The 275,486-nt window shown below is 37.3% G+C and overlaps 6 protein-coding genes across 7 annotated transcripts; 4 read left to right on the plus strand and 2 right to left on the minus strand.

Annotated features, from left to right (window-relative positions):
• Window positions 1-479: 479 nt before the first annotated feature.
• On the minus strand, window positions 480-91,910 carry LOC124635538. Its single transcript, XM_047171444.1, has 70 exons — window positions 91,761-91,910; window positions 41,446-41,542; window positions 41,160-41,250; window positions 40,473-40,602; window positions 40,223-40,362; window positions 39,978-40,105; window positions 39,361-39,540; window positions 39,105-39,271; window positions 38,746-39,018; window positions 38,413-38,665; window positions 38,120-38,302; window positions 37,799-38,031; window positions 37,306-37,519; window positions 36,980-37,159; window positions 36,559-36,788; window positions 36,185-36,330; window positions 35,904-36,034; window positions 35,365-35,556; window positions 34,908-35,119; window positions 34,449-34,678; window positions 34,148-34,278; window positions 33,799-33,987; window positions 32,874-33,604; window positions 32,490-32,739; window positions 32,122-32,304; window positions 31,675-31,934; window positions 31,258-31,426; window positions 30,913-31,079; window positions 30,491-30,743; window positions 30,185-30,322; window positions 29,852-30,063; window positions 29,496-29,632; window positions 29,269-29,399; window positions 28,833-29,051; window positions 28,366-28,570; window positions 27,589-27,729; window positions 26,617-26,756; window positions 26,068-26,301; window positions 25,612-25,747; window positions 24,302-24,410; window positions 23,275-23,478; window positions 22,831-22,951; window positions 22,106-22,296; window positions 21,084-21,222; window positions 20,361-20,562; window positions 19,774-19,975; window positions 19,090-19,278; window positions 17,883-18,044; window positions 17,323-17,434; window positions 14,883-15,136; window positions 14,052-14,194; window positions 13,466-13,625; window positions 12,747-12,890; window positions 12,250-12,352; window positions 11,693-11,841; window positions 11,016-11,222; window positions 10,512-10,692; window positions 10,029-10,141; window positions 9,485-9,632; window positions 8,955-9,062; window positions 8,016-8,167; window positions 7,442-7,584; window positions 6,760-6,917; window positions 6,164-6,305; window positions 5,692-5,789; window positions 5,183-5,331; window positions 4,482-4,664; window positions 3,714-3,859; window positions 2,153-2,265; window positions 480-1,757 (listed from the first exon to the last, which is right to left on the minus strand). Exons 2-70 carry the CDS (start codon window positions 41,509-41,511, stop codon window positions 1,641-1,643), a joined length of 12,147 nt encoding a protein of 4,048 aa, XP_047027400.1. The 5' UTR covers window positions 41,512-41,542; window positions 91,761-91,910; the 3' UTR covers window positions 480-1,640.
• Window positions 64,386-66,571, plus strand: LOC124635536. The gene is made up of 8 exons (XM_047171443.1): window positions 64,386-64,441; window positions 64,665-64,850; window positions 64,997-65,059; window positions 65,146-65,214; window positions 65,408-65,533; window positions 65,656-65,818; window positions 65,897-65,974; window positions 66,092-66,571. The coding sequence occupies exons 2-8, from the start codon at window positions 64,755-64,757 to the stop codon at window positions 66,343-66,345; spliced, it is 849 nt and encodes a 282-aa protein (XP_047027399.1). The 5' UTR covers window positions 64,386-64,441; window positions 64,665-64,754; the 3' UTR covers window positions 66,346-66,571.
• A 4,009-nt stretch (window positions 91,911-95,919) lies between the features above and the next one.
• On the plus strand, window positions 95,920-105,932 carry LOC124635591 (TNF receptor-associated factor 1). The gene is made up of 11 exons (XM_047171517.1): window positions 95,920-96,293; window positions 97,505-97,678; window positions 99,549-99,662; window positions 99,943-100,088; window positions 100,773-100,986; window positions 101,322-101,463; window positions 101,825-101,994; window positions 102,388-102,583; window positions 102,969-103,084; window positions 104,726-104,881; window positions 105,336-105,932. Exons 2-11 carry the CDS (start codon window positions 97,574-97,576, stop codon window positions 105,555-105,557), a joined length of 1,581 nt encoding a protein of 526 aa, XP_047027473.1. The 5' UTR covers window positions 95,920-96,293; window positions 97,505-97,573; the 3' UTR covers window positions 105,558-105,932.
• Window positions 105,933-106,148: 216 nt separating this feature from the next.
• Window positions 106,149-124,498, minus strand: LOC124635590 (NEDD8 ultimate buster 1-like). 2 transcript variants are annotated; one of them, XM_047171515.1, is made up of 14 exons: window positions 124,269-124,498; window positions 123,629-123,888; window positions 123,048-123,148; window positions 122,626-122,747; window positions 121,982-122,139; window positions 114,634-114,830; window positions 114,041-114,165; window positions 111,536-111,699; window positions 109,701-109,869; window positions 108,815-108,904; window positions 108,063-108,177; window positions 107,607-107,624; window positions 107,330-107,408; window positions 106,149-106,961 (listed from the first exon to the last, which is right to left on the minus strand). In XM_047171515.1, the coding sequence occupies exons 1-14, from the start codon at window positions 124,392-124,394 to the stop codon at window positions 106,835-106,837; spliced, it is 1,851 nt and encodes a 616-aa protein (XP_047027471.1). In that variant the 5' UTR covers window positions 124,395-124,498; the 3' UTR covers window positions 106,149-106,834. The 2 variants fall into 2 exon arrangements, with proteins under 2 accessions (XP_047027471.1, XP_047027472.1); XM_047171516.1 differs by lacking the exon at window positions 107,607-107,624.
• Window positions 124,499-127,316: 2,818 nt separating this feature from the next.
• LOC124636082 lies at window positions 127,317-128,228 on the plus strand. Its single transcript, XM_047172034.1, has 3 exons — window positions 127,317-127,626; window positions 127,716-127,760; window positions 128,019-128,228. The coding sequence occupies exons 1-3, from the start codon at window positions 127,317-127,319 to the stop codon at window positions 128,201-128,203; spliced, it is 540 nt and encodes a 179-aa protein (XP_047027990.1). The 3' UTR covers window positions 128,204-128,228.
• A 13,515-nt stretch (window positions 128,229-141,743) lies between these two features.
• LOC124635730 (neuropeptides capa receptor) lies at window positions 141,744-234,644 on the plus strand. Its single transcript, XM_047171680.1, has 7 exons — window positions 141,744-142,124; window positions 175,909-175,999; window positions 207,099-207,298; window positions 209,814-209,973; window positions 224,865-224,977; window positions 227,087-227,270; window positions 232,252-234,644. Exons 1-7 carry the CDS (start codon window positions 141,830-141,832, stop codon window positions 232,610-232,612), a joined length of 1,404 nt encoding a protein of 467 aa, XP_047027636.1. The 5' UTR covers window positions 141,744-141,829; the 3' UTR covers window positions 232,613-234,644.
• Window positions 234,645-275,486: the final 40,842 nt, after the last annotated feature.

Below are 275,486 nucleotides of genomic sequence, written 5' to 3' on the forward strand. Positions count from 1 at the left end.
AAATTCATCATTTGATTTTTCAAGTAGCGATTCAGAATCATTATAAATAAATAAACATTAAATTACGTATAGTTCGGCCATTCAGAGAATGCGTTCCTGACACGTCGCGATTGAACTGACGACGTAACTTTGCAATGGCGTTGCAGTTACGATAAAAATATTTTTGCTGGTTGTTTACCGTTTTAACAATTGAGGAGCATTAAAACAACATTATTATATCAATAATCAATGAATGTAGTTACGTCGTCAGTTCAATCGCGACGTGTCAGGAACGCATTCTCTGAATGGCCGAACTATAATAACTGTTTTTCTTTAAACAGCCGTAACCCCTAAATAACTGTATTTGTACCCGACTGTACCTCTTGTCACGCACACAAAGTCACTGTGTATGTACAAGGGTTACCCACACATAAGGCCGCGCGCAAGACTGAGTTGAACTTACTATAATGTTTGTTAGAATGGTAAAAAAGAAAAATATGTATCCAAAAACCATCCTTTATTATTTAAATTCTAGAAAAATATTAAATATCACAGAGATTGCATATTTGTTATATAAACACAAAGTGCAGAGAGCAACACTCATGTCGGTGTTGCCATCTGTACATTTAATTACATTCTTTTATATCATTATGTACAGTCAGCATAATAAATTATTACAAAAAACGTGTCACACTGACCGTACATTATTATTCTATATCTTACAGTCACACTTATGTTGATATGTTTAAATTAAATTACTAAGTATATGTGTATGTAGTAAATTCGTAAATTGTCCTTATTTACCAAAGTATTTTTATATAGATCTGTCTTTAAATATGGTTTATTTTCTGCTTTGAGCTAAATATGGTCTTCAATCACATAAAATATAATTGAACAAGTCTTCTTTAAAAAAAACAAAAATACTTATAACTAAAACTCTTACCAGTCACTTACAAGCTAAGGTCATTTTGAAAAACATTTATCTATTTACGTAGTCTTCACAGGTTTAACATTTTTGTCTGCATTACAGTGGGAATTCACTTTTTCAATTTTCCTATTTTTAATACATATATTATATTCTAGTTTCAAAATCAAGTATAAAAATAGGTAACAAATTGAGATTACCATTATATCACGTAGCTAAAATTCTTAACTTTAAATAAACTTCTATATCGTAATAATTTTGTTCTCTGAATAATATCACTTGCCATTTCCATTTTCAATATTATCATTTACATGTTATATTTATATATTTAAGGCACCATTTATCTATTCTAAGTATCGCTTTATTGTCATTTTTTCAGTAATTTCGCCTAAGACATTTCAATCTTTACTTTTATGGATGGACCTTAAACGATGGCACCTTATAATAGAGACTTGAAGACATACCTTACATTACGTTTCTCCTGCATTTGAAGTACTAGGTATATAGTATCTTATATCGTATACAAGGTCAAGGTCACATCTATTTTAAAAACAAATCATATTTTGATTCAAACTTATTAACGTGTAAGCGAAAGGCAGAATTCCACTAAAAGGTGGCACATTTGTTCACGAAAAAGATTAAGTACAGTTTAGCACACCAATGGAATCCCGTCTTAACAAACATTCGTATTTTATATTTAACATTTCACAGTACATTTTCTAAAGTAAACTACTAATTATAGTGAGGTGACAGTGTCGAGGTCATCCGTGTGTCGGATGGCGGTCGGCGTCGGAAGCGGCTCAACCTCCACTGTGTCGGGTATGTCTGACTTGTCGGTGAAGCTTAGGAACATCTGTAGGCATCAAGAAAATCTTGAAATGTTATACTTTCTAAGTATATCTCAGACAATTATGTGTTATGTTTTGGAGGGCACGTTAAACTGTAGGTCCCGGCTGTCATTTAACTCCTTTGGCAGTCGTTACGGTTAGTCAGAAGACAGTAGGTCTAACACCAGTCTTAACAAGAGGGGTTTCCTGGGTAACTGGGTTGAGGAGGTCAGATAGGCAGTCGCTCCTTGTAAAACACGCAGCTGCATCCGGTAAGACTGGAACCAGACCACAACATAGTTGGGAAAAAGGCTCAGAAGATGATCTAAGATTTTTTAACCGACTTATTGTAGGACGTGTGTGTTGCTATCAGTCAGTTATATTTTACTAGTGTATATATGAGTTTAGACAAAGGGTTTACCTGTTCAAGTGAACTTTGGTTGATAGTGTAGTCCTCAATATCACAGGTGCCTTGTAGTTCCGCCATCAGCCGGAAGATGTCGCTCAGCCGAGTCGTTATTTCTTTTTTGTCAACTGTAAACGAGAAACATATTTATAACGAACATTACATTTTGGATTACCTGCACGAAATAAACTAGACGTTTGGTTAACAGTAGGATATATTTGCAATGATTTGAAAATCAACTAAACTTAAGTACCACTACACTAGGAAATTCAAGGTCAACATTTAATTCAAGGCCAAAAAAAACCCCCGACCCAAAAAAAGTACGCAATTAGTATGACAAAAGGTTAAAAACGCTAAACCCTATAAAAAGCAAAAAATAACTTTTAACACTACGTAAGTACCAACTAAAGCATGTCAGACTAAACTAAATTTTGTCGTGTCGGGGGACCGCTCTAATTTATTAGCCTAACGTTAGAAGTAATTAAGTATATACTACTTATAACTGTGTATATAATTTTGTTTTATACGAATGTTGTAATTAGGTAGGTATCATTTGATTTATGTAAGTGTTTTTGAAGGTAAAAAGCGGTCCCCCGACACGTCAAAATTTAGTTTAGTCTGACATGCTTTAGTTGGTACTTACGTAGTGTTAAAAGTTATTTTTTGCTTTTTATAGGGTTTAGCGTTTTTAACCTTTTGTCATACTAATTGCGTACTTTTTTTGGGTCGGGGGTTTTTTTAAATTTATAATTTAATTTTATTTCATGCTTTTTGAAGGAGCCCCTTAATTTTTTCTTCTTTCAGTTAATTTCTTTTATTTTAAGATGGGGTCGCTCTATGCGATCTCGGACAAAGGATGCTGTTTAACAATCCTCATAACATACTGGCTCTGGGAGAATTGCACAGATTGAGGAAACATAAACCTTTGGTCATTCTAGATTTTCAGCGAAGATATAAATCGGTTTATCCGTTTCATTCCGGCATTCCAGGGTTTCATCCGCCACATCCCATTTCCAGTATCAGGTTCTCGTCAATTGAAGAGAACTAGTCAAGACAAATTCAACGAGCCCAAACTCGATGGGTTTACTAAAAGGCAGTTCAGGGTTACGTCTCCTACCTTCGTGCCCTAACAGCAGACCAGCTCGGTGGTTCCAGAAGACATTAGTGTTTCAAATTTCAGATCCCACACATGCTTGCAAGTAAACTGAGCGTGTAACATTCTTCTCACACCTAACAAACGGGCTGATGACCTTGAAGACCTGAACCGATTTCCACCAAACATAGCTAAGAACACTCCCGAATGACACTCCTTTTAAACAAAAAAAACCGCATTACAATCGGATCATCCGTTTGGGAGCTACGATGCCACATACACACACACACACACACACAGACACGTCAAACTTATAACACCCCGTCGTTTTTGCGTCGGGGGTTAAAAATCGAAATAAAATACTAGAAGTAAGAACATTTTAGTGAAATATAATGAGAGGGACTGATAGTTTGATGACTTTGATACGACAAGACAATTTTAATTTTTTAAAATCTGAAGTGCTGTAAGTTAAGCAGTAGTTACCGGTAACATGCGAGGGTATGAGGAAGTGTAGCTCGCGCTCGTGCAGCACGCGCAGCACCGCGTGCGGCGCGCGTGACGTCACGCCGCGCCACGCCGCGCCCGCGCCGCGAGACACGCGGCATGCCACGACGTAGCCGCCGCCGAACCTAAGCAAGCAGGTAAACAATTATTCGCCATAGGGAAACTGATGACAGCTAAAATCATTATCATCTGTATTTCAGACAGCATGAATTAAACATCGAACATTCAAAAATACATAATAAAATAAAGTTTGTATTTACAAATCTAGAGATGTTAGTAACTATTTTACTTACAAACTACATATGTTATTTTTATATTTCACTAAGGAAAGGGGGCTTTCCATAAAGTGCTTCCATTATGGAGTACACCCTTATTTTTATATGAAATTATATTAAAAGACACAGAGATAGTGAGGGTGGGCGTTTTGGAGGCTGTATTTGTAACGTTCTAATCAATGGCCTTTTTCCATCTATAAAAGATGATATAAGCTGCATCCGTGTCAAGTTGTTTGGTTTTGGCACTTGCGCTGATGACTAACAAAGCCTATGCGGGAGCGACAGCGCCGATCGCAACGTCCACAAACAAACTGTGTTCCCGGTGACGTTGGAGGTTGTGCCATTCGTTCGTGACGTAGATCGCACTTGTGGGAGAGCAGATCGAACCAGGCTTTGTCATGCGCGACCACGTTCTAAGAGTGCTGATTTATCAGCCTAATTTTGTTAAATAAACTTGGATTTTAAGCCGTACCTAGTCAAGCAATCATCCAGCGACGCCAGCGCGACCAGTCGTCCAGCACGCAGTAGCGCGACGCGCGCGGCGAGGCGGCGCGCGTCGGGCAGCGCGTGCGTGCTGAGCAGCACGCCGCGCGCGCGCCCGCACGCCGCGCGCACTCCGCGAGACACGCAGCCGCGGGACACTGGGTCCATGCCGCTAAGGGACAAATGTTCGTATATAAAGCAGATTTAAACTTACAATTTGTAGTTCACAAAAATGTAAAAACAACTCTCCGACCCGCACTTAAAGAAGCGCCATAAACATTTCGACGGATTCGACATAAACATTCCCAAAGGACGTACTTCTCAGACGCTTCACTCATTGTCTTCAGACTATCTATCTACATTTAGAATTTGATCGAATCCACGCAATCAAAATCTACTATTGTCACGTACGTATTGTGGCCACATTATTCCGATACTAGAATTTTACCACACAGGTACCTATAGATTATGGGGTTGTACGCGGGTGTTAAGCAATCTGTGGTTGCATGATTTTGCAATGCGTCTCACTTGATTGATGCGGCATTATTCAGCACTAGTTAACGACGGTGTGATAAAAATAATGAGTGCATCTAAAATGGCCTCTTCCAAAATCTCTCCTATAGACTGTGAAAGAAGCCATTTCAAAGCGTAAAAATTGAACATAAGGTTCAACTTGAATCCATTACTGACCTAGTAGGCTCATCAAGCAATACGAGCGGTGTTCGCGCCATGAAGGCGAGCGCAGCACACAGCTTGCGCCGGTTGCCGCCCGACAGCGCGCCCGTACGCACGTGCGAGTACCGGCCTAGCTCGAACACATCCACTGTACGCTTTATTACCTGTAAGTAAACAAGAGTTGTACCTAGTCTAATACTGAAGATCATCGAGATATCTTTGAAATAAAGATTCTTACAAAAAAAGTCAACTTTAACAAAAATGACCTTTGACCTTGAATATCTTTTGTAGAACATATGAGATGAATGGTTATTTTTAATTTTAATGTAGTACTTTATAATCATATAACAGTTTTGCGTTCAGACAGAAAATTAAATGCAAGAGTCGATCTCTATTTAGACTGGACTATTTAATAAACTGTTTGACTTTGACTTCCTAGTCATTCACACTAAAAAGTATAAAATATTGACAGCAGTAAATGGCATTGCAAATAAAACGGGTAGGTAATAAAACTTATTCCTCACCTCGGCCTGGTCGGCGATGCCTCTTAGTCGGCAGTACAGTTGTAACGTTTCCTCCACTGTCATCAGCGAGTCCAGAGCGTCACTCTGAGGACAATAACCTGGAAACATCACACAAATATTCTAATATTATTCTCTGTCCAGCTGTCACATTTTCTGTACTAAATAATGGACACATATACTAGATAAAGAGTTTTTTTATGTTTGTTTGCAATGGATAAACTCAAAAACTACCAATTAAAAAAAAAATACATTATCTGCGACTGACATAGGCTATATTTTATCCTGGTGCGGGCGGTAGTCCTCAAGGGATGCTGGTGAAATCGCGGGAAAAAAATATTTCATAGGTGTCAGATAGCAATATCTGGCAGACATTTATCTGGTAGTAGGTAACATTAACTAACAGATAACTAACCGTCTCTTCATCGGTAATCAGTGAAACCTTAATATCTATAAGTTTATAAGCAGAACTGACTGATAAGTCCTCGACATAGCTGCGTGGATGTAACAGGTTCGTTGTTGAGGTACAGTTGTCCGGCTGACGGACGCACCTCGCCGGTCAGCATCGAGAATGTCGTCGACTTGCCCGCGCCGTTCTGGCCGAGTAGGGCTGTGCACTGTGGGGAACATAACACCATTGTTAATGGATAGGATCATGGTAAGAACAAGATGTACAAGTAAACTAATATTTTAAAGCTTAAGGAGAGAGCGAGAGGGAGTGTAGGGAGTACCTACATCATCATCATTATCTCCCGAGGCTTTTTCTAACTATGTTGGTGTTGGCTTTCAGTCTAACCGAATGCAAGATATTGGGGGAGTGTATAAGAGAGAACAAATGGCGAAGACATAAAGAATACATATGGATATTAGATAGGGAGAGTACATAAGTAGATAAGGGAGTAGATAGGGGCAGTACATAATTGAGTATTGAGGGGGAGCAGATAAGGGAGAACAAATCGGAAACACATGAGGAAGTACTAGTGTTTAGGCAGTACATAAATGAGTACACAAAGTATCTAAAAATTAATAACTATGGTTATGGGTTTACCAGATTCCCCAGTCATATCTTACCTGTCCAGGAGGTATGCCTAACGTAAGGTTAGCTACGGCAAGCCTCGGGCCTGCAAGCGCGCGGTACACCTTGCCCAAGTCCTCGCACTGAGCTGCATCACTGCACGGCGAGACGATGCGCTGCATCGAGTTCTTCTTGCCTTCTGTGTGGATGAAGCCTGGGGTAAAGAGGAAAGATCAGTGATTCAGTTTTAGACGTAGAACATATAAGAATCCTCAACGGATTAGAAGGTACGGTATGGCAAGAGTGGCCAACCGGTCAATTGCGATTATTAATGCAGTCGATCGTGGCAAGCTCCGGTCTTAAGATATCAATAGGTATGTAATTGGTAAATATTACGGCCATGTCTTCGCTATTCCAAGAGTGGATCTAGGTAAAATACGTCGAAGGAAAAATGGATGGCATTAAAAGAACTCGTTAGTTGAAGTACGCCGATCACGACGGAAAGCTTTTTAAAAGCTTTTTGTATGTAACTTATGGAATCCTATTGCAGCATTACTAATATACTATAACGAGGTAATGCTCCAAGCCATGGGGATAATTTTTTAGGTATGTTTTTTTTTTGTTTGTACTATGTTTGTTATTTATGTTTATTGTAAATATGTAATGAATATGAATAAAAATAAAGGTACATGACAGTTAGTAAAATTATAACAAATAATATAATGCAGTAATACTGACCTCTGTTAATATTTCCAATAGTGTTGAGCCGTAGTGGCGGCGCCCGCGCATGTGTCCGCGCGGAACGCACGCGCGCACGCTCCGCGTTCACTTCATGCGCCTCTAACTCTGATGTACTAGATGGTATGTGCTCTGGACGAAGTCTGGGGAAGAAAAATAAAGCTGTTATTTACTTCTGGCAATTTTTATTTACAACAAAAATATACGTAGTTATTTTCATGATTTTAAAAATATTTGCTTCTAGCGAAATATGTGGAGAATTGTGTAGAAAAAGAAGAAAATCATAAAATACAAAAAGTATCGCATAAATATTTGAAGAGACATAACGGACGCTTCTTTTCAGCAAACTGCTATTACCACGTTACCCACAGAGTTCCAAAAGCCTGTGACCTCTTCAAAAAGTAACGAAGCATCTTTCCAAGAACAATTTTTCCCATATCCTACTTGTGTCCGAATAGCACTAACACGTACATTTTTCTCAGCAGTAATACCTGTAGTATAGCTATGAGTCTACGGCCTGTAAACTTTACTTCAAGGTCAAAGGTCAAAAAGGTCAAAGGTCACTTATTCTTACCTGGCCATAATCGTATCGAAGCAGCTATACTCAATAGCCAGGTTGAGCAGCAGCAGTATGGTGCCCACCACCACCAGGTAGATGTAGTGGTACAGCACCAGGCTGCTACCCAGTGGGTCTCTGTACGTGTCCATGCCGAAACGACTCAGCACCTGTGGGGTGAAAATCAAAATAATATAGTCAAACTGGGCTGGTAATTGAGCACTTTTTGAAAGTCAAAAAAATTATAGGTACAAGAAGAAGGTCTTCGGAAAGGTCATATTCAAGAAAGAAAAGAAAGAAAAACTATTTATTAACGCAAACGACGCAAAAGCAACAAAACAAATAAAACTAATGACAAAACAAACAAACATTTAAATACGCTGCATTTGCGTCACCTTGCGAAAAAGGGACAGCGCTCAGCATAAATGGTGTGCCTCGCGCACGCGGGCACGAGCCAACAGCGCTGGTTTTCAGCGCTGACCCGCGTGTCCTTGCCTCGGAAATTTAATAAGTTCCGAGACAACCCTGGACATGTTTAACGCTATTTCGGCAAGGAACATGTACTACATATTATATAACATTATATAACATTTTTCTTTTACATTAAAATACAATTATTTTGTGGTCTGTGTTATTTTGCACAAAAATCGTTACCAAAAAAGGGTTTATGAAAGCTAAAATGTGTGCTAAAGACAGAGTCTATAAAAGCTCTCATTTAGGAACTTCAAACAAATAGCCGCAAAGTATCACGCTACAGTCCTCTTTATGATTTTTACGGTAATTCGACCATAGAGTTACTCTGACTTTTATAAGACCAGAGCGTTTCCGTTTTTCGGAACAAAGTTTTCACTAAGTAGGAATATTATTTTTTCACACCTTTCCTATGAATTCTGCTTCTATCTACCATAACGATTATTAATTTTTATTCACTTAGTTATTGTATCGGTTTTAACTAACCTGTGCCTGTATGGTGTTCTTGGCGATTTCTAGCAGTCCGTCTCCGAGCGCGAACTGCGGCGCCAGCAGGAAGATCTTGTGTAGCACGTAGCGGACGTGGTCTGTCGCCTGTGTACAGAAGTGAGCTTTATGTGAAGGCTTTAGAGTTCAAATTAGTATGGAACTTTGGAAAGTTAAGTTTAGCAGGTCTGAAGTATGGCTTCAGTTGTTTGCGCATTCAGGTCTATTGAAATCTTTGTCTGCCATTGCGATAATAACCAACATATACTTGTACATTAAATAATCACGGTTAAGAACGAAGCCCCATTTATTAAGGTCATATAGGTATTTCCCTTCATGAATAGTCAACTCTGAGAAGAATCCTCCTAAGGAACTTCGTTCTCAAAACTTGTAGGTTTTTAGGTCCAAAAGTCGCATACGGAGTCTCGGGTTCCCGATTCCCAGCAAAATATCTCTGTTTATGAAGGATTTTCATCGGACTACGAGAGTATGAGAATACAAAGGTCAACTGTATGATAAAAGTAACTAACCTCAGACTCGGAGACGATATCAAAGATGAGCAGTATGGTGATGAATGAGAGGCCGAGGAAGGCGTTGCCGCAGAACAGCACCATGTTGGCGATGCTCGCCTCAGAGAACAACTTCTCTAGCACGTAGATGAAGTTCAGGCACGCGTACCTGACGCAAAAAATTAGGGAACATTATTTTTTACATATTTCGGCATAAACAGTGAGAAACTTCGACGTTTAATAGTATAAATTGATAGAAATACAGTTCGCGCTAAATAACTTTGCATAACATAAGTAAGTCATTGATTCCTTGAGCATTTTTTACTACAGATCTTTTACACATGCTTTGTTTGTCCGAGAGATGGCTGCTATTGACTTCACATTAGTCGTCACAAAAGTCAAAAGTCTGATGAAATGGCTATCTTCAGAAATGCTGGCATAATTAACGCAAACTATACACGCGGATGAAGCCAGGTGCAATGGTTACATAGGTACATGCTTGAATAATAAGTAATAAGTTTAAGTAATAATCTTTATCAAAAGACTATGCTTTAAGGCTACTCACCCATACAGCACGAAGAGCAGACATATGGCAGGCAGGTTGTTCCGCGCCACGAACACGGGGAAGCCGAACGCCGACATCACTGCTGCCGTCACGCCCATGTTTATTACCATCACCTGTAAGTACATGTTACATGCAATTTACTTTGGATATATAGGAAACACATTGGAATTATAGTAAACTAGCTGTTCCTTACGGTTCCATCTACGTAGAGGGAACTACTACTCTCAACCGCATCTACCAAATTCAAATTATTTAAACCGCGATTCAATAGTTTGAGCGTGAAAGCCGGATAGACAGATAAATAGAGTTATTTTCTCTAATGCAAAAGCTACGTTATGGATTTTGATGAAACTTAGAGTAATACAGCTTAAAAATCAGAAAAGATGGGATACTTTTTATTCAGGTACGGTCAGCAGTTCCCTTGGGTAGCAGGAGAAATCGCTGGCGAAAGCTTGTCGTATATGATTTAAAAAGTCTAAGAACCAGCATATCCCAAGCCAGCGCCGTGGTCCAGTACAGCAGCGGAGTGACTCCACTCAGCAGCTGCAGACGCTTCTCCTGTGACCTTCGCGCTCCCACCACGTACACGCCAGCTCCGGCCGGTATGAGGCAGAAGGCGAGGAGTACCAGCCCGGAGATACCTGCGTCTGCTATGTGCTGGTAGCTGGAGAACATAAAATAAATATGCGAATATTTTTAAGGCTGCCAACTCATGTCCGATATAGAACACATTGATAGCAATAGTACACCGCACACGTCTTACAAAAGTCGGCAAGGTAACCCTAGTCAGATAGTCCTTCAAATAATGACCATAATTATCTGCCCTACAAAATGTCCACGAAATTACAAGCTTCGTACACAAACAATATGCCAGCAGTAGGTTTGAGCTCATTTTTCGTTAAAGCACAATTTTGGTGAAATTACGCCATAAAGACTTTCATAATATTCAATTCTAAACTAAAATGCACAAAATCTCACAATACTCACACAGTAGCCTTACTAATTTGCTCCTTAGAAATCTTAAGCGGATGAGTGTAAGTCGTAATGTTGGCGGAAGGAGATCTGGTCACGGACTTCAAAATGGCGGAGTTGATAGCGTTCACGTATGCTGGCATGGCGTGGTGACCCTTATTGTTGTACCAAGCTATTAGGTTGGTGAGGTTGTTCTTGAGGGACGCTGAGTAACCGCCGTATCTGAGGAGTGGGTTTACAAATTAGGATTACAAAGTTTATAAGTAAAAATACTAGCATAACATGTCATATAGCATGTTCTTATAAGAAATACTAGCTCTGTTCTGATAGAGTAGGTAGGTCCAAAATTTTCCGAGTAGCTTGAATACAAGTGATGGTACACAAAATCGCTACGGAAATTGGAATAAGGGAAAGGTTTGCAGTACCTACCGACCGGATAAGAACTGATATTTATTTATTTATTTTAGGTAAAACCTAAAGCTCTATACAAAATGCTGTAGAAAAAGGTTTTATGAACTGACTTCCTAATTCTATTAAGTGTCTATTTGGTTATTATTCCATTACTTGATAAGCAGAAATACATCACTTTTGCGATTATGTTTTACAAATGATTTATTTCTCGCAATAAGAATACGTTTTGGAAGGAAACTCTCATACTGCAACAAAGTTATATTCTCATAATTGCTACCAACCTCTTTTCAATATAAATCTCCTGTGTATCCACGAGCCAGTGGTTGAGGGTGTTCGCGTCTGGCAGCACCATCATGTCGGGCAGGCGCGTCATGTCGTCCGTGACCTCACACTGCTGCTTCACCACTCCACATTCACAGTGAGGAGAGTCCTGGGAGAGAAACAATTCAGAGTTGATTAAGGAACCAATATTATGATGCTACATCGTCTGGAACGGAAAGTATTGAAGATCTTTGAAACTTTTTCTCTACATAGAAACTAGCTGTTTTTCTATTTCATCCACTTTCAAAAGGAACTACTTCCCAAACCCGGATAAAAACGCGCCCAAGTGACTCCGTTACATACATTTTTTGCCAGTGAAAGTCCCGTCAAAATCGGTCCAATCATTTTGAAGTTAACCGGAACAAACAGAAAGACAAAATGCAAAATGGTTGTAATACTATATAAAGTATATAATATACATTCATGTCCATATGCTCTTACTTTAGTTTTGGTTAACTTCATATTACAAATAGACACTCCAATTTCATATATTTGTATAGATGATGGCATAGCGTACCTCAGAAGTCCAGGTCTTAGTTCGTTTGTCCACCATCAGATAGTTAAGTACGTGCTCCGCAAATGATGGGTTCGTTTCTTCTGAATATATCGAGGGTTGTGGCCTGAAATAAAAGAGAATATTCAACCAATTGCGGTATTCAGTTTCTTGTCTGAGAACTTTGACGTGGTTTCTCAAACTTTTGAACCAATGTATAGTTTTAAGATATTTTCTTGTACTTGAACGATGTTACTTGCCATATAATTCTAGGTCAAGGGAAAGTACCCGATGGGTTTGGATTTCCTTAAAACCCAAGTTACACAACAATATAAACGAAATATTTCTTAAAACAACTGTTTCCAATTTTCACGTTTAATTTTAAAAGTAAAGAACTTGGATCTAAGAATGACGAAAGTTTAGTGCGTATGATCCAATTAACTTACAAATATACATTACACTAATAAAATTAACGTTAACACATATACAACCCCAGATAATATAAAAGAAAATATACTCACACTATAAACTCAGTGGATCCCTGATACAAGTGGTCATCAAGTTTGAGCGCGATCTCGTCATCGGCCGGGGGGCGTAACATGGAGAAACCCATGGCCACTATGACGAACAGTGACGGCAGTACCACCAGGATGAACAGTAGCCATCTGGGTGGACAATGGTGGGGTTAGAAAATAGGTGGAAGAGTTGGTAGGGGAAAATTATTTATCGATAATAACAACACACATCACGCCATACATTACGCCCTGCTAGGGCGTAATAATTTACTTTAAAGCCAAATATTGCAACTTTTCATAATAAAACAATAACTTAGAGTATTTATTGTATAATTTTATCCTACATAATAATTATATATTTTTTTATATAATTAAAATGAGTAAAAATAATAATTGAATCTTTTTAACCTGATAGTCCTTTACGTGGAAATTTACGTATACATTTACATGTTCATTCGTCTGAATCTTAAGTAGAAATTGATTATTTAGCTCTAGCTCTGTGTGATAACTGTATACCTATTTAATCGTTAAATTTTATTTGTATTGCATTCATATCGAAACACTTGTATAAGTAATTGAAAAGTAAATGCGGTACTGGGGCACGGCAATTCGATTTAGTGATATGAATGAATTTATCAAATTATACCTAACGTAGTCATGACTTATTTCCGCTTTAAATTATAAAATTAAATGTTATTATTTCAAATAATCGTTTCGACTCCTACCTGTTCCTAATATGATGCAAGAACCGTGCATGCATGAGCGCCAGGAACTGCTGCCAGGCGGAGCCCTTGAGGGGGCCTTCTAGAGGCACCAGCTCCTGCGACGCGCGGTCTGTTCTGATGCTGGAGCTGGACGCACTCTTGGATGGAGTGCCTTCCGTTACTGCGGCAGAAATAAATGGTGAACGTGATAAAAAATGTTACATGTTATATATAATAACATTGAATTTTAAGTGTTATTATTGAGTGTTAAGGTTGAAGGGTTTAGTACGTATTACATTATTTATATTATGCAATGATTTCCTAAACATAAAATGCAAGAAGTGCAACTAGTTCGCTTTGCCAGGCAGTGCTTGAAGACACGGATACATATACTACGATCACCATTGCTTCAACAGCCGGTAGAAATCAGTCACTTTTTGTATATCAATGCTTTCTTCCTTTTATACCGTGGAAACACATAGATGAAAAGTAACCCATTCATGCTTCTGATATTTAAGCCACGTTTCATCAAAATCATTACAGTAGTTTTTCTCGTGCGCACAAAATTTCTCCTTTATAATATTAGAACTGATGTAAAATATCTTACAATACTCAATGCCGTTGATGGGCGCGTCGGCTTGCTGGCAGATGTTGAAGAACACCTGCTCGAGACTGCTGCAGTCCATGCTGTAGGACTTGAAGCCAAGTGCCGTCTGAGCTGCCTCCAGCACCGTGCACACTTGGAGGAAGCTGACGACAGATATACTTACTTAAAGCTGTTCCCAATTTGATATCTATCTGTGAGTTCGCTTACTAGAGATAGGAAGTTGACATTGGTTGTATGGGACTAATATCAATAGAAAGAATATTGGGAACGGCCCTTAGTCATTAGCGCCCTTGAAGGTCCTTTTTATATAATTTAACTAGCCATTTTCCCGCGGTTTCACCCGCGTCTCGTGGGAGCTACTGCCCGGGATAAAATATAGCCTATGTTACTCGCAGATAATATAGCTTTCTAATGGTGAAAGAATATTTAAAATCGTTCTAGTAGTTTTTGAGTTTATCCATTACAACTAAACAAACAAACAAAGTTTTCCTCTTTATAATATTAGTATAGATATGCAAAGAACATTTTTCGAGTTAACAAACACTATTTGTTATTTTATTTCCATTAATTTACTCTACGGCGTTTGATTCAAAACTTTTCTATTAGGGCGGAAAGTGGCACCGTACGTGCCTGTAGACGTTGTGGTAAGTGTAATTATTCAAAGAAATGTATTGAAAACCAAAAAATTGCTAAATGAGCGACTAAAACAAAATAAACTATGGCTGCAATTTGTTCGCCGTGAAATGACTGAACCTATTAAGTTTCTAAAAGATTTTCCGTTAATTCAAATCAGCGATCAAGTAACAGTTCAAATAATGAAATAAGACTTACTTATTATTAATTCCATTGACATCAAAGAAAGGCAGCCCAATCTCAACTTCTAAACCATTAACATCAATAACATTAGCATTCTTCACGACGTCTCGAACCACGGTCAGAAGCTGCTTGGTCTTCTCTTCCTGGCTGGTCTCCTCCCAGGTCTCGTCATGGTCCGGGGCTCGGTCCGGGTAGACCACGGTCAACTTGTACCCGTTGCCAAGAGTGCGTTTGATTTCTATCGGCGAACCCGTTGTGTGGACTTGGCCCTGCGAAGTTTAAATTTTTGGAATGGTAGAACAATAGAAGGTTGTATTTGGATGGATTACGAGCCTTCTGTGATGGAAATCAGTTAAAACATATGAATCGAAACAGATATTGTATGGTACCGACTAGTTTAATAGCGCCTGTGAACAAAGGTTTTGCTGTGGGAATAAGGGCTAGATACTGTGATATTCCAAGCGTTTTGTCCTTAAAACTTACATATAACTATGTAAGTTCAACTTATTACAAAAATCATACCTATATGCATTATCAGGCCTGAAATTTATTCGCAGCCGCAACCGAAATATCAAAACAATTTTCTTTGCACGTTTGTTGTAGGGTTAGTATTTTTTTTTTTAGTTTGAAAATAATGGATTATAGTAAGTAACTATGAATACGATTCCTTCAAAACCCCTTGGTTATTGTCTAATAATTATTTTAAGCGAATAAAATTTTATAAACCGATGCCACCGATAGCAACCGTTCGAATTGATTGACTAAATCGAGTCTCTTTCATAAAATACCAACAAAACCGATTTCATATTGACTAAAAAATCTACAGAAAATTCAAAAAGAAGTTTTTAGAAAATTCAAATTCAAAGGAAAAACCAAAAGAGGTCATATTGGCTACTACCGTCATGTGGAGACATTGTCTCGTATCATCGTGTTAACCCATCGTTTCATCAATGTTTAAACTATTCACGTTATAATTAATATTAGCTTATCGCTGTTTCATATGGTAAAGCAGGATTTAGAGCGGCTCCTGCCAGCACCGCCTTCCGGAGTAGCCACGGACCCCCGACAGTATGTCATCGAAATTTGGAACTGTATAAAATTGCTGTGAAAACTTCACTAGCGCGATGCAGGATCTGAACTTCAGCGATTTTTCACGGCGACTGTGTTTTGTTTGCAAAGAATATTTTTATTCAAAAGTATAGAGAATTTATTGAAGTTTTCCCTGATATTTTTTGTTTGGAATTTTAATTTGAATTTGAAGTTTAATTTAAGAATGTAATGTTGTAATGACGTTCCTGTTTGAGTGATAAGGATGCAAGTAGGTTTTAGTCTAGACCGAGTGAAATAGTGCTCTGATTGGTCAGTCTAGACGTTCCCGCCCGCCCACTTATTGATTTTCAGTCACCCTTCGTTCACCCCTCACGTGTGTTAATTTACAAACAGTCTACAACTTGCTTACCTATAGAGCACACGTTTTGTTTTTAAATGATAAAAAATATATAAAAGTATGATAGAATAATAGATTAATCATTAAATATATGTATTTATCTATAGGTAATAGGTATAGGTAAAATACAGTATGGAAAAAAATACTTACTGTAAAACAGTATTCAATGACATTTACTTTTCAAATATTTATTACTGAAAGTGCTTTTGTAAAGTATTATTTAAAAAAGTTTTTACTGAAGCTCAGTAAAGCTTAATTTAGCGGATTCCGTAGCGTTTCTTTCCGCAGACTTACGACTGTGGTTTATAACCTTACGAATAATAGCCTCACATGAGTTCTACTCAAGTAGTAACTTACGTTAAGTTACTTAATTAATAATTGTGAAAGTTTTTACTTTTAAATACCGAGCTGTTAAAATGTGCTAATTAAATACCTACATTATTTCAGCTTATAGGTACTGACGAAACATAATCTTACTACGTTCTGCTCGCGGTTTCATTTGCTTCCTAAGAGCACTAAATTCCATCCCCGGATAAAAAGTAGCTTTTATGTTATGTAAGCTATATTACTGATAAAGTTTAATAAAATCCGTGCAGCAATTTTAGAGTAAAGAAGTTACAAATATACTCACTAACATTCGCTTTTATAATATTAGAGCACCCGCACTTTGCACAGTCGGCCGATAGTATAGTTGTCTATATTGTTGGCATGAAATATTTTTTAACACAATCATGAATTATGAGTGGAAACTTGTAATTGGCCTTCTTCCACATTATTATGCTATAACTAAACGATGTATATATGTAGCTGTAAGTTTTCTTAAAATTAATAAAATAAAACAAAGAAGTTAGTCGATGTGATACCGGTCAGATACCTACCTGATGGTTTTTGTGTGCTACCATTCATTTCCATACTGTGTGTGTGTACTACTTGGCCGACTAAAACTTTACCTTGTGCGGGTAGTCTTTGATGAAAAGTGTGATAGGTTGATAGGATGTAGGTTCTTACCTTATGCATGATGACGATCTGATCACTGAGCAGTTCTGCCTCGTCGAGATGGTGCGTCGTCATCAGGATGGTGCGGTCTTCTTTCAGCTTCACTATCATCGACCAGATGTCCCTGGAATAAATACTTTATTCAGAGACGGACTCCCAATGACGATATATATCATCATCTACCTAGCCTTTTTTTTATTGTGTTGGGGTCGGCTTCCAGTCTTACCGGATCTCAGCTCCCATACATAGATTTAAAACTTTTGTTTGTTTAGGTATTTTATTTATTTACGAATATTTACAAGCTTTGCAAGAGACAATAAGATGATCAGTACCCCACCTGATAAGCTAATGTGTTTTCAAAGGGCTATCATCAAACGAGACTTCATTCAAAAGTTAGATAGTTAAATGTACCACGACACCTAAACCATATTTTCCAAAATTTTACATTGATTACCTACAACAAGTAAAACTATACTGCAATAAACAACTTTGACAACTGAAACTTTGAAAACTGCTTTTCTCAAACAATTCTGAAACCAAATCAAGATGCGAACACGCAGTAGTTCCCTCACCTTCTGGCAGCCGGATCGACTCCAGCCGTGGGCTCGTCGAGGAACACGAGGTTGGGCTGCCCGATGAAGGCCAGCGCCACGCACAGGCGACGCCGGGTGCCTCCTGATAGTCGGGACACTGGCTCCGAGCTCACTGGGCCCAGGGATAGCACTTCCAGCATTCTGGAAGGAGAGGTAGCATTGGTGGCTGGTATGGTTTGGGAGAAATTTTGAGAGATTTTTTCCCAAACCACTGGAAACACTTGAGATTTAATAAACATTAAAAACCTTGTCTGTCAAAGTGTAGAAACAGAACCTATGCTTCTACACAATAGAAGACGTTGTTAATTGTAGAAAATAGATTTGTACCTACCTAGTTACGAGTTAAAATATTATTTATGTTATAATTTTCACATGCCTACAGTTTTACCACCTTTTGTATTCACTATGTCTCTGAAGATAACGATTTTCATTTCATTTCATATGACAAACTACATTAGTCATTTTTCCACTCAAAATTTTATTGGCATTTGCGATGGTCCAAGTAAGTTACGGGCGAAGCTTGCTGATTAAAACTCAACTTCCTTTTGAAGCCGTTCCGCGATAACTGCACGCGATAACTGCGCGTACAGCTGCACGTGCTCGCGCGCGCTCAGCGCCGGCAGCAGCACGTCAGGATGTTACTGCGAGGGGTGTTGGCTCACCTGTCCACCTCATGCGGCACCTGGTGCGGCTGGAGGCGCGTGTTGAGGCGCGCGTACAGCTGCACGTGCTCGCGCGCGCTCAGCGCCGGCAGCAGCACGTCAGGATGTTACTGCGAGGGGTGTTGGCTCACCTGTCCACCTCATGCGGCACCTGGTGCGGCTGGAGGCGCGTGTTGAGGCGCGCGTACAGCTGCACGTGCTCGCGCGCGCTCAGCGCCGGCAGCAGCACGTCAGGATGTTACTGCGAGGGGTGTTGGCTCACCTGTCCACCTCATGCGGCACCTGGTGCGGCTGGAGGCGCGTGTTGAGGCGCGCGTACAGCTGCACGTGCTCGCGCGCGCTCAGCGCCGGCAGCAGCACGTCAGGATGTTACTGCGAGGGGTGTTGGCTCACCTGTCCACCTCATGCGGCACCTGGTGCGGCTGGAGGCGCGTGTTGAGGCGCGCGTACAGCTGCACGTGCTCGCGCGCGCTCAGCGCCGGCAGCAGCACGTCAGGATGTTACTGCGAGGGGTGTTGGCTCACCTGTCCACCTCATGCGGCACCTGGTGCGGCTGGAGGCGCGTGTTGAGGCGCGCGTACAGCTGCACGTGCTCGCGCGCGCTCAGCGCCGGCAGCAGCACGTCGCGCTGCGGACACACGCCCAGCCGCGCGCGCGCCGCCCGCACCGACACGTGCCCCGACGTCGGCCGCAGCATGCCCGTCAGGATCTTACTGAGAAGGGATTATTCAACGTCAAGACTGGTTTTATACTAGCGGATTAACTGCACATAGCGATGACGCGCATGTATGCGCTAACCAGAGACACCATATACTAGCAACTCTTTGGCACTAGCCTCGTATTCACAAGTACCAAGTAACAATGCTTAAATTAGACAATGTATGCGGGGGACAGTGTTTTTTTAAGTATGGTTGTGCTACAGTGTAAAATGCGCTAATCTGGAAATCTTTTTGTCGCGATATTCCTAGTCTTGAAAATTAACCAGTTAAAGAGTTAGGTTCCTAAGAATGACAATTTATTCTCTATGTAGTGCTCAAATTGTCCGAATGTTACAAAAAACAAATCTAGGTAATCAAAATTGGGCTCATCGAAATAAGCACCTTTTCACATCCGAACCACGAACGTACTTTCAAACGATTGCAACATCAGCTGAGTCAAAATAATTCATCATCTGCTCTTTTCTAAATATCACATAAAATAAAACTTACATGAGCGTAGTCTTCCCAGCCCCGTTATGTCCCAACAGCGTTGTAATCTGTCCCTTCTGCAGTTCTATGGAGACGTTGTCGAGCGCCAGCTTGGGCCGGCGGGAGCGGGGTCCGTATACCTTGGTGATGTTCACGATGCTGACTCCCGCCTTCTCGTCAGTCGTCGTGCAGTATGTTATGTTGCTCTTTATTGTTTTTATACCTGTGGGCGAAGTATATACAGTTATACAAAAACACATTTTATACTTAAACTATTGTCATTAGTCTTGTGCTCTTGAAAAAGTAGTCTTCTATCAATGCAATTTGATGACGTCGAGGGAAAGATGAAACCAAAACGCATTTTAGTAGCACTTTGATACATAATCAAAAATCATCATCCCGCTCGTTTCCTATTTAATTGGGGCCGGCGCAGCATGTCTTCTTCCGTACTTCTTCATCTGGTGTCATCTCAAGAATAACATTGTATTTAACCTACTAAAATACAGACTACAAAAAGAAACCCGTCTTTTATCATATCATCATCATTTTCTAGGACACAGTCCGCCTTATTCCAGTAATCCAACCATTAAAGTTCATCAAATACTCACCAAAATACCGATCAATAGTCCACCCAATAGCCAAATAGATAGCGGCATCAACGATCATCATGAGTGCAGCCAGGCCGATGCTCATGTCATCACTATCAGCCGGAGCCGCCCACAGTTGCGGCCAGCCCGCGCCGGACCCGTGAGCCTCGAACCGCGTAATGTAGAGGAATGCGTAGCAGAGGGATGATGACATTGAGAGGCACTACGGAACATATAATAGGTTTTTAAAAGGGTTTTATTGCTTGAAAAAAAGAGTGGTACTTACAATGAAAAGTATGCGTTTGCGTCAAAAAGTAAGAAAATAAGTGGAATGGAAGATTTGGGAGCAGTAACTCAAATAGACTGCATAAAGTTGCAATAGTTCTATAGAACACACATTTTATATAAGATGTCTTGGGAGTTTTCAGGACTTTTTGTAGGCAGTTATAATGTTCCCTAAGTCTACCCGTCATTGTCACGTACGATAATCCTTTTTTTTTGTTGATTTTTTAAAGGAGAAAAACAGTCCCTAACGAAAGTAGGGTAGAAATTCCTAGTATAATGTACCTAATACATATCTGTATAATTAAATAAATAACCAACCGATAACCGATATAAGTTAAATAACCGTTTGTTTTTACATAAGTGGGTAATTTTAGTTTTAGCAACTTTAGAAACTTGAATAAATATCAAAACTACTTCAATAAAACATATTTTCTATAGATTTAAGAGTAACAAACTTACAACAATAGTCTTGAGCGAGCTGTAGAGCACTGCCTCCAGCGACAGTATGATGATGAAGGGCATGAAGCTCACGAGGTACAGCATGGCAGCACACACCGCCGCCACGCTCGCTGACGAGAACAGCTTGGACAGCATGTAGCTGTGGAAGGAATTAGGAGTTTAGCTGGTGGAAATCATCTTCCAAGCCTTTTCCCAACTATGTTGGGGTCGGCTTCCAGTCTAATCGGATGCAGCTGAGTACCAGTTTAGTTTAGTGCAGCTTTACAAGGAGCGACTGCCCTGTCTAACCTCCTCAACCCAGTTACCCGGGCAACCCGATTCTCCTTGGTTAGACTGGTGTCAGACTTACTGGCTTCTGACTACCCGTAACGACTGCCAAGGATGTTCAATTACAGCCGGGACCTACAGTTTAACGCGCCATCCGAAACACAGTCATTGGTGTCTAAGATATACAACAATAATCATAGTACAAATTAAATAAAAAGGAAAACAACAATACCTAACTAATTACATCGTTATTTTATCGTTAGTTTATTATAAAAATAAAACAAAACTATATTATTACAAACCGGCACTACCGGTTTGTAATAAAATACAACTGACTGCAGTTACGCGCGTAGGGCAACGCACAGCAAAGGTACGTGCGTGTTCAAACTTTTTCGGTGTACGTCCAATATGGCGCGCCATTGAATACAACGTCATCAACGCGACGTTGCCGCTCTGCTCTGCGTATAGTACGGCGTAGTCACGCAGCCTGTTTGTACCTTGGCGTAGCTGCATTGCGTGGCTACGCATTACGTCGACGCGCACGTCTACGTTACGCAAGACCTGTCTCATACATTTCCATACATTACAACTCAGTGGTACGTGCACGTCTACGCTTACGTCTACGCATACGCATCCGGTCTGCTCGAGCCTTTAATGTAAAGACCAAGGAGAAAAAGAAAACATAAAAAAAATTAACAGCGATATTAACGTTATTTCTTCAAAACTAACTAAATATTTTAAATATGACCACTCACCAGAAACTCAGCACAGCCAATCCAAATATGAACAGCAGAACAAACACGAGACTAGGATCTGTGTTCGGCAGTATATGTCCCAGGTACAGCACCAATGTGATGCAGAGGCAGGTCAGCGTCATCTCCAGGCAGGAGGAGAGGAACCAGGACAGAGTGTGCCAGCGGAGGTCCACGCCCATCACTGACATAAGCTAGAGAAAGAAAGATGTGAGGTAGTTTAAGAAAATCGGTCTATATTGTATCTGTAATACAAATGTAAAGCTTTTTTATTTTTAGCGAATACCTGTTATTTAATTGTACAGCTATATAGTCTAGCTAGCTAGCTGTATAGTCAAGTCTCACGTTTGTTCCTGCACGAAACATGAACAAATGCAGATGGTTAATCATATGGCCAATTGTTTAACATTTTTTTTCTATAGATTAAATAATTATCATTTTAGATGTAAGTTTAATTTTATTTTGTTGTACACTAAGTTGTAGCTCTAAGCCATATTGTAACACCCTACTCTATACATTGTGGAATGCAAATACATACATAATATGAATAAAGCAAAATTGCAGATGACAGATACAATGGTAGATACATTTTTATTGTTCCAAGTCCTCTTCTCATTAATTAAATAATGAGCTGATCACAAGGCTTACTCGAGGTAAGATGGGCGATTTCCGACTTTGAAGTCTAAGTCTCCTAAAAGATATTGTGATTAGCCAATGGGAGTTCTTACCATGGTATTCCCGGACTCCTTGTCAGACACAATGAACCGCACGGCAGAGGCTACGGTGAACAGAAGAGAGAAGAAGAACGCCACGATCAGCGACTGTGACTCGTATAGAGATGTCTGGAAGCTGCAAATTATACATCCAATTTTTATCTGTTTTGTGAAAGTTGCAAATATTCTTAAAGTTTACTTTGGAATAAAAGATGATGAATTTAAACCGTAGGTAGTTTTGATACTTGAGCAATAACCACACATTATAATTACCACATATTTAATGTACTTGTGACAAAAAATGAAGTTATTTAGTTTTAAAGATATAAAGTTTTCGAGAGCCCAGTATTGCTAAAACTATTTTCCTGGAAGCTTCATTGAGCTTTAGATAATTAAAACTGTTTGATAAATCAAGCAGTTTTGGTTCATCCGAAGAAGTTTCCATTATGCAAAACTTACTAATCCCTCCTATAACAAGGGTACGGAGTCTGCTGCGTATACACTGCCCAGTCAATCTCCTGCTGAGTCTCTCTCCTCTCCCTCCGTGAGGAGTTGTGGGAGAGGCGGATGATGGCCTTATCCACGATGTCCTGGATCTGCACGAACCCTCGGAAGTAGCGCATGTGTTCTATGAAGTTGGACTCAGGACCTGGGATCCATAGGCTGAAGGGAAACAAGTGGATTTTAGATTGAAAGTTCTTGAATATCTAGATTTTTTTTTCACTGGTCAACAGGGACTTTTGATTGCAAGACTATACAAATTATATACTCCTACCTACTAACTATTTAATGAAATAATAATTATGATTAAAAAATGGCATCAAAAAACTCCTCATCGCTGCCCACTGGGAGTGTACCTCTATGGCTGCCAGTATTGCCACGTTGTATGTCAATGCTTAATTTTTGACCAAAATAAAAACTAGCCCTTGAGAGATTAAATTGAAATAAGACGTCGAAACAATTACTGCCTTTCTTTGTTTAATATGTATGGTCATCCCGTCCCATCGGGTTATAAGAGTAAAGGAATAGTGAGTGCACCTGTGTCTGCGCAAATGCTCGTGCACTATAATATGTCCTGCGCAGCTGGCTGAGCTCCTTAAATGAGAACAGCCGCCGTGGTCGAAATCGGCCGTGGACGCCATTATTATTATTATGTATGGTCAGAGTTGGGTCTGAACACAACGATTTCCTTTTTGACTGATACCTACTCAGTAATACATAAGTTTATAGCTTCTAAAAAGTCTTGAAACCAATGTTTATTATATTTTAGGGAGATACCAGCGCTGGGACTCTGTCTCGTTACGGGTCGCAGCATTATGCTGAGCGAGGGCCGTATTGCGCGCTTTAGGACGCATATTTTCCCTTAAATTTGTTTTATGTTCTTTTTATCTTTTTATCCATGTTATGCTCATTTTGTTAAGGGCATTTATGCGTCTTATATTTTGCGCAATAAAACTTTATTTTCTTTCTTTCTTTCTATACGTACTAGTCTTTAAGCCTGGTGGTAGTAGGCGCGTTGTCGATATCCATTCTGATCTTATATTCCACGTTTTTCAGCGAGTTATCCAGTTTGTCACTGTTCAGGAATACCACACCTAGGAATAAAAAAAAACTGAGTTAAATATTGTATTTTACAATCATGATCCTGTGAGTTTGATTTCCTCATAACGGTTATATAATCTAAATATATCTATTAAAGAAAGCCGTGTTAGTACACATTTTATAACTCAAGAATGGCTGAACCGATTAAGCTGAAAATTAGAGGAGAGATAGCGTAGACCCGGGAGAAGGACATAGAATAGATTTATTATCATCCGACTACGGGAAGCAGTTATCTCTGGACGCTTGTGAAATCGTGGGTGAAAGCTAGATACTCATATATAGGTAACTCAATTTTGGAAAAAGTGATAGATGCGTCTTTGTTACTTTCGGGGCCGTATATTTTATCCCGATACCTACGGGAAAAATTTCCCCGGGGACGCAATAAAATACTAATAAATAAGACTTCATGTATCCATAATTTTTTTCATAGATCTAATGGGGGGTAAATTAAGTCAGCAGTAGTACTGACTCTTCAAAAATTAGTTAACCAGAATGTAGGTTCTAGTTTCACCATAGGTTTTTCACAAGAAGTTTGTAAATGTCAAAAATTTATTCATATGATTGCTACTTAGTCTAACTTTGTGAACGAAACCATAGCGCGATTCAGAATATCCACTGCCATGAAGAGCGCCATCTATCGAGCAACGCCGTATTCATTGAAGCACAAACATTTGTGAGGATGACACCAAAACGTGTGTTTTTTTTTTTTGTTATTAAAATGAAACTATTCGATCTTTTAATTCCGTGCTTATTTTTATTTAATGCTATTTCTACAATTAACTTGTAATAATTTACATTAAAGCTTGAGAAAAACAATTTTAAAGCCCACTTTTCTCTCAACGAGTTACAAGGTAATTTTGTTCAATACCTAATAAATATTGGACTTTGAACAGGTCATTAAAATTGTGATTAATTATTTTCTACTCAAATAGCAGCCTTTGTTTCTATTTACTTCTTTCTGTATGTAAGCGTTTTTCAACACAACTTATCAAATCTTTTATTCATAAAAACAATATTTTTAAACTATAACCCAGAAATTAAGTAACAGAATCTAATCTATCTAATGATAATAAAAAAAGAAAGGTAAGTATTTTATTTAGGAGTTTTAGTTTATTAAGTGGTAGTTGAATAGCATGCAGTCTACTAGTAACCGAATTCGGACAAGCAAAACTTCTAGACGAAAACTGCACTTACCGGCGGAGAATTCGTTGACGATGCTGAGCTGTGCCGCTTCGTGGGACAGGTGATCTTCGCTGGGAGACGGTTGGAACCGGTCCAGGTTGACGCATTGCAGGAGCTGAGATGCCTTGGACAGCAAGCTACCTATGCTCTGAAAAGGTAGGACATTCAGTAAATACGTGCCAACTGATGTTGTTGTAACTAAAACTCTGGGTTTTTTAAATTCTTTACACGTATCTCAGATGAATGTACGCAAGCAGAGAGCATTATTGTGTTCGGTTGTTGAATCATGATTTTAATTGATCTTAGATATTAATAACACCTATCTATCGAAGGTCTATTCTAAGCTTAACAAAGAATATGGTATGGTAAGGAGACAAAAAAAAGCAGAAATATAATTTTGATAACACAATATCCAAAAATAAATTCTGATCTAGATAGACCCAAAACATCATAGGTCCGGATCCTTACATCCAAGTCCCCGAACTGATCAAAAAGTTCATCGACGTCAACATCAGGCATGGCCACATCATCCCCTTGTATCAGCATCTTCCTGAGGCTGCTGAACTGGGGGGCGGTCACCAGTCTCCTCAGGACAGCTATGCCGTCCCGGTGTGAGGATAGCTTGCCCACTGCTGGGAATGAGGAGGAGAACGACTGGACTAAGCGGGTCAGCTTTATCATTGTGGAAAATGTCGAGTTCGCCTGTGGAAAAATGTTTGAAGAATTAGGTGAGTTGAGCTAGGTCGTTAGAAATCAGAAAGAAAAGGCATGTGTTGAAGGGCAGATAAGTGGTAAGTGGGTGATAGTAAAATTATAGGGCACAGCTATTTTCGGGAGACGCAAAGTTGACTTTCATAATTACGAAGTCAGTCAGAAAAGAAAAGATAGGCCAAAGAGGTGATAAATTAATCAAGCTTTTAAGAACGGTAGACAAGCTTGCAGAATACTTACAGAAAAATCTGAAGTTAACCCTGTTCCTAGCAAAAAAATACCAACATATGTCCCAGAACAATTTACCTTCTGTATGATCCTGGTGACAGCAGGTGTTGGCGGGGTGTAGAGGATCTTGCCCATGATGAGCGGCTTCACGAAGCTCCACACGATCTTACCGCCCTCCACGTTGATAATGTCCATGTAGAGGGAGCGACAGAAGTCAGCTGTTCAAACAAATAATTGCATATGGTCTAAAAGGTATGCATAAATTGATGCATATCTCTAGATTATCTATGTTCTCTGTTAGGAAAGGCATCTAAAGCGCATAGCCAAATTTTCACAAATTCTTGAGCCAAGTTAAGATCGTGGAAGAAGGTTTGATCTTCAGGGCAATAGAGAGTAGAGGGAGAATTTGTTACGTTAACATCTAGGACCGTAAGTCTACCTGGTTAAGATATCTACAGGTATTTGACGAATCAGAGTATCCCATACAAGAGTGAAGTCAGAAAATCTGGACTACCAAAGTGATTTTGGAGAAAATAATAATACTGTAGTCCTAGCAGGTATACACCTTGTTTGTGTTGTACAGCTACAACATAACCATCTGCGCATGTGGGTGGGCACGCCGATTTTATGCTTATATTAAAAATACATTTTTATTTTATTAACAGGAGGCTTTAGATACACTTAATAGACTGTAAGTAATGCTCGAGTACTTAGTCTTTATAGGTGTAGATCTGTGTGCTAGCCTACTTGTGTTAAGTTTGTATCGTTTTTTTCTTTCTTAATTTTATATAATGGTTATCATGTGATAATGATATTTTTATTTGACTTGTTTTGTATACATTCTGGTTCTTCAAACCTTACAGACAGACATGTGTTGCTGGGGAGTTTGTTGCGTCACTTCTTCTTCCCAGCAAAAACACATAGGAAGTGGTGAAGGGCGGGCGTTTTGGGGGCTGTCTTTTGTTTTTGACGTTCGAAAAGTGCTGATTTATCAGCCTAATTTGAATAAACGATTTTGAGTTTGAGTGAGTTTTTGAGTTTGATACTTACTGGGCAGTACATCAAGTTGTGCCTGATCAGGTTGTGTGGAGAAGTCCTGGGTAGCCGCGATGGACTTGTAGAACCGGTTCGTGTTCATCTCAAACGGTTTGCCGCACAGCATGTTACCGACGCTGGATAAGAATTCCGGAGCTGTTGAGAAATATAAAGATAAAAAAGTCATTTATTACGATTTTCATTCACACTTGTGTTTCTTTATTTTTTTTTACTTATATAAAAGTATTATTGAAAATAAACTGTACATTATTTTGAAGTAAACTCAATTTACATAAAAAAAAACCGGCCAAGTGCGAGTTGGACTCGCGCAAGAAGGGTTCCGTACCATTATTTAAAATGAGCAAAAAAATCACGTTTGTTGTATGGGAGCCCCCCAAAATATTTATTTTATTCTAGTTTTCAGTATTTGTTGTTATAGCGGCAACAGAAATACATCATCTGTGAAAATTTCAATTCTCTAACTATCACGGTTCATGAAATACAGCCTGGAGACAGACGGACGGACGGATGGACGGATGGACGGACAGAGGAGCGAAAACAATAGGGTCCCGTTTTACCCTTTGGGTACGGAACCCTAAAAATGTGTTTAATTCGTTTTAATATCATTTTCGTGCTGAAAAGAATAAAGACCTTACTGAGTATATTTTTCTATTGCTCAGATAGGATATTTTCTAATCTAAAAAGAGTCTAAATTGTTAAAAGCATAGATCCGAGTCACCACAGTATGTAATAATATAAATTATTATTTCTGAGTTAATTAGGTATACGTACAGGATAACAGATTCCCAACTGAGCTGAAGTCCTTTAAGCTCTGGAACAGCGTCTCGTTGGCGAGGGTCTCTCCCACTTCTCCCATGTTCTGCTGCAGCATCGGCAGTAGGGCAGCCATTTCTGAATACTTGGAGAGCACTGTGGACCCTTCCTCTTCCGTTAGGTTTGAGGCGGAGTATAGTTTCGTGAGAAGGGTGCTTGCTACCTGTGGGACATGGTGTATTTTTGTACTTTCTAATGTACTTCTTACAATGCATTGCATTCGAAATCCTTTGAATTGATGTGGTAGGTGACCGTTTTATTACTTAAGTGGTTCACATTTGAATGTCTGGATAAAATTCTTGTAGTGGGGTTTATTTACTATAAAACTATATACTATGAACTATATACTAGAGGACTGGAATGTATATACTAGAAGTATGTACTAGTAAGTACATAACGCCAAAAGACCTAATCACAAAACTTACCTTATCAACAATTAAACTAAAGTTGAAATTCCTAATCAGCACAGGCAGCACTTGTTTAGCAATATCATCAGGTAGACCACAGAACTGCTCAGTAACTGCTCCGAACACATCGTCTGCCGTCACCACGTCCAGGTTAGAAGGCACCAGGACTTTGGACATCCAATCCATCTGGCACACGTATCTACCGATGTGGCTGTCGTCTGGCTTTGAGGATAATAGCTGGAAGAAAATATATATGGTACTTTAAGTTATTGAATGGACAGTACATATAATCTGGAGGTGGCTTGCAATTTTTGTATGTGGACATCCACAGCAGTTGAACTGCTGAACTAAGTTAAAAATTATTTAGCAATTGTCTATATGAGGTTCCATTCAAAACGAAAACTTATATTATTCGCTGGGATATTATAAGTAACAGATACGCTATTTCCCTTACTGGTTTCAGTTGCAAGTGTCCAGCGTGTATCCTTGGTGCTGCGATAGACCAGAAGTTGGTGTTGTTGATTCCAAGAGCACTCAAACCCAACTCGATGTCTTCAGCATCAGGAAATAGTTTCGATACTTCCACTGTTGAAAGACCGTTTCATGTTAGAGGACAACGAAAGATCGCATCGAAACATTAGGGATACTCATTAGTTATGGTTATTTTTTTATCATAGTTACCTTTAAGGTCGACTGTTTCTAGTAGATAGTTCTTGAGTTGCCTTACGACTGCCAAGCCAGAAGATAATGCTTCCAGGTCCACCTCTAATGGAAGACCTTCCAGTAGTGGATGGAGTTCGTCCACGATACCCTGCAGACTAATAGAGGAGAACGAATAAAATATTGAATTTAGTTTTATGGTAGAAGGTACATGTTGAAACTTTTAGAATGCCATAACGTCCACAATTTACCGACTAATCAATTCAATTTGGTTGATATTAATGAATACTTAATGCGAGTCTAAAGCTTTATTATTGCCAAAAGTTGTCTCAATTATTTAATATTCCTCATATAAGTCTTCTATTTTCCCAGCTTACCTATACATAACATTATCCATAGCATCTTCACTGATAATGAGCAGGAGAGCATCTAGCATTGGTTCCAACTGTCCCTTGGTCAAGCCAGCGACGTCCACTTTGCTGGCCAGCCCCAGGAGTCGAGCGCCGTGGGACATGAAGTTCCCGATGTGGTGAATGATTGAAGACATGAAGGTGAACCGCCAGAACTCTTCTTGTTGGTATTTTGGGAGCTGGAATAAAATACGAGAGTATAGTTGATATAAAAAAACGTAATAAAAACTGGTGATTTTTAACAACAGAAGACAGAAGTTTTTCTTTATATTTTGGCTTATTTTTATCATCCATACTTACAGCTTTATTAATGCTAGTTTTATTCAAATTCTTGAAGATTGTGTAAGTGACGTCGCTGCAATTGTATTGATTGCAAATAACGGACCAGTTGATGTTGGCAACTATGATGTTTTGGGCAGGCTCGGGGATACTGCGGATCTGAAAGTAAGTAAAGTGTATCTTATTATTTAGGATCATATGTACGTGGCGAGACATTAGCTGAGAATAGCCGCAGAGTTATAACTTTGCAGCAAGTAAGCATAAATAGTAGCTTTCAATCTAAGAATCTTGATGAAAACAAAGAAGAATATCAACAACATTACTAACCTTTCTTAAATTAACTTGAGCATTCTCAATGTCAGTAACCAATTCATTATCATCCACAATCTTCATCAGTTCTCCATGCAAGTCATTCTTCTCAATCAGGTAGTCTTTCAAGGGCTTCACCACATCCAGTTTATGAGCCACTTCTGTTGATAACTCTTTGAGGTATTGTAGGTCCTTCACTCCTTCTACTTCATGTATGTGAGGTAACTCTGCTCGAATTAGTTTCGACGTGTGCGCTAGCACTGAAGCGAATCTGAAATCCATCCAGTATTGAACAAGCTTTATTTTTTACTGGTTGAGTTAGGTGAACAAGATTTAATTAATGGTTATTAGTTTATATTCGTTATTCTACGACTTAAATTACATATTCTGGCTCAGACGAAATATTTCTTTTAGTTTTCATTTGAAAAGTGTATACTCACAGTGTAGCATTTCCAAACTCATTTCTCGAAACATTGCTGGCGAGGCACTCCGTTAGCTTGGTGCTCTTGGCATTCATATCATCCAGAAGGTGTGCCTTCACTTGTCCCAGGAACTCGTTGATCGATTTGTTCATCTCGTACTTCGTGTAGTTGCGGGTTGATATAAGCTGTCGTAAAAAAGTGTAATGAATGAATTTATGACTTCAGATCGACAAGTATTTAATATACAGGTCTATCATTGGTCTAAAAACACATTCGTTTTATAGTTAAAACACCAATCATCTTTAGTTCACAATCCACCATCATTAACATGCTAATATCTATAAAGTTATTTGTAGTACTAACCTCTTTGATAGCCATATCCCAATGGAAATCATTCTTAAGCGCGTGGTATACATCATCCAGGCTGAGGGTATGAAGGTGGCAGAGCAAGCTGTCGTACTCCTGCTTTTTGAACAACTGCAGGTTCAGCTGCTTGAACCACGTCGTGAATTGAGAGCACACGGTGCACTGGCTGCGAAGATGAAGACAAAATATTTATTAGGACAAAGGTAATGCAAACCTAAAATACCAAGGTATACAAGAGGTGAGGGTAAAAATATTTCAGCAATAGGAGTCGTTATTATAACTCATTACAACTCTTAACGTCAGGCTGATGATAAGAATCACAAAGAGCTACTCAAGCAAATCTAGAACTTAATTCACGCCCACTTTTTTCGACACTGCAAATTGAACATTCATGACTGCAAGGAGTATAGTTACCTGCTATTCAAGAAAAGAGTGCCAGCATCCACCCCATTGCTGAGCACAGCAAACGAGATCTTTGCAAGCGTCTCCTTTGATAGCAACTGCAGTGCTACCATCCTCAAATGTTGGACCTTCTCATCTGTCACCCACAAAGGGTTTAGTGGCGATTTCGGCCCTTCCTTAATGAGGTGTAGCCGCGACTCTATCTTGTTTATGTCCTCATTGACTGCTGCGTAGTCAACATCTCTTGAAAGTTTTAAGGAGTTTTCGTATCCCTAGAAAGTTTTTCTTTATAAGAACTCAAGCGAAGTCAATAACAAATTATATTTAGTTAACTTCATTTTAAAATATGAAGAAGGATTGTGGCAAAAAGGATGCCGTAATTTTGATACCAGTCAGGTTATTTCATGCACTGGATGCAGACTCCAAAATATACATAGACTATTTAAAGAGAAGACTTACCTGAGAAGCGAACAGCAATGGAGGCAGTTCTTTAAACAGCTCAGTGTTATCACCGTCGCAGATCTGACGCTTCATGTCGGACCACATGCCGGTGCGGTCGGGGAGGTAGTCTGACAGCGTGATGTTCGGCTGGCAGAACGACTCCGTTTGGTTCACGTCGATATCGTGGAGAAGACGGACTATCTGGGAATAGAAAAATGATATAGAGCTGTGTTCAAAGCTATCACATATTGAAGGAAGAATACTGAGTAAGAGGGGCTTTATAATCACAGTATCAATTCGTATAAGCACGCGGTAAGATGAACGTTGAACATGGAATTATTATTAAACACGAGAAAAAAACAAGAGATCTAAGTAAAGCGACTTACATGTATCTGATCGAAATTGCTAAGCAAATCTTCAGCAATATCGAAGCTGTTCTCCAGATAACCCAAGAACTTGGTAGCGTAAGGTCCGTTGTACTGTTCCCTGAGGAGTTTCCACCAGTCCTCGCCAGCCAGGAAGCTCAGGATGATGTCGTAGCTTTGCATGTTGTATTGCAAGTACTTCAAGTATATAGGGATGCTCAGGTCATATGCATGCTGGGTTGAAGTTCTTAGGACTGATAACAATTGTTTCCTGTAAAAAATTGGTAATTTGATAACTCAAGTTATTAATTTACACTAGAGGTAAAGTTCATTTTACGTTTATTAAAAAACAAAATGTTCATAGTTCTGATGAAAAATCATCTCTTATGAACTGAAAAAACTTGCCTTTTACTTAGGAATTCAAATATATCTGTCACATTTTCACCATCACTTTTCAAGATATCAACAAGATTCATCAGACTTTTCCTTGCAATTTCATAGTCATCAAATCCAACATTATGTACAGCACCATAAATAATTCCATAATTCTTAGCACATAACTGACTTCTTGCTTTTTCATCAGTCACCAGTATTGTTTTGCTGGTATTTGCTTTTAAATTGTTGCACATTTTGTGGAAACCATCAACTAAAGTATAGTCATCAGCATTAGTCCATATAACATCAGTAAATATGTCAAAATGGATGTTTATTGCATCGGACGGTTTTCTTTTAAATAGATATTTGATCACTTCTAAATCAGCTGCAACTGTTGTTGTATCCTCGATCGGTACATCGTATACTTTGTCAGCGTCTATTGAGTTAATATCTTCAGACAATTTATTCATAATACTAACTACTCTAGTCAAATAAATATGAGCTGCAAACTGCTTCATATTAATTTCATTGAATGACCTATACGTTGGATTATTTTCATCTAGTTTGTAAGATAATACTGCGTCAACGACTTTCTGCAATTTCCCTTCAATAGTATTCATTTTAACGTCGTCTTCAGTTAGTATAGTTTGGTTCTTTTTCGATAATTCAGTTAAATAGTCAGTTAATTCTACAGCTTTGGTATAAGCGTTTTCAAATCTGCTCGTCAGATTACTCACTGGCAGAGTGAAGAAAAAGTATTGCTGTGAAAGAAAACCAACAGAATGAAAATGATTAAAAACAGCAATGGAATAAAATAAACTTTTGGTTATGTTACTTTAGTCTCATCATCCTCCGAGCCTTTTTCCCAACTATGTTGGGGTCGGCTTCCAGTCCAGCTTCCAGTGGGTTATGTTACTTTAGTCTAATAATATTAAATAAGAACGCTTTTACTTACAGGCTTCGAAAACACATCAAGCAGAGTATTCTCTCCCCTTGGTAAAGACAGCCAGTGAAGCAGTGATGGACAGACGAACGGTTGAACTTTCTTGATAAACGCAGAGTCTATAATACTGCCTGGTGGAGGAACCATAGCTGTTAGCAAGGCTTGACAGTCCCAAAACTGTGATAATGATGCACGACGAACCTGGAGGATTAAGTGGGCATTAACACAAATTAACACATACAACTCGCTTGTTACGTTAACATTTTTTTTTGGAATTTGCTGGTACCCCAGTAGCAGTTCTTAGCAGATGAAATAAAGGAGATTTCATGGTTAGGATGAAAGAAGTCTTTGAGTTGCTTACCTGGCTCATAAAACCATAGTCCCAGTAGGAATTGAGAAGTACTCCCATGAACTCAGGCATGTTATCGTAGAGCATGTACAGTCCCGTACTTCGAGTAAATCCAAGCAGTTGGAGCAAGTTCGAGTTAGGTTCTGGAAAAACAAAAATGATATTTGAGGGACTTCTTAATAAGAATGAAAATCTGGATAAAGAAGTCGAGACCATTATTTCAAAAGTACAAATAGTTTTTTGATCAAATATTATTTTGTCTTCACGATGGAGCAAAGTCGTGTTATACTTCGATATCTAAAAAAAACATTACCATTAACTTCTTGGAAATAAGTCAGCAGATCTGATGCAATATTCTCGAGGGTTATCGTGAGGGACCCGAACAGGTTCTGCCAAGCCTTCCTGCCAATGAGTCTGCACTCATCATCCATGGTCGTGCTACATTTGGAGTACTTCTCCCACAGACTGCTGACGGGCACGTCGCTTGGTATCGAAGAGGTGTTCACAGCGTTAAGGACTGTGTCCACCTTGGTGAAGAGTTTCCTGCAAATAGTTATTCAAATTAAATATTTTTTCATAGATGTTTCCTTATTTTCACCTCCTATTACACGTTCTAAGTACTGGGATCGGAGAAGTTTAATAAGAGTAGAGTAGTAGGGTAGCTTTTTTTTCTAAAGCTTATTTGGCTTCTTTATTTTATGCTTAGGAAACAATCCTGTAAGGTTATATTAGCAGACCGCCTTTATTTTTTTTTACAGTTAGTCATACCAACCTCAGCACAACATCCCTATCTGTAGTATTAAGAGTCTGTACAGCATAGTTCCACGCCTCCTTCATCCCCAGTCTTCCATCAGCAGTATCATTGAACGCGAACTCCAGAGCGCTTTTGGTCAGCAGGATGTCATCCACTAAGGAGTCGAAGATGGACGATAGCTTGAGGAACTGATGAGGCTCGTAGTCTGTAGTGTTCCAGGTAGAGGTACTCTGAAAATTAACAAGAAGTTTTAGATACTACTAATAGATTAATTTGCATGGATACTAGTTATGCTTCAAGAATTATGACATTTGTCATGGATAAACTACGTGAGATAAATACTATATACTCATACCGCGTTTGCTAATAATATAGATGTATTATCAGAACAAACTACAAACATCGCTTGACGATGTTCATGTAATATTTTATGTAGAAGCAGTTTACATAGCTTTAATAAAAATGTATAACTTACATTTAGTTTTACGTTCTTAACTGCAAGATATTCGTCCCATTCGTTCTGGAAGTCCTTGTTCATGCACAGTATGACTTCCATGCCTCTCACGGCTTCGGTCGAGGATTCGCTCAGCTGCAGCAGTTGGGACAAGCTCGTGGTGGAACATGGCCATGGCGGGTCCGAGTTCATCAAGGATATTATTGGTTGCACCTGGAATTTTAACGTAGTTGTAAACAGTTTTTCTTATACTATTATTGACTACAATGTAGAACATGAAACTAAGTCTATAAAATTTTCAATTAAAAATGGTCTTCTTTCCTTTTTAGAGATCTTAGCACATAAGGCAACATCAAATCTCATTTTATCATACATGCTTGACTAATGAATCGAAGAGTGAAAAGTCACGGAGACTATTCATATTGCATCTAAACTAATCTGAAGGTGTTGTCAGTTTGTGTCATCAAACGTTGAGTCAACGACATAGAGTGATGATTTGATAATCTACTGCTTTATTTTTATAGCATCTGTAATAAATATAGTTTACTAGCTGTACTTACATCAGTATCATCCCTCATGATGATATCAACAGCATCGACAATGAGCTGCGGAATGTTCGGGATGATGTTGCTAAGAGCTGCTACTGTGGTCGGGGGTAGTTCACTAGAGTACCTACTGTTTGTCAATAAAGCTGAAATGAAGATCAAATTGAGTTTGGATGAATAGTTCTTTTTGATGATGATAATGAAAAGGTGATGAAAGGAGATCGGAATAATAACTTTTTCATAAACTGTAGCAGAAAATTAATCAAGCAATAGCTTTAAAGGTTTTAATGAGTTACCTGCAACCGATTTCATAGTTTCATCGAAAACGCTGAACGGTCCAGCGGTGGTGGTAATCGCGTACTTTATCTTCTGCCAGTATTCACCGTTCACATCAAACAGACCATAGTCCAACATGTCCAGGAAACGGAAAGCTAGTTTTACACTGAAATTAACAAGTTTGAAAAAGTTACACATAAAAAAAGACAGATAAGGTATCGGGTTTGACGCATTTGGTGCACATCTCAACTTGTACACCATGCTCAAATGGTGCACTTCGCAACTGGTGCTCTTCTCAAATTGTGACCTTCGCAAAAGGGGCACTTTTTAAGTGGAGTGCAATAACATTCAATTCATGGAGTTATCAATCGTAAAGAACTGCGATCATTCATACCTTAACCGCAAACTCCTTTCCATATTCCGTACTCCGAACCAGTACTCCTTGGCTTCTCCCAGCAAGGAGTCGATCCTCCTCTTGGTGGAGTCATCCATGTTATAGCTGGAGAACTGGAAGAGGTACGTGTAGTCCCTGTCCAACTTCACGTACAAGTTCTTCAAGTTATTGATGAGTTTGTTCCAGTTTAGAGTTATGATTGGGTGGGAAGAGTTCTTGATTGTGGCTATCTGCAAGATAATGAACAACAATTATTGCGTTTACGTAAATTACGTAGAAGATGTTATTGTTATGATGCTGTGTCCCTTTAAATAAAAAATCTATTTTTTATCATCTTCAGCATCTGCTTGACTATTCGAATCCTATTGACGAATTAAACTTATTCTTAAAGTCTTTCATATAATCAAAAAATCGAACTTACAGCTGTAGAAACCACAGAATCAGCTTCCAGTCCCTTTTCAATGGCAATAGTTGCGTTACACAGAGATTCCACCACTTTCATCCGTGTGTTTTCATCCGGTGATAATTCCAAGAATTCACTGGCTGCTTCTATACCACTGCACAGGATTTCTTGCCCAGTAGTTGATAGAGCTTTATATGTCTATAATAGAATCACAAAATTTCAAACCTTTGATTTTGGTAATCGCTGGAAGACTCAAGATATTAACAAGATAAGGACACAAACAAATGAAAGGATTTTTGCAGCAGTGCAATTTTTTCTTTTATATTGTATCATGTTTTGCGTACCTTCTTCTCATTAAGTGCAGTCATCAACATAGTCTCAACAACGTCAACATAGACATCTTTGAAAGCTTTCGCTTCACTTTCAGGAGTTTGTTCCAACTGTTTGTTTATTGCAGACACTAGAATTATGACGTCATTCAAATACGGGGAGATCTTGAAGTCGAGGATAGAATTCTGTTGGACTATTTCCTTTGCTATGGCACCGTGGATAACTATTCTGAAAATGACACAGAACATCTTTACCATGAACATCCTTGGCAGTCGTTACGGGTAGTCAGAAGCCAGTAAGTCTGACACCAGTCTAACCAAGGGGTATCGGGTTGCCCGGGTAACTGGGTTGAGGAGGTCAGATAGGCAGTCGCTTTTTGTAAAGCACTGGTACTCAGCTGAATCCGGTTAGACTGGAAGCCGACCCCAACATAGTTGGGAAAAGGCTCGGAGGATGATGAGACAAAGGAGGGTTAAAGACAAATCATAGCAAATCATTTATACTTACAGCATCTGTTTACCCAAATGTCCCTTCGCTCGTGCCACCTTCATAAGTTCTGAATCCTCAGGAAGGTGGAACAAACTGTTCCAGCCTACTTCTGGACGGTCCTCAGTATTTATCTTAACAAGGGCCTGTGTGAAATTCTTCAGAACTTTGAAGTTTTGTTCTATGCTGTATAGCTGGTCACTCGTATCTTTGCCGAAGGTTTCTTGGATCAGGAGGGATGCCATATTGTTGATCTAAAAATAAGTTATTTTTAAGGACACTACTCTTCAGAAACTGCCTGTCTTTGATAGGTTTGGTGGTATTTAGCGCAATTCTACTTACGTTATTCTTAACATCAAAAACTCCAAAGGATCTTATCATATCGGAGACATAGTTCTTCCAGGCATCGTTGCACATTTGTTTCTTCAGAGATTCAGCTTCAGGTTTCGATATCACGAAGAACGTTTGCAATTTGTAGACATCGCAGAACATTTGGCCGGGGAAGTTTATTTTGGACGTCAATATCTATTCACAATAAAAAATGATTATTATGTCAAATATGATTTAACATAAGCGTTTGACACACTTAGTATTCGAAAATAAAGCCACTACTTTTTGCGAATCGCTAAACATACCTGCGTTCTTTCAGCATCAGCCAAAGCTTCAAACGCCTTGCCAACCATCTTAGGTGGTAATCCTTTCAATACTTCAATAGCCCCGGGGTTCCTCTGGGTAACATTGTAGGTCAACTGCTCAATATGCATGTTTATATCGATGACTTTCTGAGCGCTCTCCATCAACTTGGATAACAGCGTGGAGTAAAATACTATGTCGTGCTTTGTTTTCGCTGGTAAGAACTTGTTTATGAAATTCATTATTTGGGACATTCTGAAACATTAAAAGTTCTTGATTTATTACTACGATTATAATTTATTTATTTAACTGGATATTTTTGTGCTATTACTTACATGCTGAATGCATCAATTGTTGGATCTTTTTGCATTGCCTCTTCAAAAACTCCCGCAGCATTGTGGAATAGGTTAGAGACAGCTTGCAAACCACCTGCCTTGTTATCTGATGGTGCTATTTGGTTATTCATTGTGGTTATTTGGCGTTGTCTAGCAAATACTTTGTTCATATATTGGAGCCCCACTACAATGGCGTCGGTTATATCTTTAATAATTCCATAGGACTGGGTATCACCAAATGTTGGTTTGAATAGATCCACGAGTTTTGGAATTCTAGAATAAGTAAGATTATTAGAAAACGTTCTCAATGATAACTTTAGCTTAAAGGAAGGGCTATGATATGTGAATTCTACACTTACAAACTTAAATGTACGTAACTGAAGTCCACCTCTTGACCTTGGAATATGGAGACCAGCTCCGGTGGCAAGAAGTTTTGCAGTTTCATCATTCTTAGCACAGCCGTCAACATATTACCTAAAGTGTTTAACCTATTGTCACCCGACATCTTGAAGTACATATCGCCTAACTGAAACATTAAAGCTTATAATAGCATGACGTACATTTTTATCAATTCAAAAACACTTAAATTATATTTATCTACCCATATTTTCTCACCATTGTTAAGTATTTACTGTAATTTACTTGGAATAACACATCTATTAGTATTTTTTGTAGTTCCTCCATTGACTTCGAACACAGTTTTTCCATCAACATTTTTAGGTTTTCCTCGTTTTCCATTACTATAGTTTCATTTAGTGATTTTATGCTGCATCTGTTCATATTGCCTTTCATTATCTGTTGGGAAACCACACCGTGAGAAAACAACACTTTGAGTGCATACGTATATAATGTGATGACTTTTTCGTTAACTGAAAACTTTTATGAGCTAATTTTTTTACGATTTTAATTTATTTTTATTTACATTAGATATTAACATTAGACAATATATTTACATTACATATTAAATCTACATATTTAGAAATAAAAAAGGAAATAACAAAATCTACGCTACTTCAGTACTTTCAAAAAATAATTATTTCGGGAGAATTTGTAATTTTATCTAAATAGCATTATGGATTATGGAAGCCGACCCCAACATAGTTGGGAAAAAAGGCTCGGAAGATGATGATGATCTAAATAGCACTCATATCATTTGCCATCAATGTTAACTGGTTAATAACTACTTCTATACTATTATTAACAAAGTTAATTCCAGCTAAACACAAACTTACACCTTGGAAACTGAGTTCAGCATCCATCACGCTTTGCACAACATCATCATGTAGCTCCAGCTTATCTGATATGTATCGTTTTACTCTCGCAGGCTTTATAAACAGGTCTTTTACTTTTAGACCGTTTTCTGTAAAATTAACAATATTGGTTATTATTTAGTCTTGAAGAACAATATCAGTATCAATGGTAATATCATTAATGTGATAGTGATTATTAAATATTGCAACGATTTAATTATACTTACTACTTATATCTATGAATGCAGGTTCATCTACCACATCTGCTAGTGTCGCCAGAAGCTTTATTGCGTCTGGCATCGAAGAAGCCACATCAAGTACTGTTTCATTAAAAATAGGTGATAGCTGTCGTTGTAAATGTGTTAATCTGAAAATATAAATTCATTAAATTCCCCAGCTTTCTACTCCCCGCTGTCTATAAATCTAGAGCCACCCAAATCTAGTTAATGCCAGTTCTGAAGAATCTGGTAAACTTACTTGGAATTCTCATAGGTGGGTAGTTCATCATATTTGTCAAGAGGTGAGCATTCGTTGTTGACAGTGCATATGAAAGATTGCAGGAAAGGCAGCATGCCTGCACTAGGTAGAGCCCTGGCCGGGAATCCACCTGAACAAGAAGCAGACAGTAAATAAATTAGTATAAGTTGCTAGCAGTTAATCAGAGAAAAGTATAAAATATTGGAGACAAAGAGCAATGTAAAATTGAAAAATTAGAAGGAAGTAGCGAATACAATAAAAATAAATAAACTACAAATAACAATGGTGATGTGAACTGCCTTTGTACATAACTTCCATGTATCGTGTTTGTAATTGAATATTTTTTTGTGTACAATATAGAATAATAAATGGTGCTTGTATTTGCTTTGAATCAAAGAGAAAACAAAGAAATCAAAATTGCATCATCAGCGGACGATCAAAGTGATATTCAAAAGATTTAATGAGATGCACCTCGCGTACTTCAAGTACGACTGATGCTTGCTGATGAAGGAAGATAAACGCAGGTGGTATTGACACATATTGGTTTAACATTCCAGTCATTTGTGACGAAAATAGAAAGAAAAGCTGTGTGTTTGAACTTTCTAAAGATAGTGCATAATGTCTGTTTCTTGTCGTAAATACAACTTTTGGATGAAAAAGAGGGTGTGAAGGGTAAATCATACTCACATGTGGGATAGTCTTCGTTGTTTATATTAACCCTAACTATGTATAAGCTTAACATTATTGCTGTCGCCCATAGTACCCCCACTAATGTTATCTGAAACAAGAGAATACTCTTTAATTACATCACTGAATTCATTGAAAACTAAACACGTGATTAAAATAGTTCCTTATTTAATATCTTACGCATCAACTTATCATCACTTATTAATAAACCCATTGCAGCCCAATGAACTATTCTTGGTAGAGTGAGCTTGCAGATGAAAAAAAAGTGAAAAGTTAAAAAGCATACCAGTTTCCTCTTTCGTATGAGATAGTCCTTCCAGAGCAGCAAGCGAAGCTGCTGCCCACCCGCCATGGTGAACTGGATCTAGTACCACGCGACATTCCTGAAACAATACAATCACATGATTAAGTAAATGCGTAGAATAACTTTATTGCTAACACTAAGAGAATTAACTTCGTATTGAAGTAGAAAATGTAGCCTAAGATAGAAATATCTTAGGATATAAACAAAGTTGTAATATCCTGCAGAAATATCCTGTGTACTCAATGGGCACATCAAACAATACACGAAAAACCTCATTAAATTATAAATAACAAAACACTTCAACAAATCTTTGCACTCAATTGTGCCCCAACAGAATAGGACGCTAATAAGCTAGTTCCGGCGCATGAATTACATTTATACGTAATAACAATCACACACAAACATTCAATTTTCACAGCAAACAGGTACTATACACAACTTTAGGGGAAGTCCACATGATTTAAGAATCACTTAGGTTTTTGATAAAGATCTTATAAGCAATATTGTTGGCAATTTAAGTTTTAATTGAGTCTATGATTGTGGGAATAGCCCATTTTGTAATTTCAAATTAGGATTATACTAAGGAAATTACTTTAAAAATTTTCGAACTGTGACATGTGATGATGGATCTTTGGCTGAATCGTAGTAAAGAGCTAAAGGTGAAAGATGGTAAAGGTGGATATCGTAGGAAGATGAACCTTTGAGTTAAGAAAACCCAATAATAAAGGTCAAAGTTTGATTTTTACCATGTTTCCGGAGATCTGGTAGTGTAGGTCTGGTACTTACTATTTACGTTATAGTTCGGCCATTCAGAGAATGCGTTCCTGACACGTCGCGATTGAACTGACGACGTAACTTTGCAATGGCGTTGCAGTTACGATAAAAATATTTTTGCTGGTTGTTTACCGTTTTAACAATTGAGGAGCATTAAAACAACATTATTATATCAATAATCAATGAATGTTATAATTTTGTGCCAAACTGAGTGTCAAATAACTTGGTAAACAATATTTTTCTAAATCTATACTGCGCTATTACAAGGTTATGTCAGCGGTTTATATTTTGTAGTGCTGTGCTAAAAATAACAGGCAAGTATCGTAATCTGTTCTTATACAGTTATAATATAAAATAATACGTTTTGATTTTCTTTTTAAGAATTGGAAAATAATGGACTATAAGACTTAATTATAACGTTTATGAAATATAAAAATAAAACTATGACCAAACCGCATTTTTATACTTAGATTAAAAATGGTAACCCCAAATGGCGTTATGGGCCGCCATTTTGTGACGCTAAAACAGTCGTCCGTTGTCGTTTCGTGCGCATAGACCACGTTTTTCAAGTGTTTTCGATCTGTTTTTATTTGATTACCCGGCTTTTGTTAGACCGAGATATCAGGATTGATTCTGTTATTGATAATAATATAATTATACATGTAGGCGAAGATGATGATGAAGACACCACCTCCTCAAGCAAATCGGAGTCTGATTAATATTCTGTTCGCACATTCAATTCAATGTACTTGTAACAAAGAATAAATAAAACAATTTTATTATATGAATATTACCTTTTTTTGGTTTCCACTTAAATAACTAAAATATAAAACAAATGATTCCGCCAATTTAAAACGAAAATAATCTTAAAATAATGCGGCGGTTCATTTTGAAGGAACGGTAACGAACTCAGTGTTATGTTGTGCCCATCACTATAGTTCGGCCATTCAGAGAATGCGTTCCTGACACGTCGCGATTGAACTGACGACGTAACTACATTCATTGATTATTGATATAATAATGTTGTTTTAATGCTCCTCAATTGTTAAAACGGTAAACAACCAGCAAAAATATTTTTATCGTAACTGCAACGCCATTGCAAAGTTACGTCGTCAGTTCAATCGCGACGTGTCAGGAACGCATTCTCTGAATGGCCGAACTATAGTCGTGACTAACTGATAGGTGTCAGGAACGCATTCTCTGAACGGCCGAAGTATAGTACGTTTTTAATTCTTTCTGATTATGCCATACTCTGATGATGATTGCTATCTGAATGAATCGATTTTTCTCAGATATTCAAGTTTTCTACACCATACATCCATTTCTATTATGGTTTTCTGCATCATTATGATGCATACTTAAAGCCTCAAGTACTTCAACGCACACTGTTTCTTCCTGCAGGTCTTCAGTGTTATGTTTAAAAACAGTTTGCAATGCTGATACCCAGACTATCATCCACATTGGATTCGGTGTCTCACCATTGTCCAGAACATTACCATGTGTTATTTTATGTGTAATGTCAACAATTGTTACTACAATATAATTATCTGCTGCAAGGCCGTCGTGATTCGGATTGGGATTTGTATTTTTATAGTCATTCTCATTTGTTCTGACCTAGTGAATGAATAGTCATTTGGTCTACCGGTTTGAGCTATGATGTTGATTTGGCTCAAGGCTTTATTGGGATTAACAAGTTTTATAGTACGAAATTATTTTAACTGTTTAACTCCTGGGTCTACTTTATCTAATATTGCATCACAATCGCCATTTTTATTAGTATTTACACCGCTTCCATTAACATAATATTTCATAGAATTGTCGGTGCTAACAATAAAATCTCAAGTATCTTAATTTGTGGTCTGTTATCGCCATTTACATCGCTAAGTACAATAAAAAATATCTAGATACCTAACAAAGATATAAAAGCTGCGTCAAAATCTTAAACAGCAATCATGTAACAAGGTATTATTTCAGCTTCGGCCTTCGAAACGTCTTGTATAATAAGCGTTCGTGTTGTGCCTTTCCTGTCACGATGTCAAGCGAAACCGCGTGATTCAAGCATGTCAGCTTGATTACACGTTGCCTGCAGATGTAATGCATACGGTAAGGTTCACATAAATATGTGCTTTTAGATCTTCGATCATTAAGAAGTAATGTATCTATTTTGATGGATATATTACTGGGATTCTGGCAAGGCCATCTCGCTAATTGTTAATTTGTTAGTCACTTATAAAAAGGAGGTTTGCAATTCGTATCGGAAGATGATTGGACAATTGTGATGATTCTGAGATCAGAATTTTATTTGCTCAAGATGAGAGAAGTACCGAATTCGTTTTTCTTTTATCAATAATAATAGTTGTTAAGCCGACTTCGCGTATATGGACGATATTGTTACTACAAAAATAAAATACGATGCACGAAACCAAACAGGTACATATAAAAATCAAACAACCAAGAAGTTAAATGGAAACTAACAAAAAATTGCCTTTTGAAGCATTAAAAATAAAAATATGATTTATTTTTCTGCATTCATGTGAGTCTTATTAAGAATATTTTTTGTCGAGATCTCAATAATAACTAATCCTTTTACAGCGATGTGATTTTAAATAATTTTGTCGTGAAATTGAAAGATTTATTGAATTTGTTAATGATCAAGAATTCTTCGAAATATTTTTTATCATAATTATATTTAGCTTGTAAAAAACGATTACATTGAATGATGTTGGGTTTGTTAAGGCAATATTTTCCTCCTATCCTATATTTATGTTTAGGTTCAAAGGCCAGGCTGCAAAGTCCATGCTTATTGGATAAAAAACTAACTTAGACAAGACAGCTAAAACCGAATTCAAATAAACTTTCGACATTTGATTTAAAATAAACTAGCCGTTTTCCGCGGTTTCACCCGCGTCCCTTTAGGAACCGTCCCTTTTCCTTAAATACCGGGATAAAATATAGTCTATTTTACTTGCAGATAATGTAGCTTTCTATATATAATGAAAGAATTTTAAAAATCGGCCCAATGGTTTTTTAAGTATATCCATTTTTAAGCAAACATTTTTTTTCCTCTTTACAATATTAGTATAGATAGATAGACTACCGCAGAATCCCACGGTTTCATCCTCGATATACTTGGCTTGAAAAAATGCACCCATGGAGCATACAAACTAATTAGATAACCTATCTCACAGTCTGATGTTCGCAAGTTGAACACTTTGTCACGTTTCAGTCGCACCGAGATAATGCGCAAACGCATCGTCACGTTCTATCTTTCTAAGCATTCTATGTATTTACCTCTTCTTATTTTTCTTTGAGAATCTTTAAGTAAATCAATATTTAGACAATTCAGTTCTCGTAGCTTGTATTTTTAGCTTGTGTTTTTTTCTGTAGCAGGCAATACGGGTAAAAGGTGTTCTCGGTAGGTTCTCAATCATTGAATCATGTCATCAATTAATTGATCATGTAACTTGGGACGCAATATGAAGGTATCTGAATCAAACTAGCTATGCATCATCTTAGCCACTGCCGAACGTTGGCCTTCAAAATGGCTAGAACCTGCTTGCTTCAGACTTTGGTCAGATTGTCCTACACTATGTTTGCCAATTCTTGGTCTCCACCTAAGAACCTTTGAGCCCCATCGGCCATCGACTTTTCCGTGTCATTATTTATCATTGAAAGGTTTAAATAGGTACATATTGTAACTATTTATAGAGACGAGAGTCGTCTGGCTTCTGATTAATGTAGGTACAGTCAGAAATACATTATTCGGTGGATTAAAATTGTGGGTATACGACCTAGTAACCTTTTTTTTCATAAAAGTAAGTGATTATAAAAAATAAATCCTGGCGATTGTTGACCGCAAGAATATGGTACCTAAATCAAGAAGCTTCGCAGTGAAGGCACCCATCTGTGAAGAGTAATGTCGGTTACCTTGTTTTTGTTATAAGCAGTAGGTATAATAATTGTAGATGCTTTTAGATGGCGATATGTCCGTTTGAGGGATATTCCATAATTTTTTAATAAATCTTAAGACCAAAAACATTAAACCTACTTAAAACTTTTTGTCTTGTGCAGTCAAAAATGTTTTTTTTTCACGTGCTAAGCATTAGCTACATCTCTGCATGAGATTAAGGAAAAGAAGAAAACAAGATATCTATGAATTAGAACAACATGCTAAATCCAATATAGTGTACCTATATATATATAGTGTACCTATATTGAATTTAGCATGTTGTGCACATTTACTTTCTTATTTAATATGAATCTATGTACGAACATAAAAATAAACGTATGTGAACGTAGCGTAAAATGTCTCTCAATGGAATCATGACACAAATTATCAATTTCAAGTTTCCTCGTTACAAATTTTGATAGAAAAATTAAAAGCAAATTATTTATCATGTCCTCAAATTAGTGGCTGGCTATGGTTATCAACGGCCACCAAATTGGTCGTCAGAAGTCATCATTATGATCCGTCATTTTACAAATGGCTAAACAAAATGATTGCTATGTGAACGATGATTTTTATTTTTCACAGGAAACTGATGATTTATATCGTATTTCATGTAATTAGTAGCTCTGAGAAACATTGGCGCTGGGTTTTCAGTAAGTTGTTTCTTTTTCAGCGGCGTAAGAATAATGATAATTGTTTTAAGTCAGTGTTGAAGTCACAGGCTTGTAATTTAAGGAGACGAATTGTAAACATTTATATAGCATTCATTCCATGTTTCGGATGGCACGATAAACTGTATGGTGGTCCTGGTTATCATTTGAACATCCTGGCAGTCGTTACGGGTAGTAAGAAACCAATTGCCCGGGTAACTGGGTTAAAGAGGTAAGATAGGCAGTGGCTCCTTGTAAAACAGCTACATCAAGTTATACAGGAAGCTGACCCCAACATAATTGGGAACTCCAATTCGCTTGGATGTACCAATACCAACTAATAAAACTAAACTCTTAGGGTGCTTACATAAAGAAACAGGTTTCCGGTACAGACAAACCTGTACGGGTAGGTACCGATCAGTGCAGGTATATATAGGTATATAAAGAAACAGGTAAGTTACAACCTGTTTCTTTATAAGTGAGTGAATAGGATTGTATTGAAATATTATACCTGCACTGATCGGTACCTACCCGTACAGGTTTGTCTGTACCGGACACCTGTTTCTTTATGTAAGCACCCTAATTGATTACTGAATTATGTACAATAAATACCAATGAATGCTGCCATGACCCGTCAAGTTATCGCGTGCAATAGTAGCCTTATGGTTTTCATGTTTTCATTCACAATAGAAATCATTTAAAGATGAGCTTTAAATAACAATAAGGTACTTATTAGACATTTTTAGCCTGCATTATTCGTTTTAACAATAATAATGATCTGCCTAGTGTTTTCCCAACTACATTAGGGTCGGCTGTCAGTATTACCGGATGCAGAAGGGATCAGTAGTGGGACCAGAGTGTTTTCTATGTAGCGACTGCCTATTTGGCCTCCTCAAAACGGTTACCCGAGCAACCCGATACCAATTTGTAAGACTGATTGTTTAGCTTTCTGAATACCCGTAGCGACAACCAAAAGATGTTCAAATGACAGCTGAGGCTCATTAATTTAACGTGCCTTCGAGTTCCTTCGACTTAGGTTGCCATTGAGGAATTTTGAAACAAAAAAATCTCAGTCTACTCATAAATCTAACCTTCATACTCAGAAGACATTAAATTTTATTTTATGTTATTCAATGAGACATTCTTCGTAGAATCGCATCTGACATAACTTACTTATTAATATGCAATAATATAAAATTAATACGAACGAAATGATTTATGATCGATTTAAAACTGCTAGTCGTAAAATGCATACTTTTTTCTATGTTTATTTATAATTTGATTATAAAAGGTAAGCAAATAACGATTTTGATACAAATTAGATATATACCTATTTTATTTTGGGTTTTTGCAACTCAGAGCTGGCCTGGCTAGTCTTATCAAAATAGAATTAATAGTCGAATCATGATATTTAGGTACTGTTAACTTGTAATGCTTAAGTTGGATGAATATAGTTGTTAAAAGCTTCAGTTACTTACAGGTTTTAGCTTCTCTCAAAACAAAGATAAATGGGTGCACATGTTACTAAGAAAAATGTAAGACAAACAAAAATGTGTTTTGCGGGAATAAAACTTGCGTCACACTGCTAAGAAATCGTTTACCTATCTGCGGTATCAGTTACTGCATTGTTATTTTGTAAAGAATGCAACATAATTACAGTGCAAGAAAAATGCAACATCAGAACTTTTTTTTAAAGAATAATTTGATACTCAGGTGTTAAGTAAACAATAATTAGCGAATTTAATAACGTGTTATTATTATTGTTTTACTTAATTAAGTGGGACATTAATAATAAGTTACAAAGCAACTTATACCACGGTTAAGTCATATTTTTTTTAACATTTAACACCTTTAATGAGCTGTTACAAACTAGAGGTGATTATAAGAAAAAAAGTGCCATAGAATCCAACAATCTTACATAATAATTAAATTAATTGATATACAGTTTTTTAGAAAAAAGATATAATAAAAGGAAGTTTCCATTACTAGTTGTGACGTTTAAGTTTTTTTTATTGACACGTCGAGCCGCGCGTACTACGTAGTCATTATGCGTAATCGCCCGTAATTCTAGATAAATATGCATTTTAACTAAGTACAGGTGATAGCAAAAGTGCTTAATGTTATTTTTTTTTTTGGATTAGGTACAAAGTTTCAAGTCGAGATAAACTCAATACCATGCGGTGTTCACCATTATATTCATAACCCCTTTGCAAAGCCGGGGCGGGTCACTATAGCATGATAAAATGAAGTGATTTATAGAAACCAAAGTAGTTAGTTAATTTAAACATTTCGCAAAACTACAACAAATCAAGTCATCAAAATATATTTTTATACAATGCGCTTGCATTTAATATAAAAACAAGCAATGCATGATTGCCAAATAATAGTAAATATTCTTTTATTTCACGAACTTTAGACTTTTGTTTCAAATTGAATGGAATTCTACCTGGCTAGATTCGTTAAAAGGGAAAAAAATGTTTTCATAGAAAAATGTGTTGGCGAATTCTTGGAAACTGATTTGATTTGAGGATTGTTTCGTGTTATTGTTCTCCTATCCTGATGAGGTATATAGGTAACTAAAGATATATGATACCTCGAACTTTGGTACCTAATGTTTATTTAATAGTTTCACAAACTTTACTTTATTTGAACATTTTCGAAAAAAATGATCTAAATTTAATAAAATTTAGATCATTTTTTTCAAAAATGTTCTAATAAGATAACGTTAACAGAGTTTTTTTTATATTTTTTTACCTAACGAAAAATATAAACCTATACAAGTCCGCGACTGTACCGCCAACGTTTCGTAAAAGCTGTCAAACGCCTGTCAACCTGTGAACAATAGGAAGAGAAGTTTGTTTGTCTGTACGCACTCAACTTAGTAATGAATGAATACGTTTTGATGCTCTTCCAGTGTTTCAATAGCCTAAAGCTAAATGGGTCTTTTGTGCAATGAAGGTTGGGGTCACCTTGGGCGTTTGTGTGTTTGGAAGAAAAATGTGCGTTGACGCGGGAAAATAGTTGAAATATTAGCATCTAGTGTGTATATTGTTCATCTTCGTTTACTCATGAGATTGAACACGGAAGAATTTCTGTACGTGTACGTTCGAACTTGGTTCAGACCTCGAAGACCTATTTTTGCTCAATTATTTTTTTCTTCCTCCTGCAAAGTTAAGCTTTTACACTAACGAGGTTTTTAGTTTATGGTTTTTGTACGGTGCAACCGCACATTCCGCACATCAGCATTTTACGCCACTTACATTTTAATTCATAATATATGTTCAGTTCGCGTTGAGCTACCAAGTTGGTCAAGCGTTCTCGTTACAGCCAACAAGGGCTGCGTCACTCATTTCATTCACTCATAGTCCATTAAGCTCATCTTTACCTTTAGTACGTTTCGGTTAATACAGTAGTGTTCAGTACTTAACAATCTTTTATTCCTTTCCACCATCATCTAAAGTATTGTAGGGTCCAGCAAGGGATCATACATATTTATGGTCCTTCGGTTGTGAACATTGCACGCTGCATAGTCCATATCGCGCGCGTGGACAGTGCAGCGGTTAGCTAACCAGTGACTCAAAACTTGTGTGAATTGTGTTGAGTGACTACAAAACTTTGGGACTAACAAGTGACCCAGGGTCATCAAGGACCCGCGAACTATAAGGAGTTCAGTGCAACAGACTCGAGACTAACAGGTGTCTCAAGAAGCGCTTCATCATCAAAATCTGAGGCTAACAGGTGTCTCAGCGGATCACCAAGGATTCGTAAGCAGTTATCAAAAACAGTCAAGTAAGATCTTTCCATTTATTTCTTACTATAATTAAATCCTCGTCATGGAGGCCTTACATGCAAATCAGGACGAACTTTACACAGCCATCCTAAAGTTGGCTACAAATATCAAAAAAGACTCAGCGGATCGTAAGACTGCTGACTATTTCAAGCGACGTTTAGATACTTTAAATCAATATTGGTCTGATTACCAGTACCATCACGAACGTCTTCTCATGGAAGAAAGTAAGACTCATCCCTATTTCATTGGCCGTAAATACGAAAAAACAAAAGAGCTATATATCTCGACTAAGGAACTTATCAATCAACAATATCAAGTTTTGTTGATGAAGATGAAAGAAACTCAACAAGGAGATTCTACACAGGAAGAACAGGGTCCTGCATGGTCTGAGCAAGAAGATCCGGTGGGACAACAATCGCCGCCTGTCGAGACATGCTCCAGAGGTTCATCTAGCAAGCTTGATGAACTATTGAAGAAACAAGCAAGCAACTTCAGGGCGCTGCAGCGCACTGTGGCAGGGATAAATTTGGATTTTATGTCCGAAAAGTGGGAGTTGAAAGATGCCTTGCGTATTCTACAGTCTCGATGGTCTATTATAGATTCCTTACATTGGGAACTAGACAGCGAATTAGAGGGTACGAATCAAGAATATGAGGTGTCTTATACGAAGCAAGAAACTATTTACAATGAATTAAAAAATGCAATTAATAGAAAACTAGGGTCAGTAGTTCACAAAGAGAATTGGACGCCAAAAATCGACATCCCGTTCTTCAGTGGCAATTATCAAAATTGGGTGTCTTTCAAGGACTTGTTTACTGAAGCTATCCACAGTAACATCTCCTTATCAAACGCCCACAAGATGCAGTTTCTTAAAAGCAAGGTGCGAGGAGAAGCTGAACGTTTGATACAGCATTTACAAATCAGTTCTGACAATTACAATGTCTGCTGGGAGATATTGAACAATAGGTACAACAACAAATGGTTGATTTTTACATCTCATCTAGATCTCGTACTGAATCTTCCAGTAGTTCAACAAGCAAATGTTTTTCAGATCAAGAAAATTCACGATACCACTCTAGAGTGTTTAAACTCAATAAGGAACCTAGGCGTTAACATAGACAGCTGGGATCCATTCATCGTGCGTATTTTATTGCTGAAATTGGATGCGGACACGCATGATCATTATTTGGAATCTCTGAAGAAACCCAGAGATCTACCAAAATTGACGGAGTTTCTAAGCTTCTTAGAGAGCAGATTCACCGCATTGGAATCTTCACGCAAGAAAAACGAAAATTCCAAACCATCAACAAGCAAGCAAAATAAAACATCGTCATCATTCTTCAAGAATAAATATTCAGCAAGTAAGACTTCGGTAAATAATATCGAATTAACATGTCCATTATGCAAAGAGTCACATGGAATATACTATTGTAATAAGTTTTTAACTATGACGCCAAGTTCGAAGCGACAAGCTATAACACGATTACGTCTGTGCAAAAATTGTCTTTATTCGCATGGGGATAAGGAATGTACGTCCGAAAAACGGTGCCGCGAATGTAGCGGTAGACATAATACACTTTTACATGAAGCGTTCAACAATAAGTCTTCATGTAACACAATTACTGAGAATAAAACACCAGTGGTCCTTGCAACGCAAAATCAAGAATCTCAAGAAAATCACGTTGCGCAACAAGGCAATAACATGATCGAAACATTATTAGCAACCGCAATGATCAAAGTTCAAGCAAGTGACGGATCATACCACAAAATGCGTGCGCTAATAGATCAAGGCTCTCAAGCCTCTCTTATCACAGCGAGAGCGACACAACAGCTAGCTTTATCAAGAAAGTATTGCAAGGCCGTCATCTGCGGGATAGGAGAAAAGGAGAGCAGTAGCAAGGGCGTTACGAACATAACATGTTGTTCGCATTTCAATGACTTTACATTTAAAACAGATGTAGTAATCATGGACACGCTGATTAATCAGTTACCAAGATGTACATTTACCAAGCCAACATGGGCACATCTAGCTGGCGTGCAACTAGCCGATCCAGAATACAATGTCAGCCGTCCTATCGACATCTTATTGGGAGCCGATGTGTATTCCCATATCATTTTAGAGGGCATTATCAGGGTGGATCTATCATTACCGGTCGCGCAACAGACACGACTGGGATGGATCTTATGCGGAAACTTAAACACTTTTCATTGTAGCGTAGTCCTGAATCAAGTGGACGAAGTACAAAGATTTTGGGAGATTGAAGACATCTCGGAATCATCCAATTTATCTGCAGAAGATCTACAATGCATTGAGTATTACAAGAAAACCACAAGAAGGCATGATAATGGCATGTATGAAGTAAGATTGCCTTTTCAAGAAAACTTTGAGGTACAGTTGGGATTGTCTAAAAATAAAGCAATGGCGCAATTTCAACAGTTGGAAAGGAAATTTCACAATAATGAAGAATTAGCAAAACAATATAAATTATTTATTCAAGAATATAAAACGTTAGGACATATGATACCGGCGTCCGGTAACATGCAACCGGATTATTATTTACCGCACCATTGTGTATTGCGAAACGATTCCACTACGACAGCACTTCGCGTAGTTTTCAACGCTTCATCAAAAACAACAACAGGAACTAGCTTAAATGACGTCATGTTAAAAGGCCCAAATCTACAGCAAGATCTCCAATCTTTACTATTAAGGTGGAGACAATATCGCGTTGCTTTTACGGCAGATATCGAAAAAATGTTCCGTTTTATTTGGCTAAATGAACAGGATCAAAAATTCCAAAAAATCATATGGAGGGATACTACTGACATGCGTCATCAGGTATACCAACTATGCACGGTTACATACGGCACCAAGGCCGCACCATTTTTAGCTATGATGACTTTAAAACAACTGGCTGAAGATGAGAGACAAAATTTCGACAGTGTTGCAATCAAGGCCTTGGAGCAGTCATTCTACATGGATGACGTCCTTCATGGGTCGCATTCTGTCGAGTTAGCAGTAAAACTAAAGCAAGATTTAATCACATTGCTAAAATCAGGGGGGTTTAATTTAAGAAAGTGGTCGTCCAACGTATCAGTCTTACAAGACGATGCAATCAGTGCGAATAGAGAGCAAGAAAATTTCGATTTTAAGGAAATGGAGACATCAAAAACATTGGGATTACGTTGGAATTCAAAACAAGACTTATTTACATTTCAATCAAAAATGGAACCATCAAACAAAACACCAACTAAAAGATCCATGTTATCAGACATATCAAAGTTGTTTGACCCTCTTGGTTGGCTGTCACCGTTATCAACAAAGCTAAAACTACTATTTCAGCAAGTTTGGATGTCAAGTAGTCAATGGGATGACAAGTTACCCGATCAAATTAGCAAAGAATGGCTAAACATTAAAGATGACATGCACAAAATCAATCAATTCAAGTTGGAGCGTTGGCTGGGTACAGGAGAAAACAACACGCTAGAATTACATGGATTCTGCGATTCGTCTAATAAAGCCTACGCATGCGTTGTTTATTGCAAGACTGAAAACAACGGAGTAACAAAGATTTCTTTGGTGGCAGGAAAAGCAAGATTAGCTCCAGTAAACAAATCAATATCATTACCAAAATTAGAGTTGAGTGGTGCTTTATTATTGTCAAAATTGTTGGCTAAAATTAAACAATGCTTTATCAGTCATAATATCAAGATATATACTTGGACAGACTCAATGGTAGTCCTAGCCTGGTTACAAAAAGAGCCAGGACGTTGGAAGCCTTTTGTCGCCAACAGGGTGCGACAAATATCAAGCATAATACCGATAGATTGCTGGCGTTACGTCAAGTCAGCAGAAAATCCAGCGGACTGTGCAAGCCGCGGATTGAGTATCGATCAATTGAAAAATCATTCGCTGTGGTGGGAAGGACCGTCGTGGCTCCGAAAATACGACCCTGACCATGAAACTGAGCAAGCAGTGTTTACCACAGACGAAGAAGCACGAAAAGCCAAGAAACTTATTAATCACATATCGCAGCAAGAAAGCGATAATATTTTGGATGAATTATTAGTAAGATATAGTACACTCGCTAAACTAACAAGAGTTTTAGCATGGATATTAAGATTTATCAAGCAAGCGAGATACAAGAAAAATCGCATGCAAACTTATTTAACATTACATGAATTAAAAAATGCTAAGCATAAAATAATATTACATGTACAGCAGAGAGAATTTGCTCAGGAAGTACATTATTTAAAAGAAAATAAGCCGCTATCAGCAAAAAACAAGTTATTGCAATTAAATCCATTCCTTGACAACGAGGGACTTCTCAGAGTCAAAGGAAGACTAAGCAAGGCCAATATCAATCAAGACATGATGCATCCGATTATCATAGCTCACGAAGGACATTTAACAAACTTAATTATAGATCAAGCACATGAACTTACCTTCCATGGAGGAGCACGGGTGACATCAGCATTCATTCGCAAGAATTATTGGATCATAGGCGGTAATCGAGCCGTCAAAAAACGTATACGTACCTGCGTTACCTGTCGTAAACACAATCCAAGCAAGATGACACAGTTGATGGGTGATTTACCTACGCAGAGATGTAACATTGCAAAGCCTTTTGAACATACAGGCGTCGATTTTACCGGACACGTGCTCATAAAGGCCAACAAGGGCCGAGGAATTAAGACTACAAAGGGCTACGTAGTGGTATTTGTCTGTATGGCAACCAAGCTTGTTCATCTAGATTTAGTCTCGGACCTCACATCATCAGCATTCCTAGCTGCATTGCGACGAATGGCTGGAAGAAAAGGCTCGCCGAAACACTTGTATAGCGACAATGGTACAAACTTTGTTGGTGCTAACAAAATTTTACAGGAAGAATTGGAACAAATACAAAAAACATTTGATCAAGATTTCATCAAAGAAATTACTAGCCTGGAGATTGAATGGCATTTTAACGCACCCTCATGGCCCACAGCAGGAGGGCTGTGGGAGGCTGCAGTTAAAAGTTTAAAATATCATTTAAGAAGAGTCGTTGGAGAGCAAAAGCTCACTTTTGAAGAGTTCAGCACAGTTCTGGCCCAGTTAGAAGCAGTACTTAACTCAAGGCCATTGTGTCCTCTTACTGAAGACCCCAACGATCTAGATTTCCTCTCTCCGTCAAGCTTTATCAATCTAAATCAAGATATGACTATATTAGAAACAGAAACTGATATGCGGACAAGATGGCATTTAACTCAAAAAATAGTACAAGATATTTGGAAACGTTGGCATGCAGAATATCTCACACAGCTGTCAGCAAGAAGCAAGTGGAGACATTCTCAACCAGACATTCAACTAAATGACATCGTCACAATTAACGATGCAAACTTACCTCCTGGGAAATGGGCAGTTGGTCGAGTCGTCCAGCTGCATCCCGGGGCCGATGGCCACATCAGGGTGGTCACATTGAAAACAAAGAATGGGCTGATCAAGAGGCCTATTATCAAACTGTCTATTCTCCCTGTGAACGATAGAATCAACAAACAAGAGTTGCGTTCCAAGGAAGTAAAGGATGGCAAGCCATATCAAATCAAAAGAGTAAACTACAGCTTTTTTTCGCTGGTAATGTTACTCTTGTCTTTCATGAGCATTTTGACCACAGCATACGGTTCATACAATGTAACACAATTAAAAGACAATCAAGGTTTTTATTTGGACAAAATTGCAAACATGCAACTAATCAGAGATGAATGGAAGATAGTCACATACTATGACATGAATTCACTTTGGCAAGGTACCGAAGCATGCAGTAAATACCTCGGCTACTTAGAACAGCTATGCAATAAGTTTAAAGAAACATCACATTGTGACGTAATTCAAGTTCAACTAAAGCATGAATTCTCAGAACTCGAGTACTATAACCACCTGCTGCTGAGTCAGCATACCGGCACGCGCCGCGCACGAGACCTGCGCCGCCGCAAGCGAGGCCTTATCAACGGTGTAGGGTATCTTGCAAACAATTTATTCGGTGTACTTGATGAGAGATTCGCAGAACAATATAAACAAGATATTCAATCCATACGTGACAATGAAGATCATTTAATCTCGCTGTTGAAACAACAAACAACGGTAATTGAAGCAGAATACAACATTTTGAAAAGAAACGGGCAAGCAATTAATAAGCAACACAAGATGCTTAATACATTATCAATCAAGCTAGATAGAATAGAAAACGTTTTATTGAACGAATCAGAGAGAAATCGAATCATGAACGATTTCAGTACGGGAGCAATCGCTACAAGCAATGTTCTCAGACAGCTAAAAACAATCCAAACAAGTTTATTAGATACCGTAACAGATGTTTACCACGGAAGACTCAATATTCATTTATTGTCACCAGAACAACTGAAGAACACGCTGAATACAATATCGAGTCATCTTTCAAAAGATCTTACGTTACCGATCAATAACTTACAAATCAACTTTAAAAACATTTATCATTTATTGACAGTCAAAGCAAGAATGACTGAAGAGTTTTTAATCTTCGAATTGAAAGTACCTCTGGTGTCTAGAGATACATTTTCCATCATGAAAATTATCCCAATACCTCAATCTGTAGGTAATTCAAGGATGGCTACATTAACTCCGATTGCTGAACATGTTGCAATCAATTTAAAGAAGGACTCGTATTTACCAATGTCCATATCCGACGTTCAGGTATGTCTAAGTGACAATGTGGACAATTATCTATGTCATATAGAGAAGCCAATTTATCATCTCAAGAATAATGAAAAATTTTGTGAACTAGAACCAGACTCAAGCAAATGCAAGATCAGCATTACGACTTGTTCGAACCAATGGACAGCTCTTAGCAAAATAAACAATTACGCATTTTTCTGCTGTAGTCAGTGTGAAATAAGAGTTCTATGCGGCGATAATGTGTCGCCGGGGCAGATAATAAAAGCAGGCATATTGGGAGTCGAACACGACTGTCTAATTAAAACTGAAAGTTTTACCGTTTACTCACGCAATGAAGCTTTTAGCACTTTAAACATAAAACCATCGTTAAAGCTACCTGAGATAGAACCAATTAATCATATCATAAACGCAGGCATCTCGACACCACTGATACAAAACAATACACTACTCTCGAGTAACGAGGAGTTCGACGAAATCAAGAAACAACTCCGCATACTTAAAGCAAGTGAAAAGTTACCAAATCAACTTTCCTATCACGATATCCATCACTACACAGCATTTTATGTGATGATCGGAGTTGTGTTGGTGGTTGGAGCAGGCTTCATGGTACGGCGTCGGCTGCACAACAGGCGGACCGCTTCTCTCGAGGTGGCAAGGGCCGCATTGGCAAGTCTACAGGCAACGCAACACGTGACCCCGGCACGGGCAGAGGCTGGGGCCTCTCTGTCATCATCCACTGTGGAATATAGTGCTAGTGCGCGTAATCAGTGTGAAATTCCGTGTGTGTCAGATTACAGAGAAATTCCAAAGGTGCATAAGTTAGACAAGTGTACAGTGCCTATATCACGTAAAACGGAGTTCAAGTAGAGACTCTAAGCATTAAATAAGGACCAATTGGCATCACCTTGTTACTCATCTTATCATGTTCATCTCATACTCATCTTCCCGCTCGGGAGCATGTACGGTGCAACCGCACATTCCGCACATCAGCATTTTACGCCACTTACATTTTAATTCATAATATATGTTCAGTTCGCGTTGAGCTACCAAGTTGGTCAAGCGTTCTCGTTACAGCCAACAAGGGCTGCGTCACTCATTTCATTCACTCATAGTCCATTAAGCTCATCTTTACCTTTAGTACGTTTCGGTTAATACAGTAGTGTTCAGTACTTAACAATCTTTTATTCCTTTCCACCATCATCTAAAGTATTGTAGGGTCCAGCAAGGGATCATACAGTTTTCATTCTCTTAACCCGTACAAAAGGTAAAGATAAAGATGTCAGTATAAGCCTTAAGTACCTGTTACTGCCAAGTATCATCAAAATGTTTTAACTAGTTTTGGAAAGTACGTTTATAATATTCGAGTTCGAAACTAGATGTTCTAAATAGATACACTTAAAACTTATTCTGCAGTATTTAATAAATGCACATTATGCAACAATGTTTTTGAAATGTGAGTAGATACACTTCCGTGCAAAACGTGCATAGTATAGATTATTTGCATATTACAACTATTATTTATTTCCACTTAACTTATAGCGCAAGTGTTCGCAATTAATTACTTATGTTATAGATAAATAGCATCATGCATGTCTAAGTATATCTTAGACACCAATGACTGTGTTTCGGATGGCACGTTAAACTGTAGGTCGTTACGGGTAGTCAGAAGCCAGTAAGTCTGACACCAGTCTAACCAAGGGGTATTGGGTTGCCCGGGTAACTGGGTTGAGGAGGTCAGATAGGCAGTCGCTTCTTGTAAAGCACTGGTAGTCAGCTGAATCCGGTTAGACTGGAAGCCGATCCCAACATGATTGGGAAAAGGCTCAGAGGATGATGATGTTCAGAGTTTTAGTAGGGCAATAAAAGATACAGATCAGTTTTCTTTTCTTAAAATGTTTTGTTAGAAAACAAACCAAACTTGCAATTCACTGCAATTTGATTCTCGAGGTTATTGCTTACATACATCAGCGTATTTTATTTCAAGAACTTTATAAAGTATTGTTTTTATGCAACTTGAAACGTTTTGCAATTGTTTACCTTTCATTTTGAATGTTCAATGATAGATCTTAGTCGATATTATGATTATAACAACAATAGCAAACATTATAGCTGGTAAGCCAATCAGATTGCAGAGTTTAAAGAACTTAAAATATCTGAGGTTATACTTTAAGAAAGCCACGAGTGACTACAAGCAACGGTGAAAATCATTTTTTTCAGCCTATTTTTTATCATCCCACTGCTGGACTGCGGCCTCCTCTCACACAGAGAAGGATTGAGCGTTAATCTTTATGTGCGCTCATTGTGGGTGATTTCAGACTTCATAGCCCAGGTTTCCTTCAGATGTATTCATTCACCTTTGAACAGTCATTGGTGTCCAAGATATACTCAGAAAAGTTGCCTGACCTGGAAACGAACCCACACACTCTCACTTGACAGGTTGGTGCTTTACCCATTAAACCACGACTTTTAATTGCTGAGTGGATGCAATTACTTAATTACCAGTATTTTATATGTAGTGACTGACCATCTGACCTCCTCAACCCAGTTACCCGTTCACCACTACATATTTTGGTAAGACTGGTTGCTATATAAAAAGGCTTATAAAAATATAGTAAGTAAGTACCTTAATAAAGATGTAGTTAGTATATAAACGAATGTTATGGGTATGTATTGTAGACACGAGCGCAGAATATAAATAGCAAAGCTTACTCGCCGTGAGGGATCGCACGGGCAATGAACCTGGGACAGCGTGAAACTAATATATTTTGTTTTAGTAAGTATACGTTTATTTTACCACTAGAGCTTTTGTAGTGGCTTTTGTTCGCCGACATTTTGCTGGATTTTTGAATATTTTATTATAAAGTTTAGTTTCTTAAAGTTGTTATTTGTTTTTGTGAGAAAAGGGGCTTTTCCACTTCTATTGATTATGACTGTGATAGTGTATTGTAAACTGTTTCCCGAAGTCTGAACTCAAAATGGAACGCTTTTAACAAAACGATTAGATGAGAAGACATTGTAAATGATGGTCTATCATATGGAATTGATGAATTAATGAATTGATTCTGGGAATTGATGCTTAATCGAGATATACTATAACACAGAACATAACTATGTTGAATGTTAGGTGCAAACAAAACAGCTAAGCAATTACCATATTTGGACTCAGATCTTAATCAGAGATACCTACATTTAGCTAAGTGTTAGATAATGACCTACTTTCTGGCGCATAAAATATCTTACCAGCCTTTTTGGTTGCAGAAGGTTCCAATTTTGCAATTATAACTTCTAATGAGTAGATTAGGTAAATATACCTACATATATCATACTACAGTTCAAGGACCTTGTATATTTTAACCTTAAATTTAACTACAGGTTTAACGGGCCCTCTATTAACTGGGTATTTAACTATGGAGGTCAAGGTACAAATTGACAGATCAGTGTATTATGTAAGGTTATGTATGAACCTGTTTTTAACCGTAGCATCTGATCGTGCGGTCACGACGTTTGAACTGCGTTTAAGTCTTTGGTTAGGATAGTAAATAGTAACTTTAACTATAGACTAAAATCAAGATTTGTCTAGCCAAAGTCTAGTAAACACTGCATGAATTATTCATTTGCTGTGCCTACGTACATACCAGTCTGGTTTAGGAAATATTGGTCACATTTGTAAAAATATTTTACTAAGTAAGTATTCCATATTTCAGTTATCGGAGAAACTGTAAATATTTCCCATTTGAAGCGGGAAATCGCAGGCAGCTAAAACACACATGTTATCCTATATTAAAAAGAAAACAAATCGATGATTTTTTTTAGTTGACATTATCGCTCAGTTACTAAGTAAAAGAGCCTCTCTATTCGTAGTCGTTTTGACCTCACGTGTGTTACAAATGTTTGTATGACGTAACTAATAGCCGTTTCGGGTCAATGTCCGTAAATTGCATTTTTAAACTATTGACAACGTTTTGTAATATGGAGAGTAAACCTAAATACAAACTGTAAGGAAAAGAGATTTTTTTGAATTAATCATTTACATTTTCAATAATAATTATCATACAAGGTTTCATGTACGAATCTTACTCATCTTTTTAACACGCTAGTTCTCTTAAGATTTTAGTGATGGGTACTTACCGGGACTATCGATTAAAAAATATATTTATTGTTTTAATACATTAGGATTCGAAATAATTTAATTTCGACCAAGCCACTTCACAAATCACTCACTTTGCGACTTATTGCGACTTTGACTTTTTGCAAAAAAAAAAAATCTATATAGCCTACATAATTATTAACATCACAGCACCCGATACATGTTAAACCACAGCTGATACATATATTATGCAAATTCTCCCAATTTGAGACTATTTAGAATCTACCATGTAACCAAGGTTTGCCAGTATCGGTCATGGGCAAAACATTGGCCCAATTTGGCCAAGTAATGACACCATATTGGCAAGATTTGAGACCATTTTGATTTAACCTTTTATTTGTAAATAAGTGGTCTCAATATTTCCTTGCGTTTAATTTTTTTGTAATTATAGCAAAGAGAAGGTTCTGTAAATGTCAATCATATTAAAATATGTTTTATGATTAAGTCATTTTAATTCATTATTATTGTTTTTGCGTTATGTGGTTTATATGACCTGCCATTCAAAAAAATAATACGAAAGTCAATGTTACTACCTACTACTCAGAATGCAAGGAGTATGATAGTTAATTTCTCCAAGGAGTTAAGTTTTTTCAGTTAATGGATTATAGATATCAGATATCTTTCTTTTTAAAACAAAGGGTACCCAGTTGCATCCAATTAAACTGGTTGCTGACCCGTACAAAGTAGTTGGGAAAAGGCAGATGATGAACTAGGTTATACATATATGTAAGAATAAAATATGTATGCAAAAATAAATCGCTTGTAATTACGATATGTTACATAATACGGTCCGTAACGTGTGTCTATCGGACCTGCGCAAGAGTCGAGAAATGAGATATCATGTTATATAAGGTGGCATTTTATATTATTGCTGGATTTACTTTAGTGTGCTCGATATTACTGCATTATGTACTATTTGCATAGAGAAACATTTTATTAGAAACTTCATGCAATCTCTCACTTACCAATCATTTTAGTTTTAAGTCATTTTGGTTTGTAAATTAATTGTTAATTAAAAATATGTATGAAATATGTAAAGAAACACACATTGTAAGTCTTTTAAGATTTCCAAACAGAGGAAGGTTTTGGATAATCTGTTTATCTATGTTTTTTTATTAAATTAAATTATTTTACACACTTTACATATGAATAAATAATGTGCATATGTGATGTTTTCCTTTATTTCTAACCCATTATGTTAAATAACATAATTTAGTTAAATGGACAGAAAAACAATAAAAATCACTAGCATAAATCAAATAACTTTTTATTTAACCTTTAAGTACCGACGTCCTATTTTAGTTACACAAGTACCGACGTGGGGTCTGGCAGACCACCATCGCTTTAATTACAATTTTTTTTTGTTTCTTTGTATTCTGCTTAAAAAAAAGTTACTATCTATTGCTTATTCAATTAGTTATTGCATAAGTAAAACAAAACATAGATTTTTTTACATTTATTACTAATTATAGACTTTTACATAGCAGTTCTAATTTTTTTGAGAGAAAAATCTAACTTTTATTTGAATAATCATTATGTGTTAACTTTACAATATAATTTTTTTTGACTACCCTTTTTTAAAAGATTAATAAGTAAGTAACAATAAAAATAAAAGTTTAACACATAATCAAACATATTTTTCAACATCTCCAGGCACCAAACTATCGTAGTTTACAAACACTCTTTGCATACAGTACTGGGATTCTATAAAACTCGATCAACAACTCGCATTTCACTTCGATTCGTAATGTCATTTCATACTTTAGGGGAGGTAGGGGAGGGATGGGCACTTTTTCACAATTTATTGCATAAAAAATCAGATTTTACAGATCATTATCAACTTTTATTGCCATTTCTTATATTCGGCTAGATATAATGAAAGAGCTTTCCTAAAAATTACAATCAGTTTCAACATTACGAGATATTTAAACGGTTTTATTTAGCTCACCCCGTTTGTTTTATTATTTATTCTTGGATCAAATTTAGTAATTCAAATTTCACCCTCTTCCTGTCAACCGATTGGTCTGAAATTTTGTATACACCTTTAATTAAATCCAATATGGCCGCCGGCACAAAATGGCACAGCCCCCTCAATATGGGTATCAAATGAAAGGGCTACACAAGTAGAATACTGTCAGCAACCCCAGCGGGGCGCAACAGGGCCAAGGCCTGCCTGCACGTCGATTCTATAAAATTCGAACAACAACTCGCATTTCACTTCGCTATTCACTCTCACTTCGCATTCGATTCAGAACGACCTTGATTTTGCATTCTGTAAACATCACCTAATCACTTGCGAAGTGAAGTGAGCTCGACATCGACCAATGCTGTGCTAGTGACTTCCCCACTCGACAAAATGTCAACCGAGATTAATCAGTTTTTAATTTTATCAGTTTTGACACAGAATTTTAGCTAAATATGATGTTTTAGTTATAATTTGTTATTGTAAGGAATTTGAGGCAGCTTTTAAGTATAAAATAAACAGAAATCTCTAAATTCGTGCTGTGAATATAATCTATGCTTACCCTACGAAAAAAAATACTGACAGCGCCAATACCATTATTAATCTGTGGACAATATTTTCTTCTCTTCTGTCATAGAGGAAAGTAATATATCGGGTATCTTCTGTCTTCATATTGTGTTTAAGCTTGTTTGTTTTCGCCGGTTTTCGCCGTAATTGTGATAAAATCATGAAGTAATTTTATATTTCTTGTTATAAAGTTAAAAATAATATTAATTAAAGAAGTGTTTATTTTATTAATCCAACAATAATTTCAGTCCAAATGACAGGTCGTCTCACCCTTCGTCGGCTCAGGTTGAAACTCTGGTTGAGTTTATGGAGCAAAACCCTGGCCTGGCGAAGGGTTTCGTGAGAACGCAAAATGCCAGAGAGCGAAGTCGAAGCCAGTGGGAGGAATTAGCCGTGCGCTTAAACAGTATAGGTGGCACCATCAAAACCCACAAACAGTGGACCAAGGTTAGCAGTATTTTTTTTTGCAGCAGTATGTTAGAACCACTTCACATTCCTTAAAGCAAACCACTTATGCGATAGCCGATAGTCTTGGTTTCAAGTGTGTTCCTTGAATTCATAAATATTTTATTTTGATTTTATGTAATCTTTTTCAATTTTTGACCAAGAATATTGTGGAAATGGAGACAACTAATTTTCTTTTTAATTTTAAATAAATGTTTGATTGTAGTATTGGACTGACAAAAAAAGCGCCATTAAAAAAAAAGTTGCAGCACGCTCTGCTGCTAGGCGTAGGACTGGTGGTGGGGTGGAGGACGAAATGATGCTAACTGAGGTTGAGGAAAGGATTGTTGCTTTGTGTGGTGGTGAAAGCTTTTCCACAGGAGATGCACATTTAGGCATTCAGCCGTTTCCGGTAAGAAATTCAGAAATGCAATTGGTAAGTAATACTAGAAACACTCTGCAAGGTTTGCTGTCGTTTTTACAGCACCCATTTTTTTGTGGATTAGACCCTTTTTAGTGTTAAGTGAATTTTATATTAAATTTACCTTCCTGTTTCAGGAAAATGATACGCCGTCTCCATCACCCGAAGCACAACCTATATACAATACTAATGATGACAACGTAAGATATTTTTTAATTCATAATTTTATGGAATTCATTATTTTACACTCTTATCTAGCATTTTTTTTTATGTTAACTTATTATAGATTAATGTACCACAACAACAGCAGAGTCAGGCACGGCCTACTGAGGAATCAGCAGCTATTGTATTTTATGTAAGCTATTTTGTACTAAATATGTCTGTATATGATGTGTCTAGATTATATTCTATTAGTATCTATAAATATTGAAATTCATTTTATTATTACCAATATAATTGAAATAGTAATTCATCCTTGTAATAACCCTAATAATATTATAATCTTAATTTTATCCCACAAGGAAGATACCATTTTATCCAATTTACAGGATTCCGCCCTGATTGAGGACAGTCCAGCACCTCGAAATTACAGACCACCAGCTAGTGCAATTTCGAGAAAACTGTTTGCTTCCTCATCCAGCTCCATTGTTGGAACTAGCCAAAGCATTTTACGGGTATGTATCTATCTCTGAAATTCTAAGTGCTTTAATATTATTTACTGTGTCACTTGGAATTGTCGATATTTAATTTCAATATTAGGAAGTGGGCCTTTTTAAGATTGTTTCTGTTGTTTCAGAATAACCAGTTAGACAACACTCCTCCTCCAAATCCTCATGTTTATCATCCCAGCCTGTCCCCTCCAACTGTAACACTTTCCCATACGCCCACACCTTCACCTTCACGCCGTGGTTCCACCCCAGTAGCCTCCCCAGTCATTCCAAGAACTGCGGCTTCATCATGTAGGTAAAAAATACATTTAAACAGCATTCTCTACCATTAGATCGAGAATTTTAAAATGTAAATATTTATCTTTTTAGTTTCACGTCACACAGCTTCAGTGGCTTCACCTTCTCGGCGCTCTAGGACAGTTCGTGGTAGTCGAGGTGGTTCTGTGTGTAAGTACAAACTAAAAATAACCATCAAAACAATTTTTGAGACAAATCACAACGAAAGGCAGCTATTTATTTAAGAGTTTTTATTAACGCATGTAGTAATAGGTGTTCTCTTTTCAGCACGTCACACGTCTTCAGTTGCTGCTCTTCCACCATCACAACGGCGAACGGAATTCTCCTCCATGACTGAGAGATTCCTGAGGTTGGAAGAACAGCAGCTGGAGATACAAAGATTGAATACGCAGATCATGCAGTCCTTTCTGGAGAGGAGTGCAGAGAGGGACAGAATTTTTGCTGAAGCTGTAGCTGCAGTCGGTCAAGGGCTGCAAGCATTGGCAGAGGCCGTCAACAGAGATAGGAATTCTCCTCCATGACTGAGAGATTCCTGAGGTTGGAAGAACAGCAGCTGGAGATACAAAGATTGAATACGCAGATCATGCAGTCCTTTCTGGAGAGGAGTGCAGAGAGGGACAGAATTTTTAGATTAAAGTTGTCTCAAAAGGGATTCAGCGTTTGGCTTCGGCCTAAACTAAACTTCGAGGTCCTAAACTAGGTAAATTGTTATAGGTGGTTGAACAATAAATAAGCTAATTTACATAAGTTTATTTTTTTATTTTTTTCAATCAAAACAAAATAAACATCAGCTAAGATTATTGAAAGAATATTTAAAATTGGTCCAGTAGTTTTTGAGTTTATCCATTACAACCAAACAAACAAAGTTTTCCTCTTTATAATATTAGTATAGATACATATTGTCACACCCAGACCACGGCCAACAAGCATGCTCATCACACAAATGTCGACCGAACCGGGAATCGAACCCAAGACCTCTGGTTCAGCAATCCGGCATAGTTAATTGTGGCTGACTTAGTAATTTAGAAGCCAACATACATTTTTGGGCCGAATAATGATAATAAAAAGAAGTCTATTTAATTAGCACCCATTAATTATGACGTGAACGCCAAAGCCCATTCACGAAGTTTCGCCTTCGTAATTGACCTAAAGCTAAATCGGCGTTGGATGGTAAATCTCTAGTTTGCCTCCTTGTTGCTTCAGCAATTATTTCAAGCTCTTCTACTCTTTCTTCCTCGGAAATAGAGATTGCCGGAATTCCCGCGCGATTGCACATGTTGTGCAAAACACAACATGCAATTACTATTTTTGCAACTACATCTGGATGGTAGTCGAGTACTCTGTGTACTAATAAGCACCTAAATCGTCCTTTTAGGAGGCCTATTGTTCTCTCAACTGAGTTGCGAGCAGTTGAATGACGCTTATTGTAATAAGCTTCAGGGGAATTCTCTTCAGCGCCACTAATTGGCGTCATGAGGTAGGCACGCTGAGCATATCCTGAATCACCTGAAAAAAAAATAACTATGTAGTTTTTATACTTAGTAATTAGGCTTATATTCTGAAGCAGGGTCAGGAAAGGATCTACTTACCGAGCAAAACTACTTCTTCACCAGCATTTGTTAATGCCTCTAAATGGTCTTTGATAGCACTATAATTAAAAATGAAGCTATCGTGAGTAGCTCCTCCATATGTGGGATCCACGTGTAAAATATTTAAATCTGCATCTGTTATCTGAAAAAGAAATAAATTACAATGACTCTATTATACCTAATTATAATTGATTACAACATTGAAATCCATTTTACCAATTGCACATTTCTTGCATGGTAGCCTTTGCGGCAGTAAAACCGTTCTTCGTTCTCTGCTGGTCTCTTCATTGCCACCAGAGTGCCATCAATACAGCCTATGGTGGCTGGAAACCCAAACCTTTTGTAGAACCTGTAATTTACAATAATCACTAACATGATCAACTGTAAAAATAAAAGGGTCAGTTTAATTATAATAATATTAAAATTATATTATATCTAGGTACTAACCTTTCTTTTAAAATTTGCCTTTCTTGCTGATTTTGAGGAAACCTTATATATTTTTTTACTACGGCCGGATTGTTCAGAGCTTCCACTACTTCATTTATGCAACGAGATGCAGACGGTTGCGATAAATAAGTTCTGATGCCCTCTTTAATAACCTTCTGGTAACTGCCACTAGCCAAGAATGATAAAGTACATAGTATCTGTGAAACAATAAATCAATAAAAAATGTAATACCTACTTTATCTGGATTTAGTGAAAACAAAATTGAGACCAATTTGGTTATTTTCATGCTTAAGAGAATACCAATATTATAACTGAAGTACAGAGGCTTTTGAAAACATATCAGCTGGCGGGGAAACCACATAAAGGGAATACTCCTTATTAAGAACTAAGTGTTTTTCTTATTATTGTGTGCTTGATTACAATTTTTCAACTATAAACTGTGTCAATACTTACTTTTACACGAGTTGTAAGTCCTTTGCCTCGACGTTTTGTGGGCTTTATCAGGGGCAGTAAATCAGACTCCAGTTGGTCAATTAGCTCCTTTGACAATCTATATATGCTCACATAGTCATCATCGCGAGTTAATAAAGGTAAACTACGAATTCTAGCAGATTGTTGACGCTTTTCTAAATTATCTAAAGCATGAGCTTCTTCTAATAAAGATTTAAGCAAAAACATTCTAGCCATCGTTAAATGTAGGCACTTAATCACTTTAAAACACTTAGAACTTTATTTAAACACTATTTTAAATATAATAGTCTCTAGATCAAGTTGGCAACGGTACCTGAAACAAGATTCTATAAAGGATTTTTCGCGCAGATTTATAACCTCACAAATTTTCACTGACGAAGAAAAGCCTCCCTACCATAGAGAGCATTGGACACTTTTGACTTAGTTTATGAAAAAAAAATCGGTAAAAAAACTTTTAAGTTAAACGGTTTTATCTTATGTGCACTGAAAACTAGAAAATAAAAAATAGTTACTTACCTGTCAACCTACGTAGGTGGTCCCGGTCATATTAGACTAAAATAAAAACGTGGGGCCCATTAACTATTGCTGTAGTACTCTCTTCTAAAGGTATAATAGGTGTGGATTGCATCGACTTACTATAATTGTAACTGGAGATTTTGACAATCAATAATTAATAATAGAAAATACACATACCTTTCATTAGTTTTCTCTTTATAACGATCCGAAACCGCAACAAAATATTTAAGTACTTTTACGAGTGTTTGTTCTTGACAACTCACAGAAATGACAGATAGTCTATGGATGAACACCGTTACCAGTCGGTAACGTAAACTACCCAATTAAAAAAAAACAAAACTATGATCAGAAATCAGAATAAAAGGACCCCCCTTTTATTCTGATTTGATCATGTCTCCCAACTGCCCATCTCTCCCCTACCTCCCCTATAGATAGACAGATTTTGACAAATCTGTCAAAATCTCGACTTTGATTTAGTTCAACTTGTCAACACGCTCGATAGTGAAGCGCTAGTGTAGTTTGACAATGTCAATCACGAAACTTTAAGGTAGAATTCCGTGGGTCGCGATTGTCGCAGCCGCGCGCGACAAAAGTCAACCTATGAAAATGTATGGCACCGCTGCCGAGGGCTGCGACAGTCGCGCGCGGACGACGAATTTCGTGAGCCGCTCGCGGCCGTACGCTTCTCAACATGGTCTAGCGCTTAATAACATCTATAGAATTTTAGTAAAACCAGAATTAAATTTTTGACAATGCCGCGAGCAGCTTACGAAATTCGTCGGCCGCGCGCGACTGTCACGGGCCTCGACAACGGTGCCATACATTTTCAAAGGTTGACTATTGTCGCGTCCACGGAATTCTACCTTTAGATCGAAGTCGAAGTGAGAGTGATGTCGAAGTGAGTTGTGATATTTTATAGAATCGACATGCAGGTTTGCTGCATTGTAGGCACACGTGTTTCATACAAATGTCACATTTGTGGGTAGTCTTGCACTTCATTTTTGAAGGACAGAGTATCCTGGTTTGATTACCTTCTGTTTCATTTTCTTTCCTAACATTATCAGGTATATTTGGACCCAAAACACTTTTTATTCACAGGTTCAATTATCGTGGTAGACGCTTATTCAAATATCGGCGTTGACACCGTTTTTTTTGCATCTGCGGCTGCCCGTTTCATACCCGACGTTCCTGGTATATCCATTTTTAGAACTGACTAAAAATAAACTAGAAAAACGATATAATTTAGAAAAAGTCGGATCCAAAAAAAGTTACACAAGTACAGACGAGTGGTCTGACAGACCACTCGCGATTTTAAAAAAATCATAACTTACCGTAATCGCATGCGCCGACGCAGCTACTCACCAGGAATGCTTCCAAACGCCTGCCCGAGGGGTAGAGAGAAGCCAGAGGGGTTACGACTTCGCTAACATGTGTTACTAGACATTTCGAACTCGCAAAGTGTCTGTCAGACCACGGGTCGGTACTTAAAGGTTAACAGTGACGAGGTAAGTTTTTAAGTCAATAACCTGTGGTAAAAAAATTAAAATATCAATAAAAAAAAATTTAGGTATGTTTTGGGATCTTACATTTCTCACTTGTCACATTGATAAGTATCTAAATTTAACCACGTTTAGGACCTAAAGGGTAATTGGTTTTCTGATTAATTTTAAGGTACCTTTATCTAAATGACACATGATTTAGGTCTTTTTAGTATTTTTTTAAATATTTCATAATAGGTATTATTTATGAAATATTTAAAAATTTCCTTCAATATTATTTATTTTTGTAACTTAAAAATAGCTTTTAATATTTATAATTTGAAGTAAATAAAAAAGCTCTATTACATTATCAAAAATAAGTAAGTAATATCTTATTTAATTTTTATCTTTATTTTTGAATGACTTGATAGTAAAACCCGATCTTACCTAGCAAGTTTTAGGCAATAATCGAACTTTGGCAAATAATGCTTAAAACCAGTTATAGGTCTAATCTATACCTACCTATTAAAATACGTTGATTAAATCGTTGTTCAAAATGTGCCCATATCGGACACTGATACACTAGTAATGTGTATTTAATTGTCAGTTAATAGAATCAAAATCGATGAAACAAAAACGGGTTTACGTTTGAGAAGCTTGCTTACTAAGGAATAGTGACTAAGTTGGTACTTTGAAAATGTTTTGTAAAAGGTTCGTTCACGTCTCGAGAGAAGTAGACCTTAGATACATAAGTACGATAGAGGTTTTAGTAATTTCTAAGGTAGGCAAAAATTTTGGACTAGACATGGGAAAAACGTATCATTGAAAAGAAAAGATTGATATGTATCTTTTGATCACTGGGATATGTATCACTCTTTTGTATCTTTATATCCTTTCGAATCCGCGAGTGACATTGTACTGTTGCTTAGAGTGACTCGCTTCGTTCAATTCAATGCAATGTATCACTAAATCAGTACGAACTACGAGTGATAGATTCTTTTAGGATAGATAGATTCGTATATCAGTTTATAATATTTTTAAGTTTAAGTTTTTTTTATTTTTAAGTTTTTAATTTTCATTTTAAATGTAAGTTTACGATTTATGTAATTGGCTGTTAAAGCCGTGTATGTCGAATTAATAAATAAAAATAATGGTCAAACACTTATTTTCGGTATCGAGAAAGTGCGACAGAACATTCTAAGTAGGAAGGTGCGAAAGAGATGTCTGGACTTTCCGATGAGACACCGTGAGACCAGCCGCTGAACGCTGTGTGCGAGTGCGACGCAGATACAAAAGGACGACGATTGAATGAGTTGTTAAGGATACACTGATACATTCAGATTTGAACTGATACAAAGAGTGAGTGATTAGAACGGAAAGATACATATCTTTTTTATCTATCACTCCTGAGCTACCCATCTCTATTTTGGACACCAATAACTGATGGTAAAGGAAACAGCTCGAGGAAACCTGAACTATAAAGTCTGAAATCACTTTTCACGCTCAATCCTTCTCTGTGTAAGGAGGCTGTGCCCTGTAGCGGGATATATCATCGATGCCCAGTAGTATCTAAACTTCTTGGTATTTTATAGTTAGTCAGAATCAATTGAATACAAAGTATAAGGATAATAGTTATAATATTGGTCCAATCACGTAACACGAGCGGTTTTTAATAATGTTGTCATACACGTGAATATTAATGTGCTTACTAATATAGATGTGGAGGCATTGTTCGATGTTAGTATATTATAGAGTTAGTTAGAAATTAATTTATTGACAAAAACCACGCAATAGCTAAGATTTTTCGTAGTGAGTAAGTGGGCAATTTATTTGTTTTTTATTAATTAAATAAATAAATAAGTAATGATGATGGTATCCGATTATCGGCTACAGCAGCTGTACTCATATAAGGAGATAGGAGGAGGACTACGGTCAGTGAATCTAATCATTTATTTGCATAAATCAGCCAGCTGCGCTGGACATATTATATTGCACAAGCATTTGCGCAGACACAGGTGCACTCACTGTTCCTTCACTCTTATAGCGCGATGGGACGGCATTACGACACGGCCGAAGAGGGATCACAAGCAGGGCCGACATTTATCTACGTGCTGGGTTTAAGTAGTTAAGCTTCTGTCAGCGGTGTCACCAATAGTGGAAACTACTTCACACACTCAAATAAAAAGTCAATAGCCCCTCCCTGAAAATGCTGATCAAATCGCACCAGTAGTTCCTGAGATAACCTCAAGCAAACAAGCAAAATCTTCAGCATCGATCACAAGGTTTGATAGTAGTTGAACACTAGGTTTTGATGCAAAAACCTCGTGTTTTACAAGTACTTAGCTATGTTTAGCTGTAAGAAATTGCGAAACTGCCTTATGTAACGATTGACGGCGACAATCTCGCAACGTATTGCAATTATCGCTGCGAACATTGTCGCTTGCGTTTAATACTCGCTTTTTATCGTAATCGGTTAAACCTTCGATATTTAGTCCTTTGCGTGTTTTGTTTTATGCAGTTTTGTCAATAAGAAGCTGTTGTAAGGCAGTGTTTTGCAGCCGTATTTTGTTTTCGAAGAGACTCAGATGTTTTTTTTATCTAAAATACGTATATACGTAGCCAACAAGGCAGGTGCGCTCAATTTGTTGTGTATGTCGTTTTGTAATCTTAATTATCTATTCGCCTTTTAAACATGTCTCTTGATAATAAAACTCGTCTTAAATCTCCTGAAGAGTTTCAACCTTGGGATATTTTAACAAAACCCATTAATGAAGATAATAAAATCCAAAATTCAGAAACCAGTGTAAATACTAATAAATAGTTAATAATTTTATGTTTGAATACACGTGTGAAGATTTTTTGAGAACAAAATATAGCTTAACCTTTTCTTACAAAGATTTAAATCAAAAGATCGCAAGCTACATAATATGGTATAGACCCATGTACCTACACATTATTGCATGAATCATACAATAATACATACCTGGATTTACACATTTTCTGCAAGCAAAAATAAATCAGATCAACAAAACCAGTATTTCTTTAACCTTTTCCATACAAACCTACCGAGTTAAGATGTAACAATGATTTCTCAGAAGTAAGTACCTAAGAAATAAGAATAAAACTACTTTAATGAAGGTAATTATTTTAACTACGTAACTTAGTAATAGTTACGTCGTCAGTAAGTTTATCACGAGTCACTGATCGTACTGATAACCTGCTGAGAGAGATTTAGATCACTGAGAATATACTGAGGACCTTTAGCTTGTCCCAGGAGGAAATTTTAGCTCGTCTCAATATTTTTTTTTCGAATTATGTTGGTATAGCTTAAGATGAAGGCTCTAGAAAGTCGTGAATTTACCAAGCTGCGGATCTATCAATAAGGCACACAATTTAGAAGGCCTACTTATTTAGGTTTTTCGGGTATTATAGTAATCTGTGGTATTATCTACTTCTTCTTCTTTTGTGTCGATGACATGTCATATAGTGAATCTACACTATGTCAGCCCAATATGACGCCACAGCGAGAGCACGGCCGGATGCACTCATTAGATCCTCCCGCGAGCAAGTTTCAGGGCACAGTGGATATTATCTACCTAAACTTACTGGATCTGGAACCTTACCGAGATCGATCGGGTTAGATACCCCTAGTACCTAGGCTTTAGAATTTACCTACTGGCAGTTTTTTAAATGTTTTGTTAGAATCAAAAATATGTGACCAATATTTTTTCCAAAAGAAGGATTAATTGAACTATTTACACGTGTTGACTATTGTGTGTAACAGTGTAAAGATTACTGTTACTGTAATGGTGCTTACCAATAAAAAATAAAATTCGATTTGTATTATACTATATCCGAATAATAGATTAACTAAATGTCACTATTTCACGCCTTCGAAACAAGTGTCAGCTATGTCAATCGGACAAGGTGCAAGGTGTGCAAGAAAAGCAAAAGATTAAAATGAATAGCTTTGTCGATAATATCGATAATGATAATTTTATTGTGGTTAATAACAGCACTATAGCTTGAAGGAATGGCTGCTTGTACTTTAAACTAATTTACGTTTTTGACATTCTTAAAGACTTGCTTGTTGCGTGTAGCGGAGTCAATACATTTCGCCAGTTATGAGTTGTAAGAGTTGGTTTGTTTCGCGCTTATCTCAGAAATGAATGGACCAATTTTAAAAATACTTTGTGTGTTCGATAGCCCATTTATTTAGAAAGGCTATTGGATCCTCTTAGATTTAAGAAGTAGTTCGCACGGATGAGACCGGAAGCTAGTAGTAAAATAATCACCTGAAACTCATCACTTTAATACCTAGGTAGGTATATGACCCAGAAGGACGGTCATACTAACCGCTTATACCAATTATATAGTCATACTTATTTTGAGGATGTTATTTATCTTCTGCATCAACAAGCAACGTGGAGTGCATTCATCTGTTTAAATTCCGATTATCTTCTCAAACCATAACCTGCCAGATACCATAGAGGTCTTAAATCATTATGTCGTTAGCATCAGAGCCTAAACGTTCTTCCATAAATAAAGGTTCTGCATCTCTGTCGAACCTTAGGCACGTCATTATAAACTCATAAGTCAGTTTTCTAAACTAATACTATATTAAGAGGAGTTTTTGTTTGCTTGTTTGTAGGTACTTTTATGGCTCCAAAACTCCGAATTGATTTGAAAAATCTTTTTAATGTTAGGATGCTGCAATATCCCCCGGTAACATCGGCTTTATTTTATTCGGGTACAGGAAGAAGTTTCCCCGGACAACTAAGTAGTGCATTATACTATTGTCTAAGATGACTTTGGACTACTTCATTGGTTATGAACGTACAACTTATTTTAAATTTTGAAGAAAACACAGCTAAAATCAGATTTTTTCAATCAGAAATCTCGGAACCAATATCTATGGTGTTTATAACAAAAATAATCAAAAGTACTATCAGAACAATTTAAAACTCAATAAGTACAGCCCAGGTTAGCTAAACACCTGATGACGGGCGCCTAGTTACAATGATTATCGTAATGATCATCATCTGGACTGTGTCCTCTAATTGTAGCCATTGTTCCGCTGAGAACTTCGATGCAGTCCGACGGGTTATTACTAGTAGTTGTCTCCAATGTTACTCACGATACGTTCTCACGAAGTGAAGTTATTTTTGGACGATGTTTTCGTCCGTGAGATAATTTGTTCTTATATTCGAATAAGGTTGAAAATCGATCATGAGGTTAAGCAACGTTTGGTGCGGCCGGTCAGTGGATGGGTGACTATCGTGACGAGGGAACTCGTGTGTTGCTAACTACGTTAGGTGCGAAAGGCAAGTTCCTGCCGTCAGAACAACTTTAGCAGTCGTTACGGGAAGTCAAAATGTCTGACAACCAGTGTACCAAGGGGTATCAGGTTACCCTGGTGACTGGGTCGAGGAGGAGAGATAGGCAGTCCTTCAACCTCGTATGCAACCTCAGTAGGTCAGAACCAAGTGTAAGTGAAACGAAAAATAAAATAATAAAAGGTACTAACAACTCAATTTGAGCTACACTGTGGGAAAAACAAACCAGTCTACATTGGAAAAGATTTCATTATCATCGCACCTTTTTGTACTCTCGCCTAGTTAGCGTGGTGATGCTGTAAAACGGTTAAGTACCTATTTCATTATGAAACTGTTAATTAGCAAACAATAGATAGCTTTCAGTCTTTTTTAAGATCATTAAATTATTTCTAGAACATCGAGAATCAAGAGAAGTCAAATAGTGCCCCAAAATAAGTATCCATATTGCACAGGTTCTATGGACAATATAAAAAAGGCCGAGTAGGACGCCAAAAAGAAAATGAGAATACGCAAAACAAGTGAAAGAAGTATCACTTTTTAGATTCAAACTGTAACTGACATGGAGTCTCATATAAGAATTACTGTTAAGAACTGAGTTACATTGATAAAGATTAACTTTCAATCAACTCAAAGTTCTTAAGGCACAGGTGCCTCACCTCTCTGAAACAACAATATTGCTATCTACCATCTCATTGTCTTCCAAATTAATTTCCCATAATTTTGATACTACATAATTGACAATACAAACACAGTATATTTTGCGCTCCACCGATTCCCACGTGCGGTATTGGACACGTTGTGACGTAACGGATTGGCCAACCGACCGGCGCGAGCGCAGCTTGCAACACTACATGAGAACTGTCGCATGTTTCTGTAATGTACAGCTTTTTGTTTTATATCAATACTGTTTTTTTAGTGTTTTACGATTTGATTGATTTTGATTGGAGGAATAATGTGGAACATATTGTTTCACCATCTTTTAAAGAATAGAATACATTCACATGTTCCAAATCTTGATTAAACAGTCTAGTTTGATAAATGCTATTATTATCGAATATTTATGTGACCTAAAATAACTTCATTGCTCTGAACTTGCCTACTAACTGTGCAATTGTCAAAAAACAACCAAGTACCTGCCATTTGAAATAGGTTTTAAGGAATAGCTTTAATTAGGAACATCATAGTTGTAGTACAAATACAATGAATATAATTTAAGCATCTTATCTTCGTATCCAATACACTGAAGAGTAGCCAACGTAACTTATGTAAAGTTATGTAGCGAACTGATATAAAAAATTACTTCATACTTTATTCTGGTTTCCAAACCGGCCCCTACCCACTGATCTTGGCACTAATAAAATTCTGTAATCTAGAATAATATTTTCTGTTTTTTTTTTTTTCGCAAAAAATCGTTCTTGAAATAATTGCATTCAAAAAAGACAAACCAACTCTTCAGCATAGAATGGCGTCCAAAGCTGATTTCGGCCACAGCGGCTGTTCTCATATAAGTAGATCAGCCAACTGCGCAGGACATATTATGGTGCACAAGCATTTGCGCAGACACAGGTGCACTCACTATTCCCCCACTCTCATAACCTATATTTCAGAATAGATACTACTACTAATACTAGTCTCACACCAAATACTTTATCAACTAGAACTCCCAAACAGGAAAACCCGTACTTTATCGTGCCTGTCCTTGTCCACATAATTTCCTTTGTCTATCGGATTAATCTAGTCGTTCATATTCTTCAGTGGCCGCCAGCCACATGGCCAGACAAATCCGGATTACAAGCATTTATGTATTGGTAGGTAAATAAGATTACATGTACGTCTGTCTGACTACATATACATGTTTGGCTATCCACGACACAGTTAAATTGGAGACTAACAGCCAAAAAAAAGTAACGGTCAAATTAGTTTTTTCACGATTTTATCTATCAGTTTTGCTGTTACTTTAGCTTTGAAAAACCGAATTTGACCGTTACTTTTACTTTATGGCATTACTTTGGCTTTTACTTTTAATGAAGAAACTGGCTTTAAGTATCATGTCATCCATATACGCAAATGCATAAATAAAATAACGTAATTAAGTAGAGGTACACCATAGGAATACTTATCTTTAATTCGGGTGGTTAAGAATGGTTCTGTCATAATAGGATACTAATAAGTAGTAGAATAATTAAATAGGTTCTCAAACGTTGTATGCAAGTTATACATTTTATAATACATAATTTCATGAAAAGTAACTCTAGTGTGTTCACAAGTTGTAGTATTACCACATTACATTGTTTTTTTTTTCACTACAATACGAATCAATAACCTGCTTAACGCACTTGATTACAATGGGAAATCGCTAGGATTTTGAAAAATAAACGCTGTAGTTTACCTAAGGCAAGACTAAACACGTGTTGGGTATTAAATATTATTTCTGTATCTATAACTGATTATAAGAGGTTTTATCATCCGCCTAGTCTTACCCATGATATTTTAAAGACAAATAAATTGTGATTTTATTGTTGTTTTTTAAGTATTATTATATACATACTATAAATATATATACATAATATATTATGTACCTATGCTGTGATGTTTAATCAAAAAATCTGTGATTATTTTGTACGTTTTTTAGTCATGTAAGTGTTGATTCCAAACTTTGATCTGTGATTTTAAATTATATTAATTATCTAGGTATAAACCATAGTATGTATAACATTTTATTTGTTAAACATTGAAAAGATTAGTATGCGTGATTTACATTATATATTACACTTTTTTAACTCCACATGCAGTTTTATTTCAATTTTCACTATTAAATCCCAAGGCATTATTGAAGTTTTAAGAAAAAATATTCATTTAAATATTTTATAAACTTAGAGTGCTGACAGTACTTTTAACTAACCAACAATCGGGGGCGAGTTGGAGTATCTAATAATTTAAGGGGCGAGTTGATGCACTTAGCAATCCAGGGGCGAGATCCAAGGGGCGAGTTGAGCCTACACCCTTATTATTTTTGTGTTCAAAGAATACTTAGTCATTCTTTTCACTTAGCTTTAATATATGTATAATTGATCGCACTAATGTCAGTTTGCCGCATTTCCTTAACATCTAAAATCCCATTATCATATTTTTGAAGGCCATTTTCAGGGAAGTCAAAAACAATGGTTTCGCTAATAACTGTCCTATGTATTGCTATAAAAAGATTATTTGCATTAAGTATATTCTTGAGTAAATTGAAATAAAACGACCTCTGTCCGAGGCTTTGCGATGTCTATCTTTATAAAGCACTTAGTAATCAGTTAAGAACATTTTGTGTCTTTGAATTTGTAGTAAATAAGTATTTGTAATGTTTCCTACTTCATTTGTCCAAAAATAAATAAATCTTAGTTGTCCTTTTCTTTGATTAGTACTGATGATATAAAACATCTATTTTATCCGGAAAAAATACAGCCTGCATCAACCGGGGTTAGTTTAGTTTCTCAACAGCGAAATAATTTTAAATAGGTTTAGCAGTTTCGGAGGTTACAAACAAAGAAATCAATTTCTCCTCTTTGTTTATTGGTTTCGAATATATTTTCCTCTTCCTAGATGAAGTTGTAACATCCACTTACTTAATTATAGTTGTCACAAGAATCCATGTACCAGAGAAGCTTACTCATCTGTAAATCACACCCAGTGAGCATAAACAAAGTGTCGTGTAGAACAAACAGCGACATCTAATAAGAAAATCAACCGATCCTATTACCGGTATTTTCCTATGATGCTGCAGTAATATGTCTTAGGTAATGTGATATTTATTCAAACATTTACGTAATGCAGTTTGTGCAGCTCTGTTTTTGTATTGTATTGTGGAGAATAAACTTAATCTCATCATCTGCCTCGTCTTTTCCCAACTATGTCAGTCGGCTTTCAGACTAACAGAATGCAGCTGCTACGATACATTATTCTACATGGAGCATCTGAACTCCTTAACCCAGTTATCCGGGCTACCCGTTATCCCTTTGCAAGACTGCCCGACTACCAATGACTGCCAAGGATGCAAATCAAATGACAACTGGGGCCCACCTGTTTGTAGTGCCTTTCGCAACAAGGAAAACTCGTCATGACAAAATGGTCACCCCAAGGACTGACCGCCCCAAATGTTGCTTAACCGCAGTTGGCTTACGTTCGAATTAACTATTAAATCTATCTTTATCGACTTTGGTCCCTAGCAACAAGAGTATTGCTATCAAAGTCCTTATTTTCTCACAATGGTTCGTTCATTCGAGCTGTTGTGAAAACAGTGGTACGTTGACACTCGCGACCGAACGTCTTTGTAACACTCGTTAATACGATTATAAACATGACCATTGAACTTATAACTTAGGTGGTTTTAAATTCGCTTTGAATTGACCTGACCTACCGTCAGGTTAGTATAAACAAAATTGGTTGAATCTTTCAATTTAGTCACCTGCCTAGCCATATTCCAACCATTTTTGTTACCTCTGGGGTAAGGGATACATACACTTGATACACTTACTATATTCCCTCTATATTGGGAGTAGTTACCTACCAGTGTTTTACACGGATCGACAGTAACCCAATAGCCCTTGGTAAGACTGTATGTCAGTCTTTCTGGTTTCTGACTACCTGTCAAAGACATATTAGCTACCTTCCATATTAAATTAAAATGGGACTCATGTGTCTATTAAAACAAACAAAATACAATACCTAATAGAACACGTGATTCTGTCGAATGCGCGTGCGCAAGTTTCCTTTCTCATTTTAAATAGATTCGATCAGCAAAAAACCGTAAGTATTATTAATACTGCTGTGTTTGTCTGAAGACTGAGCAAAGGTCACTTATTAGAACTATGACATTCACAAATATTGTCACGAAAATATAAATACATGTATTGCACTAAAACTATAGGTACTTAAAAAACAAGAAAATGAACAAAATGATATTTATTTTTTTAAATATGTAAAAGCACTTATTTATTAGTTTTTATTTCATACGTAGCATAACCTCCCAAAAATTAAAAAATCTAAAATCCAAAAGTACCTGTTGTTTGACCTAAGGGTCTCATTAACTAGTTATATAATTATAAGTTATATATTATTCGAAATACTATGGTACTATTATGGACAAAAGACAATGTTAACATAAATGTGAAGTGACTATAGACTGGACAAGTATAATGTTTGACATTAATTTATAATAATTATTTTTTTTTTGCATCAAAATGGGTTTTTATTCACAAAATATGTATAATAATTAATTTGTAAATTGCAAGCCGACAGGCGAAACATAGCGGACTTATATTATGTATGCTTCATCATGTCTTATGTGCTTATTACCTATGTTTGCAATAAATCAATTTGAGTTTGAGTTTTAACTATGTGATGTATTTAGCAGTTTTTTAATCCCTGATTATATCAGTAAGAACTTACCTAATCATTGAATATTCACAACATATTGACTTATCTATTTCACCAAATATATTAGCATCTCCATGTTCAAGGTTTCGAGATGCGTCAGATGCGTGATCGTTTTGACATAGTTTTAATGCTGTTTTATTTTCATCTATACCAACTATTTGGAATTATCTCAACTTTTTTGGGGTCGGCGCAGCTTGTTTTCTCCTTCCATACTCTTCTATCTGCCGTCATCTCACATTCTTCATTCATTCTCCGCAAATGCTTCACCAGCAACATTACTTAGGTAACTTTAATATTTAAGATTTAGTAATCACAGCAAAAGCAGATACAATTCGGTCAATGCAAGAATGAATAGACTCAAAGCTAGGCCAATTACGGAATCTAATCATTAGTAAACTATTTAGATCGTAGGCGATGGGAAATTTTCTAGCATTGATATGCGGTAAAGCGCAGAACCAAGGCATCTAGGATTCAGAGCAGATGCTTACGAAGTCATTAAGAAGATAGTTACTGAATACATATTGTTTGATTATTTAAATAATGAGTCACTTGTGGTCATTGTCAAGATAACACTTGGATTGGAAGACGCTTTCAAAGGTGATGGAAAAGTTCATGGAACTATAAATACAGTTACTGCTAAAAAAGAAAAGGTAAGAAGAAACTCCAAGTATCGATGTAAAAGACATGATTTTGGCAACTATCAGAATATAAGTCCTTATCCGTCTTGTAACAAAAAAGTATTTGTGACAAATAAATCTTGGGAAACTAACTAAAAGGTGCTAATGGGGAACGTTTTAAAAGCTAACAACATCAAAAAGAAATATAATAAACTAAAATAGTGTGTACCTATAACAAACACAATAAGCGATAAATTACCATAGTTTTCTGTATAGCATGATTAATTATGTTCCTGTTTAAAAATATAAGCGGTTTAAAGAAACATAATTGTGTTTATAACCAAACTACCTGACAAAACATATTGTTATACACCCAAAGTTTACATAACGTTTGTACAAAAATAATGTATTCAATAACCATTGTTTACAGGCAATGATGAGAAACCACAGTATTTTTATTAAGTTTGCAATCTTGCAGGCAAGAAGTAACCGCGGCAACCGCAAGCTTGAATATGTTAGCGAGAAGTCATTTGTTGTAATCAAATATCAGATGATACTGTGGGTGATAGAAGGGGGCTTTAGTAAACGTGACGTGGGGATCGGGTAGTTTTGTATGGTGCGTCAACGGCATAGGCTTTTCCCAACAATGTTGGGGATGGCTCCCAGTGTGCTGTCAGTGTGTGTCTGCCTGACAGACGTACTCACTCTGGGCAACCTGATAAACCTTCCTACCATTTGTCAAACTATTGAATGTGCCTTTTCAACTACGGACTTTTGAGCTGGTCACCCATCTAAGGACCAACCGCGGCAACCACTGCTTCGACTTATTATTGATCGAGAGGTAGGTAGTCACTTGGCCATCAGCTCCTTCGATGTATTCAAGTAATGAATTAAAAGATGAAGATGTGACTATGTCGAATCGGTTGAAGCTGAAAAAAACATAGTTGAAGAAGAATTTCTGCAATGATTAGGCAGTGTAAATAAATAATGATGTCACAGCAGCTATTTAATATTAATGGGACCACCACATAATCAATTTACAAAAAAATATGCAATATACGATAGTAAAATTGACATAAAATAAATGAGATGTCACAAAATAAGTATTTCACAATTTTAATTAGACAATTCTGACCTTGATATTCAAGAAATGTCGCGAGATAGAGCTAGAAAACTGACAGATTGGCCAACCTTGACCTTGACTGAACTCAGGCTAGTTTTGAGATGAGTTCGCGATTTTTATCATTTTGCTACTTGTTATTTTGGTCTGTAACGAATATCAAAATAACTGGATTTCTACCATAGCTTCACCAAGTAGAATATTAATAGGGTACGGTACGGGAGCCGCGGCGCGGGCTGCGGCTCCCGTACCCGCGCGTGTTGAATACGATCAACAAACTCGTTGAAGCCAGCCCGGACTGCGATATATTCGAAGATAATTTTGTCCATATAATGGGCGTATGCCTAAAGTTTTGTAAAAACAATTCCTAATTTTATTATTTGTTTATTTTTATATGTGTTTTTAGTGTTTTTTTTTAAATATTATTTTATACTTTAGTTTATTTAACTGTATTTTTAAGCTTTTATTTTAAATTTAATTTTAAGTTTACGATTTATGTAATTGGCTGTTAAAGCCGTGTAAGTCGAATAAATAAATAAATAAATACGATTAAGTCCCTGGTTCACCGACAACATAAACGTCAGTTTTCTCGAAACTATTAATTTTCACGCTCAATTTTTATAGTAAACAGACGTTGTTTTAAGAAAAAAGACGTCTAAGTTGTAGGTGAACTTAGGCCTAAGCCTATGTGCTCTAGATTGTTAGCCATTTATTTCCATAAAACTTATCAAATTATGACGTGAAGATGAAACATATAGATAAATATATTAATTGATAAAAGAGGAGAGTTAAGTCGGAGATAATTAGCATAATACTTACTAATAAGATTGTAACCTATGGTCTTTTTTTTAATCTATTAAGTACTTCAACCCTCAACATCAAATTATTCCTAAACACATGTTTAAATATATGTATAATCTATAACACGAGAAATAAACACGACCTATTAGAATTTATTGCTCGGTCGAATTTAACGACTGATTCATTTTATTTTGATGTCTTTGACCTTTGCTTTAAGTAGCATTGATATTGAAATATCAACAAAACCAAATTCAAAAGTTTAGTTTCTAGAAATAATTTGTTTTTATAAAGGTTTTAAAGCCTAGACTAGTCTTTGCATTCGGTCTGCAAGCAAGTCTGCATAAATGTTGCTCATGCTTACATAACATTAAAAAAACTTTACTTTCTTAGTTATTCTAATAATCCTGTATTCTTTATTTCTATTATTTCTCTATTCCAACAATTCTTTAATGATTGACATTTGCTGGTTATAGTTTTTCTGTTAAACAACTGTAAAGTGCGTCTTGTATACAGGTGTGATTCAAAATGTAAACCTTATAGTAACAATTTATTTTATTCATGCTTCATTGTATTTTAAATTCTAAGAACACCTGGGTGCTATTTTGGTATCTTCAAGAAATATATGTATAATGCTAGCAAACATTACAATCACAAAATTTTTTTGCAAACAGCTGCACTCATTGGCTTAAATCACTAAAATCGGTTTTACTCCTATAAATTTACGAATCCTAATAACTACAACGATAACCGAACCTTTTTCAGTTGTCAAACCGCCGATTCAACCAATCGGCGGCAAGTATACAGCTGGTCGCTGGTTATGGTTTGGTTATCGTTATACATAGTTAAATGGTGCAACTAGGTCTAAGTTTCCAAAGGTTTTTGTTATGCACAATGTCATAAGTGGCAACTATTAAGCTTATTCCTTATAAGCATTGTGACAAACACACAAAAAGACACAGTAGACCTTACCGGAGGTCGTGTATAGTAAGGTTACGTTATAAAATATGAATGAATGTCATAACATCATTATAATGATGTCCTCCTAGCCGATTATCGAATACGGCGGCAGTTCTCATGTAAGGAGATAAAGGAGATTAGCCAACTGCGGAGGACATATTATAGTGCACAAGCATTAGCGCAAACACAGGTGCACTCACTATTCCTTCACTCTCATAGCCCGATGGGACGGCAAGCCGACACGACCGGAGAGAGATCTTTCGCAGGACCGACATTTACGTGCTCTCCGATGCACGGGTGTATCAATCACCAATTTCCAGGCGGCTTTGTGAAAGTCTTTTAAAACCCACAAAGCGATTTCGGCCCGACCCGGGAATCGAACCCGAGACCTCGTCCTCAGCAGCCGCACTTGCGACAGCTAAACCAACGAGGTAGTTAATTATTATGATAATATTACTTCAGAAAATGAAGAATCACTGTAATTGATTCAAAGTCGGCCGATCACCGAGCGAATACAATCAGTTCATCAATTGTTTGAAAACATAATTTTTCATAATCGTTATCATTTCAGGCTTGAATACGTTATTATAATTGTCAGGCATCATTGAATGAGTTATTGTAATACATATATTGTGCGGACGGTTAGCAGAATATGAATAATCTTTAGCCTGCGCGCACACTACACACTATTTAGTCGGCACTCGGTAGGACTTTTTTAGTTGAAAATCGTAAATTCAATCAATGTTTTTACCGGACAAGTACCTAATCATTGTTACGTGTACTTCCATTCATCTTCATAATGATTATGAGCCCAAAACAACTATTGGCCGACACATTTAATAAAACGCTTTTATAGAACCTGTGAAATATGCTTAGTCATTTTGACTTTGCGAAATCAATAGGAATTTCATACTATGTATGTGTAAGTTCAGTCAATTGATCTTTTAACCCGTTGTATGTCGGATTGCAGATATAGGCAAGACACAATTGATTTTCTATTTGGCATAGAAGCAGGTACGCTATATGTGTACCTACGTACAGAACAGGACCATTTTCACTGACAAATTAAACGTCCCGTTTTCTTAAAACACTGTAGACTAAAATTTTCGCAGTAAAGAGTTGTTTTAAGAAAACTGACTTTTATGTTGTAGTAACGGGCTTTAGGCTCGTTTGTTTTGTATTGTAGTAAATAGAGTCGACCCTATGCGTATACAATACACCTTTTATACTGCAAGGCAGGAGTCGGGACTTGTGCTCTTAATATATGACGTACGCGGGCTGTCATTAAATCATTGTTTTCAAACGCTAGTCTGTACGAAGCTTTACAATACATATGAATAGGGTTAACAAACAAACATTTCTCATTCATAATCAACTGTTATCAATTAAGGAACACTTTCAAGCGAATTTCCCGATAATTACGACAAGTTTGATTTAATTACCTAAAACTTGTTCTCAATTAATGTTCATATGTATAAGTATTATAACGTGTAACTAGTTCACCTTCAATGTATTCAAATGATTTTTTTATGAATCCTGCAAGAGATAATTGGTCATAAAGTGTGGTCGACGAGCTTGAGATAAATCTTGATACTAATGATTTACTTACTTTTTCAAAACTCCGCTTAAAATGAAATGCGGCTTAAAACATATATATCTACGTAAACACAATAATAACATTAGGTATCAATGGAATATTTTTTTAAGTGGCAGTTAATTTGCTTAGTATAGTATTTGTGTGCAGCAGAGCCCTATCAAGATGGTTTACCTTTTTAATTAAGAGCCCACTCAAATGGTTGCCCTTTACAATTAGGATAGCTTGCAGTAGGTACCTAGAAGGTTTTATACAAAGAAAGAAGAAATGAAACAGTGACGTTTATGAAAAGGGAATCCTTTCAAGTCGAAATGTGAGATGTGAGTGTTGTGACCTTTACTGGGTTTTTTCAATCAATTGGAATTTCTAATTCTTAATCCGCTCATTAGGAAAAGACGCTGCCGATTCCACTTAATTAAATATGTCACCTATGTCATTTCTTGAGAAATATGATAGATAGATAGATAAAACATTTATTCAGACAAACAAAAAGACACCACAAAGATACACAATAAGAAAAATAAAACAAAACAAGAAGTGGGTAGAAAGAGAAACATAAAATATTAAATACAATCAGAGATTAACGGCGCGCTGCAGTGTCTTACGTTTGCACCGAATGGGAGTCCAACTCAGCATGTGTCAGGTAGAATACCTGACGCTGGTATTCTGCTGGATCCCTAAAAATGACGCACGGACGTCGAGTAGACTATTGGTGTGTGTGCTGTGTGTATTTGAAGTAAGTGTTTTATGTTCTGTGTATGTGTTGTGCTTGAATGTGAACTATGATTAATATTGAAGTGTAGAAATGTGTTACTAGGTAAATACTAGTATTAGTACTCTCAGACTACGAGTGAACCGGAATACGGCGACGAAACACCATCACGGCAGGTACCTGCTATCGCTATATTATGGACGTGTTTGAGATCGTCATACCAAGTTCTTTTTGTGAGTTAATGAGGAACTTTCGAAGGTGTATTCTAAAAGTACCAAGAGTTTTGGCATTTCTTATTGGCGGGGGAATATTGTTCCAGCATTTAGTAGCAGCGTACCTAAAACTGCCTCTGAAGGCCGCAGTGCTGTGCGGTTCCGTGGAGAGTTGCTGTGAGCATTGTCTTACCGGGCGTTCTCTCTTACTAGCAATGAAGTTAAGTTTGCTAAACAAATAGGACGGTTCTTTGTACTTTATAACCCCAAAGAGTAGGCAAGCCAGGTGTAACTTGCGGCGTGACTTCATCTTAAGGATGGAGTGTTCATTAATAAATGGAGTGACGTGAGTTCTTGGCGGTATTTTAAAGCAGAATCTGGCGCAGGCGTTTTGCGCTCTCTGGATCAGGCGTTCCGTTTAATATGAGTCAAAGGGACGAGAGTCACGAGAGAGAATTTGGTGGTATTAGTAACAGTAGGATTTTTTTAAACGAAAATTGTGTGTATTATATTGTAGCATTTATCCTTCTCCTAAAGGTATGATTCCGAACCACGCTGCACGCAGCAGTGCTGCCGCGACACTACTGGTCTCCGTACAATTTATTTATTGGCTTAGAATAGAATAGAATAGAATAGAATATTTTTTATTTGTAAAACATAGGTATTGACAAAATAAAGATCTTACGTATGTATAATTAGAACGCTATGTTTTGTCATTACGACGTACAAATGTAGTAGAGAAAAAAAAACTTAACATTAAATTGACAAACAAAAATAGTAATTAAATCATCAGAAAACAAAATAAACAACAATAAATACAATTCACAGAGACATATCATTCAAATATTCATCTTATATGAGATTACATTCCGAGCTAGGCAGCATTGTCGCGGCAGCAATATAGCGGCAGCACTGCTGCGCGTCTGTGTCGCCCTACCGCCGCGACAGACCAGTAGTGCCGCAGCAAGAGTACCTATTTGAATGTTAACCCGTAAATTAACAACGCATCACCACGAACAGAGCGACACTGCCGCGTTGCTCAGAATCAGCGCGGCAGGCAGCACTGCTGGGCAGCACCTTAGTGGCAGCACTGCTGCGTGCAGCGTGGTTCGGAATCATACCTTAACTGTCTATTTTTACTTTTTGATTTTTAACGTCTCCAAGTTATTGAGGAATGACTACGCCAGTCAGTGTCGTGGTTATGTTAATAAGTTAAACAAAAATAAACAACACGAACGCGTTAGGTTTTCCCGTCACTTAAGATGTGAGAAGTTTAAGTTATTTTTATAATTGTGACGTCAAGCCTTAAAAAGATGATTGCAGCTTACATTAGTAGTTTTAAAATCAAATTTAGGAAAGGCAAGGTTATTAAGGTATGAATGAATAGTACCTATTTGCGTATACATTTTGAGCTAACTTCGGTACTTGATTCAAAATTGGCCAAAAATATCCAAATTAGCTGTGTAAACTTTTGGTCAAAGATCCTTGACCTTGACAATTCTTAACGTTTATAATATTGTATGTAGATTTACAAATACGTAATAAGACCTGTCGTCCTTTTTGAAAAAGAAGAATGAAAAAGAGTGCATGTAGCAGAGATGAGAATGTTGAGGTGGATGTGTGGGGTTTCCAGAATGGACAAAGTGAGGAATGAGTATATCAGAGGAAGCCTGAAAGTAGCGCCAGTGACAGAAAAAATAAGAGGTCAGCGTTTGTCGTGGTATATGTGTATGTGATGAGACGGTGTGAAACGCATGCTACAAAGAGTGTGCTAAGTATGAATGTGGAAGGATGGAGAGGCAGAGGTAGACCGAGGAAAAGATGGATTGATTGCCTGAAAGAGGACATGAAGCAGAAGGGAGTGGATGTAAGTATGACGTCTGACAGAGAGGAATGGAAGAAAAAGACATGTTGCACCGACCCCAAATGACTTGGGAACAGGGCAGGAAGATGATGATGATATTGTATGTACAAAGCCCTGAGAGAGACCCTAAGAGATTGAGTGCACCCTACTGACGACCAACGGCAGAGTTGGCTAGATGTTGTAGACTGAATCTTGGTACTTGTATTTACTTGTTCTTGGATAAAATATAGCTAATGGCACTCCAAGATAGTGTAGCTTCCGAATAGGGAAATCATTTTCATTTCAGTACAAAGTTAGGAGCCACAAAAATAAATACTTGAATGTTTTTATCCTCTTTATAATTTTTTGTCATTAAAGAAGTATAGATAGAGATATGTAATTGCAATCTTGTTTTTCCGCAAAGTATCACCATAAAAATAACGCAGATTCGAGAATTTGCTTTTAATTGTTTCAGATTTCGGTTTCCTCAATATTTTTAAAGGTTTTTCGAGAACAATTACTAATCTGAATTTATGAATTATAAAACAGCAAAAACAGGAACGTAGTTCCCACGGTAAAATTACTAATTAATTAATTTATGAAGACTACTAAAATGATTGACGGTAGTGTTGTAGTGTGATTAACTCATGCACTTATCGTTCCGGGTTTGTATCCTATGCGAGACAAATGTATGATTTACCAATCAAAATGCAATATTTTTATTTGTATGTATATTTTCTTATGAGCATCGACTTCCGTGTAAAGTTTAAGTTAAGTTTAACATGAGCTTGTTTTGTTGCATAAAGTTTTTGTGAGGTACAACATCTAGTTTGTTCTAGTCATTAAATGTGGTCATATTGTACTGCATAATACCTAACTGCTTTTGGAGATAAAATTCAAAGCTCATTTTAATCCGTTCCAGTATTCGAAGTCTAATTACATAACCCCGCAAAAGGATTACAATTTGGTCTTATTTATATAATTAACGTGAACTGGATCTAGGTCCACATGAATGTCCAATTCAAGCTAATTTACCAAAGCTTTGAATCTAGGTGAGCAGGGTTCTATACTGCTGTCCAATTTGTGTTGTATAAATATAGATATATCGATGAAAAAAATTTGCCCCGGTAATGTTTTTTAAGGTTTAAGATTTTTTTCACACTACTAATTTTTAGTCGGTTGATAGTTTGGGCTCATGAATCAGTTTCAAGATTAATAACACATTAATAAGCACATTACAAAGTATTTAGCCGCTATCAACCCGACTGAAAACTTAGTTAAAGTTTTCAGTCCAAAAGTGACAAGTGTGTGAGTTTGCTCTAAAAATGACTGGGAAAAGAAAAATTTAAGGTAAACAATCTTATTATAAAACATGCAATTGTTTGACTTGTTTGGCTTTTCCAAATTACTACCCATAAGGGTAGGCATTGTTGCGGAAGAAAGTGTTGTCATGAGAAAATATTTTCGATTGTTTTGAGTGTCTGATTTTATCTCTTAATTCAAATAAGTATCTACTTAGTAAATAACTTCATTATATTTTGTCTTAATACACTAGTAGTTGTTCTTATAAGTACTTTGTTATGCATGTAGGTATTATAGTAATTACATAGTGTAACTTAGGTTTTGTCTCAAACTTGTTTCCTGTGTTATTTATTGACCTTATACATTACCAATTTTATATGAAACGTCTTGTAAGGGTTTCAAAAAATCTAAACATCTAAAATGAACGACAGTCATCATCATCTCCCGAGCCTTTTTCCAACTATGTTGCTGTTGGCTTCCAGTTTAACAGAATGCAGCTGAGTACCAGTGTTCTACAAGGAGCGAATGCCTATCTGACCTCCTCAACCCATTTACCCTTAAAATGAACACAGTATGGTGACGTTTATAAAAAAGTTACATAAATGAGTTGAATTTTGTAGTTTTTGTAAGAAATCCATATAATTATTCATTTTATTTACACTTGACTTTTGGACCTTGCAAAACCTGTTGGGTATGTTTCGAATGCATAATACTTGCAAAAACTAGTTTTTTGATAAAAACTTATTGTTGCAGTGTGTTAAGTCATTAAGTTAATACTTAAATAATCCATTGAACGTTTGAATATTCTATTTCGGTATAATTATACTTATTTAAGGATTTGTTATTTTTTCAGATTTTTATGTTGTAGTTGCACGTTACAAATCTAGACAATTACCTATTTAAGTTTCAGTAGGTCATTGCAATTTCCTTGCTGTACCTTAAAATTAAAAATGCTTCTCAAATATGAAGGATACGTAATTTTATTAGGTATAATTAGGTCTGCCCTCCGGAACTGATAAAATTAACTTTAGTTATATTATAATTAGGTAGTGAAGTTTATTTTAGTTTGCATAATTTAATATTTTTTAACACAATATTTGTCAAAAAAACACAAAAACTTCTTTCGGTGAATAACCTCGCAACTTTCAATTAGGTACCTACAAGTGCAGTTGCATCAATAAATTGCATCCGAAACCACAATGCAACGCAAGTACAAATGACATTAAACTCGGTATCACTTAACTTGACTGCATCCGGCCGAGGAACCGTGCTTGACTGTGCATACAAACATACACTTAACTGCCAGTTAACTTGCGAACTTTAACGTCAACAACAAGTATTCTTGAGATGTGGTAATTTTCAGATCTCAGAATCACGATCTCGATTCAAGGCAAATCTCAGACAGAAGCAATAATTTTCCGATCGTTATCTCAAATATAATTATTATTGTGTCTTCTTGCAACAAAACAAACTACCTTACCCTGAAAAAAAAGAAAAATAATAACTAAAGAACTACTCACACACACAATCCACCTTGTAAAAAGCCTTCTTTTTATCACTTCACAAAACAGCACTGTTTTTTAATTGCGAAATAAATAAATGTGTAATTAGGTATCAAAACACTCGCGGTCTAATAAGTTCGGAGCGCGACAGACGTGCGTCTCTGTCGAGGTGTGTGCGTCAACTGAGCGGGTATTGAGAAATATCGCAGGCTGCGCCGCAAGGGCTGGCTGGATGCGCTTGCGCAGGCGAAGGCTCTAAGCTGTAATTGATAAAGGTTAATACATACGTACGTTATGCGCGACTGATCTCTTTAGTTATGTTTTAGGTAATTAATACATAACAGTCATAGACCGTTTACAAAGCGCAGGATGGATAATATTTGTGTAACATACCTAGTTGTAAATATGGTATCAGCATAGCTACAATAAAAATGCGGTAGTATATAAGCATTGCTATTAAAGTAAATGGGGATTTTCGCTTAATGGCATGACTAAAAAGGTGTATTATGTATGTATCATATTTTAACCACTTGACTAAATTAACTTACCTCCATAATTAATGAGCTTAATTATTCATTTGTAGTGATAATATTTACTTGCTGAAGTAGTTTTTTTGTTTGTTTATTTATAAAGTGAAGGATTGTATAAAAAATGCGGAAAACCAACATCATTTTAGTTTAGAATTAATGCTTAGGGAAGTTTTATAACCTGCTCACCATGACACAAAGATAAAGGATTTGGTCTATTAAATAAGATTTAAACAACATTAATTATATAAAAAATAATAATAAATAATATATAACATAAATGTCTCTTACTATACTGTTCTACTTACGGTTTATTTATATCCGGATGCATGAGGTAGCTGTTTTCAAGGATGGTCCAAAGTTTTTATTCAAATTCGGGTCTATTGAGATTCACTTGGCGTACACGCATAAAGTGTTGTCTATAGGCTTCCTTGGTAAATGGACTATGTAACACTGAAAGAACTTTTCAAGTCGAGTACCTAATTCCGAAGGATCTTTACCTCTTGTATGTCGCTAATAATAAAACAGTGGACAATCAATTGTGTCTCGAGTATATCTCCGCTCCTATATTAATTTCTAACAGACAGACATTGTGTGAAAGTCGTGGTGGCCCAGTGGGTAAAGGACCCCCGGCTGTCATTAAACATCCTTGGCAGTCGTTACGGGTAGTCACAAGCCAGTAAGTCTGACACTAGTCTAACCAAGGGGTATCGGGTTGCCCGGGTAAAGCACTGGTACTCAGCCGAATCCGGTTAGACTGGAAGCCGACCCCAACAAGATTGGGAAAAAAGGCTCGGAGGATGAGACAGACATTGTGTTGCTGGGGAGTTTGTTGCGCCACTTCTTCTTCCCAACAAAATCACATAGGAAGTGGTGAAGAGCAGATATTTTGAGGACTGCCTTATTTTAATTTGATTTTAATTCTAAAAAATGGAATAGGTTTAGTTTTATATACTTTATATAAGATCTTGGAGGTTATGACCTATAGCTTTTTATTACCTCTTATTAGGTTAATTTAGACTTCGTGCGTTGTATTACTGATTCTTATAGTTGGATGCGAATAGATGAGATGAATTCGATTACAAGGCTAAGCTGTATTTTTTTTAATTATTCAAAACTTTAAGGGGATTTCCGACTGGTACAAACAATGAATCGAACTTTGATCTTTCTATCAAAGTCAAAGTATTTCTCTACCAGACCTCGGGACTATAGAGTCCCGGATTTTTGGGAGGCGAACGTGGGGCCGAAGCCAACACGCTGAAGCCCTTTTGAGACAACTTTAATGAAATGGTGACACAAAACCGACGATTATCCCTGTATACACTATAGAAATGTACCCAAGGACAATCCCCGGTTCTGTGCTAAACTATTGCTAACTATGGATGAAAACTACTTGGGCTATTGTGATGGGATGCTAGTGGACTAGGAATGGGGAAACTACGGGAACTATGGCACCTGCCGATAACAATGTAATAAATACACGTAAAAATGGCAGGTGGAGACTCATTTATTATTTAGTTCACATTATGAGGAATGCAAGGAATCCAGATATTTTAATCATTTATTAGTGTTACAGCCTTTTTTAACACCCCACTGCTGGGCACAGGATCAAAAAGAAAAGGAAAAGGATCAATCATTTATTATATAATTTTTTTAGTTGAATAGTTTTATGAGCTTTTATGGGTAAGAGCAAAACGAAATGGCTTTTCTTTATTTTCCTTATTTCTTTCTTCTGAAAAAGAAAAGCATATGCAGCTGATTTAGGAAATAGTTCCTATGTATTTTTGTTGTTTCATTATACATAGGATTATACACACGTAATCACTGCCGCATTCTCTGTAGGTGTGTTGATCAATTATCACGTTAAATTGCTCTGACATTTTATTAAGACTATAATTTCCATACGTTCCGTCCATTATAGCTGCTTTTTATTCTCTATCAGCGTACACTTGAGCTTTAAAACAAGATCGGTACATCTTAAACTAGTACCAAGTACAGATCTTCGACAAATTCTAATAATATTTCAGCGTTGTAACAGCACCTTCACCTTAATTCAGTGCAAACAAACAGACGAGCTCAGCAAACATTAGGAAATCGGACGCCATGGCGCGCTAACGCTTGACCTTTCACTGGTACTTTACCTGTCACTGCACTATGATACCGTATATTGGTGTGTACCTAGTAATTATAACATAGGCTGTCATTTAAACATCTTTGGCAGTCGTTATGGGTAGTCAGAAGCCAGAAAGTCTGACAACCAGTCTCATCTAGGGATATTGGGTTGCCCAGGTAACTGGTTTGAGGAGGTCAGATAGGCAGTCTCTCCTTATAAAACACTGGTACTCAGTGGCTTCCAGATGACGAGTAGATACAACAAATACTTATGAAAACTGCGGAAAAGTTTTTATATATTACCAAATCGAAGATCAATAAGTACCTACTATAGGAAAGATGTGTTAACAAAAAAAGATTTGCTCGTAATTGCTTGACCAATAAACCAATCAAGATCTCCCGAACTTTTTTTTCTAAACTATTGACGTACATTATTACACTCATAAATAGAATGAAACAATCCAATTATAAGAACCGGTCTCTCTTACCAAATAATGATCGGATCAAATGTACAAAATAACATCAGGTTATTACGAAATTGAGACGGCAGAACAATATACATAGTACCTGCATTGAGTAATGTATTTTGCATCTTGATTTAGCATAAATAATGAAGTGTACTAAAAACAATGTGGGCTCCAAAATTCGTCCCTGAGGTATTCCATACTCATTCTATATTTATTATATTGCCAGTAATCTACTTTAAGTATTGACTCATGTCAGATAGGTAAATCTGCCAAAATTATGTTGAGGCAAAGTTCCTAGATTTTTAGATACCTAGATTGAGATACCAATATTTTTAACTAGGTACATTAGAAATAAACTGTGTCAAAGGCTTTATAAAGAAAATGAAACAATTCAATATTGTCAGAGCCGGTTTCGTCTTACCAAATAAATAATTCTCATATCAAATGTACAAATATCATCACAGTATTACGTAAGGGAGATGGCAGAACAATAAGCACAAAATCTGTGCATTGAGTAACGCGCCGGGAATCGAACCGGTCGTCCGTGGTCCGCATACTTTCACGGCTAAGCCACCGTGAACATGGGTCTTAGGGTAACCTACCGTGGAATGCAAAAAGAGGTTCGTATCAAAATTGTGTCACGATATGCTTTGATATGCAAAAAGGTGTTTAGTTATAAAATACGAACGTCGAACAGTTGTTAGGTAATTTTGTATAATCTCATCGAAACTATGTCAAGCAACGCCATCTATTGACGTAAATACACAACTTATACGCAAGTTGCTTTGGTGCGTTTTCGGTACACTCGCAAATTATTTTGTTTTCTTCGCATTTTGTTTATTCGATTACCGATATTTTTTGTACGGTGTCAGTAATGGTTGCGGAACTCACGCAATTAAAACATTGAGGTTCAAGTGTCCTTGAAAACTCTTTTTATTTTCCCAATAGTTAATCTAATTTTACCTATAAATATTGACACGGATCGATCCACCTTGACCCACAATAAAAATATTTGATCATATAGTATTTGCGAGCTTATCATCGTCAAACAACGCCCCGTATCATGTATCAGTGATAACGATAACGATAAAATGATTCATTTCAGTGACAAAGAGACGAGCTGCATTACAATACTGTGAAACTGTTCTATACAACCTTTTTGTTAAGACCTTTTATTAAAAAAAATAGAAAAAAAATCTTTACGTTTGATCGCTGAGCTGTTCGAAGTTTGAATTATTGCGCGCGCTTTTGTTTTCTTTCTAATTACGCTGTGTTAGTGATTGATTATCAAGCGCTCGGAAATTGTTAATTTTATCATTGACATTATTTAGTCAATAAGTTTAGCTATATTTTAACAGTGCTGGTGTGAGAAGTGTAATTCTTTTAATACATTTGTGATAGGAAAGTGTGGATATCAACTATTGGATTGACTTAAATTTAAAAAGGTAAGATGGTAATTCAGTCTTTATTTTGGTTTTTACATATTATCTATTTTAAGTATATATTTTCATGAGTTAGTAGACCTGAGTCACGCCATAACGTAATCGCTAGAATTAGAAGAAACCTTGTAAATTTTTCTTTGCAAGGTTGTAAGGTTTTAGAACTTAAATAGTTAGGTACTATCAATGGTCCAGTAATCAATGACAGTAAACACTATACATACAAATTGGATGTCATCTAATTAACTAAGTAATAAAAATTGCTACGTTCCTTCATACATATTAATTAGAATTAGGTATCCATTTGATTTTACGTGAATGGTTTCATGAGTATTGCAGTAAGTGGGAGGATTGAAGATGAAAATTGTGGAACTAAGTACCTAGGTATAAATTCCAATAAACAGTCATAGCTTCACATTTAACCCAGATTCAGAAATTGCTTAGATAGTTAGTTTAAAATGTACCAATTGCGCGTGCGCGAATTCCTACTTACTTAGATCAGCAATTTGAAGGATATCACCAGAAATGAGATACAAAAAAAATATCTATATATTAACTAGCTTTCTCCAGCGGTTTAACTCATGTCCACTTACTTAGGAACTAGCAACTCCGCGTCCATAGACTTACACAATAAGTGGGCTATTTAACACTGAAATAATTGAATATTCGGTAAAGTAGTTCTAGGGACTAGGACGATTAAGCAAACACACATTCTTCCGTAATTCCGTACATAACCGAACTTAGGTACAACTTTTTTTTGCTACGTGCGGGAATCGAAAAGAATCAATGCGAGTTCCGTCAAATTGATTGATCATCATAACATTCTTTAGTGTTTAGGTATAATTAAAATTATGACATCCATATGTATCTACGTTATTGAATTACGTGCACTTATTGATGTTTGAAGTAAATGCACGCGTGGGTGCATTCACGCGTTTACTTGTTGTAGGTATGTAGAAGAAAATAAATAAAATCTTTGTGTATTTTGATAATTACATATTACCACTTTACCAGTAGGTATGTACCTAATGTGTACCTATTGCATCTTTCAATCAACTATTAGATATTGCGATTCGCTATACGAACCTACGTTTATTAACAAAATATTTATATTTCAGTTAGAGTAGAGTACAAGTAATCTGTGGTACAAGTAACGTGTTTATTTTTCTCGCATCAAACTGTATGCAACCCCAATAAACATTCTTATTTTCTTTCAGGGAAGATATGGAGCAATCATGACATCAATAACCAACTTCCACTAAGAGGGGACACAGTTGAGGGTCAAAATGAGCCTGAACAGATACGGGCAGAGCGTGGATGGGCCTGCTAATAAGGCCAAGGACAGTCCCTGTTACTTCTGCAATGAAATGTTTGAAATGGGACAACTACAGGTAACCAATCTCTCATCATCCTCTGAGCCTTTTCCCAACTATGTTTGGGTCCAGTCTAACTGGATGTAGTTGAGTACCAGTGCTTTACAAGGAACGATTGCCCTATCTGACCCCCTCAACCCAGTTATCCGGGTAACTAAATACCCCTTGGTTAGAGTGGTGTCAGGTAACCAATCTTTACTGTGTATTATGGTTCTCACCAAAATTAGCTGGTCCAAATTATGTCAATCACACTTACACTGTAAAGGCGAAAGTTTGTGCGTATGTTGGGTACTTCTTCAAACGCAAACAGCTGAATGAATTCATCAGAATAACATTTTGGCAAATCTTATAGACTGCTTTTTAGTCAGTAGTACTTCCCTCAGGAGGAACGTGAAACTTCCGGAGAAAGATCAGGCGTAAAGCATGTTACAAAAGTCTAGACGTCCTTACACTGGTTTCCTTGAACAAATCCCTACATTGTGATTAACTTGTGTTTGTATAAGTTTCCTTGAATTGGCGTCTATCGACGACACGTTACATTGGTTTACCACATTCTCCAGATAAGATCTTAGCGAGGTATTCGCTATCGCGCTATTGAAACATGATTAAATTGTCAATATTGTAAAAACGGGAGCGGCTTATATCTAGCTAGGGATTACGCGCCCTTTGTCGATTGGTCCTAAGTGACGCAGAGATTTAAAAAAAAAAACTCTTCAGGGAACATTAATTTGTTCGCGTAATTTATAATTTAGGTATGGGCAGTATGTTACAAGTAGCAAGTAGATAAAACTTTACCAGTTATAAATTGCTATACATAAATGATAAATCTATAAATAATAGCTTGTACCAGAAGTCAATTTCTAATCAAAAGCTCTTATCATTGTATCGGAAACACATTTGTCTGTCAACAAGTGTCCTACTTGCCTAGTTGTTAACCACTTCATAGGCCTACTAACGACTTAGCCAGAGGTAAGGGCCCTTTGAATCAAAATGAACCACGTATTAGAGCGAGTACCCTTTGACAGTTTTTTTGGCATTTTGTTCCAATCTAGAGATAGTTCATCGAGTAAGTATTTGCTCGTTTTATTTAATACTGAAACTGTGGGATCATTTGTTTGTTCTGTCTAAACGCACTCTAATAGTACCTAACTCGAACCTTTTCGATGTATGACCTATCTAAAACAAACAATGGCGGCGATTGTCTTGTTCTCATGTAAGTAGATCAGCCAACTGCGCAGGACATATTGTAGTGTACAAGCATTTATGCCGATGCAGGTGCACTCCCTTTTCCTTCACTCTCATATGGGACTGTTATCTGACGCGATCGGAGAGAGATGAGGCGCAGGACCGACATTAAGGTGCTCTCCGAGGCATTGGTGTATTAATCACCAGCTTCCATACTAGGGGCTGCTTTGTGAAAGTTTCTTGAACCCATAAGTAAGGCAACTACGACCCGACCCGTGAATCTAATCCGAGACCTCGAGCATAACATGTCATAGAATAATTAGCTATTTGGACTTATGACATAGATCGATGCATTCTTAAAAGTAGCCGAAGAATGGCTATTGAATTACTAAAATAATAGTATTTAGTAATCTGGTTTGAGTTCAGCAAGTCGTGTGGTGCACTTCGACATGTTTTACTTTTATGATAATTTTGGTGTACGTATATTTTGTCAAATTACGTTAAAAAACGTATTTTCTTAAAATGGGACACATACTGCCAGGGCTGCGGGACTGTTCGCGCGTGTTACCGCGGCCCTGGTACATAGAAAGGAAAATGGTGGGTGTTAGTCAATAAGAGTCTGAAAAGTGGGACACGTAGGACCAAACTTTGTATTGAAGGACCAAAACGTCTTTTAGTGAGTTCGTCCTTGTATTTTTAACAGAATCATTTGAAGCAGTGCGGCAGTATATTGGAACAGTGTCCATTGCGATGCGGAGCATGGATCCAGAGGAAGCATAAGGAGACACACGTCAAGGAGTGCCCCAAGATGGAGAAGGTAAAATTATCTTGTTATTTGTATGTTGAACAAATAGAGAATTTTAGAAGATAATTTGACGTAGGTGCGCTGGCGCTGAGATCATCTTCAGAAATCCTTGTATATTATTATAAATTAAGAATTACGTAGCTTAAACTTAATAACACAATTCAATGGGTGACTTAAGCAAGAAAAGTAGGGAAAAGCTTGCCCTTTAAGGTACTAGATTTTAATTGCCATAAAATTCCTTCGCCCCTGACCAAATAAAAGCTAAAACTAACTCCAAATCCTCACCGTGCAGACGCGAAACTCTTCAAGTCACGTGAGCGTGCCAGCCCCGGCGCCGTCGCCGCCGCTGCCACCCGTCTCCAACCACACGTGGTCGCCTCGCCAAGTACCCCTGGATGACTGCGTGTCTTACTTGGAGAAGGAAGTCGCTTCTATCAAGTAAGAATGTAATTTAGTTTGTTATTCTTTGTTTTCATTTTCACATCTGGAATAAGTCAACAAGAAAGTCCTGCAGAAAGTCTCAACTTACAGTACGTCCTTTTATATACTCTCTTATAAACGCCCCCTATGTACTCCCCTTATGTACTGTCTTATGTACTCCCTTCTGTAGTCCCCTTATGTACTTCTCTATGTACTCTCTTATGTACTCCTTTCATGTACTCTCTTATGTGCTCTCTTTGTACTCCTCTTATGTACTCCCCTTAAGAGATCTCTTATATACTGTCTTATGTACTCCTTTCATGTACTCTCTTATGTACTCCCTTCTGTAGTCCCCTTATGTACTCTCTTTGTACTCCTCTTATGTAGGTACTTTTCTTAAGTGATCTCTTATGTACTCCTTTCATGTACTCTCTTATGTACTCCCTTCTGTACTTCTCTTAGGTACTCTCTTATGTGCTCTCTTTGTACTCCTCTTATGTACTCCCCTTAAGTGATCTCTTATGTACTGTCTTATGTACTCTTCTGATGTACTCTTTTTATGTACTCTCATATGAACTCTCTAAATAGAACCTAACAGGTAGATATGTTTGGAACTTAGAACCAACATCATCGCTCTAAAGATGTTCGGCAAAGTAAAACATTTCACCAACCGTACCAATCAAATCATACCTTACATTTCAGACTAGTCCTAACCGAAGAATCAGGTCACCGTGACGTGCAAACCACAGAACTGGAGAACATTCGTTCGAAGATAGTGCTGGTGGAGGAACGCAGCCAGCACTTCCTGTCCACCCTGGTGTCTCTTAGAGCTGCCGTGGATGATGAGGCTGAACGGTCTGCTAATTGGGCTGCACAGTTCAAACATGATCTGGCGAATGTGCAGTTGGCTTTGCAGGTAATTTTGTTAAGGAGTATAATTGGATGTGGTAGTAGGTTCTATTCTTGAAATAAGATGCAGTTACATACAGAAGTAGCATTATCTGCTTTTTCCCAAAGCCGACATGCGTGTGACCTTTTGAGTGAACCAATTTAAAAAGTTTTTTTTTTTATTTAAGTTTGTCTTTGTTTAGTAATCTGTGGTTCGTTGTTTTGGTCGGATGTTCGAAGTGAACAATCGATTGCCATATAATAATAGAACGGTTATACGAACATGCACGTAGCACAGTCCTTCCGTATACTCGTTAAAACGATTACACCAAACTCACCCAAGTACCCATACTTTTTTCCCAGGAGCTACAAAGCCAGCAGTTACAAACAGTGATGCGGCTAGAGAGTACAGTGAGCAGCCTGGTACACGAGCAGCACGAGCGAGAACTCTTGGAACAAGCTTTGACGCAGCATGACAACAGGATCCGAGCCGTCAACAAGTTAGGTGAGAACAATGAAGGGCTAAGTATACTACCTTGTGGCATCCCCACACCATTGAGAGAGATAGTGTCACTTCAAGAAACTTGAACTATCTATATGTCATACTAGTCTTAGTTAAGATGTATAAAGTTTATTTGTTTTGTCTTAAGCGTGTTACTATGTGAAGTCAATTTATCTATACAAGTAACGAAGCAGTAGCGACAGTGTTAAATGCTTTGGACAAATCTGTGCATATGCCAAGCGAGATGTCTTACGTGGTAAATTTTTTAAACTGATTTACATTATTACGATGTTTTATATAATAATGCATTCTGAACTTTTCTAAGTTTTAACAAGCGCTACTTTCTATTGGTACGATTTTCCAGAGGAGGTGATAAGCTACATAAAGCAGACGGTAGAAGAGGAGAGAGAGAGGAACGCGGAGAACCGCGCCGCGTTAGAGAGCGAGCTCGTGGAGGCGCGACGCTCCTCCGAGCAGCTCGCTCACCTAGCTGCCCTGAGGGCACAGCTACAGGCCACCACTACTGAGAGACCGGTGAGGGACTTTTGTTTGATACAGTTTTGACTGATGTATAACTATGATACATTTGGATTTGTAATAATGTTATCCTACCTAGATATACATAAATAGCAGGTTTATACCTATGTTTCAAGTCTCGGTTTAATTGTTTGTACCTATAATTCACAACAAGTACATCCTGTATAATCTTACATGCAACGGAAGGGTAAAACTTTTAGTATCTTAATTACTGCTACCTAATTTATTGCGCCCAAAATAATAAATCCCTAAAATCTAACTCTTATAGACATGCTACCATCTCATAAATATGTAAATTAAGCACCTGCGAAATAAATTGACTAAAAAACCTTTAAACGGAAATATACACCGTTTCGATAAATCCTTGAAAACGACCCTTTTGAACTCCAGACAATAGATCGCATAGCAGTACTAGAAGTAGCTACCGCCGACGCTCGCGCAGAGGTATCGGAGCAGTCCAGCAAGGTGGACGCCGTGCTGCGGGACCTGCGGGCGTTGACCAAGTCCTACCACAAGCTGCGCACTGAGCTCGCTGACTTCCAGGCTAGAGCCAGCTTCGACAGGACTGAGATGGGCACTGATGATGGTCAGTATATTGAAGAAGGTATTGTGGGTAGTAATAGCCTAATGGCTAAAACGTGGATGTACCAATCGTGGTCAATATTCCCAATCTTGTAGTATTTACTTAAATCTAAAATACTATAGACTCTAAAATATTTAGCCTATCTTGTCACTAGTCATCATCCTCCGAGCCCTTTTCCCAACTATGTTGGGGTCGGTTTCCTATCTTGACACTAGTATTCTTATTATATCATACGGGCCTAAAAATCTGCAAAGAAACCTCATGTAAATTATAGATAAGAATATAATCAGATCAGGCTCTGATTCTCTCTTGAATACAGTTTAATTTTCGGAATTAAATCTGGCCAAATATCTTCAGTCTTTGAATTTAACACATTCCCATCATCCAGGTCATTTCATATGGAGGATAGACCGCTTCCTAGAGCGAATGAAGGACGCGAAAGAGAACGACACGGTACTGACCAGTCCTATATTCAGGACCAGCAAATATGGATACACTTTGAAGGTAAGATCGAAAAATTATGTAATATAAATAGATGAGAAGTCCTCTTCTGTAAATTCGGAAAAGTCAATTAAACAAGGGATGGACAACAAACAACATTGGATGAGGGATCTAAAATTTCTTACCGGAGACCAAACTATAGTTCGGCCGTTCAGAGAATGCGTTCCTGACACCTATCAGTTAGTCAGGACTAGTGATGGGCACAACATAACACTGAGTTCGTTACCGTTCCCCCAAAATAAACCGCCGCATTATTTTAAGATTATTTTCGTTTTAAATTGGCGGAATCATTTAAAATTTATATTTTAGTTATTTAAGTGGAAACCAAAAAAAGGTAATATTCATATAATAAAATCGTTTTATTTATTCTTTGTTACAAAGTTACAATCTGTATTTCTATGCAATAAAGTAAGTACATTGAATTGAATGTGCGTACAGAATATTAATCAGACTCCGATTCGCTTGAGGAGGTGGTGTCTTCATCATCATCTTCGCCTACGTGTATAATTATATTAGGTATTATCAATAACAGAATCAATCCTGATATCTCGGTCAAAACCTTCCAAAATCAGGTTTTTAGAGCTCTACCTCACTGGGACGCCATGGCGACGTCGCAAGCGGCACAGGTCTGGCTACTTCTGGCATCCAAATGTCGCCAAGTCGAGTGGCCATGGCGTCTCGACAGTCAATTGTTTACGTCGTCGCTCAAGAAATTGCAAGCTAATTGGCGACCACATTGGCGACTGTGTGAGGGAGGTGCGCTTTACCGTGTACATTATAGTGGCTACTGTGGCCACGTCGCGTCGCCAAGTTGCCACGGTAGCCAGAAGCCACATAGGGAACTGTAGCTCGTGGCCACGCCTCCAATTTGGCGACGTTGCGACGTTCCATACATTTCAATACTAACTGCTTGGATACGTAGCCGGCGACGTCGTCATTGGCGTCCTAATGAGGCAGGGCACTTAGTCTTAGCGCACGAAACGACAACAAACGACTATTTAGCGTCACAAAATGACGGCCCATGATGCCATTTGGGGTTACCAATTTCAACCTAAATATAAAAATGCTACTTTCTTTCGCGCGTTCAGTTTGATCATACTTTTATTTTTATATTTCATAAAAGTTATCCTATAGTCCATTATTTTCAAATTCTTAAAAAGAAAAACAAAAAGTATTATTTTATATTATAAGTATAACTGTATAAGAACCATCAACCAGAACAGATTACGATACTTGCCTGTTATTTTTAGCACAGCACTACAAATATAAAGCGCTGACATAACCTTGTAATAGCGCAGTATAGATTTAGAAAAATATTGTTTACCAAGTTATTTGACACTCAATTTGGCACAAAATTACAACATTCATTGATTATTATTGATATAATAATGTTGTTTTAATGCTCAACAATTGTTAAAACGATAAACAACCAGCAAAAATATTTTTATCGTACTGCAACGCCATTACAAAGTTACGTCGTCAGTTCAATCGCGATGTGTCAGAAACGCATTCTCTGAGCGGCCGAACTATAATCTCGGAAGTCATGTAAATTCATAGCCTTTGCAACAGAGGCAATTATATAGCAAATGTCTAGACCCCATTACAACTGACAAAGGTCGTCATTAAAGACATATTTCCTTGCAGGCAGAGCTTAATTTAAATGGTATCGGCAAGTGGAAGGGTCGTCACATCACGTCGACAGTCCGCCTCGTGGCCGGGCCCTACGATGCGCTGCTGGACTGGCCCTGCGACTTCAGCGTTAATATCGTGCTCAAAGACCAACCTAATAATAGGACCCAGGTGAGGAAATAAAGCTAGGGAACACTGAAAGGGATGTTTGCTTTTGAACTCGTAGTCTGGATCTTTTTCTTCACTCCCGTCAAGAAGGGTTGCTTATAATCCCACTTCTGTCTCCTCTAATACGGAGAAAGTAAGTGGTGTTCAAAAAAAAGCATTTTAAAAGTACATACCTTGGACTTCTAACGCCCTCAAGTGTCATTGGTACTCCTTACTTGTCTTAACTGTCAGGTTCAAACCCTTACATTCTTATGAAAGGTACAGGTATCAATCACTAGCACGCCACAATAGGTACTTCTGAAAGAGTCAACGAGTTATAAATCACAACAATTGCATCACTCCTACACCCTAAGTTGCCTGATTAATAAAAATATTTTGTGATTTCTGATCCACAACTATCTAAAGAATTTTACCCAGACCCTTTTGAAGGCTTTGCAACTATCCCTTATTTCTGCAGGCCATGGACATAGTAAAATCCCTGCAGCTTCGTCGCAAGTCATCCTCCAAGCGTCACGACTATGACGACGCAGAAGACGACAGCCGCAAGTCTTCGGAACAACTCGATAAGACCGTCACGCAGATGAAACGACAGTACATCTTCATACCACACACAAGTCTCGATAAGTTCGAATATGTTAAAAACGATGTCATGTTCATTGAGTTTATTGTTAATCAGTGATTTTGAAAATGCTGAAAATTCTGTAAATCTTCTTCTTCCCGCCCTGATACCAATTTTATCTATGGTTTCTTGGAACCTAAGCTAGATTTCATTTACATATTTTTTATACAATTTTGCTTGTGTTTTGGGTGACATCTATGTAAACTATAAGACAATGTTGTATCTACTGACTATTTTTTAACGTAAACTAATCCACCTTGAAATTAAGACTATTTAAACATATTCTCTCTAAATTGTACAATGAAATTATAATTATGTAAATCAAAGAATATATTTGCTGTATACATATTTTTCTTTAATAAAACCAAGTATTTTATACTTATTACATAGAATTAGAAAAATGAATAAAAAATATTTTTGTTCAAACAATAACAATTCCTGGATGTTTTATTTAAAACGTGTATAAGACTTATTTTATAAACCTTATTGATAAAAATTTAATTGAAATGGCACTACGATAGTCATAAGTATAGAATTGAATCAAAAACTCCGAATCTTAGATTCTATTTTGTCACAACTACTGTCTATGAAATAACACCGAGATCGAATTTTCTGAAATTCTACTTTGAAAAATGCTTCGTAATTTAATCCAAGTTATTTTAATATGTACTTGTATAGTATAAATTAGACATCAAATTCTACCTTAAGTCCTGTAAAATGCAAATACGGAATACACATTTTGATATATCATAATATTTACGAAAAACAGATACTAAGTTTTTTTTTTTTTTATAACATGGACAGATATCACTACTAGTCAATTTTATCACGAGAAAAGCTCGATTATTTTATATGTCATACATACATGATTGGTTATTATAATAGACAATAAATATTGAATTGGTTAAATATGTACATCGATATGGAATCTACCAATTTATTACTTTAATACTGAGAGCATAAGGTTGATTATCTGTTTGTATAAGTTACGAACTGGTACTACAATGACTAAAACAGATTAGTATAAATGCAAACATTTAAATACAGGTAATTTCTCAAATTGAATGATCAAGTGTAATTCATAAAACTGGTGATATTATATAATAACCACACTGCAGTATCGTATACAAACGTGCATAGTACTATGCATCTTGGTTAATTATATTTGCGCAAACTCTGCGCTAAAATGCGCATGACTTAGTTTAATTGCGCAAACTCTGTGTTAAATTGCGCAAAAACTGCGCTAAGTTGCGCATGATGTTGTTTAATTGCGCAAAAACTGCGCTAAATTGCATAATGTAATTTTGCAAACAGAGTGGTGTATAATATGGAGGTGTTTAGAGCAGCGACTTGTACTGCGCGAGGAATTCCTCCTCCTCAGTGAGGGAGGTGTCGAGGTAGTCGTCCTCCTCAGTGCGGATGGCCGCGTTCAGTCGCCGCAGAGCTAGCTCGCGCTCTTTCTTCCTGCAACGTAAGAAGATTATTGGCCAGTTTCACTAGTTACAGATAAAGTCTCTGATAGCGTATCCGGAACTTATCTGATATATAAACTTTGGTTTCACAGGACTCAGTTAGCAATATCTAGCAGAAATTACTAGCATATAGCATTAATTATATCAGATAACTAACTAACACAAACATATCTTAAAAGTGTCCTAGTTTAAGAGGTGGAAGAATCTTTCTTAGACGGATTGCATCACGAACTCCGGATGTATAAATATAAACCTTCTGTTCGAACTGTATCAATCTGTATTTTTTGGCTTAATAAACTTTATTTTATTTTTATTAATAAAAACAGGCTCAGTAGTGACGGTTAGAAAGAAAATGCATACCTCTTCTCTCTCCTATGCTTCTTGGCCTTCCTCTTAGAAACTGCGCCTGAACTAGTCGACGGATTGTCGGGATCGTCGCCTATTTAGAAATGTTAATATTAATAATTATATTGTCTAATTCCATTAATCAACATAATCAATATTTAACATCACATGTAACATTTTTAATTTTAGTAATCGCTCATCATATAAAAAGTATATGTAGCGGCAATTTTTGCAATAGTTATATGCATGCGCTAGCCCATTTAATGTGGTCTATTTTGCTAGTGTTACTTACGCCGAGTCCGTACTGGTCCTGGCATGAAACAAACAATCATGTTTCATAATGATTTCAACTTCAAAATGAAATAATGATACAATAAATAAATATTAATCCTCCATCCATATTAATCATCTTCTCTGTGCACGATGCAGACACAAAAGTTAAACAATCGGTTTATATCACATTTGACTTATGGAACAGCGAAGTTATTATTATAATGCTAACGTTTTATTATTTGCTTGAGCTCGCTGATCTCAGAAACTACAAATCCGATTTGAAAAAATATGTCAGTGTTCTATAGCCTATTTATCAACAAAGGCGACCTTTTATCCGGGTGCAGGACCTAGTGCCTACGAGACGTGAAGCTAGTTAGACATGTTTCACATTGGCTCAAATGCCAAAGGTTTTCAAAACCTATAAAGCGACTTCTTCTAAATTAACTTAAATTTTCAGAGCACATGTTATACTGACTTAGTACGACCTTCCCACCGCCAGCCACAAGTCTGTCGACAGCCCCGCTGATGTGATTCCTGGACAGCCGGAGAGCTGTCTTCGCCTCCTCAGTGTCGTAGCCCATTGCCTCCAGCTGTATAATATACAACTATCATAAGTATCGGATAATCGCGGAAGAGAAAGAAGCTCGATATAGAGCATAAATCAGTTCATACCGATGGACAACCACCCGCAACTCCGCATAGGTCCAGTTGAAAACCAGCGTCAGACACTAGCTATCTGGCATAATGCTGAACTGGACCTAGTTGGCGCAACCTTTTGTTTCTTTATTTTGTTTTTTTTTTTCTATGTGTATGTATGGCTTGTATTTTTCTTTATTTTCTTTCTTTCTTTCAGTGGAAGTTCCCCTTAAAATTAAAAACCCTCTTTTTCAAAGTAAATGGTCGTTTATGAAAAAGAAAATGCCATTTATGCTGTCGGTGATCTTGGCCCTAAAAACACATGCGTTCGTTTTCGAGGTGGCAACATGATGATGGATACTACTCAACGTCCATGATGATCTCATAATTTATCACCTAAGAAACACTTTGTAGAATGGAATGCATTAAATGATTGAGTATTGAAAAAAAAAACCTTGCAGTGTTTCGTAAAGGACAAAATTTTGTCTGTTTAACAGGGGTTTCAAAGCGGTGAAGAGAGAACGTTTTTAACATGAAAACGAAAAACGTTTTTGAAATTGAATAAATAATTGTGAAATGGTGTGTAGTTACCTCAGCGACTAGTTTGTTGTCGGGCTCCACCTGGGAGTCTTCCGAGCTGGGCGTAGACGCGTCGTCGGATGACAGATCGCTGTCCGCCAACTGTTACACAAAAGGATTATTTATTTATTTATTTGGGATGTCAACAGTCATTTATTACATTATGTATAGGAAAAATCGATACATGCGAAAAAATTACAATCTAAATTCAAAACCAATTACAGGCAAACGTTATGCGACGATGAAACAATAAATATGAGGTAACTGGTGCACTGAAGCAATAAGTGCACAGTATATAGTTATAACTGTGCATAGTTATAACAAGGTACACTAAACCAACACTAGGTGTACTATACCTATATATACTAGATGCTATTAGGCTACACTATGTGCACTAATGTACACTATGTGCATTAAGGCTACACTATGTGCACTAAGGCTACACTATGTGCACTAAGGCTACACTATGTGCACTAAGGCTACACTATCTGGACTAAGGCTACACTATGTGCACCAAGGCTACACTAGATGCACAAAGGCTACACTATGAGCACTAAGGCTACACTATGTGCACTATAACCACACTATGTGCACCAAGGCTACACTAGATGCACGAAGGCTACACTATGAGCACTAAGGCTACACTATGTGCACTAAGGGTACACTATGTGCACTAAGGCTACACTATGTACACTGAGGCTTCACTATGTGCACTGAGGCTACATTGCATGCACTAAAGCTACACTATGTTCGCTAACGATACACAAGATGCATTAAGGCTACTCTAGGTGCGATAAATCGATATAAAGTGCGCTATAGCTCTACGACGGCTAAATGGAACAATGAGGAGCAGATTTGTAATGAAGGAGTACTACAATAATAACCCGGGTGCACTCACCAGCTCGGGCTGTTCCTGTATGAGCCTGACGGCCTCGGCGGCGTGGTTGTTGGAGTTGCGCAGCGCCAGCGCCGCCAGCCGCCGCCCGTACCCCATCCCCACCAGCGCCTCCACCAGCGCCGCACTCACTGCCGACCCGTCCGCACACACTCCCAGCGCCCGACGCTGTCTGTGTCACACGGTAATGTAATACAATACTCCACCAGCGCCGCACTCACTGCCGACCCGTCCGCACACACTCCCAGCGCCCGACGCTGTCTGTGTCACACGGTAATGTAATACAATACTCCACCAGCGCCGCACTCACTGCCGACCCGTCCGCACACACTCCCAGCGCCCGACGCTGTCTGTGTCACACGGTAATGTAATACAATACTCCACCAGCGCCGCACTCACTGCCGACCCGTCCGCACACACTCCCAGCGCCCGACGCTGTCTGTGTCACACGGTAATGTAATACAATACTCCACCAGCGCCGCACTCACTGCCGACCCGTCCGCACACACTCCCAGCGCCCGACGCTGTCTGTGTCACACGGTAATGTAATACAATACTCCACCAGCGCCGCACTCACTGCCGACCCGTCCGCACACACTCCCAGCGCCCGACGCTGTCTGTGTCACACGGTAATGTAATACAATACTCCACCAGCGCCGCACTCACTGCCGACCCGTCCGCACACACTCCCAGCGCCCGACGCTGTCTGTGTCACACGGTAATGTAATACAATACTCCACCAGCGCCGCACTCACTGCCGACCCGTCCGCACACACTCCCAGCGCCCGACGCTGTCTGTGTCACACGGTAATGTAATACAATACTCCACCAGCGCCGCACTCACTGCCGACCCGTCCGCACACACTCCCAGCGCCCGACGCTGTCTGTGTCACACGGTAATGTAATACAATACTCCACCAGCGCCGCACTCACTGCCGACCCGTCCGCACACACTCCCAGCGCCCGACGCTGTCTGTGTCACACGGTAATGTAATACAATACTCCACCAGCGCCGCACTCACTGCCGACCCGTCCGCACACACTCCCAGCGCCCGACGCTGTCTGTGTCACACGGTAATGTAATACAATACTCCACCAGCGCCGCACTCACTGCCGACCCGTCCGCACACACTCCCAGCGCCCGACGCTGTCTGTGTCACACGGTAATGTAATACAATACTCCACCAGCGCCGCACTCACTGCCGACCCGTCCGCACACACTCCCAGCGCCCGACGCTGTCTGTGTCACACGGTAATGTAATACAATACTCCACCAGCGCCGCACTCACTGCCGACCCGTCCGCACACACTCCCAGCGCCCGACGCTGTCTGTGTCACACGGTAATGTAATACAATACTCCACCAGCGCCGCACTCACTGCCGACCCGTCCGCACACACTCCCAGCGCCCGACGCTGTCTGTGTCACACGGTAATGTAATACAATACTCCACCAGCGCCGCACTCACTGCCGACCCGTCCGCACACACTCCCAGCGCCCGACGCTGTCTGTGTCACACGGTAATGTAATACAATACTCCACCAGCGCCGCACTCACTGCCGACCCGTCCGCACACACTCCCAGCGCCCGACGCTGTCTGTGTCACACGGTAATGTAATACAATACTCCACCAGCGCCGCACTCACTGCCGACCCGTCCGCACACACTCCCAGCGCCCGACGCTGTCTGTGTCACACGGTAATGTAATACAATACTCCACCAGCGCCGCACTCACTGCCGACCCGTCCGCACACACTCCCAGCGCCCGACGCTGTCTGTGTCACAATGTAATGTAATACAATACACCAAGTGTTCACTTCCTTCGTGTATATTTCCTACCTGTCCCGGCGATGTGCCTCCCGTGCCCGTTCTCTCTGCTGCCTCCTGTCGGCGAGGTAGTGATGAGCTCGCTCGCGGTCGCCGGCGGCGGCGCGGAGGCCGCTGCGGGCGGCAGCACGCGACCAGCCCAGCTCCATCAGCGTCAGTACTGAGTCCTCGTCCACCTGACACGTAAGTACGTAAATATGTAGCATCCCATGTTGGGCTCCGATATATATACTATTATATTTTGCATTGAAAAGTTTATCGGATTTAATTTGAATTTGAAATAAGAACTTTCGGAGATACTCGGACATAATTTTTGATTAATTTGATATAAATTATAACCTGTGGGAGTGGAGGAAGGTTCGAGATTCTGTAACATGCAGCGTAAGGGCAAGAAATCAAAGCTTTCGGAAGAGACATTAGGGCTTATGAAGAAACGACGTGAAAACCCGCCTGTCACTTCGTCAGCTAAGCGGGCTCTAAACCAAGAGATCAACAAGCACGTACGACGCGACCTCCGGTGCTCCAATACTTTTGACATGGAAAGAGCAATTGAGCTGAATCGGGGGTCAAAGGTGTTCGTACAATCTCTTGGAAGAAGCCACTTGACGAAGCTGACCACAACAAGTGGAGAAGTCGTTTCTTCGGTACCGGCAGTCCTTTCGGAAGTGGAAAATTTCTATGGCCGGTTATACGCATCGCATGCATCTCGACCTGATCCCGGAAATGAGGATTCTAGAGCCACATTAACACGCCATTTCACCGAAGACCTGCCAGAAGTCAGCAGTGGCGAAATCGAGATCGCTCTGAGACAGCTCAAAAATGGAAAAGCCCCTGGCGAGGATGGCATTACAACAGAGCTATTAAAAGCGGGAGGTAAGCCCGTACTGGGGGAGCTCCAGAAGCTTTTTAATGCCGTCCTTTTCGAAGGGAGAACTCCAGAGGCGTGGAGTAGGAGTGTTGTCGTCCTGTTCTTCAAAAAGGGAGACAAAACCCAGCTGAAGAACTATCGACCCATTTCCCTCCTAAGCCACGTATATAAGCTGTTCTCAAGAGTGATCACGAACCGACTTGCGCGGAGACTCGACGAATTCCAACCACCGGAGCAGGCTGGGTTTCGGAGCGGATACGGCACCATAGACCACATCCACACAGTGCGGCAGATTATACAGAAGACCGAAGAGTATAATCAGCCCCTGTGTCTAGCATTTGTGGACTATGAGAAGGCCTTTGACTCGGTTGAAATCTGGTCTGTTTTGGAGTCCCTGCAGCGTTGTCAAGTAGATTGGCGATACATCCAAGTGATGAGATGTCTCTACGAAGCCGCTACAATGTCGGTCCAAGTACAGAATCAGCAAACAAGGCCCATACCGTTGCATCGAGGAGTGAGACAAGGGGATGTTATTTCCCCGAAACTGTTCACTAATGCAATGGAGGATATGTTCAAGACGCTGAACTGGAAAGGACGCGGCATCAACATCAATGGCGAACACATCTCTCACTTGCGATTTGCTGACGATATCGTCATCATGGCGGAAACGCTGCAGGACTCCGATATATATAACAGATGCTGAACGACCTGGCTGAATCTTCTCTACGCATCGGCCTACGGATGAACTTGGACAAAACCAAGGTCATGTTCAATGAACATGTTCTACCGGAACCGATTGCGATACACGGCGCCGTTCTCGAAGTTGTTCGGAAATATGTATACCTCGGGCAGACATTGCAGTTAGGTAGAAACAACTTTGAGGACGAGGTGAATAGGAGAATTCAGTTGGGTTGGGCTGCATTTGGGAAGCTACGTCGAGTCCTAACATCGTCGATCCCACAGTGCCTAAAGACAAAAGTCTTCAATCAGTGCGTTCTACCTGTCATGACTTACGGAGCCGAAACGTGGACACTGTCGGTACGGCTGGTCCACAAGTTTAAAGTCGCTCAGCGGGCTATGGAAAGAGCTATGCTTGGCATTTCTCTGAGGGATCGCATTAGAAATGAGGTAATCCGTCAGAGAACCAAAGTCATCGACATAGCCCACCGAATCAGCAAGCTGAAGTGGCAGTGGGCTGGCCATAGTAGCCGAAGAACCGATAACCGTTGGAGTAAACGAGTTCTAGAGTGGAGACCACGCCTCGGCAAACGTAGTGTAGGACGTCCTCAGGCACGGTGGAGTGATGACTTGCGCAAGACGGCTGGCAGGAGCTGGATGCGAGCAGCCGAAAATCGATCTCAGTGGCGTGCACTTGGAGAGGCCTATGTCCAGCAGTGGACTGCTATAGGCTGATGATGAAATTATAACCGCAAAATAACATCACACCTCATATTTTATTTATATTATATTATTTAGGATCTCCAACAAAAGATGTACACATAACATGACATAGATTAGTTAATAACCTAGTTAGGTTGAGGAGATCAGATAGGCAGTCGCTCCTTGTGGCACACTGGTACTCAGCTGCATCCTGTTAGACTGGAAGCCGACCCCAACATAGTTGGGAAAAGGCTCGGGAGATGACATACCCTGAGCGCGTTGAGCTCGAGCTCAGCTCGGGCGAGCTTGTCTTTTGCAATGGCTCGCTTGTTCTGGTGGTAGGCCACGATGCCCTGCAGCAGGTACAGCCGCATCAGTAGCACGCGTTCGTTCGCTGCAAGGAATACCATGCTGTATACACAACTATACACCAGTTAAGTAGGCAGTCAACTTGAATAAAGAACAAATAGACATAATAAAGAGTCATATCAAATGCCTACTCAAACGGAAAATTTGTGTCCACAGGGATAGTTCATTGTGGACATTATTTTTGAGTCGCCAAGCGGCAAGCGCACCAGCCTCAATTAATGCGTATGAACAGCCACCACCTCAGTAGCAATGCGAATCATATAGCCACTATGTTATATTATTTTATTTATTTACATTTATATATCGCATGTACTTTACGTTACTTAACCAAACACCTGTACCTGATACTGTGTCTCTGCAAATAAAGATTCTTATTCTTACAGGTATTGATGAAAACGTTATTTCTACCCTACACATTTGCAATACTTTACTTCACATACAAAATACATCAAAATTCGACTCTTACATACAAAAACTTATGACCCCCACTCACCAGCACTACCCTTCAAAGCGATCAGCCTCTGATGATCTTCCCCATAGGTATCCGTGAAGGCCTTCTCCGCGTTGGCGAGCCTCTGGCCAGCATCAGCCGCGTGGGGCAGGCTGCGCAGACACAGGTAGCACCAGGATATGTCCAGTTGCAGCACTGCCCAGTTGTCCACTGTCCTCAGGATCGAGTCACGGCATTCACTGGGTAACGAGTTTGAAGTTAGATTGGTGGAAAATGTGATATAGACAGTGCTGTAGATTGATAAAAAGTAAGTTGTCTCTGTCACAGTCAGGGTGGGATTAACTTCTGCGAAAAGTGGGCTATCCTTGGTATAGGGGGATATCTAAGATTAGGTGGCTCGTGCAGAGAATTTAGCATCACACGAACTACTATGGACTATTATTATAGTCGCTATTGCTAGTCGAAAGCGAGAACTATATAAAACATCTATGTATCTATAGTACATGAAAGCATAATTAATAATAAAGTATGTTGTTATCTTTATAAAATAATGTAAAATTTACCTAATACAATTCTATACCCATTACTAATTTATTTTTGCTGCGCCCTAACAGGGTAATTATTTATTAAATTACAAGGCACACCAACAACTTATTTACAAATGCTACGCAGATATTAGTATAGAATTGTTAGTTCTGTGTAAATAAATCACTTACAGGCGTGCACAGCGCTCACAGATAATAGCGTGGTCGGCTGTAAATAACTTAAATCAATAAAATTAAATTAAAAGTAACTAAAACATAAACTATACAATTAAGAAATTAAAATAAAATAATACAAAATTTGATAAATTAGACAATTAAATTAAACAAAATTAAATCAAGTAATAAATCAATAAAATTAACGAGATCCAACCGTAAAAAAACTTAATTAAAAATATTTATTGATGGGAGATCAGTGAGAACTACGAATCAATCCTTCTTTTATAATTTTAGAGCGAAATTGAGAGAGAGCATCCGAAAAGATATCAATGTCAGCATCTTGATTACTGGCACTGATCTTATTGTAAGTGTCCATCATCCTATTAAGGGGAGCGGAGCGTCCCAGGTTTGTACGACAGCTTCTACTCACAAATGTACTACGTGCCCTAACCGATCTCACCCGACACCCGCGAGGAACGTCTAATTTGATCTGTTCAAGCAGTTCGGGAGTGCATGTTTGACCGTTCACTATCTTGAAAAGCAGAACCATATCCGCCAGAATTCTACGATCTTGCAGAGAAGACAGTCCAAAATGATTCATACGAAGCGTGTAGTCAGCTCTGTTGGGGCAGCTATTATCCCTGAACCGTAAGTAACGTGTAAAGCTTCGTTGAATCCGTTCGATTCTGTCCGAGTGAACGCTGTACATTGGATTCCAGACCGAGGAAGCATATTCCAACGTGCTACGAACAAGGCTATTAAACAGAGTTTTTAACGCTGCAGTGCCTTTAAACTCTTTGCACGCTCTTTTAATAAAACCTGCCATTTTAGCAGCTTTCACGGTAATGCTGTCAAAGTGAGAAGTAAAAGACAGGTTATAGCTAAGATGCACGCCTAAGTCCCGAATAGTCTCAACTCTCTCCAAAGGAGCACCTGCAAGTGAATAGGATGTTGGAATCGAGCGTTTTTTACGTGTAAACGTGATGTGATGACACTTGCTTACATTTAACATCATGCCGTTGGCGACGCACCAAGACTGCAACGAGTTGAGGTCCCTTTGAAGTAGTGCAGCGTCCTCTAGTGACCCAACAACCCGGTAGATTTTCAGGTCGTCAGCAAAAAGTGAACACCGACTATGACGAAAGCTATCTGGTAGGTCATTTATAAAAATTATGAATAATATTGGGCCAGCATGTGAACCCTGTGGCACACCGGATGTTGCAGTATATTCCGAAGAGTGGTACCCTTCCATTACTACTCTCTGTCGGCGCTTATCCAAATATGAACAAAACCATTCCAAGAGACTCCCATGAACACCAATGTTTTCAAGTTTTAATAATAACGTCCGATGGTCGACTTTGTCAAAAGCACTGCTAAAGTCAGTGTAAATGGCATCTATTTGTTGACCTGCGTCCACAGCTAATGACAGGTCATTAATGTAAGATACTAAATTCGTGACAGTTGACTTATTACTGCAAAACCCGTGTTGCTGAGGTGCAATCTGACATTTAATATGCGCATTTAATATGGGACAAACTAAGGACTCGAATACCTTTGAGAAAATAGAGAGCATGGATATGGGACGATAGTTACTTGCGTCAGCTTTATCGCCTTTTTTATATACCGGAACCACGTTTGCCTTTTTCCACTCCGAGGGAAAAATTCCAGTTGACAAAGATCTATTATATATCAGTGATAACGGAAGAGTAAGACCTCGGACACACTTTTTGATGAAAATTGGTGGCAATCCGTCAGGACCGGCACCTTTCGTAACATCTAGCTTTTTTAGTGCTTTAAAGATATCATTTTCATTAAAATTAATTCTACCCAGAGATTGTTGGGGGAAATTTTGAGGAGTTCGCGCAAGCGGGATATTCTTTCTATTAAAAGTGGAACTGAACTGCGAGGCAAAAAGGTTACAGATATCGTCGCCATTAGTAGCCACTACATTATTGAATTTAATTGTAGATGGAACAGCAGCAGACTGTCTATTTTTGGCCTTGACGAAAGACCAAAAACATTTGGAATTAAACCGCATATTGCTTTCTATTTTATGCACGTATTTACTGTAGCACTCTTTAATTTGAGCCCGGGCTCGGTCGTTGAGAATTCTATATTTAACTTGGTCACGTGGATTATTATATTTCCTAAAGCGAGATCTTAATTTTTCTTTTTCGTTTAAAATGGTGACCAGAGATTTTGTGTACCAGTGAGGGTATTTACAATTAAGTCGCTTGTATTTGGGAACAAGTTCACTTATTATAATGTTTATACGTTCATATAATGTAGAGACCATTTGATCTACATGCGAACACAAACCTAACAGCTTTATCCAGTCTATCTCACACAATTTGTTGTTGATTGATTCGTAATTAGCACTGCGGAAGTTATATACTTTGGTCTGTCTAGGCTTTAATGCCGCAACAGTTACAAACTGGTAATCTATTACAAGAGGTGGATGGTAATTGTCGACTCTGCTAATCGGGGTTTCACACTTTTTCACTACGCCCGATTGAACATTCGTGAGAAACAAATCTAAGATTTTATTCTTCGAGTTTTTCACTGAGTTACATTGCTGCAGGGAGTTCAGGGACATGAAATCTATTAACGAAAAACCTAGACTATTATTATAATTTGAGGGGACCGTTACGGTTGCATTCGTGACGCTAAGGTCTACTTCCCAGTTTATGAAGCCCAGGTTGAAATCTCCGAGTATAATTACTTCTTCACCAGACGCGTCGATAATACTTGATGCGACATCGAGGAACGAGTCCAGTTGCTGTTGATTCACTGGCGGGGGAAGGTAGACGGCACAAATGTTAATCTTCTTCCCGTTGTTTAGTTTTAACCTGACCCACAAATCTTCCGCTGGGGTTTCCCATTGACAAGCACGTGATGAATCAAACCTCTTAGACACCGCGATCAGTACACCTCCCCCTTCTTTACTTCCCAATGCACTGGAGGCTCTGTCCCTTCTATAGACGTTATATGAGGCATCAAAGATCTCTCCGTCGCAGACATTGCTGTTGAGCCAAGTTTCAGTTGCAACAATAACGTCGTACTGGCTAGCACCAACTTCCATGTTAATATCCTGGAGTTTCGTTCGCATACCTCTAAAGTTTTGGTAATAAATTGTGAATTTTATATAAAGACCTATAGTATATGTCATATATGCACACGTTAACACAACAATTCCCTAAAGTAGTGCGATAGCTTGCAGGGATTTTACTTGCCTTGCGCTTGTTCCGTCATCTTTGCGAACAAGAATACGCCCATCACGAACCCATACGTATCTATAGCCTTTCTCGCGTGCCATTTTCCTGGTCTCAGCGTGAATGGCTTTGTTTAAAGGCGATAAATGTTCGGAGACGAAGACCGGCATCTTAACACCACCGTATCCCAAGTGGCTGGAATTAAGCTTTTCTTGTGGGTGGGCCCGGTTGAACTTGGCGACAGATGCGAGGATACCATCTCGAACCCTGGTACTTCTCAGCTTTACAATGACCGAGCGTGGACGATCACTATGGGCATCCGTTTTCCGAATACGCGCAAATGACAAGATGTCTTGTTCCGCGATGTTGTGAGATATCGCATTTCCTAGCTGTACCACGGTGCTTAAGAGATTTTCGTTTTTGTTTTCAGGTATTCCATTTATTTCTATGTTATCTTGACGTGAGTGTTGCTCCAAAATGTTGACTCGTTCGACCAGTTCCGACATGGACTTCTTGAGACTATTGTTCTCAGACGCAAACTGCTTTATGACCTCCTTGTTATTATTGAGTTCAGCCTTTATGTCATCAAAGGTTTGACTCATGAAGGTTACTGAGTCTTTCAATTCGCCAAGCAACTTAAGACTATCCCTCAATTTAATAAACTCCTCTTCAAAGAATGCCTTCAGCGACACTTTAAGCTGCGATGAAATTACAGACTCAATCTCGTGACGGATGGATGCGAGAGCATTGTCATCGAGCGCACGAGCTACACTTTCGTATTCGGTATAAGTTGCATTTTCCTCACTTGAAACACTATTAGGCGTATTATCAACACGCGCCCGCTTTGACGGCTTCGACCGAGAGGGAACGTTGCTGACTTCCCGATTCACAGGAGTAGTTACAGCCTTTTTATGGTCCTCTTCGCCATGGGTAGCGATTTGCCCTACAGGTGGCGGGGATCTTTGCACGCGAGGCATCTTTTTTATAATTGAACGCGTTGGTGATTAGTCGGAGTGGAATGTATTTAACCGATACTAAAATCGGGGTGGCGCCACTTTCGCAGTGTCAGTTTTGTAGCTTGAGCGCACTGTATTTATTACCTGGAACGCAGCGCTCGTGACAGTGCTGGAATGTTGGCAGCAATGACAATCTATCAATACGTGCACGCGCGCAGGATTCTGACGGTTATGCTGTAGCCCAAGCACGAATATTTGCGAAAAGTTATTCGTATCGAAATCGAGTAACATTTGTATGAGAATTGTACAGCGCCCCTATCGGGCGTAAAAGGAAACAAAACATGGCAGCACGAACATTCTTTTGACGTACGGTAACGTAAACTCTCGAAGGCTGGCTATCGAGTATGGTCGAAACATTATTCACTTGAAAATAGTCGGTGAGAAAGGTTTCGAGAAGTGTAAAAATAAAGTTTTAACCGTGTTTATGTTTGTTTAGAGTTAGTTTTGTGAATAAAATTATTGTTAAGTTATTGGAACAATTAGTAATAGCTTCAATATAATTTAAAATGCAAAGACCGCCACTGTATGAACGTAGTACCGCATATTATTTTTTAGCGGCAAAGGACAATGGGCGATTCCGGTCCAAATGTCCACCACGAACGAGACCTATATGGCTAGATAGCCCGTTAAATATAGAACATATTTTGTTATGAAAGTAAAAAAAAATATAATGCCAGAAAAAAGTTATAGCAAAATAAAATAAAACATTTTATAGATTTTTTCAATTTAATTTTTTCAATTACTTTTCGTGATGTTCGATTTTCGTACTTTCTGTAACTTCTGACAAAATAGAATTGTTCATTATTAGAGAGAAGACACCACCAGTTACTTCGAACTATCTTAGATCCAGGCACCGTTGAGTATATTCAAGCCCTTCTGGCACCTCAATTGGTTCGTGATTCGTACATCCATCGGGCAAATAAATATGGGTTTATATGCAAATGTGTCTTACTCATCTTAGTTTTAGATAAAGTGCGGAAATGAAAGTGGAATAAAATAAAAAATAATAATGACAACATACAAAAACTACCGAAAATTAAGAATACATTTTTGGCTATAACTTTTTTTTGGCATTGTTTTTTTTTTTTACTTTCTTAGTAAAAGTTACTCTAAATTAAGTGGACTATTTAATTATATAGGTCTCGTTCGTGGTGGACATTTGGACCAAACTTCATACATTCTTGCCCAATCTCCTTTACTAGAATATTATGGATATCAATCACGAGAAACAAGGTAAGTAATTAAATCATATTTTATTTATTTGCGAACCTATAGAATTAATGTGTTTGAAAAAAAAAATGTTATTTATATGTTTATTTTTAATCATTGTAGAGAAATTACGCGCAGAGCAAAACTTAGGAATAGAATTTACCCACTGGACATAAATGAAACCGAATTTAAAAATATAGAAATAGCATTGCACTTAAAATACTTCACACTAAAGTTTATGCCACTCAAACTTATTAAAACTGTTTACTCACGCTTCCATGAATTCAACCATCATTTCATATTGCGTCTGACTGGTTCTCATAATATTTATTATATTGAAAGCACTTAATTATTTGTAGCAAAAAAAAAAACAGAAATACTTTTGTTGTGGACGTGTAGCAAAACATAAACAAATTTGGCGCCCTTACGCGCGTCGGATGTCAAGTGGGTGCGTTCGGCACCCGTCATTTTTTAAAAATAAAATCTCCGTAACTATGTTATATTGCTAGAGATAATGCCATTTTATAATGTCTAATAATTAACTTTGGGTCTCTTTTTTATATTACATTCAGTTTTTATTATAATTTAATAATAATAAAACGTTTAATCAAAGGTAAAAAAAATATTAACAACTAGAGTTAGTTTTCGAACGCACCATTCATTCAACAATCGTTCATTTTGCTCACTGTGGCGCGTCCCTATTTACATTTGCATGACGTCACCTTGGAATTCGAATCGAGTGTTCGATAGTGCTTCGAATGTGGTTCGTGCTGCCTACTATCGACAAACTCCGTTTTCGAATCGAGGCCTCGATACATTGTCGATTCGAATACGTTAGATATTCGTGCTTGGCCCACAGGACACTTAACCGCGACAATTCCTTGAGTACGCAAGACAGTCACTGTGATAATGCACTTTTTCACTATTTAAGTTATTAAAAGTTTTAATGTTTATAGACGCACAGAATGTTTGTATGCACCGTTGGTGGATTGACACTTCACTGTTTTTGAGTTTTTAATGTAAATAAAGTTAATTAGCAGCCGAAAAATTATTTTACGAATAAAAGATTACGAGCAGTATTAGTCGGTTACGGAGCGCGTTCCGAAGACTCCCGTAATGTAATGTAAGTAATGTATAACTAGGATAAGGATGCATTTCTGTAACTGTATAAATTTAGCAATAAATAAATAAATTTATTAAAATATACTAGAAGCCGACTCCTAGTATAATTTTGCCAATAAGCCTATCCTACCTGAGGTGCCTATCAGCCTCCAACAGCAGCACGAGCGCTAGTGGGTAGTCATGCTGCTTGGCCGCAATTCGGCCGCGCTCATGCAGCGCCAGCCCCACCAGTAGGAAGCGTCGCTCTGCTGCTGGTAGTTCCACTGCCTTGCCTGACTGGTCTTCTATCTGAGGAGTCAAGGTGACTGTTGTGTGGAAGTAGTAATTAAATTCTCGAAGATCAATTATTATTAATTATGAATGCGTAGCGGTGTTATAAATGTTTGTGACTTGAACAATTTTAAATACTTACCTAAGGGTGCATCTACACGTTGCAAGCAGCTTGCGCATGTCGAGGCATTTGCCAAAATACCCACCCGCGTGCTCTTGTCACTTGTTAACGCAAGTTACTTTGTAGATGCACCCTTAAACACAATTTTGTAAGCCTATTAAAAGCCGCAAGCTGAAACTTAATAATAATTACTTAATTATTAGAAAAGTCAGAGCAGGCAGTTATTAATACAAAGGATAACGAAATATGCAAACACATTTATTAATTTTAGGATTAGCAAAACAATCAGAGATAGAGAACTGATTTAAGAATTCAATCGCAATAGCACTCGCAAATGCTATAATTCCACAATAATAAAATTCAACAGCTTCAGCATGTTATACCTTCATATACTCATCATCATCAGCCAGTTCGTCCACGTACTCGGACAGCAGCGTGGCATCATCACGGACAGTCTTCATCTCCATGTACATTGTGTCCTCTTTCTTTACTTCCTCAGGAGTTTCTGAGAACAATATTGGTTTTGAATATTCTTACAAAAACAAATGTGAAATGTTCTGTTTAGTATAGAATACATGTTTAAGCTGGTGCATTCTGTTCTGAAAATAGCTTGATGCCAGAAAGCTAATTAAAGATTTTTTTGTGTACACTAAGAGGATTAGGTATTCGAAGTGAACCTGAGGACTTTTTATTTTATTCCCTTATTTCAGATCACACCAAAAATATGCACGTTTTAATGTTCATTCTGCAACCAAACTTTTACCAAGAATGCATCTACATAAGAAATTGTGCGGTAAATACAAACCTGCCATGACAAGTGCCATCAAGGTAGCTCCATTCTTCAAGCCCTGCTCCTCAAGGCTGGGCGTGGGCTTCATCACTTTCCCATTGAATATCAGTTTGACCCTGTGTGACAATATGTATAGTTTTATTAGAATTACATTTCCTATATTAGGCATTCCATGCTTTTGATTTCACCCACCTTAAAATCTGGTTAAACCATCACAATGGAGAAAATAAACAGACTAAACCTAATAGGTACTACTTTAACTAATTATAAACAATGTTTTATAATTAGGTGGTAAGTATTCAAAAATCATCAATCAATCAAAGTCTCACAATATGAGACATTTCAAGTTATTCATCTTATTTTATTCTTAAACAGTGTCAGTAATCTGCTCAATAATTTTTGAAATTTCTTGAACCTATTGTATTCTGTATTTATATTACTAGATGTTGTACCATAAATAAGTTAAAATTAGATAGATATCACAGGATGTGACTCATCACACATTAAAGAGCGTATCATTTATCAATCAAGAGCTTCTATTTTAAGAACTTATCAGAACAACCAGATAAAATAGATCAGATTAAACAAAAACATACCTATTTTCTGCAACGCCAATTTCAGTAGCAATAGCAGAAATAAGCTCTGACCCCATCACGTCTAACTTTTTCTGAAGTTTTATCATCCGAGGCTTTTCTCCCGGTATGGTGGCCTTGATCCTGAACGCTGCAAACCCTGTCTCCTTATACTCCGCATTTTCTTTAGATCTCTCCAGCGAATGCAGCTGCAGTTCCCGTAATGCTTGATGCACCACATCGTTTTCTAATGACAAGTCCTTTGCATATTTTTCGGCAAGATCCTGTAAAAACAATGTAGGATTGTATTGGGAAAACAATCGGAAATTTATCTTGCCCCATCATTTTATCTATTACAGGTCAAATTTAATAGGTATAGCAATCACATTGAATTTTTCCTGCTCACGGGGATTACCTATGAATCATAGCCTAATATTATTTGGCTAACTATTTGCCTGAGAAACGGACACTGCGATAAAAGGTCAAGAAGTCATTTTGTTTCCAAAAATTTTATTTCGTATTTATTTGAAGTCTCCCTAAAATCGTATCTGTAATTATAAGTAGGCTGCTGTTTGATAATTAAAGTATTTTTTTTGTTCGCCGGGCAATGAATTGAATGAAAGCAGACATCAACAAAGACCTGGGTATTCTATATTATACATACCTTAAAATTTTGTGTGATTTCACTATCTTGCGTGATATACGGCGCCTCCCATAACTTTACCTTCTCTTCGTTCAGTTTAGCGCGCAGTTTTATCAATAAATCTTCATGTTGGAGATTAGTCTCCATTTTTAGTGAGACAAAGAAATAATAAATAAACAGAATGATTCGCAAAAAACTATTTTTCACGAATTTCAGTTCGGTATCTGACAAGTGACACGACAACAGTGACAACCACCTGACAGCTAAAACTAAACTGACAAGTGACACTAGCAGATGAGAGGCAACGGCTTGTTCGTTTCAAATCCTTTCGTTTTTATTTCTCTAATTTCAGAAATAATACAATTTATTTACATAAGATTACGATATAATATTTTTCTATTATTCAGATATCACATCACATTTACAAAAACACGTAAGCATTGTAGCTAAAGTATAAACGTAACTAGGTAATACACACTACAGTACATGCCTGCCTGCATTCCTGCATCTTTATTTTCACTTTATATTATGTACCTTTTTATAGTTTACTGCCCATATAAATTCCTTCCTATATTCCACACTCAATAAAACTCGCTAATTTGATGTAAACTGCTTATTACGCAAACATTAATTTAGTTTTAGCACGAGGGTTCCGATTTGAAATGGAATCATGGTTACAAGCAAGATCTGTGTAGTATGTAAGTTTTTAATTTTATTGATTATCTTTTTAGAAACACAATGGTTCAAGCTATGTTTTTTGCCATGGGACCCTAGGGAATACACTCATGAAATATTAATGGTCTCCCAAAATTAATCGAATCGGTATGTTCCCCTGCGAATTTTGTCTATTGGGAACGGCATTTTCTCTTCGCATGAATGGTCCCATTTTGTCACTAAAGTTAGTCTCCATAGCGTTAAGATATACCTAGCATCCCGCAACTCTTAATAGATCATCGGTCGGATTTGTAAATGACCTCTCATTTGTCTTTATATGGAGAAATCATCAGATCACAAAGGGAGTGTTAGACTTTTACCGACTAAAACCTAACTTTGACCGTTTTGGAGCTGTTGATTACTAGGTTTTCGTGACAGCCACTTGTGATCCTTTGTAGGTACTTCACTAGCTAAACTATGGCTGTAATTAACTTAGGAGAATCGGGCCCCAGCTTACTCTCGCAACACATACTTTTCACGTAGGACAAAGGGCCTCGCATAGACCGGCCGCACGTAGCCTCGCAATGGCTAGGGCCGCCGCTGGCTGTATCTACCTATGTATTTCAAATTCATCTGTCTGAAGGCATGAAGAGTAACCATAAAATATATTTTCATCACTATTCTAGTAACTTTCGTCAACTTACTTTATGAATTTCATTGTTATGATAGACATTAAGGTGTCAAATCGAATCAAAATGACCGCTTCCGTGGTGGGTGGAGCTACTGATTAAAACCCTCCCGTGCTATTTCTGGAGGCCTTTAACTGCCTGGGCCGTGGTAGGTAACTCTTTGGAACAGTACCGGAGCAACAATGGGAATTTACAATTTTCCCAAAGTTATTGTATTTTCATTAAATTAATCGCAAACTCTGCTCGTTTCAGAGAAGTTTGCAACTTGTCTTAGAATCAGTAATTTTATTTTTACCTGAAGAAGTTTTGGATCATTTTCTCGTTCCAATACTCTTGGAACCTTAATTACAAAGACTCGACAATAATTTGTAAGCCCAAACGTGTTTGAGACTAAAGTATCGAGTACACATTCGAACAATGTTTAATTAATATTAATTAATCGTCATCCGTAAAACGATATGCCTGTTGTTTACTATGTTTTCCATCTAATTGTGAGTAATATCGTACATTAATGGCGATATGTGATGCCATGCGGGTATCATTACAAATTAATGAGTATCTAGTGTGCTTTAGATCTTACAAATTGCTGTCTGAAGGGTGCCGGTATTACATAATTTTCTACCTCGCAGTCATGAATTTAAATTCGGTAGTAGAGCTAACTATCCCCTGCTTCCCCATTCGTATTTTTAACCGGCATCTAAAAGAAAGGAAATTCTCAATTCATTTTAATTTTTTCTCTCACTGATTTCGTTGCAAGCTTCCTCAAATTGTCGTTTTCACCATAACAGCGATATTGCGATTAAATTACAATTTTGCTTTCGTTGTAACGGGAAGGTGCCAACTTTCATTTCGGTACAGTCGGCCATTAGTCCGGCCTTTTTGCCAGCCTCCCAGGATAATCGTGTTTAAAGAAATTGTCTCTGGCAAAGGAATTTGCCATAGTATTATTAGATACTTGTCTCCTGTAGAAAATTTCAGAAATATTATGTGGAGGTGAAGGAGTTCCGAGAAAGATGTTATAGCTATGTTTCCAGTTTTAGGATTTAGGACTTCCATCTTGTTGTTTTTAATTTTAGTCTATAAAATACCTGCGGGTTGTTCGAAAGAGATACCGCGGCCCTGGTACATAAAAGGCCTATGACGGAACACGACGATTTTAGTCAGTAAGAGTCTGACACTCCCTCACCGCTGCTAACCCACAGCGGGAGGGGTCATTTGATGATTTTACGTCAATAAAAAAAAAAAAAAAAAAAGTCTATATAAATACCGAAATTTTATACATATATTTAAAAGAAACCTAATTTAAAGAACTTGCCATCAAGTTAACATCTGTAGATAATATTAATCTCGAACTTGTCGTCTGAAACTTGCGTTCATATTCTTCTTCGCCGTGTTTTTGTTTGTGACCCGAATTTCAGTCGAAGTTGACACAAGTTGAGACCTTCGATCTTTTTGTTTTTCTTGTACAAAGTTTATACAGTACTTCCCGAAGTAGGTCCTGATGTGGTTATCACAATGTTTGTATTCAAAACACACGCGCCTCCGTGTTAATTTGATTCATCTTCGCATTTTGAGAAGATTAAAATTAATATCGGGCTCCTTGACAACATGCTTGTCTCTCTGTGAAGAACGTAGGTAATTTCCTTACTTTCTGATTTAAGTAACGCGACATGGTACATTCTCGTTAACATGAAATATATTCGTGCATTCAACAGTTTGTTAAGATATGGTTATAACAGTAACCATCCATAAATTCAATAGACTTGTATCTTCCTCAGCCGTGCTCCTATCGCTCCACGCAGCGAACTCCTACATACTCCTGACTGCAAATGTGGAAGACATGCACTCCTTAGCGAAGCAGATCGCCGCCTCCCCAGTGGGCAACCAGCTCAACAAGATCTTGAACCGAGCATCCGCCATCTTTAACCAGCAGTTCAGCAAAGGATCGAAGCCTCAGATGCGAAGTAACCCCAACTTGGAGAGTCAAGAGAGTGATGGACAGGAACAGAAGGCGATGGCAAAAGATGAAGTTAAAGGTATGTCCTGTTGTAACATAGAATAAGTATGCGTTCAAAATAAGCGATTGCAGAGAACGAGAAACTAAGGCTGTGTATTTATATTCTAGGGACCACGGAAGATGATGTTGAAGTTTGGAAGCCTAATAACAAGGGTAAGATGTTTCGTTTTCAGAGTCTCGGATTTGAACCTTCTTATATCACAAATCTTTTCTCTAACGTCCGCGTCGAACTCATTGTATAGTTATTCTGATACTATTGCTTATTTGGCAATCTTCTTGCCACAGTAATGTTTACTGTCCCAGTTTTGATGGATAGGGCTACCTACTTCTGTCTAATAGTGTGAACTATACATATACTGCTGATGCTCTTAAACTGTCCACCTACTAAAAAAAACTTATAAATTCCTCTAGTAATGACAGCAGAACTAAATGGGCAGCCTTCAGACTCCTCGAGCGAGTTGTCAGCCGAAGCCAACGTTGTCCAGCAAGCAGTGAAGGTCGGGAGGCGCCACCAGCCAGGACCGGACCTCATCGAGCTGGGCAGGAACGCCAGCTTCTACCTCAGCTCCATCAAGAAGATCTTTGAAAACGTATAAATGAGAATAAAGGTCTTGAAATTGAGGGTTTAAATTATTCCTTGGTTATTGCAGTAGTGGTACAGGTCAGAATAGTTAGAAGTGGTGTTAGTCGGTAGAACACTATCCACTGCATCCATAGCTGGAAATCATCAAATGCCCTGGTCACCGTATTTATGACTAAAACGAGATACCTACTATGTTAAAGGTACCTTTTAGGTACGCCCGTGACCACGGTCAGTGCAATTCGGCTGAAACGTTGGATAAAAAAAGTTGCGTACCTTTATGTATATTACGAATCGAGTTTAAGTCCCGATTGTTTATAAAATGCGTGCATACAATAAATGCAGCCGAAAATCGACCTCAGTGGCGTGCACTTGGAGAGGCCTATGTCCAGCAGTGGACTGCGATAGGCTGATGATGATGATGATACAATAAATGTGTCGTAATCGACAAAGTTTAAAGACCTGGCCATCTGATGATGTACCACATCGGGTCTACCTATAACAAAAATAACAGATGTGGCCTAGTTTTCGTTTTTTGTGAAGGAATCAATATCCATGGGGACAATGGGACGCGGTGGACGGTTGGCATTGAAACTGTAATGAAATATATACAAAAGTAATCAAGGTGGTGCGGAAGTTAGGAAAGTTACTGTCATGCGCACTGCGCACCTTTCCTAATAGTGGTTCATTAAATAAAGGTATGAATCGGTTAGGTTGAGGTAATCAAGTGTTTTAATAAGAAGCCAGTAAATAGGTAACAAAAGGATAAGAAATACACAGATCTGCTTTAGAACATATGAAAGTATACCAATTATGATCCCACCTACTTATCTTTTACATCACAAGAAAACTTACTTTAATTTCCCTGATTAAGCAAGCGTGTAGGGGCTCTTGTCACCCTGGCGACGTTTGCGGGAAAGTGACTATCTGCATATAAGACGAACCATAACATGATGTTTTGTCATGGTAAAACAAGTTTTGATTCATGATGATGAATCAAGGTTTTTAGTCGATCTCGTACCGGCTAAATACCAGAACTGTAATTTGAGCATTTTTTTTTGCGTATACGTTGCTTCATACAGATTTATGAGCCCAAACAAACTCTCAGTCTACCAAAAGTTTGCAGTGTGCGAGTACTCTAATTGCTCAAGACCTAACTTAGTATTCTAGACGGCTGTTGTTTTCAAATAATCAGTTTTCTCAGGCTTTACTCAGTATGCTAATATAACTAGTTCTTTGGGAATTTATGTGAGTAGGTGTTTAGATACCTACCTAATGAGACTACGTAGGTAGGTACGGACGTAACCGTGATTTTTCAACAAAATAAAAGGTGTTTTTTTCCTTAAAAGTTCTTGTTAATTAAAAGGCTGTCTTGGAATTTGACAAAGTAAATGAATTCTCAATAATAACCACCCTTCCTTTCCCATTAAAACACCCCATTCACTCCGTTGGGGCCATTTTTGATTGTTCCCGAAATCCCTCCCCTTTCCCGGTGAAAAGCTGAAATGGGCATGGGCAGAAATATTCGAAATATTCCTCAAAAACATAAACAAAGCAATTTTTTTATTCAAAATGGGGACCAATTATGAAGTGTTCGAAATTATATACAGGTACTTTATGATCAAATTACTCTCGATCCGTTTTTCTTTTAACTATGGATTTTTTAATCTATATTTTTGCACTTTTTCTTCATACTTCATTTTTATTAACCCCTCTGCTCGACAAGGTTTTGACATATGACTTTACCGTTGATTCGGCGGGATATTTTGAATCGCGATATGGAACTCAAAAATTTGTACTAACTTTCAACACATAAATTCTAAGTCCGTAATGCCTGATCAGAAGTATTTTAACTATAACTTTAGAGCTCACTTATTTGACAACAACGTGCGAAGGTCAAATGGGGTCAGTTAATTCAGAAATAGATAATAATTACGGTGTTTCTAAGTCTATCGAAAAGTTAGGCATTTCAAATTTGGTGAAAACTTACCAATAAATAATTGCATCACTTTCTCAAACACAACACAAACGTCATATTTATAACATTTTCAATCCGTTGCAATACATTTCGTGCACTTATTTATGATTCATAACTAAAAAATCAGCACATAAAATACACAATAAAAATGAACAATTTACAAGATCAAAGTCACAGATAAGAATTAGAGTTTGGAACAGAGTACATTTTTTTTTTCAATCAGCGGTGTGCATTCGATACCTAAATCGGATGTTTATTATAAATAATCGAATACCAATTTTATATATATTTTTTAATAGAAACTTATTTCAATTTTATTTCTTAATTTTAAATTATAGGTTCAATTTGTTTTTTTTTGTGAAGAAAAAATATTAAAGTTTTATGAAAGTTTTTAGCATAGGTAAAATTTTTATACTGGGTGTCCCATAAGTCCTTTGAATTTTAAATTTCGAATAAAATTCAGATGGCGCGCCGGAATGGCGCGCGGGGTGCGGGGATAGCATCAACGGTCTTTCAGGAAAGTTTTATCGGAGCAGACCGTGGTTTTTGTGTGCGTGAGTCACAACAATGATTCGGCCACCATTGCGCGGCGTAAAGGACATTGGGCGAGATGTTTGAATGTTGGTCTACTCCCCCTCTAGTAATGAGTCATACATCATTTGAAAGGTCTTTTTAAGCGTTACATTTTGTACTTACATACTACTTACCAATTCTTAGTACTTTAGATGTTAGAACATGTTTAAGGTTTTTTATCGATAGTTAGTTTCAAGTCCTTAGATTCCTTCTCTAGTAATTAATTATATATCACTGGAAAGGCCTTTTTAAATAGAACATTTCGTACTTAAATACCTCTAACAAATTGTCAGTACCTAAGAAGCTACAGTAGATTTTAGACATAGTTATTATTTCACTAAACATGGTCCAACTCCCTAAATACTAACAAATGACAATCGCCGCCGTACAAGAAAATACTCTATATAACACAAGCTTTCTATTGATATATTACTTAATGCTAGAGGAGAGGTAGATCAAAACGCTCATTGTCCTTTGGTGGCGAAAAAAAATTGCTTCATTCCTCTAGGCATCGACTTAATATTTTTGATCCTAATGATCCCGCAGGACTTCTGAGGATCTGAGGCGGATGACGGGGAGTAGCGACCCCGCGCTTCTTTATAGCTTGTCAGTCAAAAATAATCTTTCTTGTTCTACTAGTCAATGTAATTTATTTGATACCCGTATTGACAGATTTGTGAAAAGAAAACTAAGTCGGCGGCGGCCGTCTTTCTTCCATCTTGGACCAGCTTTCGATGAACAGCGAGTAGCAGTTCCGACTATCTATTTGCCCTTTCAAACAATAAAATCGTCATAAAATTTTGCGATAACTACACCTAACTACAGCTCTCGTCAAATAGCTTTGCCGCTCAGTTAAAAAGTCGGAAGTAAAGAACCGCCATTAAGTTTGGCAGGACTACAGGAATTCTGCACATAAAACACCCGAAAAAATAAATAAGTCTTCAAAATTTGCGGTCTTAAGAAATCCTAAAAACCGAAAAAAAAAATATTCCGGCTACAACGTATTTTCTACCACTGATTTTCTAGCATTTTTTCAAAATAAATTAAGTCATTTTACTTTTATATATAGTATACAAAAGTGCAATTTAGTAATATTAAATAATATAAAATTATTAAATCGATTCTTTATTTTAACGAATCGGATCATTCGATGCAAAACTTCTATCACCGTCGCCATCTTGTCTATGCGTCTTCAAATTAAAAAAAACAACAAATGTAAACAAACATGGCGAGTTCGATCAGAATTCCCGGTAATTACGATTGGATTTTCAAAAGGTATATTACTATAGTTCGGCCATTCAGAGAATGCGTTCCTGACACGTCGCGATTGAACTGACGACGTAACTTTGCAATGGCGTTGCAGTTACGATAAAAATATTTTTGCTGGTTGTTTACCGTTTTAACAATTGAGGAGCATTAAAACAACATTATTATATCAATAATCAATGAATGTAGTTACGTCGTCAGTTCAATCGCGACGTGTCAGGAACGCATTCTCTGAATGGCCGAACTATAAAGGGATGCTAAATATGAAAGGTTTGAATGCGTCAAAATAGTTTAAATTTATTTAGTTATTTTATTTAGTACTCACAAACACGGTTTGATTGGAAAGAAAATAAATATGGGCGTAAATAATTAGGAAAGTGTATGACTCATTCGCAGACCCCGATTGGGGTCTAAACCGAGGTTACGGTGACATTGATGTTCAGACCCCAATCGGGGTCGACGACGAAACGGATTTGACGGTTAAGAAACGTAAAAAAACCTATCATTAAACCATCAGTAAGTTTGTCTAACAAAGTTCTACTAACTATATAGTGTCGACGACGTGAGTATCAGAGATAATTTGATGAGCAAAACTTCTGAAAAGAAACTACGGAGTTCATTGCTTTGCTCTATGACCTAAAGCTGTCAATGAACTTTGAGGATTTGGGAACGCGCAAGTTTTGGGAAAACCACTTCCCGCAGCTGCATAAAGATAACTTTTTTTATTTTTTTTATAATCTAATATTTAAAAATATAAATGATATGGCTAGTTAAGAACAGAAGTGATCCAAGTAACATTTTTGACAAAATGGAGCTAAGTCGATTTTTGGAACTTTTGAGTATGAAGTGAGGTTGTGCAAAAGTAATCCAAGTGCTATTCAGTACTTTTTCAAACAAACTCTTTTATGTTACGTTTCTGTATTTCAACAAATATTGCTATTTTCTACAATTAAATCAATATTTTTATCAAAATTGCATTTACTAAAGAAAAACAGCTATGAAAGTTTGAGTTATGTTTATATCTATCAAATAACAAACATATTTTAAATCATGTGCTCAACATAATTATGATATTCATAAAAACGCATTTCTATGAATATCTCAACTTTTAAAAAATGCTACTTGGATTACTTCTGTTCTTACCTAGCCATATGTTGAAAGATAAATAAATGCACAAAAAGTTTATGAAATTAGTAAGATAGTTTGATGTGATCTTTAGACGAGAATTTGAAAATATGTTTTGATGAAATTCAAAGTGCGTTTGAAATTCATATGTCCATCCTTTTTTAATTGATTACAACTTTGTAAGTTGGTAATACATTAAAAAGTCCGAATAGTAAATTAATATTTTTCCTCATCAATCATAATGCATTCATGAGGTGGTAATTCTTTTGATTAATTTGAACTTCACGTGCCAGTTACACTTATTAAAGTTTATGCAAAAAATAATTGGAAACATGGCAATGTTGAAGTAAAAATACCTTCAACAATGGCTGTTATATAAAATTCTATTATAAAATCATTTTTAATAAATAAAAAACAAAGCCATAAAAAGCGAGACTGGAAGACAAATTGTTTTCTAATTGAACAAGAAAGTAAATAAGTAAGGTGTTCTGGAGACGTTAGATTTATATAGTCCTTGCCTGAAAAACGCCTAATGATCTAACTAGTGTTGCCAGACGTTTGTGGAAGACACAGAATTTAAACACAATATGTGGACAGATGTTTTCATAGTATGGAAAGATATATGATATACTTAGTAACAAATACTTTGTACAAGATGCTTAAGATCTATTTGATACCTATGATTATATATTTGGTTAGCATATGAAACTTTAATAATTTTATTAGTACTTATTTAGGTACCTACTGACTTATACCTATGCCTTCAGGTACCTTGACAAAGAAATGGGTACCTTTACAGGTTTTAAGTATATTTTATTACTCTCCAGATGATCTCAAAGATGACATACTGACTTTCAAACTAATGTTTTGTTTTTTTTTACGAAAAAGAAGTTACAAAGAACTCAAGTCAGATCCATTTCTATACATTTTGATAATGGTCGTCCTACCCCAAAACCCTAGGTAAGCGATTTATTCAAACATCTGGCTCAGGCAGTGAGGCGGCCATCAATCAAATATATTCTACTACACAAAAATACTAAATGTCGCTACGATTTTTTGGGCTAGCAACACTGTACTATAAAATATACATATACAGACAACTTTTTGTACTGAAACAGCGCTTTTAATGATATGTTTCCTGTTTTTTAACCGACTTAGAAGAAAAGGAAGAGGTTCTCATTCGATTGAGATCGAATCGTACCTAATATTTTCGAAACAGCCAAACTTACAAAATGTCAAATAACTTTGTTACTCGATTTCCCGTGCAATGTTTTGTAATGTTTAAACAGCAAAGTGAATAGAATAAATGAATAATTTGGTTTCCTGCAAATTCGCTGACGTACTAGTTTAGTCGGAGCTTCGAAAGAGGTTCAATATGTCAGCTATACCGACGTCAGCTGAAAACGAGTTCTCTTTTACATACATAAGAATTTCATGACTAGGGCTGGTTATACAGGAAAGAATTTTAATACATAACTAATAATAAACTTATTTTACAACCAGCAGCTTGCTCTGCAATACAACCTTGTAGACCTTGAGGTACCGTACTACAAGTATGCGCCCGACCCAGTTCTCGAAAAGGACCATATCACGTTGTACTGGGATCGATCTATCATCACTGACAGGACTATTGTAGCCAATAAGCCTGATATTGTGGTGATAGATCGATCAGCGCGCCGCGCGATGATAGTCGATGTCGCCGTTCCGCATGACGAGAACCTTGTGAAAGCTGAGAAAGAGAACTAAACAAATAAAGTATCTCGACTTAGCGCACGAGGTTGTCGCCATGTGGAGTGTCGACACGGCTGTTGTTGTGCCGATTGTCGTTACGGCCAATGGTTTAATAGCCAAGAGCCTCGACGAACACCTCAGGAGGCTCTCGTTGGGCGGCTGGATCAAGGGACTGATTCAGAAGGCAGTACTCCTTGATACGGCACGTATTGTGAGGAGGTTTCTGTCTCTGGGACCCTAACCACCGGTACCTTGGACCCTGTGCCCGATATCGGTGGCAACCTATTTTTTATATTTTTAAATGTTTTTTATTTTTATATTTAATATTTAAAAATGTAAATTATATGCTTGAAAATAAATAAATACCAAAAATAACTTATTTTATTTAGGTACAAAAATAGACGTCTATAATAATCACTCCACGTGACAATCATTCATCAGACAATAATTTGACAACAACCATTCAAAATTCATGAATTATTAAGCTAAAGTTGTGCTTATTTTTAGAGTTTATATCTTCATTCATTAGCGTTAAGTACCCAATTACTTAAAGTAGGTACCTATCTATACTAATATTATAAAGCTGAAGAGTTTGTTTGTTTGTTTGAACGCGCTAATCTCAGGAACTACTGGTCCGATTTGAATTTTTTTTTTCAGTGTTAGATAGCCCATTTATCGAGGAAGGGAATAGGCTACTTTTTATCCCGGTACGGGAAGTAATTCCCACGGGATGCGGGTGAAACCGCTGGCAGAAGCTAGTGCTAAAAATAAAGCATTGACATTAGAATCTAATATTAGGTAAGTCTGCCCGCCCACGTCCGATAATCGGTGACCAATTTTTTGTAGGAGAAAAATAGAACACACTGATGACAAAACCTACAGCAACGTACACGTCCTACATAAAGTCAGTAAGAAAATCCTAGTAAGAACGTCCTACAATAATTCGGCTCGATTATCTGTCCTACAAAAGCGTAAGTACAAACTAAGTATTTAACTATTGACCCTTCCAACTATGTGCTAACAGAAAATCGTTGGGTAATCCTTTGTAGGGACTCCAGTAATGGAATGTCAGTCATGTCGAGTTCCCATCTCCATTCATGCTCCGCACAGCTTCCATCTTATAACTGACAGGTTTAGGTTATCATAGAACTATTGAGCGGCCGAGTAGTCTGTTTAGATCAGCGCTGCGAAATATATAATTACTACGACATGTATTAAGAAAATCACGAGTTATAGTCAAGGCACTAACCTATCGCCATCTAACTGTATAGTTTGGCGATTAAAAAATCAATGAACAAAGTTGTATTAGTATTATAAAAAAGAATGGGTACTTAAAACTGCTCAAATCTAGACACACGGCAGTGTGTCCGCCAAGTTCGAGCAAAAAAAGCGACACACCGGCCGTGGGTTATATTACACGAACCATTTCGGGCCAAATTCGACCCCCCTGTAACTCAAAATCTATTTTATTTACGCATATCAAATTTCTAGTATCTGTTGAGACCCCCTCACTTATCTAAAATACAAAATTTCATTAATATACCTATTTTAGGTCTTGAGATATTGACGTCAGAAAATCGCTATTTTTACTATACACTCACTGACTGACTGACTCACTCATCAAAAACCTAGACCACTTCCAATGGTCGTATTGACTTGAAATTTGGTATGGAGGTAGGTCTTTATGTCAAGGTAAAGGGAAAAATCTGAAAATGGCCAAGTGTGAGTCGGTTTCAAAATAATGAAGGTGTTTTATACCCGGTGTAAATTTATACCCCTAAGGAACTAAAACGAACTAAATTTATCTATATTTATAGAATATATCTTCGAATGGTCGTACCGATCTGAAATTCGTTACAAAGGTTTGTATTTAGTCAAAGTAAAGTAAAAATCTGAAAACGGCCAAGTGTGAATCACTTTCGAAAATAACGAATGTGTAACTTTGATCCACGAACATAATATATGATAACATGTCATGTCAGTCAGTTGGTAAATTTAGTCCATTTAGTTAATCTAGTTCATTTCTTTGTAAGAAACATAGTGCATATTAAAAAATCTGAAAGATAGTATAAATGAGACATTTCTTTAACTAACTTCATCATAAGAAAAAAATAAAATAAACAACCTTACAAAAATAAATGAAATCCCACCCAAAACAAAAATGTGAAAGACTGCCAAGTTCGATAATATGGGAATGCTTCGCCTATAAAAGAAGTGAGATCTGAATAAGTACCAAGTTCCATACACATACCTCAGTTAAAAATAGTTACTTTTTAATGATGTTACTTGGCAAGTTTTAATAGAAAATTAAATACTTGATTCATGCGTTTAGTAGGTTTATAACAAGGTGTGTGAAAACTTGCCAAGTAACATCATTAAAAAGTAACTATTTTTAACTGAGGTATGTGTATGGAACTTGGTACTTATTCAGATCTCACTTCTTTTATAGGCGAAGCATTCCCATATTATCGAACTTGGCAGTCTTTCACATTTTTGTTTTGGGTGGGATTATAATCACGTGCATCTGCACTGCACTATATAGTGCAACCATGGATCTACTGTTTGTAACATTATATGAACAATACAACAGTCACTGTCTTTATTAAACTAATATGTTCAATTTATGAATAAATATCCCTTATACCCAATACTTGTTTTGCAATTGCCTTTAGAATGTAGCAGAGCATAAACATCGTAAACACACATAACCTGCTACCTTTAGCAGCTAGTCTAAAAACACACAACAAAGCTACAAAACAGTATCCACACCAATAACAATACCGCTGGGATAACCTAACAACACATAACACATAACAATGCTGATAAACTATTAACACATAAACACACAGAGTGTGTCGAGCAGTAATATTCGCGGTAACTGTTGACAGTTGACACGTGTCTACGTAGCGGCTATTAATTGACCGCTTCCGACACACTGCGGGCCCGATTCTCCTAATTTTTAACCGACTTCCCAAAAAGGAGGAGGTTCTCAATTCGTCGGGATCTTTTTTTTTATCTTTTATGTATGTTCACCGATTACTCGAAGACGCCTAGACCGATTTGCAAAATTTTTTTTGTTCGATAGGGTTTACCTCCCAGGTGGTCCCATAATCATCAGGTCAGGATCTTATGATGGAAACCCTGAGAAGTCGAGGGCAACTTTCAAAAATTGTAGGCATCCGTAGGGTAAAAACTTGACACTTAGGCGTATGTCTGATAACACTTTGCAATGGTGAAAGTTTGAAGCTAACCTGATAATGGAGACCAGAGAAGGTCGAGGGAACTCGACAACTGAATGTGTGAACTGCCTCGTGTTTGGGCTTATATTATTCGTATTGACGAGACCTTTGCATCAGTGAAAATTTGGAGCTGACCTGATGACGGAGACCAGAGAAGGTCGAGGGAACTCTGCAACTGAATACGTAAACTACCTCCTGTTTGGGCTTATAATATTCGTATTGATGAGAACCTTCCACTTATGCGGATAGTGACAACTATGCTTGACACTGAAAAGCTTAAAATAAAAAACTTTTTACAAAAAAATAAAACCGAGTCGGTGGCGTATAAAATCAGGTACATCCAATAGACACTGACTTCTAGGCCGATGTACCTAAGAATAGTTTTTTTTTTTGCTTTTCAGTGTTTTTGGGAGTCGGTTTTATTTTTTTGTAAAAAGTTTTTTACTTAAGCGACATACGATTCACATTCGACTGCGATCCAATCACGACTCGATTACGATTGAAGCGTATGTGGCATTCCGCTATTTTTTCTTTAAAATTAACGTTCTTATCCTTTTCTGTCATTCAATAATGAATCATTTTGTCTGCAACTGATTTACGATTGCAATATGATTGTACCAAAATCACCAAAATAGCAGACCAATCGCAAACCAATCGAATGTCGTTGGAATACGATTGGTCTTATATTAGTAGCAGACTGCCCGATATGGTTAAAACTGCTATTGCGATCATATTGCGATTCGATTTCTATTACATTTTGACATTATTAACTTAGAATCTCGGGCCCCTGTCCATTGATGAGTCAATCGTTTTGACTCGAATGTTTGTTGAATGAATGAGAAGTAATGTTTGATTTGTTGTGTTTAGTTTGAGCTGTTCTGTCTCACGATAGCGCTTATAGTTCGCCGAGTCATATAATTCTAGGTAGGCCAAACGTTTATAAAGAAAAAAAAAACTAAGAAGATTATCATGTTTCATTTATATTACTTATCCAAATATTTTTGAGAAAGTGATGATGTAATTATCTTTAATTTTGCTGACACATAATGAGACTAAAACATAATTCTATAAAAAAAATATTACGTATCAAACCTACAGACTCGCCGCTAGTGACCAGACCAAAGCCAATATCGATATAAAATATCCGAAATACGTCCCTACCCTAATCACACTTCAAGCAAAAATATTTATTTTATTTTGTCCGTCTGCTAACATTAGTTACCACTTTATTCGAATGGACCGATATAATAATATTTTATTTATTTGTATTGATAGCAATAATAAAATATCTAAGTTATTAAATCCATTCTAGACATATAAAAAAATGTATAACTGACACATTTAAAAAGTACTGAAAAAATCTACAGTAATTTCTACGAAAATAAGTGGACCTTGAATTAAAATTTGCATTTTTATACAATTTGCGTGTTTGTGTTTGCAAACCTCAAAAAGCAAGAGAGTTATCTTTTTACACAAATTAGTATTTTAGTAAGTGTGTTTTAACAATCCTGTTCCACCACAATTTAAAAAAGATTGGTTTAATTTTTAGATAAAATCTTAAGTCAAACAAAAAAGCAAACAATGTGTACATAAGTTTATTTGTTTATGACACATGTAGGTATCGAAATACCACCTAGTATACTGGACATATACATGCAAATTATATTAATACTAACCAAATTCTACTTTTTAACTTAGGTACCGAATTTTTACAAACAAAACCGACAAAAACAGCTAGTAAACAAAATTAAACTGACGTAAATGAATGAAGTTAGTCAAATATATGCAAGAACACGAAGGAGGAAGACAAACCGGGGTGAAGTTTGAAATAAAACTCCCTAACCGTGTAAGCCGGCCGGGGGAATAACTTCACAGATTTGGTTCGTACCCATGGAGAACAAAATCACTAGCGGAGGTGCAGCTGGGTAACTGGCTAGATGCAGGTAACGCTGGGTCTGTGGGCGGTGAGTTCGGGTGGGTCATCGCTCATGTCTAGAAAGACAACAGACGACAGAAAGTGTCGGCGGCGTGCGTTGTTCCACGCGCTCCTCAAAGAGATGTCAGCAACCCCAGCGGGGCCCAGCAGGCCCAAGGTCTGCCGGGGCTGCGGAATTGTTCGAAAGAGTTACCGCAGCCGTGGTACATAAAAGGCCTAAGAAGGAACATGATGGACTTTAGTCAGTAAGATTCTGACTCCCTCATGCTGCTAACCCACAGCGGGAGGGGTCATTTGATGATTTCCCATGAGAAAGGTGCCATAACGGAAAGTAGCGCGCCAAAATGCGGGGGACGAGGAACGTTATTGTCCCCGCCTTTTTTTGCCTTCTCTGGAACTCGCACATTTTTGTGATACCAAAAATCGTAAATGTCTCAAAGAACCTGAACACCATGATAGTTCAATTACGTGTCACGTTACATGTGAACGTCAAGTTCTTGTTCTACTTGACCTAGAAGAAGGCGACTCGTTTACTTACATAATGGCATCTCCGTTCATATTTCCTTAGTCCGTGTTCCTACCGAATCTCAAGTTATTCTCCTCAATTAACATATGTCGAACTTTAGATAGAACTGCTGGCTTTGCTCGTTCTAAATATAGGAATATAAGGTCTAAGTCTAAATAGAATTAGGTTCGTTTAAATGCTGTTTTGTGAACGCGTGTTAATTCACGCAGCTGTGATTTATTTATTTAATATGATAGATTCAGAAGAAAGTTATGTGTAGCTATGTAATGTTATCTTAGTATGTAATAGTGCTGATCTGATTGAGATGCTGTTTGGTAAAGCGATAGGTAGAACTGATGGGAATGGGCTACTTTTACTGAACGTCAAGTTCTTATTATGTATCCCAGAACGTCTGACTTATAAATAAGAAAAATGACTCTCTATAGACGCTCTTCGGTTTGTTGAACCGAAGATACCTATTTCTCAAAACATCCTTTTCTCCTACATAGGCCTACACAATTAAAGTTGTCTTAATATTCTAAACGTATTTTTATTTCCATATTTATCATCATTTAGAAGTCTTAAATATACACTGAATTATTAATTGGAAGGCTTCAGCACTCCCCTTAATTAAAGACGATTTCTTTTGAGGAAGAATCGTTATTTTTTATTCCTTTTTCCCTCTGAGTTTCTCTTTGTAGATTTTTCTTAAAGTACTTTAGAACTAGTTTTGTGTTGAAATGTCTGACGGTTATGATTTCTTTAGTCGTTAAAGAAACGTTTACTACAATAATTTTACGTGAAATAATATTTTTTTGGAACATTGAAAACTAGAATTAGAGTATTTTTCTTTTCAAGTTAAGAATTCTCTCAGTAAAATTAAAACGTTTTCGAACAAATCACAGTACACTTAATTTTAATTAGTCAAAGGGCTCAGCTGTGAACAAACGTAAAGTAAAGTTCATTCTAACGATTTTTAAAATTCAATGAAAGCCTCAGAGCGATGCATCAAGTTCAAACGTGCCAGTATCGTGCATGAGACCGGGCGCTACGGACGTAGCCGCGTAGTCGCGTAGCAGCGTAGCGCTACGATCGTGGATGTTACAACTTTCTAAAGTTACTTTTTATGGTAAATTGGTAAATTTATTTTTAGTTTCAATATGGAATTGGCTACAAAATAAAAGTTTAAACTTTACTTTAGCGATATTATTTAAATTAAAGTGTACACAAAAAAGTGAATTAATTAATTACAAAAAAATGACATAAAATATAAAACACAAAAAATAAAAATGGCCGAATTTTTCCGCGTGAACGAGACGAGTACGCAATTCTTCCAGCGATGCACGAACCTATCGCACTTCGATTGTTCGGAGGAAGAGATGCTTTGGCTGATGATGGGGCCCAGAACCTTACCTCTTCAGAAGATAGTGCCCATATCTGTGTTACTGTTGGTGATATTCCTGACTGGAGTAGTGGGGAATGTGGCAGTCTGCGTGGTAATTGTGAAGCACCCTGCCATGCATACTGCGACCAATTATTACTTGTTCAGTTTGGCGTTAAGTGATCTGCTGTTGCTGCTTTTTGGTAAGTTTTTTTATTTTTTTATTTGGCCATTTATGTACACAGTGAACACATGCCTTTGGAAGTAGTAACAGAAAATAATACAAAGGTACTGTTTACTTCTAATGAAATCTCTTCGAGTAGACTCGTAGTAGGCCAGTTATTTCGTGGTAATTTAGGTTTTTATTACTTGTGCTTATATTTTGAATTATTGTTTGAGGTATTGGGAATTATATGGGAGTAAATAGTTATTATATTATATCTAAATATTTAAACAAAAGTTGGGGAATCATATTCCAGTGACTAAAGTAAGTGCTCAGTGAGACAATTTTTTTTGTGTTCTAAGATTATAGAACTTTTCAGTTCTCATATAAATCTTTACCTTATTATTTGTATTTTTTCACACTTCAAGGAAAGTGTCCAAGTATGTACTTCATCACAGCTACGGAGGTTAAAAACTTCTGTTGTAATAATTATGTCCCATGTGTTATAATTTTGCGTGATCCAGTTGCATTTAACTTAAACTCATAAATTACTTAAAACGCAATAATACTGTCCGAGTTGGGAATCGAACCACCCTTTTGCCCTAATCGCCCTTACCAACCTACAATAATATTTTAAATCGTATCTATACTAGTCTAGCTTCTATCTAAAGAGAGATTAATGTATGTTTGACTACGTTTTGAAGCTTATCTCCAAAGGTAAAAGTCAGATTTGAAAAGCTATTTTTCTTTTTCATGGACCCATTATTGAGAAACGTTTTTTAAGCTATAAGGACCTACAGCGCGTAAAATAGTTAAGCACTATGGACTTTTAATTTTTGCGTGAAGAGTCACAAACAAAGAAATCAACTATTTACAAACAAGAGCTTCTAAACTTATTATAATCTAATCGTGAAAATGATTTAAAAGGTGGTAAAGAGATACACGTTTCCAATATACAGAACCTAGGGAGATACTGATGAAACCGTGACACACAACTAGTGTCAACATAACGAGGATCATGTCATATTGTTTCAAAATATCACTAATAATGTACTGAACCTAAAGAACGAACAGGTGGCTAGATATATTATTGTGGAAGTTATCAGAAATGGTTAAGTATTAGCTAGGAATCATATTTATTTCCTGTATTAGTGATCTCTTGTTGTAATGAGGAATTGTTTTTTCTAGGAATTTTGGTATGTTACAGTAAAAGTCTGTGTAAGGTCAATCCTAGAATACCGCACGATTTCCCGCGAAGCAGCTGGCCTACTTGCTGGACTGCCACCGTGGGATCTGGAGGCGAGGGTCTTCTTGCGCCTGTACGACTGGCGCGAGGAGGCTCAGCGCCGGGGAGAAACCCCGTTGCCGCGGCAAGTTGTCGCGCAGCGGGCGGAGCTCCGGCGCGATCTCATGGTGGCCTGGAGGGAGCGACTGCCGCAACCCAGTGCAGGGCACGCCACCATCGTGGCGGTAAGTCCCCTCTTTGAGGAGTGGCTCGGGAGGAGTCACGGCGCCCTCACGTACCGCATGACGCAGGTCCTCACCGGACACGGTTGTTTCGGGAGGTACCTGCACCGCATCGGTCGTGAGGAGGCGCCCGGGTGTCACCATTGTGCGGACAGCCCCGAGGACACGGTGGACCACACAGTCCAGGTGTGCCCCGCATGGGAAGGGCACCGCCGGGTCCTCGTCGAGGCTTTGGGCGGCGGCGACCTCTCGCGTCCGGCCCTGGTTCAGGCCATGGTCCGGGGCGAGAGGGAATGGGATGCCGTCGCCTCCTTCTGCGAAGCGGTCATGCTCGAGAAGGAGGAGGCGGAACGCCAGAGAGTTCGCACCTCTCATCCCGGCCGCCGCGCTGGACCAGGTAGACACCATGGGCGCCGGGTGTCGCGAGATGACTCCCGGCCACCGTAGGCGTGGGTCTGTGGGCGGTGAGTTCGGGTGGCTCATCGTCCCTCTGTCTTTCTAGACGACAGACCCGTGTCGACGGCGCGCGTTGTTCCACGCGCTCCTCAAAGAGATGTCAGCAACCCCAGCGGGGCCCAGCAGGGCCAAGGCCTGCCGGGGCTGCGGGTTGTTCGAAAGAGATACCGCGGCCCTGGTACATAAAAGGCCTATGACGGAACACGACGATTTTAGTCAGTAAGAGTCTGACACTCCCTCACCGCTGCTAACCCACAGCGGGAGGGGTCATTTGATGATTTTACGTCGATAAAAAAAAAAAAAAAAAAAAAGGTCAATCCTAGAAATAATTTGAACTTTTAGTCTTTATATGTTTGAATTTGAACTTTTAGTCTTTTAGTCTTTATATGTTCGTTGTTAGCTGGCAGTGCCAGATAGTGTAGTCACATTAATACGAATTTTGATAGAATACATTTTGCAAATAAATGTGTCTCTGTCATATCATTGTGAGAGCAAATAAAATATAGATGCATAAATTAAATAAGCATCTTATTTAAATCATTACATAAAAAATGAAGCATATTAAAATTAACACAATTATAACAAATGGACTATATAATTAGTCAAACTCCGCCATTATTGTCCATGCAACAAACAGATTAATTTAGCCATTTTTAACTTTAAATGAAAAAGCTAAGGTTATATGACTGTAATTAATTTTAATTGTTATTTTTTATATTTATTTGCCCAAGGGAATACGAGTATATAAAGTAATTTTAAATGAATATTTTCTAATGGATTTCGTAAATAACTTTAATACCCGTCTGGCTGATAGGTAATCGAAGTTTTGAGGTACGGTTCAGAGACAAGATTGTCGCATGCGACAGTTGTCAGCGTATGTGTTGTTAGTGCGTCATTAAGTAATCACAATGAAATGTGTTAATTGTATGGATATCATCAGTCGCGTGCTTATATTACGTCGCACAATATAATAAGATTTCCATATTTTGACCATTGTCGTATTGATCACGAGTGGCTCACGACTGTCACTTGATTCCGAAGTATACCTTTTTTACTTTTACTACACTATAATATCTCCTGGGCAACTGGCTGATCTGTTTATAAGAGAACAGCCGCCGTGGCCGATAATCAGCCAGGAGGAGGACATCATCATCACATTACCTTTATGTTGAATCATTTTTAAATAACTTGTGAATAAAGGCACTATACTTAGATTGCGCGCAAAGCTGATTATCTTTTTAATTAGGTCAGTTTTCTTTTGTCCTGCGTTTTTAGTACTTTTTTAGTTAGAGGATATAAAAAAATCTTGTTATTAAGTTTAGCCAGCAAAAATTTGTGTTTGTCACAGCTTGACCTTTTGGGTATTTTTAATTTAGTTAGGACATAAAAAACTTGGCTAGTTTTTGGGTGGATGAAGTACCTTCTAATATTTACGTCTGCAGGCATACAATTGTAAGCGGGGGACATATATAATTACTCATAGGCAATACGTCTATGAGTATGTATGTACTGGTAAATGAAAGCAAGTTTAATTCATTTACCATTTTCAATAGATATACTTACTGATATTTTTTATGTCCTCTAAAAGGAAATAGACTGTTTCACGTCAAACGACCCCCATGAACTCCATCGACATTTCACAGTATACCTTTAAGGAAAACGACGAACAAAAACCCGTTGATTTTTCGTGTCGTTTGTAGTAATGCGCTCACGTATTGCCTCAATCAGGAATCGAACTAATATGGTCACGTACGACAGTGATATCTGAGGGTCCATGAACCCTTGTCTATTGTCAGGTCTTAATATCACTGTCTTTGTTCTTATCTAATCAGTAGTTTGTGATGTTTAGTGAAGTTACTTGGTACGTATATGTATGTGTTATGTTTGAATGGTGAGTACAGACACCACGTTAATATCGGTCCTGATCTCTCTCCGGTCGTGTCGGTTTTCCATCCCACGGGGCTATGAGAGTAAAGGAATAGTGAGTGCACTTGTGTCTATGCAGCTGGCGGATTTCCTTATATGAGAACAGCCGCCGTGGCCGATAATCAGCTAGGAGGACATCATCGTCTTTGTTCTTATCTAATCAGTAGTTCGCGAAGTTTAGTAAAGGCATAGGAGTAGTGGGCACGTGTAATTGTTACGTTCGAATGATGATGATAGTAATAAGTAAAGATTACTCTAGTGTTGGTTGATTGGTGTTTAAGGGTGCCAATTGCCATACTGGCTTATTGGGTACAATTTATCCATAATTGTGGTAGTAATAACTTGTTGTAAGAACTTATAGCTTAATGTAGATTTTTGCTTGCCGCCAAACTCCTACTTTATTTTATAGGGCTTCGGTTAGACATTGGTATTATGTATGTGTTTCACTAAAATTAAAATGTAGGTTAGTAACGAGGCAAGTCGATGTGATGTCAGTGTAAAGGAATAAGAATCAACATCCACCCACCAGCCATCGTTAAGTTCTAGTTTGACACTATTAAAAGATATTTTTAGATACCAATAAAAAGAAGATTGGTGTAAAACAGATGTAAAAGAATCGATCGGTGTTAAAGATTGAAGGCAGGAATCCGATAGGTTTCGATTGCAGAAATCGTGGAAAAGGCGCAATTGATATTCTTGAAACGTATTTCCTTACAAACAAATGAACTCAATCTACACCATCTTCTATTGCAGGTATTGTTGATGCGGAAAAATGGTTATCCATCCACATAACCTTATCCATACTATTATTGCAAACTTGCCAAGTCACATCAAAAATCATTATTACATGTTTATAATATTTTAAGCCAGTTTGTTATACTTTTATTTAAACTTTGGGCTATTTTCTATCCGGGTGTAGGAGGTAATTTTCTTCAGATGCAAATGAAACCGCAGGTGCGGGCGAGTATCTCATAAAAGTTGGATGAAGATATATTGAAATCACGGACAGAGGATTTTGTATTATCCTACTTCATAAAGTAGTCTTCTAAGAATATCTGTAAAACCTTAACCTATATTTACATCATTTAACTATAACAATAACCGAAATATTTTCAGTTGTCAAATCGCCGATTTGATTATTGGGCGGCAAGTGGAACCATAAGGTTTGGCTATGGTATGTAGTTAAATTGTGCAGTTCACTCTAAGAATCGTCTCATTTCGTTAACAACTAAACTTTTTGAGAAGTTCTATGAAAAACACTAACTAATGTAATTAAGGAGTTTCGACAGTAATAATAACTTAGTTTAATGAACACAAGTAAACGTCGGTTAACTTAAACTGTTGACGCGTAGCTAACTCAATAAATTATATTTTGATTTTATTTCGAAAACTTCACGCTATGACTGTAATTAAGTTTTCAGTTCTTCATTAATTAACATTTTGATTTTATCACACTCTGTTTATTTGCTGGCAAAGGTTTTAATATTAGTTCGATGACTGGAGATATACTTGCGTACCTCTATAAACAGTTTTAATAAAACAACATACTATAACTTTTAAACAATCTGCCTTAGCTACACTAAATAAAGAATTAATAAATAATTTTCCTGAGTTCTTCCTCAATAATTTAAAAATATTCTAAAAAAATCCAATAACAACGAGTTAGTGTAGTTTGAGTAGGGTTTTTAGTAAAGGAAGAGCAATGGAATTTTATAATTTTTGTGACAAAAACTTACTTATTTAAAAAGAACATATTTCAAATATCTATTTATGCAAGGAATTAATTCTCAGAAATCTTTGTCAGAATCAGACATTATTATTTCTTTGTTATTTTTTTTCTGTTACTTTGTCTCGACAGGTCACAACTAACCAACGATTGATAACTAACTAACATTATGATTTCAAAACACATTCTTAACAGAAAGAGTTATTAACTTTTCTTCCACTGTCAGTTCAATGGCCAGTACAGAAAAAAACAGTTTTCCCAGAACACAAAAGTAAAGACAGCTCAATAAATCATCGTACGTGAACCACAAACAAACATAACAAAGGACTTTTTCAATTTATTCAAACGTCAAACAAATAGCTTTTCGAATAAAAATATGGGAACAAATATAATGACCACCATAAAATGCTTTGATACCCTTAGTTTTGCAACCAGAAAAATCTACTGAACACCAGAAAAATAAAGTCTAAAAATGTAATAGTACCAGCTATTTTAGTCACGACTTCACTTTAAATTGTATTCGACCACCAAATTTAGTAAATGATCACCAACTCTTGACGACCAAATTAATGTATTATTTTTGCCTAAATAAGTCACTGTGATTGCCATAAAATGTAGGCTTATTATCAAATAAAGTATTATGATGCCATATTAAGTTATGTGTCCGGCTTGCAATGCATGCGTGAGTGTCAGTATGACGAGTGACAGGGGAAAATGGAAGAAAATGACATATTGCGCCGACCCCAAGTAAAATTGGGAACAGGGCAGGAGAAAGAAGAAGAAGAATGTGTTTCTCAATACACTCCCTCGAAAACACACTCTTATCGCACTGTTTAGAGGCATGCAATAGACAATTTTCCACCCTAGTGCAGGAAAAGGGTCCCCATAATGTAATTACATTTATTGTATCAGGCCGAACTTATTTTTTTGGAGTCAGTTTACTTAAACAGGATAGCAAGATGTAAAAACTTTGATTATCATTTTATATTAAAACGCTGGTATAATTTTGATGATCATTCACTACTTTTGGTGATCATTTACTACTTTTGGGATAACAATGATTTATTTGGACTCATTTTGCTTAAATAGGATAGCAGAATGTAAAAACTTTGGTTATCATTTTACTTTAAAATGGTGGTTTAATTTTGGTGATCATTTACTATTTTTGGCTTGCGCATGATTTATTTTGGAGTAATTTCACTTAAATGGGATAGCAAAGTGTTAAAACTTTGGTTATCATTTTACATTAAAATGCGAGTTTCATTTTGGTGATCATTTACTATTTTTGTCTGCTATTTGTTACTATTTCTGGTGATCAGTTAAACATAAGCCTAAAAATATAATGGTTTATCGTCAAAGAGATAGAAAGGACATGATAAACAAACAAATAACAGATGCAGAAAATACGCTTCAAACTGTGGCTGACATCTTTGAAGTGCATGTAGGAGAAATTATAATAGATATGTCTAAACTGTTTTTTTTTGTATGTTCGTGGGTTTTTTTACCGAACTAATAAAGAGACAGAGATCAAGAGCATTTTTTCTAGTATTTTTAAAGAGCATTTCTAGTATTTTTACCTTCTCTTCAGATCAAATTCTTTTAATGTAAGCATGCAGAGCTTTCGTTATTATTTCTAGCCTAATATTATTATAATGTGGATATTTCCTAGAACCTAGCTTGTTTGGTTCAAATTTTACCTGTATCGTAAAAACAAGTGACGATATATCTGTGTACTAATTTACAGTCTTTGTAATATGTATTTGAGTCTCAATTTCACATAGCAAGAGCAAAAATTACACAACAAAAACCTTGATTACAAAGAAGTTACTACTTTAAATAAAAATAGTATCAAACATATCAAGACTTCTACGAATGAAAAACGCACCTTGCAAAGAAAATTCTTCGAAAACAACCTATTTCTTCCATTTGAAAAGTGAACAAAATTAGATACTATATCTATGTGGGACATTTCCGTGGGGCTGACTACAAAGCTACGACAAAGGCTTTTGATCCGCTACTGCCACGTCACTTCCTCAACCGGGAATCCAACCTGGGTCATCGCATTTGCGTCATCTATACTGATAGAATAGTTTGTTTGTTTGCTTGGAGGTACTAATATCAGGAACTATTGGTCCGATTTGCATACTTATTTCAGTGTTACCTAGAGGTATACCTACTATATAATATATGTAATTAAGAAGAAACTGTTTTTTGTTCGTTTGTACCGTAACGGTTTAGAAACTACTGAACCGATTTAAATTATTTCCTCACTGTTAGAAAGCTATACTTTCTGAGAAACATAGACTATATTTTATACCGATATAAGCGCATTATTCACCACTAGGCGCGGGCAAACGGATAGTATAATATGGCTCATTTAGAAAGCTACTACTTTTTATCCGTGGGGGTAAAATAGTTCCCAAAAGTCGCGGGTGAAACCACTGGCTTAAGCTAATAGCTTCACATATAATCGGTAATTCTAGGTATTGTAGTCTGTGCCTATTGAAGCGTGGGGCGTACCTAATTAGCTTGACTGAGCTTCAGCATAGCTAATATTATCAAATCATAATCATATGTATGAGTAATTAACTTATGGTAATAGGCACCAAGTCATCTTCGGAGGAGTTCGGTGAGAAAACTTGGGCGTGAAATATATACTTCTGCAGATTTTAAAGGCGTTCATAAATACTATCAATTACGAATCTAAATTAATCTTAAAATAGTTGTGTATGAGTATTAAAAATAGCTAGTTTTTGTTTTATTTTTGGCCGGAATAAACTTTAGCATGGAGCATTGAATAATTCGTTTTCTTCAGCAAATTAATACAATAATACGTATATTGGTAAGATTCTATTCTTTATATCAGACAAATAAAAATGGAAACATACTAATAAATTCATAGATTCATAGATACTTTATATTGACAATATAGAAAACGTAAAATTATTTACTTCATATAGCCGTTTTCTTGCGGTATTATCATTATTATTTTCTTGCGGTTTCGCCGGCATCCCGTAGGAAGAGAGAAGCTTTAAAATAGTGAAAGAATTTTTCAAATCGTTTCAGTAGTTTCGGAGCCTTTAGCCTACAAACAAGAAACAAAAACAAATAAAACGGTAAACGAGGTTTATAAGAAGAGGAGAAACCACTGTATAAAGCTAGTTTACTAACATAATGTGAGTGCAGTGCGCTCAATATTGGAGTTTCTAAAGGGCTCTTTGCATATTATTGCTCGCTAAGTTAGCATTTTCACGCCATAAAAACCAGATCGCCTGAAGTGAAAAATCGAATCCTCTTGAATATGTTACATATTAAATGATCTAGAAAAGATGATATTTATTAAAAGTTTGAAAATGTTCTATTAATGGGGCAGGACTTCGTATATACACACCTTACTCAATCCTTCACAATGGTTCAACAGTGATGAAATAAATCTGAAATGAGAGCTCTTGAAACTCACTATTTCATTTTATGGCAGCCAAGACAAATTATAGCCGGGACTTAGCCTAATTTAACTAAGTCACTCCAAGAAGATTGATCACCCCATCCACGGACATACCGCGTCAAGCATTGCCCCGTGCGGCTATTACTTTGCCTCTAGATACTCACAAAATATTATTTATCTCAGTTATATTTGTTGTACTACAATAGTTACATACCACTACAGTTAATCTGCCTTAAACTCAAACCATTTAACATGACCGACTAGTACATATTATTATAGAGATAGCTTCCCCCTGTACCCCGAGCTAGTTTTGAGAATAACTGAGTTACTATTCTGTTGTAGCATCTAAGCGAGATGCTCATAAGCGTACTACGCAGGCCTGAATAGGACTGTATTTAATAAAAATGCTTCAGCAAGATTGTAAAAAGTATTGTAATCTGTCAGACTATTTTGACGGAGAAAAATTAATAAAATATAAAATAAAACACACACACAAAAAGTTCCGACTATAAAGGTTTTAGTCCGCCACACTGTGTTTAGCTTTACATCATAGAAACTGAAATGTGATGTGTTATCTACAAGTCATTTCGTAAAATACTCAGCTTTTCCTTTTGTAAGTTTATGCTCTTGGAGACTTATTACATCATGCTTCAAAAGTAGAGCATAATGGGATAAAGAAAGTCTTGTATAGTACAAAACTTATTGATGGATAAAAAAGACTGCAAAATGTTTTCAAGCAGGATAAAATATGATAATAATTCTCTTTTCAAAACGAAGTCTTTTAAACACTTTGTAACAGTTTTCCAACACCTAAGTTTAGGCTAAATTATCGCTTAAAGTTGGCCCTTTCTATGCGACCTTTTCATCTTTAAAACCTTTACGGGCCAAATTGCCTTTAAAATCTTTTATAGCACCAGTTACGAAATTCAAATCCACGCGATTGCTATGCTAAGCGATCCTTTTTGAAATTTAAAAATGGTATAACGAGTCGCCATTTTGGAGTAACACCACGGAGGAAGGAAAGTTAGCGGAGATGCTATAAGGAAGGTAAGTCAGGCGCCTTCTTGTAGGTCTAGTTGTAGTTCCTAGAACTAACGAGGCGTTTCGGCGTTTTGGTTCCTTGTCAAATCAAAAACAATGTGACAAAGATTGGTCTTGATGATATTTTGAAAAAATGGGCGGGTTCCACAGAAAGCTTGTAATGGTGGAGCTGGTAGCGTTCCTCATCCCCGAACAAAACACCCGCATTTTGGCGCGCTACTTTCCTAGGAGATTTTGCTTTATGACACCTCTCTACTAGTCGTTCTGTTCTCCATGAGTCACACAGTCTACTCTAAGTAATGCGAACAATTTTGTGGTTGAACTGGTGAGATGTACGTAGTTAGTTTACAATTGTTTCTGTACTATACGTAGTACATTTCGGGTTTAAATAACTGTGTATGTTACTGCCTTTGTGAGAATTCTTGTTGCATTTTTTTTTTTTTTTTTTCCGACGTTAAAAATCATCAAATGACCCCTCCCGCTGTGGGTTAGCAGCGGTGAGGGAGTGTCAGACTCTTACTGACTAAAAACCGTCGTGTTCCGTCATAGGCCTTTTATGTACCAGGGCCGCGGTATCTCTTTCGAACAACCCGCAGCCCCGGAACAACCCGCAGCCCCGGAATTCTTGTTGCCTTAGTTATGCGTCAGTAGCGGCTTTTGAGCGACGCTAGTGAGGTGTGGATAATCTGAATTCAACTGTTACTCAGTTGAGTCTGTACTTAGTTGAGTAATCTGAGGTTTCCATTGGTTGAGCATTAGATTCGGCTCGGGTTTGAGTGTTTGTGCAGGGTAAGTTTCTAAGCTGCTGCATAGGCTTTGGTAGTTACCTACTTGATTTCACATTGGGTACGTAAGATGCCTTATTCACTCTCTGTATGGAGTGTAAGCAGGGCATTTGTTATTTTTTCCTCCGTGGCAATTATGCACAATTATTTCTACCATCATTTTGTAACTGTAAACATAGTATCTGTACATATAGATATATTTTTAATTAAATAATTTTTGAAATACCTACCTGTGAATCTAGTAGGTAAGTGAGTAAAACTCTAACTAAAGTAAAACTTATACTGAAAAGTAGATCATCTTTAAGGAGTTGAAGTTATTTAAAGGCAATTTCCGTACTAACTGAAAGTTTGAAGTTGTAAATAAAGTTTCTGTTCCGAGTCTTTCTATGTAAGGAACTAAGGATAGATGGAAACGATGCACTGAGAATACTAATTAGTTTTAAGAGTTATTTCAATGAATATTTAATATGCGAATTCAAGCAGTCGCGTTTATTGCTTAACTGGTAACAGATTTTAATGAAAATAGGTACTGTACCTACTAAAATACTGTGTTTATGAGTAGTATAAATCCTAAATAAATAAATTAATTATTTTTGTGTTACTACAGTAAATATCGTCTAGCATGAGAAAAGCATAAAATATTTCCACAAGACAAGGATAAAACTAAATGAAAGTTATTTCTATGTAAACTAAATCTATACTTACATAAAAGAGGAAAACTAAACTAATAAAAATGGAGGTAATTAAAACAACACACATATATAAACGTTGGCAGTTTTAGACCCATAATATTTACTGAATTAAATATCTATTACGACTACCTACCCAAAATGATTGAGCATAGACCACAGGACAATTAATAATCCCTTTACGATGTCCGTAATAATATTACGTCAGCATACATTTAATTGCCAAAATATTCGTCCTAAAATTTATGATATATAAATATGAATAAAGATACCTTTATGGCCCAGGTTAAGGTATAAATAATAGCTATGAAACCCGTAGTAACAGGTTAAATATAAAAGTAAAGATCATCTGCGTCCCGTGGGCACTACTGTCTGTACCGGGATAAAAATAATATAGTCTATGTAACTCGGGAAGAGTTTACTTTCTATCAGTGAACAATTTTTCAAATTGTTTTATTACACATACCTGTAGAACGTAGCGAACTAAGCATACAAACACTAATCTTCTTAAATTAAGTGTTCATTTCAGTGTTTATTCACAAAATATTTACATTAATTGAAATAAAATCGGTTCAGTAGTTTCGGAGCGTTTAAGTTAAAAACCAACAAAAAAAAATGTTTCCTGTTTGTCACGGTAGTATAGATACCTATGTAGTTATCCGTAGCAAGTCAGCTACAGTCGAATATTATACCCTATATATTATATCATATCCCTGCCTTCAAATCACACCACGTGTTGTGTACTTAATACTATTAGTATCTAATACGTGCGATATGCAAGCGTTTACGTAGGAGAGGCATACACGGAGATTTCTGCATGTATGTGTGTGTATGTATGTATGTATGTCTGTGTGTTTGATGCAATCCATTTGAGGAAGCATCATAATCAATGCTCTTGCATTCCTTGTTTGTATGTCTAATAGATCTTGTGGTATAACAGACGAGTTGGTTTGTAGAAGGTTTGGATCTTTATTAATAGGTGTAGATGTTATGGTACCTAACCCATGTATAATGAAACGTATGTACATACTTAATTATATTTTTTTAATTCAGTTGGCTTTGTCTCGCTGAAGCTAATACGCTACTTTAGTGAAGGTGTGAAGACAATTAACTGGCAGATTTTTCTGGTAATACTGCCGGTACGAACCGGGCGATCTGAAAAACCACAAGTTATCATTTATGAAGAAATCTTTTGTAAGTAATAAAACAAATACCTACAAACTTCCATTTACTAATGGATTAAAAATAAAGCTAGTACAACACAAACGGAACAAAAGAACAAAGAAACTCTTCTCAAGTCACAAACAGGAACTGACCCTGTGTACCAACGACAGAAAGCTCTCAAGTTCAAGTTCACAACACTTATCTACGTACATTTAGTAATGAAGCACCACTTTGCAGAAGCAGGTCAAGAGATTTAGACCTCTTACTTTTTAGTTCCAGCACTTGTACCTTTTAAAACCTTTGAACTTCAAGAGGTCAGTTTTTGTAATTAAATGAACGTTTGTTCCTTGGACTTTTTCAGGCAAAAGATATAATTAAGATATTTGATTCTAAACAATTATGTTGAATTTGTACCTTTTTAAAAGCTTTTATTTAAGTTGCTTTTTTAATGTAAAAGCAACGTAATTTTGGCAAACAAAAAGTATGGTTTCCATCGCTTACTTCTGTGTATGAAGTACATGTGTTTGCATGTTAGAAAAAGGATCCAATTTATAATAACATGGGTACAATAAGTTAGTACCTGAGTTGTTTTATAGAAAATCGTAAAACATTTACGTTACTGTCAGGTAAATCATAAAACATGCGCAGGTACCTGCATCAGTAAATTACCTTTACAGTAAAGCATACCCTCTCAAATATACCAATTAGAATATTATGTATTTTGCATAATAAATTTTACTTTGCGACTCTACTTAAATGTGGACTCGACTTTATCTTCAAATGGCGACTTAGCATTCTTTTAAATATTCTATTAAATTCAATAAACTGTCGGTTCAGTTATGAATATGCAGACAAACCTATATCAAGTTGTTACTTGGTTTACATACTGAATCAAAAATGATGTTGTCAATTATGTCTCATACACCAATTTACCCTGGCCAGCTTGGCTTAATTTGATTGGTTGAGCTGTGAGCTCAAAAAGCTCTTTTTTAACAAAAGCACTTTGTGGAAATACGATTCTGAATAAACTACATTATTTCACGAAAAAATATATTTGTTTCAATACTTACCTATTATAAAATTGGAGAGCTTACTTGAACGCGCTAATCTCAGAAAAAAATTGACCGCCTAAGTGATTTAAGTATGGGCTAAAGCGCATTTGGTACGTAAAATAATTTCATCGGAAAACCGCAAAGTACGAAACGGTTAGTTTCTATTTAAAAACTCGTATGTAACATTATGTCAGCTTTCACACAATCCATCCATCGATGATCAATCCTCGGTCATCCATTCTTGCCAAAACCTTACAAACTTTCTCAATCTGACTGAGTTGACAGTGTGCCTTATGACATCGATGATCCATCCTCGGTCATCCATTCTTACCAAAACCTTACAAACTTTCTCAATCTGTCTGAGTTGACAGTGTGCCTTATGACATCGATGATCCATCCTCGGTCATCCATTCTTGCCAAAACCTTACAAACTTTCTCAATCTGTCTGAGTTGACAGTGTGCCTTATGACATCGATGATCCATCCTCGGTCATCCATTCTTGCCAAAACCTTACAAACTTTCTCAATCTGTCTGAGTTGACAGTGTGCCTTATGACATCGATGATCCATCCTCGGTCATCCATTCTTGCCAAAACCTTACAAACTTTCTCAATCTGTCTGAGTTGACAGTGTGCCTTATGACTTCGGCTATCCACCTATCTTAGACCTACTGACATTTTAAACGACTTTGTGACCTTAATAATGTTCGCCTGTAGTCCCAAACTGGTGTTTTTCTTTAGTATATTAATGAGGGCGTGGAAGTTCAAGAGGGCCCATGGGAATTAGTTTCGCCATAAGAATGGAGGGGAATTATGTGGGCCAGTTCACTGGGTGACGGATTGACTGCTACGTAGATGGGTTAAGTGTCCTGTCCTGTGCTCTGGTAAAGAGCAGTTGTTTATCTGATTGTACAAAAAATAGGTGTTAGAGAATGTAATAAAAAACAATTGTAGGTAATTGTTAAAGGTGTGCAATCTGTGCATACAGGTAGAGAAACTTAAATTAATATTTTATATTGTACTATATAGAAAGCTTTTGGTATAATTTATAGCAACATTTCTAAAATATTCCTAGATGCTATACAGAAGAAGTAGCTGTTGCATTCAAAACTAATAACTTCCACCAGTCTCTCGTGTGAAATCTCTCCTAAGTATAGTAATAAAAACAACATCGTTACTTATTACTTTCTGAAGATGGATTATGACAAGGCGTAGTTAGTATTTCCCTTCATAATACAGTGCCTGAAAATGAAAGAAGAGTAGTGCACGTTGGACTCGCGCACGAAGGGTCCTGTATTATCCATAAAAAGGCCAACAAAGTCACGCTAAAAACAATACTTGTATTCTGTGAACAGACCCGTTTAAAAAGAAACTCATGAGACAGACAGACGGCCTGGTGACAGACGGACATCTAACAACAGGACCATTTGACCCTACGGATACAAAACCCTAAAAAATATAAGTCTCTGACCTCCCAAATGAAAGGACTCGATTTAAAAGCGCTTTCAACAAATAGAAAGTTAGACTTACCCGTAGTTTAGTGAACATGAACTCGTGTGAAACCTGCAGATTATTTACGTTTCGTGTGTAAAAAACAAAATGCACTGTTTTGTGTTTGTGTTGTGTTTCATGCAGCTCCGCAGTAAGTAGACGCTATTTTAAAATGTAGATTTTGGTTATTTTTTTAGTGGTAAGTTGTTTTAATTTCATTCGTCGTTCTACTTAGGAATTTTATTTTTTTTACGATGAATCCAGAGGTGGGACTTCTTAAGTAGTTTAGAAACCTATCTGAAACGAATGGTTTTATATCAATAGTTTTAGTTAATACTGTGTTAAATTCAGGCAGGAATTTTAATGATGTTCTCCAAAAAGGAATAGGCGGTCTTTTTTTGTATATAAAATACCAATTGAAAATTCTGCCAACGAACTAAATAAAACTTAATAATTTCAAGAAGAGATATTCATTTGAATAAAAGATTAGATCTGAATAGAAGTGCTATAAGCTACTGTACACAGTTGTGGTTAGATTACGAAAAAAATATATCGTATTAACTCCTAAATGCATTCTAAAACTGTCTATTAAAATCATAAACATCATCTAAAACGCATTTAAAACTAAAGTGGTGCATATAGAGGTATATAAAGAGATGTTGAGCCACCGGGAGGCTTCAATTGTCCTCGCTTTGCGGTTATTACCTCTCAATACGATATTTCCATTACTTCAGTTATTGGATTTTACAATGAAGATGGATTGGCTGGCCACCGTATTTTTCCATTGGAGTATATTTTTTTTATTTCATTGCGGAGTTCTGTTTAGTATAAAGAATTTTTCTTTTGATTTGTAGATAGACTAAACTGATTTAGGTGGTGTTCGGTATAGAGATCCATAAGACTCTATTCTTTTTATTTTACGAAACTGTTGTTTTATTACATACTAGCTGTTTTACGGGAGCTACTGCCCGCAACGGGATAAAATATAGCCTATGTTACTCGCAGATAATATAGCTTTCTAATGGTGAAAGAATATTTAAAATCGGTCCAGTCGTTTTTGAGTTTATCCATTACAACCAAACAAACAAAGAAACAAAGTTTTCCTCTTTATAATATTAGTATAGACTAACCGTATCTCGCGATTTCACTCGCGTCTTGGGAAGAGCTATTTCCCATACACACCCCATTTGTACCCTTAATATTTCTCCGGGATATATTTTATCAATTTTATTTTATTAGGGTCCAAACAAATAAACAAATGTTACATCTGCATAATATTAATTTAGATTAATTTTATTTCAACGTGCGGATAATGATTTTCGAATTCGTAAGTTTAATCACAAAATAGATAATCCAGATAAAATAAGAGTGTTATCTTAAGTAAATTCTATCGCTAAAACCATAGATATACAATAAAGTTGTACGAACTGTGTCAGCATAACTTTTGTGTTTCGTTCAGCAACGATTGGCGACAACTTGGAATTGAATTCATGTTGCCGTTGCATACGAACTTTCTGAACGGTATAACTTTTGATCAAGGCTGGTAGGTTTTAATTTCGATTTCCCAACAGTTTTATTGAATCGTAGTATGAACTACCAATTATGTTGTTGTGCATTATAAAGCACGAGTAGCGCCAGTTACAGAAAAGATGAGAAGTAGAAGATTGTCGTGGTATGGGCATGTAATGAGGAGGGATGATACGCATGCAACAAAGTGTGTGCTAGGTATGAATGTAGATGGATGGAGAGGAAGAGGAAGACCTAAGAAAAGATGGATGGATTGCCTGAAAGATGATATGAATAGGAAGGGAGTGAGTCAATATGACGAGTGACAGGGGAAAATGGAAGAAAATGACTTATTGCGCCGACCCCAAGTAAAATTTGGGAACAGGGCAGGAGAAAGAAGAAGAAGAGTACCCTCCCCACTCAGAGACATTTAATGGTTACTTAAGCCATTCCTTAGTGAAGGATTTGTATGACATTTCGTCACTAAGGAGTGACTTAAGTAACCATTAAACGACTCTGAGTGTGGCAGTAAGTCTCGTAATCTCAGATATTACTAAATAAATTTTACAGTCTTAGTTGGCTCATTTATCGGAAAAGGCTGTCTTTATCCGGATGTGGAAATAGGTTCAAATGAGACAGGAGGCCCACGAGGAACAGCTAATAAAATTACTATATGAGTTTGGTTTGCTACATGGGTCACTTAGTCACCAAAAACTGTAAAAAGTACCTAACATATTGAAAAACAAAATTATAGACATTTTGAAGGAGTTTATTGAAAAAAATACTTTAAGTACTCAATACTCAATACTTTATTTGCTTTCCATGTGTATTCTTAGGTGGTAGTCTTATATATAGTTCACATGGACCCTTTCGGGCACAGCAAAATAAGTGGGATAGGAGAGAGGAAGCTCTTATCGGCTATGTTACTTATTATTGTTCACTAAGACTAAAGTAGTTATATAGGCAAATAAGTTACATATTTATATTTTAAAGGTTCTTTTTTTTTATTTTATTTAAACACTTAAGGTCTCAGCACACATATGGGATCGGAAAGGGATCGTAACCGTAACGCCTTTCGCCTCGCTGTCAACCAGGCGTCAACCTACCGTATGCACGTAACGAAAGCGTATCAGCAGCGCCTGTACGTCAACTCGGCTACGGCTAGGCGACACCGCGCTTACGCCTCGCCGCCCCCTGGTATGCTGTATTAAGCATCACTTAAGTCATATAAATATGGATATTTTCTCACTTCTTCAATAAGTTTCTCCCTTTGCATCGTTATTTTGTGTTTGAATCGAACTTAAAATTTTAAATAAAACATACGCACAACACGAATGAAATACTCCTTGCGAATGGCGGCGTCTTTAGCAGGCAAGTCGCGGGAGGGGAAAGGGGAAAGGGTGGACGAAGAGATGTGAGCTCGGGTACGGAGAGACGTAAGCGCGGGGACGGAGAAACGTAAGCGCGGGGACGATGAGCCGTAAGCGCGGGAATTCAAGTTCGGAGCCTGTTCCGAGGCGAGGCGATTACGTTATTATTCCGATTAGTGTGCGTTGCAGTAGGGAGTTTAATACAAACCATTTTGAACGGCTCGAGGCGATACGGTGACGATCCCTTTCCGATCCCATATGTGTGCTGAGACCCTTAATCTATACTGTAAACTTGGAAGCTGTGTGTGTGCGCGTATATGTGGGTGTGTGTGTGTGTGTGTATGTGTGTGTGACTGTTTATGTCTTTATATTTTTATCATTTAGGTATTCGTTAACGGAATAGTAGCATTTACTTATAAGAAATTGTCTAAGTTTTTTTTAAAATATATTAATTTTATCTTCTCTTTTTATTTGTGCGGGTAGTTTATTGTACAATTTAATAGACACAACGTAGGGACTTGTCGAGTGCATTTTTAATCTAGACTTAGGTATATTTAGTTTAGCGCGGGGTCTGAGTTGAGTAAGTATATATCTGTAAGAAGCTGAAGTACCCCTTGAAAATAATTTGACATAAAACAATTGAATTTTACTAGTTTTCAAAGACTGCAGTCTAAAATTAAAACAGTAATTTTTAAATCAATAAACAGCTGATTACACTTGAGTTCACAAAAACTGACGTCACGATCCGCTTTAAGCGAACAAGTAAAAGGGATCGCCATATTGACAGTTCAATGAAAAGCTTGTCTATTCACTGGTGATGTCAACTGTACTTTATGATCAATATTATGTGGATGTCAGCTTGATAAAGGTGTGTACCTACATGTGGTAAGTATATTGGCTGAATTTTTGAATAAAAGAAGACGCAGATAGATTGATTCAGCCTTATTAAATAATGGTAAAAGGGTAAGATTTTTTTAAAACTCAATAAATAAGAAGCATGTTGCCTAAATTACAATCTTAAACTTTTGATTCATATCCTACTAATATTATAAACGCGAAAGTTTGTATGTATGGATGTATGGATGTTTGTTACTCTTTCACGCAAAAACTACTGAATGAATTTTAATGAAACTTTACAATAATATAGCTTATACATCAGAATAACACATAGGCTACAATTTGTAAACATATTGTTCGAAATACTAAACCTGCGCAGACGAAGTCGCGGGCACCAGCTAGTTGCATAATATTTGTGAAATAATACTCATAAACACGGATTAAAGGGGTACTTAACTCATATTATTCGCGAAAATTCAATCTGGCTTTGGCTTTTTTTAAATAAAAGTTCAACATTTGCGTTCCTCTTATATTTACAAAAGGAACAAGAAAGTCATAAAACTTTCTAAATACAGAATTCGTGTTTGCATTTGGAACAAATCCAAGTTGCCTCGTTTTTCTTCCATTAAGTGTAATGATTTCATACCTGAACCTTGCGCGATCGGCACAGCGGTGACTGGTTTTATTTGCACTCGAGTGTATTTACAATTCGCACATCTATATCTATTCAGGATTAATAAAAACAAAACACTTGTTTTAGAAAAAACGTAGAACTAATAACTAATTCCTCCGTCCTTATACCACAGCATAAAGATAGCATAGTTTTGAAGGAACCTACTAACGTTCGTAAAAATGTCGCTCAAACACGCATGTGCATCGACGAGCTTTTACCGGCGCTACCGGTGCTGTCAGTACTGAGTGTCGTGCATCGAGCACATGCGTGTGTGAGTGACATAGTGACGAACGTTAGTAAGTAGCTTCACAACTGTTTATAAGATAATATATTGAAACTGTGCCTGTAGGTGGTAGTAGTGTTCATTCAATATAGAAAAATGCTTCTTGTATGCAGCCAGAACATAAATATTATTAAATCTGTCTTGTTGGTCAGTGGGTATTCGTTTAAGGAATTTAATGGTAGGTAAGTATAACTCAAAAAACTAGATTTTTGAGTTCACCCTCTTAAGATCCAGGTGTGTGGATTGTATATTTACACGGTTTGTTTCATTTTTAAAGAGAAAAGTCTGTCTTTAAATGCTCGTTATTTATTCATGGCGATTAATGGAAACGCTTTTTGGATTTCGTCTCGTGTTTTCAGAAATATATTATTGTTTAGAAATTGTTAATGGTACTTATGTGTTTTCTCTGTACATTGATCATAGCACTTAGGTATGGGTACTTACATTGTCAAGTGTATATCTTTGCTTAACAGCTTATGAAACATAACAAGTGAGTTTCATGAAATAATTGTGTTCTCGTGATCCTTTTGTTTAACTCTTGATCTTTTCTAAGTAGTATTTACGTGTCAAATATTACAAGGCGATATTTTCATGCTATCTCTATAAATCTAGTTAGTTACCTCGCTTCTTATATCTCTCATAAATTATTCACGAGAATCTTAACCGCTTGCATATCAACTTGATTTTAACATACCTACCACTTCTGTATAAAGTCAACTTAAGTTATTGGTAATCGCTTGCACCTAAACCAAAACCAGCCTGAAATCAAGTGAAAATGGTTCGGTTATCGTTATAGTTAAATGGTGCAACCCACCGCAAGAGTGATCAACTCAAACTCAAGAAAGTTTATTCAATTTAGGCTGATAAATCGTCACTTTTCGAACGTCAGTTTACAAAAGACAGCCCCCAAAACGCCCGCCCTTCACCACTTCCTATGTGTTTTTGCTGGGAAGAAGAAGTGGCGCAACAAGCTCCATAGCAATATTGCTTTCACAGTAGGCGATCATGCGTCATAGATTACGCCATTAGACGCCACCATTGATATCCCATAAAGGTTTCTATAGTTCAATTGAATAACATTGTATTATAACTTGCCTCTGTGTAGGCGTTTCAGTAATATATTATATCCCGCCCACAACATTCTTTTGAAAGGATAAGCAGATAAATGAAAAAGTGAAAAAACTTTTCTTCTTCCCTCAAGCTAGGCGAAAGTCAAATATTTTCGTAAGGGATAAAAAAATATTTGATATCTCGACATTATTAATACTTTTACGTTACGTGGGTAGTTTAGAAAAAAAGTCATTTATTACTTTCCTAACCGACTTAAAAAAAAGGATTTCTCAGTTTGATCTGTGTGTTTTGTATGTTTGTGCGCTGTTAGGTATATCACGCCTGACTGAACCGATTTTGATGCAGTTTTCAGTTTCATAGTATTTGTCAGACTTAGGATAAGATTTGTATTTATATGTATGTATGAATACATTATTATTGAAGAAAGTTTTAAAAAGTTTTTATACACTGATTACTTCAACTGTATTTGCTCGTAAAAATGTCTTTACATAATAACCTATCACGGGAACGTGCAGTGAAATGTAATTTTACAGCGGCGTGCAATGAAATTATGTCAACGATGTTAGCTGTACTCAAAGAGTTGTTTTAAGCGTATTTTTGCTGAAATAGTTTAATCGCTTTTTGCATTTCATTACTGATTTCGTTTTTTTTATTTTTATATACGGCATACATAGTTACTTTACTGCCTACTTTATATAGACTGAAAAGAAGAATGAATTACACTTTATTTTATTAATAACCTGGGTTTTTCCCGTGTCCCGTGGGAACTGCTACACGTACCGGGGTAAAATATACCCCTTATTACTTGGGAATAGTCTGGCTTCAAAACATTGACAGAAATTTTTAAATCGTTTCAGTAGTTTCAGAGCTTCGAGTACAAACAAACAAAAGATAGTTTCGTCTTTATTACATTTTAATTATATATTTTTTTAAGTCTGTAAAATGACGTAACCTCAACTGCGTAATATTTCGTCCACTTACATAGCTAGTATTACCAATAACTGTGCCAATAGCGTGTAGATTTGTGTAATGTCTGGCTGTGCATGCGAGCTCACGATCCGTTACATTTGCCACAACCATGCAGAACAACATCACTAGCAGAGGTGCCATAACGGCTCATCGTCCCTCCGTCTGAAAAAGACAACAGGCCCGTGTTCTGTTCCACGCGCTCCTCAAAGAGATGTCAGCAACCCCAGAGGGGCCCAGCAGGGCCAAGGCCTGCCGGGGCTGCGAGATCATTAGAAAGAGTTACCGCGATTCTGGTACCTACATAAAAGGTCTACGAAAGCACATGATGGGTTTTAGTCAGTAAGAGTCCGACACTAACTCACCACTGCTAACCCACAACGAGAGGAGTCATTTGATAACAAAAGGTGCTATAACGGAAAATCTCCTCCGAAAGTAGCGTGCCAAAATGCGGGTGTACGGAGGACGAGGAACGGTATTGTCTTCGTACCGTATATGCCTTTTTTTGGATCCATTATTTTTTTTACAATACCAAAAATCGTTGACAGATGTCAAAAAGAACCCGAATGCCTCGTTACTTCACTCGTGACTAATCGTTTTGGTCATGACCACGTACATATTTGACTTACAAGAAGGCATCTGACCTACCTGCATTATGGCATCTCTGCTATCTCCGATCATCTTTCCTTACTCCGTGGGTAGCTGTGGTGCTGATGGTACCTACTCGCTTGTGTGACGACTCGTGTATGCGTCGACAAACGTATCGTTTTGCGAGCTGTACCTCGTTTGTAGCTGATTTATGTTTCTGTAATATAAGTCTGTATTGTAGGTTTTATGTAGAACTGTGTAACTCGAGTTTCTGCACTTATGCATTTCTTTGAGACTATATACTTTAGGATAAGCTTTCGTCAGCCGTTACCACGCTTTCCGTGGAATCCAGATAAAAAGTAGACTATAGGCTACCTCGATAAATAAGCTGTCTAACGCAGAAATACTTTAGATTAGCACGTACAAACAAACAAACAAATTCTTCAGCTTTATACCTACTATGTTGAAGTATACATACAAAAAAGAAAGTAGCTACTTTTTAAAAAGCCTAGCTAGTCTGTAGTGACTCCTAAACCTCAACTAAGCGATAATCGCTTTCCATCAGACTGCCGGCCGGCCCGTTTACACTCCATTACATAAAAAATGGGCAGCTATTTTCAACAACCAGGCTAGAACAATTGCTATATAAGAATTATCAAACTTAGAACACACTGCTGATAAGTTGTTTGGGTTAATACTTAAGTCAGTTTGATAATGAATGATAGTACACACATTGCAATATCAGGTATTTAGCCGCTATCAGACCGACTGAAAATATTGGAATGCGATTTTTTTTTTTGCCAACCATCGGGTAAACTTTTTGCCAACTGTTTAGGTAGTCATGTTTTATATTGACATGCCTTTTCCTAATGCCTTAGTATACACTTTTAAAACAAAGCACGTTTTCCCGCTATTTACAAAACGTTTACTTTAACCATTCTTTCATAAAATAAAATAAAAGAGCTTTATTTTTCTGGCTTTATACAAATTATCATGATCTATATTGTATGTAATTTGTTATCGGGCGGCTTTCAACAAAATGCCGTCACAAACTGAAGATTCATTATTTTTTTAAACGTCGGCAGTTTATTTCAGTACTCTTTATATTTGAGAACAATGCTACGTCAAAACATTGTTTCTTTATACTTAAAGATAGCATTTATCTTTCGAGAGGATTTTAAGAGGAAAAGCGAATAAGGAAAAGGCTGAAATAATTAAAATAAGTCATATTAATTACCAGGCAGTTTATGCTGCAGTGGGTGCTTTGAGTAAACAAAACAAGCACAAATACATCCTGAAAGAAATGCTTCACTGATTTTTTTCCTTAACGTACACATTAAAGTCATCCTATTCGTGAAATTATTGTAGTGTATAATGTAATGCCTCCCTTCATACTCATAAAGTATGTAAGCTGATAAGCTTATCAATAGACTACAGAACATCTCTTTTATTTCAATAGCCTAACGACCAAAAATTAATATCCCTTATCTTTATAGATACATAAATCAACAGAACTTATATCTATCAGTTCTGGAAATGACAGCTTGCCTATAAAAACACACTGTGTATGACTCTTTTATTTCAGAACATAACTCGACAACATGTAATTACGGCTATTACTTGCCGGCCGGTAATTACCGGATAGCCACTACGATTCCCGTTTTTGTGATGGACGGTTAAAGTCCGATTATCCGGGTCGTTTGCTAAAAAACTTGTTTTACACTGTGACCCAGCAAAAAATACCTACCTTTGTAAGATTATAGAGAAAGGAAAAATAGAGGTAATCAATCTTGTTCGTTCATTTTTTGTGCAACTGAGTGTAAAATTAATAGTTTTGTTCTTAATTGACCTGCTAAGATTTTACTCGGTGTATTGGCAAAATGACTAATGATCTAGTTAAAACACAATTATAAAGTTAACCTTTTTAGGGTTCCGTAGCCAAAATGGCAAAAACGGAACCCTTATAGTTTCGTCATGTCCGTCTGTCCGTCTGTCCGTCTGTCCGTCTGTCACAGCCGATTTACTCGGAAACTATAAGTACTACAGTGATGAAATTTGATGGGAATATGTGTTGTATGAACCGCTACAAAAATATGACACTAAATAGTAAAAAAAAGAATTGGGGGTGGGGCCCCCCATACATGTAACTGAGGGATGAAATTTTTTTTTTCGATGTACATACCCGTGTGGGGTATCAATGGAAAGGTCTTTTAAAATGATATAAAGTTTTCTAAAAAACATTTTTCTTAAAGTGAACCGTTTTTGAGATATCAGCTCTCAAAGTCGTAAAAAGTATGTCCCCCCCCCTCTATTTTTATAACTACGGGGTATAAAATTCTAAAAAAAATAGAGGTGATGCATGCTAATTAACTCTTTCAACGATTTTTGGTTTGATCAAAGTATCTCTTATAGTTTTTGAGATAGGTTGATTTAACTGTAATTTACGGAACCCTTCGTGCACGAGTCCGACTCGCACTTGGCCGGTTTTTTAATAAAAGGTTTTACCTATACTTGATGGGTAATTCATAACGTTTAAAACGTTGCCAGTGGGATTTTAATAAATGCTGTTGAGTTTTTTTTTCTTTATTTGTTACTAGCAGTGTTCCTGTGATTTCCCCGCGTTTCGTGGGAACTACTGCCCGCGGGATAAAATATAATATGTTACTCGGGAAGATTGAAGCTTTCCAACAGTGAAAGTTTTCAAATGGGTTCAGTAGATTCGGAGCCTGTAGGGTACAAACAGTACCCTCAGTACAGATATAGGACTATTTTTAAACGATTTTATTTCAGGTAACATCAATCTTGTGCTTCAAAAGCGATCTCAAGATTTCAAATAACGCACACATATGTAGCCCTCACGAAAAGGGTTCGAGTTCGATACCAAATATGTATGAAAACTGATGGAACTATTATTTCCAACTCTTGGAACTGTTTGTACAAGAGAGGCGGTAGATAGTCTACTAGCAATGTTTTTATTAAAATAACTAGCTTCTGCCCGCGACTTCGTACGCGGATCCTGTCCCTTATGCCAGCGACTACGGAGTCAGCAAAATCAAAGATCTGAATAGTCGCAATAGACGTGAACATAGGGATAAAAGTAGTGATTCTAATTAGTCCGCATTTGTGTGTGGCAAAAATATTACGTAAAAAAACATTAAATAGATGACAAACTCGTGGTGACTTAGTGGAATTCGTGGTGGTTTAGTGGGTAGAGAACCAATCTCTTAAGTATGAGCGTGCGTCTTTGATTCCAGGTCTGGCAAGTGCCTGCCAATGCAACTTTTCTAAGTTCGTATGTACTTTCTACGTATATTTTGGATACCAATGACCGTTATTTGGAGGGGATGTTAAACTGTAGGTTCCGACTGTCATTGAACATTCCATTCTTGGCAGTCGTTATGGGTAGTCAGAAGCCAGTAAGTCTTACCAAGGGGTGTTGGGTTGAGCGGTTAACCGGGTTGTGGGGGTCAGATAGGCAGTCGCTCCTTGTAAAACACTGGTACTCAGTTGCATCGTGACTGGAAGTCGATCCTAACATAATTGGGACAAAGGCTCTTGAGATAATAACGACAATAATAATGAGATATAGGCACCGCAGGACATCTGAGGCTGATGACGGGGAGTAGCGACCCCGCGGGGCTATATATACTGAGTTCTCCAGGGAGTGTATACTGTCCCCCATCTCCGGCCGGTCGGAGTGAACCATGACGGGGGTAGGTCTCACGCCTTTGGCTTGGCTTGGCCGTCCAGAGTGGAGCCGTCGCTAGAGCAGGATTAGTAGCCTTGCTCGGAGGGTAGGTGCCTCATGGTAAGCACAGGGAGCGCGTAATCTGCGTTTAAAGTCCGCCGAGGTATCCTCACCCTTTAGCCGCTCATGTCCCTGTTGCCCTCTTGTTGCTATTCAGTGACTGGTTCCCGGGGGCCCAGTAAGTGAGGTGGCGAGTCTCCACCTGCCGTTTTTACATGTACCTAATACATTGTCATCCACTAACATCCCATCACAATAGCCCAAGTAGTTTTCCTCCATAGTTAGCAATAGTTTAGCACAGAACCGGGGATTGTCTTTTTTTTTAACGACGTCCACCGGGGATTGTCCTTGGATTCATTTCTATAGTGTATAAAGGGATAATCGTCGGTTTTGTGTCACCATTTCATTAAAGTTGTCTCAAAAGGACTTCAGCGTGTTGGCTTCGGCCCCACGTTTGCCTCCCAAAAATTCGGAACTCTGTAGTCCCGAGGTCTGGAAGAGACATACAAAATAATAATGAGATATAACGCAACAAAGTTAGAGAGCGGGGGCTCGTGACGCCACGTCTAGGGATGTAAAATTTGTACTAAGCAGTGACTTAATACGAAATTCAAGTGTTGTTGTATCTTCGTTATTATTTGTTTGTGTGAGAGAGAAAAGAAAAATGCGTCAATAGAGAGTGCTTATCAGATTGAACCACTTTTGCTAAAATGTCATATCTTCATATGCTTCATATAGTCTAGCAGGGCTCCTGGAGTTCCACATCAGGTGTTTTACATCTTCAATTTTTATAAGTCAACAGAGAGTGCTTATCAGATTGAACAACTTTTGCTAAAACGTCGTACCTCTATCTGCTATAGTCTAGCTGGGCCCCTGGAGTTCCACATCAGATGTTTTAGATCTTCAATTTGTATAAGTCAATAGAAAGTGCTTATCAAATTGAACAACTTTTGCTAAAACGTCATACCTGTATATGGTACAGAGAAGCTGGGCTCTTGGGGTTCCACATCAGGTGTTCCAGATCATAAAATTTATTATTTCATCTGAAAATGCTCATCAAATGAAACAATTTTTGCCACCGCACCATATTTGTATCTCTTATAGTTTTATTGGTCTGTTGGAGTTCTGCATCAGGTCTTCAAGTTTCGAAGATAAATTATAGCCTATATGTTGACCAGGCTTAATACTGATACAACAAAGAAAAAATCATTGAAATCCGTTCAGTAGTTCGGAAGATTAGCGTGTACAAACAAACAGACATACAGACATACAGACATACAGACAGAATTTTTTTTTTGGATTTGTGCTCCATTACTGTTTCTAAACCCCACCCAATTATTATTTTTTTAATATATTCAATGTACAGACACAGTTTTTTTACAGATTTATTATATGTATAGATATGTTACCGTAAGATTACAAACATCGTTAGATTACAATCTATCTCGAGAGATTGTAAACTGTCGAATTATTGTGAACCGTAACATCTGATTGCAATTTAACGCATTATTTTTCGCTATATTATAATCTATCGATGAGAAATTGTCAAATTGTCAACTGTCCGAAAGCTCTCTCTGATTGGTCAGTCTTTTTGTAAGATCGACCAATCACGACCAGCCGTTCTGTTCCCATGGAGTTCCCGTAGAGTTAGGAATGAAATAGAGGTGTCAGTTAAATAAAATAAATGCTCTTCAAAAATTCTTTAAGTATTAAATTTATATAAAAATAACTGTTATAAAAATACAGTTAGGTATTTTGTCTTCAAATACAAACTAATATTTAAAAATAAAATAAAAGGGGTGCTAATTAAACAGGCTTCTTTTTAATATCATTATTCGCCCCCAAAAATGTATGTTGCCTTCTAAATTACTAAGTCAGCCACAATTAATAAAGCGTCGAGCATCTAAATAATACTATCTTAGCCACGAGTTATCTTCCACTCTAAATACAACTCAGCATGATGGTTATTTTTTTGCATCTAAATTTGTAGCATGCATTCTAACAGTAAACTTCTTAAATACTATTAAATGACATCATAAAAATATTTATTTACCTTCTAATTTTTTAACTCGTACCTACTGAGTTTTTTGTTTAAAATATAACACATCCCATATTAATTGACCCAGCATGGAAGTAAGCATGCAACATGCAGCAAGCATAACTTCTGTCACGGCTCCGGCGCTGCGGGGCTCCGGCGGTCCCATGCGAGCTTATCGTCGCAGATGGTTTTCACGCTCACCACCGCAGCTTCGGCTTGCTGGCCGGCAGAGCCGGCCAGCCTCAGCCGCGGCGGCGAGCGCTGAAACTACCTGCGCCTCAGCTCGCAGGCCGCCTCGCCCCTCCGCGCCTACGCGGTTTTGAATTGCACTCTAGGGGTAGGGCAGACAAGACTACGTGGAGTCGGTTTTGCAGCGATTCGTTTTCGTTACTAACTTCAATTTTTAATACAATTTTTAATTGTGTGTAATTTGAGTCTTAAAAATTAAGTACAATTTTTGATTTTATAAAAAATTAAACCGTCACTTATTTTTGCACGTCAAAGAGCTGTGACACCGGGAGTTGCAAAGAACATTGTCTTTTTTGACGTTCTACCAATCAGCGCGCAAGATGCATTCCGTTCTACGCCAGTTGACAATTTGACCGCTCTACATCGCTCTCGATCTTACAAAAAGACTGACCAATCAGGGAGAGCTTTCGGACAGTTGACAATTTGACAATTTCTCATCGATAGATTATAATATAGCGAAAAATAATGCGTTAAATTGCAATCAGGTGTTACGGTTTACAATAATTCGACAGTTTACAATCTCTCGAGATAGATTGTAATCTAACGATGTTTGTAATCTTACGGTGACAGATATAACTTTATAAGAGAATTTCACAGTGTTTGTAGACTTTGGAATACATATTCATAACAAGGGATGTTTTACTCAGCTTCGTTCTATTGCTGAGAATAGATATGCAAAGCAGTTTAAGCGTTCATTGTCTTCCACACAACTAACTCTTTCATCCGTTCTTTTTTAAACCGAGTAAATAAATAGTTGCTGGGGAGTTTGTTGCGCCTTTTTTCCCAGCAAAAACACAAAGGAAGTGCTGAAGGGTGGGCGTTTTGGAGACTGTTTTTTGAAGGTCGTTCAAAAAGTACTGTTTTGCACCCAAGTTAGAATAAACGATTTTTGATGTGTTTGATTTTAAAAAGAGGTTCTCATTGTCAATCTCTTTTTTATTGAGTAAAGTGTTTTCCAGAACAACTTATAACATGAAGTAAACAAAACAAAATCTGAAACTCCTAGAAGCTTTCTCATGTTCTGGAAAGTTCTAAGAATTTCACATATCAAGCCATACAGACCTACTGGAATCATGTAAGGATAATGGGTTACCTTTTGTTATGTCTAGATAAAACAGAGAATAAACATGTTCATGTGAACATTGATACAATGACATATGTGACCTTTTTACCCTAACTCAAGTCACAGTTTGACAGTTGCGCAGATGAACACGTATTTTGCATTTAGACTGTCAACTGTTTTGCAAATATACGATGTAGGTAAGCATTTTCGTCTGTATAATTGAGGCGATTTAATCCTTCTTCTTTATTAGTTAAGAGTGTGAAAGTTACCAGTGAACGCACACCTTTTGGATCAGAACGAATCAAACACACCGAATGAAATTAATTCAAGAGAAAAAGTAAAAAAATGAATTCTACGTAATTTTGCTGCAAGTTTAACGAACATTTGTAGAGATTTCCGTGAAATTATGAAACATATATGTATGTAGTTTCAGATCCTTTTTTTCAATAGTTAAAAATATGGTCATGAAATAGTCTGAAATAATCTGTATATACATGTAGTATTGCGTTCGAGATAAGACAATTTCTTTCAGTGTTTACACCAAGTAACCTAAGCCTATCCTGAAAGTCGCAAGCAAGAAATATTTTGGTAAAAGAGAGACTTATCCTCCTTGGATTATTTCTATAACCTTGTTATTTTTGTTCTATATGGTATTAAAGTCTATCTAACAGAGCTGTCAATTATTTCGGGATTACACGTACTCTGAGGTCCAATTTTTATTATTAGGTATGGTTTTCAGCTTGACGTTTGGTAATTTTTTTAAGGTAAAGTCAATCCCACCCAAAACAAAAATGTGAAAGACTGCCAAGTTCGATAATATGGGAATGCTTCGCCTATAAAAGAAGTGAGATCTGAATAAGTACCAAGTTCCATACACATACCTCAGTTAAAAATAGTTACTTTTTAATGATGTTACTTGGCAAGTTTTCATACACCTTGTTATAAACCTACTAAACGCAATGAATCAAGTATTTAATTTTCTATTAAAACTTATGCACTATGTTTCTTACAAAGAAATGAACTAGATTAACTAAATGGACTAGATTTACCAACTGACTGACATGACATGTTATCATATATTATGTTCGTGGATCAAAGTTACACATTCGTTATTTTCGAAAGTGATTCACACTTGGCCGTTTTCAGATTTTTACTTTACTTTGACTAAATACAAACCTTTGTACCATTCGAAGGTATATTATATAAATATAGTATAGATTTTAGTTCGTTTTAGTTCCTTAGGGGTATAAATTTAAACCGACTCACACTTGGCCATTTTCAGATTTTTTCCTTTACCTTGACATAAAGACCTACCTCCATGCCAAATTTCAAGTCAATACGACCATTGGAAGTGGTCTAGGTTTTTGATGAGTGAGTCAGTGAATCAGTCAGTCAGTCAGTGAGTGTATAGTAAAAATAGCGATTTTCTGACGTCAATATCTCAAGACCTACAATAGGTATATTAATGAAATTTTGTATTTTAGATAAGTGAGGGGGTCTCAACAGATACTAGAAATTTGATATGCGTAAATAAAATAGATTTTGAGTTACAGGGGGGTCGAATTTGGCCCGAAATGGTTCGTGTAATATAACCCACGGCCGGTGTGTCGCTTTTTTTGCTCGAACTTGGGGGACACACTGCTGTGTGTCTAGATCATGTGGTCGATTACAGTGTTCTGACTTGATTTTGACTAACTTTTTTCTAAACAACTGTTAAGAAGAAGTCTGATCAAATACCTACTATCATAAATCACGCTAGTTTAGACCAAGTTACTGATCTTAAAGTTTTTTGGCCTTACTACAAAAACTTTAACCCCTGTTTTACACTTGTCTAATAAAATTTTGGCTGCAAAATGAACCGTATGTCAATGTCATAATTTGACATTTTTTTAGACAAGGCATAAACTGACGTTTTAAAGTTTTTGTGGTAAGACCATGTATATCTAAGTTTGAAAATGATGAAAATATTTAAAATGTTTGGTCATTATCTGTTTTACGGAGACTACTTCTTCTTCTTAGTTCTGTAATTAATGTAGTATTATAAATGCGATAGTAAGTTAACTTTTACACTTTCACTCTAATACTGCTGAAAAGACTTAAAAATTAAATTTGGCAAGGAAACGGAGTCAGATTACTTTTTATTCGGATGTAGGACGTAGTTTCCCTGGATGTAGACAAAATCACTGGTGTTTAGTATTCTATAATAAAAAAAAAATATTATTTATCCATAGCAACTAGGCAAGGACCTCGTAAAGCATTATTATTATTAGCTAGCGACAGTAATGGTGAGATGTCATGTCCGATATCGTTAAACACGGACCCTGGACAACTATACATAGGTACTGGTTTAAATTAATGTGCTTATTAATTAGTGTTTAATTTTATATCGTGATGACCTTTATTTTAATTATTTCAGCTAATATTATAAAGCTGAAAAGTTTGTTTTGTACATCATGAGCTATAGTTCGGCCATTCAGAGAATGCGTTCCTGACACGTCGCGATTGAACTGACGACGTAATAACATTCATTGATTATTGATATAATAATGTTGTTTTAATGCTCCTCAATTGTTAAAACGGTAAACAACCAGCAAAAATATTTTTATCGTAACTGCAACGCCATTGCAAAGTTACGTCGTCAGTTCAATCGCGACGTGTCAGGAACGCATTCTCTGAATGGCCGAACTATAATCTCATGAACGTCCGATCTGAATTTGTTAAATAGCCTAATCATCGAGGAAACTTTTAGGGTTCTTATCCGGGGGTACAAAATAGTTCGGGGACGTAAGACACCGGGGAATAAGCTGGTTTTTGCATTGTTTCCACATTATGTTGTTCATGTATAATAACGCTTGAACATATTTAAATATAAATATCATGAATAAGGGCGCTTACATAAAGAAACAGGTTTCCGGTACAGACAAATCTGTACGGGTAGGTACCGATCAGCGCAGGTATAATATTTCAATATAGTAATCCTATTCACTCACTTATAAAGAAACAGGTTGTAACTTGCCGTGCCATACGGGTTTAATTTTGATTGTCTTTAAGGACAGATTCACCTGTTTCTTTATACGAGTCAACACTGTACCGATCGGTACTGATCTGTACAGATTTGTCTGTACCGGCAACCTGTTCCTTTATGTAAGCACCCTAACTTTTACAAAACTATTCTCGTGTAACAGAACATTGTCGTCCAAAATCCCTATTTTTAAAGACACGTTCGACACAAAGGTGAGTTTGCATATAAAACAGCACCTCAATACTCCGAGCCCTCAAAGAACAAGCTGTGTGCAAGCTACACAAATGCGGCGCTATATAAAGCTACGTTATTGCATCGTTTGGTAAATACTGGGATAAGACGTGCCATACAAAGACCATTTTTGATACGTTTTCGACAGAAAGTTTGCGTTAGAAAATTGAAAAAATATTAGAGGTATGTGTAGGTTGCTATGATATCTAAGTAGGTACACAATATATGACAGCAAAATACATTATACTATATCCCTTTCTCTGGAACTTTGAAATCACACTTTCGACCACCAAACTACTGGAAAAAACATACAACTTCAAAAATATTTTTGAAGTTGTATGTTTGAAATATTTTTGAAAATATATTTTTTAAGGTTCCAAAATAGACGAACAATCCAAGCAATAATAATATTTATATTTACCGTATAATGAGACCCTTCAGGTCGGCTGTAGTATGAATTGAAGGCAATTAGGAAACCCTTGGAAAGGGCACGTGTTTATGAGGGCTTTTTGAAAAGAACCTGTCGCCCAAAGTGTTCCAGCGTACGACATTCAGTGTTGTTATTTATAGACAGTAAAGCCTAACAAATGGTTTATTAAAAATGCGGAAGTAAATCTGTCTGTTTGTCTCGTTTTCAAAATGATGGTTTACGTGTTCATAATTAGTACCTAAATAGATAGTACCCAGTGTAGGCTGGCACTTTTTATTAGGATGCAAGAAGTACATAGTTTCCTCACGTGCAGGTGAAACCGTAGGCAACTGTCAATACTTTTATAAATTAGTAACGTTAGATAGGTACTAAGTGCTTATAAAAAGTAGCAAATTGTTATCCAATTATTGGGCAAGCGTAAACCTTCAAGGAATATACACACGAGAGCTAAATTAATCAGGTTTTAATATCCTGATACTACCCTGCTGACTATGTATTTATTGTTGCAGGTCTGCCAAACGACCTGTCAGTATCGTGGCACCAGTACCCGTACAGTCTCGGCATCGTGTTCTGCAAGCTACGAGCGCTCATCTCCGAAGCGTGAGTATCTATTCATAACCTTTTGTACCTAGCTTCTGCCAATGGTAACACCCGCGCCAGGCAGGAACTAAGGGGAAGAGATACACATGGATATAAATTTACAGCCTCTTTCAATAATTTTGTGTGTAAGAGCTTTTTTTTTATTTGTGTAAAGTGCGTTTTTTGCTTGTCCCCCGGATTTGACCTAATTTCATTCTTAAACCCATTAACTATTTGAGTTTTTAAAATACTGAACCAAAGAAAATACATTTAATTTTAATTTATTATATTAGTTTCTGTTCTAATTATTCATTATTTTGTTTTAACAGCATTCAAATAAACAGGAGTAGGCTTTTTTTGCTTGTCCCCAGCTGAATTTGTATGATTCGATCAAGAATATTTAGCGATTTTTCTACGGACGATATACTTTTTTTAAGGGGTTTAGTTTCTAAATGTCATCATTTAATAATATTCATCAATTCATTTGTAATATTCTGGCTTATTTACATAAAAAAACGTATAAAATTACGATGATGAAATTTTGATCCGCCCTGAACATTCAGTATTGTGACCGCATTTTATTGTACTTTAAGCCACAATTTTTGGGTCCTAATACTTTGAAACAGGCACTACTTAAACATACTACTGCGTTTTACTTTACTTTACTATTAAAGTCAAAAGGACTTTGAGGAACGTAGACGTTTTGTTGCTGGCCCCGTACAAGAACAGAATTTATGTTCAGATATGTGTTTGAATTTTACTACAGCGTAACCAAATATTAGGATTGCTGTTTATTTCTAGAAACCGTCACCGTCATTTCTTTAAGTTACTGTTTAAAATGACATTAAATGGAAAAGAACCACAAATATTTTTTTATAATTTTTTTTTAATCGGCAAGTATGAAAATGTGACTTCCGTTTTGTGACCAAATCTATGGTCACATACGGGCTGAGCTCAAAGTCACAACATGATTGATCCTATAAAGTTAAGTTTACATGGAAAACAGTGATGTTGTTTCAGAAATTCAGAATAATAGTTTTCTGTGGGGATCAATTTTATTTTATTCATGTTTACAATCTTTATGTAAACGAGGTACAATATTTTTTTGTTATTATTTGTTCGTCTCTAACCGACCACGGGACTACAGAGTTCCGGATTTTTGGAAGGCGAACGTGGGGCCGAAGCCAACACGCTGAAGCCCTTGAGACAACTTTAATGAAATGGTAACACAAAACCGACGATTATCCCTGTATACACTATAGAAATGTACCCAAGGACAATCCCCGGTTCTGTACTAAACTATTGCTAACTATGGATGAAAACTACTTAGGCTATTGTGATGGGATGCTAATGGACTAGGAATGGGGAAACTACGGGAACTATGGCACCTGCCGATGACAATGTATTAAATACATGTTAAAATGGCAGGTGGAGACTCGCCAACTCACTTACTGGGCCCCCGGGAATCAGTCACTGAAAAGCAACAAGAGGGCAACAGGGACATGAGCGGCTGAGAAGGGTGAGGATACCTCGGCGGACTTTAAACGCAGATCACGCGCTCCCTGTGGGTCCAGCATCACCGGCCCACTCGCCACTTACCACGAGGCACCTACCCTCCGAGCAGGACTAACCTTGCTCTAGCGACTCCACTCTGACCGGCCGATGAAGGCAAGCCAAGAGGCGGGAGACCTATCCCCCGTCATGCTTCACTCCGGCAAGCCGGAGGTGGGGGACAGTATACTCTCCCTGGAGCACTCGGATATATAGCATTATTAAAAAGATATAGTTTTATAAAGTATTTATTGATTATTATTAAATGTTGATCTGGAATATTACATAATTATAATAATAGCGTCCATGTAGATGAAGCTTTATCTTTTTCAAGCGTTCAGTGGTGTGACTGTCCCTGTTTTTTATTTTAAACAAAAAAATATTTAAAATTCTTTATAAAATACTGTTTTGTTCTGTTTTCGCTCGATGGACAGGAATTTAATTTTGATTCATAACTAGGGATCACTGCAGAAATATATTTTTATTATAGCTTAATATTTTAAAAATTAATATCCATATATTTTGAGTAGTTTTTTGTTAATATCATACTCAATAGAGTCACATTCTGGAAGTGATCACATAGCTTTTTCCATTATGTATTCAGATATTTATTATTCTAGCTATATTTTTGGCGTTCCAACTTAATTTTCGTTAATTTCAATCTATACACTATTTAAAAATAAAAAAAAGATTCCATAAATTAGAGTTTTTTTAAAAAACGAAGTTACATACATGTTGACACAAATAAAAAAAAAAGCTCGTAACAGTTACAGCCTTTTTATTGTCCCACTGCTGGGCTGCGGCCTCCTCTCACACGGAGAAGGATAGAGCATTAATCACCACGCTTGCTCAATGCGGGTTGGCGATTTCAGACTATATAATATAGTCTAGGTTTCCTCAAAATGTTTTCCTTCAACTTTTTATCAGGAATTGGTGCCCAAGATATACTTAGAAACTACATACAAACTTAGAAAAGTTGCATTGGTACTTGCCTGACCGGGAATCGAACCCACACCCTTATACTCGAGAGGTTGGTTCTTTACCCACTAGGCCACCACGACTTTTTTTTTGTTGTTGTGTGTATCACTCCAAATCAAGTCCCTCACCTCAAAAAACCTCAGTTAGAAGATAGTTGATAAGTATACAGATAGAAATGTTTTAAATTAACAATGACAACCTTTATGTAGTTAAGTCACAAACTAACTAACTTTGCTTACAGAACCTACTACCCGACATATACTTACCTAGTTGTCCAACTACCCTCTTCTCTATTCCAAATCTATCCATTTGCAAGACATTTCATTTAAAGAGACGGAAAACTGACGAAGTTGTCGTAACTTCTGAAGAAGTAAGAACTTTCGCTCAAAACTACTGCTTTGTCGAGTACTTGACGCGCTTTCTACTTTATATCTAAACTTACGATGAAACCTAAGAGCATAGAACCAGCTGGAACCGCCATGACAACAAAACTCTATGCTATTATAATAAGGACTAGCTGTTTTTTGCGGCTACACTCGCATCCCGAGGGAACTGCTTCCCGTCTCAAATAATAAATGGCTTTAAGCTCGTTTAATCTGAACGAGTATGAATAGACTGGCTTTCCAAGAGTGAAATAAATTTTCAAAACGGTTTCGTACTTTAGGAGCCGTTAGCATACAAAAAACAATCAAAAAAATATTTGTTCTTACATATATCAAGTAGAATAGCTGACAAAAGCTTAGACTTGTCTCATACCTACTTAAAAAGTCTCATACCTACTTGTGGCAAAGGGGAAGGGCTGACATTATCGTCTCCAGTTAGTTTAATGTTCTAAGTAAGAAACAGACTTTGTAACAACTTTTAGTAGTCCAAATCAACTTTTCTGTTCTGATATTGATTAGGTATTCGTAACTTTTTGATGGACAGGTATAACTAAGGTATTATAGTCAATCGTTTGGAATGAGCACTTACCTACTTTCACAATAAGGCTTGAAACTCACAGTAGATGCTGAAGTTGAGTAAAGTAAGTTAACGTTACTGGGACGTCAAATTACAAGCTTTCCTTTGAAATAAAGGGGACATAGATATAGATAGTTCTTTGTTAGATATTCGTCGATTCTCTTTGAGTAGATAATTCGAGTTGAAATGTTTTACTGTAATAAAAAAGGAAGTAACTACAATGTGTTTTTTTACTATGTTTAGGTACACAATGCAAACTTTTAGTTGGCTGGCAATTGGATCGGGCTCATAAATCAGTATGGAAATGAATGTTAGTACGCAAATAACAACGATTAGGTATTTAACTGTTATCAAACCGATCAGGATTAAAAAAGAAAAAACTTTGGGTCAACGGTCTGCCGACTGCAGTGTGCGGCTACTCATAAGGTAAATATAGCGAGATGAAAATAAATATCACATTTATTTTACTTAGTAAAAGTTTAATTTAGCCTTAAGAGCAAAATATTAATTCATATTAATATTTTTTCCGAGCAGCGTTTAATAAGAATCCATCAATTTGCATTAACACACTTACCTAGTAAAATGCCGGGCTTCTTACCTACCAAAAGAAACATCTTGGAATAACTCATGGATATTAAGTAGTTTAGTCATATAAATTAAATATAGCTGGAGTTCACAATAGCATTTAGGACATGCGTGCGAACTAGCACTGTGGTACTAACGCTATTTAGGAAGCCGGAGTGTAAACACAGCTTAATGAATTAGGCTTTGTGTATGATAATGTTAGGGATGCCAGCAACGAAACCAGCTCTGCATTAATTCCCATAAAACACCTAAAAGACACACTTGAGACGATTTCAATAGAGGGTTAATTAAGTACTACTAATACTATATTACTCTACTAATACTATATTTAAACTAAGGAATTATAATAACACAAATAATTACATTTAAATAGTAAATCTTTCTTCTCAATAAAGCTTGACAATCTCTAACTACCTATACAAACGAGAAACATAATGCTATTTCTGAACCTGAAATAATCTTTTTTTTTTTGAAAATTTTCTAGAAAGGGTTTGGCACCCCTAACTCAGCGTGAAGTGCTATAACATTCTTTGCACAGCGTAGTTTATGATCGTATGCTCTAAGAGCTACAACATATTTAGTGTTCCTACACCGAAATATTTAATGTTCTTACCTTGCTCGGCAAACTGTCAACGGCCTCTCATTCTTAGTTATTTATGCCTATATAGTACTTAAATTCCTTGTTTTTAATAGTGTTCTTCTATGGAAATGAGCTCGAAGGTACCTTTGGGGCTGCGGGATTATTCGTGCGATTTGCCGCGGCCTGGGTACATAAAGGGCTCCAGAAGGAACATGATGGGTTTTAGCCAGTAAGAGTCTGACACTCACGCTGCACCCACAGCTGACAGTCTGTTGATGATTTCTCACAAAAGAGATTAAAGGTGCATACAAAATGAAAAGCTGCTTAATTCTGTTGATCTGGATATTTCTTCAATCGGAAAGAGCACCTGTGGCAGCGCATATGTTTTTACACAGATGGCCGATCGTGGAAAACTCGGTCTGGATGATATTGCTTCTGAATTTATTAGCTCTTACAGCTCTTTAAACTATAATTCGCTGTAAAGTATTGTTGTTGCAACATGTGAAAGCCATGTTTGAGTGTTTTCCGAGATTTGAAATCATCAACCTTTTATTGGGATTCGGCAATATTTTAATTAAAAGTCGTTAGATTTCTATAATATTTGTTTTATTTTTAAGAGCACAACTTGACAAGACATGACAAATTTTTCTAAGACAGAATCGCGCACGTTTGTGGAGACACTATCAAACAAAAGCGTTTACAAAGATATCTATCTTATAAATTTATTATTCAATACTCCCACTTAAATTTATAAGGTAGACGTTACAATTTATCAGGCACATATCTCAAAAACAACTTACAACTTATAGGCTACACTCATCACTATAAGTTACTACAACTTAAAACTTTTCTCTAGAAACAAAACTTTTAATTAATTAACAAACACTATAATAACCATATTACACAATTCTCAAAACCTTATCTCTAATTGTATTAAATTTTTGTACTGGCAAAGCTTTAGTTAAGAAATCAGCCAACTGATTTGAACTCTCAACATATTTAATAACAACAACATTCTTTGCCACATTTTCTCTAACAAAATTATATTTAATATCTATGTGCTTACTTCTTCTATGAAATACAGGGTTGTTAATCAACTTAATTTTGATGTCACACAGAAATTGTCTAAGCCATAATATTTCTTTAGCAGCTTCACTTGCCGCCATGTACTCAGACTCAGTTGTGGATAATGCTACAGTACTTTGTCTACGACTAGACCAAGTGACAGGACCTCCATTCATCAAAAATATATAACCAGTATTAGACTTCCTAGTGTCCAAGTCACCTGCAAAATCAGAATCTGAGTACCCAACTAATTCACCATTACCTTTATAAACAATACACATCTTTAGAATTAATTAGATAGCGCAAGATTCTTTTCACAGCTACAACATGTGAAGGACCTGGGTCATTAACATACCTACTAACAACATTGACAGCATAAGCTATGTCAGGTCTAGAAACAGACGACAAGAATAGCAAAGCTCCCACTGCTTCTCTATATGGGAAATTAACAGACTCTTTACTTGTATTCTTAGACAAATGTACATTTACATCAGCAGGAGTACTACTACTCTTAGCATCAAACATATTAAATTTATTTATTATCGTTTTAATATACTGTTTCTGACTAATACTTATACAATCTTTTTCTCTAGTTATTTCCATACCAATAAATGAATTACATTCTAAAATCTTAATATCAAACTTTTGTTTAAGACCATTTAATATATCTGACAAAACATCTTTACTTTTCGATAATAATAATCCGTCATCAACATAACCCAAGTAGCATTTTGTTCCATTTAAGAGTACACATTTAGTTCCAAGATGAACTTAAAGCATTACTACAGTTCACTCGTGATGTATTAGCTGCATTATTGTAATTAATTACACCTATGCCTGTCTAAGGGACTTACAGGAGTGTAGAGTAATACTTTTATACGGTTATGGGTGTTATAATACTCTAACAACTATCCTTTAGTCAGCTTTCTGACTAAGAGCATTATAGGAGGGTAGAGATACGGCAACCGCTGTTTAACGGCCTACTTGTTCGATGTTATACAGCTGGCATTTTAAAAGAACACTTCTGGTCATTTATAAAGCCAAAGGCTGTTATCTTTACTTGTCTTAGACTGTTATACAGCCAGTAGCTGTATTAGGACTTGTTTGTGATACTTAAAATAACCTTTTTTTTACTACCTGTACAGAAGTGTTTAAATGATTCACTTGTGGACTGTAGGCTGTTAGAAGGCTATATAACAGTTCACATAGCCGTATTTCATTTCCACCATTTTGTTCTACGTAACCTTAAATATTTACCAAATAAATCTACAAGATTAATGCAGATTTATCACAAAATACGCAGATAGAGCGAATGAGTTTTGGTTTCATGTTAAAATTATTAACCGTAGTATAATTATAATGCCAATAAAATATCAAAAACTGAAAATGTAAATTTTCCTCTCAGCCAGTTTTAAATGTTTCAAAATGAATAAAGCGTTTTTACAGAGGCGCGTGAAAATTTTAGTTGTCAATATGTATACATTTCACGATAAAGTTGCATTCCCATGACATTAACATGCTATAGTATATAAAACAGGTACTACAGCGTGTTATATTATAATAATAATCCGCCGGAGTTAGTTTGCCCCGAATCCGTGCACTCCGTACAATTGACAAACTAATATATTAAAATATGGAAATAATTTAGGACACAAGTGAATTTAAGGTAGCTTACTGGAGTACTTTTGTCCGATTTTAACTGTGAAGGCTGTGTATTTAGCCACTTATTACTCTTTATTACACTCATGTACGTTGTATGGTTCACACTGCGTTCCATATAGTGCCGTAAGTCAGCCTTAAGTCCGATGTTACTACTTAAACTGCTATTATAATGCTATTATACTTCTAATGTACAGCCATAGTGAACTTAAGGCTGTCTAATTTGTGCCCAAACTGGTTCAATAAAAGCATTATAGCAAGCTATACAGCTCATATACAACTGACATACACAGCTTGCAGAGTACATGTGAACGACTAGACGTCTTATATAGAACCCCGAATGCTACTTGGGAAATAACTAATATTACTTTGACATCGTTAAAACATCCTACAAAAACACAATTATCAGACGGACACGGTTGGAAACCATAACTAGTTAGAAAAGAACTAAACTTCTCATTCCAACATCTCGACGATTGTTTAAGACCATATATAGATTTAATCAACTTACAGACTTTGGAAGGCTGAGTTTCCAATCCCTCTGGCACCTCCATGTATATGTCCTCAGAGAGCTCACCGTACAAGAAGGCCGTCTTCACATCAAACTGCTCGATGTGAAGCTCGTCTCTAGCAGCGATGCTCAGCAGCACCCTAATCGAGTCGTACCTGCTTGTGGGGGAAAAGGTCTCATTATAGTCCAAGCCCTTGACTTGTGTGAACCCTCGTGCACACAGTCGTGCTTTGTATCGTACTATTTCTCCATCTCTATTCTTCTTTATAGCAAACACCCATTTGCACGATACAGGCTTCTTTTCACTTTTGTCGGTCAGTATCCATGTCTGATTTTCTTCATGTGATTGAAGCTCTTCAGCTACAGCTTTCTTCCACAGATGAGAATTTGGACTTTTCATAGCTTCTTCATAACTGTTTGGAAGTTCATATTCTGTGAAATTTGCTTCTAATCTTTTGTCTCGACGAGGACGTAATGAGATGGTTCTTGGTTCTTCCTGCATCAAATTTATACCTCTTGGAGGAACATAACTTTCATCCATATCTTCTAAACTCTTCATACTTTCATCTGATGATATTTCTTCAGGTTCAACATTTTGAGTTTGGGTTTCATTTAGCGGGGTAGATACTGTAGAATGTTCTTTTTCTTCTTGTTCAACTGTCATTTCTACATATCTTTTTCTTTCTTCCAGCATACTACATTCATCAAACTTAACATCTCGTGATATTGTAATCTTCTTGGTATTTTGATCATACATTCTATAATTGTCGTGGTCATATCCAACTAACAACATCTTCACACTTTTCTTGGCAAGCTTCTTTCGCTTTTCCTTTGGAACATGTACATAACCAATTGATCCAAATATTCTAATATGTTGTAAGTTAGGCTTCACTCCATGCCACAGTTCAAATGGCGTAACATCTCCCGTCTGGCTTGATGTATTTCTATTCAACAAATATACCGCACAGTTAACAGCTTCTGCCCACAAGTTTAAAGGAATATCCTTTGCATATAACATTGTTCTTGCAGATTCCATGATAGAACGCATCTCTCTTTCTGCTCTCCCGTTCTGTTGTGGAGTATACGGCGCAGTACGTTCATGCGTTATCCCTTTACTCTCCAAAAAAGATGTGAATTCTTGGTTTACATATTCAGTACCATTATCTGTATGTAGTATCTGCAAATCACGCTGAAATCTATTCTTCACAATGGCATTGTACTTCAGAAAGCATTGAAATACTTCACTCTTATGCTTCATAAAGTAAACATGGCGATAGCTTGTAGCTCCATCTTTGAACAACACAAAGTACTTCATACCCGATACAGAAGGTTCTTCTATAGGACCGCACACATCGCTGTACACAATTTCACCAGGTTGTGTTGGACCTCGGGTAGATTTCAAGAAGGGGCGTCTTGCTTGCTTTCCATATTGACATGCTTCACAAACAAAATTCTGATCACCGCTCAATGTAACTGGAATCACACCATTCTTTGACATATTTTGAAGTTCCTTGACATTTAAGTGTCCTAATCTTTCATGCCAAACTTTTATATCCGTTTGCACAACATTACAATATTCTTGTTTGATTGTTTTTATATCCAATTCATATAAATTGTTCTCTTGCAACTGTGCACACATAACAACAACATTGCTCTTCATTATCATAGCATTCTTATTGTTCTTCACTATGACATATCCTCTTCTAGTAGCTGCACCTTCAGAAAACAGATTTCTTCGTAAATCAGGTACATACAACACATGCTCAAGTCTACATCTCTCCCATGTACCATTAACCTTCTTATCTATTAATACAGTTCCTTCGCCACATACCTTTATACTCTGCTTGTTGCCCAATTTAACGGAATTGTTGCATTGAGATTCGTTCAACTCGCAGAAGTATTCTCTCCTGTAGGTCATATGCTTCGATGCTCCACTATCTAAAATCCATGCGTCTTCATCATGTTCAGATGAGCAACCTTCTGCGCTGAACGCCATGTTGTTGGTTTTCTTCTCATTGTACCTTTTCTTAGGCATCCTGCATTCTCTTGCGAAATGACCCCTTTTGTTACAATTGTAGCACACGAATCTGTGAGTTCTTTGTTCTGACGTTGGTTCTGACGTCTTTTGTTTGTCCTCATTTCTAGGTTTAAAATTTCTTTTTGACGTAACTAACGCGTTTTCACTACTCGATTCATTGGCTAGGCTGGCTTCTTCGTCAACTAAACGCGACGTAAGAGTTTGTATGGTCTGACGATCTTCATCGAGTGACAACCATGCTTGTCTAAGAGAACGATACGTTGATGGCAACGTGCTTAGAATCTTCGTCATAATGGCGGTGTCACTTATTTTCTCACCCGTCTCTCGCAGCTGCTTTGCCAAACTTTCAACCTTTGACACGTGCTGTGCCATCGTGTCACTGGCACTATACGAGTATTGATAAAACTGCTCATGAATTAACATCTTGTTGTATTCTGACTTCTGTTCATAGATAGCTTCTAGTTTTGTCATCACTTGTTTTGCGGTTTCGCAGTTTTCTATTAACGATATCTGGTTTAAATCCATCGAAGAGGTTAAGATAAACATGGCCATACCATCATCTTTATCCCACTGCACTTGCGAACCGGCTTCTAAAGGTCTTGCCTTCTCTATATTTAATCCCTTCGCTCTTAATGCGCATTTCACTTGAAATTTCCATTGTTTGAAATTTCTTCCATCAAACTTCTCGATTTTCATTCCGTTTGAAACCTCCATTTTACGGTCACTTTTATATCGGAAATAATCCTTGCTCTTAACGAACTAATAATTAAAATATATGCCTAGTTATGTGCCTGGGCCCATAACCTATTGGGATTCGGCAATATTTTAATTAAAAGTCGTTAGATTTCTATAATATTTGTTTTATTTTTAAGAGCACAACTTGACAAGACATGACAAATTTTTCTAAGACAGAATCGCGCACGTTTGTGGAGACACTATCAAACAAAAGCGTTTACAAAGATATCTATCTTATAAATTTATTATTCAATACCTTTTTACGTAACTACACTTCTTCGTAGCGTATATAAAGAAACGAAAAAGGTAACCCAATTTAGAACATTGTTTCAATTTGTACGTAGATCTCAAGAATCAAAGAATTTAAATTCTTGATAGTGTAAAGAACCTTCAAAAACTTCAGTCCCTTTGTACCATTGTGTCTATACCGATTTAAATCTTAGACAGGTAAGAGTAAAATCCCTCAGTACTGAACTGATTTCGCCTCAATGTCATTTACTGAGCAAATTGGATGTATTGTCTCGCTGGCTGTTTGTCCGTCATGCTCCCAGCAATAATGAAGCTGAGTACACACTGTGTTTGTATTGAATGTAATTTAAGATAATTATGCCTACGTTTAGGCACACTTGTCTTTGTCCGTAAATTGTTTAAGATTAAGAGACAAATATTTGCCATTGTAGTTTAATTATAGACAATTTATTGGAGTCTTAATCTTTTGTGTATTGAACATTACATGTCACTAGTGTTGTACCTACTTTAGGAATGGTGTTGCCAATTTAACTGAGGTCAAATAGGCAGTTGATCCACGTCCATTTTGGCTGAAAGTGGACCCCAAAATAGCAAGTTTAGGCATACGACGACTCAGCCGGAGTGTTCCTGAGAGTAGCGCGTTCGTTAATATGATCACTAAACGCCATCTTTTACCGAAATTAGGAGAGCATTTATAGAAATATGTCATTTTCCCAAGCGACCTCATCGAACCACATCCTGCCTTAATATCTGTCCTAATTACTAATTACTAACACAATACCCCTCAGAATAGATGTCACAAACAAAACTAGTCTTGTAAAATATTAAGAAAAAGCCTCGTAATATTCTACTGACCTACGTGCCATCATTGTTCTCAAAGCTTTCTTTATTGTTGACCTAAAATATCGTCCTAACACTGAACAGATTTTTCTTAAAAGCATCGCTTTTGTGTACCATTGTACGTTACTTGACTTTATAATCGCTTTGTTGCTGACCTTGTCATTTTAATGTCCGCGAAGAGACCAAAATAGATTGAGAAAATATTTTGGGTGGACATATTTTAAGCCATGTACTAAGTAAGGGAAATAAGTTAAAAAAACCCAAGTCGTTTCCGGGTACCAGGGAAATTGAATCTAATTCAATCTCAAAATTAAATTTCAGACTGTTTAGCCGTTTTAAAGATAAAGCGGAACAAAGAAAGAAAGGTTTTAACAAAATTATTAACCAAATCATTCGAATCTCTCCTAACCATGTAGCAATAAGCAGTTCAGGAAAACTTTTCACGTCATTTGCTATGTGGCATAACGCATGAAAACTGATATTAAAGCCAACTTATCGCAATGTACTCTTATCTTTATAAACGATTAACTTAACTGGCGGTATGAGGGTATAGATACCTACTTTACAAGTATAATCAGCCTGTTTTCCAAAAGTTGAAAGCTTGTAATCTTATCACATTATTCGAATCAATAACCCCACATAATAAAACCTTTTCCAATTGAATTTTCAAGCTTAAAGTTGAAATGTTCAGCAATCTCTTATCGTATAGACAGATATTCAGAAATATGCAGTTGAACCATTCAGGGCAATTGAAGTGTGTGGGGGAGCGATAGTCCCCCGTTTAACACTTGGGGGAACACGAATTTTTAACGTTAAAATATTGCTGCAAATGCATGCACGCGCTGCATTCGAGTGGAACTTCCTCGTATGCAGGCTCGGACGGAATGTAAATAGAATTTAGTGAATACTGAGAATAACTATGTATTTTGAACTTTATATGATGTGTTTGAACTTTAGTTCTCATATCGTGGTTGAAAGTTATGTATTTATCATAACTTGGGGCTCCATGAGAGCGTTGGAATTTGTTACAGTTTATTGTTTAGAGACTCGAAAAGTCGTTGCTGTTTTGTTTATTTCTAAAGTGGTATGTAAACATTGTTTCATTAAACTTAACACAGAAATAGCCCACCTATGTGATTAAACTATTTCAATAAATGAATCTTATATTATTTCTGATAAATCCGAAAATGCAACTACCCAGTGTGCAGCTCGAACTCTGGAGATAAAGTTAGTCTTTTAGACAAATTGAAGTTCAAAATTCACATTGGAAGTATGACTGGCGTTAGAAATCTGATGTTAGAATCGAGCTGGCAGTCTGACGTTCAGACCAAATTGACCAACTGTGGAAATGATACGGTCTAATTGGTCTAATAGCTGCCTTTTAGTTTTATAGTCATTTAGAATAAGGGTTGGCAATTATTATTATTTTTAATTAGAAGTAATACTTAGTGACTTTAAGTGATTTTTCAATGTGGAAGAGAGAAGTTTGTAAGGCCTTTTATTTCTGGCATTGTAGCCTGTAGGGCTTTTAAACTTGCCTGTAATGTAATTTAAAAATATTGGTTTGTATTGATGCAGGCTATTTTTTGGAAGTATAATTACTATAAAAAAACTTCATTTTACAACAACAATTGATTGCATTTCAGATGTAAGCTAAATTATTAAGCACGTGTATTTACTTTCTAACTTAGATAAATACTAAAATATTTTTCTGTATGTACTTTAAAACGAAGTTTTTAATGTCTCTGCTTCATAATTTCTTTGTTCCGTGTTTGTAACGTTTTTAATGTTCTGAAACTGTTTTCGTAATTAGCGACAATTAAGGAAATGTTTCCCTTGTGACCATTATAATATCTCAAAAGTCAGATAAATTGCTGTTTAGTGCATTACTTAATTAACAAAAGCGTAAGTAGGTGACTTCATTTTCTTTGTTCACGTGTGAAGGAAAATTGTTAAATACGGGTATAGGGTTATTTTATTGTAGTGAGTGTTTTAGAACTACGCAGCACAACGAATAATTCTCTTCGAAGTTTGAGAATTATTTTAAAGGTAAACTTCGTGAGAATATAGACGACAATGTCTTGAGTACAAGTTTAAGGCCAAGTTTGATTACGAGTGCGTTCAAAATAAATGTTTTATATTTTCTCAGCTTTATTTAGATGGGCAATCTTACATCACAACGTTTAACGATGTTCATGCAATTCCGGTCCATCATTCCTGCCTGTAATGTGTGTTTTAAGGTAAGCTCTGAAAATGATGTACCTGGTAACAAATCTCGTTACAAAAATCACTACATAATGGATGTATCCGCCAAAGTGTGAGCCTAAGCTGCATCAAACCTTACCGTAACGAGAACCACAATAAAAGCGGATCAATTCTAATAAAAAAGTAAACTCATTCCCTTTATTGGGTCAAACAACTTCACTTTCAATAAATCTCAATAATTTATTCAGCACATTAAAGCTAACGCTGGGCCGACTTCGGAAACGCGTTGGGCAAACGACTTACGACTATTGGAAGTCGGTAACGATCCTTTCCATTTAGACTTTAAGTGGTTCCCTCTAGTGAGCTTTGTGGATTTCTTTCATATTTATAGAATCACTATTAAGCTTATTTTCTATGTTGTAAGTATCAAAGGATCTTTTGTAGAAGCAGCTCGACAGATCCTGTCGATAAAGGTAAGTTTCGCTTGTAACATACGGACCTTGGGTGACCATCTTTCATAAGATACTTATCTCTTTGCATCCATGCTTTCATGTGTTATCGAACACCTGAAAACGCGGTGGTCTGCAGTAGTGGCATAATCTAATGATAATTTGTATCTGATAATCCTATGTATTATATGAAGAATCATCATTAAATAAAATCATATATATTATATGAAGAAGTGTATGTCCTTATTAAATAAATATTTATTTCTCACCACAATATGTTTGGTACTTAGTAATAAGAAGCATTGAAACATTTAGTTAGTCTATAATAAACGCTTGTCTAAATCAGAGTCCTTTCGCAACTCATACCTGACATACTTCAAAGAAAATAAAACGTATTTTAAAATTGTGAAATAATTCCTACAGCTATTATAAATTGTTACAATCTGTTAGTACAACAAGCCTGAGGCCTAGAATAACAGTGACTAACACGATTTTAATTCATAACAAATATTTGTACAATTTATTATGGTAATCTAGACAGATTTACACAATGTTTTAATGGTTGGTAATACAAACTTCTGAGCTAACAATTGGGCTTTGTTTATATTGAATAGTTTCCTATTACATTAGACTAACAAACAATGTTGGATATTTTTCCACCTGTATAATACTACCGGGAATCGAACCCGGAATATCACGGAACTTTGTATGACGAGGTTAAAGAACTATCTATATATAGTTAAAAATGGTTTTAGTATGAGAAAAAGAAGTGACCGCTGGAAGTTGGATCCTGGTTGTTTTTTGTTTCTTTAGTTTGCATTATAGCGAGATTTCACCAAAAAATGTGCACATGGTGGTCGTGGGCGCGAATCTACTGCTACTAGCATATGTTTGCGCACGAAGGTTGCAATTTCGCGGACAGTAGAAATATTTGCATCCACTTGTAAATCGTGTCATCTAAATGAAACATTTGTGTGCGTCTCGCCTTTCGGCTCTATTTAATTCATAGTTTTATAAATTATCGAATCCGGTGTTACTTTGTGTATAAGTTCGGTTTTCAACTGTCTCCTTGCTGCATGTGTATATATGCATGGCACTACATTGATACAACCGGCATCCGAGGCTCGATTTATCGTCTCGTGGAATAAACGCTAGGTACATATTTTTCCAAACATTTTACAGCTTTATTTTACTTTACCCTTGACTCAAGCTTTAGGACTCGTGTCAATTCAGAAACGGAAATGCCGGAATAAGTTGGCCTAATCACTCATATTACATTTAATAACCGTAACTTATAACAAAAGGCCCTTTGTTTCGCGACTGTAATAGAATCGAAAGCGCACAACTTTCGCCACAGGAATTTAAACGAAAAACTTTTCAACGACCAATTTTATTTCTTCAAGTTTGTGGTACTTTAAGACTTTATTACTCAAGTACTCCGATTAAGTTGTTAAAACCACGATATTTTTTTTTCTCAAAGTTGGTACTGCTAGATTAAACTATAGAGAACGGTAAATCGACTGCATCATAATACGGTTCCTAGAACAAAACAATTAAAACAATAAATTACGTTAAGAGTTCATTTAATGAAACTTTTATGTAAATGCAAAATGTTTATGGAAATAGAAGGGTGCACAAAAGATTTTAACGTGGAATTTTGAATGAAGAATAAGATGATACGACATTTTTTTACAAGGAAACCATAAGTAAGAAAAACTGATCCAATTTCGTATTGGTTAAATTCAGTAATACTTAATTTAGGTAAAATTATTCATTAAAAGTTGTTTTATATACTTTTATATTTTTGTATGTAGTATTTTATTTGTAGCTTGAGTTTGTATATATATATAGTATGTAGATATTGCTTTTTGGATGTAAATAATGTTTTGATAAGAAAGTTAGTTTTGGACATTGTTTATTTAACATTGTAGTTTTTTTTTTAACCAAAGATCTCTAAAGCTGTTACTGAAAGGCGCGATTCAAATTGAAAACGCGACATTGCTGATAGGGTTGTTTCCTAGTATTCAGTCAATTAAAAATTTGTATATGCACCGAAAGTTCACAAAACTAGAAACACGATAAGCTATATTATATTAATAATAACTGAGCACATAATTTTTAAATAATTTATGAAATTTAAATTTATCGTCTATTACGTCATGCCCTTGAAAACGGCGAATCAAGTCCGATGTCGTCACTTTACATTGACAATGACAAGTATTTGACAGTGACAGTCTATGACAGGTATAAACTGAGAATTGATGTGATGTTTTCTTTAGTTTTTATTTGTATTCGAGCGAAAGAAAGTTAGAAAAGAATTATGGAGAAAAGATTTATGAAAGCTGATAGTTTTTTTGTCGCCCAATTCTTTGCTAATAACCAAGATGACACAAATATAACCTCAATAACAAAGACAAACTTTACGTTCCTTTGCACAGTTTTATTTTACCGCGTACACAACTCAAAACATTACAGGTATTTTATTTTGTGCCCAATGTTTAAAAATAATGTAAATGTTTAAAATATTTGTTTTTGTATCTATATTATAAGAATACACTATTAGAATTTAAAAATCAATGACCTCTTTCTAATTAGTTTCTTCTCTTTAGATGTGCAAAGTGTAAAGGAACACATAGTATACTCTGACGTCACAGTCACGTGATCGAGCGTTTTCTGGGCAATGTTTTAAGAAAAATAGAAAAAAATCGAATACATAAAAAGTAAAGAGATTTAAGACGCAAAATCGTAGGAGGGGTGATCTTTAAATTATTTAAAAGCTATTTAAATAGATTTTCGAAAATTGGAAACAACCCTATTGCTTCTAGATAAACGACCGACAGACAAGATAATATTGTAGGAACAAGTCTATTTCGGTACCTCTATCATCTCAAAAGCTTTGCAAAAAGCTCTATTACGATTTCTGTGTAAACTGAATATTTCATTTCGTGGTTTAAGGAAAAGGACAAGACGGCAGATACCTTCCTTGATAAGTGTCCTGGAGATAATCCGAGACACTTTATCTAAATTGTTTTTTAATGTTATTTTAAGTGATAAAACTTCTGAGAAAGCTACGCTGATTTCTTATATTTTTCCTGTTGAAACTAGTTTGGTTAGCTTAAATATTTAACGATCTTCAGATGCTAAAAAATATAATGTTTATGTGAGCCCATATAAAAAGGTTACAAACATTTTTGAGATAACAATTTTGATGGCATACATCAATATAGTAACGCACTATAGTGCATCGTTACACCACAGATTATATAATAGTTACTACGTAACAGATAAATCACTCCATACAAAAAAGTCCATACCTACTGTTATAAGCACCTACAAGTTTCCAAACTACCTACAAATTCATAGCTGCGTTATAAAATGAACCTTAAAAACTCCAGCGCTCGATTGTTATTTCAATGCGATAGCGCACAGTTCAGTGACCGCGACCGTGCCGACAGCGAGCGTAGGGTTGCCTCTTACAATTAAATAGGGAACAAAATTACGCTTATTTGTAACTGACTTCCCGAATCAATGGAGGTGCCCAACTACTTTTCGAGCACAGAACACGCAAGTATTCTATACTTACCTATTACCCCTGGCATAACACCGCTGACCGCTGATACATACCTACTTACCCAAAATTGGTTTCTGCGCAGCGATATATGCAATGTTCCAAGCCACCATTTAGTTGGACGAGAACTATACCTACTTATACTCGAAATGTTTTTAGCTACAAAACTCGGTAATCATTGCATGTATAACTAAGTATAAGGTATAAGTATCTCTATAATTTAAGTATCTAAAGTAAGTCGCTTATTTTTAAAATGACAAAGAAGATAAGTATTTTTACTTAAAAAAATCGAAACCTATGTATATTCAGGTATAAAATATTTCCAAATGCCTATACATATATAATAGGAAACCTTTATATTTTCCTAAAATAGTCACATATACACCTACACAAATCAAAATAGTTCTTCAGTTTATTAGATAATTTTAAAAACCAAATAAAAAATAAACAATAACTGACCTGTCTACATCTCTAGGTAAACGGAAAAACGAAAGCTTTATATTTTTTCTTTTACTTGATCTGCAACCAAGCACAGCACATAACTGGCCAGAGGTCTCATGTTCACAAATAAAAATAATAAACATAAAACGCGCGCGTCGCGAGCGGCTGTCGAAAGCCCTGTGCCGCGTGGGGCTACCGGTAACCCAGCGAGCGGTAGGCATTTATCGCGCGCAAGTACGTCGAGTGACAGAGGCCTGGTTACACGTGTATTTGGTACAGCTAGCATTATACTATGACGTCACTACCGGGAAACTTTCAAAGCTACGTAGAAATTCAGATTCGCAGTACCTAAGCGATTTGTAAAGATATTGTTTTGAATCTGACTCATCTCTGGTAGATGCTGTCGTCTATCACTTTACGTTACATCCAAATCATAAGTTATTATGTATTAAGATATTACTATTATTTATCTAAAAAGTATAACACAACTATAGTACATCATCCTCCGAGCATTTTTCCCAACTATATTAGGGTCGGCTTCCAGTCTAACCGGATTCAGCTGAGTACCAGTGCTTTACAAGAAGCGACTGCCTATCTGACCTCCTCAACCCAGTTACCCGGGCAACCCGATACCCCTTGGTTAGATTAGTGTCAGACTTACTGGCTTCTGACTACCCGTAACGACTGCCAAGGATGTTCAACAAAACTATAGTATATTGTATAATTATAGTTAATATAATTAATCAGAGTTATTATTAATTTTTGTATAGTTAAAATATTCAGACGACAATCATATTAAAATTGAATAATTTTCTTAAAGAATTTTTGTCCACTTTAACGGTTACCAAAGATTGCTCTCTTTAAAACCTTTTGTGACTTGTCACTTCCATACACCACCTTCCTTCTTCCACATCCAAACTAATATTATAAATGCGAAAGTAACTCTGTCTGTCTGTCTATCTGTCTTTCTGTCTGTCTGTCTGTCTTTTCTTCACGCCTAAACTACTGAACCGATTTGTGTGAAATTTGGTACAGACGTAGTTTGAAACTTGAGAAAGGACATAGGATAGTTTTTATTACAAAAAAAAAATAAAAATAAAATTATTCTGGACATATAGCGCCATCTATTGGTCAAATAAAAAATCTGCTGGTAGTCACTATTCCACGCGAACGAAGTTGCGGGCAAAAGCTAGTAATCTTATATAACAACGCTTTCCCGGAGTCAAACCTCAGTACCCCGGGGAAATCAATCAAGGAAAATATTCGTGTGTCTGTGCACCACAATCAGACTTACACACCTTGTATGAATGCCTCGGGGAAGATAATTTTAGGTACATGTATAGTCTAGAATAAGAGTTAAGTAAATTAAGAGTATCGTGGTATTAAGAGTTGAGGTGGCCTAGTGGGTAAAGAACCAACCTCTCGAGGACGTGGGTTCGATTCCAGGTCAGAGAAGGGTGACATAAAAGGATGAAGGAAAACATCTTGAGGAAACCTGGACTATAAAGTCTGAAATCACCAACCCGCATAGAGCAAGCGTGGTGATTAATGCTCTATCCTTCTCCGTGTGAGAGGAGGCCGCAGCCCAGCAGTGGGACGATAAAAAGGCTGTAACTGTAACTATAACATTAATTAAGATTGAACTTGAAATATGTTAACGTTGATTTACAATTTAGCAGAAAATGAGTCAATGATGTTTATTTTTTTTTCTCACGTAACTTTCTACAAGAAATTCAGTGTTTACGAGGCTTTCTGCTCAGTAAATTCGACTAGAGCCTTATGTTGATGTGGCATTTTTAGCATTAATTTTATTGCACTGATTTCTGAATGAAATTGATTTGTATAAATTCATTAATTCATATTTTTTTACAGTTTTTTTTACAGATATTCAAAATCATTCAAATCAAATCAAATCAAATCTATTTAGAAATAACTTTTTACAATATCTTAATAATGAATATATATACAACATACCTAATATATACACTTACTATAAATATAAATGTTAAAAAAATTGCATCAAAAAACTCCTCCTCATCGCTGCCCACCGGGAGTGTACCCAAGAGGCTGGCAGCATTGCCACGTTGGATGGCACTTGGGTCACCTGAAGTGTCAGCAAGTCGCTTAGCAAATTACTTTGTAAGTGTGTCTAAAATGCAATTATGTTATGTGAATCATATTTAAAGTTCAGCCCACTAGGTCAATGTTTTAGTGTCGGTTAAATTGCTCATAATTACGATAAAATGTTATCTTTTGACATAATCTCTCATTATTAAACTGAAATAACGTCTGAGTTCCTGCTATGAGATTTAAATAATTTTAACCCCGAACCGGGAATGACTTTTGTCACGAAAAATAAAGATTATTAAACTAGCTTCCGAATGTGGTTTTGCTCACTTTCTTCAATCAACGGGCTAACAAACACTGAGAGAGTTTTTTAATCGGACTTCATGATTCGCTCCTCTTTGTCACAATCGTGTAAAAAAGTATATAGTTCGTAACCATTTGTTATGTAGGTGCATTCCTTACTCTTTTCCTTGATTATTAATCAGTGGGGTCCGAAATGAAGCAAATTCTTACTGACTTTGATACATTGTTTGTTATTTGGGAAAAGCACCACGATCCCTAATTTGCTATTTACATGAATATGTATAGCAGCTAAATTATACACGTAGACTAATTTCTTCAGTCATTTCAGATTTTCACCTAAATACTTACTTTAAGAGTATTCTTTCTACATAATTTTTATAATAAAGCACTTTAAACATTATATAGCGTCCCATAAGTCCATGATTCTAAAGTTAATTAAATAAATGAAGTGGTTCTCGCTACGGTAAGCGTAACGAGAAACACAAGGTAGTCGCGCATCATTGCATGCTTTGTTCCCACCCGGCACGCCCACCGACGCACAAATCATTGCTAAACTATCAGCTAATTAGATCAGTTATTACTAAAAGTGAATTTACGAGGTATTAGCACAACCCACCTAACTTCCATAGCGGACTAGTGATGTGAAAACATTGATAATCACTATGAATAGCGAGAGTTGGCGAAAAGAATCGCTTCATCGAATCTTGGGATTTCCATTCGGTTGCAGTTACTTCAGATAATTACTGTGAAAGCTAGATTGATTCTAATTGTTCTAAAGTTTAGTTCTAGACACTATCTGTCTTATGAGAGATGTCTTTGCAGCCAATGTTGATTAATTAATGTGTAAGCCCGTCATTAATAATGTAGTGTATTCTTAGCAGACACAATATATCTTAGTCATTATATTTTACTAAATATAGATGTTATTGGCTTCGTTAATAATATCGAGAACGTTCTGAAGATACTTAATGAATATAATGATATTGCTTAAAGTTTGAATGATACAGTCCTGAAATTATAAATGATGGCAAATCACAAATAATTATTTATGGTGAAATTAGATTTATCGATTACGGTTAGCGATTCGCGTGACTAAAGTCGACTGAAATAGCCATGTTAAATCAATATGCCGAGATTATCATCTTTGCAAGGTGTAGAAAAAACTTTTGCTTATTAGTGATTTCACAAGATTTTTTTAATAAATTAATGAAAAAAGTTACACGTTTAAAGTACACACGTTTTTTCTACTATCCCGCGGTCGGAAGCTAGTTAAAAATAATTAATCAATCACAAAAAAATTATAGACAAACCTAGTGCCAAAATTCCTGAATCCAGGGAACTATAATAATTATTATATGTGTCGTAATAAATATTTATAACCGTGGGAATCGATTACTCGAGTCGTGTGCGGGAACCGATTTAGGTACAGGAACATAATCGAATCATGTAAAGTGGGAAGGTACACGATTCATGGCATAATTTCCTATAGACTTAAGACGTTTGACTTAATTCATTTATTATTTTATATTGTTGGAAGAAAGTTTTTATGTAGAAGATGGCTTTATTTGTCAACTAAGAATCTAAAGTTAGCTTAATTGGTCACCTCACTATCTATTCTTTTCAAATCACTTTGGAGTTTTCTATACAGAACAAACGGTATTTGACATAAAAATCATGAATGCCCAGTAGGTAACTGAATAGCACGATAACCATAGGAATACTGGATATTCCCGGAACGACCGGGGTCAAAAGCTAACATTAATTTTTAAGGCACCTTTATGCTCGTGGTATAATGATTGACCCATTTGACTATCAACTATGGCATATAAAAATAGGCGTGGAAGAAAATCGGTGCCCTTAAACATAATGTTACCATAACAAATGTTTGTTTTGTCCGATGGGTTGGCCAGGGGTTACTTTACCGCGCCTACTTGAGACATAAAATATAGGTTCTAATAAGGAGAGCAATAGCTTACCTGACTAAAAGTTTATGAAGATAGTTTTATCTAAAACCTGTGCCTTCATATTTTATACTAAAGAAAAAAAAAAGTAAGAGTGCCCGCACACAGTAGATTAAATAGTCGGCCGACAGTTGACCCGATTTTTTTTTAAATCTTTATTCCAGTCTTTTCAAGCGGTCTGATACAGGCTAAATACCTGACCGTTGAATGTGCGTACTATCATTCATCTTCATACTGATTTATGAGCCCAAATAAACTATCAGCCGACTAAAAGTTTACTGTGTGCTCTTACTCATACTCTTAGAAAAGGGTAGACCCAATTTTGAAGCCGTTTATCAGATGAAAACTCCCAGTCTAGACCAGGGTGATAAATTGTTTTCTTTACGTCCTATGCCCCCACTTAACTTGTGTTATTAAAAGGTAGCAAAACCTTCGTGTCAGCACGTGAAAGAAAAAGTTACCTTTATGTAGGTACATATGTAGAGGTAATCTATGTGACATGAAAAGCATTAAACGGTGAGTGAAAAGGAACGCTTCTTGTGTGAGTATATTTAGTTACATCTTATTACAAAACGGCTGAATGTCGCTAGATGAAAAGAGGATTTTCATTAAATAAACCTTGAATGGAAAGAGGATACTATTATTATCTGAAAACTATCTAACTATACTACATATTTAATTTTGTAATAATTAATTTTTATTATCTCGTGTTTATCTGTGGGTTTTTTATGTGAAATAAATGATTTTTAATTTATTTTCAATTTTTTAATTATATTATTTCCGGTATTGGTTTCATAAGGATGCAGGTAAAAAAATATCAGTAATGGTAATTCAAAAATAAACCGTCTGACCCGAATCCCGAAGACGTTGAAGTACCCCATAAAGCGGGTTCCATAACTTAAGTCTTGGGAAGGTCGGGGGAAATTAAAAAAGCTGGAGAGCCCCTTGATCGTAAACAACACGGGAGCAAATTGCTTGCCGTGAGAGCAGGCGGCGACGGAATATTTTATATGTATGGGGATCCTGATTTTGAATTTGTATTCGTTTGTAGTAATTTTGGTAGATTATGAATGGGTTGGTAGATAATGCGGTTTTGTGGAAATAAAAAATGTGTTTTCGGCTATTTGGGTATTCTAAGAAATGTTGGGTAGATTCTTTGGTCTGTTTTGTCAATCGCAATCAAAGTCAATCACAGTTCAATCAGTGTTATGTTTGCTTGAAGTATATTTTTATTAAAACTTTATGTACTGTTTAAAATGTTATACTTAAGCAAATATAGATCTTTCGAAAAACGATAATATCATCCTCCGTGGCACTAAAAACAGGGGCAAGATATTTATATTATTCCAGCTTCCGCCAGCAGTCACGCGTCCCTTGTGTACTACTCTACACTAAAAAGTACAACACTAAAAGATTTTTTCGATTTGGTCCAGTAAGTCCTGAAATTGAGACCTTCAAACAAACAAATAATCACATTCAGCTTCATAATATCAATTTATAACTCTAAATTCTTCAAATTCCTGCATTTCGTACATACAATGTGAAAACAAACGTTCCATTATACGCACATGTCATATAGACAACACGGGTACACTGTGCCGCAGAATGTCGTTCCGTTTCACAGCTATTCTGACAATGGTGTGGTTGACTGATTACCCACCATCAGTTTAATGGAATCCCGGAACGTCATGGAGGAAAATGTGTCTAAAGCCGTTCCGCATTCATTTGGTAAACTCGACATGTTTATACACCTATGTGATGTGTTGTTATGTTACAGTTTCAGTAGAGTTCTCTTCGCATCTTTCGTGTTGTTACGTTTAGAGCTGTCTTGAGTTTTGTTCAAGTCATAGAAATCAAAAAAGTGGCTAAGATATTGTTTTTTATGTTTGTACTTGGAGTTGGCGAAAATATCTTTTTCTCTTGCACCTTGGGTTTATATTAGTTAACGGGTATTAAAACAGATCATAATTTATTAATACCAATAAAAATAAAAATGTAGTCTAGAAGCAATTATCCGCATTTTGGCGCGCTACTTTGTTATAGGAGATTTTGCATTGTGACGTCTCCGCTACTCATTTTGTTCTGTATGGTCTGGTGTCAATGTTAATAAACTACAAGATAAGAACAATATAGATCATCATAGTTACTGTGAAATCGATCAAACAGCTATTTGTAGAACATAGCATAAACGGGTCACTTAGAGTTTAATATTTTTTATAGCCTTATAAAATGCCTGTTAGAGACGATAACGTGCAACGATGATAATATTACCAATACTGCACTTATATCGTTTATAATATTAGTTGTTAACTAAATTACAACTCATTATCTATAAGTAGCGATAAGTATAAAAAAATATTTTTGTTTGTTTGCACCGTAAAAACTCAGAAACTCCTGAACTGATTTGAAAAATGCTTTCACTTTTGAGAAGCTACACTATTCTCAGGTGACATAGGCTATGTTTTACCCGTGGAAAATAGTTTCCACGGGATGCGGGTGAAACCGCGGCAAATATTTAGTCGTTTATAATGTAAGTTGTTAACCAAATTACTACTTATTATCGTAATTGTTGATAATTTAGTTATTAAAGGTAATTTTACACTAAATAGTTAACTTTAATAACATTTCCGTATAATTTTATGGTTGACTAGTTCCGTGGTTGCAACCTTGGCCTGACGGAAATAAATTCTTTACGTACCTACTCAAAAACTTTCTTACCCACCCAAATACACATAATAATGCAGTGTAAAAGTTTACATATTATGACTTTCAAAGTTTGGATGTGTGGGTAATTTGTTATGAATACGATTTGTCAACGGTTTTGTTTGAAACTTGGGAGAATACCAAGTACTCTTTACATGAATATGTGAGGAAGTTAACCTCGGCACGCAGGTGAAACCATGGTAAACTGCTGGTACTTAAAAAAAAAACAATCTGAGATTAAACCCGTTTTCAGCAGTGTTTCCTGTTTGCTGCTGACCAACGAGTAGTGAACGCAAATTCAATTAATTGTATTATTATTGCGGTATTGGTGACAAATTAGGCCCAATAAGCCGATAGTTGGCTCGATTATTGGTATCATTCCACACACACATATACATATAGAGATATAGTATAATTGTTCGCACGATATCACGTACAAGATGAAATCGCGGAGTAAAGTTATGCAAACCGCTTTGATTTTACTTGATAGTGAAATCAAATCATTTAAGTCGATTGCTTCAAAACCTAGCTGTTTAGACAAATCTGTTACGCTATCTAACTTTGTCGCCTAATTAATAACTATTAGGCTAAGTTTTCCAACTTACTTGAATCATGTAGGTTCTTACACTGTAAACTATCGGAAAATTCTGTCACTTTTACATAGCCCATTTATTGAGAAAGACTTCATTTTAACTGGCTGAAACCGCTGGAGAACCTAGTTTTGTATATAATTGGTTACCAAACAATTACTTAAACGTACTCTTTCATTTACCTAACTTTTAACTATTATAAACATCTTGAACTACAGCTGAGCTCCACATGGTTCATCTGTCGACACGAGCACGCCAGTTAATGTAATTAGCAACTCCGCCGAGTAAAGCAAAGTTTGAACACATCAGCTATTAATTCCTGCATCTGCCGCGATTAGCGTCATACGCGACAGTCATTAACGAGAGTTACATTAATCACTATCTATTAGTATCGATTACATGACAGTAATAGGTACGCATGGAGAACTAATTGACTAGTGGAGGTGCCATAACGGAAAATCTTCTAAGTTGCGCGCCAAAATGCGTGTGTGCGGATGACGAGGAACGTTGCTATCTTCGCCCGTATACGCCTTCTTTGGACCCGGCGTTTTGGCCATGCTCACCGTAAGAATTTGGCCTAGGAGAAGACGCCTGACCTACCTGCATTATGATATCTCCACTCATCTTTCCTTACTCCGTGGTAATGTGTTATTAGTTAAGAGGGTATGAAGGAATTCGCAGTTCAAACTAACGGTCCAATAGGGGTCTGTCTTGTTATTCTGGGATAATTTGACCCTAAGATAATAGAGATTGTGCTTAACAACTTATGAAGAGGCTAAAGGTCAGTAGGTACTGATAAAGCTGAATAATTTGTTAGTTTGTTTAATGTAAACCTTTAATCTCAGAAACTGGTCTGTTAAAAAAAGACAGTTTGAGATAGTTTATTTGCCGAGGAGACTTTTATCCGGAAGTGCAAAGTAGTCACGGCTCGCTAGGAAACCGTGGGAGCTAGTCCAGAATATTTCTTAAGCAAGTCAAATATTTTAACATAGTATAAATTGGTACGCACTAGAATTACTATAAAATTAGTTCAATCTTTGTTAGTCAGTATTTAAAGTTTTATATAGATATTGGTATATGTACAAGTATCTTTTCTACATCCCGCCCATATTCCATGTCCCGTGGTCCCTTAATTACCGGAAGCAGTAAAGGGTTAATGTAATTGGAGTCTCTCTATTGTAACTGATCTTCGGCAAATGTTGATTCTGTTATCCGAACCGAAAACATCTTACATTTACATAATTTAAATGTGATGTGCTTTGAAAAAAAAACTTAATTTTAAAAGCAAGTTCATATTTTACTCCCCTTCTAAGCAATTTAATATTATCAAAGTTAACTAAAGGCTACGATTTATTACCATAATACAATGCGAGTGGCACCCCGTGCAGAAGCTAGTATAAGTGCTAAGCTGCTTCCCAAGATGTAAGTTACAAGGGCGGAATAGTTTCCGAACAACAGACAGTTCTATGGTCCTCTACAAGTTTAAGACGACCAGCCTCAGGGCTGGGTCAAGTTTGAAACCCAATTATCTTGTTAAAGTAACATAACGTATTACTAGTTCACCGCAAAAGCTAGATAGAGAAATGATTAATTACTACGTTCCGCCAGCGGCCTGAGATAATGGGGACAAATATGGATGGTGACAAAAACTATTCTATGTCGTTGCCCGGGTCTAAGCTACTTCTCCTCTCATTTTCAGCTTAATCAGTCCAGCCATTCATGCTTGATTGGGTAACCAAGGGTCATATTGAATCATTTTTAATCCCTTAAAAATGTCTTCGTGCACCCCTGTAAAAAGTAGCCTAAATTCTTTGCAACGGTTTTTTTGCCTCTTGAATCTCCCATACAGTTGAGAAAAGGCTAGGCATATGATGACGTTCAACAGCCGTGAAATAGCATGCGCGCCAACCATGCATATAAATAGACCCACGGAATTTTTCCACATGGAAAAACTTGAAATAGTTTTCTCGACCGTCAGCACGTCGGTCTAGACAGCGAGTAGATAGTCCAATTTTAGAATTGTAAAACCGGTTCTATTTCATATTAAAACAAATTGTGAATATTCTATTCAAAATATTTAAAAAACTCGTATGTTTCACCTACTATCCGAAGGTACTATGCAAAATATTGTTTTGCATATTTGGATTACAATTAGCTTATATTATCCACATCGATTCAGCCTTTCTACTTAACATTTATAATTTACTTACCCTTAGTCCCTCCTAGGCTCATTTTTATCCAACTAAAAATAGCTCACTAACATTAGACCTTTTTTTGAATAGTGTAAATATTGTTTTGAATAAATGAAATGAAAAAAAAAAATACTACACGGATTTCTGCCATTGTCTGTACATACATATGTAGATACCACACATACCTTCAATTGTTTCGTAAAACTACACGGTTTTACAAAATAAAATAAAATAAAATAGAATCGGATTCTGCACTCGCGTTCATCCGTACACCCACACGTTTTAGTTCAAAGCCCCCAATGCAATGAGTGCATCTGTAGCAACCCTATCTAAGTGGAAGCCTCTCAATTGTGATTGAAGACTGCACCGTGCAAGTGCTGCTATTATTACATCTTGTTCACCGCTGGAGGATCATTTGAAACTTGATCATTCAACCCTTTCATTTGAAGATTGTAGTTAGAGAACTATAGTAGAAGTATGTATATGTAATGGGTTAGTGTGAATGCACTAATTTATTATACGTAATGTTTAAATGTTTTAATATTCTTTACACATTCACACAACGCCACACAAATGTTTAACTTATACGGGAATCGGACCAGTGACCTACAGTTTTGTGTTGTGATTTTACGGATTAATTCTAATTTTGCAAACATGATATTAAAATTTGTAGGCTAAACTAATTCCATCATTTCATATGCATATAAACTACGATAAAATCGCATCAATAGTTCACGAGCAATTCCATCGACCTATTTATCTACTAACGTTAACTAAAATATGTACGAGTATGTTTAGTTTCAAAACATTTCACGTTACCTTAATACCCCACGTTGCTAGATCTAGTGCACAAAGTGAGCATACAAAATGTTGCAGTTGGGATGAAAACTAAGACTCGTAAGTTCAGATTTACCTTGTTTGTGGTTTGTGAAAAATGCTGAGAATCTGTGAGCGTTGTTTGTGCTGACTTTTGTTTGAACTGCCAGTTTTATAACTTCAGCGTATGACAGTGGAATGTATGTTTGTATGTAGGTATGTAATTTTATGAAGATTTAAGAGAAAAAAATTGCTTTATGTTTTAGAATTATGTTTATCTTTCCCTGTCGTCCTAGTCGGTCAGACTGTTGCGTAGTAGTAGATGTATAGCTATTGTTACTGTTACTGCTTGAGTACTTTGTGCTAAAATAATTTCTTAAAACCTACAGAAAATATTTTAAGCTCGTTGTTCAAGCCAAAAACATAAATTGACACCAAACATAGTGTTATTTTAGTGTCTCAAACTTCAGAACTTTCCTTCTTTATTAAATTTAAGAAAAAAATAGTAAGATAGAGCATTTTTACCCTCAATAGACCCGCTGTATAAACAAACTGAAACTTACAAAGTTTATGATTGATGCGGTAACTGTTAGATATATCTGAAGTTCAGAGACCTTGGCTTCATGGTGTAAAACCACTTAATCTATACTTACTTCGTACTTCAGTTAATATCAGTTCATCCTTCTTCATTAAATGTCAAACGATTTAATCACTGCCTATTTTATAATGTAACTCGGTAAAATGCTATCTTCTTCCAGTGGGAACTAATTCGTGCACAGATTTTTTTTTTACTTTTATAGACAAAAAATCGATGTTTTCTGTAATTAAATTCTATAATATATGCAGATAATGATCAGGTTTTGTATATCAAAAATACTTAATGGGAATAATGGGCGCATTGATTCTCACTTCCTGACCTATGATATATATAGGTAGTGATCACTGTTAATGACAACTGTTAAAATAATAAAACAGAAAAAACCTAATCAAAAAGCCTCGTGTCGCCAAATACGAAGCTCAATAGTAGGCTCGATATGAAAACAACAAAAACAGTCGGTTGTCCACACGAGATATTTCTTCTATACATACTTTGGGTACAAACACACTCGCACGTGTACAAACACGTAAGTTCCGGAGAAGTGTCTAACTACAGTTCTGGAACTATTTGTTCCTCATCAACCAAGTGACTTTCTCGTGTATTTGGTGATCCAAAAGTAATTGACGTAAAGGAACAACAATTAAATACATAGGTTAAAAAAGAGAACTTCTTTAAACAAGCGTGTAAAAAATCGGTGTAAATGCAACTTTGCAAATAAGTACATCGATAACGAATATTCACTTCACAGGTTCAGAGCAAAACAGAACTGTGCTATTTCAATCTTCTTTATAAATTACATACATTTGATACATTGCGATAGAAATAATGCAATTTAACTGTATTTATGTACAAGCTATAAATCATACAGCCAGTTTGAATACCTATCAAGCATGCAGCAGTAATTTCATAATTACACAAACGGAATTCGAAACTGCACATTAATAATAAATAATATTTAAAGCTGGCAACACTTCCAATTGGAAATTTGTTGGGACGACATTCAATTTCAGTTGAGTGCGAGTTCGGGCTTTTTCGAAATCGCCGTGTAATTGCCATATTGGTTTTTGTACGCGATTTAATTAATAAAAGTGGGACGAATGTTTGTGCTCGTACTCCGAAGCCTTGGAGTTTATTTTAGCCGTTTGCTTTACCCGTAACTACGTTATGCAACCCTATAATAATAGAACTCATTGCGGAACTATTGAGGAAAAGGACTTCTTAACCCAATTTCTGGAAAAAAACAAACCCTATCTATTTGGGCAAGGTGCTATAGCACTATATAATACCATAATGTGTGAGGCATGTTTCCTGACTGCCTGCAAACACCTGATGCACATATAAGAACCTGTCTTTCAAACTAGTGTATTACTTGCTCGGGTTTTTCTTGCGTGTACCTACGTGCTACAGATGTTTACCGCTCTTTAGTATTAATTACCCCATTATATTATAAGTGGAATAACTCCTTCTTTGTTGCAGAGCATCCTACGTGTCCGTGCTGACCATAGTCGCGTTCTCCCTGGAGCGCTACTTAGCCATCTGCCACCCTCTCCACTTGTATGCCATGGCTGGTCTCCGGCGAGCACTGAGGATCGTGGCTGCACTGTGGCTGGTCTCCTTACTGGCAGCGTCTCCCTTCGCGCTCTATACTACCGTCAGCTATCATGATTATCCACCAGGTAAGTAAGAACCAAAGCAAAACTGAAGACGTCGTTTTCTGTCACTTCCATTTTTTTTTTGCTGGGAAGAAGAAGTGGTACAATAAAATCATGAACAAACCCAGCTTTTAAAAAAAACCGACCCTACAATGGCCCACTGGGCCGTTGGGCCACTGGGCGAAATTAATTCTTTAATTAAGAGGATTTGCAAGAGCCCACGAATTCATTAACTACTCGCGTGAGTACATGCTGACAACGGTAATATGATTAATCTAGATAGACTCAACGAATCAGCACAAACGCTGCTTTCGACACTATATCATATTATGTTAGGCTAGTTAGTCTTCAAAAGGTTTGGGTAGAGAACAGGTACCATTTAAAACACTTTGAAAATCCCAGATTTAAATGTTCCATTGGCTAGTGCATCCATTGTTCCAATCAAAATAAAAAACCAGATTCAAAAAATCTAAAAGTCCCTATTTCGTTATCACGCGTTCCAGCTTGCTACCAGATCCTGCCCTCAGGGTCCCAACGCTATATATCAAGGATAAGTGTCTCCAATGTTTACAGATACGCCTTTATATCTTTCCCTTCCGAGAATAAATGGCAGCCACAAGTCTTATGATTTTGTTACTTTTTCTATACTTCGGCCGTTCAGAGAATGCGTTCCTGACACCTATCAGTTAGTCACGACTAGTGATGGGCACAACATAACACTGAGTTCGTTACCGTTCCTTCAAAATGAACCGCCGCATTATTTTAAGATTATTTTCGTTTTAAATTGGCGGAATCATTTGTTTTATATTTTAGTTATTTAAGTGGAAACCAAAAAAAGGTAATATTCATATAATAAAATTGTTTTATTTATTCTTTGTTACAAGTACATTGAATTGAATGTGCGAACAGAATATTAATCAGACTCCGATTTGCTTGAGGAGGTGGTGTCTTCATCATCATCTTCGCCTACATGTATAATTATATTATTATCAATAACAGAATCAATCCTGATATCTCGGTCTAACAAAAGCTGGGTAATCAAATAAAAACAGATCGAAAACACTTGAAAAACGTGGTCTATGCGCACGAAACGACAACGGACGACTGTTTTAGCGTCACAAAATGGCGGCCCATAACGCCATTTGGGGTTACCATTTTTAATCTAAGTATAAAAATGCGGTTTGGTCATAGTTTTATTTTTATATTTCATAAACGTTATAATTAAGTCTTATAGTCCATTATTTTCCAATTCTTAAAAAGAAAATCAAAACGTATTATTTTATATTATAACTGTATAAGAACAGATTACGATACTTGCCTGTTATTTTTAGCACAGCACTACAAAATATAAACCGCTGACATAACCTTGTAATAGCGCAGTATAGATTTAGAAAAATATTGTTTACTAAGTTATTTGACACTCAGTTTGGCACAAAATTATAACATTCATTGATTATTGATATAATAATGTTGTTTTAATGCTCCTCAATTGTTAAAACGGTAAACAACCAGCAAAAATATTTTTATCGTAACTGCAACGCCATTGCAAAGTTACGTCGTCAGTTCAATCGCGACGTGTCAGGAACGCATTCTCTGAATGGCCGAACTATAGATAATAGGATCCTGTTTCTTATAACAAGAACTAAGTCTCCCTAGAGACACAACTTTCTTAACTTTACTATTTGTTCTTGAAAAAAATATGTCGATCTATGAGCAATTTCACAAGAAATAGAAATAGGATTATTGGTAAAAACATTGTCTAATGATGTCCTATAAAATTGTGGTATCTAAGGTTCTCAAAGTAGTTCCTAAGAACATTCAATTGGTTTCTAAGTCAAGTAAAAAGTGTCAAGATTTTTGGGTCATTCCAATATTGCAGCTGCGACCTTAAAGGTCACTCACTTCGTTTTTCAAATCGATACAGTGAGTGACATTTGAAGGATATCATCGGAGATCAAGGTCAGGAGGATTAGATTTGATTCTGCAAACGCGTAGTTTTAACGATGTACTTCTGAGGAGTATTTTTAGAGAAAGGGTTTTGTATGTGGGTCTTCGAGTGTGTATTCAAAGTTGTGTGAGCTATTGTTGTCCACGCATCTGAATATTATGTGGAAGTAAATAAGACTCCGTCCGATCTTTGTTAGTCTATCATAGAAAAGCAGAATTAATGCTCAATATTTTGAAAATTCTATTCTTACCATTTTTATTTTAATCCATAAATAGCAATTTCAACAAACAAGCAAGAAACATTGCCTATCTGAGGCTTCGAATGACAACATTACATAAAAACACGATTGCTCAACTACAGCTGTTGTCCTTTCCGTGTGTAACTTTTCCGCTCTAACAGCCTTTTCACACTGACCGAATTTTCGAGCATAAAAACCGCGCTATACTTACAGCTTTTACAAAATAAGCGGTATTGCGCATGAAAACCGATCCAGAAATACTGTCAGAGCAGCAAAGTTATTTAACAAAAGCCATACGTTTGACCAACAAACTTCAACAAGGCTTTAAATATTTAACCTATCTCATCCCCAAGGTTCTGGCAACGCGTCCCTGGAGTCAGCCTTCTGCGCGATGCTGGAGATGCCGTCCTGGTACCTGTGCGAGCTGAGCAGCCTGCTGTTCTTCATCCTGCCAGGAGTCATCATCCTGTGCCTCTACGTGCGCATGGGGCTCAGAATTAGGTACGTTATGGGGTATGTATCAGTTGTTTTTATCAATAAGTGTTACGCTAGAAGTGCTTATAGCTTAATAGGAAGATGAAGTAGCAAGCCTAGCTTTGTCCACAACGTCTGCGACCTGCTATCAAAATATCAGATAATCTTTTTAATTTCATCTTTTTTTTGTACCTGTTTCCAAGTTATTTGGTGTCGGCGCAATACGTTCTCCGCTTCTATTCTTCTCTGTGAGGAGCCATACCACACTACTACTACTTAATAGATTCTAAGTACATAAGTCATATTAACATCCACTCCCTTCTTACTCATGTCCTCTTTCAGGCAATCTATACATATTTACTTTGATCTACCTCTCTATTACGTAAGCCTTTGTGTTTCCAAGAAATTTTCTCAAAATAGTATGTGTTAAGTTAATACAGCTAAAAGTAAATAATAGGGATATACTCATGATTAATTTAAGGGTTCAAGTTCAGCTCTGTTTGTTCAGGGTTTATTTAGAAAAGGGTTTAGATGAGAACATTACTCCAGTGTAAGTTTATGTATCTCTGTACTTATAGTTTTAGGACTTAAAAATATAAGCTTATTTAATACTTAATATTTTATGATGAAGTGACATAACACTTCGTTGAAACACGAATCTTAATTAACAGAAGCAAGTAATTTTTTCCTTAATTCGTACAAAATAATTAAGTCTTAGGGAAAAACAACATATAAACTTTTATAATGAACAAGCTTTATGCTAACTCTCTAACTTCATCGTCCAATCACAACTTAAACCTAAAGTTTTATTTAGGAGCTTTCAATTTATTTCAAAATGTATATTTCAGACATCCCAATAATATTTACTTTGATGAGATTTATTTCAATAATCCACTTATTCATCATAATAAACTGGATCCATTGTGGCGAGTGTGAATCCAATTTGATTGCTCTTTTGTTACTGCCAAATTGAATTAACTCGTTCTAAGCACGTTATTTCTCATAAAAGACTTGGATTTTCAACAGAATTAGTTTTGTACAATAGACTGACGGATGGAGTGTAGACAGGCCGGGGTTCGATGCTCTAGCACATCCCTTGTATACTTGTAGTTTAGTCGTCACTGAAACTTTTTAATGAGGTGCTATAGGCTTAGTTAAATAAATGAAATTCAATGATTTTCGCATTCGTGTAAAAAAGTTAAGATTTGTGTGCCCAAACAAAATCGGTCGACAAAACGTTTGCAATTGCAAACTCTGACTTTTGAATATTTTACAGTCAAAGAACCATTTCCCTAACATCCTTCCCCCATCAAAAAATATAAACCGAGTTTAGAATGTTATGTAAAAACATACAGCTAGGTTACTATATCATCAATGGTATTACCCGGTTCAGATTTAACCGTCTATTGCTAGCATAGGTATGCGTGCCCATGACTAGCCTGCAAACCCGTGCTAGAGCGCACCGCACCCGGATTACCCGGCTCTAAATAAAAACTTTAAAGTAAAACGTTACAAAACCTTTGACCTTTCCCCCGATCCATCACGACCGGCATGTGGACGGGGACTTTTTGTTCCCTTTACATTGCACTTGAGTTCACTAATGTTATAAATGCTGTGACTCTCGCTTGGAAAAGTTTTATGGTTTAAGTACTTAGTACTTAAGCTGTTTTATGAAGACTTATAGCCGGTTGCAAGATATTAGTGTGATGTAGAAATTGTTGTTTTGTTAGCCAACATAATTAAGTTTAACTTTGTTACGAAACCAGTCTTTACATTTTGGAACGAAAAAACAAACGTCAAGATAACGATGACAGTCAGAGGGTTGAGACAAAGGGTTAACCGCATTAATTTTGATGGAAATTGCTATTAGGGAGATAAAAGTGTAAGATACACTAAAGTGTAATATTAAAGCACTTGTATTTAGCATTAAGCGCACGTTTGAAAGATCAGGTATTTTGACGGTATCAGACTGACTGAAAACTTTGATTGGCGTCAAGATTTTCTTTAAAAAAAAAAACAATTGCCAACCATCGGGACAACTGTCGGCTGACTGTTTAGTCTAAGTATGCGGGGGCGTTAATCTTATAACAGAATGAAACAAATGAATTTTCATTCACTTAAAATACATTACATAAAAATACTTTTTAACAAATGTTAAGACAATCTGTTTTAATTGCACGTGATCCGAGACGGTATATAACAGTAAAGTTGCGTCGCGATGACAAGATGACTGACAGTGTTTCCAGTGAACTTGAACTTGGACTTCGAGTAATTGAGCTCCGTAATGGCGGACATTTTCATTTTGTAACTTCAATTCGATGTAATAAAGAATAATGAGGGAATGAAATAAATCTACGTGTAAATTTTATATTGTTAAGGCTTTATATTATTATTACAGAATTTTATTAACTTTAAACATTATGAAATTGTTATTATATAGTAAGTATTGTGCAAGTCTTAGAAAGCATAGTGAAATCGTTAAAGATACCTATTATTCGTAAAATGTTATACATGATGCTTAAGGGTAGGTGGATCGTCCGTGAAATTACCGCCCCTTGGTCAAATCGTTGATGTGACTCCTGGGTATCTTTACAGTTAAATATTACAACCCAACCTTAATGTTTAAGTCCTACATTAAGACGCCACCGTGATTTTGATAGCCGTTTGCCATGCCAAATTATAGGACTACCCGCTTACCAATGGATCTGAAATTTTGATATAGGTAAATTGATATCTTTATCTAGATTCTGCCAGAACGAAAACACGATACTGATAATTTTACTCGATCATAATTAATTCCGAAAACACGTCTAAAAAAGTACTATTTTTGAAATTACAAGGAAGTTACACTATCTTTATGTTTCAAAATTACTCTAATATATTCTTAACATCAATATTAACGTTCTGTCAAAGTCATTTTTCCATAACTATTACCAAACATTTTTAATTAAAGTTTTAAGATATTGGATCATGATAGACGCTACGCAATTCTGAACCTTATGTCCGTGCTCTAGCGATTGATACACAATGTGTACGGAGACGAGCCTGGAGCCAGTCCGGCGATAGCCCTCGTCGAGGTCGGACCTGCGCATGTTGTCGCTCCGGCCGTAGGTATAATAATTTGTGACGATAACTCAGATTTGCGCGCGGCCCTATGTGTGCGTCGGCTTGTAAATATACAACTTTCGCTCGTGTGACAGTGACGTCGTCCGAGCATGACGTGTTCTTATCGCTTTTTGTTATGGGTACAGTCGTTTACAAAAATGTCTAGTTGTTCACGAAGAAAATGTTTAAGGAGTCAGGTAGCGTTTCAAAAAATGAAACAACATCCAAAGCTTTTTATTATTACATCTTACAGTTTTTCATTATTTTCTCATAAGTTTTTTCAAATTGACATTGACAGTATCTGAGAAATAAATGAGGTGAAATATCTAAGATGAATTAAATACTCCTTACATATTTTCTAGCTCGGGGTACGAGGACAATAAATAAAAGTGTGGACTTGATTTTTCAAGTAGCGATTCAGAATCATTATAAATAAATAAATATTTTTATTGGGTATTAAACAAATCAAAAACTAACTTAATAATTTCAATAGATATTTACACAGATAAATAAACATTAAATTACGTAATAACTGTTTTTCCTTAAACAGCCGTAACCCCTAAATAACTGTATTTGTACCCGACTGTACCTCTTGTCACGCACACAAAGTCACTGTATATGTACAAGGGTTACCCACACATAACCGCGCGCAAGACTGAGTTGAACTTACTATAAGCACTCTGAGAACAAAAAATCTATGGAGACCGTGTTATACTATAAATTCTTTTTTTTACATTATATTATTATTTATATTTCAGTTTTAATAAATATGTTTAAAAATGAATTACTTAGCTTCATTACTTCTTTGATACCTTACAGCTTCACTACATACATTTATAGCATACATAACACACAAGATCTGCGACGCTTTTATTCCTTAACCACTTAATTTTTACTAGCTGTTTAACGCGATTTTAGCCGCATTCCCGGGGAACTTCTTCCTGTGCCCGGATAAAATATGGCCTACATTCACTGGGGATAGTGTAAATCTCTAATTGTGAAAGCAAATCAAATCAGTTAAGCAGTTTCAGAGCTTATACAATCCACAGAAACAAACAATCAAATCTTCCCTCTTTATAACATTAGTATAAATTATTTAACACTGGTCAAACGCTTTCATTTGATACCCATATTGAGAGAGCTATAAAAAAACAATGCAATTCAGCATTTTCTGGCGGTGGCTATCTTGGACTTTAAATAATATTATACATGATTCTACATACTAATCAAGCCCTTTCATTTGATATCCATACTGAAGGAATTGTAAAAAAAATATGTTATTCGCCATTTTGTGGCGGCGGCCATCTTGGGCCGATATTCACCAAATAAAGCTAGGAACACTCCCGATTAATTTCATTTCAAACAAAAAAACCTAAATACATATCGATTCATCCGTTCTGGATATACAAACACACATACACGACACACCACACATACATACACACAACCATACGCGTCCAAATTATCATATTACTCTTCATAAAAAGTTTTCATTACAAATATTTTTTGTAAGTACAACAAAAAAAAAATCCGATCAAAAAATAAAAAACTTAGGTAAGTTGCGGCTCCCTATCTTCCCTGTTCGGTTCTCCTGACCCCGCGCTGACCTCGGCGTGTGCGATTGGCGCGAAATTCAAATTTTACACATTGAGTGAAGAGTATAGCTTGCGCGACGCGATAGACGCGGAAGTGTAGTGGGCGGAGCTATCTAAAATCAAAAAATCCGCGGTGCGGTCTTAATGCCGGTATAAAATACAGCCTACTTGCAAAAGCCAGGTTTTCTATATGTTTTAAGAATAGATTTCACTATGCTTTGTAAGAACAAAATTAGGTAAGTACTTAAAAAAATCTAACATTTTATAATTAAGTATGAAACCTAGGCAAGATTTAATAATTATTACATCGAATCCAGACGTAAATCAATAACTGGTTCCCGCTAACTGAAGTAAATAACAACGTGAAAGTATAAAAAATTAACAAAAAACTCTTTGAAGTGAGTTTTCTAATTAACTGTTTTGTAGACTGTACTTTACACGTGTGCTAACGATCATAATTACTATTTGTAAAGTATATTTTAATTGATATTGGATTCAGAGTGATTCAGCACTTATTTGTTTTTTTCATACTTTTTTCAATCATTAACTGTTTTTAAATTATTTATTTTTTTGATGGGTTGAGTTAATCTCTTGATTTGAAAACATATATTTTGTGCTTTAACAGATTTTGAGTTGCCTCCTTGGTCTCGTATGTACAAGAATGACTGGTAGGCTTAGTGAGGAGGGTCCTGAGTTCGATTCTCCAGTCAGGCTGTTTTATAGTGATTTTTCATAAAAAGTTTTTTACAATAATAACCGATCTATTAATTTAATTTTGCTCCAGTACCGATCGTAACGATTAATCGTACAATTTAGATCTACATCTCTTTATAAAAAAAAATATTGGACATCTCTAATCCATTTTATCTAAAAACCCAAGCTTTAACGTTTTTCCTGGCTCGGTATGCCAAACCAAAATATAATCAAAAATTCAATAGAAATATTCAAATCAACGGAATTGATCGCTGGTATCCATTTTAATTGGAAAATTCCTGGTCCATTTGATTTGTAAGTTGTGGGCCTTTTGTTTTACACAAATATCGAATCATTTAGAATTCAATTAGCTTTTATGATAGCCTAATGGAATGTTCTGAGGGATGATAGCTGTTTAATGGCCGTTTCCTATCGTTAATAATCCTCTATCGTTTGTTTGCTTACTACGGATAGCAGCCACAAGCTTGATGATGCCCTCCTACCCGATTATCGGCTACGGCGGCTGTTCTCATACAAGGAGATAAGCCATCTGCGCAGGTATTATAGTGCACGAGCATTTGCGCACACACAGGTGCACTCACTATTCCTTCACTGTCATAGCGCGGTGGGACGACAATCCGACACCACCGGAGAGAGATCAGGCGCAAGACCGACATTTACGTGCTCTCCGATGCACGGGTGTATCAATCACCAACTTCCAGGCTCCGGGCTGCTTTGTGTAAGTTTCTAAAACCCACAAAGCAATTTTGGCCCGACCCGAGAATCGAACCCGAGACTTCGTGCTCAGCAGCCACAACGAGGCAGTTCCACAAGCTTCATACAAGAGATGTCAAACTCCTATCTCTAGTAAGGAAAACAATAGATAGATTAAATATTGGGACGGCCGTTAATAAGTAGGAACTTGACAGTTGTAAGCGACTTGTCTATCGGTGATATTATTTTAAAGTGTCTATCGTTAAGTTAACCATTAGGCACCATTGGCGTATAGTAGGGATGTTGAGAAATCAAGTTTAGCTACTATCCTTATTACTAGCCTTATAAATTGAGTTTCAATGATTCCATGGCTCATTAAAGTTATTTCAATAAGCTTACCAAAAATATCTGGTAAATTATTTAGTGAAGTAGAGGTATTACTTTTATATTATTTTTCACTAACGAATAATATTCATTCATTGATTTATCAACTCATCACACACTCCGAGTTGGAGTACTTTCACACAACTTGACGATAATTAAAGCATTGATTTAACAAAACAACAAAACTTATTAAGGAACTAAAAGTAATTAATTTGTGAATAGTTACTTGAATTAAAAACGAGCATGTTGATGGCATATGTTAAATAGTTTTTCAAATTATCAAAAAGTTTCAATAATTACTCATGTGATAGGGTACTCAAACTCATCGTGTAAGCGATTATTAAATACCAAAAATACTTTAAACAAAATCTATATTAATAGTGATAAAGAGAACATATATTTTTTCCGTTGTTACTCTTAAAATACTAAATCGATATGAAAAAATACATTACCTATTAGGAAGTTACACTATTTTCAGGTGGCATAGGCTGATGACATTTCATCAGGGTATAGAAACTTTACACAGGACACTGGTGAAACCGCGGCAACTGATAGTGTTGAAATAAAACTGAAGCTTGATAACTTGTAAGCTCTTTAGCAACAAATTATCAAATTGAAAAGCACTCTCAAAATTACTCAATAAAAGGGATGCAGCCTTTTCTTAATTAAAACTATCATTTCACTTTATATTTGTAATTATTAAGCCTGGCGACACAAATAAAACACAACGACTGACGCTTAAGAATGTCTTGAATATTTAGGTACATAAGTTTACTAGAAAACTGCTTTGTTTAGAAGTAATAAAATCTGCTTGTTTTCTTTTAGAAGAAAATTCATTGAAAAACAATTACGTTTCAGTTGACAGGAATAGCTTATCTGCAGCTTAGACTTGACTAAGAAATATTTTAGTAAAAAAGCTATACGTGAACATATTCTGTCTTATTATTATCCTCCCGCCCTTGTCCCAATTTCATTTGCGTTCGACGCAGCATGTTTTCTTCTTCCATACTCTACTATCTGTCGTCATTTCACTTATCGACACATATCGACTTTTACACAATCCGTCCATCGTTTCTTTGGATGTCCACAGTAAATCTATACTTATCTATACTAATATTATAAAGAGGTAAAGTTTGTTTGTTTGTTTGGTTGTAATAGGCTCAAAAACTACTGGGCCGTTTTTAAAAATTCTTTCACCATTCGAAAGCTACATTATCCACGAGTAACATAGGCTATATTTTATCCCGGTACGGGCAGTAGTTACCACGGGACGCGGGTAAAACCGCGGGAAAACGGCTAATTATTATAATATAAGTAGACCAATAACACCATTTAAATAAATACCTACCTTTATATTCTCAATCAAAATACACCCACTTACTCCCAAATACCTACGCGAATATCTAAGTTTAATTACACTAGGTATAGTAAACAGTAAACAATGCAAGCTACGGCCAATCATCCCGCAAGTCAAACACGGTCTGCAAGAGATGAACTATCTTCAGTAATAGGTACTGGGGTTCGATACCCGGGCGTTGATTGCGCGTGTTGTTACTTGTAAGACTAAAGACACACACGTGTGTTTAGTTTGTGCAACTTGTATATTAGGTAGTTTGTGTTTAAGGAGTGAAGGTCGTTGATATGTGTAGTTTGGATGGTGACCTTGGATGGGATGGAGACGATTTTTTTTTTGTGATTCATCATCTTTGGTGAATAAATTGGAGCTTTTATAATGCCTTAATAGCTAGTAGCATAGTAATTCAGGAGTGCCGTAACTGAAAGTAAACTTATATTTTGGGTTCCCTACAGTTTCCATAAACTTAATAAAGACGTACATACGCGTAAGATGATAAACATTATGTTGACATTTTAGGCTATACCTAGGTACTAAAAGTTTCAAACGTACAAACCTCATGGCATTAAACTTATAGGTACCAATAATATAATAATTACTTCGACATACAAAAACAACGTATTACTCTTACTACTAGTCAAACATTTCTCCCTTATTTTTGTGGCATATAAAGTAATTTCTGACACTAACACTCATAAATCAGTGTTCTCCACGTAACGTACATTTTGTTCTGCTACCGGCTGCGGCCGAAGATAAGGAGTATTAATTAGATACCTCTCGTGTCTAGCCTAATGTTTGTGTATGTGCCGGCGAGGTTTTATTCGCTAGAAATGTTTATATTTGCTTCGAGGATAACAGCTCATAGAGGAGCTGAAAATACCTGACAAAAAACACGTAGGTAGGTACAAGTACTTAGCATTTTATACGCACACACAACTCGCCAATGCATGTTACCTAATCCAATGTCTAACGATAACAGTTACAATTACCGAAAATACATACACGATTTAGCTTTCAAAATTCTGACAATATGATTCAAATGATCAGAAATGAATGCATTGGGATGCCATTATCGCGCCTTGTCGCGGAAGCTAGCGGAATGACGGCTTTCAATAGCTGTGAGTATAAGGCTAGGTTCTACTGCCAGCGGGTTACGGTGAGGCGAGGTCACAATGTTAGCGGGACACAAGTGTATGACTAAGGTTACCTTTTTTTTTTTTTTTTTTTTTTTTTTTTAGCGACGTAAAATCATCAAATGACCCCTCCCGCTGTGGGTTAGCAGCGGTGAGGGAGTGTCAGACTTTTACTGACTAAAATCGTCGTGTTCCGTCATAGGCCTTTTATGTACCAGGGCCGCGGTATCTCTTTCGAACAACCCGCAGCCCCGGCAGGCCTTGGCCCTGCTGGGCCCCGCTGGGGTTGCTGACATCTCTTTGAGGAGCGCGTGGAACAACGCGCGCCGTCGACACGGGTCTGTCGTCTAGAAAGACAGAGGGACGATGAGCCACCCGAACTCACCGCCCACAGACCCACGCCTACGGTGGCCGGGAGTCATCTCGCGACACCCGGCGCCCATGGTGTCTACCTGGTCCAGCGCGGCGGCCGGGATGAGAGGTGCGAACTCTCTGGCGTTCCGCCTCCTCCTTCTCGAGCATGACCGCTTCGCAGAAGGAGGCGACGGCATCCCATTCCCTCTCGCCCCGGACCATGGCCTGAACCAGGGCCGGACGCGAGAGGTCGCCGCCGCCCAAAGCCTCGACGAGGACCCGGCGGTACCCCTCCCATGACTAAGGTTACCTTGGTTTTGTATAAGATGGTGTGTCATGGTGTCACAATTAGTTCTTGTAAAAATGACATTGTAAGTATAGTAAGTTCAACTCAGTCGTGCGCGCGGCCTTTTGTGTGGGTAATCCTTGTACATATACAGTGACTTTGTGTGCGTGACAAGAGGTACAGTCAGGTACAAATACAGTTATTTCGGGGTTGTATACAGGTGTTTAAGAAAAATAGTTATAACGTAATTTAGTGTTAATCTTTTTATAACGATTCTGAATCGCTACTTGAAAAATCAAATGATGAATTTTTGGATTCGCTACTTTCCAAGGTGAATTATAAATTCTGACTCCATGTCAAAATGTCTATAGTATTCTTCTTTATTCTTTTGTACATGTCGACAAGTATTACCCCACATCCCTTAATCAATTTGATTTAAACGTTCATTTATGAGTTTCATTATTTCCGTCTTATTTTGGTCGACATTATGCGAAGCAATATAATTTTTTAAAATTCCCCACACATTTTGTTTACATTATTATACACGATTACGTTTTTTTTTTTAGTCCACACTTTTATTTATTGTCCGCGTACCCCGAGCTAGAAAATATGTAAGGAGTATTTAATTCATCTTAGATATTTCACGTCATTTATTTCTTAGACACTGTCAATGTCAATTTGAAAAGACGTATGAGAAAATAATGAAAAACTGTAAAATGTTATAATAAAAAGCTTTGAATGTTTCATTTTTTGAAACGCTACCTGACTCCTTTGAAACATTTTCTCCGTGAAGAACTAGACATTTTTGTAAACGACTGTACCCATAACAAAAAGCGATAAGAACACGTCATCCTCGGACGACGTCACTGTCACACGAATGAAAGTTGTATATTTACAAGCCGACGCACACATAGGGCCGCGCGCAAATCTGAGTTGAACTATCTATAATTGTATTAATGTTTTTGTTAGGCTCAATAAGTTCAAATTTGATTATTGACAATTATGTATCACCTAGGCTTAAAGGTTACCAATAGAATAGCTGGATTTCTAGAAAATTAAGGCGTTAAAATGACTCATTTTGTTCAAATATTGAATGAATGTTTGTTCATGGTTTTGACGCACCGCAGTCAATTCATATTAAGGTATCATCTATGAGTCATTTCGAACACCAAACGGTAATTTCATAATCAACCCGAAAAATCATTTATCAATACGTCTTAAAAGGTTACAATGTCTGCGGTACTTTTACAGTTTTATGCTTTATTCAAATAACTTACCTAGTATAGTATACATATACTACTTCAATGTACGAAGTCACGTAAGCATAAATCAGTAACAAAGTTAGAAAAAAAATTATCGGAATATACCTCACGTTCTTACTACCTGAAATAACCCAGAAATCCTTTCTAATAAACTCACAAATAACAATACAGTTTCGGATCAAATGACATTAATAACGTACCTTACCTTAGTTCCGGATCTCCGGAACTCCGGAACTCCGGGACTCGCGCCGAGTCGGTGTCACCGTTGTAAATCTTATGAAGCAATACCACGATCCATTTCACTTGGACTTCGATTACCTTAGACACACGTACAAGTAAATAAGCTATATTTGTTTAGTTTTGTTGTATTTATTATAGTTCGGCCATTCAGAGAATGCGTTCCTGACACGTCGCGATTGAACTGACGACGTAACTTTGCAATGGCGTTGCAGTTACGATAAAAATATTTTTGCTGGTTGTTTACCGTTTTAACAATTGAGGAGCATTAAAACAACATTATTATATCAATAATCAATGAATGTTATAATTTTGTGCCAAACTGAGTGTCAAATAACTTGGTAAACAATATTTTTCTAAATCTATACTGCGCTATTACAAGGTTATGTCAGCGGTTTATATTTTGTAGTGCTGTGCTAAAAATAACAGGCAAGTATCGTAATCTGTTCTTATACAGTTATAATATAAAATAATACGTTTTGATTTTCTTTTTAAGAATTGGAAAATAATGGACTATAAGACTTAATTATAACGTTTATGAAATATAAAAATAAAACTATGACCAAACCGCATTTTTATACTTAGATTAAAAATGGTAACCCCAAATGGCGTTATGGGCCGCCATTTTGTGACGCTAAAACAGTCGTCCGTTGTCGTTTCGTGCGCATAGACCACGTTTTTCAAGTGTTTTCGATCTGTTTTTATTTGATTACCCGGCTTTTGTTAGACCGAGATATCAGGATTGATTCTGTTATTGATAATAATATAATTATACATGTAGGCGAAGATGATGATGAAGACACCACCTCCTCAAGCAAATCGGAGTCTGATTAATATTCTGTTCGCACATTCAATTCAATGTACTTGTAACAAAGAATAAATAAAACAATTTTATTATATGAATATTACCTTTTTTTGGTTTCCACTTAAATAACTAAAATATAAAACAAATGATTCCGCCAATTTAAAACGAAAATAATCTTAAAATAATGCGGCGGTTCATTTTGAAGGAACGGTAACGAACTCAGTGTTATGTTGTGCCCATCACTAGTCGTGACTAACTGATAGGTGTCAGGAACGCATTCTCTGAACGGCCGAAGTATAGTAAGAACAGTAAGCTAAAGATATAATGGTTCGTTACAATTATTAGTCATCATCCTCATCCTCCGAGCCTTTTCCCAACTATGTTATGGTCGGCTTCCAGTCTAACTGGATTCAGCTGAGTACCAGTGCTTTACAAGAAGCGACTGCCTATCTGACCTCCTCAACCCAGTTACCCGGGCAACCCGATACCCCTTGGTTAGACTGGTGTCAGACTTACTGGCTTCTGACTACCCGTAACGACTGCCAAGGATGTTCAATGACAGCCGGGACCTACAGTTTAACGTGCCATCCGAAACACAGTCATAAGTCGTTACAATTATTATACTTCGGCCGTTCAGAGAATGCGTTCCTGACACCTATCAGTTAGTCACGACTAGTGATGGGCACAACATAACACTGAGTTCGTTACCGTTCCTTCAAAATGAACCGCCGCATTATTTTAAGATTATTTTCGTTTTAAATTGGCGGAATCATTTGTTTTATATTTTAGTTATTTAAGTGGAAACCAAAAAAAGGTAATATTCATATAATAAAATTGTTTTATTTATTCTTTGTTACAAGTACATTGAATTGAATGTGCGAACAGAATATTAATCAGACTCCGATTTGCTTGAGGAGGTGGTGTCTTCATCATCATCTTCGCCTACATGTATAATTATATTATTATCAATAACAGAATCAATCCTGATATCTCGGTCTAACAAAAGCCGGGTAATCAAATAAAAACAGATCGAAAACACTTGAAAAACGTGGTCTATGCGCACGAAACGACAACGGACGACTGTTTTAGCGTCACAAAATGGCGGCCCATAACGCCATTTGGGGTTACCATTTTTAATCTAAGTATAAAAATGCGGTTTGGTCATAGTTTTATTTTTATATTTCATAAACGTTATAATTAAGTCTTATAGTCCATTATTTTCCAATTCTTAAAAAGAAAATCAAAACGTATTATTTTATATTATAACTGTATAAGAACTGATTACGATACTTGCCTGTTATTTTTAGCACAGCACTACAAAATATAAACCGCTGACATAACCTTGTAATAGCGCAGTATAGATTTAGAAAAATATTGTTTACCAAGTTATTTGACACTCAGTTTGGCACAAAATTATAACATTCATTGATTATTGATATAATAATGTTGTTTTAATGCTCCTCAATTGTTAAAACGGTAAACAACCAGCAAAAATATTTTTATCGTAACTGCAACGCCATTGCAAAGTTACGTCGTCAGTTCAATCGCGACGTGTCAGGAACGCATTCTCTGAATGGCCGAACTATAGTATTTTTATATTATTATCGGAGTTAATAGATTTGATATAACGGGTCAAATATAGTGAAAAAAGGTGAGCTTTCAATGTAAAATGGATGAATTAAAATAATAGATTTTATTTCGGCTAGACATTTTTAGTGATCCGACCAAACTTTATTGAGGCCATTTATTTTATTTCAGGCAATAGTTCAGACCATTTGTACGTATCAGGCCTATTCGAAAAGCATGTGTTAAACGTTAAATTCACTGAATTGTAAGCAAATAAGAATTTATTTTATTCCTTCCTTCAATATTCTGTTTGTTATACAAGTAAACGACCTTAGAATTTCATATAACTGAATTATTTGTATACATATATTTTAGGTACACTGGTATCTACAATCTTAACTCTCTATTTGGTAGTCAGGTTAAAAGATAACACGGTTTATTGGACTCATAACACGTGAAAATGTAGAATAAGCTCACGGGATTTTCTCGACATTTTATATTATTAAAAACTAAGTAACTTCTGCCAGCGGTTTATCTCGTATATTGCGGGAACTTCTTCTCGAACGAGGTAAAAAGTAGCATATAGCCTTCCTCGATAAATGGGCTATCTAACATTCAAATTGGATCAGTAGTTCCTGAGAATACAGAGCGTTCAAGAAAAGAAACAAACTCTTCAGCTTTATAATATTTTATTTAAAAAATGTTTCTCAAACCAAAACTGTGAGTGGGTGTATGGCTAAATGGTTTTGCTTCAAAAGAGTTGCGTTAGCCGTGATAAATGAATAAATAAGTAGAATGTTAAAACCTTAGTTGTAAGACTTGGTGGGCGATGACCCTTATCACGTGGTTTCCGAGCGAGTGAGTTAAGAAACTCTTCACTTTTGTACGTAAGCTTTTTTTGCAAATGTGTTTTAAATGCTTGAAACTGTCTCGTAAGTACAAAGATATGTTTTACTTGAGAAATTGTGTTTTTCTTTCATCAAATAGCACCTATACCTACCTTAAATTGCTTCAGACAATGACTTAGGTTTATAGCTAAAAGAGAACCTCATTTTGAGTCTACAAGATAACTTACAAATCTTTAGACCAAGGTCGGAGATTACTCCTATGTTTCCATAAAAAACAATGGCCTATTCTTCTTAACGAGTAACATGTCTGGATTTTCCACGAACGAATTAATATGTGAAAACGTTAAGAAAAACGTAAATGGTACAAAGTAAAGTATAAGCTAATCATTGTCAACTGAATGATATCAAAGGATCCAAAATAACCAATGAAACATGACTTAATAAGATCTATAAATAAACTAAAACTTCCTATCCAAATAAAGTCATAATCTGTCTCTGATCTATTAATAAGTTTAGCTACCAAATTAACCCAATGAGCAGACAATAATTTAGGCAAACAGCTTCTAACAGCTTCTAATTTTAGGACTTTTCCAGAACAACGCACGCGAGTAAGCCCGGGAGCCCTGGAACTCTCAACGGCGTGAATGGCAGCGTGCATGGGGAGGCGCGGCAGGCGCAGTCCAAAAAGACCATCATCAGGATGTTGGGTGAGAACTCCTCAATACTCTACAGCTGATAGGAGTTTAGACTGGCGTGGCGGTGTTGATGCCCTCATACATTTTACGTAACATACCTAAGCTTGTAAGTTTTTTTTTTGGATAATTACTTACAAGGCAACTTTTGTAATTAGGTACAGCGCCCATATTTTCGCTTAAATGCTTACATTTACTATTAATGGTAAACTGATTCTTCTTTCTCAATACATGTTTAAAAAAAGCAAATTCTTCAGTTCAATTCTAGAGTTAGAACCTGTTTAATACTGCGTTCAGTAGATGGTCACTGACTGTCACACATTCAAAATTGGCCATAAGCGTATATTTACAGGTTAAATTTCCACATAACCCTTTAGCGACAAACCACCAAAATGTAATCGTAACTGTTAATTTGTGTGTCCACGTACAAAATTGGAAATTCTAACGAAAACGTTTTGAGCATTAGGGCCAAATTATTATCAAATAGGCTGACTAACTGTGCCGACCAGTGGGCGGAATTCAATTGTGGTTTAAACTGCAGTTACCAGTAGTTTAGCTGTAAACTAAACCATCACATCACTCGAATTTGTATGCCATTTGCCGAGCTTTGACTGTTAGTTAACACAATTTACTTGTCGGCTTTTATTTCTAATGCATGTTTAGGAATTTCTCTTTTCTATGTTTAGTTAAGTGGACAGCAAAGGTTTATGTAGGATTATTCAACAATACAGTGACTCGTAAAAGAACACTACAATTTTAATTCTATCTGACCGCCCACAACTACAAAATGGTAGGGATCATAAGTAATGTCCATTTTTTTGCTGTGCATTTCTGCTAGTCTACAGATGATACAGTTATAAAATGTGGTGATAAAAAAAATTTTTTTTTTGAAAATACTAAGATTCTCAAAATACAATTACCAAAACAGCACAAAAGATGAACTTATCAAATAACTTTTCGCCCACATGCAAGGCTGAATTGCTGACAGACGGGTACCGTTCCCACCTGTCGCTCAATTGATCCGGGTCAAAGGATCTCCACGTCGCAGCCATGCTGGCCTGATATTTGTCACCCAAGTCCTGTGTAATAGCGAGACTGTTTTATTGATGGGCGAAATCCATTTTGCGGATGGAGACAGTGAAATGGAACGATAAGTATTATTGGCTGACGGGTTTATTGGGAACCAATATGGGAAAAGAGAATTGTAGGTATTAAGTATTGTCTCAAAATCGCCATGTTGATTTGACTAAGTGGGAGGAAAATGTTATTAGTTTTTTCTCTTAAAAATAATGTTAGTCCCCAGTATCGTTCATCATTTAAAACATTACCCTCTAATGTAGCAGTTGGGTAAAAACTACTGATATGTAAATTATAACCATACAATATTTGGCAATATCACCCACATCAACATTTACGATATCCTTCACAAGTGGTCCACCAGATTCTTTCCTCACATTAAGGCTATATTTGCACCCTCTGTATGCAAATAAGGCCTCTCAATATTCTATTAGAAGCTATGAATTCTTTAGGGCTCTAAGTGGTCCATTGTGTGGTAGCTTTTAACGCGGACCCCTTTACTTAGACTTAGGGAACTACAACAAACTATTAAGAGTTTTAGTCTTGTTTGCGCAATTAGCACTTTGTGTGTTGGCGAAGTTTCGTGGTCAACTTTGGAATTATAAACTTTGGTACACGTGTATTTTTGTTTAATATTACTTTGTTGTTCTTTAGGAATATCTAGAGTATTGTTTAATCATTAGATGATTTTACGAAACATAGTCGTGTATAAAATAATGTATTTAAGAGTGATATCAAAAACTCCAAACAACGTACGGTGCAACTTCTATATCCAGATCTTCGTAGAGTCCATTATAATCGACTTTGCACACACCTTCGTACTATATTTCAGATCCATCTAATCCTTCTAACAGACAACCCACACATTTTGGTTTTCTTAATTATTATCCTTGTCCGCACGACAGGGTCTTATTTGCTTGATCGATTTACTAAAAGAGGTATTACATTAGTTAATTAGCTACATTTAAAGGAAATCTGTGACACACACCTATAAAAATATGTGATAATACCTAGTTAACAATCTTCTTTGTTTTTCTTTTGTTATAGCGGCTGTGGTGGTTGCATTCTTCGTGTGCTGGGCACCATTCCACTTCCAGCGTCTATTCTATATCTACGGCGCGTCGAGCCGTCACTACCACACCATCAATGAGTACCTGTTCTACGTGGCTGGTGCCTTCTACTACATATCGGCGACTGTTAATCCGATACTGTATAATGTTATGAGTCATAGGTGGGTGGAAATATTGTTCTTACTAATATTGTTAATGCGAAGAATGTTAAGAACCTGAAAAAGGACACAGAAGAATATGAATATGGATAGGCTACTTTTTATCCAAGGGTGGGAAGTAGTTTACCGAGGATGCTCATAAAACGGCGGGGAACAGCTAATAATAATGTAAGTGTGTAAACGCACGCTGTCACGCAACATCAATCATCTCCCATTATATGTAAAAAATATTAAATATAACTAAACTGGACGATTTTGGATAACATTTCATGGTTAATTATAAAGAAAAATCTATCATTTGTAAAAATAAACTACTACATTTATAAAATGAAGAATTATGAAAAAAAGGGCCCAAAAAAAATGTGTCAAAATGTGACAACTGTCAACAACAACAATAACAATATTATGAACAAATAAAATGGAAATTAATGGAAAGAGATGATCACACGAGCAGCGTCTAGACGGAATGTACGCCCACCACCCCCGGAATCGTCGCTCAGCTCCGCCTCGCCGCCGCCGGACCCCGGACCACCAGTGATACCGGCGGCTGCAGCTGCGTCGAGCTCGAGCGACGAGTACTTCTCTCCGCCAACGTCGCCACCACCTGTGCGTCGGCAGGGGAGACGCCGGCCACCGACGGGCTTGGGATCGGGGGACCAACAGGTCCCTAGCAGGGTCCCCGCTACCGGTGGTTGTGTGCAGCGCATGAGATGGACTCAGAAAATGAACGAGAACGTCATGCGCGCATACTACGGGTCCACAGAGGGAGGAACTAACCTCACTGCGTACCGTGATAGGATGCTGTCTCTGTTTCAGGTACTAGAGCCAGCCGTCAACGTCTCTGCCCAACGACTGTCGGATCAGGTGCGGGTTATCCAGCGCAATCACAGACTGGACGACGCCGCACTTGATCGGCTGCGCTTAGAGATGCTGGGCAGCCCTATGGTCACCACCTCGTCACAGGCCGCGGTACCACCGCCACCTCCAGGCGAAATCACGCCGCGGTCCGATCTTGTTGAACGGGATGAGGATGATAGGGTTGAAACGGTAAGTACCCAGTGCAATGAACAGGTGAGGAGTGCTCTGGAGGATGCGATTCTGGAGTTTAGATACTCACCCGTCGAAAGCCGACCACGACTACCACGCTTGCCTATGCACAGACAAAATAGGGCGCTGGTGTGTGCTCTGGATTCGCTGTTGGAAAAATATTTTGAAAACAGCGAAGACCTCCTTGATACACACTCAATTATGTATTGCGCGGCTGTTGCTGCATGTCGTGTGGCTAATGTCAAATTCCCTGACAAGGACAGAGCCACACGACCAAAGTTAGCGGTACCAGCCTGGCAATGCAGGATTGAGCGTCGTATCGAGGGGGCCAGAGTACTCATTGGCAAACTATATTGCTTCAGGGAAGGTAATACCCGACCACGGGTGATGCGCTTTGTGAGGCGTGCATTTGTGGGGACTGGACTCAGTCCTCATGAATATATGTCACGTGTCACAGAGCGCATCGACTTCCTGAGGCAAAAAGTCTGTGCATGGGCGAGCCGTATTCGAAGGTATAAACGACGGGTAGAACGTTACACCCAGAATCGTATGTTCCAGAGTGACCAAAGGTGGGTATATAGAACTTGGGAGCAACCTGAGCAATGCGTGATGGACGGGAGCCGACCGGATGATGATGCCACAAACATGTTTTGGCGCAACCTCTGGTCGACGCCCGTCTGTCACGAGGAGGGTGACTGGACACGTGATGTTGAGCGAGAGTGTGAAAAAATACCAGAAATGGAAGAGGTTAATATTACCTCCTCCGACGTAGCCTATGCAGTCCGTCCGATGCAGAATTGGAAATCACCAGGGCCGGACGGACTGCACAATTTCTGGTTAAAGTGGCTGCAAAGTTCGCACCCCTGTTTAGCATCACAGTTTCAGTCATCCTTAGAAGCCGGGTCGCTCCCACAGTTTCTAACAACAGGGATTACCCACCTGCTCCATAAATCAGGTAGTACCGCGGAACCCAAAAATTATAGACCGATCACTTGTTTACCGACGGTCTATAAACTTCTTACATCTATTTTGAGATTAAAAATAAATCAACATATTGAAAAATATTCAATTATGTCAACTTCTCAAAATGGATGTAAGAAGGGGTCCCGTGCTACTAAGGAGCTGCTCCTCACTGATATGGTCATCAGCCAACAGGTTCGGCGATCCCGAAAGAATTTTTTCGACATGTTGGATAGACTATAAGAAGGCCTACGACTCGGTCCCCCATACATGGCTTAAGAGGGTATTGGAGTTGTATAAAATAAACTCAACTCTACGCGCCTTTCTTGCGTCATGTATGGAGCAATGGAGAACGGTTCTTCACTATCCAGGATGTCGAGAAATTGAAGGGACCGCCGATCCTATTAAGATCGAGCGGGGAATTTTCCAGGGTGACAGTTTGAGTCCACTTTGGTTTTGCCTGGCCTTGAACCCTCTGAGCACATTGCTAGAGGGCTCGGGGTTGGGCTATCCTTTGCGGAGAGGGGGTCAGGTTATATCCCATTTGCTTTACATGGACGATCTGAAACTGTTTGCCACCACAGAATTGCAGCTGGTGAAGCTACTGAAGGTCACTGAAACTTTCAGTAGTTGCATCAGGATGGAATTTGGTGTGGACAAATGTGCAGTCATGCATGTAAAGCGAGGGGGAATTGTGGAATCTTAGGGAGTACAACTCTCAGATTCTATAAACCTGAGATCACTCTCCGCAAACGATACATATAAATACTTTGGTATGGCGGAGGGGTTAGGCATCAATGTGGCTGTCATGAAACAGTCATTACGGGAGCGTTTCTTTGGCCGCCTGAATAAGGTCCTGAAAAGTTCCTTATCGGGAGGCAACAAGGTTCGCGCCTTTAATGGTTGGGTCATGCCAGTCCTGATGTACTCTTTCGGCATACTCAAATGGACTCAAACTGAATTGGACGCCCTGGATAGGAAAGTCCGCACACTGCTGACCGCAGAACGAATGCATCACCCACGATCGTCAGTGATGAGACTGTACATCCCACGGAAATGTGGAGGCCGAGGCTTTTTAAATGCAAAGACGCTCCACAACCGCGAGGTGTGCAGTCTCAGAGAATATTTTCTCAAAAGCGACGTGGGTATGCACCGTGATATGGTGGCAGTGGACAGAGGACTCACCCCGCTGTCGTTGGCAAATGAGAACTGGCGCAAACCTGTCGTACTAACTACCCACGATCGCAGGGAGGTATGGCAGAGCAAACAGCTACACGGACGCTTCTTCGGGGCTCTTCATGGCCCCGATGTAGACTTCAAAGCGTCCGTATCTTGGCTACGCTTCGGTGACTTGTTTGGAGAAACCGAAGGGTTTGTATGTGCAATTATGGACGAAGTTATCCTTACGAATAACTACCGGAGATATATCGTGAAAGACGGGACGGTTGACATATGTCGGGCATGTCACCATCCGGGTGAGTCTATCAGACATATTATATCTGGTTGTTCTCGTTTGGCTAATGGTGAATATTTGCACAGACATAACCAAGTGGCCAAGATCATCCACCAGCAGCTTGCTCTGCAATACAACCTTGTAGACCTTGAGGTACCGTACTACAAGTATGCGCCCGACCCAGTTCTCGAAAAGGACCATATCACGTTGTACTGGGATCGATCTATCATCACTGACAGGACTATTGTAGCCAATAAGCCTGATATTGTGGTGATAGATCGATTAGCGCGCCGCGCGATGATAGTCGATGTCGCCGTTCCGCATGACGAGAACCTTGTGAAAGCTGAGAAAGAGAAACAAATAAAGTATCTCGACTTAGCGCACGAGGTTGTCGCCATGTGGAGTGTCGACACGGCTGTTGTTGTGCCGATTGTCGTTACGGCCAATGGTTTAATAGCCAAGAGCCTCGACGAACACCTCAGGAGGCTCTCGTTGGGCGGCTGGATCAAGGGACTGATTCAGAAGGCAGTACTCCTTGATACGGCACGTATTGTGAGGAGGTTTCTGTCTCTGGGACCCTAACCACCGGTACCTTGGACCCTGTGGCAACCTATTTTTTATATTTTTAAATGTTTTTTATTTTTATATTTAATATTTAAAAATGTAAATGATATGTTCTAAATAAATAAATGACGTTGTAATGTAAGTGTAATAAGTAGTAAAGACTAATACACAGATAAAAAATATACCTATATACCTGTAAGCCTAGTTCACGAGTTATTAGAGATTTTAACCTGTAGCAAAGAACCAGAAGGAGATCGTTAGTGTCACTGAAAATAACTTATTATAAACAATAGCAACACGAAATGGTGAAAACAACACGACACTTCATTAAGTACACTATAATTTCGTACTTAATTACTTCAACAAAAGACCTATTTCTGGGATAATTCTAGCACTTCTAATCATTTCACGAGATCGTCTAATTTCCCATTCTAGTGAGAGTTTATGAATTTCAGTCATTACTACAAGAGTGCCTCTTTGTTAGTAAAGAACGAACATTAGTACTTAACCCTATAAATAGTTGTGTCCGTAAAAGTGATCGCACGATGTGTAGGTATGTTTATAAACGTGCCCGCGCAAAAACTCATAGGCTTTTGATGTTTCAGTTATGCGAGTAATTTGACGTTTGGAATACTTTAAATTTATAACTTCCCTTTGGTGTAAAGCGTATTTAGTTTGCTTTTACAGTTTGTTTTCTATTAATAGATTACTTTGCATCCAAATGTATTTAAATAGATTTCGCCCACGATTCGTCCGTGTCGCGTGGGAACCACGTCTTGTACTGGGATAACATGACATCCAGCTGGTCTTTTGCGTGTGAAAGTTTTACAAATCAAACAAAAAATAACTAATTTTCAATATTATGTAGAGACTACAAGAATTAGATACGACTTTATACCCTTTCATTCTAACATACTCAAATTGGATTGAAAACCAATTTCTGAAAATCTCTTCCCGCAGGTACCGCATAGCCTTCACGGAAACCCTCTGCTGCGGCAAAGTCGGCAGAAAGAAGAGCAGGTGTCGAGAACACTCCAGCATTCGGGAGACCATGGTGAACCATACTTCCGACGGCACCCATCTTGTCAGGGTCCGCTCCGAGATCCAGAACAAGAGGAACCGCCTCGATAGGAGAAGCAGAAGGTGCAGCTACTACGGAACAGAGACCACCAGCCTCTGCAGCGAGAAGTGGAGACAGGACACTCCTAAGAAGATGAACAGCATACTGATAAATGATAGAAACAGTGTGACGTCGTCTCTTTGTAATAATAATGATAGTCATTTGTACAGTGACTTCAAAATGGATGGTGATGTCACTTAAGTTTTTATGTAAGTATGTGAGTAAGGTGTCAGTTTGTAAGCCACTGGATTAACTTTTGTATGATGTAAGTACCAGTGAATATATTGTGATAAATATTTAGGTGTAAACGTAATTTATTGTAGGTTTAATAAGTTAAGATAGGCTTGATTTTTTATGGATAGGTACACGCGAAAAGTTCTATGTGTATATCCTTCATTATTACTTGGAAAATATGAATAAAAAAGCTTTAAGTTAACTTTTCTATGCGATATAAATTGTAAATACCGATAATCATTAACTTCCCAAAATTTACATAATACATAACTTTCAATCTTTTACATACTTAAACTCAAATATTACTATATCCCATTAAACTTAACTTGTGCATTTATCTTCAAAATCACTCAAAATTAAATAAGCTTTAAATCATAATATAATTTTTCATTGTGTTCTCATTTTCATATTTATATACATTAGTTTTTCATCTTATTCTCGCTTTGTTATTCGTCGAAATTTTGTCAAAATCAAAGATAATGTTTTTATATCAAATAGGCCTTTGCTTGCTCTTATAAAACGTCATACTAGTTGCACGGTTCCAAAAACTAGGTCTCACGGAGAAAAACCGGCAAGAATCTTCATTATTATTCTATTAACGAAACAAAAATAACATATGTATAGGTACATTTCCTATTTCCTACTTCATAACTAGACATAAACTAGTTGATATTTTCACTTACTGAGTAAATTGCTTACTCAAGTCTCGAGGGAAACACCCAAAATATAATATGGAGGTACCCATTGAGTAGTACATACGGTTTATTATGATTGCCTATGGTTATTTTATGAAGGAAACTACGTGCTTTCTGAAGGTCAAGAAATTTTATTAACAACAGGAAATAATTGCCTTTATTTGTTGACAGAACTAATTGTGTCGTGAGTATTTTTCTTTGAATTATTTGTTTCTACGAAGGATGAATTTGTCTTCATAAAACGACACTTTATTTGAAATTCCAATTTTGTTTTATGATAGTTGAATTAATGAGAGTACCTAAATATCTTATTTATATGAAACTGAAACACTAAATAATTATTTTAAATGCTAGAAAGAGAGTCCATTCAGAATGATTATGAAACGCTAAAATAAATCGTTTATGTTATACTACTTTTATCGAACAGCCGAGAAGTGTCATGTTTTATACTATGGATAATATTAATTTTCAATGATATATCCTCAATAACTAGTAAATTATTTAATTTATATAGAATACACTACTATACACTACATAATCATACAAAGACATAGTTAGTACATTGTCATTCAACTGTCACAGTAGTGACACGCCATTGAATGCGTACATTGTGTGCGCAGAACACGAAACATATGACAATCGTAATTAATTCCCAGTATTAGCTGAGGCGTATTAGTTTATCAATGAAATGTCACATCTTGACGTACAAATTAATGTTGGACACTGTAATAATGGTGGGTTACCATGAATAAATAAAGTTTATATTTTACTAGCCATTTTCCCGCGGTTGCACCCGCGTCCCGTGGGATTAAACTTACCGTTTTCAAAAAAAAAAAATTATAACCCTCAAATTTTGACTTCTGACCTCGAATAATATGCAAATAAAGGATTTGATTTGATAACTTTTGACCCACACATGGGATCGATGGGGACTTTTAATATTTTATTTGTAATGGTAAACAGAAGCTCTCCACAAAAATTTGGCTTTCCGGGAATTTTTGTTATTATATGTATTTCAAAAGTCTATTTTGACCGGACTATAAATATAATAACAAAAGCAATGTTTCATGTGCATATGACGCGAACAATGCTAGAACTAGTTATTCTCATAATAAATCACGCAGCCATAAATCAGCTTCGAAACAATGCACAAACTATTTCAGTAAGTTTACTCGCCGCGGTTACTGGACAAAATAACTAACTGGTTAACAACTTACTGTTTGGGTGGTTCGTGGCCAGTTTAGACCTGAAGCCCGCTAGACTTAACATTTCGGCTTACTTTGTAGTAGGTAACATATTCGTATGTATGTGTCGGCGTCAGGATCCGACATCGTTAAATAAAACAAAGGGGTTCTCACACAATCACTTGGTTTATTCCAATTAACACAGTATTAGTCACTACAATTATTTATCACTAATTTGTGGGAGGTGTGCACTCGGCAACGGTCGGTGAACGAATGACCCGAGTCGTTTTTTTTTTTTTTTTTTTTTTTGGTATGGCATCTCGCAGTTCAGCCTAGGAGGCCGTGTACTGCTTAACCGGACTTTTCCCTGTGGATGCCTAGATTTTAAGGCCTCCAGCCAGGGGCGTAAAACAACTTATAAACTAAGCGACTGCGCTAAGGGTACCCCCTGTGGGGTCGGACCTCGGCTTAGGGCGTCGCTGGGGAGGCAGCAAAGGGACAGCATTGACATATATTCTAGCGATAGACAAGAACATCCATACAAATAATTTACCCGCTTATGTCGTCTCTTGACATCTCGATGACGTATTGTGACATGTAGTCGTCCTCATTGATGTTAATTGCAGAAGTGTCGCTCGTATTTTGCCTACATTTTTCATTACTCAAAAAGTTTATATCTAAGTGAATTAAAAATCATGTAATATATCAAAAAGTTTATTTATATCTAATTGAATGCAAAATCATGTAATATATTAAAACCAGGAACTTATTTTTAGGGTTTTTAATATTAATTACGATGTTTTTTTTTCTTAAGAGGGCTATCACAAATTTTCGCGAATTTAATTATTTTTTCTTGAAAGTAAGAACATACCATGACAAAGTGAAGTCTGTTTTCATTGATATTTTACCTACTGCCAGTTTTATGGCACATCTGTTTCTGCACGATTTTCTTAATCCATAATTTAAGATGGCGGGCGGGAACAAATTAATGCATATTTGTAAAATTGAATTATAAATGAAAAGTATGATATACAAGCGTTGTAATAGCATGAACAGCGTGTAATTTTACTAACTTGACTCTCGAATTAGTTTATATGTGTAAGTTTATACCTTGATATGTATTTTCTATTTTATAATTGTCGTTTCATAGACATCCATCTGACGCAGGTGTCAAAATCGCTCTGATTTGCCATTTTGGGCACTGCATAGTCTGCACTGCAGTTCAGTGTGGTAAGCTTTTTGTTCGGAACGTTCTATCTAGTACGTAGTACATATATATCGATGAGGGACAGGCTGGATCATATGATCATTATTATTAAATGGGGAATTTAAAGCTACTGGCTCAGCTCGCGGGCTGGCTCGATGAGCAGGGGTCGGGAGGACAGAGATCGGGACGTCGCGGCGGACCTCGGCGGCGAGGTTTGTACGAACGCGGTTTGTATTTGTGTAGGGTGCTAGTGAGTTTACTACTCTCTTGGAGGACAGTTATCTCATCGTCGGGTTCTAGAAGGGCATGCCTAGGGCGGCGAATCCTACTGATGCGGGAGGGAGTGTAATTACTGGCTGACACGATAAGTGAGTTATCGTGTTTCTCAGCGCGTTCGAAGTACCGTATGGCGGCACGCTTCATATACTGGCGGATGGTGGGGATTTTTAAGTCGAGATGAAGAATCTCATTTCGAACATAATAGGGAGCTCCGGTGATTTCCCGTAAAGCACGGTTTTGAAGGGCCTGCATTCTGTGAAGGCGGCGATGGCTTGCCTGTGCGAACACAGGGCAAGCATACGTCATGACGGGGCGTATGCACGATACGTAGAGGCGTAACTTGCATTTAAGAGATAATTTGCTCTTTGAATTGAGCAAGAAGTGCAATCTGCCGTACACAAAGGCTGCTCTAGAGCGCACCTTACGTATGTGCTCGGCGAATGAGAGGCGCTGGTCTAAGATTACACCTAGATATTTGGCATGCTCCTTCCAAGGAATCGGCCTACCAAACATGGTGACTGACGGGGGCGCGGGAGGAAGCCTACGGCGAGGGCTCGAAAAGAGTATGGCCTGGCTTTTGTCGGGGTGGAGTTCGATTCTCCATAGCCTAGTCCAGACACCTAGGGTGTTGCAATAGGCTTGGAGATGTCTCACTATGGCGGCTGGGCTGCGGCCTGAGCAGTAGATTGCCGTGTCGTCGGCGAATAGGGCTAATTGAACATGCTTGTTCTTAGGAATATCGCTAGTGTATAGCGAGAAGAGGATGGGGGAGAGTACCGAGCCTTGTGGGACGCCAGCTTTTATAGGGTGGGCCGAAGAAAGAGTGCCGTCAATGCGATAGCGAAAGGTGCGATTCGACAAAAAGTCTCGTAAGATGACGACGAGACGGTCTGGGACACCGAGTTGGTAAAGCTTGTAAATCAAGCCTTTGTGCCAGACTTTGTCGAATGCCTTTGCTATATCGAAGAGAATCGTACCGGTGAGTTGGCCACGTTGGAATCCGTGGCTCACACCTTCCACGATGCGGTGGACTTGTTGGACACAAGAGTGATGGGTTCGAAAACCAAACTGTTCTAATGGAATAAGACTCTTTGCTTCGACGTAATCTTTGAGACGCTTATAGATAAGTATCTCGTAGATCTTGCCGAACACATTAAGTAAACTGATAGGGCGATAGCTGGACGGGTCTGATTTTGGTTTACCGGGTTTGGGAATACCGATTACGGTTGCCTCTTTCCATGCCTGTGGGAACAGGTTATGGGTCATGGCGCAATTGAAGATCGCGGTCATGAGCATTACGAGGGAAGCGGGTAGGATTTTGAAAACTTAACCCGAGTCGTGCGCGCGCGCCGCTTTATAAAGTCCACCGTTGACAGATCGATGGTTGACACATCGACGGTGGCGCCGTCACGGCCATGCTGACATACGCTAGTCCTCGAGCGATTTCTAAGCATCTGAGAACAAGACAACGAACTGTTCGCTCATCCTGACATACTCAGTCACATCAAATCAAGTCAGTCAAATCTTTAAGTTGTGAGGTCAATCACAACAGACTTAAATGTGCTGGTCCGGCAAGCCCTTTTTTTTTTTTTTTTTTTTTTTTAACAACCAGAGACTGTTAAACCCTTCTCATCAGTTTTACAACCGGAGACTGTTAAACCCTTCTCATCAGTTTTACAACCGGAGACTGTTAAACCCTTCTCATCAGTTTTACAACCGGAGACTGTTAAACCCTTCTCATCAGTTTTACAACCGGAGACTGTTAAACCCTTCTCATCAGTTTTACAACCGGAGACTGTTAAACCCTTCTCATCAGTTTTACAACCGGAGACTGTTAAACCCTTCTCATCAGTTTTACAACCGGAGACTGTTAAACCCTTTTTTTTTTTATTACTTTTTTTTCCTTTTTTTTTTCTTTTTTTTTTATCTTACTTTTTTTTCACAAAATCTCACATAGTCTACACAAAATAGTCAGTTAGTCACCAGAACCTACGACCCGTTAAGGCCAGCTCTTAACATGACTCATTATGTCACACGTCGTGGAACATTGACCCAGAGAGCCAGTTCCTAAAATCAGTCACACCAGTCACGTGTCAGGGCAGTCCCCAAGGTTTGTCACACTTGTCACATGTCATGGAATACGGCCCTGCGAGCCAGTTCAGTTAAGTTAGTTACGTTAAGTCCACCAATCATCACTTTCTGAAATCATGTCAGTCGAACATCATGATCATTTCTGAAGTCGTGTCATATAAGTACAGGTCAAAGAACATTATTGAAATTCGTTACTGTCACCGTCATTATCAGATGACACCTTATACCTTCCATGATCGTGAGCCGCCGTCTCGGCCTCCTGAGTCCTTAGTTGGAATACAAGCCACTTCAAGTAAGCTTACACGGGCACCAGTACGTCGATTCTATAAAATTCAGACAACAACTCGCATTTCACTTCGCTATTCAGTCTCACTTCGCATTCGGTTCAAAACGTTCTAACAGTCATCTCATACTTGATCTGTCAAAATCTCGAGGTTAATTTAGTTCAACTCACACGCTCGCAAGAGTAGCGCTAGTGTAGTTTGAGAATGTCGATCACGAAACTCCCGGCGGATTCAGATGCGACGTTTAGAGTGAAGTCTTATGGAATCACACTGCTGGTATGTTACTACAGCACTTTTCGAGTGCTCTTACTACTACTCGAATTCATTATAAGATGGTTTCAAATGAACTTTAGCGATTTCCTATAAAATTTCACGACACTAGCACGGGACCATACTGTTGTTCCCATGGAGAATAATTGGCAAGAAACCCCATAGAAGATACCTATCATATTATTCGTACTCATCATTATCTACGTCTATTACAATGAAAGCAAAAGCCTTAGAAATTGCTACACAATTCAGTTTCGGTTCCTTCCGCTCAAATTAGACGAACAAAATCTTCTTCAAGAAGAATCTCACTGCTGTCACTCCAAGATTAAAACGCTGTTTTGTTGAAGCTATTTTCCTCCAAAATCATTCCGTTTGCTGTATCTCGAATTTCTACCTACGACTAAGCAGAGTGATCCTCGCTAGATCTGAAGACACCGTTCTCGTAGAAATAAAATAAGATTGGTATGCGGTACGTTGCACTGAACCTGGTACTATTTGCTACTCAATCAACATCAACAACAACGATCTGAAGAGAGTGACAGGCAGTGGATAGATGCGGGCTGCCCAAGACCTGGATGGATGACGTTCACTGGAAGAGACCTACGTTCAACAGGGCACGGCCATAGACCGGTATGATGATGATTATAATGAACTTCTATGAGCTCGTCGCGCAACGTTCGAATCATTCTCTACAAGCGCAAATAGACCTACTCCCCTGACACATCCTTCCTACGCAATCACGAGCTGCACTACCACCAGTTACGGATTTCATGAACAGCAACACCTTTCAAACGAAGAAACCGGTCACATCAGCTGCCAAGCATGAAATAAAAGAAAGATCCAACAGTTAGTCCGACTTTCAAATTGTTAATTACAGCTACGATTGTCACTCACACGAACGCCTTCCACTCGACAGGCTTTACATGACCTTTGTGTCCCTTAGCCGACTTATCAGCCCATCCTGGTTTTCTAGGAACCACAGTAACATGACACTAACTGTACTCACACAGATTTACACGAGTCTCTTCCTGATCACCACGCTGCTATCGCACAGGCCAACGGGTCTTTTCCAAGTCACCCCGATACCCATCATAGGTACAGCATAACACAAAAAAATCACTAAGTAGGCGTAAGAAGTAACAACACCTTGCCAACAAATCTATAGTCTGACGTATATTGAATTATTCTATGTAACTGAAAGATATTAATCAGAACCCGTGGACCTAGTTCTCAGCGTCGGTGATTCTAGTTAACTACCACTGACAATAATGGTGTGCCAGCTGATTGTTGACCACGGCGGTCGTATAATTAGCCCTTATTACGAGATCAGCCAGCCGCGCACATATTATAGTGCGCAGGCACCTGCGCAGACACAGATGTACCCTATTCCTTCAATCTCATAGCGACAGCCTAACACAACCAGAGTGAAACCACAAGGAGGACCGCCATCAATGAAGGGTGCGTCAATCAGCATCTTCCAGGCTCCGGGCTGCCTTGTGAAAATTTCCAAAACCAGCAAAGCGAGCTCGTCCCGACCCGAGACCCCGCGCACAACAGTCGCACAAGTAAACCAACGACGCAGTTCATATCTACCAATACCACGAGTCAACGAGGCAGTTCCACGTTTAATAACCTCGTGTAAAAAATAACCTCAACATAAAACTATGGATTGAACAATGGATTGGTCTCACCGGGTTTTCCACTCAACGTGCGTGACGATCGCACATCGCTATGGCGCGCAGTATAGCAAAGCTTTCGCGGACGTGAAGCCACGGAGATGCACGAGCACCAACACTCCGACCTCACAATGACACGTTGGGCTCCTGGCAGGCAGCTGGGATGCTCCATTCAACGTCGTAATTTACCGTCCATAACCGTGGTTACCATATTGCACCTTCGCTGAAATTCTTAATAAATCTTCTACTACAAACTCCATTTTAAATTATCGACTTCCATTTTTTTATTTTTAGTGGGTAGGCAATTTATCTTCACGTGGCGAGTTCTCCCGAAATCAGTCTGGTCATTCACCAACCAACCAACATCATGTTGCAGTACGAGATTCACCACCCAGGATTCTTGCTTGTGCTTGCCTGGCTTGATTCAATGCGATAGCAGTGTTGCATCAGGCGTATCAACTTTTGCTAGAATCTTCACATTTTGAACACGTGGGCGATGCAGGGCAATCCTTAACAGATGTGGGCATTTGGATTGTATCCCACTTCTGATGTCGGCGTCAGGATCCGACATCGTTAAATAAAACAAAGGGGTTCTCACACAATCACTTGGTTTATTCCAATTAACACAGTATTAGTCACTACAATTATTTATCACTAATTTGTGGGAGGTGTGCACTCGGCAACGGTCGGTGAACGAATGACCCGAGTCGTTTTTTTTTTTTTTTTTTTGGTATGGCATCTCGCAGTTCAGCCTAGGAGGCCGTGTACTGCTTAACCGGACTTTTCCCTGTGGATGCCTAGAATTTAAGGCCTCCAGCCAGGGGCGTAAAACAACTTATAAACTAAGCGACTGCGCTAAGGGTACCCCCTGTGGGGTCGGACCTCGGCTTAGGGCGTCGCTGGGGAGGCAGCAAAGGGACAGGCTGGATCATATGATCATTATTATTAAATGGGGAATTTAAAGCTACTGGCTCAGCTCGCGGGCTGGCTCGATGAGCAAGGGTCGGGAGGACAGAGAACGGGACGTCGCGGCGGACCTCGGCGGCGAGGTTTGTACGAACGCGGTTTGTGTTTGTGTAGGGTGCTAGTGAGTTTACTACTCTCTTGGAGGACAGTTATCTCATCGTCAGGTTCTAGAAGGGCATGCCTAGGGCGGCGAATCCTACTGATGCGGGAGGGAGTATAATTACTGGCTGACACGATAAGTGAGTTATCGTGTTTCTCAGCGCGTTCGAAGTACCGTATGGCGGCACGCTTCATATACTGGCGGATGGTAGGGATTTTTAAGTCGAGATGAAGAATCTCATTTCGAACATAATAGGGAGCTCCTGTGATTTTCCGTAAAGCACGGTTTTGAAGGGCCTGCATTCTGTGAAGGCGGCGATGGCTTGCCTGTGCGAACACAGGGCAAGCATACATCATGACGGGGCGTATGCACGATACGTAAAGGCGTAACTTGCTTTTAAGAGATAATTTGCTCTTTGAGTTGAGCAAGAAGTGCAATCTGCCGTACACAAAGGCTGCTCTAGAGCGCACCTTACGTACGTGCTCGGCGAATGAGAGGCGCTGGTCTAAGATTACACCTAGATATTTGGCATGCTCCTTCCAAGGAATCGGCCTACCAAACATGGTGACTGACGGGGGCGCGGGAGGAAGCCTACGGCGAGGGCTCGAAAAGAGTATGGCCTGGCTTTTGTCGGGGTGGAGTTCGATTCTCCATAGCCTAGTCCAGACACCTAAGGTGTTGCAATAGGCTTGGAGATGTCTCACTATGGCGGCTGGGCTGCGGCCTGAGCAGTAGATTGCCGTGTCGTCGGCGAATAGGGCTAATTGAACATGCTTGTTCTTAGGAATATCGCTAGTGTATAGCGTGAAGAGGATGGGGGAGAGTACCGAGCCTTGTGGGACGCCAGCTTTTATAGGGTGGGCCGAAGAAAGAGTGCCGTCTATGCGATAGCGAAAGGTGCGATTCGACAAAAAGTCTCGTAAGATGACGACGAGACGGTCTGGGACACCGAGTTGGTAAAGCTTGTAAATCAAGCCTTTGTGCCAGACTTTGTCGAATGCCTTTGCTATATCGAAGAGAATCGTACCGGTGAGTTGGCCACGTTGGAATCCGTGGCTCACACCTTCCACGATGCGGTGGACTTGTTGGACACAAGAGTGATGGGTTCGAAAACCAAACTGTTCTAATGGGATAAGACTCTTTGCTTCGACGTAATCTTTGAGACGCTTATAGATAAGTATCTCGTAGATCTTGCCGAACACATTGAGTAAACTGATAGGGCGATAGCTGGACGGGTCTGATTTTGGTTTACCGGGTTTGGGAATACCGATTACGGTTGCCTCTTTCCATGCCTGTGGGAACAGGTTATGGGTCATGGCGCAATTGAAGATCGCGGTCATGAGCATTACGAGGGAAGCGGGTAGGATTTTGAAAACTTTATTGGTTATTCTATCTGGGCCCGGAGCTTTACGGGGTTTGAGACGTTTGATGATCTCTGCCACTTCGTCTGGAGTGACGGAAGACAAGGGATCGTCGGGGTCTTCTTGCGGTGGTAGGGAGGATCTGCGCTCGACCTCGGCTTCGACCTTTAGTAGGTGAGCCGGGTCGACCGGTTGGGTACTAGGCGAGCATTGAGCCTCGAGGCTGTCGGCCAGACATTCCGCTTTTTCATCGTCCTCGAAGGCGAGGGAATTGTCGGGGCGTTTGATCGGCGGGGTGGAAGCTACTTCATCGGATTTGAGTTTCCTTTGAAGCTGCCAGAAGGCTTGATGAGTCGGCTCGAGTTCGCTCAGCGTCTTGTCCCAGCGCGTTTCACGCATCTCAGCAAGGCGTTCCTTTACAGCACGCTGTAAGTTACGCATGTGAGACTTGTTAGCGTCGCAGGGAAAAGTACTGTAGGCACGGACAGCCGCGTTCTTCTCGGTCACCAGAGCACGCACGTCATCCGGGAGCTTGAAGCGATGAAAGCTCGTCGCTTCAACTCTACGTGAACACTTGTCCACGGTGGATTGTACGTGCTCGGTGAACGAGCCGATCGCGCCCGTCATGTCAGCGACTGAGTTGATTTCATCGGGAATTGATTCTAACTGGGCGGTGGAGGATTTCAAGCTTTCGCTTAGCATTCTCCAGTCCGTGACAATCTGGGTGGGGGGAGGGCGATCCGGGTCGAGTGGGCCTGAGCGCGAGGCTAGTTCCACAAGAACCGGTCTGTGGTCGGAGGTGAGCTCGTGTAGTACCTCTATCGAATGTAAACGTAAGTTTACGTTCTTGAGGAGCGCTACATCGAGAACGTCGGGAAGGTGGTCGACTATATTAGGAAAGTGAGTGGGATGCATCGGAGCGATGACATCGAAGTTGAGAGATTCACACTGGTTGAATAGCAACCTGCCTCTTGGAGAAGTAGTGTTGCTATTCCAGGCGGGATGTTTGGCGTTTAGATCGCCTGCTATTATTACAGAGTCGCTCAGGCCTAGTAAGGCTCTGAGATAGAAAGAAAGAAAGAAAGAAAAACCATTTATTTTACACACAAATGACGCAGAAAACGAAACACACACAAATACAAACAAATAAATCTAGGGACAAAACTAACAGTAAAACAAAAATAAAAGCGCTGCAGCTGCGTCACTTATGCGTGAAAAAGGGGCAGCGCTCAGCATAAATGCTGTGTCACGCACACGCAGGCACGAGACAACAGCGCTGGTTTTCAGCGCTGACCCAATACATGACTTTGCCTCGGGACTATACAAACAGACGCCGTTTCGGCACGAATCCGGTAAATAAATAAATATATATATACAAAATTAGTAAAGTAACAGAAACGTAGTAAACAGATATAGTAACAATGAATATAAAACAAACCATAGACAAAAACAAACACAATACGAGAATATCAAGAGAAAAGACATAGACAAAAAGCTTGTGAATAATAAAAAGTTGCCCAGTGAGCGTCTCAGACCATAGACAGCAGATCGTTCGTGAAAAGGATCGGGTCGTAGGACTGAAAGGATGAGGACGTGGGAGGGCAGTAGGCCGATACGAGAGTGATCGACTGGTGATGGGACATGGCTAGTCGACAGATCGAGGCTTCAATGCAGCTTAAGTCGGGGGGAGTGATCTCTACACAATGTAGCGATCTTTTATAATAGATAAGCGTGCCGCCTTTGTGGCGTGTGATCCTGTCATTTCTAATTAACTTATAGTTAGCTATATTAGGGCCGCGTACACGCGGCTTTAGGAAGGTCTCTTGTACGAGAAGAATGTCTATCTTATGGGATTGTAGGAAGGCGGAAATCTCGTCGCGTTGGCCGAGAATACCGTTGGCATTATAATAGCCAAGCCTAAGGGAATGAATGGGGTTTAATTTTGGATGTATTATCCATTTCTATTTCCTAAAGTGAGGCAGGTTTTGAACTGCCTGGGCGACGTCTGAATACTCCTGCATAACGGAGTAGAGTTTGATAAGGTCGCCATTGCTGGCGACTATCTCCCTCGAAAGTTGTTGAGCTCTGTCGCTCGTGAATACACTGAACGTGCTCAGTATAACGTTCATGGAACTGAGCGCTGATACTGGGCTAGAAGAGGGCGCGATCGCTTGCGCTTGCGCGGGCTTGGCGGCTATAGGAGCCACGGAGGGCGCGGAGGGCGCGGAGGGAAGGACGGGAGGGACGCGAGGTAAGCTCGCGGGCGCCGCGGTGGAATTATTCACCGGGGCGGGAGTTGGCTGGGGCTGAGTTGGCCTCGGGGTTGAAAAGGCTCTCTGATGGTTGAGAGGGTTCCATGGGGAGGGCCGTTGTGGGCTGAGACGCTCGGGAAGTTGAGCGGTAGGTAGCCTCGCTGATGGGCTTTCCCTTAGCTGGCGGGCGTTTGCACGCTTGGCCAGCTTGGGAGACGTTTTTGGGGCCTTTGGGCAGCCGCGGTAGTTGGCGGGATGGCCTGAGGCGCCGCAGAGTACACAGCTCGGAGGCTCGGTGCACAGAGTGCGGTCCTTGGGTCGCGGGCAGTCGGAGGTGCCGTGTTGGCCTAGGCATTTCACGCACCTAGGCTGGGCGAAACAGTTGCGCTGTGAGTGACCCCACAGTTGGCAACGGTGGCATTGGGATACAATGCCAGATCTATTTGGCTTCTCGATTGAGATGCCGGTTAAATTACACACCGATTTGATGTTAAAAATCGGGTGGATTTTAGAAGGACACGGCTCGCATACTACGAGCACCATGTCGAAGGCGTGGCCGCTGCGGGCGCGGTGCATCCTATGGACTTGCGTCGCAGGGATGTTTTGTGACTTAAGGTCACTTAAAATGTCATCCGAAGGGATTTCCTTCGGAATACGGGTAATGACGACCCGGAGAGGTTTTTCCTCAGGGAGGGAGTACGTATGGAACGAAATGTTCCTCGCTCTTAGCGCTTTAGTTATCTCCCTATAGTCGTCTGACGTAGGGAGGACGATTTTTATACCGTTGCCGGTATTGGAGGCCGATCTGTAGTTGATCTTACGATCAACACACAGCTTGGACACTTCGGTCCATTTCGCCTTGTCCTGTAAGTATACAGGCGGCGGAGGTTTGCTTTTAGGTGCGCTTTTGGGCTTAGCGGCACCTTGGGAGGAAGCGACCTGCGAGGTCGAGGGTGACGGGGCGGGGGATGCTGTAGACGCAGCGGGCGGGCTAGGGAGAGGAGATGCGGCAAGGGCGATGGTCTTGCGCGCCTTGTCATTGTTTTTGTTCTTTTTCCTCTTACCTCCCTGTACGACGGTGAAGTCGTCTTCGGAGGAAGAGGAGTCAGAGGGCTCGGAGGGTTGAGCATCCTCTGGGACGGGTGAGGCAGAGCGGGAGGACGAGGTGTCCATGCATTCGGCGTCGACGTTTGACGCAGGTGCACTCGCCTGAGTTATTTCCATTGTCTGTGAGACAATGGGATTAGGAACAATGGTCGAGTGCAGCTGGGCATCGACCATTGTATTGGGGATTACCGTTTCCGCTAATGCGGCGGTTTTCCCCGAAGAGACGATTATGGGCTCAACAATGGGGCGCGACGCAGCTGCGCCGGCCTCCTTTGTTGAGCCGTTATCGGTGATAATACAATAGCGCGCTAGGCGCGGGTCCTTGATATCAAGGTTGTTGATCATGTCGCCATATTTGGCGACAATGTCTTGGTCCTTGAGGAGGACCTCGAAGAAGAATTTATAGACTTCGGTAGTCATTTTCCCGTGAGGGAAGAGGGCTACCGAGCTAAAAGAGATGGGGGCCTAATTATAAAAACCTAAGACCTATTTCCTATCTCCCCGGGTGGATGGGCCCGGGGATGTGTAACCCTCCCTGCCGGGTATAGGCAGGGAGGTGAGTACCTATTGGTGAGCCCTAAGCTTGTAAACCGTTCGCCAGTCTTATTGTGCGAACGGGCCCTAGCCAGTCTAGTGCGAAGGGTATAGAGATACCCAACCGACACCAGGTGTGTAGCTGTGAAAGCAAACCAGATGCAAGGCACGACTAGGAGATCCCCCAAGGCCGAAATCCGAGCTCCCGTCCAATTGACTGCCTTGCCCTGAAGGGGTTCGGCGGGTGTGATTGGGTCAACACCCTCTCGGCTTCGTTGGCACCGTATGGTTTCAACCGAGAACCACGAAACTGTGGCTTTTACCCAGAAGGGGTCAAGTGAATTTACTTGACACAAACGTTTTAGAAACAGGATAATCGTCCGCCGCTTTGAAAAAAGCAGCTTTAGATTGATATATTTGTAGTCGGCAGAGCGACTACGGTGAGTGTTACGTCGGGCGTAACAAAGACAAAAGTCGTAAACGGGCGAGCGCAGAGCGACACGTCCGTACACGACGAGAGTCAGAAGCGGAGTCCTTTTTCTGACCCGAGTCGTGCGCGCGCGCCGCTTTATAAAGTCCACCGTTGACAGATCGATGGTTGACAGATCGATGGTTGACACATCGACGGTGGCGCCGTCATATGTATATTTTATTTAGTTTTTGAGTTATTATTAAGTGTGAAAAAATATTATCATCTTCCATTTTAATTCTACTTCAACTTTACTGACTTCATGAAGTCATATATATTTTTTTAAGAAATATTTTTTATTACATTTTTAAATAAGTTAGACAGTATTTAAAATTAATTTCTAAACTGCACGAAATAAAAAGCTATTGTGTATAAAAGTATGCAAAATTGTAATTATAATTACTTACTTATAAATAATTATAAATAAAGAAAACAATTGTACATAGAACTAGTATTTAAAATAATGTAAAATAAATTGTTTTATAATTAACATTGCAACAACTACATTAATTATTAAGAAGATTACTGTGAAAGTATTTACAAGAAAATAAACTGAATTAAAACAATTACGACAAGTATTTTATTTATCCTTTCAAAGAATATAAAGGTATTCAAGCAATATTTAGATTTAAAGTGAATAGTTGTTAAATTATGTAAAGACTAACTTAAGTTTCAGCAGCACTTAGTCAAACCTTCAGTTTATTTGCAGAGAAATTTTAGTTCGTTCATAATTCAATTTGTAAGCACAACAACCTTTTACATGGAACGAAACGATGTCGACACGACTATATGAAAAGCTAATAGTTAACTTAAATACCCAATGCAGATCGACATGTATCACCTGTATATTCCTCAAAAAATATTAGTGTTGTAAAGGTAACCTAATTAATAATAAGAAAAATTTGCTACTTCAGTACATTCGTTTTCACTAACGCTGGCTATTTTCACTTTAATTCAATGTTCTGTTAAAAATAGACACAAACCTACCTAGGTGTAAGTTTTTTAAATGTACAATGTACTTACCAAACAAATAAACATTGAAAGTTAAACAAACGTATGCAAAATGCTTGTGAAAATAAAAATCTATCAGGTGATTTTACGACAGGCTTCACATATCGCATTTCATTGCCGTATAAACACATGTTATTCCAAAGCCGAGAAGTATAAAACCTGAATGTTAGCACTAACTTCAAAATCTCTCGTCTTCTTACTGGGGAGAATCCTTCCATTTATTTTTGTCTTTTTACCTCTGACACAGAAATGTGTTATCATTTTGGCTGTTTTGTGTCTGACTGTGGTACCAAAGCTCTTAAAAAAATGAACTGATTTACATGCGTTTTTTTTTTGCCGTAAGCTGGTTTGCCAATGGTGGATCTTAGATACGTCACATCACAATTGGCACAGGCATTTTAAAGCTATAGGTTGTTTTCTCACTGGCTGGATCTCATAAACTCTTTAAATAAATAAAAAATAACTCTAGATCATGCCCGTGTTCTGCTCTGGCAAATTCGTGTACCCGCTAGTCAGCGTTACGCGAATGTTCCCCAAAATTTGCAAATAAATTGTCTTCCTCAATCCCAGTAAATACATAACACAAAGCTACGCTGAGCTTCAGAAAATGTTCAGACTCTAAGTTGTGACAGACTATTTGTTTATGCTCGAAGCTTATTTATTTATTTCATACAGGTTCTTCACAGCTGACAATCTTAATACATAATTTATAAACATAACAATACGCCAATTAAGAAGTACACAGTAATAATTTTAGTTGAGAGTAAACAAGATGTAATATACATAGATTAGAATAGAATATACAAAAACAATTTGAATTTAATATTATATATTATTACATTTTATGATTAACGTGTATCTGTGTGTGTACTTACTTCAAGTTATCAATTACAATATTTTGCGGTGCTTTATTATAAAGGACCTGTTTACACCCCAAACTTAGTCATTTCACAAGATTTAAAGCGAAGTCGCTGAATTATTCTCTGTTTCAGTAAGTTTATTTAGTTTATAGGCTTTTTGGATTACCTGGATCAAAACTGAGACTGTAAAATTCTGATTTTAGAGAATGTTGGTGAGTTGACAATGACATAAATAATGAAGGAAAAACAAAGACATATCTTGACTGAAGTTAGTAACTTTTGCAAAAATGAAATTTGCAATTACGAGCAAAATCATAACTCTTCTTGACAGTCGGTTAAAAAGAACAAAACATCAAGTTTCTGCTGCCACTCTCTCATGCCAAAACACACACATCGTTATCTAACGAAATGCATACTAACAGAAAGCCAGAAAGCCGAACCACATTATCCATGTCCACACAAAATACGTAGGATATCCTATGTTCAACATTGTGTACCCAGTAGCCACCTCGTTACGACTTGTCTCTCGTTATGTCTGACAATGGATCCATAGCTACCTACTCACGATATTGCCTCATGCTATTGCCTCATTTCAAGTTTTTTTTTCAATGTTATACGTGTGAAAAGTTCGTGGTTTCAATGTGTTGCAATTGTGTCAATGCTTGGCGCGCTTGAATGCGATAATGACAAGTTGTCTCGCGTTTCAGAAGACACATCAGGGTTGGTTCCGGATGGCATTTGAAAATCTTGAGTAGTCGTTACGGATAGATAAAAGCCAGAAAGTCTGACAACCAGTCTTACAAAGTGTCTTAATTGAGATACGGTTACAATCCGAATATCATCGCTATAAAATGTGTACTTTTTAATCTAGACTATAGGTAGTGACCCATTTCAAGACCTAAGTCAACATAGAAAGAGTTATTTTTACAAGCTCCATGGTCAAAACCATGGTTAAATCTATTCCATGATCATAATAACACTTTCCAATTTACTATCCATTCACAAAGCAGAAGAAATAACATACAAAGCAGCAAGCATATAATTCTCATAATGCAACGAGAAATGCAAATGATGCTCATTGTGAATGCAGTACTTTCTTGCACTACGCCACGGAGGAAGGAAAGTTAGCGGAGATGCCATAAGGAAGGTAGGTCAGGCGCCTTCTTGTAGGTCATGCAGGTCAAGCGTGATCAGTTACTAGAACTAACGAGGTGTTCATTTTACTTGTCAAATTAAAAACTAATCTGTCGAAGATTGGTCTTGATTAAAAAAATTGTCCATGGAGTTTCATGCCGGTTCTTCTCCATGAGACCAACTGTTTATAACCGTGCAACTAGTGTGACGTTTCGAAAGAGCTTTTATAGTATTATTGTTTGGTGATTTTATTTTGAAAATAGTTAGCAGAGGTTCCATAGAGGGCGTGTAGCGTGCCTCTTCCCCCGGACACCCGTATCTTGTCGCGCTAGTTTTTTAAGAGATTTTTGCGTTATGACATCTCCGATAGTCATTTTGTTCTCCATGTACTAAGCGCAGATAAATAGGTATTACTTTGTCACACATATGGAGATGACAGCTCCAAGAACTGGTGTTACTTTTAGTAGGGTATATTTTGTTTGTACCTACTAAAATAGTTTTGTTCCTATTTCTTACTTGCAGGAATGTATGTTGTTAAGGACACATCTCTGCAACAACTAGATGAACAAGTTTAAGACATTGTGATTTGTTTTATTTGCTACCGGTTTACTAAGCTAAATAGAAGCAGGTACGGTTGCGGGTTGTTCGAAAGAGATACCGCGGCCCTGGTACATAAAAGGCCTATGACGGAACACGATGGTTTTTAGTCAGTAAGAGTCTGACACTCCCTCACCGCTGCTAACCCACAGCGGGAGGGGTCATTTGATGATTTTTGACGCCGTTAAAAAAAAAAAAAAGTAGGTACGGTTGAATTGAGAAACCTACTTTTTTCAATTCAGTAAAAATAAAATACCGAGACAAAAGCGAAATTATTCTAGAAGCCAAAAAAATAATGAAAACAATTCAAGCCATCAATTTTATGAGTTTTCTCATTACAATAGTCGAATTGGTGCTGAAATATTCTAGTGATTTTAATAAAATATAGTTTTTGCCTGCTAACCTAATTTTAGTTTTATGTTTTCATTTTAACTATATTTATTTGATTATATTTTATTCTTTTGTCTGAATACAATATTAAAAGCAACACTCATTTACAATGACTGCACAAATGACACAAATCTTATATTTGCTTATATGTAATAGAGCATTTATGAGATATTGTGCTACATCATATTGTGAACCCGATCACGAACCCGCAGAAACTCCAAGGAATATAGAAAAAGATATTTCTTTAAAAACGTCGCGGTTTTTGCGTGAAAAGGATCGTAACGAAAGGTTTTTCTAAGAATACTGTATTTAAGCTAGGTATGTACATGATTTGAGATTCCCCAGGGTTGAGACCTCAGTTCTGTAAGAGTTTTACTTACTTTTAGTTTTGTAAATAAATCGTAAATCTTTGACATACTTTAGATAGGTACTTAAAAGATGTATGTATGACATCGGAGTCTCTCTATGTCTTGTCTCCGATTTCCAAACATGTTTAGATTTGTACATTATCTTTGAAATTTTGTGTTTGTACTAAATATTCAAAAGAAGGCAATTCTACTTTATATTCTGTTAAGAAAAAATTAAGCTAGGAACTGCCAGTTTACGCTAAACAATCAAAAAGGATGACAACAACACATTCGAATCATTAAGGTGAGTATAGACTACAACATTTTTTGGAGCTTTTCTGTGTAATGTAACGTTCGTGCGAATGCTCGGCGTTATGTTACGAGTAAATGCTCACACCGCGTGCGTCTTTCGTCCCTCTCCTTCCGCGTCACCCCGCCGCATCGCTCGCACTTGGCTCGAAGAAATGTTACACCAATACGCTCGACGAAATGTTACACCAATATGCTCGTTGATTTGTTACAAACAGGCGAGCGTGCTCGACGTTTTGTTCGTAAAAGGATGATACACTAGAACATCTCATAGAGCGGCTCGTTGTTCTGTTACAAGTAAATGTTGTAGTCTATACTCACCTTTACAGAATTCAATTCTGCTAAAACTCGACAGGGTTTTAAATCAAAAGATACCTCTTTTTGCTATCAAAACTACACACCATATACATATTTTCTTAGCCTTTTTTCAATATGCACCTGTCACCCATCTTGTCATCATCATCGACAGCAAATAAATGACTACCAAGCTACGAGTAGGTATAACCAGTCTAATTCACATTGGGCAACCGTGTCTATCATGATAACCGCGTTAGCTGCGTGAAATGAGCGCCGATGTGATCATCACAATGTCGCGGCTGACTGCCTGCTGGCTGATTGTCCTCCTCGTGTATATTCAGGTAATTTGTAACAGCTGATGATTTTAATATTAGTTGTTAGGTATTTTTGATCATTTTGCTTATGAACTCGTTCAGCTTTCCATGCACACTCGACACAGCATTCAATGGCGGTCAGCAACTAACAGCGTTTTCATACTGGCGTTCATAGTAGCATACGTTTTACAATTAACGACCAATACAATATACAAGATCTTAACAAGATTGCGACTTTTTTATGGCGCTCATATGTTCGCGGTTGGTTGATGGTTTTGCTTCGCGCGAAAAATCCGCCATTGTGTAAAAGTCTGGAATGCGTAAAAGCGCTAACAATCCGAGCGACAAAAAACCTGTCGCGCGGTTCACGTGTCATCGGTTGAACCAAAAGTTGATTGCTGTTTGTTTTTCGACCTTAAAAAGTGCATAATCTTTTTTTAAATGGATGGCACCGTCGACTCCTTCTGTGCTGCGTGTTTTCATGAACTCAGATAATCTCTTGATAATAAGACTTTGACGTCAATCGATCCGTCTAAACTTCAACAGGTTATATTATAAATAGAAATACTTGAATCCTAAAATTCCCAGCCAAACACGACTTCTATTTCCACAAGCACAAACATTCCTGAAGCTAGAACAATAGTTAGGATAACAATAGCGCTGCCACGTACGAATATGAATACATTTGATTCCGTACATCAGTAGGTACGAACCGCCAGTTATATATGGTAATGCTGACTCTCCTCTTGTTAAACTTTATTCAAGAGACATGGAAATCTGGTCAGCAAAACCAGCTTTATGTCACAAACTGTGAGAACCACGGAGAAGAAAATAACTAGAGAAGGTGCCATAACGGATAATCTCCTACAACAGCAACGTTCCAAAATGCGGGTGTTCGGTCGAGGAACGATACTGTTACGCCTTCTTTGGACCCGATCATTTTTTGTAATACCAAAAATCGTAGACAGATGTCTCAAAGAACCCGATCGCTTCATTAGTTCACTTGTAACTGATCGTATTGGTCATGTTCACTGTACGTATTTGACCTAGTAGAAGGCGCGTAATCTACCTGCCATAATGGCATCTCCACTCATTCTTCCTTACTCAATGCTGTGAACTAACTCCTTGTCGAAAACTTCGTCTTATGCACATGTGATATTGATCACTTCGCTCGCTCAAGTCTGTTTCAAAGTGACTTGCAAAGGAAACTTGTAAAGTGATAAAATATGATTTTAAAGCCACTTGTCAGGATTTGAACTAGCGCATGTTATCGTCAGTTTTCGGCAAACTTAATGCGGAATTGAACGTAACTAAGTTCTAACTTTGCTGTTACTTAAAATGGTTTTAGAGCGGCGCCAATATTATACCATCATTTATTTTCACACGAGCATAGCATTCCAGCTGTTCTTTCATCTTTGAATTCTACATTTAAACTGTTTGTATGTAGGTAAGTAATTGGCTATTGATAATATTGATCATATAATACAGGTCATACCATTCTCCTTCACGGAGTCATTGTGTGTTTCACACATCTACAAGCACATGCCTACTGTAGTATTATTGCATTAGCTGAGCCGAGGTTCAGGCTGTGCCAATAATAGGCGCACATTCAGGAAATTGAACGTGCAGCCCTACCTGTATACGTAACACAGTTAATTCACCTAGGCTTGAATTTATTTTGACTAACTGTTTATCATCTTCAAGATGTCATAAAACTCTCCCATTTACTGATCTTTTATGTAGTGTTCATTACGTTAATTCTATTTGCTTAGCTTTATCTGTTTTTTCCATGAGGCTCGAAAACAAAACACACTGCCAATTTATAAAAACAAAAGACTACACCTACTACCTTTTTCTTTCTTAAGAGGAGGATGACACTGCTGCGCCCACATGTTTCTTGCTTAAAAAAGCCTTTTGTTTATAAACTGACCGCAAACATACAAACACAATATTGGTAGAGGCACGCAGGCAAAGTAAAACAATCAGGATTACTGACCAGGTTCGATTTAACTTTACGGTAACGTGTACAGGAAGTTAGTGTTTTGTTAGGAACTCTGTAAGTATTTAATCTGAAAACAGCATTTTACGTTACAACAGTTACAAAATAAACAAAACCATACCATTAATTTCAACCCGTTTGAGCAAAAGTATAGTAAGTAGTTTAAAAGCATAGAATAATTACAAACTTTTAATTGATTTATTAATGGGAAACAAAGTTAAGCGAGCATTAGCGCTCACTCTTCGTAGTTTTTACAAGCTAAATAAAGTTTACTAAACTAACATTCTGTGAGAAAGTTTCTATAAAAATAAACTTTTCTTTCTAAGTTTGGGACAAAATCTTCGACTTCATTAATAGTGTACTCGTTAAGTATTAAATTATCTGCTTACAAGCAGTATATGTGTATTTTTTACCAGGTGTTATTTACGAAAGTTTGGAATATAAAATTCCTAATATACTAGTGTTCGTTTCATCAAGTAGTATCAAGCTACCCACCTTCATTTATTATATTTTTACAATATTGATACTGAGTTTCTCTGCTTCTTTTTTCAGAAAACATCATGTGTCTGTGACGCCCGAGTACGTACTCAATTTTACTAAAAGAGATACCTATGTAGGTACTTCCAAAAAGCCAACCGTTAATATTTTCTACTAGCTGATCCCGCGAACTTCGTATCGTTTAAACCTTCCCTGGAGTTCTACAAACATTTTAAAACCAAAATCAGCTCAATCGGCCCCGCCGTTCTCGAGTTTTAATCAGACTAACGAACAACAATTCATTTTTATTTGTATAGATCTATATTATTTAATAATGTGCAGTTGTCATTTTCAGTGTTCAGGCGATCGCTGCTATTCAGGAGTATGTAATACAATTCATATTAATACTAACTCGAACTTTTGCAAGCTAGACTGCGTAGCAAATTATATTTTTGTATTCTAAAACTTATGCTGTTTGTTATTTCAGTTCACTGGATCTAAATGCATGTCTACAGTAAGTAATTACTAAAATAATATGATACATAACCATTCTGAACTCACTGCATTTCATACTTCAATTGGTGATTTTATTTGGTTAAAATTACTTTACCACGGTAATCAAAACACAGGTTTCGATAACCTACCTCTTGATTTGATGACTAGTTTATCTGAAAAAGAATAATCATTCATTATTAAGTACTGTTTTAAGTTTAGCATTTTTACTAGGCTTTCAAACTTACTAACGCAGCCAACTGCTCGGGTATATTTTATCCATTTATATGTTACCTATTGTTTCCAGTGTGTTTCCAGCCTCTGTGCGTCTGGTGTAAGTACTAATCACTTATTTATCAAAAAATCGTAAGAAACATACCTACTTGGTTTGCATGTTGTGGAGAAATTTGTCCAGTAGTTCAGCACTATGTATGTACATACATAGATAATTACAAGAAATTCGTAGTTATTTATCCAGTCGGACTACAACGAAACAAAACACAATAACATTCACAACACTGAAAATACCATTTCCTAAAACATTAAATTCAAACAATAAAATTCAATCATAATTTAATAGAATACCTTAACATTTTTATGTCATCAAAAATACCCTTTTTGTTTAGTCTTTTTAAATATAATACAATTTCATTTTAAAACAGAATTTGTGCTACACTCAGCAATTTTTGTTCGAATATGTAGATGTTATCTCGATAACCTACAATTAGGGCAGCTCAATTACCATACATTTGCATTGGGAAGTATTGCTGGTAAAAAGGGCGAAGGTTTTGTAAAACGGTAACATGTGTTTATTTTAATACGGGCTCTTTAATGCGTGGATTGGTTACAGATACACCAAAGAAAAATAGTTAAAATATTTAAATTGTAATGGTTTATCTGAGTTTTCTTAGAAAAATCTATAAACTTGTTTTAATTTAATGCTGTTTTTTTTTCTATATTGGCAAGTCTTCTGTCAGCGATTTCATCCGTGAAAATTCTACTAGTAGCTCAAAACATTAAAATGTTTAAACAAACAAAATCTTCAACTTTATATAGCTTTACTTAGACAAAATAAGTTAATGCTCTATAGTCGGAGTAGCCAGGCTCTATGGATCTTAAATTACATCAGATACAAAAATCTGTTGTGATTTCTAAATCCATAATATCGAAATAAAATCCTCATTGACGCCATACGCCGATACTCTCTTTATTTACTACGTAGCCATGACAGCAAGACCGATGGGCAATTTTCCTCGTAATTACTATTTAATACCGAAGTTAAACGCCATTAATAGCGGACCCATAACATGATGGATGATAATTAATGACCTCTCCGATACAGTCAACGGCTTTGCACTTACAAAAATAATACCTAATTTGGTGACCTTGAATTTTTGTTGAGTTCAAGGTCAAGGTCGAATCTACTAGGTCATTATACGGATGGGTGACCACGTTAGTGAAGAGGACAGTGAATTGTGAAATGAGAGTCTGATTTTACTTTTTATAGTACTTTTTAAATGTTTTATGAATAGACTTGCTAGTTTTACCATTCATCATTTATTTACACTTTAGAATAAAGTTATGAAAATATCGCATTAATTCATCATAGTTGTCACAAAACGCCAAAACATTAAACCAAAAAGATATCTATCGCTTTCCCAACAAAATATAAATGTCAAATACTAAACTTTAGGCCACCTTTATACATCGTTAGTGCAAATGCCTAATTACCCGTACCTAATAACCTTGAATAAACGACTGCCAACCGCCAACGATCAAGATAAACTGAATATTACTGAAACTACAAACTTTCAGTAGTCGAAACGGCTCCTGAAATCATATTTGAGTCTGTAATGGGCAATTACGCAGATGCATAGTCTGTATTGAAATACGGCTGTGGTTGTAAGATCCGTACTAATATTATGTAATATTAAGGTTTGTACAGACTACGCGTTATAATGTACGCGCAGTCGAATACACGTGCAACAAGTTTTAGATTTGGATAACTAGTCTGTACTTAGCTTTATAAATGTGAAAGTGATTACGTTGAAAGATGGCTCATGGCTTTGGATATTTGGCTCAGATATATAAGTAGTTCACTTGAGACGCGACGTTGCGGTCAAAATGTAATAATAAAAGTAAATGTCTAGTAATAAATCAAATCATAAGCTTGTAAGTTTGTAACGATTTCATACTTAAACGACAAACTCTATATCGCCATACCAGCGCACTTGAAACAGGTGTCATATACATAGATATACCTCCTTGCTTACATGTGTAGAAAGAAAATCACACGGATGAAGTCGCAGATGAAATCTAGTAATTGAATGAAAGAGCATAGAGAGTCAGTTTATTCGGCAAACCTATTGGTACTGAAGTTTTTCCATTAGCACAATAACGCTCTGGAAATCCTGGAACTGGCTTGTTTTTTATCACTTGTAGCTTTTATGGCATTGTTACCCTTTCCCGATTATTTGTTTTGCTGTGTTAAATATTACACGTGTTGATGTGAAGTTACATAGGTACACACTACACAGGTATATATCGGTAAATTCTCTATATGTTTAGCTAACATGAAGAAAAAAACGGTTACTGCAAATGCGCCCTGAGCGCAAGTGCATGTGCAAATGCTCATTTTTGTCTTTACCGGACACCAGTACAGGTTCTTAGACACGGCGATGTAGTAATGTACCACCGAAAAAAAAACAGACACCAGGCTGCTTTATGAAAGTTGAAGCGGTATTTTTTTTATTTTTTTTAAAGGGTGGCATTATATGAATAGCTCTCAATTTGTGTTCACTCCATGCGGAAGTAAAATGCTTGTCTTCCCAAGAGAACTAAATTAAGTTGATCCCGAAGCAGTGAAGTCAAGGTCTCGGGGTCAAAATTGCTAAAAGCCTCTAATTTATTAAACATACTGCGACCTCAAATTAACTTTACCCTAAGAATTCAAGGAAACTGAGGACAATGTTAATTGTATTATTTATAAATACAATAACGAGAGAAATAAAGTTTTGTGAGGAAAGAAAAATAATTCGTACCCACTTAAAATTCTTTAAATCGACCCCGTGGGACCACTAGTATTTTTGTCGTGATTTTAGTATGCAAATATTCATAAGCCAGCGGTTTTGCCTACGTCCCTTGGGAACTATTACGCGCACCCGGATAAAAACTAATTTCAGCCAACAACGAATGAGCTACGAGTATCTAACACTGAAATAATGTTACAAATCGATGCAGTGTTTGTGGGATCGTGAACTATAATATTAGTTACGATAGATACGATAGATAGAGATTAAGGCACACAGTTGGGTTAAATCGTAATTGCATCAGACAGTTATTAGGGTGTTTGACCATTACTTACAATTTCAAACTTTAAACTATCCCATTAATACCGTTTAGCAGGATGTTTGATCCCCATTACGAATTACGAATTACGTACCCATTAAGTAAGAGCGCTTTCACACAGAGAGACCGTATATCAAGGACACGTATGTAGCTAGACATTTTAAGATTTAAATCGGACCTAATTGCTAATGGATGTAACTGATAACACTTGCACAGCTAAACAACTAAAACAATAACTTGCATCATTTAACTATTACAGCAGCATAACCATAGTTTATTTTATTGGTGCAATTGACACTTAATATGTAAAATAACTTACCACTGTACTGTACTGTACCAAACTCGCCCTTTGGTACAAATACATAAATATCAAAATATTCCACCTCCAAACATACGAAAACGACTACCCCCTTATACATAACATAAAAACAACAAAACAAATCAAATCTCCATTCTCCAGCTACCCCGCATCGTCAGGTGTTGAGTAATGTTACCATCACACCACATTTGTTCCTCTGCACGCTGGGGAAATAAGCTCGCATTTACATCTCCCGAGCACCTTCTGTCTGAGATTCCACCGGGGATGCATTACAGTTACACAACTAGTTTAGTTTTCGTGTTAAATGTCTGAAAAATTGTGGGTTGTTTTATCTATGTAGTTTTTGGTTGAGTTACAATTTTTCGGCTGTCTAGACAGTATTTTTTTAAACTTGAAATTCTAAGATAAAAATTGGAGTTTTACTTGACTGTACTTTTTGATATATTTAGTCGAAAAATAAATAGTTCTCGCTTGTTTTAAGTATAAATAATATAAGGTTAAGAACAGTTTTTTGCAGAGCGCATTGAATGGTTAATGGTTTCAATGCTTCAATGTGTCATTTTTACAGTGTATCGGACAAAATTGCTCGTCAACGGTGAGTCAATTTAAATTCTTAGCCTTACCAACCTTCTAGAAGCGTATCGAAACTTGTTCACTAACTGACAAAATTTTCTTCCACGATTGCAATCAGACTTAGCTCAATAAAAGGCGTCAATATTCACGAACACCTACTGGTAACAACTTCTTGCAAAACATGACCTTGCGAAAGCTTAGTCACACCAAATAGACTTAACTTAGAACATAAAGGTGAGAGTCTTCTCCACCTAATGTTAGCGTTAAGTTATTTAAGTAATTAACGCACGTAGTAACAAGTTTTAAGTGTGTAGTTCTAGCTTAGATAACAGTCTAGATGTCTGGAAACTTACCTGGGTGACACTTCGCGTTTTAATTAGCTAATGTTACTGAAAATTATGCAAATTATTTACTTTGCACTGAAAGTTTGCGCTGAGCTAAAATCTCCGATGTTTGTAACTGTTTTTTTTTATGACATCTTCTTAAGAAGAACGTAAGAATAAAGGATTCCTTAACAAATAATATTGCGTAGGTACAGGAATTTTGGCACTTCTAAATTACGACCCTGAAACCGTAAAAACAAAAGCCCTTTCTTTGGTCTGTACTGTATGTTTCTAAGACCCGTAATTACGATTTCAGTTCGCTCCAGTGTATTAAAAGACTGTTCATGGCAGGATCACACTAACTCGACAAACGAGGCATTCAATAGTAGGTAGTAGGTACAGACATCAACTAAGTACAATCTGTCAAACTTTAATGGAGTTTCAACTTTGAACAACAAGTCTGAACTCTAGGAAAAGACTCTATAGTAAGATTCTTCTTATTCGTGCACCAAGTAACTTACATGAACACAAGTGTGTAATGAAACCGCGGGACACAGCTAATCCACTTAGTATAAATTGTTCCTAGTACTATAAGTTAATGTAAAGGAAACAATAAATTAAAGTTATGTGCTTAATTCACAGTGTACCGGCCTACAGTGTACTGCGGGGGTAAGTTTATAAACATTTACAAGTTATTATAAAAATACTAGAAAACTTTCAACCTTATGTCACTGAGAATACTGAAATACTCTTAGTTATTTGTCTGTATCTTGGGAATCAGGGTTATATTTTACATATAGACGTAGTGAAAATAGTTTTTTTACAGCCCAAATATCTAAAGGGATCATTCATTTAATATAAAGTTTGGGCTGAACCGAGAGAGCCAGTGGAAATATGTCACAAGGGACCGCAGACATCATAATTTGTTGATATACATAGTTCCCGCTTAATGTTTGAATAAGTTATTTTTTTGCTTCTATTATTATTTCAAAATGTTAATCTTACAACAGACGTATGCAACTATTACTAAGTCTACCTACTTATAGGACATAAGTGTCGGTTAAGTATAACGTTTTATTAAAAAGTACAGCTCGTGGATCGGATCTAGCTCTTATTAAATATCTAAGCGTCGCGACGCTTGCTTGAGATTGCTACATTGCTGCCTTGTGTACGTACATATGTTTGTACCACGGAGGAAAGAAAGATAGCGGATATCCCATAAGAAAGGTAGGTCAGGAGCCTTCTTGCAGGTCAAGTAACATTCGGCAGGCGTGATCTGTTACTAGTACTAGCGAGGTGTTCGAGTTCCTTATCGATGTCCTGAAGGTGATGGTGGTATTTTAAAAATAATTTGCGGGTTCCATAGAAGTTTTGTAAGGGCAGAGCTATAAAGTTCTTCGTCCCCAGGTCACCTGCTTTGGCGCGCTACTTTCTTAGGATATTTTGCGTTATGACATCTCTGCTAGTCATTTTGTTCTCCATGGTCCGGTACGTATGTAAAGGCCTGTATACACGGTGTATATATGAAGATGTCTTCTCGTTTGCCATAATATTTGAAATATATTGTCATGTAAAATGGCAGGCCAAATATCTCACCAAGAAAATGACAAAATAAATATCAAAAGTCGGTATTTAAATGTCGTTTGTTATTTTACTTTATTAGCAGAACAGAACAAATAGGTTATTTGAGCAATATTCTAATTCAATATTCTAGTACAATATTCTATCTAAAGGTATTACACCTTAGAGATGATATCATTGTTCTCACTTAACTGTTTTCTATTTCTTCCCCTATACCTATATATTTGTCATATAAAATCACGTTATCTTTTTTCCTAAATAATATCGCTACTATACACAAATATATATAATAAAGCGCCTTGTGCAGGGTATTGCTGACATATTGCTCGGTACTAAATTACAGGACGGCTCGGGCTAATTGCTGCCTATTTTTCACTTCTTGATTAATTGCCGCTAAATTATTAAATTATACATCGTCAATTATGTCATCTTAAAAGCGTGAATACTAAGAGGAGCTTCTTCCTGTACCCTGATATAATATAACCTGGGGATTGTACAGCATCGCTAAAATATTTTTTCTAAATGGGTTCAGTAGTTTCGAAGTCTTAGGCAAACACATGAATTTTTTTTTTTCCTCTTTCTAATATTGTTTTAGATTTCTAAGACACTTCAGTAGGACCGAATAAGGCAAAAGCATGCGCGGTGGGTTTTAGTCAGTAAGAGTTTGAAAAAATAAATTTTGGTTCAAAACCCGCACTCTCTTATACAAGATTGTACAATAATCCATGTATTCGGGTGTAAGCGATAAAACACAAACGTTGAACCACTCTAAAATATTGTAGAACAGTAACAAATTCATGAGAACAATATGTTTTGTAATCACTAGAATGGAAACTTCCAGTCGAATGCACTGGCTTGAACATTCTCTATTATTTGTTTTTTGCTAACATGTGGTGTAACATACTAGCTATGTATACGATTCTGTCTGGTAATTCTAAATAAAATTTTTACAGACTGAATTTAAGTACAGAAGGGAAAGAAAACCAAATTATTTAAATAAAATTCAGGTGTAGAGATTTCTGAAAGTTCATATTAGTTTATAGAGTTTCAGTCTGTGGAAAAGGGGTTGGTTTTCGAGAAACAACTTTGCCTCACGCGTGGCATGGGCAATCAAAATCAAATCATTTTACAAACACCTATTAACGTCAAGAATTTAAATAAGTTTGATTCTAATCGTTATTGTTCATAGAGTTACATATTCATAGTGGCAGAATTATGCGACAAGTATGTTATAATATAATAATGTCGGGACTCCTTTCCACACACGGTCAGTTAGCCCCATGGTAAGTTATTAATTAACTTGTGTTATGGGTGCTAACACAACTGATAAACTACACATAGCTACATATATACATATTTATAAATACATATTGTAACACCCAGACCACTGCCAACAAGCATGCTCATCACACAAATGTCGACCGAACCGAGAATCGAACCCGGGACCTCAGGTTCGGCAGTCCGGCATGGTGACCATTGCGCCATCGAGGTCGTTATCTATCTATGATGTAGTGTTACATAGAGAGACAGAAAATATTATTGTTATGCAATGTAAATAATTCGTTCCAGTGCACTGGGGATTACTGCACAGCGACGGTAAGTGCATACGGTTGCATTTTGCATACCAATGTCATTTGATACGAATATGTCAAAACAGCCGGCTGTGTTTGTTTAAAGACCCATAAGATAACCAGAAATAGCATAGATTTTGAAGTTTTTTTATTGATTTGGTTGAATGAGGTTTTCAGATCGAAACAATAGTTCAATAACAGACAAATAAACAAAGAAAGTTTACAAAATAATGAATACTGATTTATTTTCAACAGTGCGTCGGACTTTCTTGCAAGGCTTTTGTAAGTACATTCTCTTATTTTGGGGTATTCTTTTTATCTCTTTTTACCACTCTATGACTCTACTGAAAAGACACGTTTGGTATCGTGTACGACATATAATCATCGAGCTTAGAATTATACATATAATGGAGATATTTTTTATTTCAGTGTGAAGGCACCGGGTGTGCTTTTGAAACAAAATTATGGCTAAAATAAATTAATTATAGGATATTTGTTTTATTTACCTTTTCCACTTACATTTCTCAGAAACCATGAAAACAGGTCTATAAACAAAATGAACTCTACAGACTAAAAAAAAGAGCACGACAAATTGAGAAACTCCTTTTCGAAAAGTCGGTTAAAAAAATACAAAACTGGCTACCTATAGTCCAAACAAACAAGATCAATAAACTATCATTTATATAACTATCTCATATCTTTCACTTATGAAACTTCAAAGATCTCTTAACATGCCAATCATTTGCCGGCTGAATGACCCCAGATAACGGCAGGGGAGCTGGGGGGAAGGGGAGCGGGGTACGGGGGTGATGAGGGCTCGTAATTACACTACCCTTATGTCAATGACAAGTTGTGACTTGTATTCGATATTAGGGCTCTAGGGATGTCATCGTCTATCTATAAATATGTTTGTAAATTGAAATGTTGTATGTTGGTGGGATAAACATATAAACGACATACATCATTTGGACCACCCTAGCTAAATCAAAAACCCATGTTGATAGATGTTTAAGGCCCAAGTTCACTGACAACATAGACGTCAGTTTTCTTAATACAACAGAATTTTCACATTCAGATTTCATAGTACTCAGAGAAGAACTAACGATTATACAGTCGGTGAACTTGGGACTATTTATATGGGAAAAAAATACTTTAGTTATATGGGAAAAGAACCTGCGACCTACGGCGTGGAAGGCAGTTTCACCAACTTACTACACCATCGGTCGTAAGTTTTCGTAGAGCGACTACGCAATTGAGCCCTAACATCCCTTTTGCATTAAAAAGTAGGGCGTGATTCGTAACATACTTTTGTTGAATAAATAAAATATAAGCTATCCTGTCGGATTTCCCTTCGATCCGCGATAAAAAGCAAGTAAGCATGTTATAAATATTCGCTGGATCCCTTGCTACGCGTGTTTCTTTATATTATTGTGTTTATTATATTCGTTTTCTTGGAAAATGTGTGGCTTTGTAAATCCTTGACAATATTATAAATGCGCTAAATATTTACTGTGTGTAGGTTTTTCGTTTGTATGTTTGGATGTCATTTAAACATCTTTGACAACCTCTTGATCTTTGACGTAGGGTTGCTGGGTTCATCCAGATAAGCTCGGCAATCATGGTAAACACTTCTCCACTGCATTGTGCTAGACGGATGATGACTGCGCCTATCTTTTTATTTGATTTTCGAACTAAGAACGGCTTAACCGATCTGGTCAGTAAGCTCCTCCTCATTTATATTTTTCTATTTTTAAACCTAATAAAATAAACTAGCAATATTAAAAACCTTCACAAGTACAGCTCAAACATCACTTTAATATTAACTTAGTAAGATAACATAATAATCTCGTGTAGATTAACCATGATTCAGCTGAACGCTGGCCGTCAGTGAAAAATATCGCTCGTAAAGAAAATAAATCTAAGTTTAGCTATAAGGTGAAACGTGATAAACTGCAGTTGGTATCGTGCCGCTAGCATCAAAACTGCTGACTAGATAAGTTTGCTTTATATGTATGTCTACTTTGATGGTAAACCATAATTTTCGCTCAGCCTCAAGATCAGAATTGGAATGTGTTAGTAAAGCTAATATTTTTATTTAGCTTAGCTACAATTTTTATCATAACGCTTTACATATTATTATCAAAGTTTGTGGATTTCGAAAACTTCGTGTAAGCAAGGTCATCCTACAACAATTGCAGCTTCAAAGGGCTGCACACTCGAAACTACTTTATATGCCTCTGGCTTTATACAATAATCTGTTAATTTCATTGCCCAAGGTTTTTATAGCGATTCCTTATTCACTCACCTCATATTCGGAAAAGGTGGGTTATGAAAAGAGATAGGAAAAAATGTTTATTCCAGATACCTACGGCAAATAGACAACCTGTAAATAAAACATAAAATATGACCAAAGTATAGAAATAAATCTTTAACATACAGCTTGCATACCTATTTCTAGGAGCTCCTGTCTTATGAAGCGCTTAACTGTAAGTCTGAAACTACATCGTTATGTATGGAAAGCCACAGTCTACGGGAAACATTATTATTTGACGTCACATAGAGGAAGTAACAGTAAGTATATGTTTTTATTTTGAAAAAGGTAATACTAATATTAGGTATATGAAATTAGTTTTCATTCTGAAACTGAATGTAGTAGGGTTCCGCGGAAAACAAAGATTAGTTTCTATCAAGCTAGTTGGTACTTTTATTTCGAGCACTACATTTTTAAATAATCTCTATCTAGGTTGAAGTTAGCCTAGAGAAATTAATTTATTTCCCGAGAAATATTCCTTTAAGATTTCATCCACATTACACTAAACGAACCCAATTTATATGTATTTACGTAGAAATCAGTTACCCGTGAAAGTAAACTTGTGTACGAACACGTAATTGATATGCGATGAATCCAGGGTCCCAGTAATGAGTTTACAGAATCCTAAAATATAATATATTTGCAGCTGGCGTAATTTATTACAGCCAGAGAGAATATTTACCGAAGTAAAACAACACGGGATAACTTAACATTCTCAAAGAGAAGATAGATTTCCATGTTTGTCTCACGTTTGTAAGTATTTGTGAATTATAATATTCTGAGTAATAGCTTTGCATATTAAACACAATCTGTTTCCTATGATTCCACACGCGTTCTATGGAAACTACTCCCCGTAGGTACTCGGAAAAAATCCTCGATAAATAAATAATCTATCTAACGCTAAAAGATGTTTTCAATACGGACCAGAAATTTCTGAGATTAGCGCCTTCAAGCAAACAAAAAAATTCTTAAGCTGCATGATTTCAGAGGTTGGAATTTTAGGAAATAGTACCTACCTAACTGTTGTTATTTGTTTATTTTAACAGAGAAAAAAAGTTGACAAATGACTGTTTCCTCTGAGGGGTTGAAAAAAAGGTTGTATACCTTAAGACAACCCTTATTTTCACCGGGTCAGATAAGCCCCCTGTAACAGAGGTTAAGGCTACCCGTCTTCTATTTTTATCGCATTTCAAATCTTAATTCCGACAAGCGTCTGAGAAATGCAAAAGAAATCCAATAACAGCCTTGGAAAGCAACATAATTTATCGAATTATTATTGAACCTTTTCAACAAGGAATATCCTTTCTCAAAATAACGACAAACAATAAACTAATTTTGGATTGGCACAAGGAAGAATATGTTTGAATATCTTTGGTAGGTAGTCGTTACCGGGGTAACTGGATTGAGGGGGTCAGATAGGCAGAGGCTCCTTGTAAAACGCTGGTACTCAGCTGCATCCAGTTAGTCCAGAAGCCGACCCCGACATAGTTGCGAAAAGGCTACGCAGATGATGGCACAAAGTCGAATCTATAGACGAAACATAATTTATGTAGAACGATTCTCAGACTATAGTAAACTATATTTAAGTACGTGTAATGCGAACTAGGTAACTACGATGAACGGAGGCCGCGAGATTATCTAGCCTTTGTTAAAGCATTCCCTTTGAGGTCACGCCAACGTAAACTAATAAGAATACAGAACTAGTACTTTATTAAGCTATTGCAATTACTATGATGAGAAAATACTTCTATTTTTAAACTTGCAATTAATTAAAGGTACATTTGTATTAATATTTGTGTATTATAGAAAGTTTTGGAAAACTTTGAAAATAAAACGGGGAGGTAAAAGCGTCAAGGATGAGAGAAGGCTTTATTGTTATGACAAAGTTTGTTTTAAGATATTCTTGATTAAGTGCGCTCTTTGTGACTGTTTATATCTTAGTTTGTTTTTGCAAATGTAAACTGCTTGACGGTTAAAAAAATCCATCATGATGAGTTTAGATTTATTCCAATAAAATACTCAAAACGCTTATACGTTTCCACTGAATTCTTGATTTACTTTTACATGGTAAAAGGTAATGTTAGTTTATAATGAGTAGTCACAGACTAAAAAACCGATTCAAAATATTCTTTCACTGGCACAAACCTCCTTCAACCCGGAACGTACACAATATATTCTAGCTACACAATGCGAGTAACGCCACAGTCGGAACCTAGTTTCGTACAAGTTATTAATAAGGCGAGGACACATCGCCTTAGTTTGGGTGCCTAATTAAAACTTGTGCGCAATCGCAGCCCGAGTTAGGAAATGTGACTTATTTACATTAGTATATATTATTTATTATAAATGTGAAAGTTTTACTGTTTGCTGTTGAACTATTAAGCTGCGGTTTCTAACTGTAGCATGGATATGGTATAGTAAGAAGTACAGACGCTTGTGCACTAAGTATTATACAATTATATCCTGCGCAGCTAATTGATCTCCTTAAGAGAGAACAGAAGCCGCGTCGGAGTGTCAGCCTAGTTTCTCGATATGATCACCAGCAGTAAGTGCGATTGAGACTGTAGAAGTAATTTGTTCCATTTTTCTGTGGTTATTAATATAGCAATTACATAATCTTTCAACGTAAACGTAAGACTGAATATCTACCTAGTAACGACGTTTGACATTTTGAATGAACACACAACCTCCTGTAAACCAAACAGGCAAAGCTAACACTATCTACTTAACATAATATTTACAACATCAAGCCTCAAGGATTAGGCTCTCGACGAAAACAACCTAACTCCTCTGTGGTCTAGTCTTACCTTTACTTAAGTAAGTACTTAGCACCTTTACCACACAGCTTAAACAGGGAATGAAAAACATCTTTTTTGGGTGTTTGAAAAAAACAAGGGTGCATAAATGTGTAGGGGTGTGTGATATATTTGTATTATCAATAAAGTGAAAGTGAGTATGTTTGTTTGTAACGCTTTTACGCTTAAACGGCTGACGCCATTGAGATCAAATCTGGTACAAAGATAGATGGTACCGCCCGCTGACAGAGATAAGCTACTTTTTACGCAAAGTTAACGTCTCATGCAAAATTAAATAATACTAACAGTTTGTTAACTAAAAGCTCATGTTAAACAAAAAGTGGTCAGTATCTGATGAAAAGGCTATCGAATACAAAGTAAATAAAAATGCCGACACTTGATAACATACGAGAATCGATGCCGCTACACGTGAAACTCACTCCAAGTATTATTTTTTTAAAACAAAATATTTTTCATGACTGTGATGTTTTTTGTAGTGGCACTCAGTCAATTAAGAATTTATTGGATAAAAACATCAATTAGGTAGATAGTTTGTGGTGCTTTTACAATCTTTACAGTACGAGAAATAAAGTGATTTTTAAATATTCATTGCCATCTGAAAAATAATCGCGTTTGGCATCGTATAAAAAAAATATTTATTTAGTGACCGCAATTATAGTCACGTGAAAAAATACTGTTCCCACACACACATTTACATTTCAAAATGGTGTAAACTTATGCGAAATAGCAGTATTATTAGAAACTGTCCTAGATAAATAGTGGAGATAGAGTAACGACATTATTTTAAGTCGGTCTTTGTTTATTTAAACAGGATGTGCTAACACTAATCTTACTTAAACTATATCAAAAAGCGTAACAGGCTTCCGAGCTCCTTGATAATATACTAGCATTTAAAAATAAAATTAACCAAAAGCTGAAAGATATAATTATGAGCCCGAGTTCTTAACATAGGATAGAAGCCTTATTACTAAAAGCCTTTTCCATAGCACCACTTAATCTAAAAAAAACATTGTTAGACTAGACTACATTATATGATAATAAGAGATACTTCATAGTCTTGAACTACTTACTTATTATATTTTTTTAGTTTTAGTAGAGCAGTGTTTCCTAATTAGGGGTAAACCCCCAAGGGTTCCCGAGATTGTACCGAGAGGCACGCGGAGCAATCTCATAACTATAATATACAAAAAAAATAAAAGAACCCGTCTACAAGATAAATCTCAACTGAATAGATAGCTACAAGTTGAACAATCATAGTTGGGGATCGTGCTATGAAACATTTGGTCCTAGTAGGACAGAATGATTTAATTTTTAAATACCTTACATTTCTGCAAAAAGGCCATGCAAGGATGAGGTCTTTTTTTAAAGTGGGACGTAGAAAAAAAGAATTGAGAACCAATTGGAACAGAGTGTTAAGTAAGTAAAAGTTATAGCTTACTATAAGTTACGAAGGTAAGCTGTTTAAGGCATCCACTTCAAATACATAACATGGGACTTTTCATGGATAAGTTATTTTTCCGATGCCTCAAAACATTATGAGAAAACTAGGACTGGCAAGTCTGAAATCGCCAAACCATCTTAAGCAAAACAAAATCAATGTCCGTGTGTTCATTAAAAGGCCAATAATGATGAAGGTCGAAAACTACCTAGAAGTTACTAAAAAAGAGGCTCTAAGTCTAGTAAAAGTGATAATGTGATTAAAGCGATATCTCGTGGCGTCAGGTATTTACCGCGTCGGCGTGTAATCGAATGACTATCAATTTGGACGCCCCAGTTGCCGCGTCGGGTAAGCAAAGCGTAACCATGAATTTAGTTTAGTCTATAGCTTCTATAGATATAGTCTAGGTTTCTGTATAACGTCTGACAGGCTTTGAGAGAAAATTCTATGTAGATTTTATTATAAAACTACGCCTAAAAGGTGGTATTATTAATGGATGTTAAAAACAGAAGTGAAAAATCACGGTGTTCCAAAACTCAGCCATATTTAGGCAATTGTCTATTATTAGATCTAAAGCAAAGTTGAGAATGACCTTTACTTATTTTTTTCATAATAAAATGGAAGCAGCTATAACTTATGAAAGTAACGGCCAGCATAACAATCAAGTTTACTCCCAAGTCCGTGTTGTAATTTCGGTATCCAGATTTCATTCATATTTAAATCATAGTCTATAAGGGTAACGATAGTAACCACCGTTTTAAGAATCTTTCCGGAGCCACTGTACTACTGTATTCTAAAGAGACTGCTAATCGTAAAATGTTAACCCAATCCTATGATATATTTTACATACCCAATATGCTTACGATATTTTTAAATGTACTTACTTCGTCGTCCTCAACTGGTTTAGGCTACATAGGAGTACAAGAGAGGGATGCTTTTGAATAATTACGTATAGTATAATCCTTACAAATAGTTTAGAACCTGAGAAAGAATATGAGCTACATTATATCTAGATGCGGGAAAAAGTTCAGAATTTTAATACATAAAATAAGAAGAAATAACCATATCAACATCTACACACATCTTTAACACTTAAATGAGACACAGTTTTCATAAAGCGACAGTAACTACACAGCTAGTTAGAAAACTTTACTAGTGCCAGTGACTACATAGTGCCTTCATAGTGCCTAGTGCCACCGTGTTGACTCGGCCACCGAGTTTGTGCCACAAGTTGTCAACTTGTCTGTCCGGTCGTCAAGTGTCAACAGATACATAAGTAGGTGTAGGTATTTGTTCGAATGGACTGAGCAATTGATTGGTTTACAAGATTATAAGGTTTTATTCAAGCTAGCAGTGATCATTATTCTTATATTTAGACTGTTACTTTATCACCTTGTTAAATTAACTTTAGGTCTGTATATGTTTAAAAAAAATTTACTGACAGGGAAAAAACAGTCGAATTTAGGACCTTTTCCCTTCCCAGCGGGGCCCAATAGCGCCAAGGCCTGCCGGGGCTGCGGGTTGTTCGAAAGAGATACCGCGGCCCTAGCACATAAAAAGGCCTACGACGGAACACGACGGTTTTTAGTCAGTAAGAGTCTGACACTCCCTCACCGCTGCTAACCCACAGCGGGAGGGGTCATTTGATGATTTTTGACGTCGTTAAAAAAAAAAGGACCATTTCCCTTAGTTACCCTGCATTTTTTTTCAAATACTTATTCCATTCATGCTTTGATCGCACTGTAGGTACTTTTTATAAGATGAAAAAAAATTTAACCGACGTTTCTACAAATAATAAAATAACTATAAAAAAATAACTTTGATTCCGACTTCTTGATTAACTAAACAAGATGTCAATATACAGTTACATAACTATCTCTCCCGGCAGTGAACTGCAATTACGTGATTGGATAGATCGAATCTGATCTGGATTTCAACGTCAATAGTGTTTCAATTTCTAACTGAGATATTAACACAAGTTTTACAAGGTGTAAACCACCTTTCACGGGAATATACGTCTGTATTTATTAATTGTAGTGTTGTATATTATCACTGTTTTTTAGAAAAATAAGAAAACTCAATTTTACTCTTCACAAATAAACGCGAATTTCACAGAATTACCTTAGTATTAAGTTACAGTCGAAATGTTTCTATTTTCAGTTCTAATGAGATTTAGCACTAAAGAGTTAGTTTCTATAGTGAGAGGATCCTAATACAATTAACTGTCTAAGTATTTTAAGAGTTATTTTATATCTGTCTGAGAAAGCAGCTTTGTTGCTAGACTTAATATCATCCTGGCCTGTTTCTAATAGTGTTGGAAATGAAAAAAATGCAAATGACTGAACACTTATCAAGACCTACCTACAAAGCTACTGAGAAATTCAGGCCTTGAGACTGACTTTAATAACACTGCCTCGGCAGGATATATTTTAGGTTTCTTAGAACTTAAACATAATATACTAAATGGTAAGAAGATCTTTATGTGATATTTGTACACATAATATATAAAAAGAAGCCTAATGTGAAGCATTGATGTCTGTCTTATATGTCACGATTTGTTTTGAAATATAAACTTAGCTTCATACAAAGTCACTACCACGTAATACAAACTTTAAAAAAACAAGAACGGTCACTATGTACTCGTACAATTGAAAGGATCCAAAACTTTCCTTCCAGGCAGCAGGTCAACGACCTCTTTCAATCAAATGACGAATCACGGAAAAACACGAAGTTTTCCGAAATCTATAGCATACTCACACACTCTTTTCAGTTAGTATGTGTGTGGCACAAATGTAAGAATCATTTTCATTGAGTATATTGCACTGTAAGGCGCAGCGCCCATTGACAACATGGCATGACAAACTGTTTTTTGCAATAAATCATATATAACTAGTGGTATTGAAGAGTACATAAAGTTGAATTTATACGATGAATGGTCTTTAATAGGTACTAAAGTATATACTTACTACCGTTAACATTTATTTCGATACTATAAAATTATTTTTAGAGTATCTGCATACTGCAATCCAAACAGTCGGCTGACAGTTGAGCCGAAGATTGGCCAAGAAAATCTTGATTCCAATCAAAGTTTTGAATCGGTCTGATCTTTCTAACATACAACCATTCATCTTCTACTGTATATAAGCCCAAACAAACTATTGTCCGTCTAAAAGTTTGTGTTTAGTGGTAATGAAAAGTACCTAAAGTTTGAATTTCCATGTCGATGTCTTTAGAACCAAAACATACATTTACTACCGTTAACATTGAAACCCCTTTATTTCAACACTACGAAGTTATATTCATCGGTCGAAAATACTTTGCATCGTCCTCAAATAAAATTGGATGAAGGCAGCCTGCTTTGCCTGAAAATTCATCATCATCATCATCTCAGCCATAGGACGTCCACTGCTGAACATAGGCCTCCCCCTTTGATCTCCACAGATACCTGTTGGAAGCGACCTGCATCCAGCGTCTTCCGGCGACCTTTATAAGGTCGTCTGTCCACGGTGGTGGACGTTGCCTGAAAATTGCTCCAATAAAATTGGACGAATATAAATAGCTTGTGTGGCTGTCAGTGGGCGCCAGGCCTTACAGCTGTATTGGCCACTTCAGTTATTGGTGTGGGATTCGAGTCCCGAAGGTTGTGATGATACAGATTCCTTTATTTGCATGGTGCCTGTGATGTTCAATAATTTGGGAATTGAATGACTGTGTGGGTTTTGGAACGTTGGTAGGTAAATATGGGATCGCGGTTAAAATATACTTACCCCCACATTCAGAGACATTCAATGATTACTCAAGTTACTCAAAGAAATCCTTCACTAAGAAATGGCTTAAGTAAAAATTAAATGTCTCTGAGTGTGTCCATTAGAAAATGATTATTTTTAGTTTGTAGTTTTAGATTTTCATAGGCATTATTGCTGAAAACCTGGAATGTGGTATGTAAAGCGCAAATTTTGGGTAAAATTACATCTACAGATTCAATTTCGTTAAGGGATAATAGTTTGATGCTGTAAAGGTTAGGTATATCGACATTAATTAAGATTATTTCAGTAAATCAGTAAACTTGAGAACTCAAAACACAAATAGATGAACAATACCTAAACATCGCAGAATCCATCTACAAATCATCATCCTCCGAGCCTTTTTCCCAAACTATGTTGGGGTCAGCTTCCAGTCTAACCGGATTCAGCTGAGTACCAGTGCTTTACAAGAATCCATCTACAAATATAATTATGTAATTCAGCTCAACGAAACATAATCCAAAAGAAAATGATAATTAACTGGCAACGCAACAATACCCCGGAAAACCTCACAAACATAAATTAACTCATAGACGTGGGTTTATAACGTAACAAGAAGAAACATGTAATATACACCGTGCAATTTACGGGTCAAATCATAATTTTAATTTGGCTTACAAAAGGTCTAATCAGAAGGTCTGATCTCTGTTTCGTTTATCTTACAAGGGTCCATGTAATAGGGTACTGTTACTGAAAGTTACAGGATTCCTGAAAAAGAGACCAGTATACAAGAAGTCATTAGGGCAGATAAAAACATGTCATAACTAGCGAAGCCGAAAATAGATCTCAGTGGCGTGCACTTGGAGAGGCCTATGTCCAGCAGTGGACTGCGATAGGCTGATGATGATGATGATGATGATGATGATGATGATAACTAGCGATAGACTAACTGACATTCGGGAAATAATGTTGTGACCTAAGGCTATATTAACTAAGAAGGCGCACTTGGTTGCCATACGTCTATCTCACTGAAACTTTTATCCAAGCTATGTATATTTATTGTTTTAAATAAGGACAAAATTGTTTATTGAAACGTCATAAACTGGGCTACTTTTTTTGATGTCAGAAAACATCAAAACAGTTTGTGCTATGATCAGTAGTTGAAGAACGTGATGGAAAAAATACTACACAATATAAAATATTATGACATTTACAAGAATGTCCCATTCTTGGAAAATCTATCAGAATATCATTTACTTTACGAAAACACAATTTCCTTCTTAAGTACCTATTATATACGAGTTTAACTAGACAACGAATTGTATTTCTATTGTGAAGAACATATAACTATTTTTACATTAATATTAGTTTTAATGTGAAATGAAATGAATGAAAGAGTATTGTAGTAGTCGCTGAGTGGCACTACACTCAACAATAAACGAATGACTGGAATTTATTTATTTTCTTATATTGTTGAACTGACAGTCTTTATCTTTAGAATTTTCTCCCATATGAAAGAAAAGAAACCTTAAATATCAGAACATTTTCATATGAAACCCTTTTGTTGTATTTCAAAAAGGTATTGTTGTAACATCACAATTTACGAAATAAAGTAAACAATATCTGTCAAATCGTTGCTTGACCCTCTTCAAATAAAATAAAATAAAATAAAACTAAAATAAACTGAGACGAGAATTCAATCGTAAAACCGCGGCTTCCAATTAACCACGCCGAGTATTGTTGGGAAAAGTTTTTATTTTCTATCAAGTAGGTACTTCAAGTAGTGTATTTAGATTGAATTGGGAGCAAGTCACTTGGAACATTATTGAATTTCGCAGCTGAGTGTCGGAACAAAGAAACTTATTTACATTTGAATATGGATAATTATTTTGCTTAGTTTAGGAAATAAATATCTAAACATCACAGCGTTTAAAAGCTCCTTCAGTTTACTATACTACAAACAGTTCCTCATGGTTTCGCCCACGTCCCTCGAAAACCACTTTCAGTCACTAGATAAAAGATATCCTATAGTCTTTCTCGATAAACCGCCTTACTAACATTGAAATAATTTATCACTCGTTCCTAAGATAAGCACACTCAATTGCACAAACTTTTA

The sequence above is a fragment of the Helicoverpa zea genome, chromosome 13 (genome assembly GCF_022581195.2).
Source record: "Helicoverpa zea isolate HzStark_Cry1AcR chromosome 13, ilHelZeax1.1, whole genome shotgun sequence".
NCBI classification, from domain to species: Eukaryota; Metazoa; Arthropoda; class Insecta; order Lepidoptera; family Noctuidae; genus Helicoverpa; species Helicoverpa zea.

What these genes read in the sequence shown, in the direction of transcription:
- LOC124635538 (XM_047171444.1), bottom strand. Translation starts at nt 41,511, where the DNA reads ATGGCGGGTGGGCAGCAGCTTCGCTTGCTGCTCTGGAAGGACTATCTC. An exon ending in GGGATATGGCTATCAAAGAG is followed by an intron (nt 31,080 to 31,257) that starts GTTAGTACTACA and finishes TTTTTACGACAG; the next exon opens with CTTATATCAACCCGCAACTA. An exon ending in TTGCATCATATTAGGAACAG is followed by an intron (nt 12,891 to 13,465) that starts GTAGGAGTCGAA and finishes TTGTCCACCCAG; the next exon opens with ATGGCTACTGTTCATCCTGG.
- LOC124635536 (XM_047171443.1), top strand. Translation starts at nt 64,755, where the DNA reads ATGATGCTAACTGAGGTTGAGGAAAGGATTGTTGCTTTGTGTGGTGGT. An exon ending in TAGGCATTCAGCCGTTTCCG is followed by an intron (nt 64,851 to 64,996) that starts GTAAGAAATTCA and finishes TTCCTGTTTCAG; the next exon opens with GAAAATGATACGCCGTCTCC. An exon ending in TAGTCGAGGTGGTTCTGTGT is followed by an intron (nt 65,975 to 66,091) that starts GTAAGTACAAAC and finishes TTCTCTTTTCAG; the next exon opens with CACGTCACACGTCTTCAGTT.
- LOC124635591 (XM_047171517.1), top strand. Translation starts at nt 97,574, where the DNA reads ATGAGCCTGAACAGATACGGGCAGAGCGTGGATGGGCCTGCTAATAAG. An exon ending in TGAGATGGGCACTGATGATG is followed by an intron (nt 102,584 to 102,968) that starts GTCAGTATATTG and finishes CCCATCATCCAG; the next exon opens with GTCATTTCATATGGAGGATA. An exon ending in AACCTAATAATAGGACCCAG is followed by an intron (nt 104,882 to 105,335) that starts GTGAGGAAATAA and finishes TTATTTCTGCAG; the next exon opens with GCCATGGACATAGTAAAATC.
- LOC124635590 (XM_047171515.1), bottom strand. Translation starts at nt 124,394, where the DNA reads ATGGAGACTAATCTCCAACATGAAGATTTATTGATAAAACTGCGCGCT. An exon ending in CGCTTTGAAGGGTAGTGCTG is followed by an intron (nt 114,166 to 114,633) that starts GTGAGTGGGGGT and finishes TATTCCTTGCAG; the next exon opens with CGAACGAACGCGTGCTACTG. An exon ending in ACAACAAACTAGTCGCTGAG is followed by an intron (nt 108,178 to 108,814) that starts GTAACTACACAC and finishes TATATTATACAG; the next exon opens with CTGGAGGCAATGGGCTACGA.
- LOC124636082 (XM_047172034.1), top strand. Translation starts at nt 127,317, where the DNA reads ATGGTTATAACAGTAACCATCCATAAATTCAATAGACTTGTATCTTCC. An exon ending in GGCAAAAGATGAAGTTAAAG is followed by an intron (nt 127,627 to 127,715) that starts GTATGTCCTGTT and finishes TTTATATTCTAG; the next exon opens with GGACCACGGAAGATGATGTT. An exon ending in TTGGAAGCCTAATAACAAGG is followed by an intron (nt 127,761 to 128,018) that starts GTAAGATGTTTC and finishes AAATTCCTCTAG; the next exon opens with TAATGACAGCAGAACTAAAT.
- LOC124635730 (XM_047171680.1), top strand. Translation starts at nt 141,830, where the DNA reads ATGGCCGAATTTTTCCGCGTGAACGAGACGAGTACGCAATTCTTCCAG. An exon ending in CTATCATGATTATCCACCAG is followed by an intron (nt 207,299 to 209,813) that starts GTAAGTAAGAAC and finishes CTCATCCCCAAG; the next exon opens with GTTCTGGCAACGCGTCCCTG. An exon ending in AGAATTAGGTACGTTATGGG is followed by an intron (nt 209,974 to 224,864) that starts GTATGTATCAGT and finishes GGACTTTTCCAG; the next exon opens with AACAACGCACGCGAGTAAGC.